The 242017-nt window shown below is 48.8% G+C and overlaps 1 protein-coding gene across 1 annotated transcript; it reads right to left on the reverse strand.

Annotated features, from left to right (window-relative positions):
- Positions 1 to 62618: 62618 nt before the first annotated feature.
- Positions 62619 to 241486, reverse strand: LOC138528956 (interferon-inducible GTPase 5-like). The gene is made up of 2 exons (XM_069640806.1): positions 241013 to 241486; positions 62619 to 64127 (listed from the first exon to the last, which is right to left on the reverse strand). Exon 2 carries the CDS (start codon positions 64118 to 64120, stop codon positions 62885 to 62887), a length of 1236 nt encoding a protein of 411 aa, XP_069496907.1. The 5' UTR covers positions 64121 to 64127; positions 241013 to 241486; the 3' UTR covers positions 62619 to 62884.
- Between the last annotated feature and the right edge of the window lie 531 nt (positions 241487 to 242017).

Below are 242017 nucleotides of genomic sequence, written 5' to 3' on the forward strand. Positions count from 1 at the left end.
TATTGGGGGTCTGTGGTGAGTGAGGTGGGGTGTTTGGGGATTGTCACAAGGAAAAGTGACTTGGTAATAGTGATGTACTGTGACGAGAAACAGTTATGTGGTGTCATTGGGGGCTTGTGATGAGGAAAGGTGAGTTGGTGGTAGTGTGAGACTGTGGCGAGGAAGAGTGACATGTTGGAAGTGGAAGGGTGTGACGAGGAAGAGCGAGATGGGGTAGTGGAGTACTTGAGGAAGAGTGAGGGACTAAGTGGGGGACTGTGACAAGAAAGAGTGAGATGGTGGTAGCTGGATACTGCAATGAGGAAGAGTGAGGTGGAGAAGTTAGCGGGGGACTGTTACAAAGAAGATTGAGATCATGGTAATAGGGAACTGTGATGATAAGTTGTTGGTAGTGTGGGACTGTGATGAGGAAGAGTGACATGGTGGTACTGGAGGGCTGTGATGAGGAAGACTGCGAAGGAGTAGTTGGGGATTATGAGGAAGAGTGAGGTGTAGGAGTTAGTGGGGGACTGTTAAGAACAAGAGTGGGTGGGGTAGTGGAGTACTGTGATGAGGAAAAGTGAGGTGGAGTTAATGGAGGGCTGTGATGAGGGATAGTGAAGTGGAGCTAGTGGGGGACTGTTACAAAGAAGAGTGAGGTGTGGTAGTTGGGACTGTGACGAGCAAGAGAGCTGGAGTTAATGGAGGAGTATGACGAGGAAGAGTGAGATGGAGTTAGAGGGGGGCTATGATGAAGAGTGAGGTGAGTTAGTGGGGGAATGTGATGAGGAAGAGTGAGATGGGATAGTGAGGTACTGCAACGAGGAGTAGGGGGTGGAGAAGGGGGAACTGATGAGCAATAGTGAGGTGGAGTTAGAGGGGTACTACAACAAAGAAGAGTGAGGTTGAGTTAGTGGGGTACTGTGACACGGAAAAGTAAGGCGGAGTTAGTGTGGACTGGGACGAAGAAAAGTGAGGAAGTTAGTGGGGGACAATGAGAAAGTGAGGTGGTGGTAGTGGGGTACTGTGGCGAGGAAGACTGCAGTTGAGGACTGATGATTAAGAGTGAGGTGGGGTAGTTGAAGACAGTGATGAAGAAGAGTGACGTGGTGGTTGTGGAGTACTGTGACGAGGAAGAGTGAGGTGGTGGACTATTGAAGAAGAGGGAGGTAGTGGAGTACTGTGATGAGAAAGAAGTGGTGGTAGTGGGGACTGTGATGGATAAGAGTGAGGTGGAGTTATTGGGGGACTGCAGTGAGGAAGAGAGAGTTGGGGTAGTTGGGGACTGTCACAAGGAAGAGTGAATTGGTGGTAGTGGTGCACTGCAATACGAAAGAGTCATGTGGTGGCAGTGAGGGATTGTGATGAGGAACAGTGATACCGTGCTAGTAGGGAATTAATTATGATGAGGAAGAGTGAGTTGGTGGTAGTGTGGGACTGTGGCTAATAAGAGTTTTGTGTTGGTAGTGGAAGGCTGTGATGAGGAAGAGTGAGATGGGATAGTGGAGTACTGATGAGGAAGAGTGAGGTGCAGTTAGTGGGGGGCTGTGATGAAAAAGTGAGGTGGTGGTTGCAGGGTACTTGATGAGGAAGAGTGAGGTGCAGTTAGTGGGGGGATGTGACGAAAAAGTGAGGTGGTGGTAGCGGGGTACTGCAATGAGGAAGAGTGAGGTGGAGGAGTTAATAGGGGACTGTTACAAAGAAGAGTGAGATAGTGGTAGCAGGGAACTGTGATGAGGAAGAGTGAGTTGGTGGTAGTGTGAGATTGTGACGTGGTGGTAGTGGTGGGCTGTAATGAGGAAGAGTGAGATGGGGTAGTTGGGGACTATAACAAGGAAAAGTGACGTGGTTTAGTGGAGTACTGTGATGAGGAAGTGTGAGGTGGCGTTAATGGAGGACTGTGACAGGAAGAGTGAGGTAGGGTAGTTGGCGACTGTGTTGAAAGAAAACTGTGGTGGAGTTAGTAGGGGGACGGTGATGAGGAATAGTGAGGTGCTGGGAGGAGGGGGGTGGAGTTACCAGGGGACTGACGAGGAAGAGTGAGGTAGAGTTAGTGGGGTACGACAAGGAAGAGCGAGGTTGAGTTAGTGAGGTACTGTGACAAGGAAGAGAGGTTGAATTAGTGGAATACTGCGACGAGGAAGAGGTAAGGTGGGGAGTGCAGAACTATTACGAAGAAGAGTGAGGTGGGGCTGTGACAAGGAAGAGTGAGATGGAGCTAGTGAGGGACTGTTACAAAAAAGAGTGAGGTGGGGTAGTTGGGACTGTGCCGAGCAAGAGTGAGCTGCAGTTAATGGAGGAGTGTGACAAGAAAGAGTGAGGTGAAGTTAGTGGGGGAACGTGATGAGGAAGAGTGAGGTGGAGTTAATGCGGTACTATGACAAAGAAGAGTGAGGTTGAGTTAGTGGGGTTTTGCGACAAGGAACAGTGAGGTGGAGTTAGCAGAGTACTGAACAAGGAAGAGTGAGGTGGGGTAGTAGAGTACTGCGATGAGGAACTGTGAGGTGGGGTAGTGGGTACTGCGATGAGGAAGAGTGGAGTTAGTGGTGGACTGTGATGGGGAAGAGTGAGCTGGAGTTAGTGGGCGATTGACGTGGAAGAGAGCTGGAGTTAGTGGGGAACTGCAACAAGGCGGAGAGAGGTGGAGTTAGTGAGGTACTGCGACAAGGAATAAGGAGGGTACGCTCATGTAGATATCTGTCTGCTCGACATCAGACATGATTCGACATCTTCCCAGTTTAGTCACTTGTAAAGCTTGTCCAATCACAACAATGGCTATAGTAAACCAGCATCGGCTTCCTCCGGTGTTTCATTGCGCAGTTTTTATCCCACTAATTAATCAAATATAAGCTCAATTAGCACAGTTAACACCATCAAAACACTTTTAGTCCCTAATCCCCCCTCCCACACAAGTTAATATACGAAGCAATTCCTGTAATTGATTTTTATATTTAAAAATAGTTTCCTAAATTAACTTAAAATACTCCTGTAACTAGAAATCACAGTGATTGCAACATCTCAAAATATTATAGTTTTGAAGTAAGTACACTTTTTTTTGCCTTTCTTGCCGATTCTCAAACTCAGAACAGGGATGAACTAAAAATAAACAAAACTGCAGCCTCCCCAAGACCCAAACCTTCACAAATCATCCTTTCTTAACCTGCCCACATGCTCCCTGGTCTCAAAACTGCCTTACTTGCATACGTTATATCCTTTTAGGGCACTTTCCAAAATCGATTCGAGAACTTGATTGTCAAATTGCGTAATGGTGGATTTTAGAAATGAGAAAGCTTGGCACCAGTAATACATCATTGGAGATACAACTAACTTTTTGCCTACAGGGGCACCCCGCTCTACACCAAATATATATATATTTTTTTTTAACTACTGGGAGGATTAACACCAAACCAACAAAGGATTTCCTTTGAGCGCTTTGTGCCAGACTAGTTTCTTATTTGGCACAAATCCATCCAGCGCTTTGGTCTGTGCATGTGAGCAGAAATGTGACTTTTTCCTTATGGGAAAATGATCGGAAAAGTGAAACATACACCCTTCTTTAGACCCTTTATATCTTCTGAACCGTAACACTGGTTTGCACAAAATGTTCCAGTTGTGGGGACTCTGGGCCCCAGGCCCCAGAATAGGAATGTCATATGTCGTGCTGATGCAACTTATGGATCAAAAGTTATTAACCATTGAATGTTTGAACTTCCCATAAATGATAGGTTTCGCCTTAACTATAGGGCAGCTGGAGCCGTCCTAGAATATATATATATACACACATGCATGGGTGCAACCGCAAAAATAAAAGTTGTGTCTCATATATTGCTGTCACTTGTTCAACGATGGAAGACTTGCTGTGTCCGTCCCTGATTTGCTTCCTATAAATATGGCAATCTTAGCTTTGCTCAGAACTTAGACAGCAGAGCCATCTCTCAGTCTACAGATTTTACAGGCTTATCCCTCACCCAGATTGTATAGTACGGAGGCGCTGGTTATTGCTTGGGTTATATACTGGCCAGAAGTATTTGAGCAACAGGTCCATATGGATATTGGAGAACTCCAAAATGGTCCCAGGTCAGAGATGAGGTTATCCAGTTCTTTTTTTGTTTCCCCACCTGTGTTTTTTTCGCTTTTCGGTAACAAATAAAGAATAAGACACAGAATGCAAAAAACAGGACTTGGTTAGGCCTTACTGGCAAGCAACAACTTTAGAGCTCTATCTTTTCCTGAACTAAAGTGCAGAATCATAATAGACCCGGTCCTTTGTAAATCCTATAAGCCCCACACTCACCTGGGTTTTTAGGAGATTACTGCAGGTGGATCATGTGTTGAAGGCACCCTGGGTATGATGTGAGGAGGCATTCACATTCTCAGTTATATTGGCCCTTCAGGAATCCTTGCGCCATCATCGGAAACGTGAGATGGAGCCTGGGAATTCCTCTTTTTGAAATAACTTCTTACAGTGAATTTAAATTTCATTTCCTTTTTCCATGAAATGTGCAGCCTTTTCTGGCAAACTGGTCGTTTGTTGTAAATCTGTGGTTTTCAGTGATGGACAGCTGAGCTTGGTTAATGGCCGACTATTTCCACCACTTTTGAATACGACGACAGCAGTTATTCTAGTGGCAGGATAAAAAGCGACATTCTGCCCTCTAGTTTCCAGTACCACCATTCTGAGGTGGGTGGAAAGACTTGGGGACAGGGGAGGAGATGGAGAGATGTTGCGCTTTTAAGCAGCAAAAGCTGTCAAAACATATTGCTGGGGGGCCAGCGTCTGCAGCAGTATCACTGCAAGCATTTCTTAAAAGACTTGCACCTTTTAATTTACGAAAGTGTCCATACGCTTTCCGGAAATTAGAAAAATTGTGCACCAGTCCGGGAAATGCTATACTTATAAGGAGAAAATGTGTGTAAGTACCCTGAGGGAAGAACACTTCTTAAAAGGATCATATTCTGTCAAAGTGAGAATGTATCAGCTTGGCATCAAAGCCTCAACTTTTGCATGTGCCTGATTTACGGCTTGACAACAGCCCTAGCGACCATCAGGAATGCAGGGCAGGCACTGCAAAGGGATACCCCTTCCAAAAGCCATATTGTTGCATGTAAAAAAAAATAGAAAATAAATTACGGGGCCTCACAGTTGTTAACGTCTACAGGACATGTTTTCCTTTATAATTAAGTCATTTCTCAGTGTGCAGCGCCACTTTTCGTATTTACTGAAAAGTCAAGGACACTTTCATAAAAAAAGAAAAGTGGCAGATTTAGTAGAAATGCTCACAAAAGCAACCTGTGCACATGCTGGCCCCATTAAAACAGATTATATAGCTGTAAAGCACAACATCTCCCCTTCAATCGTTCCACTCATCTCAGAATTGTGGTGCTGAAAAGTGGAGGGGAGAATGGCACCTTTCGACTAAAACTTTAGCCAGAGTACAGACCTCTCCCATTAGTATTCATATTTATATATTATATGGGATACATTACTCACTGTAATCGTATTTCTGATGCTTGTATTTGCTTAGATTCACATGCTATGCTATGCATAGGCCGACATCTGGTGGAAGCTGCAGATTATTTGTTTTCGAAACTCGAAAAGGGACGTCGACAGGGGGTGCCAGTAATACTATCCCTAGTGTGATGTCCACTGTACCCATGGTCCATCAGGTGTCGAGGTCCCTCATGTTTTATTTCTGATATGAGGTTGCATGAAGTGTAGCATGAGTACAGGTGTAGTAAATCAGATATGTATCAGATAAAGCCCAGAAAAAACATCTATGCACATCCTACTCCAAGCGGAGGAAGGGTGGGCGCATGTGAATCTGAGCAAATAGAAGCATCAGAAATAAGATTATGGTGAGTAATGTATCCCTTCTGAGACTTGTGTAATCTGCTTAGATCACATGCTATGCATAGATTAGCGAGCAGTGTTTGGAGAAGGCAGTGGGTTGTGAGAAGGTACAGCAGCAAATAGATGTTTTAGAACCGCTTGCCCCACCTGGGTATCTGCTTTAGAGTGTGTGTCAATGCAGTAGTGCTGAGTGAAGGTGTGTACTGAGCTCCATGTAGCTGCTTTGCAAATGGCATCCAGCGGGACGTTTGCGATAAAAGCCAGAGTATCTCCTGTACCCCTTGCGGAGTGAGCTCCTGGGGTGAAAGGCAGTGTTTTGCTTGATAAAGAGTAGCAGGGGTGTATGCATCCGACTATCCATCTGGAGATGGCATTCTTGGAAATGTGGTCTCCTTCTCTGACTAGTGCTACGGAGACAAACAGTTGGTCTGTTTTTCTGAGCCGTCTGGTCTTGTTTACATAGTAAAGGACCACCCTCCTTACATCTAGTGTATGAGGTTTCTTCTCAGCTGAGCTTTTGGGCTCTTAAAGAAGGCCAGTAGCTCAATGGATTGGTTTACGTGGAATTTTGATATGAACTTAGGTGAAAACCTATGGTGCGTTCTTAATACCAATTTGTCTTTGTGGATAACAATGAAAGGGTCTTAGACTGACAATGCTTGAGTTCACCGACTCTCCTTATGGAGGTGATAGCCACCAAGAAAGCTGTTTTATAAGTTAGATGTTCAAGGCTTGACTTATGCATAGGCTCAAAGGAGGATCCCATGAGTTTTGCAAGTACTACGTTGAGGTCCCAACCTGGCGGTGGGTTTGATATAGGAGGGTGGAGTCTTTATATTCCCTCCATGGATGCCTTAATAACAGGAACCGTCCACCATGATAATTTACTGTGAGAGGTTGTGTATGCGGATAGAGATGCCAGGTGAACCTTTATAGAGTTAAAGACTAACCCTGAGCCTAACAAGTGGAGCATGTAATGAAGAATGTGAGTTGGAGTACATTCTATCAGGTTTTTTTGTTTTGACTGGCACCAAATTACAAATCTCCTCCACTTGTCGAAATAACAGTGTCTGGTGATTGGTTTACGTGCCTCCTTGAGGATGTCCCTATACCGTTGAGGTAAATTAAGATGTCCAAACTCTATAACCTCACGAGCCATGTTGCCAAGTTCAGTGAGTGAGGTTGAGGGTGTAGTGCTGTTCCCCCGTGCTGGGGAAGCAAGTTGGCAGGGCACAGGAGCCTGATTGAATCGCACATCGTCAGTTTGCACAGATGTGGATACCAAGGTTGTCTCGCCCACATTGGAGCAATTAGGATTAAGGTTATCTGTTCCCTGTGAATCTTGTTTACCACTCTACTCATTAGTGGAGTTGGGGGAAAAGCGTAGGCAAATTTCCCTGACCAACTCGTCCATAGGGCGTTCCCCTTGAAGTCCGGTTGGGGAAACCTGAACGCAAATTCTGGACATTGCTTGTTTTCTCTTGTAGCGAACAAGTCTAGCATGGGGTAGCCCCACTGTGAGAAAATGTGATCTATGACATTTCTGTCGAGTTGCCATTCGTGGTCTTCTGGTAGGGGATCTCTGCTTAGCGAGTCCGCTAGGGTGTTGAGTTCCCCTGGAACATGTTGGGAAGTCAGGAACATCCCCCGTTTGAGTGACCATTTCCATATTTTCTGCGCTAGCCTGCACACATTTGGAGAATGTGTGCCCCCCTGCTTGTTGATGTAGAACATTGCAGTGGTGCTGTCTTGAGAATTAGTACCGACTGATTTGTCAGATGTGCTTTGAAGGCTTGAAGTGCTTTGAGTACTGCTAGAAGTTCCAGTAGGTTTATGTGTTTATGTGCTGTGATTTGTGTCCACATACCATGTGCTGTGAGATGAAGGTGATGGCCCCCCCCCCCACCTGGATGCGTCTGTTGTAACGATCGCTTGCAGCGCCGGGTCGTTGAAGGGTTTTGCCATCATCAGGTTCTCCTTTGTCCACCAGCGTAGAGCTTGTACTAGTGTTGGAGAAACGACCACTCGATCGTCCCACTGCCGCTTGCCTCAGACCACTGTTTCGCCAACCACTCCTGCATCGAGCACATGCGCAATCGTGCGTGTGGGACCAGGTAAATGCAAGATGCCATCATGCCGAGCAAATGCATAGCTTTACGCACACTTATCTGGTGACCGGCTTTCTAGTGACCGGCTTGATACTGTGGTATTTTCAGCAGTATGTTTTGTATTCTTTCCTTTGATGGAAAGACTAAGCCTTCCTCTGTTTTTATGACAGCTCCTAAGAACTGTTTGGTCTTGTTTGGCACAAGGCTTAACTTTTTCTTGTTGATCGAGAAACCCAATTGGAAAAGAAGGTTGATCATTCTTTGGGTATTTTGCTTGCAAATTTGGGGTGACTCCCCCGTGATCAGCCAGTCGTCCAGGTAAGGGTACACTGGGAATGCCTCCCTGCGCAGGTGCGCTGCCACCACCACCAGTACTTTGGTGAATACCCTTGGAGCAGATGCAATGCACCTTGAATTGGTAGTGCTGGTTTGCTATCTTGAAACGCAAGAACATTCTGTGCGCTGGGAACATTGAAATATGAAATAGGCATCTTTCATATCGAAGGTTGCCATGTAGTCCGCTCGCTTTAGCAGTGGGATTACTTCCTGTACCATTGTCATGCAGAATTTTTGTGGCTTGACATAGGTCTTTGCAGGGCGCAGATCTAATACAGGGCACATTGTTAGATCTTTTTTGGGCACAAGGAAGTACCTTGAATAGATACAATTTTTTACCAGGTTTGCCAGGATGATTTCAATGGCGTCCTTTTAACAGCAGCACTTTTACCTCTTCCAGCAGTATGCGCTGTCCTTCCTTTGTGGTCGTCCTTTGTCTCGGAGGATGGGGTGGTAGGGTCATTGTAGCAGCTCTACACAATAACCGCCTGACATGGTTGAAAGCACCCACTTGTCTGAGGCGAGTCCCTCCCATGCATCAGTGAAGTGTGTTATGTGCCCTTCTACTGGAGTGACATGGGAGGGAACCTGGAGCGGGTGGTCTTTGCTTTGGGGGTGTGGATCCACCTCTGGAAGAGGAGGATCTGCCCTGCCACGAGATCTCCTTCGGCCTCTCTGAAAGCCCTGTGAGGATTGGCCTTGTGTTGAACCCCAGGACAAACTTTGCCCCTCGTATCTAGAACCCCTTTGAGAATATTGTCCCCTGAAGCAACAAAAATTATGACCTCCCCTTTGACCTGAGGGTTTGTTAGTAAATTGGCCCAGTGACTTTAGAGTGTTGTACTCTTTTTTTGCAGTTTTAAGTGCATCCTCTACTGCCTTGCCGAACAGAACATTAGGTTCAATCGGCATGTTGAGGAGGGTCGCTTGTGTCTCTAGCTTAAAGCCTGACTGGGCTGGTCGGAATTTATTTTCAATATGGGGGGTTTATTGCCCGTGTTAGGTTTGGGGTTACCAGAAAGGGTTGTATACGCCTTTGCACAGATTGTAATAAGAGGATAAATTGGTTTGCTCCTTTCTTGTCACCCAATATGTCTTAGACAAAATCTTTGTCTACTTGTGTTTCTTGCGTCTCTATTTGGAAGTGTTCAGCTGCCTTAAGGAGCATGTCATTAAACTGGATCTGGTTATCCACCTGTGAATCTGCCACCGGCGGGTCTGCATGGTCTGGTGATGGTATGACGTAAACGTCTTCCTCGTTGTCGTCATAATAGTTGTCCACCTATTCTATGTCCCCCGATCCTCTGAATCCGAATATGCTCCAGTCTCCTGAAAGCTTTGGTTGGGGTCATAGTGTTCAAGCTAGCCTGAGTCCCGCTGAGGGGTGGCTGCTTGTAGGGTGTATGAGCGGGGTCTTTTGGCAGGGGGTTGTGACAGTGTCGCCCCACTAGCTTGTGGTGTGTTCTGGAGGCTTTCTAGAACTTGAGGGTTGCTGTAGAAGGAGTGGGAGGTAGCTCAGGTGTAGGTTGCCTCTGGTGCCTCAGCTTCAGATATTGTTCCCTCCCCTTGGGTAACGGTCTTCTCCCTATGGGATTTGTGGGTTCTTCGATGTGTGGTGTTTCGAAGTCCGCCCCTTCAGAAGTGTTTCTGGGACATGTTTTTTAACAAGATGAGACAATTTCGAGGTCTGCAGGTATTTAGCATATTTCAATGTGTCTGTCAACTGTCGCTTCTCGGCGAGTGGACGTGCCAGCGCCATGAAAGTTTGTTTTTCAGTGGTAGTTATGGACACAACGTCCGGATCCGACTTTTCTCTCGACTTCGGGAGCCTGTCGTGAGGCGATAGCGAGGACAGGGAACTGGTGGACCTTCCCCTCGATGCCGTGTGTGGCCTTGTAGTCAGTGTTGATGTCGACTTATGGCCTTGGGTTGTGTCCCTGTAACAGCGCCGCCGGCCTGTCTGGTGGGGTTGGTGGTTTGCACGTGGGAATCCAATGGTTCCCTTTCGCCATCGTCGTCACTGAAGATGCTGATGCTGCCAGCGCTAGAAGAACCCTCCACATCAATGGCAGTCTCAGCCGGCATGGCGTGGTGGACCCGGCGCTTTGTTTTGTGGTCCTTTAAGGTTTTGGGCTTAAAAAGCTTGAAAGCTTTACAGTGGATCTCGTTGTGATCCCTCGGAAGACAGAGGTTGCACACCCGGTGCGAGTCCTTCCGGGGACATATATTATTACATGTAGGACAACATTTCCATTTCGAATTGGGAGGGCAGCTTGGCGAATAGAGTGAGAAGAAGGGGAAGGAACAAGTTACTTACATGTAACTGTTGTTCTCCAGCATGGGTCTGGCATGGATTCACATGCTCATGAATATTCCCCGTCGTCAGGCTGGGAATCCTCGGTAAAGAAAAAATCAGCATCAGTTTTGTTTCTGATCTGTCTTTCTTAGTAGTAACCAATCACTGATCTCTGGGTCATACTGCCCCCAGCCAATGACTGCCCTCTCCCTAAGCCCGCCTCTGGCAGCCATCCTCAGATTCGGTAGCACGCAAAGTGGCAGTATGACCAAGTGAAGAGCCGCAGAGGGGTAGGCAGGAGGGTTGGCATGTGAATCCATGCCAGATCCATGCTGGAAAACAACAGTTACAGGTAAGTAACTGGTTCCTTCTCCAGCATGGGGTCTGGCATGGATTCACATGCTCATGAATAAAAGAATACATAGCAGTATACACATGCACAACCACGGGAGGTGGCAAAGGCTCAACATTAAGCATTACATCCAAAACTCAACATTAAGCAATTCTTACCTCCTCACCAGGCTCACCTTAGGCGAACAGGTTGCGCACCACTGCTTGGCCGACCCTGGACTCCTCCCTGGAGTCCCAATCGACACAGTAGAATCTTGTGAAGGTATGCGTCGACCTCCATGTAGCAGCCCTGCAGATGTCCAGCAGGGGCACACCAGACAGGAATGCCGTGGTAGCAGCGATCGCTCTGGTCGAATGGGCTCTCGGACGGCCGGGCAGCGGTCGGTTTGCCAACCATTGACAGTGCATGATGCAGCCGGAGAGCCATCACAGACCCAAAGTTCACAAACAGCTGTGACGACTTCCGAAAACTCTTCGTGCGGTCCACGTAGAACTTCAGCGCTCTAGCTACATCCAATAAGTGCAAAGTCCTCTCGGCCGGCGTCGAAGGCGACGGGAAGAAAACTGGTAACACCAAGGGCTCGTTGAGGTGGAAGTCCGACGGCACCTTGGGCATGAAGGAGGGGTGCGTCCTCAGCACCACCCTCGTGTCATGAAAAGTCAAGTATGGAGGCTTGCAAGATATGGCCTGGATCTCTCCCACTCGTCGTGCGGAGGTGATGGTCACGAGGAACGCTGTCTTCCATGACAGGAACTTCAAAGGCGCCGAATGCATAGGCTCGAATGGGGCCCCCCGTGAGCCTGGTCAGCACCACATTAAGCTCCCATGCCGGGGCAGGAGCCTTCACAGGCGGGACCAATCGAAATAGTCCCTTCATAAATTCCTTCACCAGACGATGAGACCACAAGGACGCCCGTCCCGTAGACCTGGTATATGGGGAGATGGCAGCCAGATGTATTTTGATGGAGGCGTGAGCCAGTAAAGCTTTGGCCAGCGACAGTAGGTACGGCAGTACTTGAGGGGCCGTAATCCGCAGAGGGTTAATCTTCTGTGCACGGCACCAGACAGAGAACCTCTTCCACTTATGACCGTAATACTTGAGAGTTGAGGACGCCCTGGCTTTTGCAAGAACCTCTCTGCAGTCAGCCAGGATATCGTACCCTCCAAACTCTAGTGCTGCAGGAGCCAAGCCTGCAAGTTCAGCGACTCCGGGTCGTGATGAAGAATGGTGCCTCCTTCTCTGGAGAGAAGATCCGCGTCCGCCGGCAGCTTGACTGGTGGGGACGTTGACAAGTCCAGAAGGTCCGGGAACCAGATCTGCCTCGGCCACGCCGGTGCGACGAGGATCATTCTGCACCTGGACTTCTTGAGCTGGTTGATGAGGCGGAGCAGCAACGGCAACGCAGGGAACGCGTATAGAAACAGGCCGTCCCAAGGGAACGAGAAAGCATCGGCCATGCTCCTCAGCTGCAGGAACCTGCTGGCAAACCTCTGGCACTTGGAGTTCGTCGCCATCACGAAAAGGTCGATCCGGGGTTTGCCCCATCGTCGCAAGAGCTGATCCACCTTGTCCTGACGTAGTTCCCACTCGTGGCACGAGCGCAGCTCCCTGCTGAGTGAGTCGGCGATGGTGTTTTTTATTCCTGCCAAGTGGAAGGGAACCAGAAACATACCCTGGGCGACGGCCCAGTGCCACAGATCCTGGGCCTCCTTGGATAGGGCTGGGGATCTGGTGCCTCCCTGCTTCCGTATGTAGAACATCGTGGTGGTGTTGTTGGTGAATATCCTCACCACTTTGTCCTTGAAGGACGGAAGGAACGACTTGAGCGCCCAGAACACTGCTCGGAGCTCCAGAATGTTGATGTGGAGAGACCTCTCTTCCGGGAGCCAAAGGCCTCTTGCGTGGAGATCTCCGGTGTGGGCCCCCCCAACCCTCCAGAGAGGTGTCTGTCGTCACTGTCTCCTGAAACGCCGGGGTCCGGAAGTCCGTGCCTGTAGTGAGGTATGCACAGGTACCCCACCATAGGATCGCCTGACGGAACTCCTCGTCGAGAGGGATCCTGTCTTCGAAGCAGCCCGTCGCCTGAAACCAGCAGGCGTCAAGGAACTCCTGTAGCGGACGCATGCGAAGTCTGCAAAGGGGTACAAGGTAGATGCATGAGGCCATCATCCCGAGGAGGGACTTGATGGACCTCACCATGGCCACGTCCGTGCCTAGCAGGCGCCGCACCTTGCCCAGAATGGCCTTCGTCCTCTCCTCCGACGGGGAGGCCAATTGTCCCACTGTATCGAGCCTCTCTCCCAGAAACAGTGCTACTTGCAACGGAAGCAGGTGGGATTTGGGGTAGTTGATGGCGAATCCCAGTTCCATGAGCAGCCGGACGGTCCTTGCTGTGTGTTCGACGGCGAGTTCTCTTGTCCTTGCCCGGATTAGCCAGTCGTCCAGGTAGGGGTAGACATGGATCCCCTGCAGGTGCAGCCGCACCACCACTGGTGCCAGGCACTTGGTGAATACCCTGGGTGCCAACTTGAATCCAAATGGCAGGGCTCTGAATTGGTAGTGGCGTCCCTGAACCACAAACCTGAGAAACTTTCTGTGTCCTTTTAGAATGGGGATGTGGAAGTAAGCATCATCCAGGTCCAACGACGATAGGAAGTTGCCCTCCTCCAGCTGTCCCAGTACGTGCTGGAGGGTGACCATCCTGAATTTCTGCGCCTTGATGTACTTGTTTAACCGATGCAGGTCCAGGATGGGGCGCCAACCGCCTGTCTTCTTTCTGACGAGCAAGTACCTTGAGTACACTCCGAGCCCCGGAGCCTCCTGGGGACGAGCTCGATGGCACCTTTCTTGAACATCGCCCTTACCTCCAACAGCAGTTGAGGGACGTGATTCTCCTTCCTGACCACGGGAGGAATGCGAGGACACTTCTTTTGGAATTCCAGCGAGTGCCTGTTGGCCAGGGTGTCCAGCACCCAAAGGTCGGTGGAGATGGACTCCCACACGCTGACGAACTTCGTCAGCCGGCCTCCCACCGGGGTGCTTCGGTGGGGGCCCAACACCACAGCCGGTTCAGTCTTGCTTGGAGGAGGCCTTGCCTCCTTGACGACGACGGCGGGATCCCCCCTTGCTTGCCGCGACCTCTGTAGGCCTCCTGGGCGAGGAGCGGGCCGCCTGGCGGTATGTAGAAGAGCCACTGCTGGATCCCTTGGAGGCACCCTGTCTGCCTCCGGAGCTCCGAAAGGGCCGTCGTCGTTGAAGTACCCCTAGGGCCCGGGCCGTGTCTGAGTCGGTCTTGATGGCCTGGAGCGACTCGTCCACCGTCTTCCCAAAAAGGTTGTTGCCGTCGAACGGCATATCCAACACTCTGGTCTGGACGTCCTGGTGAAAGTCCGTCGCCTTGAGCCATCCTCGTCGTCGGAGGCAAACCCCGTTGCCCAGTTGGCGAAATCCGGTATCGGCAATGTCAGTTGCCACCGTTATGGCGTGATCCGACGCCACCTCTCCTTCCTGCAGAATTTGTAGGGCCTCCGACCTCTCGTCGTCTGGTAGGAAGTCTAGCAGGGGAGCTATCTTGAACCAAAGCTCCCTGTCGTAGCGGGCCACGATCGCTAAGGCATTGGCCGCCTTAATCGTCGTGGCCGCCGACGAGATGACTCGTCGTCCCATGGAGTCCAACTTCTTGCCCTCGCTGTCCGGCGGGGAAGTGGAAGTTGAAGCCGCCGCACCTGCTGCTTTCTTCTTGGCCGCTGCCGAGACGACAGAGTCTGGCGTGGGCTGGGCCCTGAGGCACAAGGGGGCGGCATCGGGGACTCGGTACTTCTTCTCATACCTGTCCCTCTTGGCGGGTGTCGTGGAAGGGTTCTCGAGGATAGCCAGCCCCTCGTCCCAGATGTCATCGAGCAACGGCACCGCGAGGACCGTCTTCCTCTTGGCCTCTCGTCGTTGGTAAAGAAACCCTTCCTTTTTCTGTTCTTCAGGGCAGAGCTGGAAGAGCTCGGATGCCCTGGTTATCATGGCGTGAAAGGAGCCAATTTCGTCGGGTGGAGAAGCCCGAGGGGGGGGGGGGGGGGGGTGATGACGGGATGTCCGTTGTCTCATCACCGCCGTCGTCCGTCCCCGTCGCTGTATCCGTCGCCGTATCCTCTTAAGGGTCCGGCAAGGGGGATGAGGAGTCCACAGGCCTCGGGGGCACGAAGGGAGGAGCGGGGTGGACTCTCCTCCGCTTGTTCGGAGGGCTTCCCGACGGGCCTGGTTCTGGATCCTCTGTCGGGGTCTGTGGTAACCTCGTCCTTATCTCAGTACATAGGGATTGGATCACAAACAAAATGGCCGCCGAGCTATCCTGGGGCTCGGGTAATGGCTGCGACGGACGGGATGGCTGCTCCACTGGGCCCTCTTCGTCGCCATCGTCGCTATCTTCGATCACATCAGCGGGAACCGTCCCCTGGGATCGAACCTTCTCAAACTTCTCGTTGAGGCCTATGAACCTCTCGTTGAGGCCCTTCCCGGTTTCCACCAGATCCTCCTCAGATGCTGATTCCGAGTCTGTAATGGCCACCGCCCCCCCCTCTTTTTCCGCCGGGGTCTTCACGGGGGTTTTAACGATGGGCTGGAAAGAGGATTCCCTCTGCGGTGGCAGGGATACTCTGGGCCCAGAGGCCATTTCCACTGGCGTAGTCTCAGCCGGCTTCGCCAGTGTCGCAGCGACCACTTCGATAGAGGCCTTTGCCGGCTGGATCAAAGCCCTCACCACCTTAGGTGCGTCCTGGGCCTTTGCCTTGGGGGGAGGATCAGCGCCTCGCTCCCCCTCGGGTCCCTTCGAGATCGACCGGGGCCGCTCCAGCAGCTTACCCGGGTTCTGGGACTTCCTCTTCCCCGAACCAGAGCGCTGGCTCGTGGTTAAACATGCCAGGGAAGTTGCGCCCTACCTGGCAGCCGAAGAGCCTGACCTTTCGGCGCTCCCGGTGTCCGTGGACTCGCGGTGCTTGGCCTTCTGTTGGGCCCCTGTCGTCGGGGCGCCCTCACAGGACTTAGAAGCCCGCTCAGACTTTTTCTTCGCCTTATCACCTGCTGTGCCCTTATCCAGCCAGGCAGCGAGGCGGGAACGACGATCTTGTTTGGTCCGTTCCAAAAGGTTCTTCCAGAACGCACAGTCCTTCTCCACGTGCGTCTTGTCTTCATGAAGGCAGGAGAGACATTGCAGATGCTCGTCCTCCTTGAAAACATTTTGTAATCCGCATCCAGGGCAGCACCTGAACAGCTTGGTTCCGGGCGTCGAGCTTCCCTTGGCCTGGGCCATGTCCGTTGAGGTAGGCCGCAGATCTTCCGGAATCCTCCAAGAAGCTTAAACTCGACGAAAACTTCACCCTTGAGGGGCCTGGAAGAATTCCAAAACAGGTCCCCGTTATCGGAAGTAGAAACGGTGGAGCTTGAAGCTCGATTAAACCGAAAAAATGAGAAAATCACCTGAAAAAGCGCGAAAACGCAGCAAAAACTCGAGAGCTAAAGCACGAGGACTCCCAACACTTGAGTGTGCGGTAAAAATCTGAGGATGGCTGCCAGAGGCGGGCTTAGGGAGAGGGCAGTCATTGGCTGGGGGCAGTATGACCCAGAGATCAGAGATTGGTTACTACTAAGAAAGACAGATCAGAAACAAAACTGATACTGATTTTTTCTTCACCGAGGATTCCCAGCCTGACGACGGGGAATATTCATGAACATGTGAATCCATGCCAGACCCCATGCTGGAGAAATATGCATTCTCTTAGTTCAGCTAAGCTATGTACCACCCCCCACTCTCCCTACTGTGAAGGCTGAGGCCCGGAACGGCCTTCCGAGGCTCTGTGAAAGTTCGTCGAGGCAAGTTCTGTAGCCGACGAAGTTAGTTCGCAAAGTTGTTGGCGAGGAATGGCTATGACAGGACAGAAAGAGTAAATAGCTCTAATTTATGACAATAAATGGCGTTAGCCAGAAAGGAACCTCACTTTCAGCGTCCGACAATGATGGTGGAAAAAAACAATCTGAGGGTCCTCGACTCGTGAAGGACCATGGGTACAGTGGATGTCACACTAGAGATGGTATTACTGGCACGCCCTGTCGACATCCCTTTTCGAGTTTCAAAAACAACATCTGTAATACTCTGCAGATTCCACTAGATGTCGGCCTATGCATAGAATAGCAATTGAACTAAGCAGATTACACAAGACTCAGAAATAAATAATAAAAAAAAAAAATATATATATATATATATATATATACATATATACATACACACACAAAGGGGCAGATTTGACCATTCTATAGTAAGCTGCTATGGTAGCAAGAATCATGTGGATGATCAAAGCTCCCACTTTGTCATCAAACGACAGATTGTAGTGCCTGCACACCTTGAGATTTCAATACGGCGCCTACATACGAAGACTCTCCTTGTGATAAACACACTCCACAAAGGCCAAATCACGCGAGACTATATATGCAGCGCTTGAGAGCACCATGCTAACGGTTTCCAAGGCAACCGTAGCAGAGGAGAACGAACGATCGGGAGCCGGTTACGGAGAATTAGGTATATGCTGTGCCATTTAGCACCCGATATTGACCCGCAACAGCAGTGAGTGACTTATCTGCTCACACAGACCAATTAGTAAAACTTTGCCATTCCCCTCATTTTCTCTCGACAGAACGCAAGCAGTTATTCTACCGTGCCCTAATGCGTTGCTAGGAGACACCAATGCAACCACGTTGAAACTGAGGAAGCCTCTGCACTGAAGGGATACGCTGGTTTCCATTATAGCTAGCTGGTGAGTAGGTTACCACATTAGGATTTAGTATGCCATATTCACAGTACAATGATGGAATCATACTTAGCTTTGACTGTCATATTTTGTGTTCCCTCTCTTAGAACCAATTCTCAGCCAACCTAGGCACTAACACATGGTGTTCTTGAATCACACAGAGGTCCGTGCCCTACCTTGAGGGGAGCCCCTCCCCCATTTGCGCATCAGGGGCATTCTTGCCATAGGTATGTCCAGCACCCATTCTAATAATACTAAGAAAGCTGGTTGAGAATGCTGCAGTACATCCACCTATCAGCATACGTAACAAACGTTTACCTCTTTAGGAACTCAGTCTACGATTGGTCGCTGTCTGGGACTTCTTCCCCCTACATGAAAACATTGCGAGAAGGCTTTTTTCCCACAACCCCAAGATAACTCTGGAGGTACTTCCCCTTAACAAACAAGGGGGAGTCCAATTACACGGGTGGATACTCACGTACTTACTAGAGAAACCTTTTCACTAAAATAAGGATTTTACTTTGGTTATGGTGTCCTTTCCCCTCTTTCTTTGGTGTAGATGTCACTGTTGTGTTTTCATTAGGGCCTGATTCAGGTGCAGGAACCATCATAAGTCACAGTGTTTTGTTACTTTAGACAAACCAATTTTTCTTTCTTATAATGTGATTTTATCCTTTGGTCCTCCGGGGTCCCCCAATCTCTGTGGTCTTGAGGAAGACGGTACATTTCCACCCATGCTGCCGAAACGTATAGCCCCCTGTGAAGTACTAAAGGACACAGTGATGCGGCTGCACAGTCATAGTGATCAGAACTGAGCCTTACGTAGACCCCTGAATCCATGATTTGATCAATGTAGCCTTTTTTAGTAGTTGAACTTCATGTTTGGTCAGGAAGAGAGACAATGCAATCATACTGTTTGTATTAGTAGGACACAGTGTTGGGTCCCCCCTCTGTGATATCTGACCAACGTATTATATTCTTTTATAAACACAATTTGAATTGTTGTAGGTTTTATATTTTATGCATAGGTTTGCCATTTGGATCAAATGCAAAAAAAAAAAATGTGTTTGTCCAAACATCTAAAGAGTTGATGTATTCATTAAATAAGCTCATAAAATAAATGCAAAATAAATAACCTGCATACTTGAATTTTATAAGATTGACATACTCAAGGCTTTCATTGAAACTGCCAGGGATTGGTACAACATACTCTTTAACCACCCACACCGATGAGTTACTAGGAATTTGTTTCCTTTCAGCAATAATTTCTAGACACAACAGCTCTTTGGTTTGGAGCACAGAATCGGCCACTGTGCCATGTTTTGTTGGGAAGGAGAGAGGGGCTTTCCACCCCCCAGGCGATACTGAACAAGAACCAAACGCTAATAAAGCACATGCAGGGGGGATGCACATAGAGGAGGATACGCGATCACCTTAGTGCATGCATTAAAAGTCATATGGCAGATGTAGGTGTAAATGCGAATGGCAGCCATCTTATGATTTAGGCCCAAGCGCGGCGAACAGCATTTTGTGTGTTAGTATTAGATCACTTGCATGAGCGGGAAGATCACCCCCCCTGCCATGTTTCACAGAGTTTAAAAGATCCTCCATTGTCCTAGAAGTTACAGGCCCTCACGCCCTGGGAAGAATGCGCCCTGCAAGGTCATGAGAAGGGTGCAGAATGTGTCTTGGGAGTACCATTGCACAGAACAGATAGCAAGGCTCTCCTGCCCCTAAGGGTCCCCAACAAGAAATACAGCTTTGCAATGCTTTCATTCTGAGACCGTGCATGCCACAGGACCATCCAAACCCAGCCCACCGACCATTAAACTTTTACACCCCTCGATCGATCACTAAGCTCAGAAGGCAAGGCTATCGCGCTTTCATAAATGGGTTACGTGATTTGAGCAGCAAGGTGCAGGGTGGCAACAAATTATAGCCAAAAACGAAGGTAGTGGACCTCTGGAGTTGCTAGTCTGTCTGAGAGCAAGTAAAGCATGTGAGTTAGTGTGACCTTGGCTCCCCACGAGCCCATCCCTGTATCTCCTAGGTGCTTGTTACAACAATAAAATAACATTGTTTGTTTTAGTAGCCAATTGTTAGGCCAACTTCGCCGCCGATGACGAGCCCAGCAGCGCCCACGTGGAAGGAGATGGACAGACGAAGGCGGACCAATGGCCCGGCATCCCATCTGGAGTGGGCCCTACATGTATAGGGTCCCTCCAATCCGTACTGTACAATTGTACTATATGTCATGGCATCATTAGTGACGTCTTTTGTGCTTAGAATGTGCTGCACATACCTGCAGAACTCAGAACATTCGGCGGCAGCAGAGTTCTTTGCTGATGCATTCCTATTTTGTAAGAAATAAATACTTATCCTTGCAAGTGTGTCTTGGCACCTTTTTCCTAGCAAGCTGTATTTTGTCTGGTGTGTGTAACGCTCACCTGATTCCCACGGAGGCGCGGGTCTTGGCAGGAAGCTGTCTGTGACTCGAAAAGTGATGTGCAGGACTCGATTGGCTTCTGGGGTCGAACCTCTTTGCACGGTGTGTCGGACTCGGAGAGTGAGGTTTCTGCAGGTGAAAGAATATGGGGGTTAATGGTCTGGATTGTTGAATGTCCCTCTCTCTCTCTCTCTCTTCCCAGCTTTTTCGTAGAGCCCCCAGGTCAACGTGCTCACCTTATATAGGTGAATGCTGGGCTCTCCATCTGCATCTGGTGCAGGGTGCCGTTGCCAGTTCCTTCACTGGTGAAACACAGGCCTCTTGAATTCAGAGGATGGTTACCGTCGTTATCTGCACGAGCGGTGAGTTTCTGGACACCTTTTGTCTTTATAGTCTTTACATGCGTGGCACATTTATATGCAGCTGCAGAACGAAGAAATCCGGAATTCACAGCGTGCCGGTAAGTATGGCAATGCTTTTGTTCTTGCAGGTGGAGATGCGGCGTGAAGAAACGGCCGCAGCCGATGGATCAGGTAAGTAAGCACTGCGTGTAAAGTTCGCCTTGCTAACCTGTTGTTTCTGTTCTTTGCAGGTGCTGATGATGTCTGGATACTGAAATGGTAAGTAGATGCAGAATAACGCGAAGCACGCTTCATCTATCGGGTGTGGTTTAAATAGCCTTGGAGTGATGAGGCGTCTTCTTCCACGGCCCCGCCTAGGTAAGAAAAGAGTTCCAGTTTCCAGAAGAGTTCCAGTGCTGTATCCAGGGAGTGGAGCTGCCCCACCCAGGTAAGAAAGTAGTCCCTGTTCTCAGATGGCTTCTAAGTGGCTGGTAAGTAAGCAGCATGGTCTGCTGCAGGTAAGTCCACCCAAGCATCTTCACACCTATTATGAGCCCGGTGCTTCCAGTGCCAGGACCAATGGTTTTGATGAGCCTGGTGCCACCGGCGCCAGGACAAGGTCCAAAAGGTCCCAGTGGGGTCCGGCTGGTGCTTAGGATTAGGGGCCTGCTTCCATGGACGTTGGGCTGGTCCTGGCTCCATGGAAGCAGTGATCATGACAGTATGAGCGCGCATGGGCGTTCCTTCATTTGGTGACCCCGACGTGATCCCAGCGACCCCCACACTGACGGAGGCTTCCAGGCTGCTTCCGAAGGGGCCGCGCCGTCCTGCAGCAACCAGTCCCAGCGGTGTGCAGGAGCCGTCTGTTGCAGAATTCCGGTCTGTCTGGGAAAGTGCAGACCGTTCTTGGAACCCTGGGACCGTGGAGTTCGGGTGAACATGCATATGGGAGTATACCCTTGCAAGTGATAACAAGTAGGTGAAGGGTATATGGGAAAGAGTGTTGGTTTGTGAAGGAATGGAAAGCAAGGGTGTCTGTATGGCGTGTGTGTGAACTTTTACTATGGTGTTGGTGTGACTTTTTGCTTTTAAGAACATTACGGAAAGGAAAACAGGAGTGTTAGCGAGCCTCCCCGAGTGAGGGGAGAATGTGGTACCACTTTTATTGTGTAACAGAGGAAAAGGAAATACATAGGAGACCGCATAATTAGTGGGCTCTGGTACAGTAGTGGTTATTTTAACTTGTTATTTTAGATTATTGTTTTTGTTTTTGCTGTGTAGGGTGGAAGCCCAAGCAGGGGTGCTGTTTAAATAGCAGCGTGTTTTGAGTGCGTGGAGTGCGAGAGTGGGTACCAGTGGGGGAGAAAGGGTGGGAAAGGGACATGGGCTGATGGGGAGGAGGGAACAAGCAAGTGATTTTTGATTTTGACATTTGCAGCATGCGCAGCGCACGATTAGAAGCTTAGAGATGCTTTACAGTGCATAAATCGCTGCAGTGGGAGGGGAGACACCTTTAACGTATATGTACAAGGCCTTGCCATTATACCGTGAAAACATTGAGAAGTACCACAAACAATGGATGACAGAAACACAAGGGGGGATGCCACGCTCCTGGCCAGAGCAGAGCACCCGTAATAGGGGAATTCTGGAGCATATGACTACATTTCAAGTAGCGAAATACAAGGGTAAACAGTTACAGAATAGAAAAGAAATATTAGACTTAATGAGGCCTCCAGTGAGGGAGGGGCACGGAACACCCATGAAGAGGGACAGCAAGCAGAAGCGGGTGGGACATGAACAGAATACATGGGCGTATATCCATTGGCACAGCTCCCAGCGATGGGGTACAGTAATCTGACCTATGTGTCCACCCAAGCCACGGTCCTACCACCCCCATATATACCCACTCCAGCAACTGCTTCACCTCCGGAGTGTGCAGAACAAAGGGAATTAGAAGGGGCACTAGAATAGGTGCAAGCGGAGCTAAGCGACTGCCAACAGCACAGAGCGAGGCAAAGAGGAGTGGACTAGAGGAGCTGAGAGCTTGGGACATCTTGTTTAGACTGGACAGTATGGCCATAAAGAATGTGCATATAGAGAAGAAAGAAAACCAACGACCACACAGCACAGGGTATGGAACTATAAGGTCCGACAGAGGATTAGGTGGAGATCAGGGTGAGGATGAGTGGAGTACAGTGAATGAGTTTGAGGATGACGGTGAGAAGGAAGTGCAACAGGCTGTAACGCTCACCTGGTATCCACAGGAACGTCACTCAGCCTGTTCTGACCTCTTACGACCTCAAACCCTTCCCTGGAGGCTATTCGACTGGAGACTGGGCCTGAAACAGAGACAGTAGGGAGTTAGACTCTACCAATCCTGTGTTGTGCTTGTGCTTGAACCCCTTCTTCCCCGGGGTCCAACCCTTCCCTTTGATCCACAGCTCACCTTGTTTTCTTGTTTTCTTGGATAGTGTTCTCTCCGTCTTGCTTTCAGCGCAGGGGCGCATTGATTGATGCAGGCTCGTTGCTGCCTAGTTACTTCACTGGCAAGAGTCCGACAGTTAAGTATAATGAGTCTTTTGAACAGTTCTCTAACTTCGTTCCTTTCCTTCCTTAGATGATGGCCGGTGTCCGGGGATGGCGGCGTGCTGCCGAGATGAGTAGCGCTGAAGGTGAATGAGAGCGCGATGCACCCCTTTCGTATTTGTATTGAACTGAGTTCTTTTTCTGTCTCTTTTAGGTGCCGAGATGTTTTCAGCGTGGCTGCCGGTTATGAAGAACAAATGCAGTGAGTAAGCGCGGTATGCGGCACCTCTAGATGTTCCCACGCTAAACTGGAGTGTCTTTTCCCTCTTGCAGAAGGATGAGAAGTTCCGGAGACAGAGTTCCCCCACAGTGGCTGGGATTCAGGTAAGCGTTTGAAGCTCGAGCAGTATTTAAAAATAAGCAAAGATTTGCAGAATGCTTACTAATGCCTTTTTTCTGTTCTTTTCCCTTTTCCTTAGGAAGCGGCGTGCCGGGATGGGAATGACACCGCCGAAGATGCCCGCAGAACAGAAGGAGCGATGAATGATGGGCAGAAGAGCTGCAAGGTAAGGCTGTTCCTAACAGTGTTCTTGTTCTTGCAGGAGCTGAGCGCAGAAGAAAGATGCAGGCCTACTGGAGACCGATCCGAACACGGCGAGTGTCACGCTGCAGGTGCAAAAAACACAAAGCATGTTTCTCAGCCTGGGTGTGGCTGAAATGGTCTCTGGGTATCCCAGGTGTCTCTGGGCTGAACCAGACCCAAAAGACTAGACTGCACATGCAGTTCTGGGAAACAAAATATGTGGGGGCATCCAGCTTGTCCCCATCAATGCACTACAAGTCCAATCCCCAATGTTATCCTATGGGAGTGAGTGAGTCTGGTGCCACAAGTGCCAAGTCTGACTCCAAGTGGGTCTTTGGAGGGATGGAGAGGCCCTTGAGGGCCATGTAGGTGATTGTGGCCTGGCTCCAGCCTGACATCTTGGAGGGCTGGGGACATGAGGGGCAGGAATCATGACACAGGCACCGGAAATAACTCCCTGAGTGGAAAGTTTGTGGGATGAGAGGGTAAGGACGTTTGGCCTGATGGCAGTAGTAAGGAAAAAAGGAAGTGCCAGAAGAAAAGAAGGAAAGAGAGTAGGATTTCAGATGCCTTTCAAACACAATGGAATGGGTAGGGCACAGTATGTAGCCTGGGTGAACAATTAGAGCAAAGTGCTCCCGCTGTTAACAGCAGGGGCGGGGGAAGTGGATATATGCATTTGAAAAGCAGACTGCAGCTGTGCACCTTGCTGTAGGTAATATGAAGAGCTTGTTGGTGGCGATAGTAGGAAAGCAGGCTGGGGACGTGTGGATTAAAGCAGGATACCCCGGAGAAAGGTTGGACGATGATTCGCATGACAGCGCGCCATTCAAAATCAGAGGGCAGGAGGTGGGCGTGCTTCGGCGCACCTACCCCAACACCACAGACGTCCAGTCGATCATGCAAAACACTATGGGGGAATGACAAAGAGCCTGTGCAGTACATTATTAAGGTTCAGGAGATGAGGAGGGCGGAGACTGGGGACCACTGGGACTGATCTGTTCCTCTTTTGCATTTTGTTATCAAAAGGGGCTTACCCAAAGAGGTGCAGAAGGCACTAGAACAAATTGTGGGCATTGAAGCAAAGAGGTGGGCGGAAATTCAGAGTATAATACTACACCACTGCAAAAGAATAAAGGAACGCGAGAGAGAGAAACGGCACAACAGTTCCAGGTAAATGAGGGAAAGCTGATAGAGAGGAAGCTGGCCAAGATAGCTTTAGAGCGGGCGGTGTCCACACCTGCACAGACATAGGCGACACGAAGCACACTGCAGTCTGCGGATGTTCGAATAGCAGTGTTTTGGCCAGAAGGAGGACAAGGGCAGTGGGGCGGCAGACAGCAGTACCTGTGAGACACCTGAAGGGGTCTCACTCACTAGTCCCCGGGGATCTGTCATCCAGATGGCCAGGACACGGCCATCGCTATTGGATCCAGTTCCTGGAGGTGGACCAGTGCGGGAGAATCACCTAGATGAGGGGTCCTCAGAGTGGAAGTGGAACACTGATGGGTGAGACGCGGTACCCCCTTCCTTGTGACATCTTTTCCACATCCTACCCTCCAGGATATTCACAAGTTCTAACCCCCAACCCATTTTCTGACACAAACACTTTCTTACACCGTGAAAGACAGTGGACTAGCACAAGAGCCGTTTACCTGGCATGTCCCAACACAGGGGTCAGGCAATTGCACACACCTGACGGCCCTTTGCCATCCCCACAGGGATAAAGGGTGGAGCATGAGAGTACACTTTGAGCAAGGCAAAGCACACAAGGAGGCGGCTGTTCGAGGACGGCAGTTCAAGAGGAGGAGAAAGGCGGCAAGTCCTCAAAGGGCGACAAGGAGGGAAGTGCCCTTGCCCTTTTTGACGCAGACCTTCGAAGCCTCTGTGAAAGGAATTATAAAACCGGGAACTATAGCTAGTGTGGGGTGCCACCGCTGTCAACGGTGCACAGGGCCCTCCCACACTGATAACCAAGGCAGAGAGAGGCGCTTGCTACCGTGGTACCGTCCTTGACTCCAGAGAGAAGAAACGCTAAGGAGTTCAGCAAAGCTGGTGAGTCATAGGGAGAACTGCTAGTAGACAGAGCTGTGTTGAGCCAAGGTTGCAAATGGCAACGTGATATGAATTGAAAGAACTTATGAACAAAGAACATCTGTGTTTCTGAACTTTTTAAAGTCCAGGGAAAGACCAGCTGCAGAGTGGGCCGGCGCCACGTGGGCGCTTATTCGAAAGACTATGGTTTGTCCACTTTTGCTGAAATTACCAATACGAGGAGGCCCTAGGAGAGTCCAGTTTAAGAGGCCAAAGTGGTCATTCGAGGGTCAAGCAAAGGCCCTTGTACAATCGAAAGCCTGACATGGTGAGGAAACAAAGTGAACGTTGGTTACTGGGGGCAAACGTGAACCTGATTGAGGGATGCCTATGAAGTAGTGTTATGCTCACCTGGCTCCCACAGAGGCGTCGATCTGAACTGGACAGCTGCGGTCTCCACCAATGTGACACGTAGGGCCGAGATGACGGACTGGACTGGCCCACCTAGCTTGTTTGCTTGGCCCGTAGGAATATTCTTCTGCAAATGGAGAAAGGGAATTAACCACCCGTGGAGTTGAGCGTAAATCCCCCCACCCCCACTGTTCTCCCCACAGATCACCTTAGATGTCCCCTCCTATAGTCTCACCTGATGGTTTGAAAAGATGAGCTCTCCATCCTGCATTGAGCGCAGGGGTGCGTTGATAACCAGTTGCTTTACTGGCTCGAAGGAATTGGTGAGTTCCAGAACAATATTGACTCCGAAAAGTATGTAGTTCGTAAGAGTTCACATGTCTGACTTTCACTCTTGTCCGATTCCTTGCAGTTTGCAGCTTGACCCCAGCGAAGAGTTCCTCGTGGTAGCTGACGAAGTTCAGGTAAGGATTTGACTTATCCTACACAGTTCAATAAAATATGGCCAGAATGTAACCTGTTGCTTGCTCCCTTATTCAGGTGTGGAGAGAAAATATGAAGTTCGGGTAATAATGCCTCCGGCGGTAAAATTAGGTAAGTCTATTGCGGTGAGAAGAGTTCCCCTTGTTGTCCCTTATCCATATGAGCCTGGCGCCATAGGCGCTAGGACCGCACCCAAACAGCCCCTAGCAGGGGTTTTTGGGCTTGCTCAAAATAACTTGATGCCTGCTTCCGGGGTTGCTGGACCTGGTCTGGTTCCCCGGGGGTAAGCATCATGACAAGTAGGGCGACCAGTAACAACCCTGAGAACATTGTGTGAATAGAATTATGTGAGGCCTGACTGGGAGCTGAGACCCAGACTTGGGTAAGAAAAGAACCAAAGGAGTCTAGTGAACGGTGGCCCGTGTGTACCCAACAGAGGGATGCCAAGAGAAAGCTACGGGAAGGGAACCCCGCTTACTGATGAACTGTGAAATAATGAGCTAAGGCAAGTGTGAACCCGACGGAGGGATGCCAAAAGAAAGCAAGCGGAAGGGAACCCTGTTTTTCTGATGAGATGATAGAATCGTGAATTGTGTTAGAATGGCTAGATGAACCTGAAGGAGGGATGCCAAGAGGCAAGCTAAAGGAAATGAATCCCACACTGGTGATGAAGCAAAGTGAACTGTGTTAAACTGGCAAATGTGAACCCGGCTGAGGTATGCCTGCGAATGAGAGCAAAACATAACACACCCATGAATATTGTGACAACAAATGTGAATCCAGCTGAGGGATGTCCACAGTAAATGGTTGTTTAAAAAGGCATTGAGACTTTTGAATGTTATATGTGGATGTTGTTTTGGGAAGAAAGGCTATAGTGAACCCGACTGAGGGAGGCCAACGTTGCAAGAAGGATTGGAGCCCCGATGTGAAGATTGAGAGGAACCTTTGTTTTGTGGATTATGGCACGTCATGTCCTCTGAGTCAGTCAATAGACTTTGTATAATACAGACTTTGCCACAGAAGGCCCTGATATTTTGGAAACCAGCTGTACGCTTGTGCTGGAGAAGCCTAGGAGTGTGCTGTGCTTAAGGCCAACTTTGTCCTGTGCTAGGAAATGTGGGGAAGGGAGACCCCAGCTAAACCATCCTGATTTATCATTTGTGAACACTTCTTTCTTTCTGGTGAACATTATCCCACACTATTTTGTAACTTAGCGGTAGGGATTGGCAATCTTTTTTTAAAATTATAGGCCCTTCTTATTTGACAAGACGCCACTAGGACAGCCTCATTATTATTTGATGGTCGTAGCTTGCTCCCATCTTAGATTTAGGTTTAGATTCAACGTTTTTCTCACCCATTTATACAGTTTAATAAACACCCTTGAACTGTGATCACTTGAGTCTGTCTTTACTATTGCCATCATGAGTCCTTACATACCCCACCCAGTAGTGGCAGCAAGGAGGTCAGCAGCGTGGGAGGGGCAGATTTAGGTGGGGGCGGGAGAGCTTTGGAGGAATGGGACAGAGAGAGGCAGGTATGGGTTTGTCACAGTGTTGAAACTGCGGAAAGTGGGGGCATTTCTCGAGAGAATGTAGAAGCAGGCCAGGGCTAGGATACAACATATACAATAATAATCATCCACCACTGCAGAATACACAACAGATGGCAACGCCAAGAATGACATCAATACCCTATGAAATACACCAAGCATACACACAGCTCCCCCCTCGGCCCCCGGAGGCGCAAGTACAGCAACAGCACCCACAACAGCAATATGCACAACAACAGCACTCAAGGTACCTCACGGAATGTACACAAGAAGGAATGAGTTTCGAAAACACAAGATTACCTCAGGGGTACTGTGAGAGCCCCAGCATCTTTAGCAGAATACGCCACACAGATTTATGCAACATCCAAATGTCCAGCATGATCATCCAGTACGTGGACAACCTACTGGTATGCAGCGACACTGAGCAACACTGCAGACAAGACTCAATTACACTGTTACAGATTCTGGCTCGGAAGGGATCAAAGGTTGGCAAGGCAAAGCTACAATACTGCCTACAAGAGGTTCTGTATCTAGGGAAGTTAATATCAGCAAATGGCAAAATAATAATACCAGACCGCACTGCCTCTGTCCGCACAACCCCACAGCCCACAATAGTGAAGGAAATGCAAAAGTTCATAGGGTTGTGCAATTACTACATGGCGTGGATCCTTGACTACACAGCATACACAAGACCACTCTTACAAGGCATCAAGGAAGCACAAATAACTGACAACAAAATAGCATGGACTGAAGATATGTTACAGAATTTTGAAGACCTAAAAAGGGCGATGTCAACTGCCCCTTTGTTAGCAACCCTGATTATACACAAGAATTCTATTTGTTCCCACACTTTAATAGCCAGTTCATGACTGCCGTGTTGACACAGAAAAGCATGATGGGCCACAAGCCATTGACCTATTACAGTGGCATGTTAGACACAGTGATGCAATGGCAGTTCGCTTGCAAACAGGCACTTACAGCGGCAGCATTTGCTATTGAGAAAAGTTCCACAATTGTGACGGGCTGCTCAGTTACACTTTACGTGGAACATGCTATCTTTGCCATTTTAGAAAGATCAAAGCCTGTAACGCTTACCTGGACTCCTCAGGAGCGTAATGCCTTCTCAGCCTGTGAACCTGTAGTTGGGCACTTTTTGGATTCCTTTTCTGTAAAAACGATAACAATAGAATGGCTATAGAATCTAACTACTGACAAGGTGCTGCCTTAAAATGTATACTTTTGTAATTCTCCCCTCTCACCTGTGTTTATTATGTGTGGAGCTCTCCATCCTGGTTTCTACAGGGACGCGTTGAAATGGAATACAATGGAGTCTTGGAATGATGAGTGCTCAATAGTTGTTTGCCTTGAAAATGCCTATACTTTTCCAGAAAATGTCTTTGGGTAAAGTATCTTGGGGGAAAACGCTGTATTCTTATATATCTTGTAATTATTCCTACGTTGGAGAGATCTCTCTTTCTAATAATTAACTTTTCTTTCGCAGGTTCTCAGAATTCAAAAAGATTTATGGCTGCGGATGACTACGAAGTTACTTAGGCTGAGGAAACGTTAAACAATGTAAGTTCAACTATACGGAATAACTGCAGTCTTCAGGAAAAGTGCGGAAACAACTGTGCTGTGAGAATCTTGCAGTACTTCAGGTACGTAAGCTTATTTAACTTTCTTTTGTATTATTCTATTCTATTCAGTTTGTTAATTAATTAAATACCTCTGTTTTATCTGCAGATTTGCGGACAGCTGAGGAAAATCCTTACGGATGGTGCGGAAGCTGTGGAAGAAACCTCTGACTGAAGATGCTGCGGCTTTGGACGAAAACTGCTGTCAGAAGTTTCTCTCACAGCCGCAGTATCATCCGACAGGAGCTGCTGCGGTAATAAACAACCACTGCTGACTGAAGATACAGCTTCGAAGAAAACTACGGTTTGGTAAGTATTTTCTATAAGCTATGAGATTCTGTGGTCTTTTTTCTGTAAAGCTAATGTCTTATATTTCTCCCCTTTGACAGGTTCTGTGAGGAGAAAGCATCGGTAGCGTTACCTGCTGTCAGCAGAGAAGACGCGAAGCAAGCACTTCAGCGGAGGCAGGGCTTAAGTAACTCCCTCTGCAATCTCAATGGAACGCGCTGTAAAATATGAATGGATCTTGCGGCAGCCATATTTGGAGTACAAGGCCAATGTTATCACTATGAAAGTCTATGGAAACAGATGCTGGGAGTGGTGCAAATGCCATGTATACCAGACTTACACCCACTTTTGACCCACTGACTGAGGTAATGTCCTGACTTATCTGGGATGCCTGAATGTAAACTGTGCTCATTGGCTAGGATCATGACAAAGTCTACCTTGACTACCCAAAGAGCATCTGCATACAAGATCATTCTCTCCAGCTTAAATATCCACATTTAATGTTGCAAAACAGTGAACCATGCTACAGTCATAACAGAAATGTGCACTAATGAGGACCTGGCCCGGCACGACTGTGTAATATACGAGGGGGAGGAGGATAACAATGACATTTGCAAGGCTAAAGACAGACCACTCAAGGGGGAGTGAGGGGCGAATCCTCTTTGTTGATGGGTTGGTGACAATTGACCAGGACACGGGTCTCAGACATACTGGCGCAGCGGTGGTGCGCCTATTGGACGGTGAATACAAGACACTGATTATGAAGAGATTGCCAATGCATCATTCTGGACAGGCAGCAGAGCTCATTGCACTCATCGAGGCACTGCAATCATTGCAAGGATGTCATGTGACCATTTATTCTGACTCGGCATACATCACTACAACAGTGCATGCCGGTCTGTGAAGATGGAAAAGGAAGGGCATTAGGAGAGTCGATGGGTCCCCAGTACAGCATGCAGCGTTACGAGATAAGCTAATGTTTGCACTCTCACAGCCATCTATAGTGGTGGTCATTAAATGCACCACCGATACTAACAACACTGACAAAGTGACACTCGGAAACACTGCAGCAGACACAATGGCCAAAATGGCGACATATCTCTCAGTACCTACTGTGGCTGAATATGTTGCCACAACACCAGCCACCTTTCTCATACAATGCCCTGCCCATAGCACAGATAATTGAACTACAGAGAAGGGCCCCATAAGAGGATAAAGAGTTCTGGGTCAAAAGGGGGTGCACGCAATCACCCACTGATTTATTGTGGAGACAGGAGTGCACAGGTAAACCAGTAATGCCATGCAAACTGTTGACAATAGCATTTGATCAGCTCCATTACCCCTCCCACAGCTCCAAACACCACATTGCTGCTGATATTCAGGAGGATTGGTTGTTTCCAAACATCCAGGAACACATAACGAGTATGGCTATTAGATGCACCAGTGTCAGAATTTCAGCACAGGAATGACATTGTGATCACTGAGAGGCACTCGGCCCCGCCCCACTGGGCCGTTCCGCAAGTTGCATATAGACTACGCGGATATGGGCAAGAGATGCACTGTGTCACGGTATCTAATCATTGTCATCTGTCCCTTCTCACGATGGGTGGAGGCTGGCCCTTGTGCACATCTGGATGCCAAATGCACGCCAAATTTATGGTCCGCGAAGTGTTCCCCAGAGGATGCGTCTGATTTATTAAGGTCAGATAATGGCACACACTTTCAATTAATTTTTTAAGGCAATTACTGCACTGATTGACATTAAACACCAGATGTGTACTATTTATCACTCCCAGGCCAACTAAGTTGTGGAGAGAATCAACTGACTCCTCAAGAGTAAGCGGTCTAAGCTTTGCACCACGTTAAAGAAAAACTGGGTACATTGCTTACCCATGGCACCGTTTAGTTTGCGCACACAGTCCAGCAAGGCCCACCATTAATCACTGCATAAGGTGGTAACTGGTCATCGCATACAACACCCATTTCTCCAATGAGAAGAGTATCAGATGCACATAGGGCAGCAACTGTTTTAGGCGACGCTTTCAAAGACTATTTCATACACTAACACGAGCACTTAAATGTATTTCCAAACAGATTGCACCACCCCGATCAGAAGACGTGCCAGGTGAAACAGCCGACTGATTCTCCACCCACTCAACCGCTGCTGCCAGGAGAATTCGTCTAGGTACAGTCGTTTGTCCTCAAGTGGACCAGCCCCCGATTTAATGGACCGCTTGAGGTAGTATTTTCTACTTCTCTTGCGGTGAAGGTAAAGGGTCTCCGTTATTGGAGTCACCTATCTGATGTTCAAAAGGCACCTTCGAACATTGCACAAGCACTTTAAAAGACTGGTACTGTGTATCTACCTCATTTCCTTGTCACTTCCCAGCATACCAAGTTGGACTGCCCCACCCACGCTAAAGAGGTGCACACGCACAGCTGCAAAAAAGTTCACATTTGCACAGGGGGCACTCTTGTTCGTGCACTGGTATATATATATATATGTGACGAAGCCCGCAAGGGTGAAACACGTTGTTGTTTTGTTTTCTCCTGAGCAACTTGTCCACTGTATCTGCAAAATAAAGGACGTTTGATGGAGATCCTTTTTGTCTTATCCGGGAGATTTTTATTATTGAGGAGAGTGCCGTCCAGAAAGCTGTAATTTGCTTTCAACTTTTTCTTTGTTTTGATATATATATATATGCACACACACTGGCAAAAAACTTTGTTAAAGAAACGTTATGGTCAAGTGGTTAAGTTGCACAAGCAAAAACCTATGCAAATCAATGGACAGCCGTTCCTATAGGGACGTTATGGTTACAGGTAGTTTCTTCTACTTTGTTCTTTTTGTGTTGTGTCTAAAGGAGTAATTTAAGCAAAATGTAGTCTCGATGAGACTAAAGAGTTTTATTGTCTCAGAAATCTAATATTTTTTGCTGCCCTCCTTTTTTTTCTCTTTTCTTCTGCTTCTGTTCAGTTTTTAGAGTGGACGCTGCAGTTTAAGTTAATAATTTAGGAAGTGGAGTGTACATATTGTTTGTAAGGTTTTGGTTTTACTTTTTTTGTATGTATTTCTTTGTAATGTGTTTAAAGTCAAATGTTGGCTATGGCACGATAAATAAATACATTTAAAAAAGTTACAGGCAAAACCGAAAACACCCCTAAATTCGCAAGTTATGGTAAACTAAGCAACCATAAATCGTGCCACCAGTGTGCACTGCAAGGACTAACTAACACCCATGACATCAAAGATACCATCACAAATCTCAACCAGGACATCACTGATGACATCCCATGTGCATTTAGTTATCATGGGAAACCTCCACAAGGGATTGGTATGGTAATGGTAGCAGAAAACTATGAAACATCACTGGAGGAGCCATCATGAGATAAGTAGTTTATTGAGCAATGCATTGCTATACACACCATTGCATTACAGACTTCTTTGCACTACATAAACAACTCATGTAAACCGTACCCATTGTCCGCACCATGCCCTCTGGAAGTGGTATCTTGAAAATCTTCCCATTTTACCTAGTGAAATCATGAATGCTTTAGTTTTACAGTTTCGGGTACTGTGAGACAAGGAAGAAGTAGCAACCATTGCCTTAATAACTACATAAGTGCACTACTAGACACCAAACATAGACAGCACAATACATACAAACATGAGCATATACAGGGAAATTAAAGTAAGCAAAAAAGGAGCGCTATTAGCAGAAACATGGTCATAACATAACTGATTATCTTCATGCACAGAAATCATGGCAGTGTTGTACACTATCTTCTTCCCCTAAATGTGTATGTATCATATGATGTGAGTGTACCGTAATAAAAGTAGTGCAAGAACATATGAGAAGGATGCCGTACACAAAGATAAACCCTTTTCAATTGTTAGTTCCTGACTGTTAGTGAAGAGGAGCCAGCACCTAGGCTACTTATATCACTGATGAAAAAAGAGGGAGCCACACATGTGATGTCATCAGTGATGTCATGAATGAGATTTGTGATGGCATCTTCGATGTCATGGGTGTTAGTCCTTGCAGTGCACACTGGTGGCGGGAGTTATGGTTGCTTAGTTTACCATAACTTGTGAATTTCATTTTTTTTCCTCGGTTTTACCTGCAACCTTAACGTCCCTATAGCAACTGTTGTCCATTGATTTGCATAGGTTTTAGCTTGTGCACCTTAGCCATAACATTCCTTTAACAAAGTCTTTTGCCAATGAATTTCATTGGTATTTAACAGCCTACCCTTAGTTTGTAAAAAACAACAGTGCAACATAGTAGCAGTGCTGGCAGAATGTTAATGCAGACAGCACTTGCGGGCTGTATGTCTGTTTGTGAACATTGGGTGGCATCCAACCTGCTGAGGAAGGCAGCTACTCTTGCATAGTAGTAGTAAGCACCAAACACAAAAAAATATATGCAAAGATCACTGTGGCGGACAATGGTAAGGAAAAACAGTAGGTTTACAAACGCTGTATGTACAAAGCAAATGGGAGGAAGTCATTGTGAGGACACTTTAAGGAAATGCATCAACAGCATAATTAAAGTCAGCCTCAACCAATCGTACCGCACTGCTACTGTACATGGAAGCAAAGAAGTTGTGGGCAGAGTCACGAATGACAAGACGTAAGAGGACAACCTCAGTACAATATAGTAATGAAGCAGAACTTTCTCTAATCATTGCACTGATGTTGCATTATGCAACAGTACCTATGTATAACGTGTCTTTTTGTAACACGCCAATGGCAAGCACCTTTCGAGTGGCAGGAAACAAAAGTCCCTCATAACAGAATTACTTTCTACAGTAACCCCATTGGTACGCTCTGTAGTCTTAAGCGTACATTATGGACTATATATTCCTGCATTTACAGCAAACAGATTCTGTGCTTGGTAAGAAAACATATTGGAAAGTAAAGTAAGGCAGTAGAAAGGGCAACCCTTATACAACAGGATGCGCACATAGCAAAAGAAATAAACTGTCTAAGTACGAAAATGGAGAGGCCGGAACACAAAGTGAAAACAATAGCCAACAATTGTGGGGCCTTACAAGTTGCGTACAAAGAAATGCTTTGGACACAATGAAATGACAGTGGGACACCTGCAGGTGTACTCCTTCCCCATGTCACAATCCGCAATCCCCTGAAAAATCATGTCATGGCAGATGTGACAGTGACACATCAATGTCTTCCTGCCCTAACAACAAGGGTCTGCAAATCCGCATTTGCACACAGTAAGTATGCACTTGTGCTACCCCTTCCCTTCCCTATCGGGTTGTTGGAATGTGGAAAAGAGAACATTAGTAATGGTAATGGAACGGAGAAGTTAACTTGCTGCGTAGGGTGGGCAAGACTCCCACCTCCCTCAAACCTCCAACCGCTTCCCTCTGTACTTATATCCCACCTTAGGTATTTTAACAATGGGCTCTCCGTTCTGCGTCTGAATGCAGGGGCGCTTTAATGTTCTTAGTCACTTTCAATGGATCTAGTTCCGTCACTGATCCTAAGGCCTATTGGAATCCAGACCAGCTGTGACTCCGTAAGTAAGTCTTGGTACCAATTGGTTCTTGGTAACTGTTTTTGCTTAATGTGTTTCTTCTTGTTACCAAAGTTTCACTATTGTCCTTATTATTTTGCAGGATCGTTCTTGGAGATGCCAGGTTAAGCAATGGACTCCTAAATGCGGCGCTGAGCAATATTTATGGCGGTGGGTGTTAGCGCAAGAGCGCGGCGTCGAGATGTATTTTAAAATGGGTATTTTTCTATTGCGCGGCTAACCTGGTGTCTTTTTTCCCTTCCTCTACAGTAGCGGTGATACTCCGGATCAGCGATCGTGTGGACCGCTTCGATGGAATTCTGGGATGACTGATGCCTCCGGGTAAGTTTTCGTTCTCCCTTTTTGTCTCCTTTCTGCAGGTGCAGTGGTCCTCAGGAGCGGCGGGAGAGAGAGACTTTCGGATGGAATTGTAAAAGACTGTTTCTCTCAGGTAAGAACTTAACTACCTTTCTTCTTCTTGTTTTTCCCTTTTTCGACAGGTGCTGATGGTCCGTGGTTCCCGATGAAGATAAGGCGTGGCTGAAGTCCAGGTAAGCAGGAGCTGAGCCGGCACAGTGAGCGTTACGCTGCAGGAGTGCAGAATAACGCGAAGCGTGTTCTGCTCTTTGGGTGTGGTTCATATAGCCCAGGTAAAGTAGTCCCTGGTAAAATTGTTCCAGGCCCAGCCACACCCTAGAAACCAGACTGCATAGCTCAGTTCTTTAGGACTGGGCTATATGTGCCTCCATGTTCACTGCAACCTCATTCCATGTGGTCAAATAGTATGAGCATGGTGCCAAAGGTGCCAGGACTGGCTCCAGGAGAGCCTCTGATAGAGTTTTGTGGTCTTTAAAGCCCCAATGGAAGCCTGCAACTTGGGAAGGCTGGTTTGGCCCTGAAGACATGCATCATGACAGCAATAACATGCCAGTAATAACGTTTACCAGCAAGTTTCCACACCTTTGCCGGTGGGGGGGCAGATTTACCTCCAGCTAAGAGCTAAAAGCTGGAGGTAAATCAGGCACCGCACCGGGAAAAAACAGCCGGTATTACCAGCACCAGTAATACCGACAATCCCCCATGGTGTCCTTTGGACGTAGCGCGCCAATGCCCTTAAGATGGATACATAACAGTCTTCTTGTTTTAAACATTGCAGTCAATTGCTATGTAGGACCTCTCTGGGAAGGATGCCAATGTACTTGCAAAATACAAAACATAGATAACGGCAAACACTGCGAACTACAAAAGGCAGGCCTTTCTGTAGTTTTAAACAGGATTCTGTAGTTCGCTAGCGCATGGTTGGAACAATTCCTAGGGCCATGTCTTTGGCCCTAATGTGCACAAGAAAGTCACTATCAGCTAAAATACAATTATTGGCACAATCCCTGATTGTCGTTGAAGGATGGAGACAAGTTCTTGGCTAGTCTTTGCACAAGAAAGGTGCAGTCAGCCAACATACCATTGTTGGCCATTCAAGGACAGGGGATAGTAGGCCCTGGAAGGCGTGGAATAGGGATGGGCCAGACCCAGCACAATGCATTCGGGGCCAGACCCTGCACAATGCATTTGGGGCGACAGAGCTGGCAGGAAGACAGGGCAGACGCAGATTACTGGAAGGAGAAAAAGATCAGCAAAGCTTCTCAGATGGGAGGGGAAAACCCACTCTCGATTATTTTACAGGATTTATGAAGCACCACGCTGTATTCTGGCTATTTTTAAACATTTATTATCAGAACTTGAATACTTTTTGAGCTGCTTTGGGAAATATCTTTGCTTACCTCCCCCCTCCCAAACCACTTCAGCTCTCAGCAGACACCATACGCTGGACTGGCTATATACCTGCACCAATAAATCCAATGGAAATGCAATTCTTATTGAAGGAATTTCGTCCTATTTTGTTGCATTTGTGATGAAAAGCTCATGGTGAAGTAGTTGGCGTCAGTTTGGATTGGTCCAATTGTTTTCATTTTTCCATTTTTATTTGAATTGTGGAATTTTTTCAGGCATTCAGTATTTTTCCAGCACTCTTCAACTCCCTACCATCTACAATTAGTGAGTATGAGAAGGCCATTTTAACCTGCATTTAATATTACATTGAGAAAGGCATTGAGGTACTGATTGAGGCAGATGCCTCTATGTGATTGCCCATCATGATTTGGTGAGGTAGGTGCTAGATTGACTAGCATGATTTGTGACGTTGCTCATCACGACCTGGTGAGGCAGGTAGTTGTTTTTTAAGGTGACTGACTTCTTGGAGACTGTTAATCAGTCTTAGTCTTGATCTGAGATAGAGACAAATGACAATGGTTCAGCTTTTCCATTAATGATGTATTGCATTTTTAAGTGTGTTGAGTATAGTGATGATAATAATGGTAATGTTTCTTTATTAGAAATTTGATAATTAAAGGATATATTTTTACATGAGAGTATAAGGCGCATTCATTGAGTGTTCGTTACAGAGTGTTATCAGATTCATTTGATGTGTAGGGCATCTATTTGAACTACTGTGTATTGATGTGTTAATCAAGGTACATGTCTTAATACACACCAATGGTTAATGGATGGTGTAAGCAGTGAATTTTCAACATAAATATATGTGGCATTGGTAAACCTCTCCTGTGTTGGCAATTGAGAGCAGCTGCCTACTGCAGGGGTTGTTGTCTGCTCTCATTACTGTTGCACAACAGACATGCGTTTCCCTAACCCTACACCTACCACAGCCCCTGCTAGGGTGTTAATGGACACTCCTCTGGCAGTGGCGGCAAGGCTCCAGAGGTTGGGGTGATAATCACGTCACTGCAGGCTTACAATATTGGACCAGATGGACCATCATCTATATATCTGAGTAACCGGACCTGCGACAGTGGCTACCACACAGTTCAAATGTACCCCAGCATCAGGTCACCTCGCTCCAGCTCAGCCTCATTTTCAGTGCTTCTAATTAGTACCCGGCAGGGGGAGTGGGTGCCAGCCTCTCAGCCAATGAGGAGGCTCCAAACGGGGCATTACCAGCTCCCCTGCTCCGAGCTGCCTCATAGCTGGAGGCCACCATCTTCCCCCGCCAGGGAACAAGGTAAGTGTGGTCTTCCCCCTCTGCTCCCCGCATCCACAGAATTCGCTCCCCGCCCCCACTTACCTCATTTTTAGTCATTTTCTGGAGCAGAAGCGCTGGGAACACTTCTGTCCCCAGCATGTCCACTCCCGATCTCTGACAAGGCATCACAGAAAGGAGGAAGGGACTTCGCTCGGGCCTGTAACTATGGGCCCCGCTGAAGTGGTAATGACCGCCCTGCTCGAGGCTTATTGCTTAAGTGACTCAGCCCTAAACTGGAGGCTCTCTCTACCTCGGTGAACTTTGACATCACAAACTATTGAAAAATTTTGATAGCTTGCAGTTAATTTCCGAAAACTGCAAAGACAGGCCTATAGTCTTTGTGCAATGAGCATTGGGCCCAGGAGAAACTCTATTGAATTAGACAAATATTGATCCTGGATGCAAAGTCGGCTCCCTATCATCATCAAGGAGGGGTGTGAGCCAGAAGAATTAACCTGGCAGAATTGTAGTGCCAATGTAATGATGTAGAGGGAGGGGGGAGATCACCATTTGCGGGATTATTCCTGTTATTTTCACAATAAGTCTGTATCCCAGCACAAGACCATGCTTCTTTACCTTGGAAATGCCCTCATTTAACATATTCCATCATCGGCATGAGGATGCTTTGTTCATGGAGCCACCAGAGAAACTGAAGTGGGAGATTACATTGTTTACAAGACTAGCATACATTGCATCCTATAAACGAACCAGCAGACGAATCCCACTCATGGAACTCTATCAAAGTGGGGACCAGCTTCAGTTACTGAGAGGCAGACCCCACATTCTGCAGTGCACAGCCGCATAGCACACTAGAGGAAAGTCAAGACTTCAGGCTGACTTCACAATGGCCGGCAAGTCTTCTGGTGCCTTGGCAGCAGCACAGAGCCAACAGCTGAAAGTAATACAGTTAGGAGAAAAATATAAAAAGCCTTTGAAAGACAGTGAAATGGGTGAGTATTTGGAAGCCATGCAGCAGTATGGAGAGTGGAGAAATTACCTATGAGATGGCTGGAATGAGAATGGGAGGAATAGCATAACAAGCATGATGTTATAACTCAGAGGAGCCTTGTAATCTGAGCAGGGTGCTATATCCCGGATGCATAGTGCAACCGACATAGTAAGATCAGCGCCAATTCCCAAATGGCCCTGCAGTGCACCGAGACATACACAACGAACAGGGCGCTACAACCCTAATGGCACTTTTAAGTGCTATATTCTCGATGGTAGTGTGAGCTGTAAAGCGACCTGGGTGTGATATCCCCAGAGCCGCAGTGCTACCTGCATAGTTAGTGGGGTGCCATTTCCCTGATGGGTTTATGAAGTCTGCACATTAAACTGGTTAGAATACTGAGCTGTGTGCTATATCCATAGGTAGCAGAGTAAGCTGGCCGCTATGTCCCAAGGGGGACAGAATGTGAAGCATGCTGGTTGTTAAATCCCTGAGATAGAGAAAAAGTGTGTTCGGCACTAGATCCCTGAGACAAAGTAAAGCAACAAGTGTGCTAGGTGAAAGCCCAGAGACTGGGCAGGAGACAAGAAGCATGATGGGCACAATATTCCTGAGACTGAGCAAGGTAGAGTACGGGATGGTATGTCCATGAGACTGGGTAGTAAGGCAACAAGCGTCTTGGGCACTATATCCCTAGGTTTCGGATGTGAAGGAAAGGAGAAGCATGGCGTTAGAACCTTGAAATAGACAGGGATGTTAGATGGTTGTTACAGCTCTGGGGGAAGGAGGGTGTCCATGGCTCTGGTACTAAAACAGCCTTATGGTTACAATGGAACTGGAATCCTTACAGGACGTCTAGGGGCGTATAGTGAATCATTTTTTAATCCATCCTTGATATACAAGATGCTTGGAAAAAAACAGGCAGGGTGAAAGCCCCGGAAGGAACATATGTGCTGACAACTTCTCTCTGTTTGGTGAGGAAAACAGTTACCTTAAAGAGGTAGATGATCTACCTAAGGTAAAGAGACAGGACCGCTGCCAGATTTGCGGTATAGACAACACCACAGAGAAGAGTGGCCCATTGGAAGCAGAAAATAGGGTTGGTCTATACTGGAGCTAGTGTAGACAATTGAAGAGTCTGAAGTCTGGGCTTTCCACTAGTGACCCGCAGGAAAGTGAAACAGACTTCCCCTGGCAGGAGGGTGACAATTCTCAAGTGGACGGATGTGACCGCTGGTTGGAGAATAGAGTATCCAACAGGACACTGTCACAGCAGAAAAGTAACCCTTTAATCGAATGATATGTATAGTATGTTGGCCAGAAACCAATTGCATCATGTGACAAACATCGCAAACCTAAAATCGTCAATGTAACCAAAGGGCGTCCATTTTGTGTAATGTTGGCCATTTGCTTTTTTCCTTTCTGTCAAAATGCTTTGCATATATATTCTATGCTTCGAACTCACACACAGTGCGAGGCCACAGCCTGAATGCTGAAATAAAAACATAGACAGGAATGTTAAACTGTGCAGAAATACATTTGTTTTTCTCTCTCACTAAGTCCTTGAAGTCGAGCAGAAGCCGCATCTAATCAGTAGTCCAGGTGCTGGGTTGTCTTGCTAACACTGTAGTAAAAGGCAGCAATAACATGAATTATATTCTCCTAGTGGTGCTCCTTTGCGGAGAATGGTATTTTCTGCTTCAGAACAATCTGACCCTTAGCTCATGAGCCGAAACACACAGATAATGTAGTAAGGAATGTTTCCCTGCTAAGAACACAAAATATCCTCGCTGAGCCAGAGCTCCATGTTCCCCATAACAGAAAGCGGTCTCTGCTGCCTTTGCTAGAATAACTATGTTTAGGCTGAATGAAGACTTGTCATAATGTGTCATAATTGTCAAACACTGAACCCTAGCTTGTATGACATGTATGTGGGCGGATCGAAATGCCTTAGCAAAGATTATGTCTAATGTGTATATATTGCTGCTTGAGCGCTGATCGCTCTCTCTCGCATCTCACAGCGTTTGGGAACACATGTCGTGAGGCGGTGAGGCCCAGTCGGCTGACTGAGAATAATTTGAAATAAACCAGACCTGTTTGGAAAAGGAACCTAGTGTCGTTTTGGTATATGGTTATTGTGCCTTAGTTTCCATATGCGGTCTTTATGGCCTAGCAAATATGGCCCCCGAATAGGGACCCTCCCACTAATGCTCCATCGTATACATTGAAGAATGCAAAAACGAGTCGAGGACGAAGCCGTCGAGCCGGGATCGGAAGGTGTTCGGGGCGCCCCTGTAGAAGTGATGAGACTCCTCTGCAGATCTGTACGCAGCCGATCCCTGATTGACGAGCAGCGCCCAGAGAGCATCAAGGCGAGGGTCCTGGAACGAGGCAGATTGAGCCAGACACGCAGTCACAACGATTCTTGGTTGCGTCTGTATACAGGCTAATTGCGTCCTGAGTGACGAATTGGTTTATCAGGTGAGTCATGCCCCGATTCTTAAACGTCCTGATATTGGTTGAGTGTTGCCCTTGCAAGATCAAACGCCCAGGGTAAGAAAAGGGTAAGAATTAACCATGCCTGGGAAATTGTCTTCCTGTTTAGTGAGTTTGTTTCACTGCGGTAGACAATCTTTTGAAACTGGCCAGGTCATGCCACCCGAAGGGTCGCCGGCACACAAAATGTATATCGAGTACGGTATAGGGGCAATAGTGTTTAATGCGATTTGGCATAGGCAGACCAAACGTGTGTCAGACCTTCAGTGGCCTAATAATGGGAGCTTTGAATTAGCATGTATAGAACACTTCAGTATTGCTACAAAAGAAGGCCCGACCCACAGCGTTCGACGTTGTAAGAGACTGGAGGAAGGAAGCTAATCTCCGTTTGAGAAGTAGGGAAAAACACGCGCGCAGACATAAAACGAATGTAGAGAAAGCGCTAGAGCATGACCAACATCAGCAGACAGAAGCCATTAGGAACATGGACAGAGCTTTCCAATTAGATGTTAATGTTAAAGGACATTTGTCCCGTGCACTATCACCACCGGAGTGGTCCCCTGGCGGCTCTGAAAGAGGAAGGGAGGGTCCGTTAGTGGGAGGAAGCAGGAAAAGTGCAAGAGAGCAGTGATGTGCTCTTGACGGCCACAGCCCGGTGGGTCCGTTGGCTGGGCCTGGGTTGTTTGGAGCCGGTAGCCGTTGTGTACTGTTGTGGAGGTCTATGTGTGTTTTTGTTTTGTTGTTGCAGTGTAGTGAAGTTTGTGCGGTTTGTTGTGCTGTATGTTTGTGGTTGTGTTTGGGATGGAGTTTGAGAGGTGTGTGCAGAGGTGGAAATTGTTAGTAGAATTAGTTAGTTGGCATCTCTATCCTGAATTGAGGTGCTGGGCTTGCTAAGTCTCTCCTGATGCTCGTCTGTCCTGATCTGGGCCCATCTTGCACTAAGGTCCCTTTCACACCTGGCCCCCACCTCAACCAGCCTCCATCACAACCCCTCCTGTCCTCCTTATCTGCTCTTGTGGCCATGTACAGAAAATATATCCTCAGCAAGATTTGCATACATCAGATGAACTAAAACAAAATATTAAATGAGCAAAGAAATGAACATCAAAGTACTGACCAAGTTGCACCTCCTCCTTATGTACCACCTATTCCCGTTATTCCATCTGCACCTGCAGTAAGCAGTTCCTCTCCCATTGTGCCTGTGGCATCATTTCCTCCACCGCCGCCACAGCATGAGTTAGCCGCTTTAGCAGGTAGTTCTACAGAGATGGGGCCTGCGCAAGGATGCAGTAGCAGACTCTGTTAGGGAGAATTCTCTATTAAGGCTAATTTCCCAAACCTAGCGAGTCCCCCAGCAGCTTTGCTGGATTTTTGGGGTTTATTTGTTTCTCCTGCTAAGAGTGAGACTCTTTTTCTCCCACTCTTAGACATGATTTGAGATATCCTTTGACTTTGTAATGTGTTTTATGGGCTATGGGGTCTTTTACTCCATAGGGCTTCATGTATTTTTGGTATGTGGGTTACACAGCACCCTCCGTGCAGTAACCCAGGGGTGTCGTAGCGACCCCCAAACAAACTCCATACCCTGGGACTGACTACTGACTCCCAGGGCATGTAAAGTTGCCATTGGCTTTACTAGTCTCAAATTGTGAACAGAACCAGTACAAACCATCCTATTGTGGACGTAATGGTCGGGGCAATTCAATTGCCCCGGGGTCTGTTGTTCGAGGGGGCACTGTCCAGTCCCCCCGACCGAGCTTTGGCTGGTGGCAGTGGATACTACTTTTTATATTTGACCGCAAATATATTCCTATGGGATTTTCCCATTGTTCGAGGCTACCACTTTTTAACATAGCCTCGAACATACCGCCAGTTTATTAAATTAATATAAATTCACCGGTTGGTATTTTTTGCCGAAACTTGGTTCCAAAATGGCGTTTGTGTTTGCTTCGGTGACTCCAAGTCGAGCCCTTTGTTCCAAAAGTGGTGCCACTCTGTCTAGGTACCACAGGGGGTGTGAGAGGGGGTTTAAGCACCCTGGACTGAGTTCCCTCGGCAACTCAAGTCGCACTCTTGTGTGATTGGCCCAGTGGTGAGCCGCCCGGCTCACCACTTAACATGTTTGAGTGACAGCTAGGCTGAATGAATGGGGGTTTTCTGCATAAAAGCAGGGCTTTGGGGACTGGAACTTCAGAAGTCGCCACAGGACCTAAAGAATCGGAGGAGGGAGAAACCGAGCCGACCTGCAATGACGACACCACCGGTGGAGCTCTGCTGAACCGTCTCACCACTTTTCCCCCCCGACGACAGTGGAGATCTCCAGTCCGGAGAGTCTTCTTCCTTTGACTGGTGGGGATAACCAGTTTGCCCGTCTTTTCGCCTTCCTGGACCATCTCGTGGCCGCCTTGCCCGTGCCAAACACCCCGGCAACCGGAATACCACGACTTACCACTACCGCGAAGAAAAGGGTGGTACCTTGTAACCGGGAAACTCTGCGGCTGGTTTCTTCCCTGGCAGCGCAACGACCTTCAGCTTTCCTCCACGTCGAGACCTCCTCTTCCTCTGGACGAAACACCGACTTGCACCCGCTGCCAGGAACAACTGCCCCCGCTAGACCGTTCTTCCCACTTTCAGTTACTGTGTCCCGCCTGGCTTCCCTTGCGACAGATCGTTCGGGGTGACAGTAAATCCTCGACTTTCTAACCTGGGCTAGCCTGGGACCTGTTAACTAACTTTTTCTGACTTGATCTCAATCTTTTGTGAACTTTCTACAAAGACTCTTTGGGCATAACCCCACTGTGCGATCGTGGACACATTTTGCTTGCTCTCTCTAAGAGTGGGTCTGGCATTTGAACTTCCTTGCTCTCCAGTAGACACTGCCTAATCTGCCTCACTGTGTTTCTAAGAAAAGTATTGAAATTTGTGTGCTTTCATAACCCTGCCTTTTTCCCTCCCTTTTTAATAACTTATTAGAGTGCCATCTTATGTTAAGCGCTCACCTCTGTCTGAAAATAAGTGGTGTTTCTCATTAAGACTTGTCTAATAAGTAATTAGGGTTGTATATATATAATAGTGACTGTGTGTTGAATTTATTTACCTCTTTGTGCTAGTGTAATTTACAAGTGTGTCTTTAAATAAATAATTATATACTTTTACACTAAAGCTCTGGTCAGTGTTTGCTTGTGCTACTTTATCTCTGTACCTATTGTGTATACTCTATATACTGCTTAACTCATCTTGAGAGAAGTCTGACTGCTCAGCCACAGCTACCAGGTAAATCTGGGTGGTACAGACTGCTACCAATTGGGTTTACTGCCAACCACCTGTAGTCCTAAATCTTTTGCAGTGGTCCCTAAGGGAACTGCACAGGTTTCTGCCTAACAGACTTGTAGCACGATTAGCAAAGAAAGGAAAGAAGAACTGAAGGAATGGGCCGAAATGTATATTGATGATAACAATGAAGTGGCTGTGCAAAGTTCCATATCTGATCATAGAGGCCTTGGTGAACAGCAGGTATTGTTAGAATGCATGGGGAATGATCTTGGGAAAATGTGGCGTGATTTGACCGATACAGTGGTACCGCAAGAGTTGCGTGATTTGGTTGTTCTTTCAAATTTGTGAGGTAATGCGACGAAAGTACGAGAACACGTCGGCCGAATATTTGTGTATAAGCGAGAACTTGATCGATTGCATAAAGAATTATTGAAAAAAGATAATAAACGACATATGTCGTATGTCCAGCAACCGTTTTTGCCACCGTTGAAACCTGTTAGTGAAGAGATGCAAATTTGTACGCGAGATGAGCTCAGATGGATTACGGATGCCGCCATTTCCCCAAATGAAGTGCATGATACGTTTAGTCAGTATACACTAGAAATGCAGAGAAAGGTATTGCAGGTTATGGTAGAGTATTTACAGGATGAATGTATGAAGAATAAGATATGTTGTCCTGCTGATTTAATGACAATTTATAAAAGAGCATTTTTGCCTGAAACTGGAACGACTGTTTTTTCACTTGATTTAGCTTTGCTGCTTAATAGACGAGCGAATGTAGAATCGCCTAGTTTGCAATTACCCATGAGGGAGGTGTCTCCCACTTTTGTCCCAAAAACAGAGGTTGCTGCCTCTGGAGGAACTCCAGCACGAACAATAGAAGCTTATTATATCGCGCAGTTTGTACATGTCCCTTTTTTGAGGAAAAAGGTAAATACTATAAAGCAGACGATCCCTTATATTGGGAAGAACCCGTCAGGATTCTATAAGGAAATTGAATCGGTTTTGAATTCATCTGTTTTTACAGTGAGTGACATTGATTTATTGTTTCCCGCGATTCTTCCTGTAGACATATGGAAACAGGTTAGAAATATGAGTGACGAGCCCATGTTAGGCGAAACATGGGAGAATTTGACTAGAATTGATAGTGAGAGAAAGGCTGGAGAGAAGCCACTGCAGGTAATGTTGGCTTTCCCATCGCGAATAGTAGAGAAATTGAAAACTTTGGTGCCCGAAAAGAGAATAGTTTGGGATAAATTGAGTGCTTGTTTGCAGGGCAAAGAGGAAGGAGCGATGGATTATTTTAATTGATTTGAGTAAGTATTTGCAGATTTTAGTCGTCAAGATCTAAGTACTGAACCTGGGAAGATATTGTTTGTTAAGTTTGTGCAAGGGTTGCTACCGAAAATTCAAAGTTTAATAATGACATCTGAAAGTGCATAGCAAGCAAAAACACAAAGTGAAGTATTACATATGGCCCAGTATTATGAGAATAGAGTACATTCAGAAAAGGATAAGGAACTAAGGGACAAAGGGAATTTGAAAACAAGAGTATTTTTACAGCAAGTAGCGAACAATAATAGAGGTGGTGGGAACGCACCATCCAGAGTCCATTTGCATTAACGTCGAATATGCAAGGAGGTCCAATAGGGATTTATCAATGTGCCTATTGTAGACAAGAAGGCCATTGGCGAGCACAGTGCCTGCATATACAGAATAGAAATGGGACTTTTCCGAGAAGACAGAATAGAGGTCGTCCGGGAATAGAAGGACAGAATAGAAACCAAAGAGCGCCAAATTTCAGGAAAATCAGGGTAATCAGAATCAGAACCAGAATCAGAATCAACATCGAAACAATACAAATGGTGGGAATATTTTTGACAATCAGTCGAATGCATATTACTCTAGTGACTTTACATCTGACGATGTACTGTTGTATTAGGACAGCCCGAGACAGGGGTTGGAACCAGTATCTATTCCCGTACACCAGAAAGGGCCCCACGTAGAAATGAAGGTTGGGAATACGGAGCACATTTTTTTAGTGGACACAGGTGCACAAAAATGTTCAATTGACCATCAGCGGGTTCCAGAAATACCACTGTCAGGGCATAAGCATGTCTCAGTAGGGTTCTCAGGTACGCAAGTAATTAGTCTAGTGTCACAACCAGTGTCATGATGCCCGCTCCCGGGGAGCCGGTTCAAGCCCGGCGTCCCCGAAAGCGAACATCCAGTCCCCAAGGAAGGACCCAGCAACCCCATATAGGGGCCCTTTGGACAGTGTCCTGGTGCCTATGGCGCCAGGCTCATTATGGGAATGCTTGGGTGCACTTACCTGATGCAGACCATGCTGCAGGATCCCGGCCTCCTAGAGGCCTGAAAGGAACTACTTTACCTGTGGGACTAATTTACCATCCGGGTGTGGTCAGGGAAGGATACATACCTGATTGGAGGAAGGATACATACCTGGAACTTCTTCCAAGGCTATTTAAACCCCACCCGAACAGCCACATGTGCTTCGCGTTGTTCTGCATCTAGCAGCTGGACGCTCACCGTGTCTGCTCCTGCATCCTGACTTCTGCCACGCCTGCCAGCATCCTGGATCACCTGCAAAGGAAGAGAAGAAAAGAACAGAAGAAGGAAAAGTCCTTATCTGCTAAATCCGCATCCCGGAGACATCTCGCCGACAATCCTGAAAAGGAAGACTTTAACTTAAAAGCTCATCGCGTCGATCGCTGCAGCGCCGCATTCCACTCACCTTTACAGGGCGCCTCCATGTTCAGCAGCGATCATCCGGATTCGCAGTCACGCCCCAGCGCCTACGGAGAAAAAGACCAGAACAAAAAGGTGAGAGAGAGAAGGGAATAAGGAAAGCTAAATCTCCATGTTAAGACTTACCTGTTGATTCATTCCCTCTTGATTTCGGGTCCGCGCCGCATCCTGGCATTTCCGGACCCCGGCCCCTAAGGGGAAAAAAAGACATCAGCGTTAATGAGCGAATTCAAAGACATTACCAAAAAAACGCTCATTAAAGACTTACGTGATTTCTACAAGGATTTCACCTCTCATCTCGGGTCAGTGCCTGTTCCCCGGCATTCCGTACCCCGGCCCCTATGGGGAAAAAGACACTAGCATTAGTACATTCATGTATGGACAAAAGGGGAACCTCTTATAAAAAAAAACTTACCTGGAAGCCAAGCAAGTTTGGTTCTCACCAATCCGAAAATCCAGTGAAGTAACTGGATACCAACGCGCCCCTGCATCAGAAGCAGGATGGAGAGCTCGTCCTTCCAGACCCTAAGAAGGATACTTCTGCGAGCCAGACAAGCCAGATTTGGGGGCCCGGTCCAGCCCGTCTTCCGAACCCTGCGCATCACCTTAGAAGAGGTCACAGCAGCGCGAACCAGGCCAGCGCCTCCGTGGGAGTCAGGTGAGCGTAACAACCAGTACCTATAACACTAGGTCCATTCACTGAATCTTGCCATTTCTTTTGACGAAAAAATGCGGCGAAAATTTGTTGGGATTAAATTTGTTGAAGAAATTGAATGCGGTCATTTATTGTTCTCCTGATGGAGTGTATTTGACAATCTCGCCACAAAAGACTCCTGTATCGCAATTTGTATCCAAGCCACTACCGACTGAATTGAGTAAAGTATCGGCTTGTATATGGGCAGTGAACGACAATGATGTTGGTTGTTTGAAAGTAGAGCCAGTGAAAATTGTTCTGAAAGAAGGTATTACATTGCCGCGTATTCCGCAATATAAAATTTCGGCGGAGGGAGAAAAAGCGTTGAAATGCATTGTAACAGATTTGATTAAAAGAAACGTAATTGAAGAAACTTCTGGTAGTACTTGCAATTGTTCGATTCTTCCGGTTTACAAGAAAGGAGGTAATGATATACCTTACTGTTTTATAATTGATGTACTCGTAGTAAATAAAGTGATTGATCCGCAATTTCCATTATTCCAGGATGTGACTACAATTTTGACTATGATTCCAGCCTCTGCATCATATTTTAGTGTAGTTGATTTGAAAAATGCGTTTTTTAGTATCCCAGTGCATCCAGATAGCAGATATTTGTTTGCTTTTTCTCTAGGAGGACGTTAATTTACATTCACAAGGATTCCGCAGGGCTACACTGAAAGTCCAAGTATTTACAGTAGAGCTTAAAGGAACAACTAGATATGCTTGAACTACCAGCAGGCTGTGTATTACTACAGTACATAGACGAACTATTGATAGCAGCAGACACAGAAGATATTTGTAAAGAGAGTACAGTTGCATTATTGACATATTTAGCAGCACATTGACACAAAGCGTTGCTAAAGAAATTCCAGTATTGTCGAAAGGAAGTGGCCTACTTGGGCTACCTCCTTTCGAAGGAGGCAAGAAGATTGACACCAGAAACAATGGAAAGCATCTCTGATATGCCTATTCCAAATACGCAGAAAGAAGTCAGAGCTTTAATTGGCATGGCTTTATATTGTAGGCAGTTGATCGCTAACTTTTCGATGATCATGAAACCAATAGTGGCATTGACAATGAAGGATGTTAACTTACCTTTGCCATGGAAAATAGAATGGCAAGAAGCATTTGACCTGCTTAAGGCTGCATTGTGTTCAGCTCCGGTTTTGGGCAGTCAAATTACGACAAGCGTTTTAAGTTATTTGTGCATGAAAATAATGGATGTGCTTTGGCTGTTTTGAACCAGGAACAAGGGGGGAGAAATAGACCATGTGGCTACTTCTCTTCCACGTTGGATCCTGTTGCATGTGCTTTGCCGCGTTGCTTGCGAGCTGTTGCTGCAGCCGCTGCGTCAGTAAAACAAACTGAGGGAATGGTTTTAGGTCACGCTTTAACTGTAATGGTACCTCACTCAGTGGACGTTCTTTTAAATAGAACGCAGACGCAACACCTTACATCAGCCAGATTAACCAGGTATGAAATAGTTCTATTTGCACCACATATCCAAATTATGAGGTGTTGCCCTTTAAATCCGGCCGAGTTAATGCCCCCTCCACATGACAAAGGGGGTGAAAAACAATTCCCCCATGATTGCTTAATGGTCACTGAACAAGAAACAAAAGGAAGAATTGACCTAACTGATACCCCACAGAAAGAGCCAGATGGAGAACTGTTTTGTACTGGTTCTTGTTTTAAATTACCAGATGGCACATCAACTGCTGCTTATGCCATCACTAGACTGAAAAGTATTATAGAAAGCAAAAGAATCCCATATAACTCAGCACAGGCTGCAGAAATAATAGCGTTGACAAGAGCATGTGAAATTTCTGCAAACCTCAATGTAAATATATATACTGACAGTCAATATGCCTTTGGGGTGGTACACAATTTTGGTCGATTATGGGCTGAAAGAGGTTTCCTGTCATCACATGGGACCAAAATCCAACATGGCACTTTGATAGTGAAACTGTTGTCAGCACTTGTGCTTCCCAAGCGATTAGCGATAATGAAATGTGAAGCACATAAAAAAATAACATGTAATGTTGGAAAGGGAAACGCATTTGCAGACAAAACTGCGAAACAAACTGCCACCGATTTACACACAAAAATGTATGTCGAAAAAATAGAAGTAGTACTTGCATGATAGAGAAAGGAATTGCAACATTTAAGGAAATCCAAGCAGATGCTACTGTAGATGAAATAAAAACTGGTCTGAGGGTCCAGCAGAATTAGATTCTGAAGGTTGTTGGGTGGACAAGAAAAATAACCGATGGATGTTACCAAATGCCTAATGATGGCTATGGTTACCATGGCCCACAGTCCGACACACATGTGCTACAAAAAGGATCGAACAACTGGATTCTGTATGGCAGAATCCACACATTAGAAAAACTGCAGAAAGATCGGTTCAGAATTGTATGACTTGTTTACAACATAACATTGGAAAGGGAACATTGACGCCAGTAGGAAGTTTTGGCCCACCGTCCATGCCATTTGAAGTCATCCATTTTGATTTCATAGAAATGGAGAGGTGCCAAAACTATAAGTATGTCCTCGTGGTGGTCTGCGCATTCAGTAAATGGGCAGAGGCCTATCCCCTGAAAGATTGTACAGCTATGTCTGTCATGAACTGTAGGACACGTCCCTTTTGGACTTCGTGGTCCTTGACTCAACGGGGCTTGCACTCTGTAGTACTTCCAACATGGCCGTCTAACATAGAACGCTCTCCACCAACTTCCACGTCAGACGTAGCACGTTCTATAAAGAGACCACGCCCCCGCGTGTCTCAGCGCTACCGCTTGCAGTGGTTAGACGTGTGCCCGTAGTTTGTTGTCGCTGAACTCTTGATTCCTGGTTCCCGGATCCCTCGCTTCTCTCATCTATCATTCCCTTCCTCCTTATCCTTCCTTGGATCCCGGACCTAGTGTACCTCCTCCGAGTACACCTTTGTTTCCTGGATTTCCCAGAGATTCTAAGTATCCCTGGATTTAGAATGCTGAACTCACGCTGGAACCCGAAGACGCTCGCACAGGGTTGCACAAAACCTGAACCGTACACAAGAAGACTCCTTCAAAGAATTCCAGCAAACATCGAAGTCAGGTGAGAAAAGGGGAAACCTGTGACAGATTGAGACGCCAACTAACTGAAGTTGATACGGACATGGAGGCGGCCGTTCAAGATCTCATGCGCGGCATGCAAGAATTAACGACTGAAGTACAGAATCTGAAAGCGGAGAATGCCGCATTAAAACAAACAATTAGTCTTGTCCCGTGATTCCGCTACTAAGGAAAGCGTATTATTGGCCGGCATAGTTGATAAATACGATGGGTCTGCAAAAACCCTTTGTGGATTCCTTGACTCGTGATTAGTCCACTTTACCTTTAAGACCTACTACTTTTCTACTCCCAGGGCTAAGGTGGGCTTTATAATCTCGCACCTTTCCGGGAAAGCATTAACCTGGGCCACACCTTTAGTTAATTCTGGAGATGCCCTCCTGGATGACTACGACGGATTCATACAGGCTCTTAAGACCATGTTTGATCGCCCAGAACAGGTCTATAGTGCCCAGGAACGCCTACTTGATTTCCAACAAGGTCCCCAGGACATGCTTACGTATGTAACATGCTTTAAGCAATTGGCTAAAGAAGCAGATTGGTCCTCAGAAGCCTGCTTTACTCTTTTTCGAAGAGGGCTAAATGAAGCCATCAAGGAAGAACTATCCAGGGTGGCTCGCCCAGGTTAATTCCAGGCTCTTATAGATCTTGCTCTGCAGATAGACTTTCGTATCCAGGAAAGGAAGGCAGAGAAGAAGAAAACCAAGATGCCCTTCCATAAATGTCTTATAGAGACCTCCTCGAAATCTGATCCCACTCCTGCCCCTGTCAATGAACCAGAACCCATGCAGGTAGGGGCTTTCCGTGGACCCATATGCACGCAAGATGCGAAGGATCCACACAGGGTTATGTATGTACTGTGCTTCAGATAAACATCTAGTGAGAGAGTGTCCTTTAGCTCCTCCACGGGGTTCGGGAAACGCCAGCCTCCGATCCTAGATGGAGCGCAGCTTCGGGAGAGAGATGTTTGCTCCACATCTATTCCATCCCTGAACTCTCCTGGACAAAACAATCAAGTGATTTTACAGGCCTTTCTATCGCCATTCAAGAACGTAACCTACCGCATTTTGGCATGGGTGGATTGTGGAGCCATGGGGATTTTCATAGATCAAGATTGGGTCATTAACCACCACATTCCATATGAAACCTGAGACATCATGCAACCTGTAGAAGCAATTGACGGAAGACCCCTTTCTTCAGGACCCATAACCCTTCAAACCAAGGAAATAGAACTCTCAATAAACCACCATCGAGAGAAGATTAAATTTGACATCATAAAGTCTGCTCATTACCCAACGGTGTTGGGTATGCCCTGGCTACAAAGGCACAACCCATACATCAACTGGGCAGCGGGCTCCTTATTACTGGGTTCCGAACATTGCATGTCTCATTGTCTACTCTTGGAGTCCATGCCAACACCTTCTGGAGGTACACCGGCAGACCAGCAAGGCCCACTCACAGTCTCAAATATCATCCAGGTTCCTAGGGCCTATCAGGAATACACCGATGTGTTTTCTTCTGCCATAGTTCAGGCCCTACCCCTTCATAGACCTGAAGACTGTGCTATTGATACTGAACCCTCAGCTGTGATTCCCTTTGGAAGGATGTTCATCTTATCCGAACCTGAGAAAAAGGTCCTCCGGAAAAACCTAGATACCAACATTGAAAATGGCACAATACGACCAGCCAAATCTCCAGCTGGACCTCACTGTTTTTTGTTCCTAAAAAAGATACTAATGAACTCAGGCCTTGTCTTGATTATCGAGGTCTAAATCAATGCACCCTGAAGGATCGTTATTCATTGCCCTTGATCTCAGATATCCTGGAAGCAGTAAGAGGAGCTGTACTCTTCACGAAATTGGATCTTAGAGGAGCCTACCATCTGATCCGTATTAGGGAAGGAGACGAATGGGAAACCGCCTTTAGAACACCCTTTGGTCACTTTGAGTACTTGGTCATGCCCTTCAGACTTGCAAATGCCCCAGCGGTCTTCCAACGCTTCATGGATCGGGTGTTTTCTGATATGCTGTTCCTCTTCGTCATAGTATACCTGGACGATATCTTAATATTCTCTAAGGACCATTTTAAGCATGAGGAGCATGTTAAGGCAGTGTTACAGCGGCTATGTGAACACAAGCTCCTGGCTAAACCCGAGAAGTGCCTCTTCCATGTCTCTACTGTTCACTATCTAGGATTTGTCCTTAGCCCAGAGGGACTTGGGATGGACCACGCAAAGGTAAAGGCCATAATATCCTGGCCCATTCCGACTACCGTGAAACAAATCCAATCATTCCTGGGGCTTGCTAACTTTTACCTGAAATTCATACCTTCCTTTTCGGAGATAGTTCAACCAATCATAGCATTGTTGAAAAAAAATAATACCCTTTCTTTGGACAACAACCCAAGATGAAGCATTCCAACGGCTAAAGGCAGAATTCACACAAGCTCCCATCCTGGCTCAACCTGACATTAATCGTCCTTTTGTAGTGGAAAAGGACGCATCTAATTACGCCATTGGAGCAGTCTTAAAACAAGAATTCGAGGACAACCTGGAACATCCCATTGCTTATCTTTCACGGGCTAACTCCCAGCGAAACCCATTATTCCGTTTTGGAAAAGGAACTGTTAGCCATCCGCCAAGCCTTCACAGAGTGGCGTCATCTACTTCTAGGAGCGAAACATCCTGTCCAGGTCTGCACAGACCATCGAAATCTTCAAGTATTACAAGCTCTGGAATGTAGAAATAGCCGTCAAGCCCGTTGGGCCTTCTTTTTTGCCCAGTACCAGTTCCAGATCCATCATGTCCCTGGGACACAGAATATCATTGCTGACGCCTTATCTCGACGTCCTGACTACGAACCTCTTGAAGATCGGTCATTCCCTAAGATGTTTCCCCCATACAATTTTCGTGGCACAAGCAATCAGCCTCCTGGAAGACATTCGAATACAAACTCAGCCCGCTGAGCTTTGGAAGGAATTTTCAGGAAAGAATCGATGGAACCTGAGAACAAAGGACGGATATCTATTCAAGGACCATGGTCTAGTCATCCCTACACAGAAACTGCAGCAAAAGATCATAAACCTCTGCCACGATACCCTTCACTCCGGGCATCGTGGCGTCACCAACACCCTCCGTCTATTACAAAGACAATTTGGGTGGCCAAGAATGAAGACTAATGTACAACGGTACATACAAGTCTGTGCAGTCTGTAGTCAGAACAAACATGATAACCAGAGACCGGTGGGTCTCCTACTACAGCCCACGCTACCAACAAGGCCCTGGGAAATTATTACCACGGACTTCATTGTGGAATTGCCACCTTCCAGGGGATACACGACTATCATGGTCACCATTGATTTATTCACTCATATGGCTCATTTGACACCCTTATATAAACTACATCCTCCTCAGAACTTGCTGGAATCTTCCTGGAACACATATTTCGACTTCATGGACTTCCTTCTAAGATCATATCAGACAGAGGTCCTCAATATATTTCTCAGTTTTGGAAACACCTTTGTCAAATACTAGGAATTCAACGTGCCCTCTCTTCAGGGTATCACGCACAGACTAACGGAGCTTCCGAACGTGTGAATCAAACCCTAGAACAATATCTTCGTTGCTTCACTACCAAAGTCCAGGACAACTGGTCGCTCTTAATACCTCTGGCTGTGTTCGCCTACAATAATTTGGACCATTTGGCGCTCAGGATCAGCCCTTTTTTCTGTAATCAAGGGGTTCACCCTTCAGTGCTACCTTCCGCTCTTCCACACCCTACACCTGTTCCTACAATTGATTCTTGGATCGAGACCCTCATCAATGTACAGAATGAAGCCAAAGAGCACTTAAAAAGAGTCCAAAATCGTACCAAGCAGTATGCGGACTCCAAAAGAAGACCAGTGCCCCCTTACGCATAGGTGATAAGGTCTGGCTGTCCTCGAAACTACTGCCCCGACATTTACGATTGAACAAGCTGGCTCCCCGGTATTATGGCCCCATTTCCATTAAAGAAATCATAAATCCAGTGGCCTTCCGACTCAAACTACCAGACTCCTGGAAGAAGATCCATCCAGTCTTTCACACGTCTTTAATAAAACTCCGAGAGACACTTACTCATGATTTATCGCATAGTATTGTATTGCATTGTCGTGATGAACATATCATTGTAAAAACCAATAAAATGTTGTTATAAAAAAACATATGCTTATCTGAAAAATAAAAAACAGTTGTGCCAAAAATAACCCCAAAAAAAAAAACATACATCCAGTCCTCCCGGACGAACCTCAGACCCAACCCCGTAATTGTGGATGACCAACTGGAATATGAAGTATCCAGAAAATGCGACTCCAGATACAAATGGGGTCAACTTCAATACCTGGTTGAGTGGAAAGAATATCCTACGGGTGAACGCACTTGGGAACCAATCTCAAACCTAAATACCCCAAGATTACTCAGAAGGTATCATCTCATACACGCGGGCAACCCTGGTGGGACAGGTTTTCGGAGGAGGCATGCTGTCATGAACTGTAGGACACGTCCCTTTTGGACTTCCTGGTCCTTGACACAACGGGGCTTGCACTCCGTAGTACTTCCAACATGGCCGTCTAACATAGAACGCTCTCCACCAGCCTCCACGTCAGACGTAGCACGTTCTATAAAGAGACCACGCCCCTGCGGGCCCGCACGTCTCAAAGCTACCGCTTGCAGTGTGTAGACGTGTGCCCCATAGTTTGCAGTCGCTGAACTCTTGATTCCTGGTTCCCGGATCCCTTGCTTCCCTCCTCTATCATTCTCTTCCTCCTTATCCTTCCTTGAATCCCAGACCTAGTGTACCGCCTCCGAGTACACCTTCTTCGTTTCCTGGATTTCCCGGAGATTCTACGTATCCCTGGATTTAGAAGGCTGAACGCACGCTGGAACCTGAAGATGCTCGCACAGGGTTGTACAAAACCCAAACCGTATGCAAGAAGACTCCTTCAAAGAATTCCAGCAAACATCGAAGTCAGGTGAGAAAAGGGGAAACCTGTGACAATGTCCACAGCTAAAGCCATGCTAAAAGAATACTTTTCCCGTTTCGGGCTACCCCTTGTCATATGGTCAGATAACGGCCCGCACATTATTGCGCTGGTCTCCAGATTGATAAACGATTCTATTCGGCCAGACACCCGATGAGTGCCGGTTTAGTAGAACGCCAAAACGGTATGCTGAAAAACAAGCTTAGCAAAATATGCGCAGGAAGCAATTTGAAATGGCCCGATGCATTACCACTAGCTTTACTTTGCATGTGAACAACTGTACAGGCGAGGACTGGTCTCTCCCCTTACGAAATCGTGATGGGGAGACCAGCAAATGTTTGGAATGCACCTCGGCTGAAACGGTTGAGGGATACAGAGTACCCATTACTTATTGATTACTGTAAACAGTTGACTCAAAACTTGTGTTTGATTCATCAGCAGGTGCAGGAGGCTCTTCCTGTCAGATATACTGGCCCAGGACATTGTCTGCAGCCTGGAGACTGGACTCTTGTGATAAATGTTGAAAGAAAGTCTTCACTTGCACCGCGCTGGACGGGACCCTTCCAGGTACTACTGGCTACGCAGACTGCAGTCCGAGTGAGTGGTCGAAAGCATTGGATCCACGTAACACACACGAAAAAAGGTCCGTTTCCTTTGCCGCATGAGAAAGAGCTTGATGATCCTGACGTCGAATAAAAGACAGCTGCACTTGATCACAAAGATATCAACGCCAGTTCTCCGTCAGAAGTGCTTTCTAAGCCTGAGAAAGGGCCTGGAGAGATTGCAACGAAGATCGAAAGGCCAAAGGTGCCTCAACCTTGTCCGACTGCTGCCTTATCATCATCACACTGTGTATCTCAAGCTGGCACTGATCCTGCATCTGGAAATGAGAGTGCCTTGTTCATCGACCATACAGTACCTGGAGCTGTGACGTACAATCTACTTTCACAAAATCGGAAACAATCAGCTTTTGTATTGCCTTTGTTCCTAGCTCACGGATGAAGCTGGGAACGGAGGCCTAGGGAAAAGGAGCGTATGAGCTGCATCAAGTTGTATCAAGTTGAAAGCTCTGATACGTGGTTTCCCGGTGCTACCATTGAAAAGTGAAGGACCATTGCAAACTAGCACGGACAAGCGGGGGCATATGGTACCGACACTATCAAACTGATACTTGCTCCTGCCTTTTTGGAGCTCTGTGCAAATTCACATCAGCTTGCTATCATCCATAAATAGGGTAGCCTGGACTGGCCTGAACGATTTGTTGCTAATGTGTGTTGCTGTGGAGAACATTCCCAGACGGACACTGAAAAAAAACTTTTCCTAAGATAAACATTACAGACAATGCCTATATTCGCTCCTGCTCCCTCCTGCACCAATGCGGTTAATGATATAACGATAGAGATTAAGCCTACTGCAAGAAAGACTTGGTTCGGAAAGAATAATATGCTAATGATTATGATACCGCTTTGCATTTTGATTACACTGGTCCCAATATTTTGGTATCTAGAAACTGTGCACCCTTTGAACTCTCTCTTGACTACTACCAATGCTCCTACTATGAGCAGCCCAGTACATGTGCTCTCTTATACTCTCGCCTCACAAGACGAGAAACATAGAAAAGGGTATGACAATAATACATTGCTACTGATTATGAATATGACCCATGCTATCTTGAATAAATCCAACTGTTGGGTCTGTTCCCATTTACCCCAGCACAGGGAAAGAGGAATGGGTTGGTATGTACATCCTTTGCCACTTAATACCGCCTGTTATGCATCATTAAGTGCGCTATTTTTCGGAAAATGGAATGATAGTGCCACTGGTCAGTTTGATGGAACAACCATAAATGAATTTGAAAGATTGGTATTGGAACCGTTGGGTTGTTCCGTATTTACAAGCAGAAGCAAAGTAACCCTGGTAACAACGAGTCCAGTAGATAGGCTCTCTAGGCCTTACAAGTCCCTAATCACTTCTAAAATGGCTCCGGTAGGAAATAACGATGCTGTTCCTCCCTCTAATACTATTAATCATAGTCCATGTTCTGTCCCATTTTGCTTACGGAAAAAGGGTTCCCACCCAGTGAGAACATTTACTAGATGCATGAACATTGCTGTGCTTGAACAAGAAGAAAAACCATTATATACAGGAGGTTCTGTCTATTTTATATGTAGCAATCAGGCCTATCCATGGTTACCTAGAACCTGGGAAGGGACCTGTTATTTAGGTATAATTTTACCTGGTGTAGTTCTTTCCAAAACTTCTGAAATAGCAAAACTATCTAGATCTCGGCCACGTTGAGATGATACCGCAGGACAGATCGTGGGGGATATTGCGAAATCATTTATACCATTTTGGGGAGAAGCAATACATTCATGGAATATAAGGAAACTGTCCAGGGTGTTAGAAAAAACGATAAATGGAACTATAGATATACTCTATAATATGATTAATTGCACTTCAGAATAGAATGGTGCTCGATATAATTTTGGCTGATCGTGGAGGAGTATGCAAATTGGTGGGGTCAGCGTGCTGTGTATTCGTAAGTGACTCCTCCCCCACGATATTTGAAGCAATAAAAAAATTGCATGTCACAGGCTCTGAAATTCATGTTCCCACAGGTGGTTGGAATCTGAATATAAGTTAATGGTTTTGGGAACTGCTGCGATCATGGGGATGGAAACTAATGCAATTTTGGTTATGATATTTGGAATCCTCATGTTCTGCTGTTGTTGCATACAATACCTGCCAGTCCTCTGCTCCCAAATTACAAATGAGTGTGTACATGCGATTAGAACGAAACCTCCTTGCATGTTAAGTGAAGGTGCACAACACGAAAATGAAATAATTAAATAATTGATGGCAATTAATATTTCTGATGATTACAGCAGTAGGGGTAATTCGGAATTGGACACGTGGTCCGACGAAGACGCGATATATGGATGATGCTATTGGCTTACAGCCAAAAGGAGGGTTTGTTAGACCAGAAAAGTAACCCTATAATCGAATGATATGTATAGTATGTTGGCCAGAAACCAATCGCATCATGTGATAAACATTGCAAACCTAGAATCGTCAATGTAACCAAAGGGCGTCCATTTTGTGTAATGTCAGCCATTTGCTTTTTCCTTTCTGTCAAAACACTTTGCAAATATATTCTATGCTTCGAACTCACACACAGTGCGAGGCCACAGCCTGAATGCTGAAATACTAACACAGACAGGAATGTCAAACTGTGCAGAAATACATTGTTTTTCCTCTCACTAAGTCCTTGAAGTCAAGCAGAAGCTGCATCTAATCAGTAGTCCAGGTGCCGGGTTGTCTTGCAAACGCTGTAGTAATAAAAGGCAGTTAAAACATGAATTATATTCTCCTAGCTGTGCTTCTTCGCAGAGAATGGTATTTTCTGCTTCAGAACTATCTGACCCTTAGCTCATGAGCCGAAACACACAGATGACGTAGTAAGGAATGTTTCCCTGCTAAGAACACGATATCCTAGCTGAGCCAGAGCTCCATGTTCCCCATAACAGAAAGCTGTCTCTGCTGCCTTTGCTAGAATAACTATGTTTAGGCTGAATGAAGACTTGTCATAACGTGTCATAATTGTCAATCACTGAACCCTAGTCTGTATGACATGTATGTGTGCGGATCGAAATGCCTTAGCAAAGATTATGTCTAATGTATATATATTGCTGCTTGAGCTCTGATCGCTCTCTCTCGCATCTCACAGTGTTTGGGAACACACGTCGTGAGACGGCGAGACCCAGTCGGCCGACTGAGAATACTTTGAAATGAACCAGACTTGTTTGGAAAACGAACCCTGTGTCTGACGTGTCGTTTTAGTATTTGGTTATTGTGCCTTAGTTTCCATATGCTGTCTTTATGGCCTAGCAGAGCAGGCCCCTGATGTAGAAGAACCAGAATCTGTTAAATGGATGTCAGAGCAGTTGAAGTGTGAAAGGTCAATCTGATACTGACAAGAGGAAAGCCAATCCATACTGATGCTGTGAAATCAAGAATCTGAATTTTCGCCAAACCTTGCGTTGGGTTTCATAACAGGACCAGACATTCTTAGAACATGTCTCTGAGGCAATTTCACAGGCCTGCATTACAGACAATTATGTGGTGATTGCGGTTAGCCAGGGGGTAAAGGGACTCATTAACTGTGGTTTGAACTCTTATGTTCACCACATGTGTTAGACTCCTCTGTTGGACAGACTGGGTGCATATGAAGGTACAAGGACTCTTAAGACTAGGTTTGAGATCGTCTTTCATGGAAATATATTTCATGTTGGAAACCACTTACTGTATCCTTCATTTTATGTTGTCACATCCTTGCCTCCCTTTTGTAGAATAATCCCCATGTGTGGATTATCCCCTCGTTCCTCTATGCCTTTTCACAGCTGCATTGTGAAAACTATACAGCATAAACAACCACATGAAGATATATTTTGGTCTCCACTGTATCATTACTCAAACCACCTACGCAGCAGAAATCTGCAGAGGGTGCAGTTGGACATAGAGAGAGCCAACTGGTGTTGAGAAGGTATGGTGAGGTGGGAGAAGAATGGAAGGAAATGTACTGAACGCAAGTGGCAAAATTGACAATTTTGTCTAGCAGGGCAAAGCAGAAAAAAGGAAGACTCAAGAGGAGGCTTGAACAGTCAACGATTTGGCTGAGTACCCGAGTAGAGATATGGGTTTTGGTAGAGTGGAAGATAGGTGGAAGGTGGACTTTTCTGACATGTAGCAGGTTGATCCTTGCAGCGGTGGCGGTAGAAACTACAATTGCTGGCCATGAAGCACATTTGACTGAATCTTTAATCTATTCTTTGGTTACTTATCTAACAGCTATTTTAGTGCAAAGCAATTGTATTCATTCGCGCAGCACCACAAAGTATTAACCCCGAAAACCTTTCTAACATTAGATTATCATGTAAGAGCTCACAAGAATTTTCATCGGAAATGAATGTATTGACTCTGCTCCATGCAGAAGTTGCATTCTTGGATGCAGAAGATTTGCTGTGAGGATCGTCTCTTAGGAATTGTTTACCTAAATTCCTTTGAGATGTTGGAAAGAGAGCCTAGAGTTAAGCACTCTTCCAAACAGCTGTATTCAACCTAAAAGACAAATGGTTGAATCCAGAAAGGATGCACTTAGCCCTTCATCCTTCTATGGTTTATACATGTTTAAATTGGTTAAGAAAAGCATTTAAGAGTGCTTAGTAGAATCCAGCAAGAAGCACTATATAAAATATACAACTTATATCTGGATGATGTCTGGTTTGCCAACCCTTTAAACTCTCTTCTTGTCTTCATAGGGCCATTTTAGTTTGTACCTTAAGGGTTTTATGATATGTGCACACCTTCCAAGTATCTACACTTTTTAAAGGAACATGGTAATTTATCATAATGGGCAAAGAAAGGTCCAGCATCTGGACTTGAAATCAATCCCGCAAACAGATATGTTGCAGGGCGGTAAATCGCATGCCTTTGTGGTCTTCAATATTGCTAAATTTCATTAGCCAAATAACAGGTGGTCATGTAGTTTGATCTTTTATCATTCCTGTGTGTTTTATCCCCACATTGTCACAAGCTGAAACACTGCACCCCGGCATAAAAAATAAAATATACAGCAATATTGCTTTGCAAAATCAGAAGTATAAAATATGGTAACATTTTCTTAAACATTTTATTTATTTTTGATATATGCAATTTCTATTAAATGTGTTCATAGCTGTAGCTGTCAATACATGCATTTAGTTCTGAACTTTTTACATAACGATTTTTATAAAAATAATGAAATTTGACATAACTTCCAAGTCAGCTTGCCCAGTGAGAGGGGACGGGCCCATCTAAATAGGCAATTTGTTTTTTAAAATCTCTTGCCATCTCCTGTGCAGAGCTTTGCGGGAGTTGTGGTTGTGTTCAATTTTAATCAAAATAAAAGTATCCAGGGTCTGGCACCTCGTATTGCTGAGATATGCCCACCTCATCCTCATCAAAGGCTGCCTTGAGCACCCTCTGCGTGTCCTGGGAGAAGTCATCAAGAGCTCTGTTCAGAAGGGTGTATGCAGCCACAAAGGAGATACCACCAGCAATGACATGGCTAAGTATCGGCACTCGGGTCCCAACAAGACCTGCCACCATTTGCCCACTTTTGGCACCGTCTCTCAGGACTGTTTGCACCTTGTGCTCAGAAAGGTCCTTGCCCAACATGGACTGGATTTGAGCTTTGAGAGAGTAAGGCGTGTTGTTAGTTTTCCTGGAAAGTGCCAGAAGGGACTCATCATCCAATCCAAAATTCCTTTGATAGCTTTGAAGGGTCTCCATCAGCATGGGGATGTTGCAGTCAACGGGATGGTTTGGGAGAACAGAGATGATGCAGGTGCTAAGGGCTTTCTTCCATACATGTCTTTTCAAGGACTCCTTCTTCTTCTCAATGACCTCAGTGGTGATATTGGGCAGGGACAGGAGCAGAACATGCCTCTTCTGTCCAGTGAGATCATCAACTAGCATATTGTGCAACTTCTGAAAATCGTATTTATGGAGTTCAAAATTGGACAGCAGGAAGACTTTGGGGTCTTCGACCCCTGCCTTTTCCAAACTGCTAATGCAATCCTGTCGTATCTCATCTAAGACCTGCTCTTCTGAGAATAGAGTCTTCTTGCGTCTTTTGCAAGCTTCCACATCCCGGTCAATCTTGGACCGGACAAAGTAAAAATTCTTGTTCATTGCCCTGATGCTCCTGGCCAGGCTTGCATGGTTCTCCTTGAAACGTTCTGAGGCAAGGACAATGTAGAAGTCATACCTCTCAAAGTTCACCTGCTGCAGGTACTGATCCGCCTGGAAATTTGGAGTACCAATGCCTGGCAAATCCCAAAGCTGAACAGTCGGTAGTTTTGGGTGAATGTAACCTGTGGTTTGCATGGTGGTCTCAGTGACTCCAGTTTTAGCACAACCAGGCTCCTCGTCACCAAGGCCACGCATGGCATTGACAAAAGTGGATTTTCCAGCACCAGACTCTCCCGTGATGGCAATGTCCAGTGTAGTAGTTTCCAGTGACGTCAGGAGGGATTGGATTTGGTTGGATACTTCCAAAACTACCTTGGATTGGATTATGGAACTCATTTCCACCAGGTCAAGCTCTCGAACTTCCATAGCACACATTGTGTCTCTAGAAAGGGAAAAGGCAGAAAGAGAATGTTTCATCAGTCCTTGATGTCGTAAGCGCAATAGTCAACAGTTAAAAATAATATTTATTCTCAACAACGTGCGTTCATTTTCCATGTCATTTTATGTCATTATCACTTCTAAGTGGTCACCTATGCAGGAAGGAGAGCCTCTACAGAAGGGTAACTTTGTGGAGAGGCTGAGTTCAGTCCCTGTCTTTTCATTTAGGGACCTCAGTCAATGGATCAGCTACTGAGTACAAGAGCGGAATTCAATTATTGGTCTAAATGAGGAGGTCTTTAGTGGCATAAGAGAAATCAGATTCATGACTGTTTAATCCTGGTCTGCTCTGGGGGTTGGGAGAGTTCCGTTATGCAGGTGCAGAGCAGAGTTCAGTGCCTAGGTACATTCAATCCTAAGCCTTTCTCTCTTCAACTCAAATGTGTGGCTAGTAACTAACAAACTTGTACCCTAACTGAAACCCATCCAACTCTACAAAGAAAGCCTTCAGAACAAGAATCACTCAAAATCCCCAACGATCAACAATATTCATCACCTCACCATAACACAACATTAATCCTTATGAGGGCGACAGGCTTGGGCTTTCTAAACGCTAACACCCAGCAAAGTCTAATGTATACTGCACACAAAGTACAAAGAGACAACAATAAAACACTACCAGCCTCACACAGCCCATCTAAGAGCAGCCACTATCTTCTCTCACTCGCCAACACCACCTTTATGCTTGCAGCAGTTAAGCACTATCCTGCCATGCAAATGGTAAACATTCTGATATAGCCAAATCCAGTAACAACACATGTTCAGCTATTTTCCTGACATGTATAGAAGTGCCACTCCATTTAGTTGTACATGACCTGTATGTTATGGTGACCAGATGACATCGCGCCTGACTTAGACCCCTTCTGTTACTAGCTAGCCAGTACCTGGCCTAAAGAAGTTCACATGTCTTTCTAAAATAAGTGTGCTTTGCTCTGTATTTACATTCCTGCTCAATTTAAGTAGCCCAGATGGAAAAATGTGCCTTACATCCATTTGTTAATGATTTACAGAAATAGGTCAAAAGCAGTGGACCCAAAAACGATCTGTGTGGTACCCTCACTTCACAAAACTCAGATGTTCTGCCTATATTCAACACAAACTAACATTGAAGAAAGAAAACACTGCTGGCAAAATAATAATCACTTGTTAAAAACATATGTACTAAGAGCAAGACAAGCATTGATGGGGGCCAATAGGTCAGACTTGGTAAACGTAGATGGTACCATTTTTATATAACACTGCCTACAGGACACAGACACGCTTACCCTTTCCAAGATATTATTGTAGATTGGTCACTGTTCTTTTAGAACGCGCTACCGGAGACCAGTTTCTAAGCGCAAGCCCGCATTTCGAACCCGTGTTGCTATGCGTTGTCTTGATTCCAAGACAACATCCGTTGTCCCTGAGCTATCCTTCCGGCCTTGATAGTGTTGCAAGAATAAACATTCATCCTAACTGATATTTTTGAGAAATAGTGCGCGCCACAGACCCACCCTCCACCAGCTTTGGAAAGGTTCATGGAAACAATTACACACCTTGCAAAAATTGAAAGTTCTCCTATAATACAATTCAGAGATTCTGTCACAATAGATTATAACAAACAGATAATATAATGCAGGGATTCATTCACAATAACATTGTTACATGCCACATTTTAAAGTTATCACACAGAAGTAAATCATACACAGAATAGCAACACCACCACAGCTCAAATACACAAGTAACCAATAACATCTTCAGGTATACCCTATCAATCTAGGATTGCGAATGTAAAAGTACTGCTTTAGTGAAGATGAAATGCCCCAAAGTAAGGTTCTCTGCATACTGGAGCAGATATTGGTCATGGATTGGGAAGCTTGGTAATATACTTAATACACCAAGTACAGATGTGGAAAAAGTCATTAATGTACCAAACAGTGAAACAAAAGCATGTAAAAGTAACATTAATACCTTTCCCTAGTGTAACTTTCTTCCACAAAATGGCTGCCACTATAAACAGACCTTTCACCAACTTCTACTTCTTCTGCATCACGGAGCAGACAATTGACACCAGGCTCCATCTACAGGCTGCTGCCAGAGCTATGGCCGAGATTAGCAAATTACTTACCCCTGGTAATGTTCTTTCAACTGGATGTTCCTCCCACGTAATCCTCATCTTTGCTATACTCGTAAGTTTGCTTGCAGCTTTGGAATTATTTTTCATAATCAGGTGCCGAGCTGCGACGAGTCGTGGCCCTCAACGGCCTGCGCCCTGACTTCGGCCGTGACGTCGATGCTGGTATAAGTAGCTCGAGCGGCGACCATTGCCTCAGTTCTAGTTTTTTCCCTCAATGCTCAGCCGTCTTTAATTGGTGGACCAGATGTTGAAATAGAGGAAGGTGTACATCATGGAAATTTTCGCCAAGTAAGAGGGGAAGGATAGGCGATGAGGAATATGTGGGAGGAACATCCAGTCAAAAGAATATTACCTGGGGTTAGTAATTTGTTCTTCGAATGGATTGTGACCCCCCACGTATTCTGCATCTTTGATACAATCCGAAAACAGTCCGTCTAAGGAAGTGGGCACAGAGAATTACTGTTGATTGATGCTGTGAAGTACAGCTTTGCCAAATCTGGCCTCCTGAGCTGACAGAGTCCAGACAATAATATCTGGATGAAGAAGGAGATCACCTCCTCCCCTCCCCCCACCTCCACTTGCAACAGCAAGTCCTCCCTTTGGGGAAGACGAGCTGGAGGACAGATGGCCATTTCCAGAAGATCCGGGTATCAGGTTTACCTGGCCCAATCCAGAGCAATCAGGATTATGGATTTCCCGAACATGCGCAACCTCCTGATGACATGAGGAATGACGGGGACTGGGGGAAACAGGTACAATAGTGGAAAATCCCAATTCACCACAATCGCGTCTCCTAGAGCTCCTCTCTGAGGAAATGCCCTGGAGAAGAATAGGTCACCCTTTCTGCTGACACTGGTTGTGAACAGATCCACTTGAGGGGGTTCCCAATGGGCAAAGAGCTCTAGAACGACTTCCTGAGCCAACTCCCACTCGTGGGAGATGGTGCGCTGCCTGCTCAGAGCGTCTGCTCAGACCGTCTGCCGCTATGTTTACTTCTCCGGCTAGATGAACTGCCAGTAGAGAGATTCCTTCTCTTAGTGTCCAAAACCAGAACAGGTTTGCTTCTCGGCACAGAGGAAGTGACCCTACACTCCTGCTCTTGTTGAGGTAGTATATGGCCACTGTATTGTCCGTCATTATCGGGACATTCTTCCCTCACACAGAGGGCAGAAAAGCCATTGCTCTCAGCTCTAAAAAGGTTGATGTGAAATCTGTACTCCTGTGGAGACCAATGACCGCTGATTGAAAGTTTGTTCGTGTGGGCTCGTCACCCTGTGAGGGAGGTATCTGTCACAATTGTCATCTCTGGCCACGGTTGCCAAAAAGGTTCTCATTTCATCACATTCTCTCAGGAGCCCCACCACACGAGATCCTGAGCGACCTTGTTCGGGACCTGAAGAAGGTCTGTCATTCTGCCAGAGGACAGACAACTGGGATCTGAGTCCACTGGAGGGATCTCATTTTCAGACGGGCTTCAGGCACAAGGAAAATGCAGGATGCCATGAGGCCGAGAAACCTTACAAAGTCAAAGGCCGGAAGATATTGGGCACTCAATATTTGGACCATCTGTGAAAGATATTGAGCCCTCAACTCGAAACGCATTCCCCCCATGCTTAAACACGGAGGTACTGCGAGTCAGGGTGCAAGGGTTATGGAGAAAATCACGTTGCTGAGGTCCTCCACTGTTAAGTTGGTGGCTTCTTTTTGGGGTGCCACAAAGGATTGTCGCAGAATTCTGAACCATTGGAAACTGTGCTTGTACAATATCATTCAGAGGGCGGAGATCCCGAAACATTCCATAACCGCCCCTTTTGCCATGTTGATCAGCTAGATAGCCATGTTGCACGGGGAGCTGGGGGGTACATTTACTCCCTGGTTGAGGAGCATGACAATGGTGTCTCGTATTCCCTCCACAGCCTCTTTGACAGCGGGTACTGCTTTGCTCGGGGCAGCACCTCCCCCGGTTTGAGCGTGAACCAACCTGGGGCTACTCCCTGTAGGAGCCCTACATCGTGAGCATTGGTTGTCCATAATATCCGTGGGACCCGTTCTAGATCTGCCTCAGAAAAAGGCGACGGGGCAACCAGGGCCATCAATGAGCATTGCACCTTGCGGTATTGCACCATAATGTCACAGGGGATATATATAGCCAACACTATTTCTCCATCATCAACACTGTCCTCAAACAAATCTCTGAGACCTTTTTAAGGGGCACTGCTGGATCAATAAACAACACAGTGCGCCGCTCGCATCCATCAGAGTCTGTCAGCACCACAACAATCCTTTTTGCTGACACCACCAAACCATATAAATTAAGGGAAAGTATTGTTCCTTTAACAAGTTCTGGGGTTACCACTGGCCGGAAAATAAAATCAGATGGCACTCGCCAACACGCCTTACCAATCTGGGGCACTGCGTCTAGCAGAACTATGATCCCATACAAAAAAATATCTGGGTCCACGGGGGATGCCACGAACCACCACCTCAACACCCCTGGCCTGTATTAGGACCATTGCTCTCAAGGCGCACGTGCTGTGAAGGAGATGGTCATGTCCAACTTGCTTAACAAATCCTGCCCTAACAAGTTGATTGGGGACGCTTCTGAGTACAGCAGGGGTGCTTGCACCACCTTTCTTCCTATTTTAATTGCTACCTCTTCTGTGTATGGAACCATTGCGACAGCCCCAGAAAAGCCCAGTGTATCTAGGGTCTCACTCGATAGTGGGAAATTCCCCTTACTGATGCAGGATTTAGTACCACTGGTGCAGACCATAAAGATGAATTGTTTGTCTCCTATCTCAGCGCCCACCAGGGGTTCCTCATCAGGGTGGGTAGTCATTGAGAGGACTGGGCATGCAAGTACTTTCTGTGGGCTGTCCTAATCAGGGCATGTATTTGTTGCAGGAAACGTGAAAGGGTTGTCCCCCACAACACTGACCACCCCCCCGTAAGGTGTTACCGTTCCGTTTGGTACTGCATTGTTGGTAGGCAGTTGACCTACGTATAGAGCGTTCTGTTGGACTGCGTGCTGTTGGGTGTTAGGCTGGGCCGCAGGATCCTCAGTGTAATTGGGTGTAGGCCTGGTGCATCTTGTAGGGTATGGAGGTGGCCATCGGTGTCGTGAATGGAGTGCGGCTGTGGAGACGCGGAGCCAGGGTGGTTGTATCCCGCCACTTATCTACTTCTGCATTCTCATGCGAAGTGCCCCCACAACTCCAACACTGAGCGGGTCCTGCACCTCCTCTGAGTGAAAAAACGTTGTTAAAGGGATGTTATGGTTCCAAGTAAAACCGAAAAACCCCTGAAATTCGCCAGTTATGGTAAGCTAAGCAACCGTAACTCGCGCCACCACCGTGCACTGCTAAAACGAACACCCAGGATATCAAAGATGACATCACAAAGGTAATTGATGACATCACTGATGACATCACATGGCTGGCTCACTCTTTTTCCCTTTACTGATATATCTAGGCCAGTAACAGCCAGGAACTAAAAATTCACTATGCTATAGTACAAAGTACTATATTTGTATACTTATACTTCAAATATGTTCTTACAGTAATTCACCTAGGGTCCACTCAAAGCATATGAAACATATACAAAGGGGAAAACAGACTTGGAAGACAGCAATGCTTTCTATGTATGAAGATGATTAGTAAGGTTATCAACATTATAGTTCTGTTTTTGTATTACTGTACTTTCCCTGGATATGCTCATATTTGTACACATTGCACTTACACTACTTTCCTTAGGGTCTAGTCACAATATGTGATAGTTCTACATAGGGAAGTAGTAGCTTTGAAGCAGAGCAATCATTTTTGTGCATGAAGATAATCAGTTAGGTTATGAAGATTGTCGGGTAATATTGCTGTTTTTTTTGTTTACTTCACTTTCCCTTATATGCTCTATTTGTATGTGTTGTTGTCTGTGTTTTGTGTGCAGTAATGCAATAATGTAGTAAGTGGGTTTGATTAGGTACTTATTAAATGTTTCACAGTAGGCAATAAGAAAGCATTTATAATGTTAGTATTTAAAATGGCAAGATCATTAATATTGCATCTCTATCATGTCTGCTGCACACTATGCCTATGTTACTACATGTGTATTGGAAAAAGCTTTATAATACAATGCTATTTGGATTAATGCATTACTTAATGCACTACATACCTCAGGATATTTATTCCAATGATCCTTGACACTTTATTAACATTACAATAAGAATCCCTTGTACAGACTTTTCATGAAAGGTAAATGCACAGGTGATGTCATCAGTGATGTCATCAACGACATTTGTGATGTCATCTTTGATGTCCTGGGTGTTAGTCTTAGGAGTGCACGGTGGTGGCGCGAGTTATGGTTGCTTAGCTTACCATAACTGGTGAATTTCAGGGGTTTTTCGGTTTTACTTGGAATCATAGCGACCCTTTAACAACATTTTTTCAGTGAATTTCATAGGTTTTTAGTAGCGCAACTTAACCATAACGTCCCTTTAACAGAGTTTTTTTCACCGAATTTCATCGTTTTTTATTAGTGCAACTTAACCATAAAGTCTACAAACATCTGACTTCATTGCAGTCCTTCCAGACAGTGCCACATGACCATATACTGGCGCACGGCATGATGACGAGTCTGAGAACCCGTACGCACTTCACGATAAGATCTGTGCTTTCAAATTTTCCTTGCACAGCTCCAACACCTATTCCTACTCATCCATTAACAATCTAGTACACAATACATACTTTTAGCAAAACTGCTATTAATCTTAAAATGGCATCAGCTAAAGCCATCCCTCCTCCCCAGGAGACACCACCACTGCTGTAATCAAGGAGCAGGAGAAACACTGCCCCCTACCTTAGAAATAACACACGGGCAACATTTTCCCCTGTCCACCTACCCCTCCATATTAGTGTTTGGTGCCTCTTCCCTCATTTCCCTACCACCTTTCGTTCTCAGCTCTCCTGCCAAAAAAAATACATCCAAAAACAACTAAAGAAATGTTCCTTTCGGAACCACCTTTCACAGTTAAAAAATAGAACGTTTAGACTCCATTTACTTTATATTTATCATTAAAGTACATAGACTCAATAAGATTTTCCAACATTTCCATTTGCATTTTGTGTTATACTAATGGCAATATTGGGGCGTTCATCCTCCGTTCCAGGGACTGGAATGATGGATACCGGCCCAGCAGCTCAAGTTATCAGCCCAAACGAAGCAAGGGTGGATAACAAGGTCTCTGGACCATTATCCCCCCATTCCAGACCCTGAAATGGGGGATGAAGACCATTCGCAGCCTAGGTTCCCAAAGCGGGAACCCGTGGTACTAAAAAAAAAAGAGGATTTTTCGTCCTACACCGGGACGCCTGTGGCGTCTCGGTATAGGAAGGAAAATCCTTTTCCAAAATGGCCACCATGTAAAGGGAAGGCGGGGGTTCCATACAGGGCCCCTCTTCGCTTTCCATGGCAACCTGCAGAAGGCAAAAAGAACACCCTATGATCATATTACCACAAGCACAGTCTTCTTCCCTTTCAAAGCTATCCTAATTTTGAATAACATTACCACAAAGCCAGTCCCAGGTGGACATGGCCACTTTAATCCTATGTTTTGTCCCTTTCGAGCCATGGCTAGTAGCCAGATTGTCCGGATCATGACCTTATATCATGAACCGGACATTCTGGCCACTGCCCATGGCCACAGCCTCAGTCACTAAAGCTATATCGCTATTTTTCTTTAACTGTCAAATAAGAAAACACTGCCACATTTGCAAAAACCATGCTTTTAGATTTGTGCCAATGCGCCCTACGCAAGTTTGCTGGAAATCCTCCCACGTTTTATTTTTGCAAAAGTGTCAAATGAATGCACATACAATCGTCATATAAGCTACCCCCTCTGCACTAAATCCCACCAAACTTTGTAAACGCATTCGAAACTCACCTCCCCAGACATTATTTCATAAGTTTCACAAGTGCAATGCTCAGAAAATATTATTGTCCCAAGGGTTCGGCCATGTACTTTTATACATACGTTGATCTATCGCAAACATTTCCAATTCACCTAACCTCACTTTTCCTCTTTTAAAAACATACGAAATCTGGCAGCAGGACGCGTCCATCTGCTGCTATTCTTATCCATTGACGCATCTCCCTAAGGTAAACTGCCCTGACGTCACTAAATCATATGCCCCGCCCCTGAACCTCACATCACCAACCATAGTGATATTCTACACCTTTCTCTGTGACGTTCCTCTTCAGCGTAGCCAAACACGCCCATAATCACCTACGTGACGTGACGCAGAACCCGAAAATCAACACACATCGACTAACACAGCACGTCACAATTCGGAATATTAAACCGTACTTTAAAAGAAATCAGTCACACTGTACAATTTGTAAAGTACTTTTATTTCACAATAAACGCTCCGAGAACATCCGACTATTGCCATATTCAATCAAATTGCAAATTAGTTTCTTCGCTCGCGATCCAAAATGTTTATCGTGAGGCACATGTTCTTTTTGCGTACACAAGGTGTTAGTTTTCGGTAAAAGACCCGCTTGGGTCGCACAGTGAATTCCAGGGCTTCGACATCAACTTGCACCTAGACCACCATAAAGGATGTTATGTTACTCCTAATCGCTAGTACAGCGTACGGGCACATGATCCAGGTGTTGACAACTATGTGCAGCTGCCGATTGAAAAAGCCGTCAGTTGGCATCTAGAATCTATGACAATCGCAGAAAGGCAGAATATATCTGTTTCGAAAACATAACAGAAAATGTGTCTCAATACCCAAACTTTATTACAATTTATCTATTGACTTATTAATTCGGCATAGAGTTTAAACTAACGACTAGCACACACATCAAACAATCTCAACAAAGAGAAAACAACGTGGAAACTGATACACAATTCGATATGGTCATACATGACATTTTAATGAAATATTAGCATTGAACCTGGTTGAACCTAGTGGTGGTCTACATGCACCTCGATGCTGCACTCCCCATAACCACGTAAAAAAGACAACTACACATAAAGATAGTAATTGCGTTACATTGCAATAAGCAACACAGGACAGACGAATAGACTATAATCCAAAAATAATCTCTTGCAGGGCCGCTCTTTGCATCAGACACTGCAGGCGGCTGCCTCAGATGCCAGACTCTAGGGGACGGCAGTCTGACTCCATTATTATTTTAATTATATTTTAACACAGACACATTAGTCCTTCGCCTGTACTTTAGGCACATTATATTGTGGAACACCTCCAAATGTACCGTGTGATTTTCGTGACAAAAAAACACCAGTTTTTTGCTTCTTGCTGCCATATCCCATCCCATCCTCATCAACCCTCACCTCCACAGACAGCATTCGATAAGTTTAACAAGTGCAATGTTGTGTTTTTTAATATGTTTTTGCTGCGATGTCCGCGTACTCCAAAACACAGATCCAAGATGGCGGGTGCATCGGAACAATCTGACGCACTTCACGCTCTTCACCATCCAATCAGCGAACTTGTCACATGTCCGCGGACATGACGCAAGCGATTAGCCAATCGATATCTTGTCCGCGGAGCGAACAGGGAAGTGTGTCCGCGGAGTGGACATATATATCACTAATTTTTTTAGACCTACTTTTTGATCATTTAATAAAAAAAACTACAGGACGGATTTTCACCAAATTTACAAAAGCACGCTTTCGGGACCAAGCCGCTGCTCCTGCCGCAAATTTGGTGAAAATCCGTCCAGCGGTTTGGGCTGTAGGCGTGCGCAAAGTTTTTCCCCCCATTCAGTCTATGGGAAAAAAATACATTTTGGGTCCCCCCCTATAAATTTTCCCCCCCTGGACCAAACCTCACCAAACTTTGCAAAAAAAAAATACAGAGTGGGCCATATGCTTTTCTTGCAAAGTTTGGTAAGGATTCGTCCAGGGGGAGCGAAGTTATAAGCCGCCCAAAAAGTGTTCTTCCCATGGGATTAGCAACTTAACCATAACTACACATATGTGTTATATATCAAAATTGATTAAATACAAATAAAAAAAAAATAATTATATATATATGCATATACACACACACATATATATTGTTGCCACAAGCAAACTTCATGTCTCCCACTGCTAAAAGAATCCCAGCACTGGCCACTAGGGGGCGCACGGATGAGCAACCTCCCCGTGTGAGCTCTGTCCTTGCAGGTCCGTAATGTGAATTGAGCCCCCACATTACACCCCACCCCTGGATGCACAGCGGTGGAACGGACGCTTGAAGACCCCCCCACCAACACACAAAAAACCCAACGAAAATCAGACAACATAAGCAGGCGAAATCTACTGCCGAAGTTTCCCGCCCGTGAAGAGAAAGAGCACAGGGAGCGCGGACCCTACGCAGCTTTATCCCGAAGAGCCGTGGATGATCTCCCCGTGCCCGAAGCTTCCTGAAGGAGTGTGCGGCGACCTGCCCCTCCTCCTCCCGCCCGCCCCCCTAGGCTACTGGTCTGCAGTTCTCCACGTGAATCAGCCACAGGGCGAAGGGTCCAGCACCGTCTGCCTGGAAACCCTCCGTGGGAGAACCCTCCCATCGGGCCCCGGCATGGTCCCCAAGACGCCTCTCCAGCACACAAGGTGGGTCCTGAGCCACTGACCGCCCTGCATCCGCGGCATAACCCGCGCCCAGAGCTGAACACCTCGGTGCCGGCGAGCGTGTTAAAGGTGGCTGCCTGCGGCGTGCGCGGCTGCGGCATCCGCGCTATACCACGCGCCGCCCGCCGGGACAGTAAAGTGGAAGCGGTGCCAAACACCCAGACCACCGGCGCAACACCCCCCTGCCCTCCCCTAATAAAGGCACGGTGCAAGGGCACGAAAGTAATCAACGGCCCGGAGCCCGCACATGTTAACGAAAGCACCAGGCTCTCACACGGCCCTTTCCCAATGAAACTGCCTACGCAGAACTGTCAAAGCAGCACAGCTCGCCACACTGGCTCTGCGACTCATTCACGGAGCGGGTTATTTGGGAAAAGAGCAGGACTTCAATCCTAGGAATGTCAAAGACCCTCTACTAGGAGGAACCAAGTAAATATCGCTGCAACACTAAAGTGGTGTACCCCAAAGGATCACACATCTGCACAGCGCAAGGCCACCCCGGGCCTCCCATAAATATTCCAGAGCACCGTAGCCCACCCCAACCCAGCTGCCAAACAGTTCCCACCGCCTGGGGTACCTCAGGTCTACGGTCAATCACAATAACCCACAAGTACCACAAACCAGAAAACAGCGAATCATAAACAGACTGTGAACGGGACTGGGACCCCGTGACCCCCCCCAACCCTCCAGTGAGAAGCATCTCCAGGTGAACCCCTCGGAGGTCAAGCCCCCCACCACTGCAGACCGCCTATTGAATCCCCCACCAGCCTCATAACGAATCGCACAACGATCTGATCACTTGGGTCTGCCCGGATATCACTGAATCACGCAGCCCCAAAGAGGGGAAGGCCCCGACCCAGTGGCGTGTGCCTCCTCTAACCCAGGAACCATTCTATGAACGTGAAAAGCAGGCTAGTGAAAGGAAGCGCCCCCAATTTCAGCACGATTCTCCCCGCAATGAGAGACAATAAGGGACTCTCCCGTAGTGGGAATAAGACCAAGACAGAGTGCGGGTGAGCGTAAGTGGGAGTTTATCCAAAGAATAGGGCATGCAAAGAACTCTGCAACCTCCGAGAGCGCTCTGTCTGACAATAGCAAAGACAGGCGTATTTCTAATACAAAAAACGTCATCAGAACCTACACACTATAGGGGGCACAAGTTAATTGGGATTGGGTGGCGTCGACTAACTATAGGTGTTGCTGCAGCGTGGTTGGTCTTGGCGTGAGGACGTCACTGGTCAGCCTCGTGGGTTGGGTTGGGCCTGGCAGGCCAGCTTGAGGTCATCCGAGCGGTGTTGGTATGCTGGGGCAGCCTGTGACAAAGATGAATACCTTTCCTGACTCGTTTGCCCTAGGCCATGCACACTGCAGTTATTCAAGAAACGACATCTAAGTTCATCAATAAATCGCTCAGCAGTTTGTCTTATAAAATAAACGCAACACATGAGGAATGCACCTCGTGAGAGGTCCGGTGGTTGTCGGTTGGGGTGAGATTTACCTGTGCCCTATTGACCGGTATTTTAGGTCGAGGGGCTGGGCTCTGGGGCCTGAGCCGAATGATACATGTCTGTCTGCCGCGTTAGAAGTTATTATATAAATGGGTCTCTGTGTCTTGTCCCAGTGATGGGGGTCGTCTTTGCACGGGGTCATGATTCTTGGGGTGGTCTAGGGGAGGGGGTTGTGGAATTTACGAGAGGGTGCTGGTAGATCAGTGGATTTAAACGTGGGTTTATTACCGTGCTGTAAATAACACAGGTGGCGGGCTGTGGCCTTGGGTGCGGTACCGGGGCCTCTGACTCTCTGAAGCGGCTCCAGCTTGGTTGGGGGAGGTGAGGGAGCGCGGCACAGGCCTTAGCTTCTTTATCTGGCAGGCTTGGTAGGGTGGGAGGGAGAATGGCCTTGCATATATTCACAAAGGTTTTTTCCTCGTGCGTTGCTAACTTTTGAATGCAGAACTTTTATAATGTTCCGCCTTATTTTGATGTTATTTAAACACACATATATATTTCAATTTCGTTACACATTTCTTTAATACAGTCGGTCCGAGTACCTTTTCGTTACTTAACATTATATTTACTACATGGTGTGATTATTTTATGTACATTAGACGTTACACGAGGTAGTTCTAGGTTATGGCCTACAGAAATTGATGCTCGCTGCTTTAGGTGATTAAGAAAACATATATGAGTTCAGGTTTCTACATAAAATTGTAAGAACACTTATACAGATAAAGGCTATACATTTGGTCGACATCTTTCTCTGTGGTTATAGCAGCACTAGTCCAGACCTGGGGTGGTATCATGTAACGTTACATCTTTATGGTTTATTCACAGTTTACAGGATCTGTTTAAACAGAGGTAGTTCGTTAATACCAATACTTGAATTATTTTCTACTTTCTTCAGATAGTGATGCTTCAGCTTTTTTCCCGTCACCCCGGCCTCGCGGACCAGGTCATGCGGGGTGCAATATTACATTGTGAACGATAAAATGTTACAGTGTTAGCATCTCGGGTTAGCTCATACCCGACTTTCTCATGGGAACGCGCTCGCAGCGGATCTACCAGGGCTACTGCGGCGGCGGAGATGCATGAAAGGCCCTCCAAAGGTGGGGGCCTCGTTACAGTGTGCTGAACTCACGCCATGTTTGCTAAACAAGATGGCTTCTAGGCCTAACTGAATTTTGGTATATGCAGGGAACGGATATGTGTGGGCAATGTCGTCGGCGGGTGACCCCTCCTCCACCTGGGCCCGGGTGGCATGAGGGGACGGCCACCGAGTCATGGTCCTCACCTGGGGAGAAGGCTGCAGGTGAGGAGGGCCTCGCGGCCAGTCCTCCCCTACATTTCCCCCCTTTCGTTACTAAAGTAACGAATTCTTTAGCTCTTCTAATCTTCTACATTCTTGCTCCTCTATCACTGCGTCATCCCATGCAGGTGTTCCTTTTCTAGGCATCCAGGCTCTGCATACCCCCCTCAAGCTCTCACCTCTTCTAGCATACTCATCTGGGGTACATGTTAAATATATACAGTCACCGGTTTCTTCCAAGTCTACCCAGACCTCCTCATACCATTCCAATTCCACATCTCGGGGTTCTTTGATAGTGGTGTGCCATAGTTTATCTACTATGTACTTATCACGGCACATAGGCACTAACTGGTATCTGGGAGTGTTATCTGTTCCTGTCTGTACATGTACTTCCTGTGTCGCCTTAATTGTACCACCAGAGTTGCCCATTGTCACCATCATCATTGCACCGTTAGGGACTGCGTTAGCACAACATCGGAGGCCCACCTGGCACAGGCAGAACACCACGAGGAGGACCACCACAACTGGTATCAAGAACTTCATCGCCATTCCAAGCCATGAGGGAACCCAGGAGAAGATATTGTCGAACCATGAGCTATCTTTAGCCCCACCTTCCAGCTTCATCTTCTCTCCCAGGTTATGTACTGCTTCAATGACGTGGGACAGGGACCCATTTTCTGCGTCTTCAGAAGGTACGAACGTGCAGCACGCACTTCCTATTTTTCGGCAAACACCTCCATCGATCGCTGTTAGCAGGTCCAGAACATACCTGTTCTGCATGGTCATTAGTCGCAGAGCTCGTAGTTCCACCTTTATTATGTTGAACCCCTCTTCAGTGTCATTGGCCAGCTGAATCAGTTCCCACCGTGTGATCTGGAGCCATTTTGCATTTGCTCTTGCTTGGACACTTGAAACTAGTGAGGCAAAAAATGTTTCCACGGAGCTGAACAGGCGATACCTGTCTGGGATCTGTGCCAATAAATCGGATGATGCTTGTGATATGTAGTTTGATGCTCGCTTGTTCCGTGATAGCTCCTCTTCTTTCCCTCCGGAGGACAGGACATAGAGGTGCGCTTCTGCAGTGGGAGACGTCGCATCCTTGTTCACGTTTCCTTGCGTCCTTTTATTTTCGTCGACGTGACTTTCTGGAATCACCATTAGGGCCGAATGCAAAGTGGCCATTGAGCAGCTGCCACTCCATGCCTGGGGAAGGTGCAAGTAAGCCTGATTCCCGCATACCCAGTATGTGTCCATTAGTGCTGCTGTTCCTTTTTTCATGTCTGGGATGGTGAGAGTTTTGTTACAGTTTTTATTCGTTCCCATTGCCACTTTTCCTTCTCCCTTGAAACATAGTTCGTTTTGTATTTCACTTTGTAGCTTGAAGGGTTTCTCCATCGCTGTTACCCATGTTAGTTTAGAGATGTGTTCTTTCCATATTGGTAAGCACGTTTTTTCCATCCACCGCAGCTTGTCTGGTTGGACACCTCTCAGTGCTTCCGCTTTGCACAGTACTTCTTCATCTTTCCATTTGTTTTCGGAAAACAGCGTCCCTTGTATTGCAAAGAAAGGTTCTTTAAGACAGACCACTCCAGACGCTTTTGAATAGCACGTTTTGTTGTCCTGTATCATTTTGAAAGAGACATCGTGTGCTTGGAAGGTGTTCTTTATTCTACACAGTGTGAGATGAAGGAGACATTGGGCATCCACAATGGGCAATTCTCTTGGCAACAACACTTTGGGTGTACCTGATGCATGGGGGATGAGCGAACAGACATAGCAGCTTTCATTGGTTGTCTGTTTAGCTGTTGTACTCATATCTGCATACCATTTATTTGCTTGGTGGGGGTGTCGTGGGTCTTCCATCTTGTCTAATCCTAACCCATAATACTCATCATACCCCCTCCTGCTTGTCTCTCTTCTTCGCCTACTTCTCTCCCCCCTCCTATACCTTTTAGTTTCGATAGGTGAAATAATAGGCCCCCCTCTCTCATTCCCACCCCCCTTTTCCAATTCCTCATATAGGAGCTTGTGTTCTGTCATCGTAATTACTTTTCCATTTTCCTCAATAAACAACAAATCGCTGTTTTGTATCGGGGCGGGAAGGGTAGTGGGGCTGTTATATATTTTAGGTAGGGGCATTGTGTCATTTTCCATATCTTTATATCTTGATTGTGACGGGGCAGCAGTGGGTGGTGCAGTGTAGTAACCCCATACAAGGCGTGATCCATCCCAGACCAAAAAATCACCTTCTTTAATATTCATACTTGTAATTGAATTCGTGCCAGGGGCAAGGGTGGTGTTACTCCCCCCTCCCCCCTCGTTCATCTCGGTAGAGATGAACGCTATGACCCAATATGTCACTAGGCAAAATATTGAGATGAAGAACACAATAACACACATTGATAAACCACATTCGTATGAATATGTCAATCTATCTACTAACATTTCTCTAAATCTAACAAATCTATTAGTTGCAGGCTGCCCATTCGATGCCATAGTAAATCCTGTTTGAAACATAAAAGTGCATTAAGTACAAGCATGTAAACATTTATAACGTTGTGACATTTTTTCGACAAAGTATGGGAGTGGGTGAGGGAGGGGGTGTGTCCACAGACAAGGTAACTTTACAATCATTACTATCCGTACATTATTTCATATATAAAGAGGAAAGTCGAGAGGAAAAAAAACTTCTCCAAAACCAAAAAAACCCACAAAAACCTTCAAAAGTTGTAAAAAATTATATATATATATACACATATTTATTTCAGTACACTTGTCGTGCGCCAGTCGCGTTCAAGGTTCATCACTTAATGCACACAAAATTCCCATCATTCATTCTGCACAACTTCATTGTCCGCAGTTGCCTGTGCCTCGTCCTGTACCTCACCTTCCACGGCGCTATAGGCCCTGCGTACATCTGTCAAATGTACCCAGTATCGTAGGCCCTTCACCTTTACTGCTGTGGGTGTGCAAAACACTACCTCATAAGGGCCATGGAAACGTGGCGCATTCCACCTTCGCACAAAACTTCTGACATATATGAGGTCACCAGGCATTAGTTGTAATGGTTTTTCAGGCAGTGTCTCTGTTTCTGTTGTGTTCCCCTCCTCTCTTGTAGAGGGGGGTGCTAGTTGCTTCGCAATTACGCGCGCTGCCCGTGTCAGTTTTTTCAAATACTCTGTGAACTCCTCTCCCAATATCGCTGCACTTCTGTGCGCATCAGAACGTTCACGGAGAGGCGAATGCACTGTGTGCATTCTCCTTCCCGTGACGATCTCATGCGGGGACAAATGGTGGTCTTTACTTGGCTGATTTCGTAACTCAAACAGGGCCAAAGGCAGGCAGTACATCCAGGTCTTTTTAAGGGAAAAACACAGTTTTGACAATCTGCTTTTTAACAGACCGTTCATTTTTTCCACTACGCCATTACTTTGAGGATGATAAATCGAACATAATTTGTGCTTTATTCCCAGTAGCGCAGTCACTTCCTTGAATAGTTCATTAACAAAATGCGTGCCGTTGTCTGAGCGAATAACTTCGCAAATCCCCCAGCGCGGGAACACTTCCCGCACTAGGAACTTCGCGGCGCCCTTCGCATCAGGGCGCGCACAGGGGCCTGCCTCCACCCACCTCGAAAATGGACATACAACCACAATCATGTAGCGAGCCCCGTTACATCTTTCTCCCATGTCTACATAATCAATGTGGAGCTCTCTGAATGGGCCATTTGGTTTTGGTATCGTTCCTCTCAGTGTGCGCAATGTCATACCTGAGTTGTAAATCTGACATGTTGTGCATTCTAAAGCCAGCCTTGTGATGTGTTCATGGAGGCAAGGTGCAAACCAATCTTCTTGTATGTCCGCCATTATGTGTTGCTTTGCGTTATGTGCGGGAAAGTGTAGTTGTTGAAATGCTATTTCTAACAATGTAACTGGCATTACCGCTTTTCCTGAACTTTTTTGTCGCCACAATAAATCAGTCGGCGATTTGCTGCATCCCCTCTTAGTCCACAGCAATTTTTCTTCTGCACTAGCTCCCTCTTGCAGCTCTATTATTTCCTGTGTGGGCATCATGTTGTATCCTGTGGGGACCTCTTGGCTTGCTGTGTGGTGCAACATGTACTCTCCTACTACACCTTTCTGTAAATACGAAGCTTCTTTGGCAGCGGCGTCTGCTGCCACGTTCCCCAAAGATATAAAATCTGTATTTGTGGTGTGGGCTTGGCATTTTACGATGGCCACTGCCGTGGGGTCTTGCAGGGCCTCAATCAGTTCTTTCAATAATTCTGCATGCTGAACCGGTGTTCCATCTGCTCGTCGAAACCCTCTCCGCCCCCACCGTGCCAACCCGCCGTGTACTGTTGTTGTCATGTATGCTGAGTCGGTATATATTGTCACTGCGCACCCCTTGGCGGCATGCAATGCTTCTATTAGCGCTATTAGTTCTGCTGCTTGGGCTGAATAGTGTGATGGGAGGCGGTGTTGCACTAGTGTCTCGTATTCATCTTCCTCTAATCGTACAACTGCCATACCCACATGTTTCTCTCCTGTCTCCATGTCTATTGATGCTGACCCGTCCACGAAATACACCTCTCCCTCGTTCAAAGCATTCTCAAAAATCACTTGATCCTGACCTTCGTCACCTGTGTATGTAGCGCAGTTGTGGTTCTGCATGTCCTCTACGGTGCACGCCTCTGTGATGAATGTGGCCGGGTTCACTGTTTTACATCTTACTATGTGGATGTTTGCGCTGGACAGTATTATTTCATATGCTGTGGCGCGTTGTGTCGTCAATGTGCTCTTTGATCGCTCTAATATTGCAAAGAGTGAGTGTTCCACAAACAGTGTCACAGGACAGCCCATCACTATCGTGGCACTTTTCTCAATCGCGAACGCGGCTGCAGCTAGGGATTGCTCGCACGCGAAATGACCTTGCATTACTGCGTCTAGGGTGCCACTATAGTAAGCCAGTGGTTTGTGCCCTAACGATGTCTTTTGCGTCAGTACTGCTGTCATCAGTGTTCCTTTGCAGTGTGAAAATAAGAAGAATTCGCGCCCATAATCTGGATTTGCCAGTACTGGAGCGCTTGATATCAGCTCTTTTAGTGAGTTAAATGCTGTGTTCATCTCTTTTGTCCATTCTATGTGTTTGTTTTCCTGCTGTGCCTCTTTTAGTGCCTGTAACAAGGGCCTTGTGTATGCTGCATAATCCAATATCCATGCTCGGCAATAGTTGCACATACCCAGAAATTTCTGCATCTCTTTTACTGTTTTGGGCTCCCCAACTGCTCTAATCGCCTGTGCCCTGTCTGGTATGATCCGCTTGCCATCCTTTGATATCAGCTGTCCCAAGTATAGGACCTCTGTCAGACAGTATTGTAACTTCCCCTTGTCCACCTTGTACCCTTTATTGGCCAATAATGTCAGGAGTGTTATTGAGTCCCTTCTACACTCTTCCTCAGTTTGTGCACAGATCAATAAATCATCAACGTACTGAATCACTGTGCTTTCTACAGACAAATTCCCCAGATCTTCATGTAGTACCCTGTTGAATATGCTTGGGCTCTCGCAATATCCTTGTGGTAGTCTGCAGTGTTCGAACCTCCTCCCCCCTAGTGTAAACGCTGTTAAGTACCTGCTCTCCTCTGCTAAGGGAATTGAGAAAAATGCATTTTTTAAGTCAATAACTGTGAAGTGGGATGCCGTTTTCGGAATGTTGCACAGTATTGTCGCCGGGTTCGGCACTAAAGGGAACTCCTTCTGAATCACATCATTGAGTGGGCGTAAATCCTGTATCATCCTCCATGAACCTCCCTTCGCCTTTTTAATCGGGTAAATGCATGTGTTGCATGGGGAGTTTGAGGGCACTATTATTCCTTGTGCTAGCAGTGCATCTAGTGTCTCTCTGATCCCTTCTTCTGCTTCGCGTGACAATGGATATTGTTTTACCCGGGGTAGAATTGCTCCCGGTTTTAGTTTTATTACCACAGGCTGAACCCCATGTAATAACCCCACATCATGGGGGCCATTTGTCCATATGTTAGTGGGTACTAACCTCATGTCGTCATCAAAAAATGCATGTGGTGCTCCTACTACTGCCATTAATTCAACTTGAGTTTTTCTGGCTGTAACTACAATGTCACACGGCATTGCTAGTTCCATCACTATTTCGCCATCTGTCTCAGTGTCAGAAAATAGCTCCTCGTCCGAGAGCTCCCTCAGTGGGATATTTGCATTTGTACACAGTACTGTCCGCCACTCACATCCTTCCATGTCAACGCCAATCACACATATTCTGTTTGCTGACACGTGTACTGCGTGTAAATCCAACGATAGCACTGACCCGGGAGCAGTGTCGGGGCTTGCTATGGGGCGGAAGAGGAATTCGGCTGGAATCCTCCAATCCATCCTTTTTAGTTCTGGTACTATGAGAGCCAATGTTCTCATGCCCTCAACAAACATCTCCTCGTTTCTTGGTAACCCTCTGATCTCTTGCATGATTGTGTGGCCGTGTATTACTGCTAATATGCGGAGGGGGCATATGCCTGGCGTCGAACATACGATACCGCTCCCTGTGAATGATATTGTCATATTTAGTTTGCTTAAGAGATCTCTCCCCAGCAAATTAATGGGAGAGTGTTCATAGTACAGTAAGGGTGCTTTCACTGTTTTACCCCCCACTGTCACATCCAATGCCTCTGTGTAAGGAACTTCAATTACAGCCCCAGAGAACCCCTGCGTCTCTAACGTTCTATTAGATAACGGGAACCGGCCCTCTCTAATACATGATTTCTCCGCTCCCGAATCCACCATGAATATGAACTGCTTGTCTCCTATCTGCGCTCCTATCAATGGTTCCTCTGATGCATTGTGGGTCGTAGATAGTACTGGACACGCAAGTGCTCTCTGTGGGCTGTCCTATGCGGGGTGTCTCATTGCCCCCCCTTGATCAAAAATGTTCCCCGAAACTACTGACACCCCGCTGTAAGGTGCGGGAGCAGGCGCTCCGTTAGCTACTGTGGCGAAAGTGTTACCTGGCGTGTATTGCATATTGTCATTATTCTGTGGGTGGTTTTGTGTTCTGTACTGATGTCCGTGTAGTTGTGCGTTACTTCTTTGTCCTACATTTTCTGGTTGTTGGTATTGTCCCATGGGGAGGCCGTAGGGGCTTCCTGGGTGGGGGTGACCGTACTGTTCTGTCTCCTGGAACCCGTTGTTTTGTCTGCTCCTGCACTCTCTTGAGTAGTGCCCCCATCTCCCACAATTCCAGCAGCTCCCCTGTGGACCTCTGGGACCCTGCCACCCATTTCCTCCCATTCCTCCATACCCTTGTCCTCCTCTTCGGCCCCTGTACCCACCTCTTCCCCCTCTTGGGGCCCACTCTTGCCACGTTGGACCTCCGTTCTGCTCCTGCTCAGTCCACTGTCGTTGTCCTTGTCCTGCCCAATTTGCTGCTATTCTTCCTTGTATTGCTATTTGCCCCTCCTCTCCTTCGTCTCCCTCCCTCATGAGTGGGAGCCCTGCTACCGCTGCTGCAACCTTCACCAGTTTTGATTGTACCAACTTCGCCTCGTCTGCCAACCTTTTCTGTGCTACTTCCCTCTCTCTCTCTTTGATCCTTTTGCAATGGTGCACTATTATACTTTGGATCTCTGGCCACCCCTTTGCCTCAACGCCCGCTATTTTATCGAGTGCCTTCTGCACCTCTTTTGGGAGCCCTCTCTTAATGATAAAATAAAATAGAGATGTGGATTGGTGCCAGGGCGTGCCCGTTTCCGCTCTCCACATCTCCTGCACCCGGAGAATGTAATCCATAGCATCCTCCCCGTCATTCATTGTACATTGCATTACTGACTGTAAATCAGGGGTATCTGGGAATGTCTCCCGCAGTGCGTCCCACACCCTTGCTCGTACTGTATTAAAGGAAGCCCCATCATGGCGATCACAGTCCAACGTCACGGCCGGGAAACCAGCCTTAGCCCATACTCTGTCCGCTTGATCTCCTACTGCGGTTACTAGTAGGCTTTTCACATCGCCTACTGCCAACGGTATGCCGGCGGTATGTTTCTCAAATGCATATATCCACTTGCTCGCCCCTCCTGACAGCTGGGGCAATAATTTCATTAAATTAGCCTTATCCATCTGAGCCCATGGTATATAGTTTGGTCTCCCCCCCCTCTGTGTATCAATGGAAGTTGTAACTTCCCTTTTGCGGTTGCACCCTCCCTTTCCTTAGTCGCTGCTGACTCCAACGACGCCATCTTCCCCACCCTATTTCTTAGTCGTCCCATCCATTCGTCGTCTATAGTCCCTAGCGAACATGCACCGTCCACCTCCTCGCTTTCCCCTCCTACTGCCATACTCAACCTATCACTCTCATCCAACCCTCCTCTGACATCACATAACAAGTCCTCTCTGATCCCTCTCTCACGTGATACATCACCAATGCTCCCTTCTACTGCTCCTACCTCTATTATTCGTGTCGGCTCTTCCTCAATTCTGAACAGTATTTCCCCCTTTTTCCATCCTTCCTCAATTTGTCTACTTTCGCTCGACGCTCTAGACGTGCGTCCTGATTGTGTAGGGGCGCACGCCGTGCGCTCACATATGTCTTTTATTCTTGAGAGTTCATCCCTTGCCACAGTAAGCCTCGACTCTAAGTCACTCGTTAGCTTCTCTATATCCACCCTCTGTGTGCTTCCCTGGGCGCGCTCTCTGGTGCTTTCGTATGGCGGGGGGGCTGTTGGTCTTTGTGGTGTACCAGTCGTGGGGGGAGGCACATAAGTAGGGTAGCTATATCCTGCTGCGGGGGCTGGTTTAGGCAATATCGGGTACAAACTAATCACCTCCGCAGGTTGTTCTGTACGTAGCTGTTCCTTTTCCTCTCTTGGAATCATCAGTGGATTATCTGTGGTGGAAGGTAGATCAATATTTGGTGCCGGAGCTTTGGGTGGGGGTACTTCCTCAAACAATCTCCAGAGGTCTAATATCTCCTTCCTATTTTGCCATTGTTTCCCCTTATACTTGAGGCTAATGCATGCTCGTACCATATCAAGAACGCTTTTGTCAAAAGACCCTCCCTCGGGCCAAATCTGGGGCAGACCCTCCCCTTTCAATTCTGTTACCCATTGATCGTGATATTTATTTATTCGTTCAGCGTATCCCGGTAAGCTCTTACAAATGTGTGACAAGGGAGTTTCGGCCCCCATCCTCTAAATCACTAACACAGCCGTGTCCACCTTCTTTACTTTTAGTTAGGTGTAGATATGTGTATGTATACCTTTATGGCACAGACAAGGGCGGACGTCTCAAAAATTATCACCCAATTTTATTCACTGCGCAAATCCTTTCTCACTCACCATAGCTCATCTCCTTCCCATTCCCATACACTCTCATGTGATTCCGCTTGCAACTGATCAAGTACTAGTTATGGTCAACACTCTCTGGCGCCACCTCGCGGTCAACCGGTCGTCTCCAACACTCACACGGTGCGCGCACCCTTCACAATGCTTTTCCACTCACACCTCGTCTTTTTTTTTTTTTTTTTTCTCCCTTTCCTCCCTGGCCAGCTGTCCCTGTTTTTCTGCTAAGGTTACTATGTTCACGTCTGTACGTGCCACTACTTAATCCCCTCTCCTACAAATGTGCTCCCTATTTTATAGTTCTTCTACGAGTATATTTACCTTATACCCTTTTCGCTTTCTCCCCCTGCCCCGTGGAATGGAAAAAAGAAATAGAGAGAGTAGCAATCACTAAAAAATATTCCCGGTGTCTCCCTTTGCCAGACACCAATAACTTATTTCTTACTTCTTCATATATTCCCAGTACTAGTTTAGATAGCACTATGCGGCGCCGCCTTCCACCCCCTTTCGGAGCTAGGTTTCCGTCACTTCTACCACTTCACTTATTTCTTACTCCTAATGGCCATATGCAAAGAAAAGATAAAGAAAGTTTCAAGACCCGTCTTTAGTAGACCCCCGTTATTCTTCTCCTCTACCTGTCCCCGTTCTTCTATTCACAATTTCCCCTCCCTTCCCCTTTACGATCGCTCGCACTCAGTACTCACGTGCCCGTCTTGAACCGATAGTCTCCGAAACTGGGTCCGTCCAGGCAGTGTCACCGGTAACTCAACGGTCAGCCCCTGGCTCCGGCGAGCGGCACTCAAAGGGGATTTTTTTCCAATCGGGATCCCGTACCCTTTCTCATTGAGTGCGCACTTCTTATTGTGCCGGTCGCCGTTGGCGGGCAGCCTCCCGGAGCCGGCTCACCGTGCGTCTCCCTTCTCGACCGGAGATTCTCGTGCCACAAGGGGGTCGTTAAAAAGGAGTTAGGAAAAATAATTTGGAGATATCACGCTATCGGGGTCACCACTGAAAGGAAGCGCCCCCAATTTCAGCACGATTCTCCCCGCAATGAGAGACAATAAGGGACTCTCCCGTAGTGGGAATAAGACCAAGACAGAGTGCGGGTGAGCGTAAGTGGGAGTTTATCCAAAGAATAGGGCATGCAAAGAACTCTGCAACCTCCGAGAGCGCTCTGTCTGACAATAGCAAAGACAGGCGTATTTCTAATACAAAAAACGTCATCAGAACCTACACACTATAGGGGGCACAAGTTAATTGGGATTGGGTGGCGTCGACTAACTATAGGTGTTGCTGCAGCGTGGTTGGTCTTGGCGTGAGGACGTCACTGGTCAGCCTCGTGGGTTGGGTTGGGCCTGGCAGGCCAGCTTGAGGTCATCCGAGCGGTGTTGGTATGCTGGGGCAGCCTGTGACAAAGATGAATACCTTTCCTGACTCGTTTGCCCTAGGCCATGCACACTGCAGTTATTCAAGAAACGACATCTAAGTTCATCAATAAATCGCTCAGCAGTTTGTCTTATAAAATAAACGCAACACATGAGGAATGCACCTCGTGAGAGGTCCGGTGGTTGTCGGTTGGGGTGAGATTTACCTGTGCCCTATTGACCGGTATTTTAGGTCGAGGGGCTGGGCTCTGGGGCCTGAGCCGAATGATACATGTCTGTCTGCCGCGTTAGAAGTTATTATATAAATGGGTCTCTGTGTCTTGTCCCAGTGATGGGGGTCGTCTTTGCACGGGGTCATGATTCTTGGGGTGGTCTAGGGGAGGGGGTTGTGGAATTTACGAGAGGGTGCTGGTAGATCAGTGGATTTAAACGTGGGTTTATTACCGTGCTGTAAATAACACAGGTGGCGGGCTGTGGCCTTGGGTGCGGTACCGGGGCCTCTGACTCTCTGAAGCGGCTCCAGCTTGGTTGGGGGAGGTGAGGGAGCGCGGCACAGGCCTTAGCTTCTTTATCTGGCAGGCTTGGTAGGGTGGGAGGGAGAATGGCCTTGCATATATTCACAAAGGTTTTTTCCTCGTGCGTTGCTAACTTTTGAATGCAGAACTTTTATAATGTTCCGCCTTATTTTGATGTTATTTAAACACACATATATATTTCAATTTCGTTACACATTTCTTTAATACAGTCGGTCCGAGTACCTTTTCGTTACTTAACATTATATTTACTACATGGTGTGATTATTTTATGTACATTAGACGTTACACGAGGTAGTTCTAGGTTATGGCCTACAGAAATTGATGCTCGCTGCTTTAGGTGATTAAGACAACATATATGAGTTCAGGTTTCTACATAAAATTGTAAGAACACTTATACAGATAAAGGCTATACATTTGGTCGACATCTTTCTCTGTGGTTATAGCAGCACTAGTCCAGACCTGGGGTGGTATCATGTAACGTTACATCTTTATGGTTTATTCACAGTTTACAGGATCTGTTTAAACAGAGGTAGTTCGTTAATACCAATACTTGAATTATTTTCTACTTTCTTCAGATAGTGATGCTTCAGCTTTTTTCCCGTCACCCCGGCCTCGCGGACCAGGTCATGCGGGGTGCAATATTACATTGTGAACGATAAAATGTTACAGTGTTAGCATCTCGGGTTAGCTCATACCCGACTTTCTCATGGGAACGCGCTCGCAGCGGATCTACCAGGGCTACTGCGGCGGCGGAGATGCATGAAAGGCCCTCCAAAGGTGGGGGCCTCGTTACAGTGTGCTGAACTCACGCCATGTTTGCTAAACAAGATGGCTTCTAGGCCTAACTGAATTTTGGTATATGCAGGGAACGGATATGTGTGGGCAATGTCGTCGGCGGGTGACCCCTCCTCCACCTGGGCCCGGGTGGCATGAGGGGACGGCCACCGAGTCATGGTCCTCACCTGGGGAGAAGGCTGCAGGTGAGGAGGGCCTCGCGGCCAGTCCTCCCCTACACTAGCTAGATAGGCCTACGCCCCATCCTCCTCGGCCCCGAATACAAAGCCGATATGTCAACGGATACCGTGGGAGCGGGGGTAGCCGCTACTAAGGGGGACATTGCCGCATTGTTATGCGAGATAAAGAACATGGGAGCCAATCTACGTGCTAAAATTGACAGGATCACCCAGAGAATGGACAACATTGAAGAGAGACTGGAAGGTGTCGAGAACAACCAGGCCTCGATTGGCACCCTTTAAACCCAAATGGACATAAGGATACGAAATATTGAAAAAAGGGAAGAGGAGATACGCCTGAAAATGGACGACTTAGAAAACAGAGGAAGAAGGAATAACCTGCGATTTTTCAGAATTCCGGGACGCGAGGGAGAAACCGAAGACGACCTCAAAAGCATGATACATGATGTCATTAAAATTTTAACGACAAATGAAGAAATCGACGAGCCCAAAACTGAACGAATACACAGAGCAGGTGGACACCCCCGGCAGCCCGCGTTCGGTCCTTACCAGATTCCACCGATTCCAAGACAGAAATAGGATCCTCGAGAAGGCCAGATCTGGAGGCCCACTCACAATGGGAGGTGCCCAAATTACTATATTTCAGGATCTACCCTCACTCACGCTGGCGCTGAGGCGCCTCTGCAGCCCCTTGACGAAATGGCTCAAAGAACAGGGCACGCGATATAGGTGGGGCTACCCCTTCTCCCTCACCTTTGAGCACGGAAGCAGAAAAATAACCCTTTGATTCGAGGAGGAGATCAAGGACTGCATTGCGGACATTCTCGGAACAGGCCCAAGAGACGGCGAAAGGGGGGAAAACGAAACGGGCTGGAGTGCAATGGGAGCTCCAGGGCCCTAGGAGAAAAAGAGTGAAAGGATCAAGTAAATACAGGCGACCTAACAATACGCCTGAAATCGGAAAATGAAGATGAGTCTCATGAATCTCACGAACCAACGGATCGAAATCCACGGCTGAAATACCAGAAACAGATTCCCACTGGGACAGAGTGCCATGAACATAGTTGGCCCAGGGGCAGCCGGCCGCAGGGCCCCCCCCCCTGAAGTAAGGGGGGAAATGAACTTCCCAAGAAAGGGCCAGAGAACGCATGTATCGTTACATCTTTGTTTGTTTTTTATTGTTACTTTTGAAATATATGATGTTGGGGAGGAGGAGGACGGGAAAGGGGCTCAATCTTATATTAAGATGCCATACTTGATCGGGACCGTAAGGCATCGGCCCCTACTGGTGGACCGACATCGGACTGAACACTTTCAACAAGTCCGAGCCGGATGCTGTCAAAAGATTGAAAATGTTACATCCTCAGTTCCTGGGTTCTCTCGAACGCCATCAACTCAGGAAAGGAGGGGAGGGGGATCGAAGGGGGAACAGCAACTTGGAAAAGGTAGTAGCACCATCTGAACTAATCCGAAATACCAAAGATAATGTGGGTCTGGGAGATCGAATAATTGTCTGGCTGCTGAAAGTGAGCAATTTCCCAATAATGACCATCAATGGCATCATCTGATGAACTCAAAGTGAGGGACTCGCTCAGAGTAGGGACCATCAATGTGATGGGCTTGAACTCACCAACCAAGAGATCACTGGTGCTGAGGGAATTTCGTAGATCCAATATTGACATCCTTCTCCTACAGGAGACAAAGTTTGCCAAGGGGGAGGAGCGGAGCATCCTAGGGAAGCGAGGAGGCCTGGAGTTCTGGGGCTCGGGTCCACTCAGGAAGGGAGGTGTCGGAATCTTACTCAAGAAAGGAATTAAATTTGAAGTGAATAAGACATGGTCCGATGTGGGAGGTCGTGCTCTCCTGACAACGGGAAAAATTGCAAGAGTACAAGTAACAATTGCCACTGTATACTCACCCAACACTCGACAGGCCGCATTCCTGGAGAAAATGATCCCTAAAATAATGTTAGAAGCCACAGGTCATATCATCCTGGGAGGTGACTTTAACCAATGGGCTGACCCGACCAAAGACTGGAAACCAGGTAAACCCGAAACGAGAAACCAATATGAGGGAGATCGCACCGAATTGTCCGAAATAATGAAACTGTATGAAATTAAAGATGTGTGGAGAGTTTTGCACCCCAACGAAAGCGGATACACCTTTTACTCAAACCCCCACAACACATTAACACGTATCAACTACATATTTCTCACGAGCGATCTCACAAGCACTGCACAATATTCAGACATCATCCCGATAACATAGTCAGACCATGACATGGTACTAGTAGATTTTAACTGGGCAGATTTACCTGTTACAGGAAGGAATTGGCAGTGCAACGAGAGCCTCTGGAAGGATGCGATTTTCAGAACTGAAATGGAGACCGAAATTGACGAATACTTTAAAATGAATAATAATGGGGCAGTGTCCAAACAAATGATCTGGGAGGCTGGGAAGGCCACATGGAGAGGCATTTTAATACGAGAAGAGTCCTCTAAAAAAAAGAGAACAAAAGATCATGGAACATAGACTACGGACTGAAATACGCCAACTAGAGGGAGAGGTGAGAAAAGACCCTGAGTTAGACTCTGATAAAATGAAAGTAGCCCAACGAAAAAGTGAGGAAGACAATGCATTACTTACCGTAAAAGCATTTCTGATGGTTGTATCTGCTTAGATTCACATGCTGTGCATAGGTCCGACATCCAGTGGTCACTGCGGAGTATTGCATTTTGTTTTTCGTAGTCGAAAAGGGGACATCGACAAGGCGTGTCTGTAACACTATCCCTATAGTGACGTGTGTAGTACCCACAATCCCTCACGCGTCGAGGTCCCTCTGTTTGTATTTTTCTGCCCTGAGGGAGCCTTCTATACGTGAGTGAGTTACAGAAAAGAGAATTATAGAAAGATATCTATGTTCCTTCCATCCAAGCGGGGAGGAAGGGTGGGCGCATGTGAATCTAAGCAGATACAACCATCAGAAATGCTTTTACGGTAAGTAATGCATTGTCTTCTGATGTTTGTTAATCTGCTTAGAATCACATGCTGTGCATAGACTAGCGAGCAGTACCCGGAGTTGGCGGTGGGTTATGAGAAGGAACAGTAGAGAAAAGAGGTCTTAATACTGCCTGTCCCACCTGTGAGTCAGATCTAGAGTGTGCATCTAGACAGTAGTGTTTTGTAAAGGTGTGCACAGAACTCCAGGTAGCCGCTTTGCAGATGGACTCAAGGAGAACATTTGCAATGAATGCTATGGACGCCACCGTGCCTCGAGTAGAATGTGCTCTTGGCCTAAAGGGCAGTTCTCTCTTAGCAAGAGTATAGCAGAGAGTGATGCATTGAACAATCCATCTAGAAATAGTGGACTTAGAAACTGCATCCCCTTCTCTTCCTGCTGCCACCGAGACGAAGAACTGGTTAGTCTTCCTCAGTGGTCTGGTTCTTTCCATGTAGAACATGACCGCTCTGCGGACATCTAGTGTGTGCAGAGTCCTCTCTCCCAAGTTGGAAGGATTTTGAAAGAACGCTGGTAGTTCTATAGACTGGTTTACGTGGAATTTAGAGATGAATTTTGGAGCAAACCTTGGGTGAGTGCGTAGAACTACTTTATCTTTGTGAACTGTAACAAAGGGGTCTAGGACAGAAAGAGCCTGTAGTTCACTTACTCTCCTGATGGAGGTGATAGCTATTAGAAAAGCAGTCTTAAGAGTGAGGTCTTTAAGAGATGCTTTGTGCATGGGTTCAAATGGTGAGCCCATGAGTTTGGTAAGTACCACGTTAAGGTCCCATCCGGGAGCTGGGTCAGCTATCGGGGGGTGTATTCTCTTTACTCCCTCCATGAAGGCTTTTATAACAGGGATCTTCCACCACGACACTTTGAGTTGGGAAGTGGTGTATGCAGAAAGTGCCGCTAGGTGGACTTTAATGGAATTGAACACTAGACCTGAATCCAATAAGTGGGTCAGGTATAGCATAATATGTGTGGGAGAGCAGTCAATTGGGTTGATGCCCTTTCCTCTGCACCAAATGACAAATCTCTTCCATTTGCTAGAATAGCAGTGGCGAGTGTTAGGTTTTCTGGCTTCCCTGAGAATGTCCATGCATCTCTGCGGGAGCTGTAGATGTCCAAATTCTATGATCTCAGGAGCCAGGCTGCTAAGTTCATGTTCTGGGGGCATGGATGCAGAGTCCTGCCCCTGTCTTGTGACAGCATGTTGTACGGGCAGGGGAGTTTCACTGGGGGAGATAGAGACATCTCCATCAAGTGAGCGAACCATGGCTGTCGAGCCCACATTGGGGCCACCAGTATCATGGTTACTTGTTCCTGGTGCATCTTGTGCACTACCCTGTTGAGAAGGGGAGTCGGGGGAAAAGCGTAAACAAATCTCCCTGACCATTGAATCGACAGACCGTTCCCCTTGGATTGGTTCTGGGGGTACCTGGAGGCGTAACTTTGGCATTGTGAGTTCTCCAGGGTTGCGAACAGGTCTATTTCTGGGAACCCCCATTGTGTGAAGACGTCGAAGACGATGTCTTCGTGCAGTCGCCATTCGTACTCTTCGGGCAGGGGGAAATCTCTGCTGAGTTTGTCTGCCAGCAGATTGAGTTCCCCTGGTACATGTTGTGACAGAAGGAACATATTCTGTTTGAGAGCCCACTTCCATATGTTTTGGGCCAGTTTGGACAGTCCTGGAGAGTGGGTTCCCCCCTGTTTGTTGATGTAATACATGGCTGTGGTGCTGTCTGTAAGGACCATCACTGTCCTGCCTTGTAGGTGTTCCTTGAAGGCTTTTAGCGCCTTGAACACCGCTAGTAGCTCCAGAAGAGTGATGTGTTTGGATGCTACGTTCGGAGTCCACTCGCCGTGAGCAGTTTGATGGGATAGGTGAGCCCCCCCATCCTGTGAGGGATGCGTCTGTGGTTAGAGTGGCTTCCGCCGCGGGTGTGGCAAAGGGTTTCCCTTTTTCCAGGTTTTCCTTTGTCCACCACCGTAGCGAGAGAACTAAGGCCTGCGAGACCACCACTAGGTCGTCCCATAGTCCGCTGGCCTGACACCACTGGCTGTAGAGCCACTCATGCATTGGGCGCATGCGCAGGCGCGCGTGAGGTACCAAATAAATACACGACGCCATCATGCCTAGCAAGCGCATCGCTTTGCGTACTGTCACCTCTCGACCGGTCACATATTGAGGGATCTGAAACAACATGTTTTGGACCCTCTCTTTGGAGGGGAAGACGAGGCCGTCCTTTGTTTGAATTAGAGCCCCTAGGAATTGTTTGATTTGGCTGGGGTCTAGGCTGGACTTCTTTTCGTTGATGGAGAAGCCCAACTGGAACAAAAGGTCTACCGTCTTTTGGGTATTGGAGAAATCTGTTTTGTAAGCATCCCCTGTTATGAGCCAGTCATCGAGGTAAGGGTAAACTGGGATGGACAACCTGCGCAGGTGGGCCGCTGCCACTGCCAGTACCTTCGTGAATACCCTCGGTGCTGATGCTATGCCGAAGGGTAGCACTCTGAACTGGTAGTGTTTGCCCTCTATCATGAACCGGAGGTATTTTCTGTGCGCTGGCAACATTAAAATATGAAAGTATGCATCTTTCATGTCCAATGTTGTCATGTAATCTCCCTGTGAAAGCAGTGGGATCACTTCCTGTAAGGTCACCATACGAAACTTTTGGGGTTTGATGAACTTGTTCGCTGGGCGCAGATCTAATACAGGGCGCATGGTTAGATCCTTTTTGGGTACAAGGAAGTACACTGAATAAATACCTTCCGTTACCTGAGCTAGCGGCACGACCTCTATGGCTCCTTTTTCCAGCAGTTGTTGTACTTCTTGTAGAAGGATGGCAAGATGTTCCGGTGACATGCGTCGTCCCCTCGGGGGTTTGTATGTTGGGGAACTGTTGAATTCGATGTAGTATCCGTGGGCTACGGTGGAAAGTACCCAGCGGTCTGACGTTATACCCTCCCATGCTGGAAGAAAGGATGTTATCCGGCCCCCGACCGGTGTTGCATGGGAGGGGACGCAAATCTTCGCGTCACTTGGTGTTGTTAGGGGCTTGGGAACCTCTGGGGGTGGACCCTCGCCCTCTTCCTTTGCCCCGGCGCTGTCCTCTTTGGCTGTACTGGCCACTATTGGTCTGGAAATTGGTGGCAGGGTACTGTTGCTGCTGGTTTTGTTGTTGGCGTTGGCCACGAAAAAAACGTTTGTTGCCATAGCCGCGCCTTGTAGAGGGCTTAGAGATTTGGTCTAGAGTTTTGATAGTATCAAACTCTTTTTTAGCCATCTCCAAAGCCTCATCCACCGCTTTCCCGAAGAGGTTAGAGTCTTCAACAGGTTTGTTTATTAAAGAGGCCTGTGTCTCCGGTTTGAACCCTGAGTTGCGCAGCCATACGTGTCATTTTAGGACTATTCCCTGAACTAGGGAACGTCCCGCAGTTTCTGCCGCATCCAGAGAGCTCTTTACAATACTCTGGTTGACCTGGGTTCCTTCGGCAATAGTTGAAAGCAGGCGTGTACGTAAAGGTTCCGGCGCTTCTTCGGCGTCTTTGCGCAGTTTGGCCCACTGCGCGTCCGCATAGCTAGCGAGCAAAGAATTGTTGTTGGCAATTCTTGCCGAAAAGGCGGCCGAGGATGTAACTCTTTTTGCAAGGGCATATAACCGCTTGCCCTCCTTGTCAGGTGGTGCCTCACTGGTGGAAAGTGGTACCCCTGCCCTCTTTCTTGTGTTGGTTACTACCAGGGAATCCGGAATGGAATGTCCCCTGATGTACAGCGGGTCTGAGGGTGAAGGAGTGAAAAGTTTTTCAATTCTAGGATTGACCCCTCTGATTAGTGCGGGTGTGGACAGGGAAGGGATGATTCTTCTCCTCACAGAAGCAAGGAGGGGAACTGTCTGACTAACTGGGGGTTTCTCCTTAATTACCCTTTCTACAAAGTCTAATTCAGGGGAGAGCTCCCCAGTGTCCAGCTCGAAGTGTGCTGCTGCTTTACGCAACAGGGCATTAAATGTAGGTTGATCGTCAATGGGAGACGTGTTTCTACCAGGTGAGATGTCAGGAGGATTTAGGTTCAGGCCATCAGTGTCAGAATATATAGATGGTGATTGCCAGGGGTGAGAAGGTCCTTCTTCTGGATTTTCTCCGAAGCCTTCCCCTACCAAGTCTGGGCTGCCTTCCAGACCTTCCTCCTGGTCCTCGTTCATAAACTCATCCTCTACCTCTTCCTCAAAATAATGTTCTTCCCCAGTGAGGTCATACACACTGTGGAAGTCTGAGGCTGTCTCCTGGAGGGGATTGCCTAATCTTGGAATTTTGGCCCTGGGGTCCTCCTGAGGCCCTTCTCTTATTCTCTTTGGAGTGGGAGGGTCTTGGGCATTCATAAACCTCTCCATTCTTTCCATGCATAGATGGAGCCTCTCCATGGTTTCATGGGGTACCTGTGAGCGGTCTAGCGGGGGAAAATTGGTGTCTTGTAGCTGAAAACGGCTCGACCTCTCCCATAACGTCGAGGAAAGTGTCCCGTCGCCCTCCGAAAAGCCTGCAGGTGTGCTGGAAATCCCTTCGACTGAAGGAGATTGTCCCTGTGTTCTCGGCCTGTCTTTCGACCTTTGCGTAACGCTCGACGCGTCTTTCGACGTACGCTTGTGGGCGTCGGCTACCACAATCCTCGCCAAGCTCTCAGCGACTCGTTTGTCAGCGGAGAGCTGTGGTTTCGACGTTATGGGTGTCGAACGCTCTACGGCGGAATGCGCTTTCTGCTGATGCGCTCCGGCCGATGATTTGGGGGCGGCGCCCTTATTTGCCGAAAGCCCAGTCGCTGGTCGCGGCTGCGGTTGCGAGAGGGGCTTCGAACCCGAACGGTCCGAGGAGGCCGCCGGTGAAACCTGCGTCTCCTTGGGCGCTGATGCTCTCTTTGCCCTTGGCAAAGAAGAGCCATGGGTTGTGTGCTTATGTGTGGTCTTGTGTGCGTCAGTGTCGCCGGGGTGTTCATCCCCATAAGCAGGGCGTGAGCCGAGCCCGTCGGGGCCGGGGACAGACGGCGAAGCGCGTGTGCGCTCCCTAGAGGGGTTTACGTCTTCCGTAGAGGAAGTTGTGGTATCACGTTCCTCGTCACTGTCGGAGGTAGCGACGGTGGGTGGGGCGTCGGCCTTCGACATAGCGTAGGCCGCCCACCTTTTGACCCTACGGTCTTTTAGAGTCTTAGGCTTAAGAAGCCGACAAGCCGTGCAACCTTCCTCCTTGTGATCGAGGGGCAAGCAGCGGTTACACCGTGAATGCTTGTCCTTCCAAGTAAACTTGCCCTTGCAAAGCGGGCAAAACCTAAAGGGTGTCCTCTCCATAGCCGAGGCAATAAAACGTGATAACCACCCCAAGGGAAAGGAAGGGGAAAAGGAAAGGCATTCTCAGAAAAGATTAGAGATGTCCCACGACCCCCACTCTCCCTACTGTGTTTGGCCTGCGAGGCCAGGCCACGTGTTCGGCAACGCCGAAGGATCTCCTCCGCTCGTCCCCTCCGTCGAAGATCTTGCTCGGCGGAGACAGCTTCACAACAGCGTCGAGGGGGGGATCGATATGTTCTATATTAATATAGGAAAACGACCAAAGGTCGAGGAGATGACATCTGCAATGTCTCTCGAGGAGCTCCGCGTAAAGGCGACCATTAGCTGGGCGGTAAAAAACAATCTGAGGGACCTCGACGCGTGAGGGATTGTGGGTACTACACACGTCACTATAGGGATAGTGTTACAGACACGCCTTGTCGACGTCCCCTTTTCGACTACGAAAAACAAAATGCAATACTCCGCAGTGACCACTGGATGTCGGACCTATGCACAGCATGTGATTCTAAGCAGATTAACAAACATCAGAACTATGATTATTGGAACATGATCAAGTGGTATGTAAATTGCGGTTTCTCAAACAGAAATTTTATGAAAAGGGAGACAAGGCTGACGCACTATTAGCCACCAGACTTAGAGAGCAAAGAGCGGAGCGCAAGGTAAAGGAAATAATAGAGGACTCCACCCCCTCAGCTCACACTCCCCGCACCATCCCAGAGTGCTTTGCCAATTTCTATGAGAACTTATATACCTCTGAAATAATAATAATAATAACTCCCAGCCAATTAGACACAAACTTCTATCTATCTCCAATCATCATGCCCACAATAACGTACGCAGAAGCCGAGCTCCTTGACTCCCCGATCGTTGAGCAGGAAATCCAAGATGCAATCAAAAGGCTAACTCTGGGCAAATCTCCGGGGGAAGATGGCTGCACCGCTGGCTTCTATAAAACTTTTAATAAGCAACTAACACCTTTCCTAACAGAACTATTCGCCGAACAGAACTATTCAACGAGATAATAGACAACAGGGGCGACACCAGACTCCTTCAAAAGAGCACTGATAACAGTGATCGCCAAAGACGGGAGAGACCCTAAACATTGTGGATCATACCGTCCCATTTCCCTCCTTAATCTTGATGCCAAAATCTAGGGTATTAGCTACAAGACTTGAAACATTAATGCCCCACTTAATTCACCCTGAACAGGTCAGGTTTATACTGGGGAGACAGGGGGCCGATACCATGCGTAAAACACTATACCTCATCCACGCAGCTCAGAAACTCCCCAACGATCCTGTCCTTTTATCAATAGATGCTGAGAAGGCCTTTGATAGAGTAAAGTGGGAATTTCTGGGAGCAGTCCTGCAGAAGGTTGGAATAGGCCCGAGAATTAGAAATGGAATATGCGCGATATACACATCCCCCAAGGCGTCGATATTTGTAAACGGAGAATACTCCAGATGGTTTGAACTGAAACGCGGGACTAGACAGGGATGCCCCCTCTCTGTAATTCTATTTGCACTCTCCTTAGAACCCCTTGCACAAAAAATGAGAGCTGACCCTAAAATAGAGGGAATGCGACTAGGGGCAACGGAATATATAGTAGCACTCTACGCAGACGACATCCTCCTACACATAACTAATCCTTCAAAATCCATCCCTCACGCCCTTAATCTAATAGACGAATATGGCCAATTCTCCGGGTTCAAAGTAAATAGGACCAAGTCCATACTGTTCCCCCTCCAGGGATCCGCTGAAGGGAATGACGCTAGGTTTCTCCCATTAGGCCTCAAGCTGGAACACACCACATTGCAATACCTGGGCATACAGATCACCAGAACCCTGAATGACCTGTACAAAGCCAATTTCCCCCCACTTTGCCAGCGATTCGCAGCCGATCTTAAAAAATTGAATAAACTCACGATTTCCTGGCTAGGGCGAATTAATGCTGTCAAAATGGTATGCCTCCCCCGATTCCTATACCCCTTCCAAATGTTACCAGTTCAGATACCGAAAGGGTTCTTTATTGAAGCCAAAAAGATTATGGTAAGATTCATCTGGCAGGGGAAGAAAGCGAGAATCCCATACAATACATTAACACTTCCCAAGGACAAGGCGGGAGTGGGGCTCCCTGATCTGAAAACGTACTACAACGCCGCCCAGTTGCGCATCCTAATTCCACACCTCAGAGATCGTAAAAACCTCACATGGGTGCAAATTGACAACCACTGTGTCCCCAGCCACGGTATCGGAATGGCTATGGACCCCACATAAAAGGGTACAAAGGAGAATCAAAGGCCACCCCATATTGAGCACCATATGGAGTATGTGGCGAACAGGCAAGGAAATGCGCAAAATCACTACCTGGCCGTACCCGCTCAGTCCCTTATGGTCACCTGGCATAAACAATCACATTCCCAACGTGGGAAGGTTCCAATCATGGTATGAGGCGGGCCTAGAAAGGGTGGGGCAGCTGCAGAGAAAAGACTCGTTCATCACTCTACCTGACCTGATGGAAGCATTGGGTATATCCACATTCCAGTATATCCAACTAAAAGGTGTGCTAACGAAGCCTGAATGGTGAGATAAACTTAAAAGAGACCTTACCCCATTCGAGAAACTTCTAAATCCAAAATGAAAGGCCTCATATCTGCAATGTACCAAGAGTTAATAGCAGCAGGAGATGGATCCACGGACCCCCCCCCCCCCCCCCGAGAGCTAGATGGGAAAAAGACATTGGGGAAGAGATCCACCCCAATCAGTGGGAAATAATGTGCAGAGCTGCACCCAAAACATCCATATCCAGTCAATACAAACTTCATGTCATTAAACTCTTACATAGGTGGCAATACGACCCCCTCAGACTCTCCAAAATGTCCCAAACAATGAGCCCAAGATGTTGGAGAAAATGTGGGGAAATAGCCAATTATTGGCATATGTGGTGGGGTTGCCCGCGCATTAAAGTGTTCTGGGACGAGGTCCTGGGGTGTATCAAATAAATAGATGGTATTCAAAGAGACGCCAACCCCTATTTAATACTATTTAGCCTAGAAAGAGACGAAGATGGCTGGATCAGAGGGAAAGGTCTGACCCCCAACCTACTGTTGGCAGCTCGGTCCTTATTGGTGATCAAATGGAAATCCACAACTGCTCCCGAGAAAGAATGAATGGATCAACTTAGCCTCAAACATTTACTTGATGGAAACAATTACTGCCTCCCTACATGACAAAGCCGCCCAATGCGAAGCTTTGTGGATGGACTGCAAAAATGAATACCTCGCAACAACCTCCAATTCCCAACCGGGGGAGCCCTCTGGGTCCTGATGCACGATAAAAAACCCAATAAATTATCATGGAAGAAAACTCATATTAAGTACTGACAGAGCAACCAAACAATAGAACTGTGTTCACTATGCCTTCATAGTTCCCACACTACTACAACGTTCATATGATGTGTGCTAAATCAAGGAGGGGAAGGGAGTGGGTGTGGGTAAAGTTTGCTAGCAAATGAGATACACCCAGAAATATAGAATTAATGTTATGTTATGAAAGTTAAATGATATAACATGTTCTGTTTTTGTTCTTGTTGCTAACAAATGTGTATTATATAATGTGAAATTTCTTTTGTCAAAACTAATAAAATAAAATAAAAAAAAAAAAGAATCCCAGCAGTCTGTATTTCAAACGCGTATATCCATTTCCCAGCCCCAGAACTAAGAGGGAGGAGCGCGTTACTCAAATTGTTTTTATCCATCAGAGCCCAGGGCATATACTCTGCTCTCCCAGGTCCTTTTTGCAACAACATCTGTGTGCCCACTCTCTTCTTGACCCTTTTATTCCCACTTGTCTTTGTCCTTGCTACCACTACTTGCCCAAACCTGTGCCTCAATCGCGGGCCCCACAAACTCAACTCTGAGTATGCTCTGGTGGCTCTTCCTCCGCTCAGAGTCACCCACAGTTGCCCATTCCTCTTCCTGCAATTGTCACTCTTGCTCCCCATTTGACCTTACTGCCCCATTCCCTACACTTTCCACATCGCAGCCATCATCTTCCCTCTTTTCAACATTTACGTCCTTAATCACGGTACTGTCTAACCTAAATAGAATGTCCCCAGCCCTCCACACATCTAGGCCATATCCTGCTTTGCCCCTTCCTTCTTTCAGGGCCTGTAATAGCGGCAGGTCTGCATGTGGGGAGGGGTACTGTTACTTTGGCACTTGTGTTCCTCGCTATCCTCAATCATCTTCCACAACCCCCCCATTTTGTTATCACTTTCAACAGTATATTCTTGTGGGTGTTTCACTTGAGTTTCCTCTGTTACAAAGCCGGCCCGTCTTTCTGGAGCCACGCCCCGCTTTAGTGAGCAGAGAGGATTTCTTTTAAAATGGCTCCTACTAAAATCGCTCAGGATACATGCGTTTTTTGATTTAGGGGACCAATCACTATAGATGAGCGTGGCTCTTTTCTTGTTGATTGGCCTAGGGATTCACAAAGTACGGGGCAAAAAACTAAGACCACGTCAGAGTCACCACTGTAAGGGTAGCCCAATTTACAGGGGTACCACTTAATTATACCGGTACCCCTATTCACGTTCACACCAGAGTAAAGTACGCCCCTCTAGGCAAGTAAGGCCAAGAGTCTATCTTGCAAGGATAACAAATGTATTCTTTACAGATACGAGGATAGGAGCAAAGAATTCTGCTGCCTGAACGGTCTCTGTCCCTCAACCGTTCCTTTCTCCTGCAAAGTGGAGCAAGACAGGAGCTTATATACACTTAACTTGCTGTAGTGGCATCTCTGGATATGGGCATGGCTCCATCCCACACCGTCCTGCTTCCATACAAGGGATGCTCCAGTCTTCCTTACTTCATGGACGGCGATGTCTGTTTTAGGACATGCTACTTTACGTATTGCTAGCCTATGCAAAAATACACTGTAGCTTCATTTTTGCTACCTATGACTATTTAATGTACAAAAACATTTTCCAGTCATTCTCTCCATATCTCATTCATTTCCTTCATATTTCTAATCTTCTTTTAAACCAGTTTTTCATAATTCTGTTTCTTGGGTGCATCGAGCATGTAAAATCACATTTTAGCATGCATGGATTTTTGCCAGACAGCAGACAACCGGTGAGCCACTTCCGTGTGCTCTGCCAGAGTTAAGCCTCAGTGACGCAAAACCGCATGAGCTCTGCGATCCATTTTTTGCGCAGACCACATTCCTTTTGGCAGAGAGCCTGCTTGGAGATTTTTTTAAACTAAATAGGATTTTACAAGTTTATTCATCTAATAGTTATTTGCACCTTATAAATAACTGCCTTCTTTTAGTGCCTGCACATGTCTGTGTATATATGATTATATTTGCATCAAAAAGCTTTCTCAGTGCACCTCATCCCCCTGGTCTGTTGTGCCTAGAAACAGTCAAAAGAAGTCTTACCTAATTCTAAAGCGCTTGGGAAGGAAGGTGGTAGCTCCTTCCCAGCATTATCCTTACAATAATACCAATATCTTAATAAAAAACTGCCACATGGTCTACAAAACACACCCGTCCATCCATCAATTGCTCTCACGTCCCCTCTTTCACCCACATATGTCCACACCCCACTTCCCTGTTCTCACATGTCCCACTTCGTGTCAACCCCTAGTTGGTGTTGCTGCAAGAGGTGTACTTACATCTGCGTGTTCACCAGACGGTTCCTGTACAACACTGAAGGTTGCGCATTTGGGTCTGGTCACTGCAGATGGGCGCTGCCCCTCCAGAAGTGCGGCCTTGAAGTCTGCATTTTTCCAGGGGTCACTGGGATCACATCGGGGTCACGAGAAATGTAGACAAACCCCTCAACGCTCACACCAGAAAAAAATTTAGCCCACTAGGGAAAATGGCCCTGCACACCTCTTGCATGGAGAACAAGGATTTATCCATACAAAAATAAGATATGCCAACAAACAACTCTACTGCCGCAGAACTCTGTAACCAAAATCAGCATCAGCACTGAATTATAAGAGCACACAGCGTCATCAGTGATGTAAGCTACATAGGGTACTTATCGCTGCGGCTGGTTGGTATAACCCTATACATAGGCTACCTGCTCCATACAGGATGCCAGGTCATTGGTCCCATCTCCTCTTGTCCCTCTTCGTCCACGTGGGCTCCTCCTTGCAAGTCACCGGGCGCTAAGCTACATTTACTTAGCCTGGGATAAAAAACAATCAACTTGGTATCTCTAACCTAATGTGCACCTGGTACTGCAGACATGGGCTAGGAGGATACGTTTGAGGTCACCGCAATTTACAAACCCCAGCTCGACTCCAGCACGTCAGTGCCCTTACAGCTTTCTCCACCCTCGTTTTAGATTTGTAGTTTTTACACCTCTCGGCACCTCGCAGCACAAATCACATGACAGACTAGTGGGGGCAGCCTGTCTTTGCTTTCAGATCTTTCATGATCGGTTGGGGGTGTAACAGCTTTATGGTCAGTGGTCTGGGACTGGCTGGTACTTTGGAATGCTAGGGACTTGAGACTGGGGCATTTGGGCTCTATAACTGGCTGGACAAAGTTTGAGGCTTGTGCCCTCCTTCTCGTGAGATAACTAAGTGCATGGAGCTCACAGCCCCCATGGTCTTGCAGGGTGCATGCTTTCCTGGGGTACGAAATGCTGATAGACAGAGACAATGGAAGGTATATGAATCTCTACAGCTCTGGCCCTTCTCACCACTGCCCATGCTGCAACCTATTCCACTGTGTGCAGGCCTATTTCCATGGTTATAGCGTTTCAATCCTCAATTTCAATATGGCTGCTTAGCTCTAAAATGGCACTCTGCTCCTCACACACTATATGCTTGTGTATGCACTACTTTGTGAACAGTACACCTTCCATTGACACCACAGTAGCCCCTATCCCATCTATTACAACACACTGCAAGGCCTCTGCCTCACTGGGAACCGCTTGGGTGCCTGCGATGATCGCCCTTGCTTGCTTACATTAACCAGGCCATCATTGACCGTTTTCAGACACTAAAAAATGTGAATCCCACCTGCTCACTGTTATCCCTCTCACATGCACGCTTCTTCAACTTCACCTCCATAGCTTCCAATGGTGTGATCGAGAAAACGCACTAAGGAATATAGTTGTGCTCAATGGAGAAGGAAGTGGTCCCCCACTGGATACTGTTCCTTCTGGTGTAAATGCTGTCAGGCTCGGGACGGAACAGAGAGAAAAAAGGGACTCTGATAGACCAGCACACTGTATGCCATCCTCCCTGCAGAACTGCACCGGCTGCAGAAGGTATACATTGCTGAAGGCAAAAACAAAATCAGTGCAGGATCTTTAGTTGTACCAAACTGAGTCTTGTGGACATGTTGACTTCCCCGACCGCTATTTGTGCATCCACCCATTCTACCTCTTTCAACACGCCCAGGTCCTGTTCCCACCCAACTCTGACCCTGCTCAACTTTGCGACGTGGTGGTAGAGTATCGTGAATGCTTCCTTGTCGATGCGCTCGGAAAACAGATGAACCTCCAATAGCAAGCGATTAGGAATGTTAACGTCTCTCCCTAGTTCAGAGTGCAGGGCGTGTCTTAACCTCATATAAGTGTTCTGATCTCTCCTGATCAGCCCATGTCTTCCACATATCTCAAGGAATGACAACAGGTGAGGAATGTTCCATCAACGACATTCCTCACCTTGATTATACTCTAGTAGCCCACCTACTGTGTTTTCCCCATTCAATACCTCCGGTATACTGTGTTTTCCCATATCCCATAGAAGTGTCAGCATTGTAACTACCCCTCTATATCCCATGGCTCCTGCGAGTTTGTTCCATCCTTCTATGACCCTTTGTGCTGCTGATGGTAAGTCCGGGCCCCGTGGGCACCCGTACAGTATCTGCAACAGGGTTTTGTCTCCCATTGCCCTAACCTCCAACTGAGTATGAGCTGGGCCGGTGCCCCCAAAACCCCACTTGTTTCCCTTCATCAGCTGTGCTGCTCAATAGTATTTGTATATGTCCTGCACCCCTAGGCCACCCTCCCACACTGACTTTGTTTTTTTATTCTTTATTGGGTTTTTAGATAACATTACAAACAAACACACACACACTTCATAAACAAACAAACAAAAAACAAGGCTGGCTGTCGGCCCCAAGCGCGGGTATTCCTCCGCTTGTTCCGTCTTCGAGTAAGCAAGGAATCTCTTCGCTTTAAGGTGTCTTTCCCTGCAGTGGTTTTGAAAGTGTCTTAGTTCATGGCCACCATTGCTTGGAGGTTTGACCTGTATTTATCCCCTTTACCGCTCCTCCTCCCCTCCCGGCTCTTCCTCTCCGCTCTCCTCCCTGTTTTCGAATAAGCTCTGCATCAGTGAGTTCCATGCCATTATTTTTTGTCCTGTTTCCCCTTCACCTTTCTATACTGCCCTTATCCACACTGCCGTTTCAGTCATCGCCCATTTCTGAAAATCTGCCCACCATGAGTCTATCCTTGGGCCCTCTCTCGATTTCCAAGCCATCGCTATCCGCCATTTGGCTAGTATGCATATCAAGTCTTTCATTTTTGGGAGGTGCGACCTATTCTTGCCTCCTCTTGGGAAGAGGCCCAGCAGGTACATTTCTGGATTTCCCGCTTGTATTTGGAGTCCACTTCCCGCCACCTTGCTTCTGATTCCATCCCAAAAGACCTGTATCACTGGGCAGGTCCAGAACATGTGTATCATGTCCGCGTCCTCTTCCGGGCAGCGGGGGCATGTGCGGGGATCTCCCAGCTTCATCCCATTCATTCTCTTAGGTGTGAGGTACGCCCTGTGTGTAGTATATAATTGTGCTTGCTTGAACCTTGCGTTCCTTGATACGTTTTTGGGGTATCTCAGCGCCCTAGCCCATTCATGATCACTGAGGGGTCTTCCTAGTTCGTCCTCCCATCTCCCTCTTGTTTGTAGGACTTGTGGATTCTTGGATTTCAGCAACTGTTCGTATAGCCTGGAGGTTGTGTGTCCCCCTTCCGATATATCATACCATGCATCTAGTTCTCCTCCTGTGTCCTCTTGTTCTGGCCACTCCGGCCACCTCTTCTTGATTGTCAGCATCATTCTATTATATAGGAGGAATTGGCCTTCGTGTATGTCATATTCTTCCACCATATCTCGGAACTCCACCCATTGGTCTTCCCTCCTCAAATCTCCTATTTGCGCTATTCCTTTGGCTTCCCAGTGGGATCTATACATTGCAAGTGTATTTGTGTCCTTGCCGATTATTTCCGCTAGTGGAATCTGCAGCGAGCAAGGGTCTTTGGTCCCCTGGAGTCTTCATGCCCTCGACCAGAGCTCTGTTGCTAACCTAAGCATGTTGGGTAGGGGCTTGGGCAGAGGTTTGTCTATCCATGGGATTTCCCGTAGGTAAAAGGATCTCAGTGCTGGTTGGAAGAGTATTTTGTCTATTGATTCATCTTCTCCCAGCCATTTAACTACGTATTGGAGTTGCCCTGCCAGGTAGTATCTTTCGAAGTCCGTTACTCTGATGCCCCCCTCCTCGTGGTCCCTCTGCAATGTTGTCATGGCAATTTTACACCTTCACCCTCCCCATAGGAACCTCTGTGTCATTGTGTTCAACTTCATGAAGAAAGCTCTGGGTATGGCATGGGGAATGTTCGTGAAATAGTATAATAGTCGTGGGAGTGCTACCATTTACAGGATGGCCGCTCTCCCTATCATCCCCAATGGGAGTGTCTCCCAGAAACCCATGGCTTTTTGTATTCTATCTAGGGCTGCCTGTGTATTATATTCGTGTGACTCTGCAGTGTTCTGGTGTATCTCTATTCCCAGATATCGGAAGGAGCCCTGAGCCCCAGCTACCCCTATATCTGGGAGTCTGTCTCGGGGGACCTGTCTTAAGTCAGCCAAGGGAATAAGACCGATTTCTCTCTATTGATGGCTATCCCTGAAAGTCTGGCGTATGCGTCCGCCACCTCCAATAGGCAGGCTAGGTTGGCGCGCGGATTTTCAACGAAAAGAAGGATGTCATCCGCGTACAGCGAGATCTGATGGACCACCCCGTCTATGTCTATCCCTGTGTCCCCATACTCTGCCCGGAGGAAGACCGCCCACGTCTCCAAAGCCATTATGTACAACATCGGTGACAGTGGGCAGCCTTGTTTGGTTCCCCTGTATATCCTCCAAGCTTTTGAAATGTGCCTTCCCGTGTTTACTCTCGCTCTAGGGTCCCTGTACAGCAGTCTAATCCATCTGAGAAATCCCTCCCCCAAACCAAAGTGGGCGAGGACGCTCAGCAACCACTTCCAACTCACAGAATCAAAGGCCTTAACGGCGTCTAATGACACTACTGCTCATTCCTCTCGGCTCCGATTCGTCTGTTCTACCATATAGTGTAATCTGCGGAGGTTCCATGACGCGTTTCGCCCTGGGACGTAGCCCGTTTGGTCTGAGTGGATCAACGTGGATATAACCGATTTCAGACGGTTCGCTAGAACCGTTGCAAGTATTTTGGTGTCCTGGTTGATGAGGGAGATCGGCCTATATGACGTGCATTCTACTGGGGATTTCCCTGGCTTTAGGATCAGGACTATTATCGTTTCCGACATGCTATTTGGCAATTGTGCATCCTCGTATGCCTCCTGATATGTTTCTAGCAGTTTTGGGGCAATGGTACTTTTGTATGTCTTATAGAACTCCCCTGGGAGCCCATCCGGGCCCGGGGTTTTACCCGAGGGGAGCTCAGAGATCACCATTTCAATTTCCTCTACAGTAATCGGGGCGTCCAATAGTTGGGCCTGGTCTGCTGTCAGATTCGGTAACCTAATCTCTGCTAGGGCGTCTGGGATGTCTTCCGGCTCCACTTCCGGATTAGGAGCATTAAGCCGCTCATAGAAGTCGGCGAACAGGTTATTTATATCTTCCTGATTCCTAACCTCTGTTCCTGTATCATCATTTAACACTGCTGTGGGGTCCCTCTTGTTGTCCTGTTTGGTAAGCCACGCTAGTAGTCTACTGGGTTTATCCCCTTCTGCATGCAATCTCTAAGTATTTCCCATAATTCAGCTTCCCCAGTTTCTCCCAGAGTACTATATATCTTGTTCTTAGCTCCAGTAGTTCCCCGGGTTCCCGGCCCGCCCTTTACGCCCTTCGTTCCCCTGTTTTAACCTCCCTTTCTATTTCATCCAGCTCAGCCACGATTGCACCCTTCAACCCTGCCGTTTTCCCAATTGCCGCCCCTCTTATCACTACTTTGAAGGCGTCCCAGAGCATGGCACTGCTCTCCACGCTCCCTTCATTTTGTTCAAAGTAATCTTCTATCACCTCCTGCAGATATGCCTCAAATTTGCCCTCTCCTAGTGCTTCTGCGCGGAGGCGCCATGTTGGTATTGGGGTTTTCCTCTGTGTGTGCGCCCATGTTGCCAGTATCGGGGCATGATCTGAAATTGTACGTGCTTTAATGTCGATTCCCCTGAATTCTATCAGAAAGTCACTGCCAGTGAATAGGTAATCTATTAGTGTAAATACCCCATGGGGTGCGCTATAATGTGTGTACCCTCTCCCGTCTCCATGTACCTGCTTCCAGACGTCCACCAGCTGCAATCGTGTGAGGGTCTTGTGAAGCTCCCTGGCAGGGGGTGCTGGCTTCCTGTGCTTGTCATCCGACCTGTCGGGACGCGGGTTCAAGGTGCAGTTAAAGTCTCCAGCCCAGATGAACGTGGTTCCCCTGTACTGAGCCAGTTTGGGCGCTAGGTTCCTGAAAAAAGCGGTGGCGTCGTGGTTTGGGGCGTAGGTGTTGATCAAGCATATTTCCCTGCTTTCAAGCATCCCGTGCACCAGCACCATTCTTCCCTCCTGGTCACTTACCTGTTTTATTAGCTGGAACGGTACTCCTGGTGCAATCCATATTAATGCTCCCCTTGCATGTTGTGCTGTATACTTGTCCTCCCCATTTCTTGTTCAACCTGGCCTGTTTATTCGCTGTCAGATGGGTCTCTTGTAGCATTGCTATCTTGACTTTCATTCTGTTCAGCCAGGCGTACACCCTGAGTCTTTTGACATAAGCATTGAGTCCTTGTACATTGCAGGTTGCTATAGTTATTTCATCAAGGCCCATATTTGTATTGTTTACTCTGGCTCTGTTGTCCCATAGCCTTCCATTCGTGTTTTCCCCGGTTTCTTCTCTTTCCGTCCGGTCTTCGGGGCGTGCCTCTTTCCCCCATGCCCTTCTGCCTCTGCACTTGGGGTGATTTCCTTCGTTACATTGCGGTCTGTCGACCTGGTACCTGCTCACTCGAGCCGTTTCATGTACATATACATTGTTCCTTCCACCCTTGAAGCCGTGGGCCAGCCGGCCCTGCCTACAGCCAACCAACTAATAAACCATAACTTCCAAACTAACGCCCAGCCACCCTCCCCCTGCTCGGGCCTCGCCGCTTCTCTTGCTCTGTCCCTGGTAGAGGGACTGGCTCGCCGCAGCGTGATGTCTCCAAACTGGCATCCGAACTTGTAGAACTTTCTGAACTGGGGGGTGGTTTTCCTGTGCCATCCCAGCTGGGTTAGAGCGAGTCGCTCCTTCGTGCTATGGAAATGGCCTTGTCAAATCACCTTGACGTCTTGTTCCTGGGGTCTGTGCTCCTTTTCACCGGGGCCGATTCTCATTATTGTTCAGGTTTCTCCGTCCCTGCTGGGGGAGGCCCTGCTGGTCCATCCATATGTGGGCTTCTTCCGTTGAGTCAAAGAACCATGATTTCCCTTGGTTTAGTAACTTAAGTTTGGCCGGATATAAGAGCATGTATCGCACTCCTGCCGACCCGAGACGTTCTTTGGTCTTTGGTTGGGCCTCATCTTGCTCTTTGTTGCTGGACCATGACCGTATAGTCAGGGTAAATAACGATCTTAGAGGAGTTCCTTATAATCTCTCCCCTTCTCTTGAGAATGTTAGTATCTTCTCACTGTCCCTAAAGTTCATGATCTTGGCAATCATCGCTCTTGGGGGGGGGGGGGGGCCCCGGCTGTGGCCTTTTGGTCAATGCCCTATGTGCCCTCTCAACCGCAAAGCCCTGGAACAGTGATCCGGCACCAATCTCTTGGAGCGGCATAGATTTGACATATTCTGTGGGATCTCTGCCTTCCTCGCCCTCCGTAAGTCCGATTATGCGAATATTATTCCTTCGTGCCCTTCCTTCCGCGTCCTCGGCCCTCTGTTCCAGGGTCTTGATCTTCTGTACTGCCTCCGACATTTCTGTTTGTGTGGCCACAATGTCCGTGGTGTTTTGCTGCACTTGCTGTTCTGCCATTGTTACTCTTTCTGTCAAGTTTCTGGCATCCTGCCGAAGAAGGCCCACGTCAACCATGACAGTGTCCAATTTGTTCTCCAAGGATGCCTTGAGGGCCCCTATCGCCGCGTCCATCTTGGCTTCAAGGGACGTTTGCAGAGCGGCTATAGCTTCCAGGATCGGTCCTTCCGTAGTTTTTCCTGCTTGTTGTCCAGTAGCTGAGGAGGCCATTGCCGTAGTAGGTTGGGCAGGTTGTTTATTGCCAGGTGGTGTAGTGAACGTTTCTATGCTGGTCTGCTTTGCCTTCCCCTCGGTCTTTCGACTTGGCATTATATCATCGGGGCTCACTTGGTGCAGCCCGGCCCTCAGTTAATCCAGATCGTCGCTTCCTGGATGTCCCCCCTCTGTGCGCACGGTTTCCCTTCCTGGGTCTCCAACCACTGCTCTGGGTGTTGCCCGTTTTTCGGGCCGGCCGCTCCCCTCCTCCCCGGGCTCCGAGCACCGATTTGTTCTGGGGAAGTCCTCGCTTGTTGTGCGGATATTCCGGCGTCCTGTCTGCCGAGTTATAGTCCGCTCTCCCGGCCGTATGTGCGCCTGCTGTCTGCCACAAATTACTGGTCTATGCGGGTCCCCTTCCCGCTGCTGACTCTTCCCGCCTTGCGGCTGTAATGCTTGCGGGAGGGCGATACAGTCCGTGCGCCGCCTCGCCGTATCAGGGTGGGGCCCCCGGCGTGCTCTCTCCGCTTTCACTGCTTCCGTGTCTTTATGAGTGGCCGGGCTGGGCTCGTTGCTGGGTCGCCTGTGCCGATCGTCGATCCCCTCTCTGGCAGACCCCTGGGCCAGCTGGATGTTTTATCTCCGGCCCGCAGCTGCACGCCTGTGATTTCCTCGCTCACAAGGCTCTGGCGTTCTCCCCGGCCGTTCAGCTCCTCGCGCCCGCCATTTTGTTTTGCGCGGGCAGCTTCTTCTTTTGTCTTTTCTCTGCAATCCGACCTCGGATTTCCTTCGGGAGACTCAGCAAATGACGTCTATACTGTCATTTTCAGATAAATCCCCAACATTTTGGTACCAGTTTGATCGGATCTTCTTCAGGTTCTCGAAGGAGCTTCTCAGTCGTGCCTCCTACTGCATGGCCGCCAAGCCACACACCCCCACACTGACTTAGTTAGACATTTTAACGCAATTCGAGTAGTTCCCCGCGCCAAGATAATTCCTCTCAGCACAGAATATATCCCTGCGAAAGTGGCCAGAGGCACCTTAAATGGGGTGTTCTGCAATAAGTAAAGCATAGGGAAGATGATCATTTTGAACAGGTTGGCTATCCAGCCATGGTCAGAGGGAGGGTAGCGCAATGTTTAACATCCTCCTGTAGCCTACTTAATACAGAATCCAAGTTGTTGTGCAGGAACACACTTTCCTGCACATGTATCTGGATCCGTAAATGGATGAATGGTCCCTCGGCGATGTGCAGCGGACAATCATCCGGGATCACCTCGTCCCGGTCTTGCACCAGGACATACACTCACTCCTATAGATCCTGAGGTTGCTGTACTTCCTGAGCTCCCAAATCATTGCAGTTGCCTTTGGACCCACCCTCTTTGGATTCCAACAGATATATTAGTAGGTCATCCACATACGGGGAGATGCGGTCTTCCCACCCCTCCTGAGCCATGCAAATCCTGCCTGAAGAAGATCTGTTTGAATTGCTTCTGCCAGCGGTTCTATGTGAACAGGAACAAAAGTGGGATCAGCAGGAACCGCTGTCTCGTGCCCCTTTGAAGTAGGAAACTCTCCGACATGTACCATTTTACCCTGGCTCAGGTGTATAAAGTAGTGAACTCCATGAATTTATCCCCAAAGCCATAACCCATAACCCATAACCGCCCATAAGAACTTCCACATTTGAAACACATTGTGTATAGGCTCTATATTTAAAAAACGATCATATCATATCACCTGACCGAATCGAAGGCCTTCTCTGAATCTAAAGCCATAATGGCGTGCAGACCCTCTTTCACCTTTTCATTTTGCACCCTTCTGATATTCATCCTGGTGGCCCTACCGAGGACGAATCCACATTGGTCCAAGCTAATTACCCTGCCTATCACTTATATCATCAGCCTGTTTGCCTACACTTCCAGTATTTTGGCTTCTCCATTCAGGAGGGATATCGGCCGGTATGAGCAACACCTTTCCATTGGTTTACCCTTTTTGTAATACATTACCACAATAGGGGAAAGCCTAGATCCCGGTAGTAACTAGCTAATTCATCCGCTATCTGATGTCCCTGCAAAGGATTACCCCCCCACGCCCCGCTAGGCTCTATCTCTCTTATCCATCTAGACTCCTCCTCTTGCTTCTCTAGCCAGGCCAATAGTCTCCCGGCCTGTCCCCCCCCACCCCATCTCAGACTCAGCCTTTGCTGGCCCTGTGCCCTTGCTTGGCTTCATCAGCCACCACCTCTTTAAATCGCAGGGTGGCCTGCAGGAGTTCCCTATGTGATAGGATCCCTCTTTCTGATTGCTTTTTATAAATCTACAAGCGCAGCACACCTGTTATTTCGAGGCTTGCCAATCTCTGGCATGGCCCCCGCCCTTAGGATAATTTTGTATGCCTCACACAGGGTGGCCTTTCCTTCCACTGAGCCGGCGTTTAGCTCAAAGAACTTGTCTGTTCCTTCTTGCAGCCCTTTTAGTATATCCTCATTTCCCAAATAATAAGCATTTAGTATCCACTCCCCTTGTCCTTTTAACTCCTTATCAGTCATTTTAATGGTCAACAGGGCATGGTCCGATATTCCCAGTGGCAGGTACTGCGCTTCAGTGACCTTCCCAGCCCCTGTGCATGGGGTAAAGAAATCACCTATGCGGGAAAGTGTAGTGTGCGCCCCCGAGTAGAATGAGAAACCACTATTCCTTGGGTGCATGTCCCACCATACATCTACCAGTCCAGCAACTTCCACAAATAGCAAGCAAGGTTCTGGTTGTGTTGTGTTTAGAGTCCCTTCCCCCTGCGCAGATCTGTCTTCCCCCTTGCACATGACATCATTAAAGTCACTGCACACTATCGTAAGATCAGCCCGATTAATGTTCCAAGTGAGGCATTTTAGTTTTCTTCTTTGCTCACCCCATGCCCCCTCCTTCTTCCCTTTGAGATGTGATGTGTATACGGCGTGGAAGACATGCATTACTCGCCGTAATTGTATTTCTGGTGCTTCCATCTGCTTAGATGCACATGCTGTGCATAGAGCCCGACATCTAGTGGTAATCGCAGAGTATTGCATCTTTTTTTTTCGAAGATCGAAAAAGGGACGTCGACATGGGCGTGTCTGTAACACTATTCCTAACGTGACGTGTAGAGTACCAAGATCCCTCATGCGTCGTGATCTCCCTGGTTGTTTTTGTTCTGCCATGAGGAAGCCTGAAGAGAATGCGTGAGTGAATACAGAGAAAGGAAGGTGTAAGCAGTATATGTTCCTTCAACTCCAAGAGGGAAGGGTGGGCGCATGTGAATCTAAGCAGATAAAAGCAACAGAAATACGATTACGGTTAGTAATGTATGTCTTCTGATAATTGTTAATCTGCTTAGAATCCCATGCTGCGCATAGACTAGCAGGCAGTATCTGGAGATGGTGGTGGGGTGTGTGAAGGAACGTCAGAAAAGAGATGTCCTAACACTGCCCGACCCACCTGAGAATCAGTCTTAGAATGTGTATCTAAGCAGTAATGTTGAGTGAAAGTGTGAATAGAACTCCAGGTACCTGCTTTGCGAATAGAATCAATAGGAACATTTGCCATGAAAGCTATAGTATCTCCTGTGCCTAGATTAGAATGTGCTCTAGGCATAAAGGGGAAATCTCTCTTAGCCAGAGAGTAACACATTTGGATGCATTTAACAATCCATTTAGAGATAGCCGACTTGGAGACAGGGTCCCCTTCTCTACCAGCGGCCACAGAGACAAAGAATTGGTGTGTTTTTCTAAGAGGTCTAGTCTTGTCAAGGTAATATACCACTGCTCTCCTAACATCTAGTGTACGGATGCTTCTTTCAGCTGAGTTAGCGGGATTCTGAAAGAAAGTTGGAAGTTCAATGGATTGGTTCACATGGAACATAGAAATGAATTCAGGCTCAAAGTGTGCGCGCGCGTAAAACCACTTTGTCTTTATGAACAGTAAGAAACAGATCTTGAACTGACAGAGCCTGCAGTTCACTAACTCTGTCATGCATGACGTCCCCGCACCCGTCCCCACACCTGCTAGAATCTCTACAGCACGTCCACCCACCTTCACCTCCGGTTCGTGTGTAGGACAGTGGCAGCCTGGGGTCCGCTTCCCTTGCGCATGGATTGGTACCAATCACCACAGGATAAAACATCTTTTGGGACGATTGCATCCATTCCTGTATTGGCAACTTCCTTGGCGCATTGGGTCAGGGAGAGTCAGGCATCCTGATACCGGCAGTCATGCACGCTTCCGGGCCACGTGACAAGAAAGGCCCGGTCACGTGATCATTTCCCGGGTCACGTGACACAGAAGCGCCGCTCACATGACAAGGCTTCCATAGCAACGGGATAAAAGCTGAGTCTTCGCGCTCACACAGTGCTTCACAGCTGTTCCTTAGCGGCACTGTTTGGCGTTAATCACGATCTTGATTCCTGGCATATTCTGATCACGGACTTCCTTTTGTCTTCACCTACTGTTTTGGCGCCTCTCGAACGGATCTCTCGTTGTTCTGACCCACGGACTGTTAAACTGGACTCCTTCTGCTTCAGCCCATGGATTTGTTGTTTTTCTTCGAACTTACCTGGATTTACGAGTCAGCTCGGGACATTCCACTTGCTGCAACGTTTCTTGTTTCTTCCTCCGTTGAGGCATCGAGCGACATTCATCTACAGGTGTGCCCAGTGATTGGTACATCAATCACGAAGCAGTGACCTATTACTGCTATCCTTCTGTGGTCACCCATACCATTCATTGAGGGTGCTGCCCCAACACCCACCACGTGCTTTGCTTCCAAGGTCCCAGTTTGGTTAGAGTTGACACTCCTCCCACACTTAGGTAAGCCATTTCTCTGACATTATCGGTTAACCATAACTGACTGTTACCATTGGTGTTTGTGCTAAATAATCGTTTGCCTTACAGCGGCCTTGGGGTTTCCAGTGTTCTGTGGTTCCGGCGTTCCAGTACCCATCACCTGTGGCCTCAAGGCTTGCACAGAGAGTTATATTATATCTCCCTGTGTGGTACTTGGGGACGCTCTCCTAATTGAGGTAATAGCCACCAGAAAAGCAGCCTTATATGCGATAGCCTTAAAACTAGCTTTGTGCATTGGCTCAAAAGGAGGACCCATCAGTTTAGACAAGAGAACATTCAAGTACCATCCGGGAGTTGGATTAGAAAGAGGGGGTGAAGTCTTTTAACCCATTCCATGAAAGCCTTAATTACAGGGACTTCCACCAGGAGACCTTGCTTTGAGATGTGGTGTAGGCAGAAAGGGCAGCCAGTTGGACCTTTAGTGAATTAAAAACTAGTCCTGAGTCTAAGAGGTGAGTTAGATAAAGGACTATGTGCGTGGGTGAACAGTCAATTGGGTTGATGTTACGAGTGCTGCATCAAATGACAAAACTTTTCCATTTAATGGGATAACAGTGCCTAGTATTAGGTTTCTGTGCCTCTTTAAGAATGTCCATACACCTTTGAGGCAGCTGGAGATGCCCAAACTCTATGACTCCAGTGTAAAGACTGGAGGGGGTATCTGTATTTCTGCCCCCTATACAGTTAGGGTAGAAGCACAGAGCACCCCAGCCAAGGTTTTCAATTGGTAATGTTGGATGAGCACTTTGTACTCAGGCAACACTATGCTAATAATAGTAAATATATACACATGTATGTGGTACCACAATATTCAGTAATAATGCACAGCTGACAGTTATTAAAAAGCATTAGAATTCTAAGCAAGGTGTAACTTTTTAAGAACATACATCAGCAGAATACTTTCTTGGGAGTAGGTAAACAATACTGTGCGAGGATCCCCCCCCCCCCCCCCCACCTGGGCAACCTGTAATGGAAAGGTTAAGGTGGACTTTATCTTGTATATTACAGTCCAGTCCAGTCCAAATATGTGCAATAAGACTGTGCTTCTTTTCTACCGGTCCCACTACCCCAAACTACCCAGGAAACCACAGGAGAACATGATCCAAGACAAATCTGGGACCCCTGGATGATTCCTGAAGATAGAAGAGGTTCTTCTCATCACAATACCTTTGCTGGGGAAGTGGTGGAGTTTCTTGCCCTTTCCTCGACGAGACCCCTTGAGGATGGACCCCCTTTGGAAGAAGGAGTCATTTGGATGTCGATGGCGAGAAAAAAGAAGGAACCAAGACAGCACTTTCGGTCTTTGCACTAGTCTGGCGGGTTGCTACTTGGGCTGGGGATGATCCACGAAGGTGAAACTTACTGTGGACCCCGACAAGGCCTGGCTGAACAGGATAAGACCCCAGGTAGCCTTGGATAACTTGTGGTGGCGACAGGTGAAGTGGCAGAAGTAGGTGTCAGGTTTTGGGATTTTGCAGTTTACCAACTTTTGGTGATGCAGCCGCAGTACGGACCTCAGGATGGCTTCTGGCAACCTGGACACGGCCACCGGACTGGACTGCGGCCTCTCACCAAATTGGGACACTCGGGACATTCTTTGGATGTTGGTGGCAGGAAACCCACCGGCAGACACACCACTGCAGATAGCGACCCTGGACCTTCTTTGCCATGGACAAGCAGATAGATGTTGTGGCAGGAATGCCCCTTGAAGGATTCTTCTGTAGTTTGGAACTTTTGCAGCTCCGGGTGTCAAGCAGCACTATGCAAGGGTAACCCCTCTTCTGGGTGATACTCAGCGACTTGGCTTTCCAGCCGTCACAAACACTCCTCTGGGCCCTGGATGACAGAGACAAACTTCTTGGCTTCAAGAGGTTCAGGCACTCCTCTTCTGGACCCACAAAGATCCACTCGCCGGCTGGCAGGCACACATGACTGGCTTCCAGGACACCGTAGAGACTGAATGAGGGCTGTCGAGACAACCACTAGACCGTCGCACTGACCACTTGCCTGACACCATTGGCTCGATAGCCAATCCTGCAAAGGGTGCATGTGCAGACGGGCTTGTGGAACCAGGAAGATGCAGGATGCCATCATTTTTAACAGCCGCATGGCTTTCCATATGTTATCTGATGACCAGCTGCATGCTGAGGGATCTGGAACAACATGTTTTGGACCCTCTCATTGGAGGGGATGTCGAGCTCGTCCTCTGTCCGAATGAGAGCCCCCAGGAATTGTTTGACTTGGCTGGGGGAAAGACTTGGCTTTTTCTCGTTGATGGAGAACCCCAGGTTGAAAATAAGATGTATAGGGCCTCATTACACGGAACGCGGAAGGGGATTACCGGCACCGCTAAGGGCACCGGTGCCGGTAATCCCCTACCGCCTTACTACGAGGTCCCTTTGCGGGACCCGTCCTCAACGGCTGGTTTTACCAGCCGTTAAGGAACGGGCCCGCAAAGGGACCTTGGAGGCAATTACGGTACCGCAATTTGCGGTACCGTAATTGCCACCTTCCCCATTCCCCTTGAGCCCTATGGGGGCTCAAATATGAAAGTGCCATGGTGAATGGGGAATTACCGCCCCCATTCACCTTGGAATGTGGCGGTAATTCCACCATTCACCATGGCGGACTCGGTACGGTACCGGCGGCTACCATGGCGCTAATAGCGCCATGGTTACCGCCTACCGTGTAATGAGGCCCATAGTCTCCAGACACACCTGGTGGCTGGAGACTATATAGTGTTCTCCAGACACGCCTGGTGCGAGTCTCTAGTTATGAGCCAGTCGTCGAGCTAAGGGTACACTGGAATGGGCTGTCTGCACAGGCGATCTGCTGCCGGTGCCTTAGTAAACACCCTTGGGGCCGAGGCAATGCCGAAGGTGAGTACTTTGAACTGATGGTGAGTGTTGTCCTGTGCGCTGGCAACATTGAAATATGAAAGTATGCATCTTTCATATCCAAGGTGGCCATGTAATCCCCTTGTTTCAACAACAGGATTACCTCTTGCAGAGTTGTCATTCTGAACTTTTGTGACTTGACAAATTTGTTTGCAGGGCGCAGATCTAATACCGGGTGCATGGTTAGATCCTTTTTGGGTACAAGGAAGTATAATTAATAAATGCCCTTGTTTACCTGAAGATCTGGGACAAGTTTAATTGCTCCTTTCTGCAACAGGGCCGGCACTTCCTCCAGGAGGATGAGAAGATGTTCTTGAGACAGTCCTTTTCTTTAGTGGGTGGTATCAATGCAGATGAACTCGATACAATATCCGCCGCTCACAGTCTTGAGCCCCCACTGGTCTGAGGTTATTTCCTCCCATGCGTGGGTGAAGCAGGTTAATCGTCATACTCGAGAAGCATGGGAGGGGACCTGAATCCTAATAACTGGAAGGCAGGGGAGCCTCTGGCTCCTGCATTTCTTCTCCTACCTTTGCCTCAACGAAATCCCAATTGCTGAGGGTTTGGATAGGTGCCGAATGTACCATGGCCAGAATACCAGGATGATCCTCCTGTACCATAGGCACTCTGTGCTGTGCAGTGAAAGGACTGCCTGCAAAAGGACCGTCGGGTATCGAAAACCCTGCCCTGTACAAAAGCCTTGCCAGAGATCTTATTAACAGAGTTGATCGTCTTGTGCTCCTTTTTCGTGGTTTAAGGAACAAGTTACTTACCTGTAAATGTTGTTCTCCAGCATGGGTCTGGCATGGATTCACATGCTCAAGAATATTCCCCATCGTCAGGCTGGGAATCCTCGGTAAAAGAAAAAAAAACAGTTTAACTTTCAAACTGTCTTTCTCCTATAAAGCAATCACTGAGCTCTGGGTCAAACTGCCCCCAGCCAATGACTGTCCTCTCCCCAAGACCCTCCTCTGGCAGCCATGTTAAAATTTGGTAGCATGCAAAGTGGCAGTAGGACCAAGAAGAGCCGTAGCAGGGAGGGTTTGCATGTGGATCTATGCCAGACCCATGCTGGAGAACAACAGTTACAGGTAAGTAACTTGTTCCTTCTCTAGCATGGGGTCTGGCATGAATTCACATGTTCATGAATGAACAATACATAGCAGTACAACATACACAAACACGGGAGGTGGCAAGGCTGAAGAGAAGCTAATACTCTTACCTTCAGAACAAGCTCACCTTCAAGCGAACAGGTTGCGTAGCACTGCTTGGCCAACCCTGGACTCCTCTCTGCAATGCCTGTCGACGCACTAGAATTTCATAAAGATGTGTGTGGACCTCCATGTTGCAGCCCTGCAGATGTCCAGCAGGGGCACACCAGACAGGAACGTCGTCGTTGCAGTGATCGCTCTGGTAGAATGGGCTCTCGGACAGCTGGGCAGCGGTCGCTTCGCCAACCGGTGACAATGAGTGATGCAGCCGGACAGCCACCTGGAGATGGAGGCCTTGGACAAGGCCTTCCCATGGTTCACAGGACCAAAGTTCAGAAAAAGATGAGATGTCTTCAGGAAACTCTTCGTGCGAGCCACATAGAACTTCAGAGAATGCGCAACATCCAGAGAGTGCAAAGTCCTTTCAGCCGGCGACAAAGGCGTTGGAAAAAACACAGGGTACACCAAAGGCTTGTTGAGATGAAATTCTGACTGAACCTTTTAGCATGAAGGAGGGGTGCATCCGTAGCACCACCCTTGTCTCGTGGAAAGTCAGATAAGGCCATTTGCAGAACAGGGCCTGTATCTCACCTACTCTCCTGGCAGAGGCGATGGAAAGTCATCTTCCACGAAAGGTACTTGAGAAGGGCCTGATGCATAGGCTCAAAGGGAGCCCCCATTAGCCTTGTCAGAACCACATTGAGTTCTCATGCCTGAGCGGGTGCCTTCACTGGCGGGAACAATCGAAACAGTCCTTTGAGGAACTCCTTCACCAGATGGTGTAACCAAAGAGAAGACCGTCCCGGAGACCTGGTGTAGCGGGAGATAGCCACCAGGTACACTTTGGAAGCATGAGCCAGCCCCGCCATGGCCAAGGACAACAATTACGGAAGGATCTGTGGGGTCGTGACCCTCGGAGGGTTGATCTTCTGCATCCGGCACCACGTTGAAAAATGCTTCCACTTGTGTCCGTAGCACTTAGAGTCGATGACGATCTGGCCCTGGCAAGGACTTCCCTGCAGTCTGCCGGAAGCTCGTACCTACCGAACTCTAAGGCTACAGGAGCCAAGCCTTCAGGTTCAGCGATCCTGGTTCATGATGTAGGATTGCGCCTCCTTCTCTGGTGACCAAATCCGTGACAACTGGCAGCTTGACTGGAGGTGACATCGACAGGCTAAGAAGATCCGGGTACCAAATCTGCCTCGGCCACGCGGGGGGACGACGAGAATAATCCCGCACCAGCACCGTTTCAGTCGATTGATGATGCAGCAGGAGTGGCAACTGAGGGAACGCGTACAGGAACAGGCCTTCCCACGTTAAGGAGAATGCGTCCCCCCATGCTCTTTGGCTAGTGGAACCTGCTGAAGAACCACTGGCATTTGGAGTTCATCGCCGTCACAAACAGGTCGCTCTGGGGTCTGCCCCACTTGAGGAAGAGACTGTCCACTTGAACCTGCCGAAGTTCCCACTCGTGGCAGGAAAGAGGTTCCCTGCTGAGGGAGTCCGCAATGGTGTTCTTGACTCCTGCCAGGTGAAAAGGAATGAGGAAGATGTTTTGGGCGACGGCCCAGTGCCACAAGTCCTGCGCCACTCTGGAGAGCGCTGGGGATCTGGTGCCCCCTCGCTTCCTGATGTAGAACATCGTTGTGGTATTGTCCGTGAAGACCCTCCGCACCTTACTCTTGAGGGACAGAAGGAACGACTTTAGGGCCCAGAACACTGCCCGCAGTTCCAGGACATTGATGTTGAGATCCTTCTCCTTCAGTAGCCACAGGCCTATGGTGTGGAGACATCCGGTGTGTGCTTCCCAGCCCTCTGGGAAACCCTCTGTGGTGACCGTCTCCTGATATGGGGGGCTCTGGAAATCTGTGCCCCCGTTGATGTCGGAGCGCATGCCTCACCACCGTATCGCTCGACGGAACTCCCAGTCGAGAACAATCTTGTCTGCAAAGCTTCCGGACACCTGGATCCACTTAGCGTCCAGGAATTCCTGTAGGGGTCGCATCCGCAACCTGCAGAGCCTGGTGAGGTAGATGGAACAAGTTACTTACCTGTAACTGTTGTTCTCCAGCATGGGTCTGGCATGGATTCACATGCTCATGAATATTCCCCGTCGTCAGGCTGGGAATCCTCGGTAAAGAAAAAAATCAGTATCAGTTTCGTTTCTGATCTGTCTTTCTTAGTAGTAACCAATCACTGATCTCTGGGTCATACTGCACCCAGCCAATGACTGCCCTCTCCCTAAGCCCCTCCCCTGGCAGCCATCCTCAGATTTGGTAGCACGTAAAGTGGCAGTATGACCAAGTGAAGAGCCGGAGAGGGGAGGGAGGGAGGGTTTGCATGTGAATCCATGCCAGACCCATGCTGGAGTAACTTGTTCCTTCTCCAGCATGGGGCCTGGCATGGATTCACATGCTCATGAATATAAGAATACATAGCAGTACACACATGCACAACCACAGGAGGTGGCAAAAGGCTCAACATTAGGCAACTCTTACCTCCTCACCAGGCCCACCTTCAGGCGAACAGGTTGCGCAGCACTGCTTGGCCAACCCTGGACTCCTCCCTGGAATCCCGGTCGACGCAGTAGAATATCGTGAAGGTGTGCGTCGACCTCCACATAGCAGCCCTGCAGATGTCCAGCAAGGGCACACCAGACAAGAACGCCGTAGTAGCAGCGATCACTCTGGTCTAATGGGCTCTCGGACGGCCGGGCAACGGTCGGTTAGCCAACCGATGACAGTGCATGATGCAGCCGGAGAGCCAACTGGAAATGGAAGCCTTCGAGAGAGCCTTCCCTTGGTTCACAGGTCTAAAGTTCACAAACAGCTGTGATGTCTTCCGAAAACTCTTAGTTCGGTCCACGTAGAACTTAAGCGCTCTAGCTACATCCAACGAGTGCAAAGTCCTCTCGGCCGGCGACGAAGGCAACGGGAAGAAAACTGGTAACACCAAGGGCTCGTTAAAATAGAAGTCCGACAGCACCTTGGGCATGAAGGAGGGGTGCTTCCTCAGCATCACCCTCGTATCGTGAAAAGTAAAGTATGGAGGCTTGCAGGATAGGGCCTGAATCTCTCCCACGCGTCGTGCGAAGGTGATGGCCACAAGGAAGGCTGTCTTCCACGACAGGAACTTCAACGGAGTCGAAATCAAAGGCTCGAATGGCAGCCCCATGAGCCTGGTCAGCACCACGTTGAGCTCCCACGCCGGGGCTGGAGCCTTCACCGGCGGGACCGATTGGAACAGTTACTTCATAAATTCCTTCACCAGTTGATGAGACCACAAGGACGGCCGTCCTGTAGTCCTGGTGTATCGGGAAATCGCTGGCAGATGTATCTTGATGGAAGCGTGAGCTAGTCCAGCCTTGGCCAGCGACAGTAGGTATGGTAGCACTTGAGGTGCCGTAATCCGTAGAGGGTTGATCTTCTGGTCGCGGCACCAGACAGAGAACCTCTTCCACTTATGTCCATAGCACTTAAGAGTTGAGGACGCCCTGGCCTTTGCAAGAACCTCTCTGCAGTCAGCCAGGATATCGTACCCTCCAAACTCTAGCGCTGCAGGAGCCAGGCCTGCAAGTTCAGCGACTCCGGGTCGTGATGAAGAATGGCGCCTCCTTCTCTGGAGAGAAGATCTGCGTCCGTCGACAGCTTGACTGGTGGGGAAGATGAGAGGTCCAGAAGGTCCGGGAACCAGATCTGTCTTGGCCACACCGGTGCGACGAGGATCATCCTGCACCGGGACATCTTGAGATGGCTGATGAGTCGAAGCGGCAACGGAGGAAACCCATACAGGAACAGGCCGTCCCAGGGGAACAAGAAAGCATCGCCCATGCTCCTCGGCTGGGGAAACCTGCTGGCGAACCTTTGGCACTTTGAGTTTGTCGCCGTCATGAACAGGGCGATCTGGGGTTTGCCCCATCGTCAGAAGAGCCGATCCACTTGATCCTGGTGTAGTTCTCACTTGTGGCACGAGCGTAGCTCCCTGCTGAGTGAGTCGGCAATGGTGTTTTTTATTCCTGCCAGATGGAAGGGAACCAGAACATCCCCTGGGCGACGGCCCAGTGCCACAGATCCTGGGCCTCCTTGGATAGGGCTGGGGATCTGGTGCCTCCCTGCTTCCGGATGTAAAACATTGTGTTGTCGGTGAAGATCCTCACGACCTTGCCCTTGAGGGACGGGAGGAACGACTTGAGAGTCCATAACAAGGCTCGGAGCTCCAAGATGTTGATGTGGAGAGACCTCTTCTCCGGAAGCCAAAGGCCTCTTTCGTCGAGATCTCGGGTGTGCGCGCCCCATCCCTCCAGGGAGGCGTCTGTCGTCACCGTCTCCTGATGTGCCGGGGTCTGAAAGTCTGTGCCCGCCGCGAGGTGCACACGGGTACCCCACCACTGAATCGCCCAACGGAAAACATTGTTGAGTGGGATTTTGTCTTCGAAGCTGCCCACCGCTTGCGTCCAGCGGGAGTCGAGGAACTCCTGTAGAGGACGCATCCGTAGTCTTCACAGGCGCACTAGGTAGATGCATGAGGACATCATTCCGAAGAGGGACTTGATGGATCTCACCCTGGCCACGTCCGTGGCTAGCAGGCGCTGCACCTTGCCCAAGATGGCCTTCGTCCTTTCCTCCGACGGAGACGCCAATCGCTCCACTGTGTCGAGCTTCGCTCCCAGAAACAGTGCCACCTGCGACGGAACCAAAAGGGATTTCGGGTAGTTGATGGAGAATCCCAGCTCCGTGAGTAAGCGGACGGTCTCCGCCGTGTGCTCGACGGCGAGTTCTCTTGTCCTTGCATGGATGAGCCAGTCGTCCAGGTAAGGGTAGACGTGGATCCCCTGCAGGCGCAGCCGCGCTACCACTGGTGCTAGGCACTTGGTGAACACCCTGGGTGTTGACTTCAATCCGAATGGCAGAGCTCTGAATTGGTAGTGGCGTCCTTGAACTACGAATCTGAGGAACTTTCGGTGGCCTTTCCGGATGGGGATGTGGAAGTAAGCATCCTCCAAATCCAACAACGACAGGAAGTCGCCCTCCTCCAACTGTCCCAGCACTTGCTGGAGGGTGACCATCCTGAACTTCTGTGCCTTGATGTATTTGTTCAACCAACGTAGGTCCAGGATGGGGCGCCAACCGCCTGTCTTCTTTCTGATGAGGAAGTACCTTGAGTATACTCCGGAGCCCCGGAGCCTCTTGGGGACGAGCTTGATGGCACCTTTCTTGATCATCGCCTTTACCTCCAACAGCAGTTGAGGGACGTGATTTTCCTTCCTGGCCACGGGGGGAATGCGGGGACACTTCCTCTGGAATTCGAGAGTGTGCCCGTGGGCCAGGGCATCCAGCACCCAACGGTCGGTGGAGATGGACTCCCACACGCTGACGAACTTCGCCAGCCAGCCTCCCACCGGGGTGCATCGGTGGGGGCCCGACGCTACGGCCGGTTCAATCTTGCTTGGAGGCGGCCTTGGCGCCTTGGCCTCCTTAGCGATGACAAGATCCTCATTGCTTGCCGCAACCTCTGTAGGCCTCCTGGGACGAGGAGCGGGCTGCCTGGCGGTACGTAGAGGTGCCACCGCCAAATCCCTTGCAGGCCCCCTGTCTGCCTCCAGCGCTCTGAAAGGGCCGTTGTTGCTGAAGGTCTCCCAGGGCTCGGTCCGTCTCTGTGTCAGCCTTGATGGCCTGCAGAGACTCATCCACTGTTTTCCCAAACAGGTTGTTGTCGTCGAACGGCATGTCCAACACCCTGGTCTGCACGTCCTGACGGAAGTCTGTCGCCTTGAGCCAGCCTCGTCGTCGAAGGCATACACCGTTGCCTAACTGGCGAAACCCGGTGTCGGCAATGTCCATTGCCACCGTTATGGCGTGGTCCGATGCCACCTCACCTTCCTGCAGAATCTCCAGGGCCTCCGCCCTCTTGTAGTCTGGTAGGAAGTCCAGTAGGGGAGCTATCTTGTACCATAGTTCCCTGTCGTAACGGGCCACAATCGCTAAGGCGTTGGCCGCCTTAATTGTCGTCGCCGCCGACGAGATGACCCGTCGCCCCATGGCGTCCAATTTCTTTCCCTCGCCGTCAGGTGGGGAAGTAGAGGTTGAAGCTGTCGCCCCCGCCGCCTTCTTCTTGGCCGCCGCTGAGACGACCGAATCCGGCGTCGGCTGTCCTCTTGGCCTATCGCCGTTGGTAGAGGAAACCTTCCTTCCTCTGTTCCTCGGGGCAAAGCTGGAATAGCTTGGATGCCCTGGCGATCATGGCGTGATAGGAGCCAATTTCGTCGGACGGGGAAGCCCGAGCCCGTCGTCACCACTGTCGCCATCCGTCCCCGTCGTCGTATCGATCGCCGTGTCATCCCAGGGTTCCGGAGAGGGGGATGAGGGCTCCACGGGCCGTGAGGCCATGAGGGGCGGAGGGGATGAACACTCCTCCGCTTGATCGGAGGACTTCCCGACAGGCCCGGTTCTAGATTGTCTGCCGGGGTTCGTGGTAATCTCGTCCTTATCGCTGTGCATAAGGTTTGGATTGCCACCAAAATGGCCGCCGAGTTGTCCTGAGGCTCGGGCAATGGCTGCGACGGGAGTGATGGACGCTCCTCCACTGGGGCCTCGTCAGCACCCCCGTCGCTTTCTTCGACCACCTCTTCGAGATCTCTCCCGTGGGATCCTACCTTCTCGAACCTCTCATTGAGGTTCTTCACGGCTTCCACCGAGGCTGAATCTGTGTCCATAATGGCCACCGCCCCCCAAGCCCCCTCATTTTTCACCGGGGTCTTCACGGGAGTCTTGTCGATGGGCTGGAAAGAGGATTCCCTCCGCGGTGGCAGGGAAACTCTGGGCCCCGAGGTCGCCTCCACTGGTGTAGACTCCTCAGGCTTCGCCAGGGCCGCCGCGACTCCCTCGATAGAAGCCTTAGCCGGGTGAATCAAGGCCTTCACCACCTTGGGGGCGCTTGAGGCCTTCACCTTGGAGGGAGGGTCACCGCCTCGCTCTCCCTCGGCTGAATCCTTCGAGACTGACCGTGGGCCCCTCCAGAAGCTTACCCTGGTTCTCGGATTTCCTCTTCCCCGAACCAGAGCGTTGGCTCGTGGTAGATGGTGCCAGGGAAGGCGCACCCTGCCTGGCAGCCGAAGAGCCCAACCGTTCCGCGCTCCCGGTGCTTAGCCTTCTGTTGGGCCCCCGTCGCCGGGGGGCGCCCTCACAGGACTTAGAAGACAGCTCTGACCTTTTCTTCTTCTCACTTGCTGGGCCCTTCTCCAGCCAGCTGGCGAGGCGGGAACGACGATCCCTCATGGTCCGTTCCGATAGGTTCTTGCAGAATGCACAGTCCTTCTCCACGTGCGTCTTGTCCTCATGAAGGCAGCAGAGACATCTCGAATGCTCGTCCTCCTTGAAAACATTCTGCAACCCGCATCCAGGGCAGTTCCTGAACAGCTTGGATCCGGGCGTCGAGCTTCCCTTGTCCTGGGCTCTGTCTATCGTAGATCTTCCAGAATCTTCTAAGAAGTGTAACTCGACGAAAACTTCACCCTTGCAGGGCGTAGAAAATTCCAAAACGGGTCCCCGTTGATCGGACGTAGAAACGGTGGAGCTTGAGGCTCGATTTAACCGAAAAATGAGAAATTCGAATGGATTGTGTCCTCACACGTATTCCTCCTCTTAGATATATCCTTACCTTCAGCTGTGCGGTTTCGGAAATGTTGTCTCCAACAGAGGGCGCTCCACTCGAGGCGGCGGCGATGTCCCTCGGCGGCATCCGTCGAGTGTCGACGTCATCTGTAGTATAATTGCCTCGAGCGCGCCCGTTGGCCTCAGTTCCGTTTTTCCGTTAGCTTTGCTTCGGATCGAAATAAAACGGCGCTTCAGTCATAAGCGAATTATGTCGTCTTCCTCGAATCCATCTACTCCGAAAACGGGGTTTAAGAAATGTCTAAGATGCGGAAGAAAAATGTCGCTGACCGACCCTCAACGTAACTGCCTCTGGTGCCTCGGGTCCGAACATCGGATCGACGACTGCAGTTTGTGCCAATCCATGACCCATAAGGCCTTGAAAGAAAGACGAGGTAAACTGGCGGTGGGGGAGGAATCCTCGAAGTTTTCTTTGAGAGGGAAGAAAGACTCAGCCGAGTCTTTGGCGAAATGCCATAAAAAATCACGATCGAGGAGTAGATCAAGGAAGTCCTCCTCTTCTTCGTTCAAAAAGGAAAAAAAGAGACAACACCGAAATCCCTCTTCTTCTTCTTCCTCGACTTCGGAGGAAGTTATTACTTGTCCAACTAAACATGACTCCCCTAAAAAGTGGGAAGCATTTAGAGAGTCGATGATGAACATTTTTGAGAACGCGGCCCAGACCCCCTCAAAAATGTCTGTTGAAGGTCATGCCTCTAATCACAAAAGAAGTGACAGAGGAAGGTCTACAACTAGAAAATCCGACAAGAAATTGTTGCGGGTGTCTTCTAGGGACTCTTCCCAGACACCTAAAAAGACAGACTTTAAGAAAAAGACTTTCGACTTTGATACATCATTAAAGACCGACGAAAATATCTTCGAAGCCTCTGTCGAAAGCTGTCGAGTATAAAGGGTCGACGACCCAGCAGAAAAAAGTCACGTCGAGTGTTTTATCAACGACCTCGAAGACGTCTTCGTCGGCGTCAATGTTTCAAAGACTCCTTCGATAACGTCGATTGCCTCGAAGATTCCTTCGACAGCATTTGTAGTGCCTTCGAAAACATCGAAGAATACCTCGACAACATCGAAGGTAACGGCCACGACTTCGAAGCCATCGACACTTTTGTCGACACCAAATACAGGGTTGAAACATATTCCCGAGAAAGTATTTCACCCTGAAAGCAGACATGACTTTTTCCAAACTATGTCATCTGTATATGGAGAAATGTCATCAGGAAATGAAGAGGATGAAGAACAAGATGAACCTGAGGTTTCATCAGCAGGAGTGAAATATGGTACAAGAGATGTTCCAGATGAATTAATCAATCCTCAATCAAAAATGCAGGATTTGTGTGAATGTTTACAGTCTGCAAGTGGAATAGATACCTCCCCTGAATATGAATTTGAAAGACCAGATCCAGCAGAACATGCTGATTTGGGTTACAGAAAACTTATGAATAGAGTAACAGTTTATGGGATGGGGTAATAATGCACCTGTATACCAGGATGATGATATGACAGATATTTTGTCAGGAGGCCCTCAACCAGACCCCATACTTCCCTTTCATATTGCCCTGCAAAGGAGAGTAAATGCTGCTTGGGTAAGACCGGAATCTAGTCCAGCAGTAAATAAAAAATATGTGGCAAAATACAGACCTTGTAACTCTGACCCAGAGTATTTGAGTAAACATCCTTCTCCTGAGAGCCCGTTAGTTCAGGCAGCCACATCAACAAAAAATTCTGCATACCCCACAATTCTCCCTGATAGGGAGGACAAAAAGATAGATACATGGTCGAAAAAGGCCTTTAAATCAGGGAGCATGGCTCTAAAGTCCACCAATGTATCTTGTACGCTGGCTAGATTTAATTATACTTTGTGGGACTGCATGTCAGCGGCAGCTCAACACATCCTGGAAGGAGAGGAACGTGATGGTTTCCTATCCATAATTAAGGATGGTAAGGAGGCTTCGGGAGAATACCTTCAAGCAGGTTTGGACACTGCTGACAGTATCAGCAGGTCCATGGCGTCTAGCGCAGTGCTACGCAGATTTGCGTGGCTAAGGAAGTCAGGTTTCGCACCAGATGTTCAATCTAGACTTCTTAATATGCCATTTGATGGCTCGAGGTTGTTTGGCAGCAAGGCGGATGAAAGTTTGGAGAAGCTGCAGGCCTCCAAGGCAGCGGCAAAGTCACTTAGTGCCGCTATAAGACAACCTCAGTAACGCCCCTACACAGGCTCATCTTCCTGGAGGGGTCTTCTTTTTTGTTTTTACTTGTCATTTGGGAGAGGAAGGGGACAGGTCAATCAAAGAGGGCAAAGAAAATTTCCTCGAGGGCAAGGAAGAGGTGCTAGATCTGCCCCAGCAGCAGCATCTGTCCCTTCAGCCGCTGCTGGAGCTGCTGCAAAACCACTGAGGTTTTGACTCCCAAGACCGCAGTGGGAGGCAGAATCTCACAGCATCTGAAAGAATGGCGAGGCATTACTTCAGATGCTTGGGCACTGGAAACAGTATCCCAAGGTTACTGCCTTCCCTTTCTAAAGAAACCTCAGAATCACCCACCGGAATACAACTCTACCAAAAATCCAGACCCGCTCCTGTTGCAGGAAGTTTTTACCCTGCTACAGAAAGGTGCAATAGAACATGTACCTGTAGCGGAAAGGAACAGGGGTTGGTATTCCCCATATTTCCTCATTCCAAAGAAGGACGGAGGACTGAGACCCATCTTGGACTTGAGAAACCTGAACAACTTCCTCAGGAAGGACAAGTTCAGGATGGTCACTCTTTCTCAGATCCTTCAGGCTCTCCAACTTCAAGACTGGTTGGTATCATTGGACCTTCAGGATGCTTACTTTCATGTGTCAATCCATCTCAAGCACAGAAGGTACCTGAGGTTCGCGATTGGCAACTCTCACTATCAGTTTTGAGTTCTGCCCTTCGGGTTGGCCTCCGACCCAAGAGTTTTCACCAAGTTGTTGGCGGTAGTGGCAGCGAGTCTCAGAAGAGGGGGGATTCACATCTACCCCTATTTGGACGATTGGATGATCAGGGCACATTCTCCAGAACAAGCCCAGGATCATCTATCCAAGACTTGCCACTTGCTTCACAAACTAGGGTTTTCTCTGAATTTAAAAAAGTCAAACATGATACCATCACAGAAGCTCCAGTTTATAGGAGCAGTCTTGGATACTTCTTCGGGCAAAGCCTCGCCTCCCGAAGAGAGAGCTTATCACATTCTGCAGATGGTGACAAAATTCCAGAATGCCCAGTATCTACCGGCCTTCGATTTTCTCAGGTTGCTCGGCCTCATGGCATCCTGCATTTTTCTGGTGCCAGAAGCCAGGATGAGATCCCTTCAATGGGCCCTCAGAACTCAGTGGTCCCAATTTTCAGGGGAAATGACAGATCTTTTACAAGTTCCAACCAGAGTAGCTCAGGATCTACAATGGTGGGCTTGCAAGGAACACATCCTCAAGGGACACTCTTTTTTGGCAACCATGGCCGGAGATCACAGTAGTGACGGACGCCTCACTCACGGGGTGGGCAGCCCAGACCAACGATCTGACAATCAGCGGTCGTTGGTCTCCATCGGAGTCCAGACTACACATCAACCTATTAAGCTGAGGGCGATCAGACTAGCTCTGAAGGCCTTCCTGCCCTCTGTACGGGGAAAGAATGTCCTGATAATGACGGACAACACAGTGTCCATGTATTACCTCAAAAAGAGAGGAGGAGGAGTAGGGTCACTGCCACTGTGCAGAGAGGCAATGCAGCTCTGGTTCTGGGCAATACAAGAAGGGATCCATCTATCTGCCATTCACCTAGCAGGAGAGCAAAACACAGCGGAGGACGCTCTGAGCAGGCAGAGCACAGTCTCCCACTAGTGGGAACTAGCCCAGGAAGTCCTTCAAGAGATCTTCACCCTTTGGGGAACCCCTCAAGTGGATCTGTTCGCAACCATTCTCAACAGGAAGCGCGAACTGTACTGCTCAAGGGAATTTCCTCCGAGAGGAGCTCTAGGAGACACATTTGTAGTAGAGTGGGAATTTCCTCTTCTATATGCGTTCCCTCCAGTCCCTGTGATCCCCCAGGTAATCAGGAGGTTGAGAAAGTTCAGGAAAACCATGATCCTAATTGCCCCGGATTGGGCCAGGAGAACGTGGTACCTGGACCTTCTCGACATGTCCATCTGCCCTCCAATATGTCTTAAAAAAAGACAGGATCTTCTCTCGCAAGAGGGAGGTCATGTTCTCCATCCAGGGGTCAACATACTCAACCTTCACGCATGGCTTCTGAGAGGTTGAGATGCAAGGATTGGGACTTCTAGATGATGTTATGGAGGTGTTGCTTTTGGCCAGAAGGCCAGCAACAAAATCTTTGTACCGGTGTTGCTGGAACAAGTTCAGTAACTGGTGCAGGGATAAGAATGTGGATCCTTTTGAATGTGATATTCCAATGGTATTATCTTTTCCATTACATTTAGCTAATCTGGGGCTCCAGGTTAAGACAATAAAAGGATATGTAGCAACGCTATCTATCTTCAAGCGCTCATCAGAAGAAAGATCTTATTTTAAAATACCTTTAATAATACAATTTCTAAAAGGTTTAAACAATGTTTTTCCACCAATACCTTTTCAAGTTCTTCTGTGGGATTTAAATTTGGTACTTACATTTCTGACATGTGCACCCTTTGAGCCTTTACATTCTTGCCTGTTAAGGCTTCTCACATTAAAAACTATATTTCTAATTGCATTGACATCCGCCCGCAGAGTAAGTGAGTTGCAGGCACTTTGAGTGGTCCTCCTCACACCATCTTTCATAAAGATAAAGTTGTCCTTCGAGTTAAACCCTCTTTTCGGCCAAAAATAGTTTTGTCACAGAAAATAATTCTACCTGCGTTCTACCCTCCTCCTCACACAAGTAAGGAAGAGGAAAGACTACATAGGCTAGATCCCAGAAGGGCTCTAAGCTTTTACATCTCAAGATTGTCAAAGATACGTCAGTGTGATCAACTATTTGTGGGATACACTGGCCTTAAATAGGGTCTAGCTGGAACCAAACATACATTATTTTTTTTTTATCCTATGTCCTCCAACGCTTCCCTTATCGTGGCACGACTACATCCGCCATCTTCTCCATATAATACCCTATAATAGTCCATAAATGTTTGATTGACTTCCTCTTGGGTGTCTGCTACGCTACAGTCCTCTCTCTCTATGGTCCTGATTATGACTCTAGGAGTTTCGCTCTTGTATAGCCACGCCAAAAGTCTTCCCGGCTTAACACCACCCGCATGCTGTGTCTCTACATATTTTTTATAATTGAGGTTACATAATCTGTCCCAGTATTCTGCGCATTTTTGCTGTAGCTCGAGTGTCAATTCCGCCTTCTCTGCAGTATCATCCCCACCCCTCAAAGCCTCCTCAAGTTTCCCCTCTGTCTCCCGTAGGTCCGCTAGAATCCCACCTTGTAGGCCCTTGGATTTTGCTATGGCTACTCCCCTCATCACTACTTTAAAGGCCTTCCATAGTCTACCCGCGAGTCCACACTCCCCGTGTTTGTTTCAAAATAATTCACAATCTCATCTGTCAAGTCCTCCCTAAAGAAGGGGTCTCTCAGTGCTCCCGCTCGTAGACGCCATGTCGGGATCCTCGCTCTTGGGGGGCAGTATTGCCATGCAAGAATCAGGGGCGAGTGGTCCAAAAGGACCCTAGCCTTGTACTCTATTTGCGTGATCTCCGCTATCATTTCAGGCGAGGTAAAGACAGTCTAATCTCGTGGATAACTGCTGTGGGGTAGAATAGTGCGAGTATTGTCTCTCCTGGCGGTGGTTCACTCTCCATGCATCTTCCAAGCCAAAGTCCGTCAGCAATGCCTGTAGCGCCTTGGCCGCAGATGCCGGTCTATCCATCTTCCCATCCGATCTTTCCACCCTTGGGTTCAGCACACAGTTGAAGTCCCCTCCCCAGATCATCGCGGTTCCCATACATGCGCTCAAATTATTACATAATGTTCTAAAGTACGCCGCTGTGTTCTGGTTCGGGGCATACGTATTGACTATACTTATCTCCCTATTTTCCACCAGTCTCCTCAGTATAACCAATCTACCGTCCATCTCAGCTATCACTTGCAATCGCTGGAAAGAGCCATGTGGCGCCACCAAAATGAGCACTCCTCTCGCATAAGCAGAGTATGATGAGCCCACCATCACTCCCTTCCATTTCCCAGCTATTTTATCCATTCTTTCTCGTGTGAGGTGGGCTTCCTGCAACAATGCAATATCTATTTTTTGCCTACACAAGTACAACATAAGGAACAAGTTACTTACCTGTAACTGTTGTTCTCCAGCATGGGTCTGGCATGGATTCACATGCTCATGAATATTCCCCGTCGTCAGGCTGGGAATCCTCGGTAAAGAAAAAAATCAGTATCAGTTTTGTTTCTGATCTGTCTTTCTTAGTAGTAACCAATCACTGATCTCTGGGTTATACTGCCCCCAGCCAATGACTGCCCTCTCCCTAAGCCCCGCCTCTGGCAGCCATCCTCAGATTTGGTAGAATGCCAAGTGGCAGTATGACCAAGTGAAGAGCCGCAGAGGGGTAGGTGGGAGGGTTTGCATGTGAATCCATGCCAGGCCCATGTTGGAGAACAACAGTTACAGGTAAGTAACTTGTTCCTTCTCCAGCATGAGGTCTGGCATGGATTCACATGCTCATGAATAAAAGAATACATAGCAGTATACACATGCACAACCACGGGAGGTGGCAACAGGCTCAACATTAAGCAATACAACAACTCAACATTAAGCATCTCTTACCTCCTCACCAGGCTCACCTTAAGCGAACAGGTTGCGCGGCACTGCTTGGCCGACCCTGGACTGCTCCCTGGAGTCCCGATCGACACAGTAGAATCTTGTGAAGGTGTGCGCCGACCTCCCCGTAGCAGCCCTGCAGATGTCCAGCAGGGGCACACCAGACAGGAACGCCATGGTAGCAGCGATCGCTCTGGTCGAATGGGCTCTCGGACGGCCGGGCAGCAGTCGGTTTGCCAACCAGTGACAACGCATGATGCAGCCGGAGAGCCATCTGGAAATGGAAGTCTTCGAGAGAGCCTTCCCTTGATTCACAGGCCCAAAGTTCACGAATAGCTGTGACGTCATCCGAAAACTATTCGTGCGGTCCACGTAGAACTTCAGCGCTCTAGCTACATCCAGCGAGTGCAAAGTCCTCTCGGCCGGCGTCGAAGGAGACGGGAAGAAAACTGGTAACACCAAGCGCTCGTTGAGGTGGAAGTCAGACGGCACCTTGGGCATGAAGGAGGGGTGCGTCCTAAGCACTACCCTTGTGTCATGAAAAGTCAAGTATGGAGGCTTCCAAGATAGGGCCTGAATCTCTACCACTCGTCGTGCAGAGGTGATGGCCACGAGGAACGCTGTCTTCCATGACAGGAACTTCAAGGGCGCCGAATGCATAGGCTCGAATGGGGCTCCCATGAGCCTGGTCAGCACCACATTAAGTTCCCACGCCGGGGCAGGAGCCTTCACCGGCGGGAATGAACGGAATAGTCCCTTCATAAATTCCTTTACCAGGCGATGAGACCACAAGGACACCTGTCCCGTAGTCCTGGTAAATCGGGAGATGGCAGCCAGATGTATTTTTATGGAGGCGTGGGCCAGTCCAGCTTTGGCCAGCGACAGTAAGTACGGCAGCACTTGAGGGGCCGTAATCCGCAGAGGGTTATCTTCTGTGCACGGCACCAGACAGAGAACCTCTTCCATTTATGACCGTAACATTTGAGAGTTGAGGATGCCCTGGCCTTTGCAAGAACCTCTCTGCAATCAGCCGGGATATCGTACCCTCCAAACACTAGCGCTGCAGGAGCCAGGCCTGCAAGTTGAGCGACTGTGGGTCGTGGTGTAGAATGGCACCTTCTCTGGAGAGAAGATCCGCGTCAGCCGGCAGCCTGACTGGCGGGGACGTTGACAAGTCCAGATGGTCCGGGAAACAGACCTGCCTCGCCCACGCCGGTGCAACGAGGATCATCCTGCACCTGGACTTCTTGAGCTGGCTGGTGAGGCGGAGCAGCAACGGCAATGGAGGGAACGCATATAGAAACAGGCCGTCCCAAGGGAACGAGAAAGCATCGCCCATGCTCCTCGGCTTTGGGAACCTGCTGGCGAACCTCTGGCACTTGAAGTTTGCAGCCGTCGCAAACAGGTCGATCTGGGGTTTGCCCCATTGTTGGAAGCGTTGATCCACTTGATCCTGGCGCAGTTCCCACTCGTGGCACGAGCGCGGCTCCCTGCTGAGTGAGTCAGCAATGGTGTTTTTTATTCCTGCCAGGTGGAAGGGAACCAGAAACATCCCCTGGGCGGCGGCCCAGTGCCACAGATCCTGGGCCTCCTTGGATAGGGCTGGGGATCTGGTGCCTCCCCGCTTCCGTATGTAGAACATCGTGGTGGTGTTGTCGGTGAAGATCCTCACCACTTTGTCCTTGAGGGACGGGAGGAACGACTTGAGCGCCCAGAACACTGCACAGAGCTCCAAGATGTTGATGTGAAGAGACCTCTCCTCCGGGAGCCAAAGGCCTCTTGCGTGGAGATCTCCGGTGTGGGCCCCCCAACCCTCCAGAGAGGCGTCCGTAGTCACTGTCTCCTGAAACGCTGGGGTTTGAAAGTCAGTGCCCATCGTGAGGTGAGCCCGGGTGCCCCACCATAGGATCGCCCGACGGAACTCCTCGTCGAGGCGGATCCTGTCCTCGAAGCAGCCCTCTGCCTGAAACCAGCGGGCGTCGAGGAACTCCTGTTGCGGACGCATCCGAAGTCTGCAAAGGGGTACAAGGTAGATGCATGAGGACATCATCCCGAGAAGGGACTTGATGGACCTCACCCTGGCCACGTCCGCGGCTAACAGTCGCCGTACCTTGCCCAGGATGGTTTTGGTCCTCTCCTCTGAAGGGGAGGCCAATTGCTCCACTGTATCGAGCTTCGCCCCCAAAAACAGTGCTACTTGCGACGGAACCAGGTGGGATTTGGGGTAGTTGATGGAGAACCCCAGCTCCGTGAGCAACCGGACGGTCCTCGCCGTATGATCGACGGCGAGTTCACTTGACCTTGCCCGGATTAGCCAGTCGTCCGGGTAGGGGTAGACGTGGATCCCCTGCAGGCGCAGCCAAGCCGCCACTGGTGCCAGGCACTTGGTGGAAACCCTGGGTGCCGACTTTAATCAGAACGGTAGGGCTCTGAATTGGTAGTGGCATCCTTGAACCACAAACCTGAGGAACTTCCTTTGCCTTTGTAGAATGGGGATGTGGAAGTAAGCATCCTCCAGGTCCAGCGATGATAGGAAGTCGCCTTCCTCCAGCTGTCCCAGTACGTGCTGGAGGGTGACCATCCTGAATTTCTGCGCCTTGATGTATTTGTTTAACCGACGGAGGTCTAGGATGGGGCACCAACCGCCTGTCTTCTTCCTGACGAGGAAGTACCTGGAGTATACTCCGGAGCCCCAGAGCCTCCTGGGGACGAGCTCGATGGCACCTTTCTTGAGCATCGCCTTTACCTCCAACAGCAGTTGAGGGACGTGATTCTCCTTCATGGCCACAGGAGGAATGCAAGGGCACTTCTTTAGGAATTCCAGCGAGTGCCCGTTGGCTAGGGTGTCTAACACCCAACGATCGGTGGAGATGGACTCCCACACCCTGACGAACTTCGTCAGTCGGCCTCCCACTGGGGTGCTTCGGTGGGGGCCCCGACCACCCGGCCGGGTCAGTCTTGCTTGGAAGCGCCCTTGGCGACGACGGCGGGAACCCCCTTGCTTGCCAAGACCTCTGTAGGCCTCCTGGGAAGAGGAGCGGGCCGCCTGACGGTAGGTGGAGGAGCCACCGCTGGATTCTTTGGAGGCACCCTGTCTGCCTCCAGAGCTCCGAAAGGGCCGTCGCGGCTGAAGACCCCAAGGGCCCGGGCCGTCTCCGAGTCGGTCTTGATGGCCTGTAGAGACTCATCCACCGCCTTACTAAAGAGGTTGTTGCCGTCGAACGGCATGTCCAACACTCTGGCCTGGACGTCCTGGCAAAAGTCTGTCGCCTTGAGCCATCCTCGTCGTCGGGGGCAAACTCCGTTGTCCAGTTGGCGAAATCCGGTATCGGCAATGTCCGTTGCCACCGTAATGGCGTGATCCAACGCCACCTCGCCCTCCTGCAGAATTTCTAGGGCCTCTACCCTTTTGTCATCAGGCAGGAAATCTAGCAGGGGAGCTATCTTGAACCAGAGCTCCCTGTCGTAGCGGGCCACGATCGCCAAGGCATTGGCCGCCTTAATCGTCGTCGCTGCCGACGAGATGACTCGTCGTCCCATTGAGTCCAACTTCTTACCCTCGCTGTCCGGCGGGAAAGTGGAAGTTGAAGCAGCCGCGCCCGCTGCCTTCTTCTTAGCCGCTGCCGAGACGACCGAGTGTGGCGTGGGCTGGGCCCTGAGGCACAAGGGGGCGGCATCGGGGACTCGGTACTTCTTCTCGTACCTGTCCCTCTTGGCAGGTGTCGTGGCAGGGTTCTTGAGGACAGCAAGCCCCTCATCCCAGATGTCGTCGAGTAAAAGCACCGCGAGGACCGTCTTCCTCTTATCCTCTCGTCGTTGGTACAGAAACCCCTCCTTTTTCTGTTCAGGGCAGAGCTGGAAGAGCTCGGATGCCCTGGTTATCATGGCGTGGAAAGAGCCAACCTCGTCGGCTGGGGACGCCCGCGGGGTGGGGTGACGACGGGATGTCTGCTGTGTCATCGCCGCCGTCGTCGTCCGTCCCCGTCGCCGTATCCGTCGCCGTATCCTCTCCCGGCGAGGGGGATGAGGGGTCCACCGGCATCGCGGGCATGAAGGGCGGAGAGGGGTGGACTCTCCTCCGCTTGTTCGGAGGGTTTCCTGATGGGCCTGGTTCTGGATCCTCCGTCGGGGTCCGTGGTAATCTCGTCCTTATCTCGGTACATAAGGATTGGATTGCCAACAAAATGGCCGCCGAGCTATTCTGGGGCTCGGACAATGGCTGCGATGGACGGGATGGCCGCTCCACTGGGCCCTGTTCGTCGTCCTCGTCGCTATCTTCGATCACGTCAGCAGGGACCGTCCCCTGGGATCGAACCTTCTCGAATCTCTCGTTGAGATTTATGAACCTCTCGTTGAGGCCTATGGACCTTTCTTTGAGGCCCCTCTCGGTCTCCACCAGTTCCTCCTCAGAGGCTGATTCCGAGTCTGTAACGGCCACCGCCCCCCCACCTCCCTCATTCAGCCAGGGGCTTCACGGGGGTCTTAGCGGTGGGCTGGAAAGAGGATTCCCTCCGCGGCGGCAGGGATACTCTGGGCCCAGAGGCCATTTCCATTGGCGTAGTCTCAGCCGGCTCTGCCAGGGTCGCAGAGACCACTTCGGTAGAGGCCTTAGCCGGGTGGATCAAGGCCCTCACCACCTTAGGTGCGTCCTGGGCCTTCGCTTTGGGGGGAGGGTCAACGCCTCGCTCCCCCTTTGAGATCGACTGGGTCCGCTCCAGCGGCCTACCCGGGTTCTCGGACTTCCTCTTCCCCGAACCAGAGCGCTGGTTCGTGGTCGAACGTGCCGGGGAAGTAGCGCTCTGCTTGGCAACCGAAGAGCCCGACCTTTCGGCGCTCCCGGAGCCCGCAGACTCGCGGTGCTTGGCCTTCTGTTGGGCCCCCGTCGCTGGGGCACCCTCAAAGGACTTAGAAACCCGCTCGCCTTCTCACTTGCTGTGCCCTTCTCCAGCCAGGTGGCGAGGCGGGAACGACAATCTTGTTTGGTCCGTTCCGAAAGGTTCTTGCAGAACGCACAGTCCTTCTCCACGTGCGTCTTGTCCCCATGGAGGCATTAGAGGCATTGCGAATGCTCGTCCTCCTTGAAAACGTTATATAATCCGCATCCAGGGAAGTTCCTGAACAGCTTGGATCTGGGCGTCGAGCTCCCTTTGTCCTGGGCCATGTCCGTTGAGGTAGGCCGCAGATCTTCCGGAATCCACCCAAGAAGTGTAAACTCGACGAAAACTTCATCCTTGAGGGGCGTAGAAGAATTCCGAAAAGGGTCCCCGTTATCGTAAGTAGAAACGGTGGAGCTTGAGGCTCAATTAAACCGAAAAAATGAGAAAATCTCCTGAAAAAGCGTGAAAACGCAGTCAAAAACTCAAGAGCTAAACACGAGGACTCCCAACACTTGAGCGGGCAGTAAAAATCTGAGGATGGCTGCCAGAGGCGGGGCTTAGGGAGAGGGCAGTCATTGGCTGGGGGCAGTATGACCCAGAGATCAGTGATTGGTTACTACTAAGAAAGACAGATCAGAAACGAAACTGATACTGATTTTTTCTTTACCGAGGATTCCCAGCCTGACGACGGGGAATATTCATGAGCATGTGAATCCATGCCAGACCCCATGCTGGAGAACTTTGTTCCTCTTTAAGTAGCTGTTGAGCCCCCGTACATTCCATGTGACTATTTTAAGGTCTCCCATGGCTTGTTCGTATTCCATTCCACCTCCCACAGGTGCAGTCTGCCACTAAATTCCATTCCAGTCCGCATAGACTCGTTACTCAATTTTGAGCTCCCCTTAACCAAAAACATCCCAAACTCCCCACATCCCCGCCCCTCCCGCCTCCCATCCCTGCCCCAACTTCACTCCGCTTTACTGTTGCCCAGCTCCATCCCTGGATCTCAGGCTCCCCCGCGTCTTGCCCTTTCCGGCCTTTGCCTGTACTCGAAGCTCCGCAGGGTGAGACTGCCGTAGTGGCTAGCCTACTACTACTACAACTATAAATCGGGGGGTAGGGTGCTTCAGACGTTACTGCTCCCATTCGCTTCAGGTTAAATACGCATAGCTACCCAGTTTACGTATGTTTACTTATTGCTATATTCCAGTCCTTAAAGTTTGTTCGGGACAATAGTATCTTAACTATATGTTAGCCATATTTGGTCACACCCATCAGTCTTCGTCTATGCACCACTAAGGTGCTTGCGCTGCGCCTTATAAGCATGCATACAGTGTACCAGTCATTTATCGTGTTCCTCTTGTGCCTGCTCCAAGTCTTGTTCTGGGCAACCCTGCAGGACCAGCCATGTTGTTGCTTCTTCTGGAGAAACAAAAAAAAGCATTTTGCTCTTGTGCACCACCTTCAATCTTGCAGGATACAGAAGCATGTACTTTATGCCAGCCGCACGTAGCCTCCTTTTGATTGTCACGTAGCTTTACCGTTGCCTCTGGACCAACATTGTGTAGTCAGAATGCGCCGTGACGACGTTCGAGGCCCTTTCAATTGTCCCTCCTTTTCGAAAGTACTCCAGTATCTTCTCGCAATCTTTATAATTCAGTATTTTGGCGATGATCACTCGGGCAGGGACCCCGGGCCTAGGCTTCCTCATGAGGGCTCTGTGTGCGCGCTCCAACGCAATCCCCTGCGAGAGTTTTTCAGCCCCTATTTCCTGTAAGAGTAGATTCTCAATGTAGTCTGTCGGGTCCCGTCCCTCCTCTCCCTCCGGCAGTCCCACCACATGGATATTGTTTCTCCTCGCTCTCCCTTCTGCCTCCTCCGCCCAAGTCTCCAGATTAGCTACCTGTTTGAGTACGTGGATCTCATTTACGTTGTTGGTACTGGTGTCCGTGTTAATTTTCACCGCACTTTCCAGGCTGCTCGTTCTTTCCGCCAGCCCCCTGACGTCTTGCCTCAGCAGGGTAGCCTCCATGCCTACTGCGTCTATTTTAGCCTCCAGAGAAGTGTGCAGGTCCGACATCGCTGTCCCCCATGAATCTCGCAGCTCCGTTATGGCCGCTAATATCTGATGATTGTCAGTCCCTGCAGCGCTCTCCCCCACTGCTATCAAGACTTTAAACGTTATGGCTGCTGGAGATTGTTGCGTTTTGGCGAATGCCTCCATCGTGGATTGCTTATTCTTGTTTTTACACACAGCCCCTCACCCCGTCATCTTGCAGCCTCAGTTATGCCCTCGAGGCTGACTGACCACAGATGTGCAATACTACTTTTCTGTATAGACACGGCACCAATGTACCTCCCCAGGTATGGGCCAGCCGTCTTAGAGGAGCACTGGCGTTAGCTTATGTTTGCTAAGCTCCAAGTTCAGAGTGGGTAGTGCTCTCCCACGTATCAAACTTCTCAGTGCTTCCTAGAGATCACGCTCCCACTTGGTATAGTCTCCTAGCCTCCAGTCTCCTTATGTGCAACGCACCACTGACTGTGTCCCTGGCCGCTCAAGCCCGCTGTGCGCGCCCTACTTTGCTTAGTGACGGCCACTGTTCGCTTCTTGTGCTTCACATAGACCCCCTGGTCATCTTAGCTCTCCATGGTACCAACGGCTCCCCTTATTCGTTCCTCATTCTTACCAGAGGTGCAATGGCGCTTCCATTGGGGCCTATTCATTCAGTTCCCTAGTTAATACGTTCCAATGGCCAGTTTATGCATCATAGGGTCACCATGACTGATCTTTTCGCTGTTCTCAGCGCCCCGGGGAAGGGGCCCTGCGCCACACTGTCCACTCCACCAGGAGTTCTCTTCCTTGGCCGAGCACAGCAGGAGGGAGGAGGGGGCACACCACCAATTGCAGCCGTTATTGTCTGCCTGTATTCAGGGGCTGTTTCCCACTCCTTGGTAGGTTAGCCTGTCTTCAGGCTTTGGTTAAGTGTTATTAATTTACAGCAGTGATCACTTAAATATGTCACGTGGTGTGTGGGGTTTCGTTTGCCCCCCTCTTCCGGGGATCGTAGGCTGCAATCACAGATTCCAGGAGGCTTCCAGCTCTCCCTCCCCTTGGCCTGTTTCTGCGTGCACTGGAGCCCCCTGTGAGTGCACCTCACCTCATTTACAGTTGTCCCTCTGCCAGCAACGCTCTCCCAGCGGGTACACACGCTGACGCTCCTGCTCCGGGGGGGAAGGGGGGAACCCGCGATGCGCTCCCACACCTCCCGATCTCCTTGGGTGCCGGGACTGCAGCCTTCCCGGTGCACGCAGGACAACGAGCCACCTCGCTATGCTCGTCGTGCTGTGCGATCCTGCTTACGAACTCCGTACGCCTCAGGAGCTCGGGCTCGCCACCAGTGTCTGATTCCCAGCTCATGCGCCGTGTTATCCCGGTCGCCCAGCCGCACGTTTGCCTACTTCGTGAGCGTATTACGCTTCCGTCCACAGCTCCGCTAGTCTTCATTCCGTTGCGGACCCTTTGTTGCGGTGCCGCCGCCATCTTGCATTTGTTGCTGTTCTTCACGCTGCTGGGCTCCACACGGCAGATCTTCTGTTTGCATGGCGCGATATACTAATTGATGCGCGCACCTTCCTCCCTGCTCCTTCACTCGTCCATACAGTTGTTTTGGTGTGACGGCCCTCCGCCATTTAGTTCGCATTTCCAGGATCGTCTGAACGGATCGCGGAGCTCCATGAAGATGCAGCCTACTCCATGGCTGCCTGGCCACGCCCCCAACCAAACAAACATTATCAAGATGGATAATCTTAGCCATAACAGAGTGTTATAGGCTAGCTGGAAAAGATCCCTCTGAGGGCTTAAGAGCCCATTAAACTAGGAGCATAGCAACTTCAATAGCACTTAAGAGGGGTGACCCTGTGCAAGACATTTGTGCAGCAGCCACATGGTCATCCATGCATACTTTTATCATACATTATGCTTTGGACTCAACTACCTCTCAAGGAGGTCTACTTGCCAAATCTGTACTACATTCTGTACATGACTAAAAGTTATCTGTACTCCCGCCTCTAATAGAAACTGCTTTGGGAGTCTAAAATGAGGAATACGTGGGAGGACACAATCCATTCGAAGAACAAGTTACTTACCAACTGTAACGTTCTTTCGATTGGATGTTCCTCCCACGTATTCCTCATCGACCCTCCCATCCTACCCCACAGTACAGTTTACACTCTAAATTCTTTCAAGGCTTGGGTCAATAAGAGGCACGCCTTTGTTTATAATACATGAGCTCTGATACACGAAAAAAACAGAACTGAGGCCAACGGGCGCCCTCAAGGCAATTATACAACAGATGACGTCGACACTCGACGGATGCTGCCGATGGACATCGACGCCGCCGCCTCTAGTGGAGCGCCCTCTGGTGGAGAGAGAAAAAAATTCCGAAGCAGCACAGCTGAAGGTAAGGATATATCTAAGATGAGGAATACGTGGGAGGAACAACCAATCGAAAGAACGTTACAGTTGGTAACTTGTTCATCCCTTTGAAAAAGCACGAAACGCAGTAAAAGCTCGAGAGCTATAGCACGTGGACTCCCAACACTTGAACGTGCAGTAAAAATCTGAAGATGGCTGACAGGGGAGGGATTTAGGGAGAGATCAGTCATTGGCTGGGGGTAGTATGAACCAGAGATCAGTGATTGGTTACTACTAAGAAAGACAGATCAGAAACAAAACTGATACTGATTTTTTCTTTACCGAGGATTCCCAGCCGGACGACAGGGAATATTTATGAGCATGTGAATCCATGCCAGACCCCATGCTGGAGAAACACGACATCTCTGATGTCTCTAAAAAGCAAAACTTTCTACTGCACCTCCTCAGAGGTATTCTACCTTTCCTCTCCTTCCCACAGAAGCTCAGTGTCTCTCGAGCCCTGGTTCTCTCTAGGTTGGATTATTGCAACAGCCTCTTTCTAAATCTATCTGCTTCTACTATCAGCCCTTTGCAATTCATCCAGAACAGGACTGCAAGACTTGTCCTTGGCCTCAAGCCCTGGGATTGTATCTCTCCAGCCCTGAAATCTCTCCACTGGCTCCCTGTGGCTGCAAGAATTAAATTCAAGACCCTTTGCATTGTCCACAAGGCTTTCTGGGGCCTGGGTCCAAAATATCTTCAGCTGTCCCTCCCGAGCCCTTCGCTCCTCCACCGCCAACTCCAACTCCCTCAGGGTCAGTTATTATTGTAAGAAACAAGCTGGGGGTGGATCTCAGTCTTCGGGTGGGGTCTCCCTCTGGAACAGCCTCCCTGACAATCTGAAACTTGAGGAGAACCAACTCTGGTTCCGGAAGCACCTCAAGACCTTCCTCTTTGCTTCTGCCTTCACTCGTCCTCTCCCCTGCTAATCTGTTCTGCCTCGGCATCGTGCACCTGGTTACCCTCTGACTTTCGGGCACAGGTACCTGCTCGCCCTGCCATCCACCCGCATTGCTTCCTGGGAATCCCTTGCACTGGGGTCTGTATCTGTAACCCTACAGTCCCCCCCTTTTTTCTGCACTTATCAGACACCACCTGTCTGTTGCCTTAAACCTTACACTTGCCACTTGCTGGCTGCACTACCACTGTTTTTTTAAATGTATTAATGTATTCCTTTGCTCAGCACTTTCCTCTTCTCCCCCCACCCATGCATTTTCCCCTTTTCCTCTACCCTGCACTTGCATGTTCTCAATTTCACTGGGCCCAGTAAGATCGTGGTTTTGTTTCTCCCTTGTTCCCCTCCCTTGCCTCATTGCGCTCTGAAACACTTGTGTACGAGCGCGATACAAATATCAATATCATGCCGAGCAGCGACTTGATGGTCCTCACTGTGCCGGTCTTCAGTGCGAACAGCCGTTGCATCTTGCCCAGGATGGACGCTATTATGTCTTCCGAGGGGGATGCCAGGCAGGAGACTGTGTTGAGCCTGGACCCCAGGAACAGAGCATTCTGCGATGGAATCAAGCAGGACTTTGGATAGTTCACGGAGAACCCCAAATCCGTGAGCAGCCGGACGGTCTTCTCCATGTGTTCGACAGCGATCTCCCTTGACTTGACATGGATGAGCCAGTCATCGATGTATGGGTACACATGAATCCCTTGCAGACACAGATGTGCCGCCACCGGTGCAAGGTACTACGTTAATACCCTGGGCGCCGAGTTTAGTCTGAAGGGAAGGGCCTTGAACTGGTAGTGCTTTCCCTGTACGACGAAGCGCAGGAACTTTCAATGTTTCTCGTGAATGGGGATGTTGAAGTAAGCGTCCTCCAGGTCCAGCGACAACAGGAAGTCTCCCTCCTCCAGTTGGCCGAGCACATGTTTCAACAGGACCATCCTGAATTTTTGGGACTTGATGTACTTGTTGAGTCATCGCAGGTCGAGAATGGGCCTCCAGCCCCCGGTATATTTTTTACTAAGAAGTATTTGGAGTAGACTCTGAAGCCCTGGAGTCGCTTTGGAACCAGCTCTATCGCCCCTTCTCTGAACATGGCCCGTACCTCCTGCCCAAGCTGAGGGATGTGCTGCTCCTGCCGGGCCACCAAAGGTATCCACGGACATGCTGGAATTCTAAGGTGTGTCCATGAGCAAGAGCGTCCAGCACGCATCGGTCGGTGGAGAGGTTTTCCCACATGCTGGCGAAACCGGTCAGCTGGCCTCCCACAGGGGTGCACGGGTGGGGGACTGACGTCTTGGCCGGTTCAATCCTGCTTGGGGGCCTGCGTGCCGCCTTGGGAGTGACGAAGGCGGCCACCTCGGAAAGCCTTGGCATGGCCCCTGTAGGCCTCCTGGGTCGTAGAACGGGAGGATTGGCAGTATGAGGACGATCCTCCGCTGAAACCCTTCGACAACCTGCCCGATTTCCCTCATGGGGCCCGAAAGGACGGGCCATGTTGCTGCAGCATGCCCAGTGCACGGGCCATCTCAGTGTCAGTCTTGATGGCCTTCAGAGATTCATCAACAGCTTTGCCAAAGAGATTGTCCCCATCGAACGCCATGTCCAGGACCCTTGTCTGACCTTGCTGCCTAAAGTTGTTGGCTTTCAAACAGCCACGACGACGGAGGCAGACCTTGTTCCCCATTCGGCAGATCCCTGTGTCTGTGATGTCCAGGGCCATGGAGATGGCGTGGTTCGACACCACTTCCCCCTTTTGGAGGATCTCCAGCGCCTCAACCTGTTTGTTCTCGGGGAGGAAGTCCAGTAGCGGGGCCATCTTGTACCATAGCTCCGGGTCATATCTGGCCAGGATAGCTAACGCTTTCGCCACCTTGACTGTCGTAGCTGCCGAGTAGATTACCTTACTTCTTCCCCTCGATGTCTGGGGGAACGGATGCTGAGGATGACTGGTTGGAAGACTTCTGCGCAGCCGCCAAGACCACTGAGACTGGCGAGGACTGTGACCGCAGGCACTTGGGTGCAGACTCCGGAACCCAGTATTTCTTCTCCAGCCGGTCTCTTTTTGCTGGGGCTGAGGCGGGGTTCTTCAGCAACCCCAGGCCCTCATCCCAGACATCGTCCAGGAGAGGCACTGCCAAAATGGTTTTCCTTTTAGCCTCCTTGCGTTGATACAGGAAACCCTCCTCCTTCGTCTGCTCCGGTGTTAACTGGAAGTGTTCCGGCGCACGGACGATCTTGGAATGAGCCCACTTCGTCCGGGGAGAAGCCCTCGGAGGCAGGGAGATGCTGCCGTCTGTGTCCGTCGTCGCTTTATTTGTCCCTGTATGCCATGCGGAGGGAAGGCACGAGGGGCGGCTAATGACGAAGAGCATGCTGCTGTTTCCTTTTCTTTGCCGGTGGTGGGCCAGGTGCTAACGGGGCCAGCGTCGGTGGTGCCATCGGCATCCTCTTCTGTAACTCCAACACCAGCGTGTGGAGAGTCGAAAGAATGTCCTGGGATAAGTCCCAGGGAGGTGTCAGGGAAGTAGGCTTGCTGGGCCCAGCGCCTACGTCGTCCTTCAGCGTTTCCTCCATCGTCGTCCCTCACATCCTCTGGTATCGTGTGGACAGACACCATGTCCTCTTCGTCTGAAGAAGAAATGTCTGTGCCCTGGAGCCCTTCCACCTCCCTTCCCCCTTTTTTGTGTCCTGAGGGGTCGGGCTCTGGGACAGCATCCTCTTCTCCGGTGTCTTTTCTACTGGTTTGGCCAAAGTCTACCGTCTGGGAAGAAGAGTCACTATGGCAGTTGTCGGGGGCACCCTGGACCGGGTCAGCCCCTTTTGCCTTCGAAAGAGCGGCACCCACCAACTCGATAGTGGAGGATGACTTTTCCTGGATCACCTGGGCCTTCAAGGGCAGGTCAGACACCTTATCCTGTGGCTTGGCCTTCTCCAGCTTATCCAGCAGCTTCCCTGGGGTAGCTGACTTTCTCTTCAACAAAGAACTGGAGCGATGGCTGGAGATGGAGGCAGATGGAAAAGATGAGCGCACCCTGCTCGTCGTGGGAGCCTCTTGCGCGGCGACCCCAACGGAAACGGATTTGCAGTGCTTGGCCTTATCGTGGGCCCCCATGGATGGAGAAAAAGATTCTGCCCTTGAGGGACGTTGAAAGACACCGACAAACTGATCCCCGCTTGTCAAACGAAGAACGAGAGAACACACAGGCTCTATTTGACAAAAATAGGAATGAACCTAGCAAAAAGTGTGAAAACGCAGAAAAGCTCTAACAGCGAAACACAAGGGCTCCCAACACTTGAATGTACGGTAAAAATCTGGCGATGGCTGCCAGAGGAGGGGCTTAAGGAGAGGGCAGTCATTGGCTCGGGGTAGTATGACCCAGAGCTCAGTGACTGGTTTATAGGAGAAAGACAGTTTGAAAGTTAAAGTGAACATTTTCTTTTTTTTTTACCAAGGATTCGCAGCCGGACGACAGTGAATATTCTTGAGCATGTGAATCCATGACAGACCACATGCTGGAGAAAGCGTGTAGCCCACAGCCTTTCCAAAGAGAACGGAGTCCTCGATAAGTTTGCTAATGAGCAAGGCCCATGTCTCAGGTCTAAACACTGAAGGATTATGCCATGCATGGGGTTTCAGGAGTGTGCCTTCAGCCAACACCCTACCCGCAGTCTCTGTGATGTCTAAAGTGTGTTTTAAGTTGTTCTGTGCAACTTCACATCCTTCCTGCACCACCAAAAGTACCTGCGACCTTGTAGGTTCAGGCACATTTTGTAAACAGTCTTGTACCAGTCCCCACTGGACATCACTAAAGCTAGCAAGGATAGTAGTATTGTTAGCGATGCAGGTGTTCAAGGCTGCAGAGGAAGTGATTCTTTTGACCAGGGTGTAAAGCTTCTTGCAGTCCTTTTAAGGAGGAGAGTCGGATGAGAACAGCGGAACCCCTGCACGGTTCCCAGTCGTAGCAGTGACCAGGGAGTCTGGTACAGCATGTCCCTGGATGTAGAGTGGATCCGAAGGTGCAGGGTGAAGTTTTTTGGACTGGTGGGTTTATTGCCCAAGTAAGAGAGGGCATAATTAAGGACGGAGCAATGCGCTTCTTAATGGCATTAAGAAGCAGGATAGCTTGGCTGATTGGGGCCTTATCCTTGAGGATGTCCTCAAAAAAGTCTGAGTCAGGCACCACTTCATGCATGACATTTTTAAAATGGGCAGCTGCTTTTTTTTTTTAAAGGATAGAATTGAACAGCATTTGATCATCAATAGGGGAAGCTTCCCTGGGTTGGGACACAGGGGGCGCGTCCAAAAAGAGATCACCATGATCAACTTCATGAGCAGGGGTAGTGGGCCAAAATTCCAGGACACCTGTAGGGATCCAAGAATCTGGGGCATGAGCCATGGGGGCCTGGGAGCCCTCATCCAAATCTGGGTCATAATCTACATTATCATCCTCACCATACTGATCATGCTGAAATATGTCATCAGAGAGATCAGGCAATCTATGAATAGGAGAAGAACAATAAGCTTCAGGCGAGTGAAGCCTAGGAGACTTCGAGGGCCTAGGCCCTTCGTCAAAGGGGCGGGGCCTTTTTTAGTAGAAAAACAAATGAATTCAGACATGTTATTCATACATTCTTCAAACCTCTCTCCAAATCCAGGAAGAGGATGAGGAAGCTTCTGGAAGAGGAAAGGCTGAGTCAGATTCAACAAGGTATGTAGGCCCTTGTAGGGTCTGGGCCAACGAAGAGGAGGCTTGGGAATAACCTGAAGGTAGAGACGAGGTATTCAGGGGCCCAAAACCATGAGGAGGGGCTTAATAATGTTACTACCTAAGTATTGGGTGAGTTTTCACCATTGACGCGCATTTCGAAATGTCTTTTTATGCATCAGAAACATGCGTTGAAACTTTAAGGACGGCACCCTTGGAAACAGAAGTCTTGGTACCATGTGCCAACCCCAACGGCGAAGGCCCAGTGGGTCCCGAACCCTTAGGTTTGCTAGGCCCTGCCAAAACCTTCAAAAGGCCTACTGATGCCAAAGGCCCTTTCGACGAGTCTGTCAAAAGAGGCAGAGGGGTTGTGTGTTTGGCCTTAGAAAGTGTGTGCCTTTGTCGCCAGGGTGTGACTTTCCCATCGCATTGCCGACAGCATGCTTAGCGTGGCTGGGTGCGGGCACGCAGGAGTCTGCCTACTCTGCAATAAAGTATTCAGACTCCTAAATAGAGTCGTGGCTGATTGAGAAATCCTCGTCCGAAGTGATGGCGCTAGCAGGAGTATGACTCTCGGTCTGCTTAGCATTGGTAGCCCACCACTTGGTACACCTGTCTTTAAGTGTTTTGGGCATAAAGAGTTTACACGCCTTGCAACGCCGTTCGTCGTGGTCATGAGGTAGCCAACGATTACACTCTCTTGGAGTTCCCCCCACATCGAAATTTGTGATTGCAGGAAGGGCAACATTTAAGTGGATTTCTCTCCATGATAGTATAGAAAAGGAGCCAGACAAAGAAAAGATGAGGGAAAGAAATGAGAAGGCATCCTCTAAAGAGAAGTATCTAAAGGGGTCCCACTCTCTGTCCTGTAAGGGCGAGAACTGAAAGCCAAGGCCGACACCAGCCGTCAAGTTGTTGGAGTCAGCGACAATTCGCAGGACGGCAGTAAGAGTCACCAAAGCAGTTCGTCGATGGGATGCGTGGAACAGCAATAACTTCTCATTAACACAAGCTCTGTATAAAGCGACAGACCAGAATGGCAAAAATAGTGTTAGACACACCCATGTCGACGTCTCTTTCCGATCTTAAAAAAAGATGCATTTCTCGACGATTACCACAGATGTCGGACTATATGCACAGCATGTGATTCTAAGCAGATTAACAAGCATCAGAATCCTAATTACTCTGATTAGTTTCAGTGTCCTCCGACTCTGGGTCATCTTACCGTTTTTTTTTTGTGTGCTCTGCCAATGAACACCAACCTCCACAATAACAACCCAGTTACCCAATAAATCCCCCCTCCCTATAATTTACCCAACCTGAAGCCTCTATCAACCTGTATAAAGCAAAGCCAGTCCATCAAAGCACAGGAAGTTTATGGCAGACTATTCAAGGGGGGCCTCAGCCCTGGTCGCCCCGCTCCGACTCTCCGACTCAGTCCGACATATATCCCATCTTCTCATCATTGCGCCTGTCCCGATGGGGAAAAGGCAGTTATCAGGAAGAAACTTGTCCCAGTTCCCTTCGACCTTCATGCAGCTCCTCGCAGCAAAGAGTTCAGAGGCTTTGGGGGGCTGGGGTGGCCGAGCTTTTCTTGTGGAATCAAGCCCCCAGGATCCCCGGGCGATCTCCTGGTCTACCCGAGCAGCTCCCTTTGCCTCCCTTCTTTACTATGGTGAATTGTTTCAGCCCAGTCCCAGGCTTCAGTTGGGTTACTGAAGAACAGCATGCCCTGTGGCCCCACCACTCTGAGTGTCGCTGGGAATATGGTGGTGAACTTGATCTCCTTCGCCCGTCTTGGTCCTGATCCCTGTAGTTTAGATGCTTTGCTAACACTTGCATGGGGGCTGACTGGTGGTGGTGCCATGCCTGCCACCGAGTGTACCCCATCGATTAAAAGAAGTTTGGGATTTTTGGGCCGACCCAGCTCTTGATGCAACCCTTCAGGTATAACTCCATGGAAGACACTTCTATTCTCTCTTGGAGGCCATTTATTGTAATATTGTTTCTTCTGACCTCCCCGCTGCGTCATCCATCCAGGCTTCAAGCAGATGCGTTTTAGGCAAGGCTTGGACCTCCTCATGCTATGGGGTGGTGGCGTCCTCGAGGTCGCATATTCTTTTCTTTTCCTCACCAACTCTTCCAGACATCTTATGTATGTGTTGTATGCGCACTTTACAAATGAAATAAATTATGCAGATCATGCCTTAGCAGTCCCACATCCAGCTGAACGCATCTATTTCATGTTCCAGAGTTGATGTTGCCACCTTTATAGTCATTAGGATGTTGTGCGTGTAGAGGCCACCATCTGCTGTCCCCAGTCTCCCGTTCTCCATCGACGGCCCCCTCCACTGCCTGTCTTGGGCCACTGCTATGGGTGTCCTTTGGCCTTCCTACTCCCTGGGGCTGTGTGTCATCACCCCCACCCGCATAACTCCCCTCAAGTCTCCACCCTAATGTGTTGCCCCTCTCTGGTGAAAAGGGCAGGTGGCAAGGGGGAGGGAGGAAAAAAAGGGGGACTGCCACCAATACACAGTGGGTGGGGGGAGACGTCCAGGGGGCCAGATTTCCCTGCTGCCCCCCTGCACTCTTGCAGGTTCCTGCACATGCTTGTGCCAAACAACCTGGCATCCGGCCCTGTATCACAAGGAGCTTCCCAGCTCCACCGTCTCTCGCCCGCAGTGTAGTTTCCAGCGGGCGTGCCAGCCCTGAGTGTCTGCTGGCCCCTTCTTCGCTCAGGTGCAGTCTCCATGGACCTTCTGCTTCTCCGGCACTCCTGCACTGCTGCTAGGTCTACGGACGGTTGCACCACCTGCGTTTTCTCTCCAGCGATCCCCGGCTCTCCCTTGCTTCTGCACCACTGGTATGTGCAGTAGAGCGGGTGGAAAACAAGGTCCTCCAGTGACCGTAAGTGCTTCTGCCAGGTTACGTTCCGGCGGCCACCTTGGCCCGTTTCTCACTGGCCGCCCTCCGTCTCACTGCCATGATTTCCTCCTCACTTTCTGGTTCTCTGCAGGGAATATTTGCTTTTCCCTCTGCGCCGCAGGTGTGCCTCTGCCTTCCTCGGCTCTCAAGGCAGTGAAATAGTTGACAGGACGGCTTCTTTTTCCACGACTCGGCCCTGTTGGAGCAGAGCGACCGGCACACTCACCCAGCTCACTCCATCGTGCAACAGCGCCCCTCTGATGCCACCTTTTAAATAAACAGGTGCAGCACAGGAGCTAATTTGATCATTCACGTGCAGGTCCCAAGGTCTCTGGATGAGACAGAAGCTAGTGTACACACTTTGGCACATAACGAATCAGGCCAAGCAACACATGCTGTGCAGTTAATTAACTGTATTCCAAAATTCATTTTTCATCACCAGTGGAAGAGAAAGCAATTAATCCCAATAAGTGCCATTTAAAGTTGCAGCGCTGACAACCATACAAATTACAATGAGGGTATATACAATCTGTACATGTTGCGTAGATGTATGGGAGGGAAGTGTGGCAGCTGACTATCAGCCAACCCATAGACATTCCAACAGGGAAGGAAACTAAATTAAAAGAAAAACAGGGCGATTTAAGAGCTGCCATGAAGTTCTCCAAATTGACTACATAGCTGAACATTGAAGTGAACTTTGTGAAAGAGGCCTGGGAATTCAAAAAAACACTATAGTTTTGGGAATGCTGTTGCCTTTTTTAAACGGCGCAGAAGTAGAACACTGATTTGGTGGTGGGAGGGTGATAATTACATGTATTAAAGAAATTAATGAAAACAAAACACTATCTTTCCCTAACTCTAAGGGGGATTTCCCTGCACCAACGAAAATGAAGGAGTCAATCAGACTGTCCGGAAATAAGTAATCCACCGTCCTGTGTCTAAAAGCCCCAATTCTGCCCCCTTCACTTGGTACTAAACTAAAGATTATGGACCTCATTCCAGGTATGGCAGTCCAGAAATAAGGGTGCCGGCAGACCGCCATGCTACGATAATGCCGGTAGTGGCACAGATCCCCAAAGAGGCCTGACCTGCTGGGTTTTCAGGCCCCTACTGGCATGTCTCTCACTGAAGCACTGGCACTGTTAGCAACGGTGCCAGTGCTTCAGTGTCCCCATTCCCATGGAGTCCTATGGGATTCCACGGGAATGGGGATTTACCGTTCTGCCGCCACTTGTGATATCCCAGTGTCACCGGGATATCAGGCGGCAGAAACAGTGTTATGGGGTTCGCAGACACCCGCCGGCAGCACCAGGAATATGGTACAGGAGAATGGCTCCCTTCTCCTGGATGATGCTTCACAGTTCCAAGGTTTAACCCCTTATCTGCCAGGCTATTATGCAAGTCTAGGCAAAAAGGACGAGAATGCTCGTCCTTGGCACTTATTAAAGAAAAGGTTTCAAATAATGTAACACAAAAGTTCCCAAAAGAGGTGAAGCCTTCAGTTCTCCAAAAAGAAAACAGTTTCAAAACTAGGTTTCAGTGTCAGTCTAGAAATACGGATACCTCTACTTTGAGACCGCAAACGCATTCTGGTGGCCGTGGGCCAACCGTCTCATGCACAATATGACAAAATATAGGTTTTCGAGTTTGCCAATGAACGGCCATTTTGATGTAACAAGAATCGACATTTTGTTTTCTAACCATTGTTCATTGCTTTCTGTTCCTATTGCTTATCATTATATTTTCCACTTACACTGCTCGACTGTGAAACATTGTTGTCTGTATGTGAAAAGGACAAGGCCGCAGGGCCGTGAGGATAACAAGAGTTTGCTGAAACACAAACGTAGGCAGCGCCAGGAAGAATGCCCGGCTCCCTCCCGAATGTAGCCTTGAAGCAGAGCTGCAGGGCATCTAATCATTTCACAGTTGCCAGCCAGTCTCGTTATATGGTAGAATATGTTAGAATAATACCGCTGAAGGCTTGAATTATGCTTTTCTTACGGCTCCCTTTGCTGAGCCCGCTAGAGCATGTCGGCTCCCAGGACGCGAATAGCACCTGATAGATAGCAAGGTCCGGAATGCAACTCCCCCCGTATGTAGTTCGCTTCCAAGAACAGAAGCGCTGTGTTCTATTCAACAACTGAAAGATGCCTTTGCACTCACAAATTGCAAATTGTTACTAGAATAGATGTTTGAAGGTGTCATAGTGGTCGGAGATGTCCATCATCACACTAAGTTCAAAGAAACCCAATAAAGGGGGGGGGGGTGTTAAACATGTCATAGCTGATTGTTTGATATGCATTTTGTATATATGTAACTGATGTACGTAATTCACTCTCTTGCGTCCCTCGAGGTCTAGAGATGCACGTCGCGGGGCGTGAGACCGAGTTGGCCAACTGAGACTTTTGCTTTGCAATAAACCCTAGCTTTGGGAATACAACCTCGTGTCTGGCGTATCTATCGTGTGTGGTGACTCGCCTGGTTTCCATAGACGTCAGGGTCCCCTAGGGGCCCCTTTCATCAGGACCAAGGAAATGTCTCCCTTTTCCTGGTCTTGTCAGAATGTTTCTAACAGTAGCAGAGGTAATGACTCCCTTCCCCTGGTTTTCTTTTAAGTTTCTTCCACGCCAAGAGGATGCCTCTCCTCGCTTGGCATCACAAAGTTCACAGCACAGCGTCAGGGGGAATGACTCCGTTCCCCAGGCTAGTTTTTCTCAGGTTTCTTTGAGGCTAAGAGGCTGCCTCTCCTCTCCTGGCTTTCCAAAGTTCCCAACACAGTACTAGTGGGAATTACTCCCTTCTCCTGGTTTGTTTTCTCAAATGTCATAAAGGCCAAGAGGATGCCCCTTCACTCTTGGCTTCTTTCACAATATTCAAATACCAGGGGGAATGCTGGTCTCTTTCACAATCCTTAGTGTTGCCAGTGTCTGCATTGTTCACAGCCCACCTTGTTCACTGACCTGCCAGGTACTGCTACTTTGAAGACGATTGTAGAAGCAAACTTTTAAATAGATGTGGGTCTCTGACTCTTGACTTAAGTGCCCCAATATTTTATACACAGTTCACAATCCTGCTGGGTATCTTTCTCTTGGGTCCCTGACCCCCTCGTAGTGGCTTCTTTCTTTCAGGTTTATTTCTCTTGGGTCCCAGACCAATTTTCGGCCGTTTTCGCTCTTGCCACAGTCTCTAATTCTTTCGAGACTGTGGAATGCTTTTGTTTGTCTGCAGCAGCTCTGCAATCTTCCTTGCTTCCTGGATCGTAGGGCTTCGCTCTCCAGCTTGCCTGCCTCCAGTGACAGGACCACCAGGAGTCTAAGTCTGCCAGGTATTGGTTCTTGTGGGGAGTGGCGTAAGACCCTGATTCTCCCTTCCCGGGGTCCCAGTTTTCCTCCGTGCTTCGCAACGACTGCACTATGCTCTCGCAGATCCTGCTGGGTGGATGAGACCCTTGGTTCCTCCAGTAAGGATTTCCCTCCCTTCCCGGGTTTCCCTCTTCTATTTTGAATAAGCGTTGTCCAATCAGATACCGGGAAGAACAAACGCCAGTTCTCTTGATATGATATGGCATTTATAACGTGCCTGTAGACAAGTGTTTCAAGGAGGGGTAAACAGAGGGAGGACAAAACAACAATCCTACTGCAGGGAAGAAGTCCAGAGGGGTCAATGGGGGGTGTTGAGGGGGGAGAAGCGCAGGTAACTCAAAAAAGTGCAGCCAGCGAGTTGCTCATAAGTGCAGAGAGAAGGGACTGTGGGATTGCAGATACAGACCACAAGTGCTGGGGGAGCCAGAGCCGGTGCAGAGTGCAACTGGACATGCAAGAGCCTGGGCCCAGGTTCAGAGGGTAGCCAGGTGACCAGTGCATGGAGCAGCCAGGACAAAAGCAGGGGACAGGACGAGAGAAATCGGAAGCAAAGAGGATTCTTTGCTTCCGGAACCGGAAGTCACTCTGCTCAAGTTTGATACAGGCAGGGAGGCTGTTCCAGAGGGAGACCCCAGCCAAAGATAGAGATCTGCCTCCAGCTCTCTGCTTGGAAAAGTGACTGACCCTCAGAGTTGGAGATGGATGCGCAGAGAGCTTGAGAAGGGAGATGTTTAGGAAAAAAGAGCTGGAGATAGTGAGGTCCCAGGCCCCAGAAAGCCTGCGATGCAGAGGGTCTTGAGCTTGATCCTTGCCACAAGTGAAGAGATTTCAGAGCTGGAGAGCTACGATCCCTGGGCTTGAGGCCAAGGACAAGTCTTGCAGTTTTATTCTGGATAAGTTGTAGATGTCAGAGAGTAGAGGCAGGAAGATTTATTAAGAGGCTGGTGCAGTAGTCCAGCCTAGAGACGACCAGATGACTTGAACATTCTTCACACTTCCACACTGCTTCTTCGTCACAGTACTGATCTTGAGTTTTCCCTAATAGAAAGGTCTTCCTCTTCCTCGTACCTTCAAAGGGGTGGATGTCATCTACCCTACAAAGGCATATAGAAGTGTGAGGCATATGTGAAGTGAGAATATAGAGGTTTTGTGAGTTAGAACTTATTGGGTGGTGGACATAGCACATCCTCTCCCAATAGTCCTCCCCGTACCTCTTCACGTGACCTCCTGCTGAGCACCACCCCCAGGACAACCACCTGGAAGCGGCCCCACCACCCTGGCCCCAGGGGAACGGGCCCCCAGGGGGGAAGGGACGACATTCGAAGACTCATCACACTTCATAAAATAGGGTTTGTGTAACAGGCTGTTGCAATAATTATAGAATTATTCACATGGATCTGAAATGCTTAACTTATCAATTGTAAAAATGGCCATGTTGTCTGATATCTTGCTCTCCATCAGTCCTAAGCAGGTTGCTTACTGGTAATCTTCATTACTCCTATTCTACTCTAACTTGTCACATTACTTGTGAGGTCCCAAACTCCACATGAGGAATCCATGTCTTCTTTTAAATATACCATACATGCCCCACCCCTCTTTACTGAGAGCATAACACACCCATCCACCACAGTGTGTCAGTTCAATTCCACCCAACACATCATGGCCTTTTTTCACTCTGCACCAAGGTGGGAGAAGTGGTTTGCAAGCGCTGTGTTGAGGAAGAGTAGGAACAGGATTAATGCAGATTTCCAATAAGTAACCGGCTAATTATTTCCACATCTTTCTTTCTCTTTGCAGTACTTATTTGTGAGACATACCAAATATAGAGGTGGAAAATGATCCAAGAATAAAAACAGACCAACCAGCCACATCAACAGACCACGCTTGAACATGTAGCCCAGCACTCAACACCACCTCTCTGAACGAGTTTGACACTTGCTTGTGCAAGCAGAGGTGATCCGGTCTGGTGAAAGTCAAGTGAAAAAAAATCACCTCTCAAGAAATAATCCAATCCCAGGGTAGGCTGGTAAGCGTCTTTAATGGCAGTTGGCAATTAAACAACCACAGGACAGGAGACAACACGAAACACCCGATCCCAGTACCCAGACGGAACACGAAACAGCAACCCCCACTTCCCAGATTTATATTGTTTTTATACATTCACATAACATGGTGTTCAATTGAAGGGGCTACTAAACCTTTGATGGTCATAATATACAATGTATCAGGGAATCTCCACCTTTTCTAAGGAGTTCTTGTAATAAGGTACATGCACATCAGCTGGTTTCCCAAGTCTGGGCAAGAGAACAGTTAAATCATGCAGCAGACATAATACAATTCATTTTCAAAGAGTCAGCACTGTTTATTACAAGTACGGTTCTAACAGGGCTCACGCAGTGCTTGGTCCGCATAATGTTGCTAATTCTACACACTACAGTCTCGCCGAACAAGGTGCTCTAGCTCTCGCTTGTCTGATCCAAACAGGAAATGTTAAGAAGCAGACAATCTACGAAGCGGCTACTTCTCGCAGCATACCTGGTGCACATTTGGTTGAGGCATGCCATAAGGGTGTAGACGAAGTAAACTGACGAGGTGGTGTCATTTTGGTTGTTATCTTTTATGAAACGTATCAAAAACCTAACTACCCCTACCTTTAAGAGGGGTTTCCCTGCCTCAGCCTAACACACACTGCCAGAATGTCCCATCAAAACCAACTCCACAGTCCTGTCAAAACATACTTCTACCCCTTACACTACAACTAAAAAAAGATTACTCCAACAGAAAGTTCCTTCATCAGGAGAATGACTCCCTTCCCCTGGTGTATGCTTTCAGTTCAAATGTTCTTGATATAAATAGGCCAGGGGGAATGACTCCCTTCCCCTGGCATATAGATCCAACACATCTTGAAGTTTGTCCAACTCTTGCTTGCTCGCCAGGAGAATGGCTCCCTTCTCCTGGTGTCTATACAGTCTTTCCAGTGCTTTTCGAAAGCATACCAGGGGGGAATGATTCCCTTCACCTGGCGTCTTGTATATAATTCGTACAAGGTCTCTTATATAAAAGTTCTGAACTTGGGTTTGCCATTCTCTCCAAGTTCCAACAAAGTCTTGAATTCTTCCCTGTTGGTCAATGGGTTCTTTTCTTCCACTTCATTTGAGACTTTCCCTTTTGACCCTTGATTCACTTTGGTTAGGGTCCCAGGGCCTTCTATATTGGTTCATGGGTTTATTTCTGCCACCAAAACTGGACACACCTTTATTAGGGTCTCGACCCTTCTCTGGCAGTCACTGGGTTCATCTCTGCCACTGATGCTTGGTTCACTGCCATTAGGGTCCTGACCTTTCTATGGTCGTCAGTGGGCTTTTCCCTGCCACTGACAAAAGGAAGATTACATTTGATGCACCACTGACAATTCGTCAGAGGGTGAGTGGCTCGGGTTTGTCCCCTGCCCACCCCCGTGCCCCCACCGGGTCTTCCGTACCTCCCATTACCTTCAAAGGGAATTGGTATGTCACTGGGGCTTCCTGGGACTGGGGACCATCTCTTCGGCTCTTCAGGCTTCCCTCTGACTGCAACACAGCGTCTTCCTGCACTATTCGTCTAGGTTCCCGTTCGCGGTCTCGTATCGGAGTTCGCTCCAGCAGGACCCACATAGAACTCCCTCAGCGGCTAGCTGCCATTTTCTGCTCTTCTCTTCCTCTGATCTGCCGTGAGGATTCAAAACTCCAGTGCTGGACAGTTTCCACACTTGCTGCCTATCCAGGCTTCGCTGGACTTCTTAGTTAAGTCTTTTGTCTCTTCTTATATATTGTTGCCTGGTGGATTGTTATAGTCTGTTGTTCCTTTTGACAGCTTGAACTTTATACCTCCCGAGGTCACCTCGTACCAGTACTTGCACAGTGCGTAATCTTGATGTCTCCTGTGCTCTTATTCGTCCTGGTACTTTGTCTTGGCGGTACTACAGTAATATATTGGTCTACTCTCAAGGAAGTGGTTTGGAACAGAGGGGGCCCAAGAGAATGTTGGGGTGTGTGACATTTAATGGGCTGAACCCCAGGTGGCCGTCCTTGTCCACACGAGGGGAGTCCATCCCCATGAGATCCTCCTGCATTAAACCACCCCTAGGGGGAATATTGGTTAACTGCCTAACCTGCTAAACCTCCCTAGCCTCATGCGAAAGGGCATACCTGGTGAATCGTCACAATGCACAAAATAGCATAGGGTTAGACAGGCTGAGGCAGTGCATTATAATCAGAGATGACAAACATGAGTCTAGCTAAGCTTTGCAAGTACGACATGGAAGACATGTCATTTAATAGTAGCATATGTCTTACTTTCCACCACAATTCCCTCCCATGAGACCATCACTCTCATCCCATCCATTACTGACTTAGAGTTACATAGATCACATAATTGTACATCCTTCTCCAGTGATTTTCATTAGATACAACATTTGTGTTACTCTCCAGATGTGTTTTATATTTCCTTTGAATACAGATGCATACCCCTTTGAGGAGTAAAACAATTAACACCCAGAAATAGGATGAGTATCATTAGGGCAATATGCAGGATTGATGTACCCAAAGAGGCAAGTAAATTTTAAACCAAGACTATGTTGACCACTCGGAATTGGTATTCTCATGGAGAGAGGCAACAGACTGTCGAATGTGTGATACTATATCAGTGATATTGCTATCAGAATTTGGTATGTGGGAGACACCAAAGGGTGTCTCACCCACTACTCCCCAGGGGTCTATCTCGCAGGTGAAGAGAGAGAAATGGACCGTAGTGGCACACCCTAGTAGAAGGAATGTGGATAGGTCTCTAGGGTATTTGTTAAGGAAAGTGATGAGAAGATAAGTAAATAGTTTTGGAGGTGCAGAGGAGAGAGAAACAACCTTGACACCTAGGTTGTATAGAACAATGAGAGAAACAGCTAAGTTCCCAACTTGGGAACTCACGTCCCCTGCACACCATTTTGTATCTGGAATACCAGACCTGTAATTCGTTTTGATTTAAACAGTATTAGAAATATTATTTCCAAAGCGAATACAAGTTATCTAGGTTTACAAAAACACAATTGTTAAAAAAAAAATAGGCTTTCAATCAGATGAGGTCACAAGAACCAATCTTCATTTTATTCGTGATGTTGAAGCTGTGGAGGGCCCAACGCGTTTCGAGTGAATAAACACTCTTCATCAGGGGCAGAAAACATTTCTAAAAAAGATATGTATAATAATATTTACATAGATATTTTGACATCATATTCAAAATCCAATATTTTTTATGACAAAAAGGCATTTTAGTCATCATGGAATGCAAAATAGTGGGAAAAGACATTTCTTCGTACAACTGGTACTGTATAATCTGTCCACTGAGAAATAGTGTCATCTCTATTCAATCTACTTGAATTTTGGTGCGAGTCAAAACCCACTGTGAGATATATTTTGTAGTCCCCATTAGTCATAGTAAGAAGAAAAAGAGTTTAATCTAATACATTGCTAGTTATAACACAGCATAGTCAATTTCAGAAACTAACCTTGTGCTTACTTATAATAAAAGAGTGTCTGCAACACAAGAACAAATCTCCAGTTTACTCGGGGAATCGAGATGCAGAGTAACTCGGAAAATCGAAATGCAGGCTTAAAGAACTTTTAGTCCTATCTGTAAAAAAGGGGGCTGGGTAGGCATAAGCGTTGCGTATATCAAACTGTGAATCTCTATAACCCACAGGGGGGTGACTAGAAACTTACGGATCTCAACAAAATGGATTTATCACCAAGCGGTTTCATCAGTTGAATGATGTGACAAGGATCATATTGGATCCATCTCGCAGGTGGCCAGGGCATAGCCATCGCCTTTGGATCCAGACTCTGGGGGTGGATCAGTGTGGGAAGATCACCTGGGGGAGGGGTCTTCAGGGAGTGGGGGTGAGGCAGCCGATGGCGAGACACGGTATTCCCCCCTTTTTTGTACATCCAACTCATCCTATTGTTTAGGACTCTCCAATGTCCCAACTCCACCCTCCCCCTTCTACACAAACACTGGGCCGAGGAAGAGTAACAAGACTAACTCTCATACATCGTACTGGACATGTCCCGCTAATCGGATCAGGCACTTGACTTTAAGTGCATGCAACCAATACCAATTAGCTCTCCTCACAAGGATAAAAGGCAAAACCTAGAGACACACTCTGAGCAAGGTGGAACACGAGTATGAGCAGAACTTTCGGGACGAAGGCGAACCTACTGTAAAAGAATGACGGACCAAGGAACGAGAGCAGCAGGTCGAAAACCCCAGGAGTTCCCTGCCGGAGGTCGTAGCCTCCAAAAGGCTCCGAAAGCAACGTGGAGAAGGCCAGATCACAAAGTAGAAGGCTGTATCGTGTTTCAAGGACGCCAGCGACCCTCACGGGTGAAAGGCACAGTTGTGGAGGTGAGGCCAAGCCTGTGGTACTAACCTTGACATAAACCAAGAAACACACACACAGCCGGTATGAATAAACTTTGAAGTAAGGACAGCTGGGAAATCAGCGATACTGATTAACGGAGTGGTCCGGCGAAAGGAAGTAGCCCTCTCGAAAGTCTCTGTGAAAAGTGCATTGTTTGTAGCGATAAAGTGAATGAACTGTAAAAGCGAAAGTAAACAAACTTAATCCTGAGAGAACATTGAACTTTGAGTCGAAGTGGTCCTGCAGAGGTCTGTAAAGAAAGCCACGCACATTCGAATGTCTTTGACAGCCTAAAACGGTCTGAGCCCAACTGAGGGAGACCTGAAGTGTAATACGTTTGGGAAAGGGAGCCCCCTGCAAGCATTGTTGAACTTTTGGTCTGAGCACAACAGAGGGGAAAGAAACTTGAACTTTTGTTGTGAGAGGTCTGAGCCCACACGGGGACCAACATGAACATTTGATTTGAAGGGCCCGAGCCCGACAGAGGGAGACCAACGTGAACTTTTGTTTTTAAGAGGTCTGAGCCCGACAGAGAGGGACCGGCGTGCACTTCTTATTGAAATGTTATTTGAAAGTCTGGGAAGAGGCACTTTAACGTGGAGGGCCAGGCGAGCCTCTATCCACGTCTTGAACCGAGCCAAAGTGCGTCATCCTGCCTACTGGGACCACCTTACTTTGTGCTGTCTAACATGGGGAGGAGATCCAATTCAGCCACATTTATTCTGTATATTTGAGCCACTGATTTTCCTTTACATACCTATCTCCTTTATACACTTTTTGTACAAGAGATAGGGCAGGCATTAGGTTTTGTTAGCATATGCCGTTTTGATTTTACAGACTTCAGTAGGACTGTTTTATTTATTATTTGATGGGCGAGACACCCATCCTAGTTATAGGGTATAATAGTAGTTTTTCCAAACCCAGAAACTTTACTAAAGGCTTTACAAATTGTACCTTTTGTGTCACTGTCATACTTGTGATTCCATGCCTTCCCTACATATGAAAGTGAATAATTCAATTTTTACAATAGCATGTATACCCCATTTTGAAGCCAGAAGTGTATCTAAAGACATACGGTTTCGAAGTACCATGGTACGGATGTCAACCTGTTTGTGGGTCAGTAGAAGGAGTGAGGAAGAGGTGGCATTAGCGATAATACTCGCGCAACCTAGACGGCTTGGTCAGTTTGTCCTGGTTCACTTTCACACTCAGTCCAGGGATGAGGTATCCGACCGCACTGATGAAATTGTCCAACCCCAGATATCTCCTCGGCGAGAATAGGAATGTTTGTGAATGGTCGATTGCCGGTGAGATAAGTTAACCCATATAACAAATTCCTCCCCAATTTTTGGACAGTCATGGATAGGAATTATCCCCACACAGAAAGTGCCACAATAGGGGAGAACCCAGATTCGGAGAAAGCGAAACAGGGCTCAAAAACAAAGACATTGTTGATGATTATACTGCTATTGGTTAAAAGATAATGCTGACATTTACTGTTTCCCCATGAATAATGCACCCTGGCTTGTATAACAAAGCAATCCTCTGGCCTGAGCAGAAAGGTTAAGTGTGGCAGGTTTCTTATGATAACTGATTGGGGGAGTGAACATTTAGAGGACCAGTAAACCCCATCTGGGCATGGCGACCACCACAGGGTCCATGACCAGTGGTTCGGGATACCAGCAGGTTTCGGCAGACATCCCCCCCCAGTCAAAGGGCAGAGTGCCTACTGGGTAACCAAAGGTCAAATCATGAGGGAGGTGTGTACAAACCCAACAACCAGAAATATTTTGCACACAGCCGTACTGCCACGCCAGGTGCAGGAGTGTTCTCACTGCAAGTCCAAGGGTGTGTTGAATGACCACAGTAATCATGACAAGTGGTGTTAAAAGCAGCACTCACAGCAAGTTGAATGAAGAAAAACGGACACTGAAAATATGAGTCATGATGTGCTAGTCACAACAAAGTCAAGTCCAGAGAATAGTCTAAAGTGGCTGGATGTAACAGTTTTGGGGCAGTTCCTGAACACCAGGACAGGGACAACGTCCAATAGCTCAGGAGGAAGAGGTAGAGTCAATAAAAGTCACAAGAAAAACAGTGTATTGGTTTCAGATCCAGGGAGCAACCGGGTCTGTCCCCTTAGTTTAAAGGACAGAGGACTGCACGGCCACAAGTAGTTGTATGAGTGATTGCCAAGTTTTTTTTTGCCAACCTACACTTTTGCCAATTTAACCGTTTTTATTATACTTTTTTACCAAAAAATATGGGAGAGGACCCCACCAACCCCCAACACTGACCCCTGTGTCTGATATGGGGAGCTCGTCCCTACTTCTCCATGGGAAATTTCCCTTCATGTGGCCAGGGAAAAGCAGAAGCTACCTGACTCTGACCCTGGAGGTGGCTATCTGTGAGAGGGCTACATGGTGGAAGACAACCCTCAGAGAAGTGGAGGAAATTCGCTAGATGAAAGTAGACCTTTAACTGTTCCTCTTGATGAACCATGCTTGTCTTTTCCCCCCATTCTTGTATGGCATACTGTAGTACAGAAGGGGAATTCCCAGTCAGGACCGATCAGCAACATTACTTAACTTTCCCTATGTTGAAAACCACTGAGACGAGGAAGAGGGCTGGAGTAAGGAAGATCGCAGAAGCGGACAGCCAACGCTGCGTTCTTGTTGTTGGCCAAAGTTAACCAGGACCGAGCCTTTCAAATACAACACACATGAACTGGAGACTCACTTGTCCCATCGAGGGTTGGAACACCAAAAGCAAGTAAGCTGTTCACTTGAGCAGAGAAGCCGCTTAGGACGCCGTCCTGGAAAGTCGAGCAGACAGAGGTTCACTGAGCTGGTGTTGTGGACAGCAGGAACTGTCCCGCGAAGAAGGCAGAGCGGGAACTGGAGAGCTGACAGGACGCTCTCACATCCAGCGAGTAAGCAGCAGCAAGAACAGAGAGACGCAAGGAACTCCGAAGCAGCCGACGGAGAGCGGTAAGCCCAGAGAGGGCGACTGGGTTACCGGGGCTCTTCATGGCGGATGCTGCGTACCGTTCACAAGTCCAGTGAGCCCAAACAAGGGAGCCGGAAATGTAAGCAAATAAAGTTAAATAGTGGAAAAGGGGTTGTTAATCCAACCTGTGAAGAATATAATTAAGTGGCTGAAAGCAAAGGTGATTTGTTATGAAAGGGACTTACACCCAAATACTAAGCCAGATCAAAAAAGTCCTGGCACGAGAGTAAACCAGGCATACAGCGAGTCAGGGACCCGCAACCAAGTAACATAAGAAAACCCTGGCAGGAGAGTAAACAAGAAAATAAAGAAAGCTCAGAGACAGAGACCTCCTTCTTTGAATTGTCAGATTGTAGACGTGAATTGTAAAACCGCCAAGACAGCATAGGGGCAGAAAACTCCCCCTCCTGAATGTCATTTGAGTACTGCATAAAGCTTCAGAAGCAGACCGGCAGAAACCCCCTCCTACTGAACCATGGAACTGCAAAATTGGAACTGTAAAACCTTTGGAGGGAAGAAACACACCTATTCAGATTATAAAAGGATATGGTCCAACAGGGATCAAAAGATTGAATCTGGAGCTGCTGAATTGTGTTATAGGAGGATACCTAGGGGACAAGCTGCCCCCCCAGAGTCTTTGGAACACTTGAATCCTGGGCAGTTCCCTTAGGGAGCAATACACAAGATTAGGGCTACAGGTGAGAGCAATAAATCCCCTTTGGTATCAGTCTGTACCACAAAGATTTAGTTGGTAGCTGTGGCTGAGCAGTCAGACTTATCTCAAGAGGGAGATGAGCAGTATACAGGGTTTACACAATAGGCCTAAAGTACTATGGCTCAAGGAAACACTGACCAAAGCTTTGTATTGAAAAGTAGATATATATGTATTGTATACACTTCTAGATAAACACATCTATCACAGTCATCAAGCAAGTTAAATAAGTCAGAGGAAAAATATACACACTCCCTAATTAAATTGTAGACCAAGTGAACCAGAGTGAAAACTGAGCAAAATGGCACAGTGAAAACTACACACAGGGGATACTCTAACAATTCCTTACAAGGGAGGGAAAACACAAGTTATTCAGAAGTACCTCCTCATACACCCTAGCAACACTTCCCATCAGTTTGTGAACCAGTTTAAGCAAGACAGTGCATCAGTATAGGCAATACTTAAATGAAAACTGAGCAAAATGGTATTTCACAAGATTTAAAAAATGGGCAGAAACGGGTAGTTGTAAGAAATGGGTGCCTCAACACAGTTCTAGATGAGAATCAATCTAAAGAAGGCAGGTCTAACAAATGTAGCCAGAGTCAGTAGGCCTGTGCCAGAGTCAGTGGTACAGGACAAGGTCCCAGTGCAAAATGTTCTTGTAGCTGCAGTCAACTCTTTGATAAACTAATTTAAAAAGGCGGATGCAGAAGTTCAAAAGGCAATGTTAAGAGAGAGAGAGTCGGCCAACCCAACAGGTAGGTAAAGTATTTAAAACACCTTTAGTGCTACTGCAGAGAAAGGGTGGCCTGGTGGAACAGGTGGTCAGTCAAAATGTCGAAAAATAAATGTCGAATGACAATAATGTCGAAAAATAAATGTCGAAAAAAAAAAGTTGAATTCCCTCTTTTTTAATTATATATTTATTTTGGGGTCCGGGAATAAAAAAAAATGGGTAAAACAAAAAAAAAAAAAGGGGGTTTGGAGGGGGGAGAGGTACCCCCCCCCATTTCGAATAAAAAAAAAAAAGCGACATTTTTTTTAAAAAAATTTTCGACATTTTGACTTTCGACTTTTTTGTTTTCGATTTTATCACTATAAACCGGTGGAACAATGTACCTTTAAATGAAGAAGTGGCTCCTGAGGTGGCGGTCGTTAGTGGTAGTTCCTGCAGTTTGGGCGGTCCAGCAGAGGAAGAGAGGCTCTCATCGTGGACGAAGGTTCGAGTTATTGCACTACCCAGGGATGAAACCATCCACGGTGCTGCCCGATGAATAAAAGGTACGCTCCTTTAAAATCGCGGTCCGGGTGGACTGGTGCCTGGTTATCCGGCCTCAGAGTACAGGGTACGGGAGATTCGACCAAGGAAGGCGATTGGCAAACTGGTTGGCCCCACCAGCTCAAGGGAAGAAGGCTCTTGCAGGTGAAGATTTTCTCTCATTGTGTGGAGAAAAGTGGTGAGACGCTGCAGCAGGGCTTCACCGGTGGTTCAGTCGTTGCAGATGTCTTTGGCTTCTCTCCTCTTCGGCTTCTTAGTTCCAGTGCCGACGTCTCGTTCTTCCAGTCCTCAGGACCCTGCTTTTGTTCAAAAAGATCCCCATTCATACAGCCTAGCTGTCACTCACACAGTGGAGTGGTCATCTTGGCGGGAGACCCTCCAGCCTATCAGGATAGAGTGCGACATGGGTTGCTGAGGCAACCCTGTCCAGGGGTCCTACTCCCCCTCCCACACAATGGACCCACCCCAGACTCAGTGGCGCCGAAAGAAGGGCTTCTCGGTAGAAGCCCGCCAAAAGGACGAACAAAGGATCCCAACCTGGGTTAGGAGTTTAGAGAAAGACATGAGAAAGAAGTTATATTAAAGTTCTGGCAATAAAAACCTACCAGAGTAAAGTTAATATAAAAATACACCGGCGGTATGTTAGAGGCTGTCAGAAAAAGTGGTAGCCTCGAACAATGGGAAAATCCCATAGGGAAATATTTGTAGTCGAACATTTACAGGAGTAACCACTGCCACCAGCCAGAAACTTTTGAGAGAGGGACTGTACGGTACCCTCTCGAAAACGAACATAAGGGGAAAACTATTAACCCTTTCCAGTACCTCCATAGTAAGATGGTTTGTACTGGTTTAGTTCATAAAAATTGACTAGTAAAGTCAATTGGGGCTTTGCATGCCCTGGGGGACAGTAGTCAGTCCCAGGGTATGGAGTCTATGTTTGGGGGTCGCTACGACACCTCTGTGTCACTGCACGGAGGGTGCTGTGCAACACATTTGGATAAAGATGGTTTCTATGGGGGTGAAAAAATCCTTTTCCTGGAGGAACTTTATTGATTTATTTTTTCTACACTTTAAGAACTTTGTGTTTGGAACTTTGGAAAGAAGCTGCAGGTGTTCAGTCAAAATACATTCCCCGCTTCACGTTATATTGACTTTAGTGTGTAAGGGTCAGTTTAGGATTGTTCGACACAGGACAGAGAACTCTTACTTGGACACTGTAGACGAGGGGCCAAATCTGACCCTCATGCGCCCCGCACAACTCTCGACACAAGACAAAGAAACAAAAGATGTGCCTCACTCTTAGTCCCATCACCACAATTATCGATGAATCACAGGCATGAAAAGCCTCTTAGACAACCATTCAGACCATATCCAATTGATGATTTGGATGAGATGGAATTGACATCAATCCATCAGGTCAACTGACTGGAAAATCAGAAACTAATGACATCACTGACAGCACGACGCAGCCGCGCTTATACATGAAGTACATATTCATCCATTCATGAAGCTACACAAACCTGCACTAGTTTATTGCATATAGGCACGAAGCACATGCTTATGACCGAATTAGGCAGGGGACGAACACACATACATCTCTATATTCATAACTTTTGCCAAAGCTGATACCGCAAGATGCACAGAATTTATATATTTAGCTTGCACATGATTAACTGCTACGAGCATGGAGAAGCCATAAGGAATACTATAGCAGTTATAGGGCTCTGAAATGAACAAAAAAGGAGAAACAGATTCTGACTGCATAGTCAAGCTGACACAATCGCTGCAGCTGAAGGCAAGCAGAAACAGGACACCCCGCCAAGGACAAAGTGGAAGCAGGAGAATTCCAGCTACCTAGATAGTGAGCCACCTGCAGAAATTCAGGCTAAAATCCTCATAATTACAGAAGAAAGGGCTTCATTTCGTGGTCTCTACACACATGACACAGGCAGAGAAGGCTGTTCCCAGAGAATCAGGAAGATTAAAGTGTTGCCCACGTTTCGTTAACTGACTGCACTCTGACAGGCTTGGGTAATCAGAGAATAGCAACATTAGGGAACACTTCACACCTTCATGTTCTTTCTCATTACCTTGAAGAGGTACATTCAGTCTGAGAACGGTCTAGGGTTCCAGGGATGGGAGGGCACATTCTTCCTCAAACCAAATTCACCTTTTACGTGGGGATCTAATTTGTTGCAAGGGCCAATGGTTCAGCGACCCTGCAACATTGTGGATGGGTGCTAGTAGAGGTGGTCACTGGACATGGCTAACCAATCACAAAACTAACCTAAACATTCCTTATATATAACCTACCCAAACTGACGAATACAAATGTCTGTTAGGTTTCCGGGAGGTAACCTGGATTTGTGACGGCAAACCGGAAAGAAACTGGGTGACACATGCTTTAGAAGCTGAGAGCTCTATATGAACCTTGTTTTTCTGGTGTGATCACGGTTATGTTTATTTTCTAATAAACAACAGTAACTTTGCCCCATGGCCGAGTCCCATGTTCTTGTGGCTGGGAGTTTCTGAGGGGCCTCAAGTGTACTCTGTGAATAATCGGGGTGACTGCAAGAGGAACCCGACCACACTATACAACATTCTGACACAGACATTCCTTAGTTTTGTTGAGGCAGGGAAACCCCTCCTAGAGATAGGGATAGGTAGGATTTCCCCAACCCCTGTTAGGCAGAAACCTGTGCAGTTCCCTCTGGGACCACTGCAAAAGATTTAAGACTACAGGTGTTTGGCAGTAAACCCACTTGGTAGCAGTCTGTACCACACAGATTCACTTGGTAGCTGTGGCTGAGCAGTCAGACTTCCCTCAAGAAGAGTTGGGCAGTATACAGAGTATTCACAATAGGTCAAGAGAACACAATAGAACAAGTAAACACTGACCAGGGCTTGGTGTAAAAGAGATATAATTATTTGTTTAAAAACCACATCTAGAAAAACACACAGGCACCAATAGTAAGCAATTCAAAAATACGGTCACTAAAAGAAATACACTCCCTTAAAAGAATATAGACAAGTCTTAAGTAAAGCCCCACTTATTTTCAGACAGCGGTGAGCGCTTAACGTAGATGGCACTCTAATAGTTCGTTTTTAAAAGGGAGAGAAAAGCAGAGAACAAGTTGAAAACAGATCCCAACACTTTTACAAGATCATCACAAGAGAGGAAGGCAAAGTAAAACCGTGAAGTTAGAGTTCAATAGGCCCGGATCCACTTTCAGAGGATCAAACGAAATGTGTCCAAGGTCACACGGTTGCAGTGCACAAAAGTCTTGTAACGGTTCAAAATGGAGTTGGACCAAAGAAAGGGACCAGTTAGAGGGTCAATGCGGCCAGCCCAGTCCAGAAGGTTAAGGAGTTATTATTACCTTGTAGCAATCTTTAGAAAGGGAGGCATGGCGGACACAGTACCTTAAAGTGGTGAGAACACTCCAGCGGGGGCAGCAGTTCCTGGCAGCGGATGCAAGTTGGTGCTTCGTCCGGGGGAAGAGAGGATCTCGTCGTGGAGGAAGACAGGAGTCCGTTGCACTGCCAGGGAAGAAACCAGCCGCAGAGTTTCTCAGGTACAAGGAGCGGTCCGTTGATTCGCGGTTCAGTGGTGAGTGGCTATCCGGCCGCCGGGGTGCTTGGCACGGGCAGTTCGACCACAAACCGGTCTGGGGTGCGAAGAAGGAAGGTAAAACTGGTTTTGCCCACCAATCAGGGGAAGAAGCCTCTCCAGCCCGGAGATCTTCTCTGTCGTCGGGAAGTGGTGAGTCGGTTCCACAGTGCTCCACCGGTGGTGTCGTCGTGGTAGGTCGGCTCAGCCTCTCCCTCGTCGGATTCTCAGGTCCTGTGGCGACTTCTGAAGTTCCAGTCCCCAAAGCCCTGCTTTTATGCAGCATACCCCCATTCACTCAGCCTAGCTGTCAATCAAACATGCTAAGTGGTGAGCCGGCCGGCTCACCACTTGGGCCAATCACACAAGAGTGCGACTTGAGTTACCAAGGTAACTCAGTCCAGGGTGCCTAAACCCCCTCCCACACCCCCTGTGGTACACAGTGGCCCCACCTTTGGAGGCTTCTGTGGAGAAGCCCGCCAAAAAGTGGAACAAAGGGCTCGACTTGGGTTGGAGTCACAGAAGAGAACACAAACGCCATTTTAGAATCGAGTCCTGGCAAGAAATACCAACCGGGGAATTAATATTAAATACATAAACCGGCGGTATGTTCGAGGCTATGAGAATTAAGTAATTAAAGTTGGTAGCCTCGAACAATGGGAAAATCCCATAGGGATATATTCGCGGTCGAATATAAAAAGTAGTATCCACTGCCACCAACCAAAAACTCGATCAGGGGGGACGGAGACGTGCCCCCTCGACTAACAGACCCCGGGGCAATCAAATTGCCCCGACCAGTACGTCCACAATATGATGGTTTGTACTGGTTTCTGTTAATAATTTGGGACTAGTAAAGCCAATGGTGACTTTACATGCCCTGGGAGACAGTAGTCAGTCCCAGGGTATGGAGCCTATGGTGGGGTGTCACTATGACACCCCTGTGTTACTGCATGGAGGGTGCTGTGTAACACACATAGTAAAAACACATGAGACCCTATGGAGTAAAGGACCCCATAGCCCATAAAACACATTAACAGTCAAAGGAACACCATCAATCATGTCCAAGAGTGGGAGAAAAAGAGTCTCACTCTTGGCAGGAGAAAAAAACAAACTCCAGAAATCCAGCAAAACTGCTGGGGGACTCGCTAGGTTAGGAAATTCAGCCTAAAGAGAGAATTCTCCCTAACAACCCCCCCTCTTATTTTGGGAAACAAAGTATTTAGCCAATACTAAACATGCCACTGTGTCCGAGACTTACTCTTGATCCCCTACACCCCCTTAAACCTCCTACACCCTACCCACATATATACCTTACCCCAACTTACCATCTGCATTTTGAGTCCCAAAAAAGTGGGAAAAGGAATTGGTAAAAAATAATTTGGCAAATGTGTAGGTCAGCAAAAGTGGGCTAGACCTCACAAGTAGCCATAAAAGCACAACAAAATGTCTCTGCTCATACCGAAGAAAAGGATAACAGCGAGATGGTAGCAGATGGAGCCAGACTCTGCAGGGCAGAGCATATCCTCAGGCAGCTCTTGGCACTCAAACCTGTGCACTTCCAGATCAGAGAGCTTCACCGTTCCAGGAAATAGTGACTAACAATCATGGAGCTTCAGCCACGTATCTATTGCCGATGCAATCCAGGGACAACTGTTGCCATAATGCACTTTAACCTTGCACTTTGCGCGACCGTTGGGTTATTTAGGCAGGTGTGCGGGTAGTGGTTGCCTGATAGGAAATGCGGGCAGTCTTAAAATTATTCCAATTGGAATGCTAATCCAGTACTTTTTATCCATCCAATTAGGAGTCGTGTTGCAGCGTGTTGGGCAACGCTAAGTGGGAGTCAGGTGCGTCATAGCAAGGCAAGCAAGCAGGGCGTTTCCCCCATTGATATGAGAGTTTACCAGTGCCTGGACTGTGGTTCTAAAATCCTCAGGTGTTAACAAAGGATTTAACAATTCTCCCCCTAAAGCCGGGGAAAGACCCGGTGGAATGCTCCAGTTACTGCCCCATTGTCCTCCTCAATACTGACGCAAAACTGTATGCAAAAATACTAGCAAATTGGTTGGCGACAGTATTGCCCGAGATAATACACGCAGACCAGGCGGGCTTCATATGGGGAAGGCACACTCAGGATAATGTTAGGCGGGTAATTGAGACTGGGGGCCCCCAGAAATTCGCTATCGCTGCACTTGATGCCACACGAGCATTCGACAGCATAGACTGGGAGTACTTAAGTCTGGTACTGGAGGGTTTCGGGTGTGGGCCGACATTTACTAAAATGGTTCTGGCTAATTATCAGCATCCATCTACGCACCTAATTTTAAATGGCTACACATCAGAAAGACTCAAGAGGTACTCGGCAGGGATGTCCCCTCTCCCCTCTTATATTCGCCATGGCAATGGAGCCATTTGCCCACAGGATTAGGGAGGACACGGGTATTAGAGGGGAGTCAACAGGGGAGACCCAACATAAGATAGCCCTATATGCAGGCGATATTATGCTCTACATGGTAGATCCAAAGCACAAGTTACCCAGAATAATTAAAGCACTGCAGAGGTTCGAAAACACATCAGGGTTCACAATAAATTACGCTAAATCCAAAGCATTGAATGTAACCGAGGGTAGAGGGAACATAACTTACCTAGAGGAACGCTACCCCCTACAGTGGGAAAACAGTCCCTGGAATACCTAGGAATCCGCATCACCAGATCCACAAAAAACCTGCTCAAAGCGAATATTACTCCTCTATGGAAGCGCCTGCAGGGAGACTTGCAGAGATGGGATGTCCAGGAATTAGCATGGTTTGCTAGGATAGCGGCGATAAAAATGACCTTGTTACCCTTGTTACCCAGATTACTGTACGTGGTAAGTTCTACCCCAGTGGTGATCCCCCCGAAAATGATTCAGCAACTCCAAAAAGCCGTGTTTAAATTTATCTGGGGGAATAGGAAGCCGAGAATCCAAAAAAAGATCATGATGCGCCCAACACTTCTGGGGGGGCTAGAAGTGCCGGATATAGGGAGATACGTCTTAGCGGCCCAATTGGCGCCAGCACTGAAATGGGCAGGTAGTGACCCCCTCCCAGGGTGGGGGGAAATAGAACAGTCCGCGACAGACACCCCACTATGTATGCTGCCATTCCTTAAGCCAAAAGCACGAGAGAGGGGAGGTATCCTATTGGAAGCGACAAAAACGACACTTCACACCTGCGATACAGCGATCCATGGCAGGGGGATCAAACTAGGCCTGGGTCCAATGTCCCCTATTGTACATAATCCAGATTTTTCGCCTGGGCTCCAACAAAAGTTCTGGGACGGTTGGCAGGGAGCTGACGCAATGTCCTTACGAGACTTGTACCAGGATGATGACCCACTTTCCTTTGAACTATGCAAACAAAGATACGGAATCACCGAGCATCACAGATTTAAATATGTACAAGTGCGTCACTGGATCTCACACCCAGAGGTAAAACGGGCTGGATTACGCTCCCCAGTAGGTCTAGAACTCACGATACGGGAGGGGACACAAGGAAAAGGGGTCTCTAGACTGTACAAGTTGCTAGATAAATCGCAAGCAGATGAAACCCTCCAATATATGAAGGACTGGGAGCGGGACATAGGGGAGGAGATCACACAGGAAGAATGGAGTCAAATCTGGAGAAGGGCTCACAAACTATCCAAATCCACGGCAATCAAAGAATCAGCATATAAGATATGCTATCGATGGTATCTTCCCCCAAGTAGAATACATAAAATGAACCCCACATATCTTTCAGATTGTTGGCGCCAGTGTGGAGAAAGAGGTGACCTATTCCATATGTGGTGGTCGTGCCCAAGGATAAAAGTGTATTGGAAAGAAATACTGAGTCTTATCAGAGACATTACAGGTGCAGACCTACCACAATCCCCTAAGGTCATTCTGTTGGGGGCAGTGTCAGAAGGGATATACGCAGCTTCAGGGAACAGAGCGGCCCTCATCACCCACCTACTGTCGGCAGCAAGGATGACAGTGGCCCAACGATGGAAGACAGTGGAAGGCCCTACAGCCCCATGGTGGTGGAAATGAAGGGTGGGGAGTCATGGCGATGGAGAACATTTGCGCCACAAAGCCAGGATCATACCTGAAATTCTTAGCCATATGGGACCCACTTCAGGACTATGTGGGGGACAGGGAGGCTCAATTCTTTAAACCCAGGACTCTAAGAAACATTCATATTAGATAAAGACAGCTGAAGACAGGGAGGAGGGATGAGCTCAGGAAACTGCTTTGCTATGGTTATAACATTGGTTCAGTTTGGTTCAGATAACTAAGGGAAGGGGGTGGGAAGGGTGGGAGAGGGTGGGAATACTCGGGGGGTGGGAGGGAAGTTGGAAGACAATAATAGTCTCGATGTCAAAGTTCAAGTAGGTTAAATAATTTGTTTGCACGGACGATAATGGTTGTAATACTGCTGTAACTGAAGGCTAACTGTTGTCTTACGTTTAAAAAGAACAAAAATGAAAATAAAGTTGGTTAAAAAAAAGAAAGAAAGGATTTAACTTCCAGGGGGGGGTTAGCTGGTACCAGGTGGTTTGGGGCCTTTTGTTTATATGTTGTCGGAAGGATCATTGTGTATAGTGAATCCGACTGATATGGCGGTCAGGGCCAGGTGAGGTGAGAGGCTATTTATTTTATTTTTACATTTATAAAGCGTACTAAACCCGCAGGCATCAAGGCGCGGTTACAATCAGTGACACTTTAGTCTTGAAAGGACATACATAGTCGGTGCGGCTCAGGGGAAACGTGGGAGGCATATACGGTCAGGCAGGGGCGAGGCCCTTAAGCGCAAGGTTAGTTGAGAAGAGCGGTGTGTTCAGTGTTCTCATGAACACCCAGTACGACTGTTTTGCTCTCAGAGATGGCAGGACAGCGTGCCAATGTCTAGCGGCAAAGGTAGGGAAGCTTGCCCCACCGGCTCTGAATTGTTTTAATTTAGGAAGAAGCAACCTGTTTGTAGATGCCAATCTGAGTGGTGTATGATTGGGCTCTGTTGATCTTCTGGGAGAGGTAGGGTGGGGCTGAATCAGAGAGGCATGTGTGTGTGATGGAAAGTCTTGAAAATGATTCGCTCTTGAACAGGGAGCCAGTGGATCTCTTTCCTGGCGCTGGAGATGTGCTCACTTTTGGAAATGTTTAAGGGCAGCCCTGATGGCATTTTTCTGGATCACCTGCATCTTGCTGATGTTGTGTTGTGAGGTGCCTGCGAATAGGGCATTGCAGTAGTCTAGGCTTGCCCCGAAGATAGCTCTGGCAATGGTAAGGCAACTGTCCTGGGAGAGGAAGGCTCTGGAGGCATTGATGAGCTTTGTGGTTTGGGCAGCGGATGATGCAATGGCATTCACCCATTCACCAGGCGTGTGAGTGAGAGGGTGGCATCGAGGTAGACTCCAAGGGTCTTCACTGAAGAGGATTCAGAGATTTGTATGCCATCAACGATGAAGGAAGAGTAGGTGGGGGTTGAGTTTCTTAATTGCAGGTGAGGGGCCAACCAGGAGGAGCTCTGTCTTTTCATCGTTGAGGCAGAGTCAGTGTGTGGCCATCCAGGCCTGGATGGTGAAGTACACCTTGTTAAGGGCGTGCGTGTCATTTAAGTAGTTACCTGTCAGTGGGATGAGAATTTGGGCATCATCAGCAGAATTGTTGTAGAATATGCTGATAGATTCAAGTAAGTCAAAGAGGGGTTTGGTGCATATATTGTATAGGTTGGGGGCTATGCACGATTCTTGTAGGACTCTGCAGGGAATGTGCTTGGGTGGGGCATTAACATTGTCGGCAAACACTCTCATGGAACAGTCCTTCAGGGAAGATGTTACCCAGGCCATCGCCTCGGGTGAGAAATGGGCTGCTGTGGTGAGGTGGTGGCAGAGGATGTGGTGGTTGGCGAGGTTGAACACTGCTGAGAGGTCTAGTAAAAAGGAGAAGAGTAGGCGTACCTTTGTCTCTGAACTCATCCAGCTGGTTCTTAAGGTCGAGCAGGGCAGACTCAGTGCTGTGGCCTGGCCTGAAACCAGATTGCCGCGTTCTTAGGATGTGGTGGGCCTCAAAAAAATGCTGGATTTGCGTGTAGGCTGCTTCGTCTAGAATTTTCATTAGAAAGGGGACTGTGGTGATGGGCCACTAGTTGTTTGCGATGGTTGGGTAGAGGGAGAGCTTTCTTGATTAGTGGGAGGACCCAGGCTTCTTTAAGGCTGGTGGCAAAGGAGCCATTAATGAATTTGGTGATGAATGGGATAAGGGATTCTGAGCATTCCTTGACGATGGATTCTGGGCAGGTGTCTACTTGCACCTAGTGGGTTTTAGTCTGTTTAGTATGGTGGCCATTTCATTTTCAGAGACAGGTCTGAAGTTGAATAGTGGGGTGTGTTCAGGGGTTTGTCTAGCACAGTCTGCATGTGCAGAGGGGGTGAGTTAGGACATTTGAGAAGGGGTTGTTTGTGGAGGATTTTTGTGTGTAGCAGATCTATTTTGTTCAACAGGGCATTCTGTGTCTTAGTGCACCAAGCTACGTCTTTGGTGATAGCTGGGAGTGGGGTAGCTGGCGTTTCCAGTTCTCTTAGAATGAATAACTCCCTTGTACTGGAGTTCGCATTGGGGATTTTATCGTTAAATGAGGTTGCATTAGCTGTGGTAATCGCTTGTCTAAGTTTTGGAGGCGCTGGCAAAGAAGATTTCGTGCACGTCTGTGGGGTCATTCCTCCAGTTGGCTTCGGAGGAGCTCAGGTGTAAACCAGACATTGGCATGCCTTGCTTGTTTGGATTTGCGTGGGGTGAAGGGTGCAACAGTGTTAACCGCGGTGGTGAGTGTCCTGGAGTAAAGGTCCGCTAGTGTGTCAGGGTCAATGGAATGGAGGTTTAGGGGATTCAGATCCTGTGGTGCAATGGCATCTTTTGAGCGTTTGCGGGGGCTGTGGGCGAATGTGGGAGACAGGGAGACAGTGGGAGGGGGTGGTGTTGTAGAGGGTGTGATGGTGAAGGGCACAATGTGGTGGTCATATCAGGGACAAGGGGTGTTGGTGCCAATGGCGATGTGGCAATTAAGGTCCGCTATCCAGTCGACGGTGCGGCCTTTGGCATGGGTGGGGGGCATTGATGCCGTGAGTGAAGCCCAGTGCAGTGAGCGAGTTGGCTACCAAGGCAACATATCCGTGGGGTCATTGAGGCCAAGGTTAAGGTCACCTAGTAGTGTAGGTTTGGTTGTAGACTTGATGTAGGAGCCTAGTAGATGAAGGAGGTCCTCCTCGAATGATAGGATGGGTCCTGGAGGGTGATATATGAAGTGGAGGTTGAGTGCTTCAGTGTGTAAGGTGGCGATTTGGATTGAGAGTAAGTCGCAGTTCCCAACCAAGGAGGTAGTCATGTGTCCGATTGAGAGGGTTTCTTTTGCAATCAGGGCAACGCCACTCCCCCCCCCTTCCCACTGGGTCTGTCGCTCCTGTATATAGCATAGCCAGAGGGGGCTGGTAGGAAAAGTGATGGTTCGGATGCTGCGTGCAGCCAGGTTTCAGTGGTGGCCAAGAGGTCAAGATTGAGGGTGCTATAAGGTCATTAATGTCAAGAGTGTGCACCAGTATAGATCTGTCATTGATGAGGGTGCCCTTTAGAGGTTGTTGTGTGGGGTTTATGGTGTTGTGTACTGTGGTTGAGGTGGCTATGTTGGTTCTGGTGGCAATTGGTGAAGGGCAAGGTGTAGTGGTGGTATGCTGGCTGGTGTGGGGCTACGGGGTTGGCGAGGGATGGTGCATGTGGCGGGGATGGTGAGCTTTGCTAACTGGGTATGCATGGGAGCATATGCCAATGTGCAGATTCCCGTTAGCCCTGGGCTGGGAGCCTAAGGCGGTAGGACGGTTCCAGGTCCTGGAGCGTAACCTGGAGTTCCTGTGAGTGCTGGGTGTCGAGATGGACATGGTAGTGTGGGGGGAACCGATGGGCACTGGCCGAGGTGCAGTTGACATGATGTAGCCTGTGAGAGGTGTTTGATATGTGTTCATGGGTAGGGCTGTGTGGTGGTTGAATGCGAGATGCGCTGGGGGCTTTGAGGGTGGATTGTGATATTAAGATGGTGGAGTGGGAAGGGCTGCTGGTGATGAGCGCGGAGGTGGCAGGCGGAAGCAGAGTTGGGGTGTAGCCTAAAAGGGGCCAAGGTATTTACCGTAGCAGTCAGGGCGCAAGGTGCACAAGTTCCTGCGTAGTGGGTAGCCTCGAGCATTGAAGATGAGTGCAGGCTTGCCTTCACCAATGTTGATAGTGTTGCATGCTGGCAGGGGGTCCATGTGGGGTTGTGTCCCTGGCACCGAACTGGGCCGGCAGAGACACTGAGTGCCATCTCGCTTTGCCTTAGGTGATGGCCTTGTGGGGTGGCAAGCATCGCTTTCCGGCTTGGTGCTGGTCAGCAGTGATAGGTCCGGCCTTTACTATTCCGGCCTATGGCAGGCAGTGTTGACCCTATAAGTAAGACACGCCGTGTTGATGTGTGCCGAGAAGGGGTGGCGTCATCCTCTTGGGTGTCCACAGGCCTTAATCGTAGCTGGCTACACATGCGCCTCCAACCCTGAGGGCAGGGACCTGTTAGGGAGGGGGGACCCCACGGCTGTCCTACCTCCACTCCTGCAGACGATTATCTCCCAGCTGGCACTAGGCCGGCACCCGGAGTGCACCACAGCCAGCTATTGTTGCCTCTCTTCCACCTTCTTCTGGGGGGGGGGGGACGAGGCCCACCATGCTCTGGGGGCTGCACTGTAGGCCAGCAGCCCTCCCTGGCGTCTCCACCCTTTTTAGCTCTTTTACTATATGGCAATGGGCACTGAACAGATGTGCACTAGCTGAGGGGTCAGATGCACCTGGGACTTCTTCCACCCTCCTGTCGCCTGATAAGCAAAGTCTGACCGCACCCTGGCCGGCTGCAATGGACTTGACCCCACTGCGGAGGGTAAACTTCCATGTGCAGGCCTGTAGACTCGGGGCCCCAGTCACTTGCTTAGCACCGAATCCCCGGAGTGCAGGCCAGTGTGTGCACGGCGAGCGGGGGATGGGCAATGCAGCTTCCTCCTCGTTGCACCCCGTTCACTGCAGTTTAAGGATCTCACAATCACTAAGGTCCCAGGCCCTCCAGTACACCTCCAATCCGCGGGGCTGCTAGAGGGTTTGCAATCCTCTCCTGCAATGAGCCTGCAGCAACGTCCCTTTGTCGGCGGCCAGCTCACATGTGGCCTGACGGCCGTGCTGGCCAGTGTGCGTGCCGCTCCGTCACAGGCCCACTAATGCCTGTGTGGTGGGAGGTTTCCTGGGTCCGATCCCTTCTGTCCCTAACCTTCTCCGGGACACCATGGGTTCCGGGCAGCACGTTCACCAAGAAACCGCTGCACTTTGCCCAGACTGCTGGCTCCCTATGGAGGTGCATCTTGTTTAGCCACCATTGAATGGTATCCTGCTTATGTGGTCACCGCGTATGACTAATTATGTCTTTCTGGGGTTCAGCTTCAGGTATGTGCTGGTCATCCAGGCTTGGATGGAGGTACCACAGACTTGTAGTTGTAACTAGGTATCATGGGTCTACTGATATGTCATGGTCGTTGAGATGTGATCACAATGGCTTCTGTCAAGATTAAAGATCATCAGAGACAATAATTAGGCTTGTGGGACTCTGCAGCTGACTCAGTGGTGGTTTGATCTAACTTTGCCCCTCTGGACAACAGCGTGTGTTTTATTGTACATTACTTTGCTTTCTGCATATTCCACCATAAGGGAGGACTTGAGTAGACTAGAGGATATCTCAGGTGGACCGTTCCTTGAAGGAGAAGCAATCCTGCAAGTTGTGCACTGTTGTATCAAACTACTTGCCCATCCTAGTAAAATACCTTGTTTTACATTTATAAGTACGTATGACTTGTTTATCGTACTAAGCATTCTCACACTTAACTTGGGCAAGGCAAGTACCACCTTTGGTACCAAGGCAGTCCCAGCATGTTTTCTGATCCAAGGCGGATTTGAGGTTTCTTCCGGTGCGGATTGTCAGTAAGAAGGACTTTGTGCTCAGATACGCTGCTATGTTGGGGGCACTGTGTTAGGCAGAAACCTGTGCAGTTCCCTTGAGGACCACTGCAAAAGATTTAAGACTACAGGTGGTTGGCAGTAAACCCAATTGGTAGCAGTCTGTACCACCCAGATTTACCTGGTAGCTAGCAGTCTGTACCACCCAGATTTACCTGGTAGCTGTGGCTGAGAAGTCAGACTTCTCTCAAGATGAGTTAGGCAGTATATAGAGTATACACAATTGGTACAGAGATACAGTAGCACAAGCAAACACTGACCAGAGCTTTGGTGTAAAAGTATATAATTATTTATTTAAAGTCACACTTGTAAATTACACTAGCACAAAAAGAGGTAAGTAAATTCAACACACAGTCACTATTATATATATACAACCCTAATTACTTATTAGACAAGTCTTAGTGAGAAACACCACTTATTTTCAGACAGAGGTGAGCGCTTAATATAAGATGGCACTCTAATAACTTATTTAAAATCTCAATACTTTTCACAGAACCACAGTGAGGCAGGTTACTCAAACTCTACTGGAGAGCAAGGAAGTTCAAATGCCAGGCCCACTCTTAGAGAGAGCAAACGAAATGTGTTCAGGATCACACAGTGGGGTTATGCCCAAAGAGTCTTTGTAAATAGTTCACAAAGATTGAAATCAAGTCAGGAAAAGTTAGTTAACAGGCCCCAGGCTAACCCAGCTTAGAAAGTCGAGGATTAACTGTCGCCCAGAACGATCTGTCGCAAGGGAAGCCAGGCGGGACACAGTACCTGAAAATGGGAAGAACGCTCCAGTGGGGGCAGTTGTTCCTGGCAGCGGGTGCAAGTCGGTGTTTCGTCTAGAGGAAGAGGAGGTCTCGACGTGGAGGAAAGCTGAAGGTCGTTGCACTGCCAAGGAAGAAACCAGCCGCGGAGTTTCCTGGTTACAAGGTACCACCCTTTTCTTCGCGGTAGTGGTAAACCGTGGTATTCCGGTTGCCAGGCTGCTTGGCACGGGCAAGGCGGCCACGAGATGGTCCAGGAAGGCGAAAAGACGGGCAAACTGGTTATCCCCACCAGTCAAAGGAAGAAGACTCTCCGGGCTGGAGATGTCCTCTGCCGTCGGGAAAAGTGGTGAGATGGTTCAGCAGGGCTCCACCGGTGGTGTCGTCGTTGCAGGTCGGCTCGGCTTCTCCCTCCTCGGATTCTTTAGGTCCTGTGGCGACTTCTGAAGTTCCAGTCCCCAAAGCCCTGCTTTTATGCAGAAAACCCCCATTCATTCAGCCTAGCTGTCACTCATACATGCTAAGTGGTGAGCCGGGGCGGCTCAGCACTTGCGCCAATCACACAAGAGTGCGACTTCAGCTGCCGAGGCAACTCAGTCCAGGGTGCCTAAACCCCCTCCCACACCTCCTGTGGTACCCAAACAGAGTGGGACCACTTTTGGAGGCTTCTGTGGAGAAGCCCGCCAAAAAGTGGAACAAAGGGCTCGACTTGGGTTGGAGTCACAGAAGCGAACACAAACGCCATTTTGGAACCAAGTTTCGGCAAAAAATACCAACCGGTGAATTTATATTAATTTAATAAACCGGCGGTATATCCGAGGCTATTTTAAAAAGTGGTAGCCTCGAACAATGGGAAAATTGAACATTTGCGGTCAAACATAAAAAGTAGTATCCACTGCCACCAGCCAAAACTCGGTCGGGCGGGACTGGACAGTGCCCCCTCGAACAACAGACCCCGGGGCAATCGAATTGCCCCGACCAGTACATCCACAATATGATGGTTTGTACTGGTTCTGTTCACAATTTGAGACTAGTAAAGCCAATGGTGACTTTACATGCCCTGGGAGACGGTAGTCAGTCCCAGGGTATGGAGTCTATGTTTGGGGGTCGCTACGACATCCCTGGGTTACTGCACGGAGGGTGCCATGTAGCCCACATATCAAAAACACATGAAACCCTATGGGGAAAAGGACCCCATAGCCCATAGAACACATACAAAGTCAAAGGAACACCTCAAATCATGTCTAAGAGTGGGAGGAAAAGAGTCTCACTCTTAGCAGGAGAAAAAATAAACCCCAAAAACCCAGCAAAGCTGCTGGGGGACTCACTAGGTTTGGGAAATTAGCCTTTACAGAGAATTCTCCCTAACACACTGCATTCCTGGAGCTCTCAAGTACCCAAATTCGATGCAGTGAAGCACACCAATGTATCAATCTCATCCATCCTACCAGACGACTGAGGAGAGGCAAGTCCTGATCCAATAAAAGAGATCCCTATGGAGTGCTGCATTCTCCTGCTGGGAATGAACTCCTATATGTAGAAGTAAATGGTATTTTAGTATTGTATTTTATTAACTTTCTATAGCGCTCGACTCCTAAGCGCTGTACACAAATATTCAAATGGTACAATTTGCAAGAACAGAATCAAGAAACCAACAGATCAAGAGGTTAAAAGGAATGATTTTAAACGAGACTTGAAAAGAGAAAGTAGAGATGGAACGTAGGGATACAGGAAGAGCATTCCCGTTCTTAGGGGCAAGAAGAGCAAATGAACGAAAACGTGATGGAGCACAAGGAACAGTCAACAGAAAAAGATTCAGAGTGAAGAGAGCGAGTTGGAGAATAAAAAGAAACTAAAGAAGATAGATAAGGAGGTGCGGGACCGTAGAGGGATTTAAAGACAATACAAAGGAAATTAAAGAGTAAACTATTTCCAAAAGATAACAAAGGCAGAGAGTGCAGAGCAGAGGTGATAGAAAGAGTGCAAATAACTTGAATAGACTATGATAGATAGAGCGAAGAGGGGCTAGATGAGAAGCAGAAGACCAAAAAGAAGAGAATAATAAAACAGATGAGAAGAGATAAGAAGCTTAACAGAAGACAAAGTAAGAAACCAACAAACTTTTCGAATGTTCAATAGTTGATAGCGACAGGAACAAGAAATTGAAGAGATACGAGCAGTGAATCAAAAATAACACTGAGATTACGAGCTGAGAACGAGAGAGAGAAGAGAGAGGAAAAGCAAGCAAAAGGAGAAGCGAGGAGAAGAAGGAATAGTAGAAGCAGGGAAAAACAAGACCTTTGTTTGAGTAGTACAGCATTCGCTACAGTGAGTAGCTTATACCAAAAAGACCAAGACAAAACACGTTTTTTCATTCCATAACCATGTAAGTTCCTACTCACATTCAAGGAGAAAAACATGAACGTTTCTGTAAACCTATTTAGTTAAACAATGCATTTTGGCTTCTGAAAGGCTTAGCTTCTCTTCTCTTGTGCTTAAGCTTATTTAAGGTATTTTACTTCCTGAGTTATCCAATTTTCCTTGAATTCTGGTACTTTTGCACAATATTACAGCCAATTATTTATTTTTTTAAAGAAGTATTTGCACACTTTTTGTCTCATCTACTTTACTGTCTCATTCCCATCTTTTTAACTCCTTATTTTCTAACCTATTCAATTAAGCATGTACGGATCTATGTGATCACTGCGCCGCCCATAACTGGGACAGCCGAAATGCTGACGCCAGTTACGGCGCGGCGCAGTGATCATATAGATCACTGTGCCCGCTCTGCGGCCTGACTTTCCCTTCCTACCCCTGACCCCCACAACTTACCGTTCATGGCGGCACACTTCTGTGTGTGCCGCCTGCACCCTGCTATCTCTGCGGCATCAGCTCCTCCCACTAAAGTATGGGCATGGGCCACAGATCTGGTGGGAGAATGGGGCACGCTGGTGTGGATCTGGAGGGGTGGGTTAAACACCTGGGTGTGGCTCTCGAGCAAGGGATGGATGGATGGGGCATCTAGGTGTGGATCTGGAGTGAGGGATGAGTCATCTGGCTGTGGCTCTAGGGTGAGGGGTGGGCCATCTGGGTGTAGATTTTAAGGGAGGGATGAGGGCACCAGGGTGTGGATCTGGAAGGCAGGATGAGACATCTGGGTGTGGCTCTGGCGCGAGGGATGGGGCATCTGGGTGCGGCTCTGGAGCGAGGGATGGGGCACCTGAGTGCGGCTCTGGAGCGAGGGATGGGGCACCTGGGTGCGGCTCTAGAGCAAGGGATGGTGGCATCTGGAGGGAAGGATGGGGATACCTGGCTGCGGTTTTGGTGGGAGGGATGGGGCATCTGGAGGGAGGAATGGGGCATTTGGGTGTGTATTCCAAGGGGATGGATGTGGGCATCTAGGTGTTGATCTGGTGGGAGGGGGGCATCTGGCTGTGGATCTGGAGTGAGGGATGGAGGATCAGATGTGGATCTGGTAGAAGGATGGAGCATCTGGAAAGAAGAATGTGGACACCATGGTGTGGATCTGGAGGGATGGCTGAAACATCTCAGTGTAGCTCTGGAACGAGGGATGGGGCATCTGGGTGCAGATGTGGTGGGAGGATGAGTAACGCTGGTGTGGATCTGGAGGGAGGGGTCAAACACCTGGGTGTGGCTCTCGAGCAAGCGATGGATGGATGGGGCATCTGGGTGTGGATATGGGTGGGTGGATGGGGCATCTGGGTCTGGATCTGGAGTGAGGGATGAGTCATCTGGCTGTGGCCCTGGGACGAGGGGTGGGCCATCTGGGTATAGATTTTAAGGGAGGGATAAGGCATCTAGAGGGAGGGATGAGGGCACCAGGATGTGGTTCTGGTAGGTGGGATGAGGCATCTGGGTGCGGTTCTGGAGTGAGATGGGGCATCTGGGTGTGGCTCTGGTGCGAGGGATGGGGCACCTGGGATCCCCGACCTGGGTTAGGATCTTAGAAAAAGACACGAGAAAGAATGTATATAAAAGTTCTGGCAAATAAAACCTACCGGAGTAAAGTTAATATAAAAATAAACCAGCGGTATGTTAGAGGCTGTCAGTAAATGTGGTAGCCTCGAACAATGGGAAAATCCCATAGGGAAACATTCCTGGTCGAATATTTTTGGTAGAAATCACTGCCACCAGCCAGAAACTTTTGCGAGAGGGACTGTACGGTACCCACTCGAAAATGAACACTAGGGAAAAACTATTAACCCTTTACAGTACTTCCATAATAAGATGGCTGGTACTGGTTTAGTTCATAAAGACTGACTAGTAAAGTCAATGGGGACTTTACATGCCCTGGGAGACAGTAGTCAGTCCCAGGGTATGGAGTCTATGTTTGGGGTCACTATGACACCCCTGTGTTACTGCACGGAGGGTGCTGTGTAACACATGTGTATAAAGATGGTTCCTAGGTGGGTGACATAAACCCCATAGACCTTAAACACAAATAATAGCCTAGAACACACATAGCAAATATGCCTAAGAGTGCGAAAAAGAGTCTCACTCTTAGCAGGAGAAAAAAACAAACCCTTCAAATCCAGCAAAGCTGCTGGGGGACTCTATAGGTAAGGGAAATTAGCCATAGAATGAGAATTCTCCCTAACAATGGGGCATCTGGGTGTGGAGCTGGTGGGAGGCATAGGGCATTTGGGTGCGGGTCTAGAGGGAGTGATGGGGCATCTGGCTGCGGATCTGGAGGGAGGGGTGGGGCATCTGGGTGTGGATCTGGAGGGCAGGATGGGGCATCTGGGTGTGGATCTGGAGGGCGGGATGGGACATCTGGAGGGAGAGATGGGGTCCTCAGGGTTGGGATTCAGAGGAAGGGATGAAACATCTGGGTGTGACTCTGGAGCGAGGGATGGGGCAACTAGGTGTAAATCTGGAGGGACAGATTATGCATCTGGAGGTAGGTATGGGCATGGTGGAGTTGGCCAGGAGAGTTAGGAATGGGGGCATTGGATGTGGATCTGGTGGGTGGGTGGTGCATCTGGAGAGAGGGATGGGGGCACCAGGGTGTGGATTTGGAGGAAGGGATTAAACATCTGGGTGTGGCTCTGGAGCGAGGGATGGGGCATCTGGGTACGGATCTGGAGGGAGGGGCGGGGACACCTATGTGTAGATCTGGAGGGAGGGATTATGCATCTGGTTGTGAATCTGGAGTTAGGTTTTGGCATCTGGGTGCTAGTCAGGAGAGAGGAATGGGGCATCGGATGTGGATCTGGGGGTGGATGGGGCATTTGGGTGTGGATCTGGAGGGAGGGATGGACATTTGCGTGTGGATCTGGAGGGAGAGACGGGGCATCTGGGTGTTCATTTTAAATGGACGGATGAGTCATCTGGGTATGAAGAGTGAGGGATCAGTCATTTGACTGTGGCTCTGGGGCATTTGGGTGTGGATTTAAAGGAAAGATCTAGGTGCAGATTTGGAGGAAGGGGTGTGGCTCTGGAGGCAAGGATGGGTCATTTGGGTACGGATCTGGGGAGAGGCATGGGGCACCTGGGTGCAGATCTGGAAGAAGGGATGGGGCATCGGGTGTGGATCTGGTGGGACTGATGGCACATTTGGGTGATGGTCTTGTAATAAAAATTCTGCGTGGTGAAAAGGTGCACACGTATCCATTGCGAGAGTAGCACTGTAAAAGGGGAGGGGGCTCCATTTATCGTTACAGAAGTCAAATCCAAAATAAAAGTAAAGTGGGTGTTGATTTGGAGGGGGGGATGGGACATTTGGGTGTGAATCTGGAGGGAGAGAAGGGGCCCCTGGGTGTAGATCTGGAGGGAGGGATGGGGTATCTGGGTGCAGATCTAGTGGGAGGATGGGGGCACCTGGCTGTGGATCTGGAAGGGGTATGGGGCATCTGGGTGTGCGATCTGGAGGGCAGGATGGGGCATCTGGGTGCACAATCTGATAATATATATGATTATAACGCACCGGTTTATGATCTTTGCATCGAATAACTTCCATCGAGGGTCTTTTCCATCGAAAATTTTGCATAGAAAAAATGTGCATCGAATAGCCCCCTGTTTTTTACCCTTTAGAACCCCCAAAAAAGAATTAACCCTTTACCCTTTAAATAAAAGCATGCATTTGATGCATATTTTTTCTATGCAAATCCCTCGATGGAAAGTCCATTGATGGATTCACCAGATACCAAACGCACCTGCACACAAGTGTTTCTAAGCGCGACAAGACAAGGAGGGGGAAAACAAAGGGGGGGGGAGGACAAAATAACAATCTTACTAGGCCTTGTGTCATTCAGATCGCGCAAATGCGGGGAAGAGGGAAGGGGAGAAGTGCCAGGTGGGAGGGGGAAGTACAGTTAACTCACAAGTGCAGCCAGCGGGTGGCTCATAAGTGCAGAGAGAAGGGACTGTAGGGCTGAGATACAGACCCTTAAGTGCTGTGGAGCCCGGAGGCAGTGCAAGGGTCCCTGGAAATGCAGGAGCCTGGGCCCAAGTTCAGAGGGTGGCCAGTATGCAGAGCAGTCAGGTGCATCAGCAGGCGAGAGGAAGAGAGAAAGCGAAAAGGAGGGTCTTGAGTTGCTTACGGAACCGGAGGTGGTTCTGTTCAAGTTTGAGAGAGGCAGGCTGTTCCAAAGGGAGGCCCCAGCAGAGGAGACAGATCTGCCCCCAACTCTGCTTGGAAAAGCGTCTGACCCTCGGAGTTGGAGGTAGATAAGCCCAGAGCTCAAGAAGGAGGAGGTCGAAGAGTAGACGCAGAAGATTTAGAAAGAGGCAGTTGCAATAGTCCAGCCTAGAAAGTACCAGAGCTCTGGAGACAGTGGGCTTCTGGGGGAAAGTGAGAAAAGGAAGAATACCTCTGAGGAGGTGCAGTTGATAGTTTGACTTCTTCGAGACGTCAGAGATGTGAGGAGAGATGGAGAGGGAGGAGTTGAAGATGACACCATGGTTCTTAGCCTCACAGGAAGGAGTAGGAAGAGGGCCCAGTGTGGGCGGGGAGGGGGGAGGAAGAGAAAGAGAAAGAGAAAGAGAAAGAGAAACAGAGAGAGAGAGAGAAAACAGCAAGCGGGTGTCCCAATGAGGAGAGTCTTTCTGGCATTAAAGCAGAGACCATTGGCGGCACACCATTCGTGAATTACGGCCAGACAGTTGGTATGAGAGAAGAAGCTGAGGGGAGCCTGATAAAGAGCAGAGTGTCATGCGCATAACATTGAAAATTGTAGCAGAAAGTAGCGATGCAGTGGGCAAGATGTGCCAGGTAGTAGCTGAAGAGCCAAGGAGAGAGGTTATACCCCTGGGGAACACTACAAGTAGAGAGAGAGATAGAAGAGAGGAAAGATCCCAGTTGGACCGGAGGGGGTCGGTCAGTGAGAAAGGAGGTCAACCAGGCCAGGGCATGATTAGTAATACCAAGGTTGTCGATGAGACGATTGAGCAGGATGGCATGGTTGACTATCAAAAGCAAGGGATAGGTCGAGGAGAATGAGGACAGAAAGGATATTAGAAGGGGGAAGGTTCCAGTGGCAAAGGAGCGATTGTAGAAATCGGCCATGGCTGGAGCAAGGGTATCGGTTGGTTGTTCTGGATAAGCATGGGAAAACCTGCTTTGACAAGACTTTCATAGATTAGACGTGTCTAAAAACATTGTCAGGGGTGAACAGGGGAAAGGAGGAGAAACGGCCTCAGCTAGGCCAGGAGTGGTAGATGAAGAGAGGGTGGACAGGATGTCCTGAGTTTTAGTAGTGAAATGAGAGGCTAAGGCCATGCAGAGTGCCTGGGACGGAACAGGAGAGGTAGAGACTTCAGACGAGTTGTTAGATACTTCAAAGATGCAGGCTTGGATGTAGGCTCTCTTCTTAGAGAGGACAGAGAGTCTGTACTGCCTTTGGAGTAGGCGGCAGGCCAGGGGGTGCACCCGATGCTCTCCACTTCCTCTCTGCCGCCTTCTACTTTATTTATTTCTATTTTATTGTTTGCTTGTTAGGCGCTTTTACAATAAGAAAATACTGTTTCAAAGTGCTCACAGGACAGGGAGGGATGGAGGAAGGGAGATACAATACAAATCAATATTAAGAGCAGGGGGGAAGAGGGACACACCTACTATGCCATGTGAGTATTCAGAAAGTGCAAGTGCAGAAAGGAAGAGGGAAGACGGGGTAAGTGCTGGGGAGTCCGATCTTGTGGGTGAGCCATGCAGGAAGTGCTAGTAATGTTGAGTGCTACACGGCCTGGGCCGCCGGAGGAGTAAGTGCGAGGCTCTAGAGCGGAGGGTGTGCAGATGCAAAGTGCTGTTGATAGACAGGAGCTGGGAAGAATTGGTGTGGGAGGGCAAGGCCTCGAAGATGCATAAGGGCCAAGGGCACTGATTCAGCAACTGTGGGATTAGCAAAGGAGGGAAGGAGGAGGAAAAGAGGAAAGTCTTGAGCTTCCATAATTTGAAAATGTCCTGCTCATGGAGCAGGGGCAAGGGGGAGGCTATTCCAAAAGGTGGGAGCACGCAGAGGAAAGTGAGCAACCCCCTGCCCTCTTTTTGGCAAAACGCTTTACACACAAAGATTTGGTGCCAGAGGGAGAGTATTTACTGAGATAAAGTTGAAGATAGCGTGGTTCCCGAGCCCAGACAACCTCGTGGATGATGCAGAGGAATTTGAATTTGATCCATGCAGCAACCGGGAGCCAGTGAAGACTTTGTAGAGCAGGAGAGATGCCGTCCCTGGGTTTAAGGCCAAGGATAAGTCTTGCTGCCCTATTCTGGATAAGCTGAATGGGTCGAACAGTGGAGGAAGGAAGATTCAGGAGGAGGCTACTACAGTAGTCAAGTCTGGAGAGGTCGAGGGCTTGAGTCACATTGAGGCTCTGAGGGAAAGTGAGACAAGGTAGAATTCCTTTGAGAAGGAAGAGCTGATAGTTGGACTTCTTGGCAATGTCCTGAGTGTGAGGGAGGAAGGAGAGAGAGGAGTTGAAGATGACTCCAAGGTTTCTGGCTTCAGTTGAAGGAGCAGGGGGCGAGAGCCCAAGGAGGAAGTGAGGGAGCATAGAAAGGGAGGTCAGAATGCCCTGGGTTTCGGTGGCAAAGTGTGAGGCCAGAGCATTGCAGAGGGCCATGGAAGGAGGAGAGGAGGATGAATGTGCCAGAGACCCGTGCCTGAAAGTAGGCTGAATGGCCAGTCTGTATTGCCTTTGGAGCAGGCAGCAGGCCAGTTTGTCAGAGGATGAGTCTGAGGTTAGCCACTTTCGTTTCAGGGCTGCAAGTTCGGTGTCGTACCAGGTGTTAGGCTTAGAGGCAGGTGTCAGACGGATCCTCGTGACTGGGCCAAGAATGTCAAGAGTGTTGGTGATGGAAAGATAGAGGTTGCTGAGGGCAGAGTCAAAGGTGGGGGGGGTTGGTTTTGGGTGAAGGTGGAGGCAAAGGTAGTCGCAGTCACTCGTTTCATCGGGCGAGTGTTAGTGAACGAGGTTGGTGCGACTTTCGGGTTTATGGGCGACAAGGTGGGAATCGTACCAAGAGTTGCACTTGGATTTGGGCTTCAAGCGGATCCTCATGACAGGGGTAAGGACTTCCAGAGTGTTAGAGATAGAGAGAGGAAGGTTAGAGAGTGCTGTGTCAGGGTGCGAGTCAGCCAAAGGTGCAGGAAAAGGAGAGAAAGTAGTGGCGAAAACCTCAACTGACACCCCCGTCATGGGTAGGATGACCAAGAAGGTAGGTGGCAGTGCTGGAATCGGCTTGACCTGCGGGGAAGAGAGAGAGATAGAGGTGGGAAGAAAAGAGGAGGTGATCACTCCAAGAGAGAGAGGAGAGGTGAGAGGGTTAGAGAAGGGGAGGTCTGAGGCGATCAGAACATCCAGGGTGTGCCCTGCTGAGTCAGGCCAGAGGGAAGAAGAGAGAAAGGGAGAAAAGGGAGAAAGGGAGGTTGCGAAAGATTCCTGAAGAAGGTGGATGTTCAAGTCTCTGAGGAGGAGCAGTTGAGAGGTTGAGGCAAGGCGCAAGGAGGGGGTCAGCCCACTCAGAGCGGAAGAGGGTGGCCTGTAGATAGTTGCCACAGTGAGAGAGAGGCCGGGAGAGATAGAGAGCCTGCAGACCAGGCATTCAAAGGAGGAGTAGTGCTGCATTGGAATGATAGAAGCAGGGATCCACTCTGGGAAAATCAAGCCTACACCCCCACTAGGACGGTTGGTTCAGGGTTCGGAGAGGATCTTGTAGCCATCGGGAAGGAGAGTGTCGAAACTCGTGACAGAGCTGGCCGTGAACTAAGTCTCGGTGAGACCGAGTACATCCAAATCAAGCTCTTCCAGGAGACATCAGATGTCAGAGGATGTCAGAGGAGTGTTTGACAGCTGAACAATAGTTGAGAGTAGTGATGTGGAGCAGTCTGCCACATTTGAAGGACTTCCGGGAGGGGTACAGGCCAGAGGTACACACTGCCGAAGTGTTGGAGGTGCCTGAGTATAGGCAGAGGAGGAAGGAAGAGAAGGCAGGGTAGTCATAGAGGGAAAAGAGAGTGCCAGAGGGGTGGCAGAGGCGGGAGGCAACAGGGTGGCCAGAGAAGCAGCAGGGGGTGCTGAAGAGGTGGCAGAGGAGCCAGAGAGGGGTAAGAAGGGATAGCAGGAGAGCAAAGGAAGTTGATAAGGCGCAGCAAGCATACATCAAAGAGGAAGAGGGCCCTGGACCAAGACAATGCCATTTAAGTAGACATTAATTGTGGTTTTAGAGGAGTGGAAGAGGGCCAGGAGGGCCTCCCACCGGGTGCTAACATTAATGGGAGAAGAGGAGAGAGTGAGAGAGAGAGAGAGAGAGAGAGAGAGAGAGAGACAGAGAGAGAGACAGAGACAGAGACAGAGACAGAGACAGAGAGAGAATATGCAGGGTCCATCTGGAGGGAGAGATGTGGTCACCAGGGTTGGGATTTGGGAGGGAGGAAACATCTGGGTGTGGCTCTGGAGCAAAGGATAGGGCATCCGGCTGTGACTGAGTTGATGGATGGGGCATCTGGGTGTGGATTTTAAAGGAAGGAATGAGGCATCTGGGGAGGGAGGGATTGGGGCATCGGGGTCTGGATCTGGAAGGTGGGATGAGACACCTGGGTGTGGATCTGGAGGGAAGAGATGGGAGGGATGGGGCATTTGGGTGGGACTCTGGAGGGAGGGGACATTTGGGTGTGGATCTAGAGGGAGAGATGGGCACCTGAGTGTGGATGTAGAGGGAGAGATGGGGCACCTGGTTGTAGATCCCAAAGGGAGGGATGGGGCATCTGGGTGTTGGTCTGGTGGGAGGGGTGGGAAGGGTGAGTCTTCTGACTGTTCATTTGGAGTGAGGGATGGGGGCACCTGTGTTTGAATCTTGAGTTAAGGATGATGCATCTGGCAGTGGCTCTGGGCGAGGGACGTGGCATCTGGGTCTGGATTTAAAGGGAGGAATGGGGCATCTGGGTGCAGGTCTGAAAGCAATGATGGGGCATTTGGATGCAGCCCTGGGGCATCTGGAGGGAGGGATGGGGCACTTGGGTGTTGGTCAGGAAAGTGGAATGGGTGCATCTGATGTGGCAGGTGGGAAAATGGGGCATCTGGGTGAGGATCTGAAGGGAGGGATGGGGCAGCTGGGTGTGGGTCAAGAGAGAGGGATGGGGCATCTGGGTGTGGATATGGAAGAAGGGATGGGTAGTCTGGGTGTGGATATTGAGGGAGGGATGGGGCATCTGGGTGTGGATATGGAAGGAGGGATGGGGTATCTGCGTGTGGATATGGAAGGAGGGATGGGCACCTGGGTGTGGATCTGGCGGGAGGGATGCAGCACCTGGGGGTAAATCACAAAGAAAGGGATGAGGGCTTCTGGGTGTTGATCTGGTGGGAGGGGTGGGGCATTTGGGTGTGAATCTGGAGTGAGGGATGAGGCATCTGGCTGTGGCTCTGGAGCAAGGGATGGGGCATCTGGTTCTGGATTTAAAGGGAGGAATGGGGCATCTGGGTGCGGGTCTGAAGGCAAAGATGGGTGGTAGGCAGAATCCTGTGCAGTTCCCTTATCGAGCACTACAGAAGATTAAGACTACAGGTATGAGCAATAAATCCCTTTTGGTATCAGTCTGTACCACAAAGATTTAGTTGGTAGCTGTGGCTAAGCAGTCAGACTTATCTCAAGAGGGAGATGAGCAGTATTCAGGGTTTACACAATAGGACTACAATACTATGGCACAAGGAAAAACTGACCAAAGCTTTGTATTAAAAGAATATATATTTATTTTACACACCTCTAGTTCAACACATTAATCACAGTGATTAAAGCAAGTTAAAATCAGTCAAGAAAAGTATACACAACTCCCTATTTAAATTGTAGAAAACTGAGCAAAACGGCACAGTGAAAACCAAGCAGAAATGGCACTCTATCAATTTCTCAAAAGGGAGGGAAAGCACAAGTTAGACAGAAATATACTCTTAGCCACCCTAGCAACACTTCCCAATAAGATTGTGAACAAATTTAGGCAAGGCAGTACTTTAGCATGTACAATACTGAGGTGAAAACCGAGCAAAATGGCACTTCACAAGTTTAAAAAGTGGGAAGGAAAAGGTGGTTATAAGAGTTAGGTGCGCCAACACATTTCTAGGCGAGAAACAATCTAGAGAAGGCAGTTGTAACAGATTTAGCCAGAGTCAATAGGCCTGTGCCAGAGTCAGTGGTATAGGGCAAAGAGCCCAGGAGCAAAATGTTCTTGTAGCTGCAGACAAGTCTTTGTTAAACGATTTGAAAAGGTGGTTGCAGAAGGTGAAAGACAGTGTTAGACGATAGGGGCAGCTGTTAGGGAGAATTCTCTGTTAAGGCTAATTTCCCAAACCGAGTGAGTCCCCCAGCAGCTTTGCTGGATTTTTGGGGTTTATTTTTTTTCTCCTGCTAAGAGTGAGGCTCTTTTTCCCCCACTCCTAGACATGATTTGAGGTGTTCCTTTGACTTTGTATGTGTTTTATGGGCTATGGGGTTCTTTACCCCATAGGGCTTCATATGTTTTTGGTATGTGGGTTACACAGCACCCTCCGTGCAGTAACCCAGGGGTGTCGTAGCGACCCCCAAACATAGACTCCATACCCTGGGACTGACTACCGTCTCCCAGGGCATGTAAAGTCACCATTGGCTTTAATAGTCTCAAATTGTGACCAGAACCAGTACAAACCATCATATTGTGGACGTACTGGTCGGGGCAATTCGATTGCCCCGGGGTCTGTTGTTCGAGGGGGCACTGTCCAGTCCCCCCCGGAACGTGTTTTGGCTGGTGGCAGTGGATACTACTTTTTATATTCGACCGCAAATATATTCCTATGGGATTTTCCCATTGTTTGAGGCTACCGCTTTTTAATATAGCCTCGAACATACCACCGGTTTATTAAATTAATATAAATTCACCGGTTGGTATTTTTTGCCGAAACTCGGTTCCAAAATGGCGTTTGTGTTCGCTTCTGTGACTCCAACCCAAGTGGAGCCCTTTGTTCCACTTTGTGGCGGGCTTCTCCACAGAAGCCTCAAAAAGTGGTGCCACTCTGTCTGGGTACCACAGGGGATGTGGGAGGGGGTTTAGGCACCCTGGACTGAGTTGCCTCGGCAACTCAAGTCGCACTCTTGTGTGATTGGCCCAGTGGTGAGCTGCTCGGCTCACCACTTAGCATGTTTGAGTGACAGCTAGGACTGATGAATGGGGGTTTTCTGCATAAAAGCAGGGCTTTGGGGACTGGGACTTCAGACGTCGCCACAGGACCAAAGAATCAGAAGAGGGAGAAGCTGAGCCGACCTGCAACGACGACACCACCGGTGGAGCCCTGCTGAACCGTCTCACCACTTTTCCCGACGACAGAGGAGATCTTCATTCCGAAGAGTCTTCTTCCTTTGACTGGTGGGGATAACCAGTTTGCCCGCCTTTTCGCCTTCCCGGATCATCTCGTGGCCGCCTTGCCTGTGCCAAGCACCCCGGCAACCGGGATACCACGTTTTCTCCACTACTGCAAATAAAAGGGTAGTACCTTTTAACCAGAGAACTCTTCGGCTGGTTTCTTCCCTGGCAGTGCAACGACCTTCAGCCTTCCTCCACGTTGAGATCATCTCTTTCTCTGGACGACGCCGTGACTTGCACCCGCTGCCAGGAACAACTGCCCCCGCTGGAGCATCCTCTCCACTTTAAAAGGTACTGTGTCTGCCTGGCCTCCCTCGCAACGGTCTGTGTGGGGTGACTCTTAAAGCCTCAATTTACCACTTGGGTTGGCCCTAGGCTGGCTAACTGAACTTTTCTAAACTGAACTGCTCCCTTTCTGAACCCTCTGCAAGACTCTCCAAGCCTTTTAAACTGTGTGATCTTGGGCGGATTGGTGTTCTACTCTCTCCAAGAGGGAGCCTGGCCTCTGAACATTTTGCTCACAAGTAGACTTTGACTTTCCTGCCTTGCTGAGTGCTTCTAAAGGATTGTGTTCTGTGCTGTTCCTCATTTCTGCCTTTTCCCTCCCTTTTTCTTAAACTTATTAGAGTGCCATCTTTAGTTAAGCGCTCACCTCTGTCTGGAAATAAGTGGTGTTAACTAAGACTTGTCTAATAAGGAATAAGGGATGGGATACATTACTCACCGTAATCGTATTTCTGATGCTTGTATCTGCTTAGATTCACATGCTGTGCATAGGCCGACATCTAGTGGAAGCTGCGGAGTATTACAGTTGTTTTTCGAAACTCGAAAATGGGCGTCGACACAGGGCGTGCCAGTAATACTATCCCTAGTGTGACGTCCACTGTACCCAAGATCCCTCACGTGTCTAGGATCCTCAGATTGTATTTTTTCTGACATGAGGTAGCATGAGGAGTAGCGCGAGTACAGATAATCCAAGCAGATAGACAGAAAGATAAGACTACAAGCAATCGTGCGCCTTCTCTCGGAGGGGAGGAAGGGTGGGTCGCATGTGAATCTAAGCAGATACAAGCATCAGAAATACGATTACGGTGAGTAATGTATCCCTTCTGAGGGTTGTGGAATCTGCTTAGATCACATGCTGTGCATAGATTAGCGAGCAGTACCAGAATAAGGAGGTGGGATGTGAGAAGGGTCATGTCTTAGAACCGCTTGTCCCACTTGTGTATCTGCCTTGGAATGGGTGTCAATGCAGTAATGCTGAGTAAAAGTGTGAATAGAGCTCCAAGTAGCTGCTTTGCAAATGGTGTCAAGGGGTACATTTGCAATGAAAGCCAGAGTGGCCCCAATGCCTCTAGTAGAGTGGGCCCTTGGCGTAAAAGGCAGAGTCTTTTCAGAGAGTGAGTAACACAGCTGGATACAGTTAATAATCCACTTCGAGATGGCACCTTTAGAGACGCGATCCCCCTCTCTGCCTGTAGCTACGGAGACAAACAGTTGATCTGTTTTCCTTAGCGGTCTTGTTTTATTTACATAGTAGAGGACCGCCCTACGCACATCTAGGGTGTGTAGTTTCACCTCAGCCGAGCTTTGCGGGTTCTGGAAGAAAGCCGGAAGCTCGATGGACTGGTTTACATGGAATTTTGATATAAATTTAGGTGAGAACCTAGGGTGTGTGCGTAAAACCAGTTTGTCTTTATGGATAGTAAAGAAGGGATCCTGCACTGACAGAGCCTGAATTTCACTGACCCTTCTTATAGAAGTAATAGCTACTAAGAAGGCCGTTTTATAAGTCAGGTGTTTGAGACTGCTTTTATGCATGGGTTCGAAAAGGGGGCCCATGAGCTTGGCTAGCACCACATTAAGGTCCCACCCTGGTGGTGGGTTTGAAATAGGAGGGTGAAGTCTCTTTACTCCTTCCATGAAGGCTTTAACTACTGGTACTTTCCATCACGAAACCTTGCTATGGGAAGTGGTGTAAGCCGAGAGGGCTGCCAGGTGTACTTTCAGTGAGTTAAAAACCAATCCTGCATCTAGCAGGTGGAGCATGTATGTAACAATAGTGGAAGGAGTGCAATCAACTTGGTTGATTTGTCTACTCTGGCACCAGATAACAAACCTCTTCCACTTGTCAAAGTAACAGTGCCTTGTGTTAGGTTTCCTAGATTCCTTTAGGATGTCCATACACCTCTGTGGCAAATTGAGGTGTCCAAACTATGACCTCAGGAGCCATGCTGCCAGGTTCATTGAGTTGGGTTGCTGGTGCACTGTTTGACCTTGGTGCTGGGACAGTAGGTTGTACCAGGCTGGAAGTTTGATGGGTCGCACACCGCCATCCTGCGTAGGTGTGGGAACCACGGTTGTCTTGCCCACATGGGAGCAACTAGGACGAGCGTCATCGATTCCCTGTTCATCTTGTTCACCACTTTCCTGATGAGAGGAGTTGGTGGAAAAGCGTACGCAAACATCCCTGACCAGTTCATCCACAGGGCGTTCCCCTGGGAGTCTGGTTGGGGGAACCTGGATGAAAATCCTGGGCATTGTCTGTTTTCGCTTGTGGCGAATAAGTCTATAGTGGGGAAACCCCACTGAGAGAAGAGATCTTCTACGACCTCTCTGTGAAGAACCCATTCGTGTTCCTCTGGGAGGGAGTCTCTGCTCAGAGCATCCGCTAGGGAATTGAGCTCCCCTGGAACATGTTGTGATGACAGATAGATGTTCTGTCTGAGTGCCCATATCCAGATTTTCTGGGCAAGCTTGGACAGATTTGGCGAGCGAGTCCCTCCTTGCTTGTTCAGGTAGAACATGGCTGTAGTGCTGTCCGTCCGGATTTGCACTGACAGGTTTAGTAGATGGGGCTTGAACGCCTGAAGCGCTCTGAATACTGCCAGAAGCTCTAGCAGGTTGATGTGGTTCTTGGCCACTGAGTGAGACCAGAAACCCTGAGCTTTGTGGTGGAGATGGTGAGCTCCCCACCCCGTCAGACATGCATCTGTAGTGACTACTGCCTGTACTTCGGGATCGTAAAAGGGTTTCCCCTGTGTGAGATTCTCTCTTGTCCACCAGTGAAGGCTTTGTACCAGTGTTGGCGAAACGACCACTAGGTCGTCCCACTGACCACTTGCCTGAGACCACTGTTTCGCCAACCATTCCTGCATGGGACGCATGCGCAGGGGACCAGGTAAATACATGACGCCATCATACCCAGTAAACGCATTGCTTTGCGTACCGTTATTTGTTGACCGGACTGATAATGCGGAATTTGCAGTAGTATATTCCGAATTCTTTCTTCTGAAGGAAAGGTCAACCCCTCCTGGGTATCCAGGATTGCTCCTAGGAATTGTTTTGAGGTGCTTGGCACCAGGCTTGACTTCTTCTCGTTGATTGAGAAGCCTAACTCGTGTAGGAGGTCGATAGTCCTTTGAATGTTTGTCCTGCAAATTCCTGGGGTTTCCCCCGTTATGAGCCAGTCGTCCAGATAAGGGTACACTGGGATTGCCTCCCTGCATAGGTGTGCAGCCGCCACCGCCAGTACCTTGGTGAATACCCTTGGTGCTGAAGCTATCCCGAAGGGTAGTACCTTGAATTGGTAGTGGTGACTGTCCACCTTGAAGCGCAAGTACTTTCTGTGCGCTGGGAACATGGAAATATGAAAATAAGCATCTTTCATATCCAAGATTGCCATGTAATCCCCCTTTTTTAGGAGGGGGATTACCTCTTGTAGCATGGTCATACAAAATTTTTGGGGCTTGACATACTTGTTGGCAGGCTGTAAGTCCAATATTGGGCGCAATGTCAAGTCTTTCTTTGGCACAAGGAAGTAAGTTGAATAAATACCCTTGTTTACCTCGTGTCCCGGGACGAGTTCTATCGCGTCCTTTTGTAGAAGAATGGTGATCTCCTCGAGGAGAATCTTCTGATGTTCTAAGGAGTGTACTCTTTGTCGTGGAGGATGGTTCCGGGGACGCTGCAGTAGCTCTATACAATATCCTGTGGATACTGTTGACAGCACCCATCTGTCTGATGTGATCCCTTCCCAAGCCTGGGTGAAGTTTGAAATGCGTCCCCCTAATGGGGTTGCGTGAGAAGGGACCCTGAACTGAGCGTCACTGCTTTGGTGGAGGCGTGCCGCCTCCTTTGCTGGGGCTGCCTCTGCCTTTACCACGACCTCTCCTATTACTTCTGCTGTAACCCTGGGTAGACTGTTGGTTGTTGTTCCACTGTGTACCCTGCCCCTGGGAATAGTTAGATCCTCTCTGGGAATTTTGTCCGCGTGGGCGACGAAAATTACTATTCCCTCTCTGGTTAGGGGGTTTATTGGTTAACTGGCCAAGGGACTTGAGTGTCTCGTATTCGTCCTTGGCATTTTTCAGTGCGTCTTCGACCGCCTTACCAAGCAACAGATCGGCTTCCACCGGTTTGTCCAACAATGATGCTTGTGTTTCTGCCTTAAAAACAGACTGCCGTAACCACGCATGTCTCTTGATAACAGTACCTTCTGCTATCAATCTGCCTGCGTTGTCCGCAGCGTCGAAGGTTGCTTTCAAAATGCAACCAGACACAGCTCTACCCTCTGCGGAAATCCGAGCTAATTGGCCCTTTAACGGTTCAGGAGCAGAGGCTATGAGAGCCGCGACTTCTTCCCACTGATGGCAGTTGTAGCTGGCCAACAGGGTGGTGGAGTTAGGAATCCTTGCTTGATAGGCGGACGTTGAGGCTACCTTCCTGCCGAAACCATATCGTTTTTTGCTCTCCTTGTCGGGATGTGCTTCTGACGAAGACAAGGTTGTCCCAGCCCTCTTACGAGTGTTGGTGACAACTAGGGAGTCTGGCTTCAGATGTCCTCTTATATAGAGAGGGTCAGACTGTGCTGCCCTGAAAAGTTTTTCAACCCTGGGATTGACTGCTCTGGTGAGGTTTGGGTTCACCAGGGACGGATCTATTCTCCGCTGAATGGATTTAAGGATAGGGATGGTCTGGGCAACAGGCCTCCTTTCTCCCACTAACTCTTCCGCGAAGTCCCTTTCCTCCTGTACACCGTGGGTGTCAATGTGGAAATGTTCTGCTGCGCGAGCGAGAACCTCATTTAGGAGGGGTTGGTTATCGACCGGGGAGTCGGTAACCGGGGCTTCGTTCTCTACCGGGGAATCTACTCTGTATGTTTCCGGGTCATCCTCTTCTTCTTCCTGCTCCTCATCATCCCCATAGTAGCCCGTCCCGGTTTGCTCTTGAATCATACAAAATTCTTGGTCTTCACAAAAGGAAGCCTCTCCTTGATATTGTGAGTATGGAGTTGCGGAGGGTTGCACCTCAAAGGGTTCAGACCTCATCGGGGTCTCAAACCGGGCCTTCTTACTCTGGGGGATAGGATCAGTAGAGCCTGAGGGTGTGGCCCCTTGTGGATCATACGAGAGGAAATGTTCTGGATTTTTATCATAAAAATCAGCTAAAGAAGACATTCTTGACATGACCCTATCTATGTCTTCACTGGACCATTTTTTGGAACTGGGAATGACTCTCTCAGCAAGTCTATGGGATCTATCTTGAGTAGCTTTGCTGGTTGTGGACCTATCAGCAGACCTGGGTTTGTCTGTCTGTTTAGGGGGGGTTTCCCTGTTTTCCCTGTCCCTTAGTGGCTCCGGAGTTTTTCGACGCCTGGCGTCGAGGATCGGGAGAGGTGTCCCTGTCCTTCGAGCGTGGGGCCTTGCTGGCTTTAATTGCGGGCTCCGACTCCTGGAGCGCGGCCTGGGGGTGGAACTCGTCTTCGTCTTCTGACGATCGAACTTCTGTTAGCCTAGGGAGCGAGGCACTCTTGGCAAGAGTGGATGATTGCCTGGAGTCATGCGGCGATCTTGATCGAGAGCGCCCAGAGGACACCGAATCGGACCGTTCTGTCTGTGCCTCTTTCCGAGAACTCAACGTCGTCGAGTCTCGGTTGGACTTAGTGTATTTAGTGTGTGTAGTATGAGAAGCGCTTGTGTCGCCGGGTGTCTTCCCCATAGCCGCCCTGCCAGACGACCTTCCGAGGTCGGGGACCCGCGCTCGGCTGTCTTTCGACGCCGCAATGCCCTCGCCGTCCGAAAGTACGGCGTCGCTGCCATCGCTGAAGGCGCCCTCCGCTGCCATGGCCGCCTGCCTGCGTGGTGGGCCCAACGCTTCGTCGAACGGTCCTTAAGTGTCTTAGGTTTAAACCTACTACACGCTCTGCAGTTCGCTTCGGGGTGGTCCCTCGGCAAGCAGAGATTGCACGTGGCGTGCCTGTCGACCCAAGGGTATTTGCGATTGCACTTGGGGCAGAATTGAAAAGGGGTACCCTCCATACGCACCTTGAGGCAGCGGGCTGTTAAGTGTAGGAAATGTATAATTGCAGGGCCGAGGCCAGCGGCCTTCCAAGGCCCAAATCCGTCGTGCAGCAGCCGACGGTCGATTTCTTCTCCAGCCGGCGTCGAGTGTCAAAGTTCGACGTTGGGGTGGGGAAGGATGTCAATAGATTATTATTTTATATTTTAGCAAAAGTATGGCTAAGGCCTGGGGACTCCGCAAAATGCTTCCGAGCAGTATGGCGGAAAAAAACAATCTGAGGATCCTAGACGCGTGAGGGATCTTGGGTACAGTGGACGTCACACTAGGGATAGTATTACTGGCACGCCCTGTGTCGACGCCCATTTTCAAGTTTCGAAAAACAACTGTAATACTCCGCAGCTTCCACTAGATGTCGGCCTATGCACAGCATGTGATCTAAGCAGATTCCACAAGCATCAGAAGTATATATATATATATATATATATATATATATATATATATATATATATTACTAGTGACTGTGTTCTTGAACTTGCTTATAATAATAGGGCTGGAGTGTTTCTAAGTGTGTCTTTAAATAAATAATTATATACTTGTTACCAAAGCTCTGGTCAGTGTTTGCATGTGCTACTGTATTTTGGTACCTATCTTGTATACTCTATATACTGTCTAACTCTTCTTGAGAGAAGTCTGGCTGCTCAGCCACAGCTACCAGGTAAATCTGGGTGGTACAGACTGCTACCAATTGGGTTTACTGCCAACACCTGTAGTCTTAAGCCTTTTGCAGTGGTCCCTAAGGGAACTGCACAGGTTTCTGCCTAACAGCGGCCAACCAAGCAGGTAGGTAAAGGATTTAAAACACGTTTGGCAGTACCAAACGAAAAGGGAGGCCTGGCGGAACAAAGTACTTTAAAATGTAGAAAAGGCTCCTGCGATGGCAGTTGTTCCTGGCATTTCTTGCAGTTCGGGAGATCCAGCAGAGGAATAGAGGCTCTCGTCATGGAGGAAGGTTCGAGTTACTGCACTGCCCAGGGATGAAACCAGCCGCAGTGCTGCCAAACGAAGTAAAAGGTACGCTCCTTTAAATCGCGGTAGTGGTAGACTGGTGCCTGGCTATCCGGTCTCCGAGCGCAGGGCACTGGCGATTCGACCAAGGCAGGTCCTGGAAGGCGATTGGCAAACTGGTTGGCCCCACAAGCTCAAGGGAAGAAGGCGCTTGCAGATGAAGATCTTCTCTCGTCGTGTGGAGAAAAGTGGTGAGACGTGCTTCACCTGTGGTTCAGTTGGTGCAGATGTCTTTGGCTTCTCTCCTCTTCGGCTTCTTAGTTCCAGTGGTGACGTTTTGCTCTTCCAGTCCTCAGGACCCTGCTTTTATGCAAAAAGACCCCCATACATACAGCCTAGCTGTCACTCACACAGTGGAGTGACCATCCTGGCGGGAGACCCTCCAGCCTATCAGGGAAGAGTGCGACATGGGTTGCTGAGGCAACCCTGTCCAGGGGACCTACTCCCCCGACCCACACAATGGGTCCACTCTAGACTCAGTGGCACCGAAAGGAGGGCTCCTTGGCAGAAGCCCGCCAAAAGGACGAACAAAGGATCCCCGACCTGGGTTAGGATCTTAGAGAAAGACACGAGAAAGAATTTATATAAAGGTTCTGGCAAATAAAACCTACCGGAGTAAAGTTAATATAAAAATAAACCGGCGGTATGTTAGAGGTTGTCAGTAAATGTGGTAGCCTCGAACAATGGGAAAATCCCATAGGGAAATATTCCCAGTCGAATTTTTTTGGTAGAAACCACTGCCACCAGCCAGAAACTTTTGCGAGAGGGACTGTACGGTACCCCCTCGAAAATGAACACTGGGGAAAAACTATTAACCCTTTCCAGTACTTCCATAATAAGATGGCTGGTACTGGTTTAGTTCATAAAGACTGACTAGTAAAGTCAATGGGGACTTTACATGCCCTGGGAGACAGTAGTCAGTCCCAGGGTATGGAGTCTACGTTTGGGGGTCACTATGACACCCCTGTGTTACCGTACGGAGGGTGCTGTGTAACACATGTGTATAAAGATGGTTCCTATGAGGGTGAGATAAACCCCATAGACATTAAACCCAAATAATAGCCTAGAACACGCATAGCAAATATGCCTAAGAGTGCGAAAAAGAGTCTCACTCTTAGCAGGAGAATAAAAACAAACCCTTCAAATCCAGCAAAGCTGCTGGGGACTCTATAGGTAAGGGAAATTAGCCATAGAATGAGAATTCTCCCTAACAATGGGGCATCTGGGTGTGGAGCTGGTGGGAGGCATAGGGCATTTGGGTGCAGGTCTAGAGGGAGGGATGGGGCACCTGGCTGCGGATCTGGAGGGAGGGGCGGGGCATCTGGGTGTTGATCTGGAGGGCAGGATGGGGCATCTTGGTGTGGATCTGGAGGGCGGGAAGGGACATCTGGATGGAGAGATGGGGTCCTCAGGGTTGGGATTCAGAGGAAGGGATGAAACATCTGGGTGTGACTCTGGAGCGAGGGATGGAGCAACTAGGTGTAAATCTGGGGGGACAGATTATGCATCTGGAGGTAGGTATGGGCATGGTGGAGTTGGCCAGGAGAGTTAGGAATGGGGCATTGGATGTGGAGCTGGTGGGTGAGTGATGCATCTGGAGAGAGGGATGGGGCACCAGGGTGTGGATTTGGAGGAAGGGATTAAACATCTGGGTGTGGCTCTGGAGCGAGGGATGGGGCATCTGGGTATGGATCTGGAGGGAGGGGCGGGGACACCTATGTGTAGATCTGGAGGGAGGGATTATGCATCTGGTTGTGAATCTGGAGTTAGGTATGGGCATCTGGGTGTTAGTCAGGAGAGAGGAATGGGGCATCGGATGTGGATCTGGGGGTGGATGGGGCATCTGGGTGTGGATCTGGAGGGAGGGATGGACATTTACGTGTGGATCTGGAGGGAGAGACGGGGCATCTGGGTGTTCATTTTAAATGGAGGGATGGAGTCATCTGGGTATGAAGAGTGAGGGATGAGGCATTTGACTGTAGCTCTGGGGCATCTGGGTGTGGATTTAAAGGGAAAGATCTAGGTGCAGATTTGGAGGAAGGGGTGTGGATCTGGTGGGAGGATGGGGCATCTGTGTGTGGCTCTGGAGGCAAGGATGATTCATTTGGGTACGGATCTGCGGAGAGGCATGGGGCACCTGGGTTCAGATCTGGAAGAAGGGATGGGGCATCGGGTGTGGATCTGGTGGGACTGATGGCACATTTGGGTGATGGTCTTGTAATAAAAATGCAAGTTCTGCGCGGTGAAAAGGTGCACACGTATCCATTGCGAGAGTAGCACTGTAAAAAAGGGGAGGGGGCTCCTTTTATCGTTACAGAAGTCAAATCCAAAATAAAGGTAAAGTGGGTGTTGATTTGGAGGGTGGATTGGGCATTTGGGTGTGAATCTGGAGGGAGGGATGAGGCATTTGGGTGTGGATCTGGAGGGAGAGAAGGGGCCCCTGGGTGTGGATCTGGGAGGGAGGGATGGGGCATCTGGGTGTTGATCTAGAGGGAGGGATGGGGCATCTGGGTGTGGCTCTGGGGCGAGGAGTGCGACATCTGTGTGAGGATTTGAAAGGAAGGGACATCTGGAGGAAGGAACAAGGCATCTGGGTGTGCATCTGGTGGGAGGGATTGGGCATCTGGGTGAAGGGATGGGGTATCTGGAAATGCATCAGGAAGGAGGGGTGGGCATTGGGTGTGGATCTGGTGGGAGCAGGGGCGTTGCTAGGGGGGGGGCTAAGGGGGCTATAGCCCCTGATCTTTTGGTTGTAGCCCCGGATAGAATCTCAGGAACTACAGCCAAAAGACTAGCTAGCCCCCAGTCCCAACAGTTCTGACATCAGCTTAGCCCCGGGTCTTTTCCAGACCTAGCAACTCCCCTGGGTGAGAGGGATGGGGCATATGGTGTGGCTCTGCATGGAAGGACTGGGCATCTGGAGGTAGGGATGGGGCATCTGGGTGTTTGTCTGGAAAGCGAAGGGGCATCTAGGTGTAAACCTGGATGGGGCATATGGGTGCAGATCTGGTTGGAGGGATGGGCCATCTGGATGTATGTCTGGAGGTTGGGGTGGGGGCATCTGTGTACGTGTCTGGGGGGGGCATCTGGGTGTGGGTCTGGGAGGGATGGATGTAGCATCCCATTATGGGGTACTGTATGTGGGTCTGGAGGGAGGGGTAGGGTGACCGGGTGTGGGTTTGGAGGGAGAGTGAATGGGCCCATCGTGGTTTGGTTCTTGAGGGAGGGCTGGATGGGGTCATCAATGTGTGGGTATGGCTGCAGGGACAGGGCAAGTTGGCGTGGGTCTGGTGGGAGAGAGCTATGGATGAACTGAGTGTGGGTCCGGAGGGAGGGACGGGCAACTCTGTGTGCGTCTGTATGACCTTCACCCTCTGTACCTCCACACCCCTTCGCCTTACCCCCATTCTCCCAACTCCCACCCACCTACCCTACCTGCACTCTCTACCTAACCCACCCACCATACCCACTTTCCTCTTAACGCCCACTCATCCTACCCCCACCCAACCACCCTACGCACTACCCCTACCCACCCTGTCCCCACCTACCCAATGCCTTCCACCCTTCCCACACCCTCTCTACCCCCACGCACCCTACCCCCGCTCTTTCTAGACCCACCCACCCTACCCCCACTCTCTAAGCCCTCTCATCCTTCATCGCACACTCTTGCTTTATTTTTCACCCCCTCACTCTCAAACATTCTCGCTCATGCTCATCATCGATGGCACCCTCTCTCATTTGTTTTCTTCCTTGCTCTAATCTCCTTCCTTATCATGCTCTTGCACACCCGCAGCCCATTTTGCATCCTCCTTTGAAACGTTGCACTCTCCTCCTTGCACACTGGTGCCTATTAATGCAAAATGCAACGAACAGCAGTAAAAACCAAAACCTTTGGCTTTGCCAAGGCTGGTCTTTAAATAAATCACGGCTTCACAAGAAGCACATGCGTATCTGAAATAGAACACTATTTTTTTCTTATTGAACTAATAAATACTGTCCGTTTTCTTTTTACCACTGTGTATTCTCATATTCCATGTTTTTATTCTGCCCACTTTAATGAAATTAAATAATATCAAATGGAAAATAAATGTCAAAGTCTGGACTGAAAATTCAGTGTTTCAATTACATAAATAGCTTTGTTGCAGGGGGCGCTGTGACGTGCCGAACAATATGGCCGCCTATCCCCAGAGCTCCGGGACCAGCAAGCTCCTGATTCAGAAAATCCTGCGGATAGACCGCGTTGCCATACAAAGCAATGACCGTGGAGGGCGTCTAAACCTCTCAGATAGCGGTGAAAGTTTGGGGAAAATCCGCCCACCTGCCGTGGAGATATACCGCCTGGAGGCGGGCGCATCTCTGCCCAACGGTTCGGCGTCTTCACGCCATATCCAGGCCCGGAGACGGATGCCACCGAAGCCCCAGGAATCCTCATTCTGTTCACCGCCTGACCGAAACCCCTGCAGCAGCAAGACTCCTTCCTTTCCCGTGCTGACTGCGGCTGTGGGCACTGCCGGCCCCCGCGGGCATTAAGGGTCCGGGTGGGGCTGATCCCGCAGACCCACACAGCCTGGAGCACAGGTCTGTGCGGCCCCACCCCCCCAGCGCTCTGCCACCCAGCACCTCCTGATCCTCCTCCGGACCTGGCCCGCTGGGACCTGCTGCCTGCTTCCCTGTCTTGCGGCTGGACGGGGGTGGGCCCACATGGCTGAGCGGCATCTGAGCCAGTGGCCCCTCGTATCCTGATGCTGCACCTGTGGGCCCTCTCGAGGACACCAGCTGCAGACCCCCGCAGCCCGGCCCTTCACCCTCTGCCTGCCTGCTCCCTGGGGCTGGGTGAACATCGAGGAGAGACCGCCTCGCTTACGCAGGACACCGCCACAACACCCCGCTGCCTCGGGCGGGAAGCCAACAATTCGGGTCCTTGACCTGGTGGAAGCGTGCCCACGGTTCCCCATAGCCCCGAACCATCCCACGGGCTGGCCCGCTCCCTGGTGCCTAGGGGGACTAGAAGAGCAACATACCCCAGCACTCAAGGTACATGGATTTTGGCAAATATATGGGGCCCCCTACGACCTGCTCTATGCCCCACATTGGCGGGCGAACGCGCCAGGGAAGCTGGCATGGCGGGCACCGCCCCTTAGTGGGGGCGGTCCAGCCGCCCCCCCCCCCCCCCCCATGGGACGACTGGTCAGGGGGGCGGGAGGAAGAGAGGCACACGTAGCCCGCCCCCTGAAGCGTGCGAAACCGGAGGGGCGGGGCGGGAAACCGAGGAGAAGCCAGCCCATAAAGGCACGGGTGGGGGAGAACAAGCGAACATTCCCTCTTGGTTTCCCGCCTCACTGGAGGATCGTTTCGTTTCGTCGTTGCCGGGCTTGAGGGGCTTCGTGGATGTCGCGGTTCGTGAACAGGCGGGGAGAAGGAATCTGAGAGGTGTCGTTGGCGGGTTCCTGTCGCAGCAGGTGTCGGTTCGGGACGGGAAACAAAAGGTATGGGGAAAAGTCTGTGGGCCGAGGGGAGCGTTTCGGTGGGGGTCGACCAACGTAAGGGTGTAGCACGGTGGGGGGAGCTGGGAGGAAGGGGACATTCAAGTAGTAATGCACGGTCAAAGGAGCGACGGAAGTGTAGTGGGTTTCAGGAGTATGCTTCGGGGGAAGGGGGGGTGGGTTAGTCATGCATCTTGCGTCCGCATTCGTCATTCGGTGGGGGGCGAATGGGGGTCCCGGGTGGGGTGCAGCTTTGGGCGGTCGTTCGGTGAGGGGTGGGGATACAGGTGGTGGTCCAGCGCCAGAGTGTCGCGAGCCAGGAGAGATTAGACACGTAATGGCTGACCTTTCAAGTTCTCGGAGAACAGGGGTGGTGGCGGTGTGCCGCGCAGGCAAGGTGTGCGAGGGGGGACTTCGGGTGCAGGGGGCTAGATAAGAGTGGGGTAAAGGGGGGGGGGAAGAGATGTTGTTTTGACTGCAATGGCGGACGTATCGTATGAGCAGAGGCAAGGGTTTGGTGCTGGGGGAAAACAACATGCGGTAGCTAACGGGGCAGATGGCAGCCGGGCCACGTGTGGCGGGGTCGCGGCCTGCTTTTATGTGTGGGGCGGGCGACGGGCCACGTGTTCGTGGGCTGGAATGAAAACGGCAGGTTAGTTGTTGGTGTAAGTGGGAAGGACAGCATGAGGTTTCTGCCCTGATGGCTGCCCCACGTTGTTAGATTCAGGGATAGACCGAGGGTTACCGTGGATGTGGCATGATTACGGTATTTTATTGGTTTGAACGTCGAACATTTCGCGTGCCCGCGGCGCCACTGTACCGCTGCTGGTAGTATAGTCGGAGGTTGGTGCGTGTGTCCAGAACAAATAGGTCGCAGTGTTAGGAATGATTCCTTGGCCGCCGGGACATGTCATTGCTTAAAAATTATAAACTGTTTACTGGCTGCAATGTTGTGTGCACCATTCTCAATCTCCTCCCATTAGTTCGGTCCACGATCTTGGTAATTCCTCTGGTGCTTGATGGCCGCCGCGCTAACAAATGTACTTACAGAAGTTTTCTGCGTTCTCATGTAATACTCGCTTTATGCAGGCAATGTTGATTGGGTTAATTTACAGAATGCAGGCTTTACGTTGCTCCGCATTGACAATGATGTCTGCATTGAAAATTATGTCGCCCTTTAAGCCAGTCTCTTTAGCACAGTCAGTTAGCATTTTGACTTGTAGCTAGAAGTTGGGGGGTTCGAGCCAATGCTCCAACATTCTGGAGTGTTGTAAAAAATAATTTGCATGGGATAATTTTAAAGTAATGAATGGGAAGGCTCTCTGGTAGGTAGGAATATGTTCTACCTTATTTACCCTATTGTTAACACATTTATTAGGTAAGGTAACATCAATTGGAGTGGCGCGTACAATGTTTTGAACGCGCGTAATTGTCCTTGCTCCTTTGTCACTGCTGTTCCCTATCGGTTACCGGCGTCAGCCCATGTTCATCCTTCTTGTCAGGTTTGCAAGGTTTTGAACGCGCATATAATGGCCCTGCTCCTGTATTACGGACGACAGTAGCGCGGTTGCATATATGGTTAACAGTTTGCGGGACCGCCGGGCGGCATACAAGTTATGCCGTTCGTATTAAAATTGCTAAGGGTTGCGAGGTGTTTAGAATGTATATCCTATTGTACATCGGGTTTAAAAAGGTACCGGTAACCGCCGCCATTTTATGCACGCCGCTTATCAAATGTCTAACGGCCGCCGTGCCGCTTCAGTGGGCAATACATGGTTTTTTACATAACAACTATCTTTCTGGTTTTGCGTGCTGCATTCTTTAGTGGATCGACGGCCTGATGTGTGCCGGTTGTGCCATGTGGTCTAAACTGCAGCGGGGATAATAAGTTGATTATGGGATGGTGTGACTTGTTGGTAAGTTGGTCAGTTTGTAGTGGCCGGCAGCACGGGGTGGATGTTTTTCTACTCGTGCTCGCATCGAATTTATCATAGCAGGATATCTAAATTATCAATAGCCCTACAAATATTTCGTGCCTGTCCAGCAATGGCCGATACGCTATGAGACGGGTCATAGCAGATTCTAGGTCTGGGAGTGCGTGGCGAACGCTAGTCATAGCCACGCACCTCTCTGTCCATAACTATGTCTCTAGAGGGCCATAAATCCCATCCGAAATGGCGCTTTAAAAGCTAAGTCGGTAAATGGGATCATATTCCCTGCAACACAGCACCCAGCATAAGAAATGAGTAAATTACAAATGAATAAATATGCATTTTCTAAGGGCCAGGTAGTGTCCATAAAGGTCAGGGAGCTGGGAAGGTTCTTCCTCTCGGTTCAAAGGGCATTTCATAGAGGGGGTTGGGTGCCGCCTGGAAGTTTTACCCGGGCGTGGGAATATGGCTCTTGAGTAATACTTTCTGGGCCTCTTGGGGTGCAGGAGCATCAGGGTTTCACGGTATAAAGTGGTGTGGGTGTTGTGCAATAGGGAAGCAGGAGGAGCGCCAGTACAACGTCCCATAGGGGGAAGGAATGGGTGGCAGAGACGGACAAATCGTGGGATGGGTGCTAAAGGGTCATAAGGGGTTAATTAGTACATAAGTAGTGGCAAGGGACAAATATTGGCACAGCTAAAACAAGTCTTATGTACTCCACAGTGACCTAAACATTTGTTTTACATAGGTCAACAGGTCGGTACATGCAAGTGCAGTTAACACCGGGCTGGAGGTGATAGAGCTCGTGCTATCCGAAGACGGCCAGACAGTGGAGGAAGCATCCGGACCATCAAACACGGGGCGAGGAATGGACGCACAATCTTGGGCTGAATTTCTAGCCCTCACCGAGGTCTTGGGGTGGCAGGCTGCCATGGCAAGGATGGGGGGCCCGACAATCGCCAACATAGTCGCCATCCCGGGAAGCAACCCAGAGGGGGGCAAAACCGTGCCGGAGAACAAGGATCTGACAAATGGCGAAGGCGTGGGGGGCCCTGAGAACTCTCCTGCGGTTGGGGGTCATGAGGGGGGCCCCCCACGGAAGCGTACGGCGAAAACAAGTGGGGGCCCACACGTAAAAAAGACAAAAAGGGACTTCGAGGAGGAACTTGCGGCTTTAAAAGCAAAATTGGGGGCGACACCGGCACCACCCACAACCACGTCAAATGTGCCAACGCCTGCACAGCCGCTCGCCCCGCCGCCTATGGCCCAACCGAAATTGATAACACCGCCAGACCGGGGGGCCGGGTCGGTACCAGGCAGTGTGCCGGTAGGCAGTGATGGTGAGTCGGAATTCATACAAAAAATTGTAAGGGCAGTGTTGGCAGCGCAAGGGGCAACGGCCACATCGGCCCCCATAGCAAACAGGGCACCTGGGGCGGCCGCCACGGGAGCAAGCAAGGTCTGGCAAGGGGGGGATGACGGGGCAATAAGCGGCACCCCAGCCACTGGCGCCACTTTCAGCACCGGGGTTGAGGGCACGAATAGCAAATTACCGCCAGCAACAGGTGGCAATTACTCAGCATGGCTTTTGCCTGAGTGGGTGAAGCAAAACATTTGGGAGGGCAAGTTCATTGACATATTATCTCTCTTGGAACACGAAACAAAGGGCAATGACACACTGCGGGGAACAGGGGGGAGGGAATTAGCCAAGGCCAGGAAAAGAGTGAGGCCGGCAGAAACCCTGGAAAATTGGCTCCCAGCATTTAAGATATTGTCCCAGACACTTAATCAAAAGGACCCAGACCTGGGTCCACACTTGATGGCATACAGGGCATGTGTTATACATGAATATAATCAACAGGGCGGAAATGAATGGTTCTTGAGAGACCAGCGATTTCGTCTGCGAATGGAACATGATCCCAAACTGAAATGGAATCATAAGTCAGTCGAGGACTGGCTCGAGTCTTCCAGCGGGACAATAGAGCAAGCGGATGGGACAATCATCCTGGCGGGAGGGCGCATTAATCCCTGGGCAGAAGGAGGGGGAGGACGCTCGGCAGTCGGGGCAGGGTTAAACAGCGCAATTACGGCCCCCAGTCCAGTGGCACCAAGAGAAGGGAGGATGGAAATGACAGCATGGGCCAATAACATGGGGCCGCAACCGGTCCGGGGTAATACAAGTACAGTACAGCCGGTCCTCACGGAAACAATATCAAGGCCAATGGGGACAGGGCGAACGAACACCGTGAGCGGGAGGACACCGGCGTGCTGCAGATTTTACAATGAGGGGGTATGCAACTGGGGCGCGACTTGCAAATTCAGACATGCTTGCGGGACCCAGGGTCACCCAGCACGGTTGTGCAGGGGAAGGGCAGCGGCAAACGATCGAACAAAGTAAGCGCCGGGGGGGCTTCAATAAGGAACACCTGGGACAATGGTCTATTGATGTCAATTATGCGGTCTTTTCGTGTCAAAACAAACTCTGTATACTAAAATAAACAATTTTCTTTTAAGGTGCCTCGACAATTGGTTCATCAAGAAAAAAGGGGGCAAGGGCACTCACGGCACCGGGAGCAGGCACAAGAGCCGGCAATGGTAATGATGGGGACAAGGGGAACCAAAGTGGGGGCGGGGGTGAGGGGGAGCCGCTTAATGGCCTTAATAACAAGGGGTTTTCCCCCCATCAAGGTCGATAGCTTGCTCACATGGCTGGGACAGTACCCGGCTTCTCTAGGGAGGGACACATTAGCCCAGGGGTTCGTGGAGGGGTTCCGCATTCCGTACTAAGGACGCATTGGGGCCAGAACAGCAAATAACTCAGTCTATTTTAGAGTGGGCCGATGTAGCCAGGGCAAAAATTAACAAAAAAATTCAATTAGGAAGGATAGCGGGACCCTACCAGGGTCCTCCATTGAACAACCTCATCATCTCCCCTTTGGGGATGGTACCGAAGAAGGAACCTGGGAAGTTTCGCCTAATACATAACTTGTCGCACCCCAAAGGAGGCTCAGTGAATGATGGTTTGGACATAGAGGCTTGCTCAGTAACTTACGCATCGTTTGACAAGGCCATAAGCTTAGCACGGGCAGCGGGAAATGAGGCGCTCTTGGCGAAGGTGGACATAGAAGCAGCATTTAGGTTGCTCCCCGTTCACCCGGACAGTTTCTTCCTCTTAGGTTTCCAGTTTGAGGGTCAGGGGTATGTAGATAAGTGCATGCCAATGGGGTGCAGCATCTCATGCGCATATTTTGAAGCATTTAGTTCCTTCCTCGAATGGGCACTCAATAAAAAGGAGGGCGGGGGGGGAACGCATTATTTGGATGATTTTCTGTTTATAGGAAGAGGGGGCACGAATATTTGCGCAGCACTTCTCGATAATTTCTTGGGATTAACGGAGGAGTTGGGGGACAAAACGCAGGGACCCTGCACCAAGTTAACCTACCTAGGGATAGAAATAGACACGGTCGAAGGGACATGCAGATTACCGGCAGAGAAGATAGAGGAATTCATTGGCGACATAGATAGGGCATTGCACGGGGAGAAGGCAACCATAAAAAACATACAATCTTTGGTGGGCAAGTTCAACTTTGCCGCCAGGGTGATTCCGGCCGGAAGAGTTTTTGCAAGACATCTGGCGGCGGCGACAGGAAGGCACGAAAAAGGGTGGCATAAGGTACGCCTCGGGGCGGGTGTGAGGGAAGACCTCAAAGTATGGCGCGCCTTTCTAAGTGAATTTAATGGGGTATGCATATGGCAGTCCCCTTGGATGGCATGCGCACAGTTACAGTTGTTCACCGATGCGGCAGGTAGGGTGGGATTCGGGGCAATATTAGGAAAGGAATGGTGCCGGGCCGACTGGCCTAAGGCATGGGTGAGGAAGGGGCTGTGCAAAAACATCACCATGTTGGAACTATTCCCAGTGGTGGCAGCAATGCACATTTGGTCGCGCGAACTGTGCAACAAACGATTAGTGGTGTGGTCGGACAATCTGGCGGTGGTACAGGCGGTGAACACGCATTCAGCAAAATGCCCGGCCACGTTGTGCCTACTATGCCACATGGTTCGCAAATGTCTGGTGATGAATGCAGCCGTCAAAGCGCGGCACGTACCTGGGGTGGATAACACAGCGGCTGATGCACTTTCTCGTTCACAGATGATACGATTCAGGAAAGCGCACAGCCAAGCACAGCTCATAATGACTTCGTTCGACAAGGAACTATGGCAGCTAGTGAGTTGGGTAAAGGAATGAGGAAGCTCGCTTCCAGAGCATTTGCGGGGAGCACCTGGTATCGATACAAGGCCAATTATGATACATTTTTGGAGCACACCAAACATTTGGGGGGTGACAACATGGTCAAGAGGGTGGACTGTTTTGTGCTCTGGGTAAAGGGGGCGGGAAAATCAAGATCATGGCTGGCGGGACATCTTAGCGCAGTGGCATTTCATAGTCAGCTGGCAGGCCAGCAAGACCCAACAAAAGGTTTTCTGGTAAGAGCTGCACTAAAAGGCTGGAACAGGGACGGGGTGGCCACGGGAACAACCTCATCAACTTTAGTGAGGAAACCCATTGACTTTGAACTATTACAGAAGGTCATGACAGCAACTGCAGGGGTGTGTTACTCGCAATATGAAAGCATTATGTTCAAAGCATGCTTCGCATTGGCCTTTTTTGGGGCCCTACGGATTAGTGAGTTAGTGGCGAAAGCCAAGAACGACCAGAGCTTCAGAGCCTTACTATGGGGAGATGTACGCCAAATAGGGGGGTGATATCAGTCAACATCAGGGTATAAAAAACAGACCAGAAGGCCAAGGGAAGCGAGCTGGTGTTGGCCAGACTGGGACAGGAGGCGTTTTGTCCGGTTGAGAGCACAACAGCATATTTTGCAATCAGGGGGAGTGAGCCGGGGTATTTGTTCCGACACAAGGACGGAACCCCACTTACCCAGTTTCAATTCAGGCGAGTCTTGGAGGGGGCCTTGGCAAGTTCGGGTGTGGATCCGGGGCAATATTCAACCCACTCATTCCGCATAGGCGCAGCGACAACAGCGAGCAGGGAAGGTCTGGGGGAGGACACGGTCAAAAGGATAGGGAGATGGACATCTGACAAATACAAATTATATGTGCGTTAACGGAGTCAACGCGTTGGCATCCAGGGGGGCGGGGGTCGGGCAGCATATGGGACAAGGGGGCACTAACTAGGGCACACAAGCTAATACAACCAATCATGTCTCCACAGAAGCCAACAGGGTATGGGTCGTGGGCCACTCCTTCGTGGCCCGGGCAGCGGCCAGAGCGTGGATGGCGTTTGGGGACGGGAACCTGGGCCTACTGAACACGCAGATTAGCTGGATCACCAAAGGTGGTTTGAAAGGCACGTCCGTATGGGCGACATTGGAACAGGCGGCGCAGCAACACCCTTCGCCTGACATTATCTTGTTGCATATAGGGGGAAATGATTTGGTGACTAAAGGAAGGAAGGATTTGTCAGAACTTTTAAGAAATGTACTAACCAGAATAGGGAGGACTTTCAGGGGGTGCGAGGTGATGTGGTCTGAGATAATCGCAAGACAGGAATGGAGGGGTGCGTTACGCCACGGGGCCATAGAGGAAGCGAGGAGGAAAACGAACAATCGCATGGGGAGTTTCCTAAAAAGCAGGGGGATGGTATGGATTCGGCATCCCCTCATCACTTTAAAAGTACCTGGGTATTTCGAGAAAGACAGGACTCACCTGTCCGAGGTGGGCACAGCCATGATGTCCTTGGAATGGAGGACAGCACTAAAGAACGCGGGATGCGCGTGAGGGGGCGCGGATCAGGAGGGTGGGGGGGGAAACGGGGAGGCTCTCTCTCCTCGGGCAGGGCCCGTCCCCCCCCACACCCGCACTAACGTACGCTCCCACCCACAATTCCATGGAACCAAGAAAGGGAGTGCCCTGTGCAAGCAAGCTGGGGGGGGGGGGGGGGGGACTCTCCGCCGCCGGCAGCCAGCAGAGAGTCTTGGAGGAGTCACAGGTCAATCCCTTGAACAAAGCACTGACAGACCCATAGGGGAATGATCAGCCAATAGGTTAGATGTACGGCGCCCCAAGAGCAATAGGCTTGGGGGAGGCCCTGGGAAAAAGGGGAGGGATGTAGGGGACTTGGGAGCCAATTCCAAGACCAAAATTGCGGGGGAGGAGGGGAACGAACAACAAACTCAAACAAGGGCAGCAAGAGAAGCCGGTTGGGGGGGAACAAGAGGAGAATACGGGGGGTTAGGTAACGGGGACAAAATAACAGCAAGGGGAAGTCTTCACGAAGGAGGGGGGGCATGAGGGGGAGGGAGGTGGGGGATTCAAGAAAGGGAAGAATATCTGGGGGGAAAGGGAGCCAGGACATGGAGGGCCAGAAAGGACAGGAAAAAGGGGGCTTGGCGGGACGCAGCAAAGGGTGGACCGGGGGAATGGAGAAGCAAGTTGGGAAAAGGAAGAAAGAAGGAGGGATAGGGTATCTGGAAGAGACATGACGCTGGCAGGGGGGGCCCTGGGTAAGACTTCATCGGGGGGTCCTTGGGAGAGAGGGAACAGGGAAGTTCTTGTGGGCTCGGGAAGACGGAAGGGAGACCTGGGGGTTGCATAGCATAGATAGAAATGGGATTCCAGTACCAGCAGCAACTGGGGGACAGAGTAGAGTTAGAAAGGAAAAAGTTAGATGGACGTCGCAAAGCGATGACCAACTAGACAGGCAGAAAGTGGGGACCGGCACCGGAGGGCGGTGTCGGCCTTAAATACGGATATGGAATATGTGTAATGTTGGGGCACTTGTGGTGGTGCCGGTATAGGAACCTGATCATTAGCGAGGCACCGCGTGGCTGCCGGTTTTAGCTAGACCCAGACCAGGACACAGGGGAAGTGTCAGGGGAGGAGCGGGGGGGGGGGGTCGGGCATTCCCAACTAAGACCTAGAGAAAAAAAGAGGGCCTAGGGAAAACACGGGCATGGGAAAAATCAAATCACGAACGGCCGGGGTAGAGAGGTTACTAGCAAGGGCCGGGCTCAATCTGAGGGGTCCACCGGACGAGGACGATAAGGGAGGGGGGGGGGGGCAAGGAACACCTAGGTAGCCGCACATTGAGTAGTATACCAGTGGCGGTGAATTACGGATCGCCTGTAAGATAACTCCAAGACTTTATGCAAAATAAAGCTGCTGAGGCATTCTAATCTTCCAATCTTAAACAAAGTGTCGTTGTCATTCTTTTGTTCAAACATGTAATGCATGACTTATGCCGGGAGGAAGGGGGGGGTGAAGAGGGAGGGGGGAGCAAGGGGGCAGGATAAAGAGGGGGGGGGACAAGGCACTGGGATGCCCACGCTAAGCCCCATAGCCCAGGAACCACCTCTCTTCGGCTGTACTGAGGGCTGGACCTTTCCCCCGCAAACTGTATAAACACTTGTCCATAAACTGGATGTAATCACAAAAGATCAGTTACATAAATTACCCAGAGCTGGGCAAGAGACTAAGGAGGGGAGAACTTGTTTGCCGGCGAGACACAACACTTAATCCTTACCCCCTGCTACCTAGCCATATACCGGTGGAACTGACAAGCTGTTACCAACACTCCACTGCGGCCAGACACAAGCCTCACCGATCAGACACCCAGCAGTAACACATTCAGCAAGTCGACCCCCTGCACATATGGCAGGAGGAGCCAAAAATAAGGACAAAAAAAAGGGGCCCCATGGATGCCTTTGCTAACTCCTCAAGCCAAGAACAAGACAATGACCCTGCAGAAACCTCTAAAACACCCACCCCACACCCCCTACACAGAAATGGCCCCATGGCTGCTATGGAAAGAGGGTTTGAGGCAATCAACAACAAACTGGACGATATAGGGGAAAATATAGCCTCCATCCGTGCCGATATAAGGAAAGTTAACTCCAGGGTCACTGAGGCTGAAAACAGATTTCCACACTGGAAGACACAGCTACCACGCAGGGCCACTCCATGGAAAAAATCCAAAAAGACGTCAAGACACTACAGAATAAGTGTGAAGACTTAGAATCCCACTCGAGGCGCAATAACATTAGGGTGGTCGGGGTGGCGGAGTGCAAACCCAATATCCCCATGGAACAATTCCTGGAAGACATGCTCCACTCCTTGTTCCCAGATGCACAGTTCTCCAAACAGTTCCTGATCAAGAGGGCACACAGAGCACTTACCCCCCCCACCAAACTAGGGGCACCACCACAGACAATAATAGCAAGGCTCCTCAATTACCGTGATCGAGATTTGGTGCTCCGTCTGGCACGCGAGCAAGGACCCCTCTCCTTTGAATCCAACCGGATTCACATATACCCAGATTTTTCAACGGGGGTGCAGACAGCCCAAAGATCCTTTGACCAAGTGAAAAGAGCACCGAGAGACTGCAAAACGATATATGCCATGATGTTCCCGGCAAGGCTTCGTATCCAACATGGGGGCAAGACTCAATTCTTTGATTCATCGGACAAAGCTATGACCTACATAGAAAGGCACATTCTGGAGCTACCCACAGGGACCTGACCAACGCTCCAACTACCGGCCCGACAAGTCACTGACCCCACCACCATGGTTGGCAGATAAGGTGGCACTCTGTCTATCCGCATGAACACTGAATGACTGTCCCGGAGACGAGGATGGGCCAAACAGCCCCCTCACTCCTTCAAGTTTTTCTGCAAGATGCAAATGGTTTTTTGTGAGACACCGTCCGTTTGGGGTGATGGTGGGGGAACAAACAGGCCTGTTGCCTGGGTTCAACAATAAAGTGTGGTAGTTATGTTAATACACCGCACCACCGAAAAGTGGGTCTGGTTACAGTTAGTTGGAATAAAAACACAAAAAACTTGACATCGTCGCAAGAGGGAAAAGAGTTCCACAGCACAACAACATCAGTGTACATGCCGCAGAAGGGGAATAATGACATCTCACCAAATAACTAAAAGCACCAGATTGCTATCCTGGAATGTAAGGGGACTCCTTAGCCCAATCAAAACCAGGAAAGTAATAGCGTACGCCAACAGACACAAAATAGACATCCTACTATTACAAGAGACATACCATGAAACAAACGAATAACTCTCTTGGTCATTCATCGGGTCCGCAGGTATTTACTACAAATTACTCGACTCAATCGCGAGGGGTCCTGACCCTAATACACCGCAGATTGGGACTCTGAGTCCATAATTCCAAGATAGACGCAGACGGTAGATTCGTCATACTTGGGGCACACTTCAAGGTCAGGAACTAATACTCATAAACATGTATGGCCCCAACACAGATACCCCGGAATTCTAGCAACCGATTGTAAATCTCATACCCCCCGCAGAAGAATCAATAATATGGGGAGGGGACTTCAATACCATCCTTGATCCCGCCCTCGATAGGACATCCACGGGCCTAGGAGCATATACAAAAGCAGCACCTACCATAAAACAGGCCAGGAGCACAGTCCCACTGGCGGACACCTGGAGGGAAATGCATCCCACCACCAGACACTACACATTCCTTTCATATGTCCATGGGTCGAGCTCGAGGATAGACTACTGGCTCTGTTCCACATGGTGTACGGCGCAATTAAAAGGAATGAACGATACTACCCAGGACACTCTCAGACCATTCTCCAGTGATCCTCGAAATCCAGATTGGCGTACCCAATCCCGAACACCACTTATGGAGGATGCCCCCAGACCTCCTACGAGACTCCTCAGTACATGCACCACTTCTTCGACCGCAACAAAGGCACAGTGGAATCAAATCACACAATCTGGGAGGCCTTTAAGGTATGGCTTAGAGGTCATCTGATCTCCAAAATACACAGCACACTGAAGGCCATACGTCCCCAACTGGCCCTATCCGAAACCCAAATTAAAGAAACAGAGGCAGCATAAACCAGTTCTCCTACTCCAGCAACACTATTCACGTTAAACGAGGAGCTAAATACGTTTAAGACTTTGGCAGAACAGGAAGTGTGGTACACAGCCCAACCAATTAGAGCCAGGAAATATGGCAATGGTAACAAGTCGGGCAAGATGCCATCAAACCTTATTAAGTCCGAACAGGGACACAGACAAATCACCAGCATAATGGACGACCAAGACTCGTCCCATGTGGACCATTTAGAAATCAACAAGGTGTTTCGACTCTTCTACAATAACCTCTACATAAATGAGGATCAAGTACCAACAGTAGGACTGCAAGGATATCTTGACTCCTTCCCACTTCCAAAACTCACTTTGGAAGACAATGGTAATATGGACTTAGCCCTCACCCTCGAACAAATAAAAAGCAATCAAAGACCTCAAGTCCGGCAGGGACCCAGGGTCAGATGGTCTACCAACGGATCTATACAAAATATATGCAGACAAACTGGCCCTGCGGCTACTGGAGGTATGGGCGAAGCCCTGGAAATCGGAACACTCCCACCGACAATGAGAGAAGCCATTATCACAGTGCTGCTGAAACCACATAAGCCAGCTCACTCCCCATCCTCGTACAGACCGCTGTCCCTCATCAACGTGGACACCAAAATATTTGTTAAGGCCATAGCCAATAAGCTGAACCCCTACATGACTAAATTGGTTCACTCTGACCAGACAGGTTTTATACCAGACCGCTCCACCGCCCTGAACATTAGACGCTTCTTCGCTATTACATCCCAACTGGATCATCGGGTACAGATGGTGGCAGTTTCATTAGACGCGGAAAAAGCGTTCAACTCCATCTCCTGGGAATTCATGTAGGGAATCATAGGGAAGACGGGGTTCGGACCAGGATTCCTTAGAACTCTAAAACTACTATACCACAACCCCACGGCCAGAGTACGCACCAACAACACCCTATTGGCCGCCTTCAACCTAGGCAGAGGCACGAGACAAGGCTGCCCACTCTCCCCGCATACTGGGAATACCTCAATTTATCTCGCTCTATGCAGATGACAAGATGTTATACATCAGGAACCCGGAGACTCACTTACCACCGGTGCTGCGGGACATTACCGAATTCACCAGATACTCGGGATATAAAATGAACTAAGCCAAGTCCGAAGTAATTCCCCTCACTGAGACCACATGTCAGTCTGCAGCCCTGGAGGGCCTACGATGGTCCCCCACCACAGCAAGAGATATCTAGACATAATAATGGTGCCAGACAAAAGAACACTATATACCAACAACTACGCCCCTTACCTAGCACAACTGGAATGCAAACTTAACGCCTGGACCAAACTGCTGCTGTCATTGTACGGACAAATTTCCCTCCTGAAAATGTTAATACTACCAAAACTGCTGTACCTATTTAATGGCATCCTGATCTGGCCAGGTATGAAATTCTTCGACACACTGCAAAAACTTAGTACTCGTTTTGTATGGGGAGGAAGGTCACCTAGACTGAGCTGGTCCAAACCATGCGAGAACTTCGACACAGATGGCCTAGCAGCCCCGGATTTCCAGCTATACTACTACTCGGCACAAACACACTTCGCGAAGTACTGGGCCAACACCACAGAGCAATATGCCCATATACATGCAGAAGAATTTTCAGCCTCACCATTGAACCTTAAGAGTATATTTGCCAAGGTACCCAGAGAAAAACTGATGGCTGACCCAATGGAAACTACAGTGAGAGCATGGGCACAGCTCCTGAAGAGTGAAATGCGACATACCCTGCTGGCCGCACCTTCTCCTATGGCACTACCCAGGTCTGGAACCCACAATGGACCGCACTATACAGACACTGTGGGACCCCGACAAACAGGCCAGGATTGGAGACCTCTTCCCAGAGGAGAGTTTCCTCACGCAGGCGGAAATCCAAAACAGAGCTGGAAAAATTCTAACCACAACCCTGCACCACCAACACCTGAAGGCTGCCTGCAAGAAAAAATGGCCATCCTTCCCCAATGCACCCCAGACGCATAAATTCCTAACGGAGATCCTTTCAGAAGAAGGCTTTGTGGGCGGCGTGTCCACCCTATACAGAGCTGTTCAATCTAATACACCATCTAAGAACAATATGAAAACTAAATGGGAAAAAGACTTGAGCATCCAAATAGATGAACAACCCCGGACAAACTACTGTAAATACACCAAAACCATCTCCCTATGTGCAAACTTCAGACTTATCCAATTCAAAATCCTGAACCAACTTCACATTAATCCTAAACAAATTGCCCAATTCAATCCCTCCAAGCCACAACCATGCCCCAAGTGTGGAACACTCAATGCATCAGCCATACATATGTATTGGGAATGCCCGCCGATTAAGCAATATTGGGAAGAAATAGCCAAAACAATGGACGCTATATTGAACACCAACATCCCAGTCACACCCCTGAAATACCTCCTGGGAGACATTGGAAAGGCTTCTGTCAAGACCTGTAGGCTATTCGCAGTGGGAGGTGCCGTGGCCAAACGAAATATCCTTAGGAAATGGAAATCAAAAGACCCTGCCACACACCAAAACTGGTTAAGAGACTTAATCAACACACAAGAATGTGAAGAGACATACGTCCGAGAGATTCAAACTACCTCGAGACCCAAGGACATATGGGCCCCGCTCAGATCATACCTGCTCGATAAGGAGGAAGAGACTAGAATTACGAGCACCGTAATGTCTCCCGAATGATACCCTTTCCTGATATTCCTTCCTCACCCGCCTTTCCGCCGTCCCCCTCCCTTTTCCCCTTTATGTAAAAATTTACTATCAAAAACTTTCATACTACACTGCACTAAATGTATGCCATGACTTTACCTGTGAAATGTGCTTGCCCTCACAAGCGAGAATGTCAGTATTAAATAAAGTTTAAAAAAAAAAGATATATATATATATATATATATCTCTTTGTTGCAGAAGAAATACTCATATGATCTTTCCTCGCTTTGGTTTAACAGTTGCCTCAGTAGTTTTCTTCGCATTGCTCACAGAGTTCTGATGACCCTGTTACTTAACAGTAATCCGCATTACTCCTAGTTCTACTCTTCCTCTTCACAGTACTTACTTGTCCGGTCGTGACCTACATACCAGGAATCCATTACATCTTTTCACTAACACCCATACCTGCCCCACCCCTCCAGAGTACAATACCCCGTAGGGGGTAAACAAGAGGTTTGTGTCAATACCCCCCAACACATCCTGGAAGGTATTTAACGCTGCATCAGGGGAGGAGGGTCAGAAGTACTGTGATGATGAAGAGTACAATTAGGTGTAATGAAGGTTACTGGTAAGTAACCCGGTCATTACCGCCACGTGCCTCAAACAGAGACCAACCAGTGTGCAGTTGCAACACCTCACCACCAACTTTATTTCGGAACACCACAATGAGTTGCAGCCTCAGCGCTCAACACCCCCTCCCCAAATGAGGAAGACGCTTGCAAGTGCAAATTGAGGCGCTAGTTTCTGGTCAATGTATTAGGGTCGGCCCAGGAAGCCACCCTGCAGATCTCCTCAATCGGCTCTCCCCTTGCCTCCGCCCAAGCTGCTGCCATGCCTCTTGGAGAGCGACCCTGAACAGCAGTAGGCAAAGAGATCTGTGCCCCAGAATAGGCTAGAGCAATGTCCTGCTTAATCAAACGGCTATTCTTTAGCACTGATGCCTTCAAGCCAGGCTTTGTTTGTTGTGTGTTTGTTTATTTAAATAGCACACCCAACCCTGGGATATCTGGGCGCATTACAAATTACATGGTTACTTAAACATTTTACATAATAGCAAATAATAACAATTATTTACAACATTGAATCACAGAAGTGTGACTGGTCTTCCGATGAAATACATACATTTGAATTGCATTACAATACAAGGGATATTTTACAAAAATATATAGGCAGGCAGAATGTACAGAATATGAGACACTGAATGGTAGTTGTGACACTATTTATGCATCGAGGGAGAAAAGCCACATTTTAGTTTCTTTCCTAAACCTGTAGTGAGAAGGGGCTGCTCTTATGGTTGCAGGCATGGAATTCCACAGCTGGGCAACGATGACTGGGAAACTGCTTCCTCCTGCTTTCTTAAGCTTGAATTTTGGGACCTTGAGGCAGTTAGCATGCAAGGTTCTGATGGGGCGTTCAGATGTATGTCTGGCAAATGTATCCACTAAATATTTGGGGTCCAGGTTGCAAAGACATTTTTGAGTAAGTGTTAAAAGATTGGAATTTGATTTTATCCTTAATGGCGAGCCATTTAGTGGTGCGCCTGGCGTTCGAAATGTGCTGCATTCTTAGGATACATAACACAGTTCTTAGGCATTATTTTGTTTGCAGTTGACTAATATTATGTTTGCTGGTTTCTAGATAGAGTGCATGACAAAAGTATAATTTAGACAAAATGAGGGGGGGTCGGCTGTTGACCAGCCTTGAAAATGGCTGCATAGCTTTTCAGCGCCCCGCTACATGCGAATATTATCCGACAAATGTGGCGGCTCTCTTGATGTTACAGCCCTTAAAAACACTTAATCTGTTTCCTGAAACCACGGAGCACCAGAGACCCGACTTTCAGCTTGCTGGTTTCCCTCTGAGCCGAGCACTGACCAGATACGCGCTGGGGCCGTGGCGGAGTCTCGGCCAGGGCTCCTTTTGCACCATACACTGTGGATCCTCCCCCCCCCCCTGCCGGGATCACTACGGCCTCCCGGCTATCCATCTTTGGGCGGGTCGCTTGGCCACACGCAGCAGGGACTAGCTTTGGGAACCCTTGCTTGCTCGCCCTCCCTCCCCTTCAAGGACGAAGCAGGGCCGCTGAGTATTCTGGAGGAACGGAAAACATTAGGCTTACTGACCCGCGGCCAGTCATTGTGGCGGATTATCCCCACGTCGCCCATCCGGCCCACCCTGCCGTCCACCGTTGTGTGCACCCTGCCATGGAGCGGGTTGGGGATCCTGCTCCCCCTGACCCTGCACTCCTGGAGTCGGATGGTCCTGGAGAGTGACAGACCTTGGGTATGGAGCTGAATGCCCCGATAACACAACGGGCGCTTTACTGCTGAAGCAGCTCACCTGGGCCCCTCGCTCCCGCCCAACAACAGTCCTCCCCTGCAGCACTATTGTATCCCGGGCCCCACTGCAGGTGGAGAAAGTTGGAGATAGAGTGGACCCAGGCCCCAGAAAGCCTTGTGGACAATGCAAAGGGTTTTAAATGTAATCCTTGCATCCACTGGGAGCCAATGAAGGGATTTCAGAGCTGGAGAGATACGATCCCAGGGCTTGAGGCCAAGGACAAGTCTTGCAGTCCTGTTCTGGATTAGTTGTAAAGGGTGGAGAGTAGAGGCAGGTAGATTTAGAAAGAGGCTGTTACAGTAGTCTAACTTAGAGAGAATCAGAGCTTGGGAGACAGTGAGCTTCTGAGGGAAAGTGAGGAAAGGAAGAGTACCTCTAAGGAGGTGCAATAAGAAGTTTGATTTTTTAGAGACATCAGAGATGTGTGGGGAGAAGGAAAATGTGGAGTCAAAGAGGACCCCGAGGTTCTTAGCTTTGCAGGTAGGGGCAGGAGGAGGGCCAAGGGAGGCTGGCCAGAGAGTGAGGGGGAAAGGATGGAGAGGGTGTACCAATGAGGAGGATCTCAGTCTTGTTGGCATTTAAACATAGATCGTTGGCGGCACACCAATTTTGAATGGCGATGAGACAGTCAGAGATGAGGGAAGGAGAGGAGGTGGCTGAAGGAAGCCTGAAAATGAGTTGGGTGTCATCAGCATAGCACTGGAAATTTGAGCAAAAGATGGAAATGCAGTATGCAAGAGTTGCCAGGTATTGGTTGAAAAGCCAGGGCGAGAGGTTAGACCCCTGGGGAACACCACAGGTAGAGAGGAAGATAGATGAAAGGAAGGACCCAAGTTGGACCTGGGAGGGTCAATCTGAGAGGAAAGAGGTCAGCCAGGCCAGAGCCTAATCAGTGATACCCAGGTTTTCACGGAGACGGTTGAGCAGGATGGTATGGTTGACCGTGTCGAAGGCAGAAGAGAGATCGAGGAGGATGAGGACAGATGGAATGTTAGAGTCAAGGTTGGTGAACAGATCTTCACGGATGTTTAGGAGAGCAGTTTCCGTGCTTCTGGCAGCTCTGAAGCCAGACTGGTGGTCATGGAGACAGCCAACCGAATTGGAATGAAGGTTAAGCTGAGAGATGGCCAACTTTTCCAGGAGTTTTCCAAGAAAGGGAATAATGGAAATTGGGCGAAAGTTAGCTGGACAAGAAGGATCAGCTGTGGGTTTCTTGAGAAGAGGATGCACAAAGGAGTGCTTCAGAGGGGAGGGGAAGGATCCAGAGGCAAAGGAGTGGTTGCAAAAATCAGCAAGGGCCGGAGCAAGGGTGTCAATGTGGTCCTTGATGGTTTTAGGGGAACGGGATGAACCTGTTTTGAAGAGGCTTTCATAGATCGGACATGTCTAGCAACCTTGTCAGGGGTGAAAAGAGGAAAGGACGAGAAGGATGGTGGGAGGGTGGCTAAAGAAGGGTCAGCAAGCACAGATGGAGAGGGAAGAGGAGGAGTGTGGGTGGAGAGGGTGGACAGGATGTCCTGGGTTTTTTAAATGAAGTGAGAGGCAAGGGCATCGCAAAGAGCCTGGGAGGCAACAGGAGGGGTAGAGACTGCAGCAGGGTTGGCCAGCTCCTTGCAGATTTTAAAGAGTTCGGCCGAGTTGTTAGATGCCACAGAGACACGAACTTGAATGTAGACTCTATTCTTGGTGAGGACAGAGTCGGTATTGCCTTTGTAGCAGGCGACAGGCCAGTTTGTCAGAGGATGAACAGGAAGTCCTCCATTTCCTCTCAGCTGCCCTACACTTACGTTTAAGTGTAGCTAGGTCAGAGTCATACCAGGAATTGCACTTGGCTTTGGACTTCAAACGGATCCTCATGACAGGGGCAAGAGCATCAAGCGGATCAGAAATTGAACAGGAGAGCAGAGACAGGGCTGTATCAGGATGAGAGACAGCCAAAGGTGGAGGGGATGGGGGGAAGAGAGAAAGTGGCGGCAAAAGCCTCAACTGACACACGCTTCATGGGCTGGATGTCCGAGAAGGTAGGTGGCAGTGTTGGGGTAGGCTTGGCTTGGAGGGAAGAGAGGGAGAGATGAGATGTGAGGAGGGAGTGATCGCTCCAGGAGAGAGGAGTGGTCAGAGGGATGGAGAGGGGGAGGTCAGAGGAGATCAAGACATCGAGTGTGTGCCCTGCAGAGTGAGTCGGGGCAGAGGGGAGGATGGACAGGGAGAGGGAGTCGCAGAGGTCACGGAAGAGTACAGAGGAGGAGCAAGGAGAGTCTAAATGTATATTTAGGTCACCGAGGAGGAGGAGTTGAGTGGTAGAGGCCAGGAGGGAGGAGGAGAGGTCTGCCCACTCAGAGAGAAATGAGGTGATTTGACCAGGAGGCCGGTAGATGGTAACCACAGTAAGAGAATGGGTAGGCGAGAGAGAAAGCCTACAGACAAGGCATTCAAAAGAGAAGTAGGTCTGAGTGGGAATGATAGAGGCAGGAATCCACTCAGGAAAGATCAGGGCTACCCCCCCACCGGTCCGGGAAGATCTGGGTGCTGAGAGGATCTTGTAGCCATCAGGGAGGAGAGTGTCAAAGCTCGTGACTGAGCTGGCCATGAACCATGTCTCGGTAAGACCAAGGACATCAAGGTCTAGTTCTTCAAGGAGGTGGAAGATGTCAGAGGAGTGTTTGACGGCAGAGCGAGAGTTGAGAGTGGCAATTTGAAGAAGGTTGCCAGCCTTAAAGACCTTCCAGGGAGGGGTACAGATTAGAGGTACGCCCTGTGGAGGAGAAAGAGCCCTCGGAGGGGCAGAGGAGGAGGAGGCGGATGCTGTGTGGTCCTTAGTCCCAGTTGAGTTTTGGCGATGAATGCAATGCCTCCTCCTCTAGAAGTTTCTCTATCTAATCTGAGGATAGAATAATTCTCAGGAATTGCTAAAGATAAAGTGGGTCCTGCTGCTGGGTGAAGCCAAGTCTCGGTTATGGCTAGAAAGTCTAACTGATTTGCAATGATGAGGTCAGCGATGTTTGTAGCGTGGGCTACCAACGATCTGGCATTGATAAGTGTACCTTTAATCGCTGGCAGGATCTTATCTGAACGGTCAGGTAGGCAAGATTGTAGTTGCTGTGCAGACAGATTGATGGAATCTAGGTTTGGCTCAAGTCTTGAGTGGCGTTTTTGAGTTCGGTATATTGCTCACGGTAAGGGGACGTCAGGGTTTATTAAACCTTGATCCCAGCCTGTTATTTCTGAGGCTGATAGGGCATGGTTGATAAGGCCTAGGTCTAGTGGCAATTTGTTGAATCCATTGGGAAAGGAGTCAGTGAACAGTTAGGCTAGTAAGGCCCACTAGTGTTGGTTTATGCGGAGTAGGAAACAGTGGTGGAAGGAAATAGGTAGGTCTGATCCGATCCGACTGAGGTAGGAGTCGAGATCTGGTGAGATGGGGAGTGACCATGCTGTCATTCGTTATACTTTCAGCTGTAGGAGACGAAGGTTTAGCCTTGGGGTTAAAGGTGTGTCCCACAGGCAAGTATGAGCTGAGGAAGCAAGTTCCTAAGGCTATGGCTAAAATCTTTATAGATCCCAGGTACATGATTGAGGTGATGTGGAGATCCACTAGTGTGAGTGATCGAGATACACTCGATAGCCAGTTATAGAGTGAGTTCACAGGCAGCTAGTAGGAGGATTAAACATGTCCAGAGTCGATACACGCGATAGGAGGCCTATGCAAACCTGAAAGGTAACCTGGGAGATGGCTTTCGCACAGTTAAGTCACAAGTGCCACTAATAGAGCAAGCGTATAGTACTGTATTCGTTCTATTTACAATACTAAGCGAGAGCAATATTACGTATCATAAGGTTACCATTAATACTAGCAAGCACAGCGAGAGGCAGCGAGTATACAGTAAGCTAATCTGCCGAAGCAAGGCTAGGGCGTTGGCTGTGCATCTCAATTAGTTCAAACACAATGCGAGATGATAGTATAACAGCGACAAAGACGATAGAGGAGAACAAGTATCCAGCAAAGAATGTGAGGAGGTTATAAAACACAGCGGGTATTAGCTAACAAGTACGGGCCTCGTAGAACTTAGTATATGTGCGTGTGCATACCATAATACAGAAGGCAGATTGCATGTACTATCCTAAGTGGGTAATGGAGATGGGTAAATTAGGTAAATTATGTCATTATAAACAAGAGGGAAAAGGTGTCTGCAGTTTTCACACGTGCACAGGTCTAATAGCAGCAAACAGGCTAGGAAGTTAGTGCTGAAATTAGAGTTATGAGTCGCGAATAGTTACTGGCAGAGTGTAACGTGACTTGGTTTGGTTTGGGGTCTTACCCTAGGCGGTCAGTGTCACAGGAACGCAGCGAAGAACTCTTTTACGGCAATGCAGGTGCAGATGGTCCCTTTGAGTGGTAGGGAAGTCTTTGTGTAACAGGATGTACCAATGGTGAGGTAACCGGACATGACCCTATGGCCCTTCCGGCCCAGACAGGCACAGAGGCGCCCTTATTCTACATCCCTTTGTCGTTCGGCCAGCTTCCGCCTGTCGGCGCAGGCTATTGTAAGGTAAGGCCGCGCTCAGCCAATCAGAAAGCAGACTTGGCAAATCAGGAAATGCAGCAAATTCAAATCTCGGCTGCGATCACGGCAGCCATTCTGGCGTCGCCTTGTAGCTAGGCGAAGCAGTGCAGAGGAAAGAAACCAACGGATATAGTGCACCAAGATAAGGTGCTGTAGGCAGTAGAGTTACCGCAGACAACGTTTCTTCGTGATGTAGGGCATTAAACAAGAACGGATTGAAGCTAGTTTTCAGAGTTTATCAGTTCTGCGCTGAGGAACCTGTAAATACTGCGGGAGGAGCAGGGAGATCCAGTTGGGTCGTCGAGGCAGCGGACCTGGAGGGAGAGGGCTATTGCCCTCTCTTGTAGACAACGATGCTGGTACTGAGGGATACAGCACAGACAGACTTTGGTCCCCAAATGTCACAAGCAGACTGTTAGACTGTTGGAACAATGCCGTTCTGTCCAAGGAGGCCAAGGCAGACCTTTTCACGTGAAAGTTTGCCACTGCTCCTCATCAGGCGAGGCAGGATTGGGGAAAAAGACGCAGCACAGTATACTGTGCCTGATGGAACTTTGAAAGGACTTCAGGAAGTAAACTCGGATCACATTGAAGAACCAGGGAGAACTCCCAGGAACAGAGCCATTCACAACAATCCTCCAAGTTCACCCAGCCTCCTTGTCGACATAATGGCCACCAAAAACACTGTTTTCCATGTGAGAAACTTGACATCGATGGACTCCACTGGTTCAAATGGAGTCCAGCAAAGCACGCAAAACCAAGGGAAGGTCAAAGAAGGAACGCCAGCACACACCATGGGCTTCGACAAGAGAAAACGTTTTAACAGTCGGAAGACCAATTGCTCACACCCGGAATTGAGAACCCAGGGCCCCCCTAAAGTCCAGATCACCACCCACTGTGCCAGACACAGCGAGACCCAGGTTCCATCCATTCTGCAGAAACTGCAATATCAATGGAAAAGAACAGTCCAGGGCATGCACCGACTTCTGGAAGTCCAGGGTACGCACAAACTTCCTAGCGCACCACCATGCAACGTTTTTTCAGTGCGCCACATACACCAGTGTCAAGGGATGCCTGGACTTCTCAATAGCAAAAGGTAAACCTGGTCTCCGTAATCCCCGCCTTTCAACCTCCAAACCACCCCCTCCCTCTATCCCCCAAGTCGGATTCTGAGAGGTAGGAGTGCCTGCCCCATCCAGAGTGGGCAAGGGTACGAGGGAAGAAACTATCCCGGAGCCATAGCCAGGTTGAGAAGAGGATACCAAGGGTACCTTGGCCACACCAGAGCCACCATAATCACCTCTGACCGTAATTTCCGAATCTTCAGCAGAATCTTGGGAAGCAGCGGGTTTGGAGGAAACACATAAAGAAGCGCTAATAGGTGGTAGTAAAGGATGCAACAGCATCAGGCTAGAGGTGGGGAGGAGAAAGAGGACACAATGTGAAGTTGGGGGATCGTCTCAGGAGCCAATTACTGGAAGAAAATGTTCAGTTTATCGGGGGAATACTAGGGGAATCTCGCGAGATTACCACGGCACCACTGCAAAACGCGTTCGGAAAAAAAAACTGCATCACGCAAAGAGTGCTGGGGTAAAGGTAGAGGATGAGGGAGGGAGAAAGGCAACTGAGGGGATTGGGAGGACCAAGAAAAGAGGAGGGAATTGGCAAGAATTGGCACACAGTTACACTACCACGGGAATTGGCATAATCTGAATGGATTTCCATTAATATATCACGGGAATAGGGAGTGAAAAAAAATGTTTACAGCAGCAGTGAGAACATCTACTACTGCAAAACAAAAGGTGATCGCTGGAAAGTTTAGAATTAATCTCAACCCTCCAAACCATTGTTCTTTTGCCTGCCAAGCCAATACAGAGAGGGGGAAAGACTATGAAAATCTGGCCAAAACGTTTCTGGGGTTCCTCCGTGCAGACGGGAACGACGCCTAGCAGTGCGGGCTGGACTGCTCCCATTGGTGGCAGTACAAGACTCATGCATATGGCTGGTCTGTGGTGTGGAAGGTTGCCCAGAGCATTTCCAGTGGTTACGATTTATTCAAAACCTTCCTTCCACCCATCACTTTTTTTGGGCTATAGTGATAACATCTACTAGGCAAGGGGCAATTAATTATTGGGGCAACATGTAAAGAGCCACGGCCGAAGGCCAAGGCTAGTGGACCCCCTGAAGAAAATGAATGGTGCCACATGTAGAGTGGTGTTATGAAAGCGGGCACCACTGGAAAAACAGCAAAACAATACTATATTTAACTGAAGCTACTCCACATGCCTATCAGTATTTAGCGTCTACCAGAATTCTCGATTGCACCATACAATCATAAAGTTAACCAATGAGGATCATTCAACAGTGCTGGTGACGGTGGCCAGCGAGCACAGCATGGAGACGTGATCTCTCGGTGCTCCCGGGCCGCCAGCAGTATCCTGCAAAATCCTGACAAAAATAACGGGTGCAAAAGTGGAAAACGACACCTACCAGTAGCGGAAACCTGCCTCTATGGATCGCTGAAATCTGAAGGCGGACCGGCGATGAGATCCAGAGAAATCTGCTGTGGAAAGACAGTGCGATTGGCATCGTAACGGACCCAAGCTGGCCACCGAGCGCCAAAAAAGAAGAAACGCTCTGTATCCTGACACCCTTTGAAGCAGGCAGAGCGAAAGGGAAACACCAGCGCTCCGACACCGAAACCCACGTCTCTGAGGCCGACAGCGGAGAGTCCAACCAGACTCCCCCAGTGCGCTCTACACCCGGATACCGAAGGCGATTCCAGGAGGAGAGGGCTGCCCCTAACGGCAGGCTGCGCTGCGGTCCCGGGAGTGGGATAAACAAACAATCACAGGCGCTCTGTATAAATTTGAGCGCCCAGCTGACCCACGCTCATCGCCTGATAAAGTGATCCAGTCGGCGCGAGAGCAAATACAGCGGTTAGGAGAGAGGGAGGCGGGGAGCAGATACCAGATACTGGATCCTGTGGACAGAGCAGCAGGAGGGAAGGAACCCCTGCCTGCCTACCTGGCTGAGTTGGCTTGGCCCACGAACAACGGAGCCCAGGCAACCAAGATCTGACCCCACCCAAGGGAGAAAAGGGGGGGGAAAGGCCATATGCAAATAACAGACACTAATCAACAGACAGCTCCCAAAATAACACCCCAACACGACCAGGGAATCCGCCGGGTGGGCAAGCGCTAAGTTGGACTAAAGACCCTAAGCACAGATTGTAACGTGGTGGAAACATACATAAGGGTTGGAAAGGCAAGAACTGTACGTCGAACAGGAACAAGCAAGGACAGAACCACCACGCAACCCAGACAACCCGGGAAGATACCCCTGACCAGCCCCCACAGCCAAACTGAGAACTGAACCAACCCCACAGGCAACCCACTGCATCAGGCCCTAATAAAACAGAGAGCTCTAGCTGGGGGCAGCTGGAGAAAGGGGCCAAATAAAGGAGGAACACATGATATGGGTTAAACCCCACACCCCATGCAAATACTTACTGTAACATCAGAAGCTGATAAAGGAGCAGGGTCAGCGGCACCAGAACAGTAAGACGAGTGGGGACCCACTCGCCAACGCCACTATATAACCGCGTGACTCCACGCGGTAGCGCTCTGTGCCATCCCCACACTGGTACACACAACTCACTTGATTCCACAAGGGCAGGGAAGTAACAGTGGAAACCTGATGCCACCTCAACAGACCTGGGCATCCAACCTCCGCATGTACTGAAGCAACCCGGACAAGCCGCGCACAGTAATAGAGAACTACAAACAGACAGAAACATTGTCGTACTGACGAGTGGCACGACTGAATTACAAATCTCCTCCTAGACCCCAAGCATCACAGGGTAAACTTGGCTCACAATCTGAACCGCTCCACTAAACCCCATACTCTACAAGACCACAAAGGGCAAACATAACTGCCGAAATAGGCAAAGAAAAGGCCAAGAAAGCAGCCACTCAGAGCACAATGGAACAATATAAGACATCCGCCCCGGCTCCCCCCAGTGGACCAAAATAGGCCTGGTGAAGCACAAGACCACAAGACCCTGATGAAGACCTATCTCTAAGAGACGTGATGAATGCCATCTCCAACTCGCGAGCCTCCATGGAAGTCAAAATGGACAGCATTAGTACAGAGGTCTCCCTATTGCGTCACGATCTTCAGAAGCTATCGTCCCACACCGGAGAGGCCGAGACACGCATATCTGTAGCAGAGGACGAACTGTGGGGTATGGGCCAACAAATGAACAGAGTGCTGGAGGGGCGAGTGGAAGAGGGAGAGGGCCGATCGAGAAGAAGCAACATCCGAATTCTCAGCCTGCCCGAAAAAACGGAAGGAGCAAGCATGGAACTCTTCCTAGAACAATGGCTTGCCGACCTATTTGCTCCCAAAACTTAATCGAAATTCTTTTCAGTAGAGCGTACTCATCGGATTCCAACTGGCAGACCGCTCCCCGGAGGACAACCACCAACAGTGATAGCTAAGATCCTGAATTATAGAGATCGAGATGCGGTGCTCCAAATGGCCAGAACAAAGGGAGGTATAACATACAACGGCTCTAAGATAGCCTTCTTCCCTGACTTCACTAGAGAAGTGCAGAAAGCGAGACAATCGTTTGACCCTCTCAAAAAACGTCTTCAGGCACAACATGAAATTTGGTCTGCTATTCCCAGCACAGATGAAAATATACCATAACGGCATGACAGTACACTTCACGGATCCTAAAGAAACATGGAACTGGGCAGAGCGTAACCTAGAGGGAGACTGGGGCCCATGGAGACGGCAAGAAAATCTAAGAAACAGACCGCGTCCAAACAGACCGCCAGAAGAGCCACTACAGAAGGAGACAGAGGCAATACCGCAGAGGGGAGATGAATAACCACAAGCAGCAGATAAGCAAATAGGTATACTCACTTTGTGGGAACGAGTGAAAGCCCGCCTGGGACACACACCAGCCGGGAACCAAAACGCATCTCGCACGATGGCTGGTGGCCCACGACCAGCCACATTACATCCCCCCCCGTTCCAAGTGCACACCGCAGTATTGTTAATACCAAGGTGACAAGAGACACTTAACATTAGTCTAGTTGATTAGAAGGTTGGTTTAATGGGCGACAGATGCTTCAGTTGGGGATGGAGTATGGGGGTGGGGGGAGTTGGGATTTGAACAGGTTAGTGTTGGCAGCAGGGCAAGCACGGCTCGAGCGATCACATTGAACACAAAAGACAACAGGGCACCTCAGATTGAATCAGCACAAGATACCTCTTATGGAAGATGTGGCCACCTACACATAGAACCGCAGAAGACGAGCAATGAACTCAATAGGGCCTAATACTAAGAAACTCATCTTCATAAAATGGAATGTGAACGGACTGGGAAACAGCATCAAGAGAAGGCTGGCAACACAGTATCTAAAACGACACAACCCAGACATAGTGCTCCTCACCGAGACTCACCTGGCAGGCACAATGTGCCAATTCTTCAAGAGAACCAAATACCGGACAGCAATACACGCAGGCTTCTCCATGGGCTCGAGGGGAGTTTTAATACTGATAAACAAGAGAACCCCTATAGATATATTTAACATAATCCAAGACCCCGGAGGAAGATTTGTTCTCATACAAGGCACACTGTGGAATCAAACCATAGCCATACTGGCGGTCTATTCACCCCCAGCACTCATGACGGCCTTACTAGAAGACATCACACCGATCATAGCTAACACCACAACAGATATCCTGGTAATAGGTGGAGACTTCAACGAGATGATGAACGTCAATGAAGATCGCACACATATGGGGAAGAAACCCAGCGATACAAACCAAACTCGCTACCTTCACAGCAGCAATGGGGCTGAGGGATGCATGGAGAGACCTTCACCCAACAGAGAGACAATACTCGTTCCACTCGGGCGCACACGCGTCATTATCTAGGTTATATGAATTCTTCCTTCCCGGCGAAAATATACATAAAAGGTAACGGAAGCAACTTTGCACCCCAAAGGGATATCAGACCACTCTCCGCTAACGATGCTACTTGAGACAGAAAGACCCCAGCCCCCGCCAACCTGGCGGTTAAACGCCTACTATTTAGGATTTCCAGAACTGATAGAGAAAATCCAGGACAAAAAAAAGAGCACAGGCAAGAGGTCGAAGCCGCGGAAGCAGAGATGAAAGACACCAAGGCACAGTATATAAGCACAGGCGCTGAAGACAACAGAATCCTAAGGTGGCACAAAAGAAATTACATAACATCACACTAACCTGTGCGAAGCAGGCACACAGAACCATGCGTGCTAGACTGTACGAGACAGGTGACAAAGCTAGCAAGATGTTAGCATTGCTGGAGAAGAGAGAGGAAGGTCACCTCCAAGTACGCTGCATAAGCACCGCAAATGCAGAATGAATTTCAACTGACCCAGGCATTGCAGAGAGCTTTGCAGCGTATTATGAGGCACTGTACGCTCCTCCGACGACCCCGACGGATCCCAGCATATTGGACACACTCACTATCCCATCATTAAATGACACACAAAGAACGAATCTAGAAGCAGAAATAACGTAAGAAGAGCCGACAGCAGCTATATCCCATCTCCAAAATGGGAAAACCCCGGGACCCAGTGGCTTCCCAGTCGAAGCATGGAAAAAATTGGCACTGGGGAAATAGCACCCCACATGCTTAAAATGTTCCTGCACTCAAAAGAAAATGGAATTCTTCCCCAGATCTAAGAAAGGCCAGTATAGTGGTGATACACAAGGAAGGCAACCCGCCAGATGCATGTAGCTCCTATAGGCCGATCTCACTTATAAACACAGAGGCAAAAACACTGGCGAAAATACTAGCCAATAGACTACAGACAGTAATAAATTCTCTCATCCACCCAGATCAATACGGCTTTATGCGACAGAGATCCACACGAATGAATATTCACAGACTCCACGCTGCCATTGAAAAGACACCAGCATTACAAGACTCACTGGCACTCCTCAATATTGACTTTGAGAAAGCCTTCGACTCGGTCCACTGGGAGGCCCTGTGGTACATAATGGGTAGGATGGGATTCGGTGACCAATTCATAGGCTGGGTCAAACTCTTATATAATGCCCCAACAGCCGAGGTCAGGGTGAATTGATGGACCTTGCACAGTATCAATCTGGGCAAAGGAACTAGACAGGGATGCCCCCTCTCTGCGATGTTATTCGCACTAGAAATTGAACCCCTTGCAATAATGCTGAGAGAATCGCAGTTATGGAAGGGAGTCCACTGGGCCCATGACTGGGAGGATAGGGTTTCCCTATATGCAGACGATCTATTGATCTACCTGAGCGATCCATCAGTTTCATGCCCCATCGTCACACACATACTAAACAGATACGGAGCCTTTAGTGGACTAAAGGTTAATTATAATAAATCCATGCTATTCCCGATCAAAGGTATCGACGCAACGGCCCTAAACAACTGCCTGTATAGAATAGAAGAAGATCAACTCAGGTATCTCGGGGTACAGATCACGACTGATCTCACACAATACGTACCCAAAAACCTGCACCTAATTAGAGATAGATTTGCGAACGATGTGAAACACTGGAGGACCCTTCCCCTCACCCTACTGGGGAGGGCGGCTCTGTTTAAGATGCTGGCGCTACCGCGGTTCCTATACATCCTGCAGAATGCACCATAATATATACCTAAAATAGAAGTCCGCAAAATAGATGAGATACTTGGAAAATTGCTGTGGGGAGGAGGGCACCCCCGAATTGCGCTGAAAACCCTACAGTGCTCCGTATGGGAGGAGGCATTGGACTCCCCCACCTTCAGACATACTATTGGGCAGCCCAGATGCCAATAGTAAACGATATCCTACACAACAACCCTGAACTACCACACATCAGAGCGGATAACCAGGTGGGACAAGGGCTCACTCCATTGGAGAGCATCTATCAAAAAACAACACGCCCGACCCCCAACACAACAACAGCCCAAAGAACACAGATCTGGATAGACGTACACAAGCACCTAGGATGGGAAGGGAGGGTCACGCTGAAAAAGCCTGTGTGGCGAAATAGGCATCTACTGGAGCTCAGCAAACTCCCGAAATGGGAAAACTGGGAAGTAGCTGGGATACTAAGGCTAGAAGACATGATACAAGATGGGGAAATAGTATCATTCCAGGCCCTGAGAGACCAATTCAAGCTACCCTCCACAGAACACTTTCACTACAGACAGATGCGACATGCACTCACCAGAAGTGAGATAGACTTTCCCAACGTGCCAGAGTGCATTCCGATCGAGAGAAACATCGTGATGGAGCGTGTTGACAACAAAATAACCTCTACAATGTATAATGCGATTGCCTCATTTGCTACAAAAGAACTCACAGACCTTAAAGCGAAGTGGGAAAGAGACGTGGGGCCACTACAACCGGAGGACTGGACCACAGCCCTCATGTATCCTAGAGAAACAGCCATATCAGCCAGAATCAGACTGATTCAACTTAAAATTCTACACAGGATATATTATCCAAGAGAGGCCTTACACCAATGGGGGAGAGCAACGGATCCCAACTGTTTAAGATGCCAACAAGCGAGAGGAACATTTTTCCACATCCTATGAGAATGTCCACAAATCCAGAACTTTTGGCAGAAATCCTGTGACAGACTTTCAACGGTGATTGGTTGTGTGATATCAATGGACCCTAGGCTGCTAATACTGGGGATAGATGAAGACAGATATCCCGATTTGAAAAACGTATGCTTGCAACGTCCACAGGACTCGCAAAAAGGAACCTGGCCCAGTTGTGGGGCTCTGCCTCACCCCACAATACGAGCAAAGGGTAACAGATGTAGACATGTGCGCATCAATGGAAACAAGTATACGCCACCAGAGGATGCCCAGGGAAAGCAAGCAAGATCTGGCAATGGTGGGAGGACACTTAGAGAAGCCGAGATGCAGTGCATAAGACGTGATGGACTGCTGAGATCCACTTGAGCCAGGCGTATAATGGACGCCCACAGACTTGATATATAAAGTACCCTTCAGAACGTGAATGAACGAGCCGTGCAGCGAGAATGATTGTATGCCTGTATGTCTAGATTGTATTGATTAAGTATTGTTTGTTTATTGTAAATTCAATAAAATATGTTATTTTTAAAAAAAACAGTGCTGGTGACAACTGTTGTAGTACAAACTACAGTTTTGGCCACACAATTCTAACCAAATCGATCAAAATCAGAAAATGTGAACAACAGATTTTTTTCCAAAGAAGAACAATCTCCTTGGTGCCATTCTTTAATAAAAGACCTCTTCATAACTGAAGACGCAGAGACTGAAGCTGATGCATCAGAGAAACTACCATTATGTTGTTAAAGGACTTTTTTGTTGTTAAATGCCATCCATCTACATGCAACCTTAATTGTGGGGACAATAAAGGAAAGGTAGAGAGGGTGATACATATGCAGAGAATACCACGATAATAAAGAGGAGGCTCCATTATCAGAAGCAGCGTTAAACAAGCATTGACTACGCCAAAAGTATTGGCTTTTGTGTAGTCACAGGCTAGTAATGTTTCAGGCACTGCAATACTGGCACTACCTGGCCATAAGATGTCAACAGCTGGCAAATGGTGTCAGAATCTGGGCATTGGCAGTGCCTAGAAGTACATGAGCCAAACATGTTGGCTGTGCCAGTGCTTGTTTTTAACAGGCATTCAGTGCAAGGAGCAGATACAGACACTCACACTGCTTATAAATCAACTGGCTACAGGCACAATTGGTTGAGACATTTTTAAAATACCAGAAATCGATTTAAGGCTGCAATTAGGCCATTACATTTCAGAAGACATCCTGGAAATAACAACGGCATCCCCTTAAAAGCACAGAGCTAGCTCAAAGAGATGGAGGGCTCAACTCTCACATTCAATCTCGCTCATAGCTTATCTACCCATGCCAATAACTTCAGTTTACAGGTGTACATAGACCACCACCCAGTGGCCAAAAATAAAAAAAAGGTATTGTGCTGCTTTTTATCTGCCTCAGTGAGACTCATTTTATGAACGTATTGCTTATTGTAGTTTATAGGACACTGCGATGTCGGGGCGGATCAAATGGCATATCAAATCGCTTCATATGTCGTCATGGGGTTAAAGGGGACGTGCCGTGCTGTCCTTTCCACCACCTTTTTAATTTTGATGGTTTGGGTCATACATCTGACCATCTTGCGCCCTCTAAAAGGGTGGAAGGGGGAGGCGCAAACAATCATATCGTGGGGCGAGAGAAATAAACTAGGACTGAAAATGAGTACAGTTGGGGGTGGCATCCAAAACGAAAAACATACCCAAGCACGTGAACAGTGTTCTCGATCCTTGAGCAGCAGTTCGCACGACACCGCTGCCTTGTTCAAGATCCTTGAGCAGCAGTCCAGTCCTACGCCGCTGCCTTCTCTTTGCTCGGGTTCTACCTGGATTCTAAAGATTCTTCGCCACCTTCTACCTTCTCGTCCACTTCACGCCGGGGTTCGTTTCACCTGTTCCCGCCTTGTTCGCTTCCTGATGTTCTTTTCGCTCTCCAATGAATTTCTATTGTCGCTGCCCTTTGCTTTCATTCCACCTCACCACGCTATCCTCTCCCTTTACTCTCGCTTGCCTTAGCAGTAAACGCACGTTTATAGCTTTAGGCAGCACTGATAGGAAAGCGAAACTAGGTCCTGACGATGGTGTCATGTCAACGGTGGGAGGGACCGGATCTTGTTTGTGGGCAGAAACGTTAACCTAAGGCGAAGTTGTGCCTCAGTGGTACGGCCGAAAATGCAGTGTGTGAGTTGTAGTCTTACTACAAGTGAAGCTAAATACCAGAATCCAATGGTTAGTAAATAAAAGTCCCGTATTTGAAACATAATGCCAGCCTATACAGAGCTTAAAGTTTCGAGATTCCTGGGGCCATTTGTGAAAAGACAATCTAGCCCGGTGTTTTAGCTTGGAATTCCGGGACTTGTAGGTTTCCTACCTTTGAAATGGGTAAAAACGAACTATCCCATAATGCCAAGGACGAAACACAGCCCTGGCTGGTCTTCTCACACATGGCCACGGGAAATGTAAGAGCCTATGTTGGTTTGCCTTTTAGCCGCAATCCGTGAACCACGTGCTCCCTTACTGCAGAGTATAAATAGGTACAAGACGGTACGCAGAGAGCTCATTGACACACACGCCGCCTCTTGTTGTGCTACTACTGAAATGCAGCACATGGCGTCTCATGTCAATTAAAAATTGCTCACCGTGTGCCTGCAATGTAGGCTTGCAGACTTGGCAGTACGCCTTGAGCTATAAATAAATACATCTCCGTG

Source organism: Ambystoma mexicanum, chromosome 1q (genome assembly GCF_040938575.1).
Source record: "Ambystoma mexicanum isolate Mex_15411 chromosome 1q, UKY_AmexF1_1, whole genome shotgun sequence".
In the NCBI taxonomy this organism is placed as follows: Eukaryota; Metazoa; Chordata; class Amphibia; order Caudata; family Ambystomatidae; genus Ambystoma; species Ambystoma mexicanum.

What these genes read in the sequence shown, in the direction of transcription:
- LOC138528956 (XM_069640806.1), bottom strand. Translation starts at nt 64,120, where the DNA reads ATGTGTGCTATGGAAGTTCGAGAGCTTGACCTGGTGGAAATGAGTTCC.